Source organism: Miscanthus floridulus, chromosome 9 (genome assembly GCF_019320115.1).
Source record: "Miscanthus floridulus cultivar M001 chromosome 9, ASM1932011v1, whole genome shotgun sequence".
Lineage (NCBI taxonomy): Eukaryota > Viridiplantae > Streptophyta > Magnoliopsida > Poales > Poaceae > Miscanthus > Miscanthus floridulus.
The window spans coordinates 14,972,937-15,249,010 of record NC_089588.1 but is presented as its reverse complement, the minus strand read 5'-3'; the positions used below and the strand labels follow the sequence as shown (position 1 = coordinate 15,249,010).

The 276,074-nt window shown below is 45.5% G+C and overlaps 10 protein-coding genes, 1 long non-coding RNA gene and 6 pseudogenes across 16 annotated transcripts; 13 read left to right on the top strand and 4 right to left on the bottom strand.

The window, feature by feature from the left end:
• Positions 1–28,785: 28,785 nt before the first annotated feature.
• On the top strand, positions 28,786–37,280 carry LOC136483467 (protein ZINC INDUCED FACILITATOR-LIKE 1-like). 3 transcript variants are annotated; one of them, XM_066480549.1, is made up of 17 exons: positions 28,786–29,290; positions 33,074–33,114; positions 33,290–33,350; positions 33,462–33,564; positions 33,689–33,791; positions 33,879–33,932; positions 34,016–34,078; positions 34,180–34,229; positions 34,309–34,384; positions 34,484–34,684; positions 35,160–35,247; positions 35,512–35,597; positions 35,680–35,787; positions 36,138–36,182; positions 36,278–36,366; positions 36,729–36,772; positions 36,871–37,280. In XM_066480549.1, exons 1-17 carry the CDS (start codon positions 29,068–29,070, stop codon positions 36,972–36,974), a joined length of 1,539 nt encoding a protein of 512 aa, XP_066336646.1. In that variant the 5' UTR covers positions 28,786–29,067; the 3' UTR covers positions 36,975–37,280. The 3 variants fall into 3 exon arrangements, with proteins under 3 accessions (XP_066336646.1, XP_066336648.1, XP_066336647.1); XM_066480550.1 differs by lacking the exon at positions 28,786–29,290 and adding an exon at positions 31,093–31,843; XM_066480551.1 differs by lacking the exon at positions 33,074–33,114 and having other exon boundaries at positions 29,269–29,290.
• A 38,057-nt stretch (positions 37,281–75,337) lies between these two features.
• LOC136483465 (protein ZINC INDUCED FACILITATOR-LIKE 1-like) lies at positions 75,338–80,385 on the top strand. The gene is made up of 17 exons (XM_066480548.1): positions 75,338–75,983; positions 76,406–76,446; positions 76,586–76,646; positions 76,819–76,921; positions 77,103–77,205; positions 77,361–77,414; positions 77,504–77,566; positions 77,681–77,730; positions 77,825–77,900; positions 78,152–78,322; positions 78,403–78,490; positions 78,648–78,733; positions 78,861–78,968; positions 79,179–79,223; positions 79,381–79,469; positions 79,691–79,734; positions 79,880–80,385. The coding sequence occupies exons 1-17, from the start codon at positions 75,845–75,847 to the stop codon at positions 79,978–79,980; spliced, it is 1,422 nt and encodes a 473-aa protein (XP_066336645.1). The 5' UTR covers positions 75,338–75,844; the 3' UTR covers positions 79,981–80,385.
• Positions 80,386–81,657: 1,272 nt separating this feature from the next.
• LOC136479311 (uncharacterized) lies at positions 81,658–84,180 on the top strand (annotated as a pseudogene).
• LOC136479310 (uncharacterized) lies at positions 83,618–84,458 on the top strand (annotated as a pseudogene).
• Positions 84,459–88,381: 3,923 nt separating this feature from the next.
• On the top strand, positions 88,382–89,742 carry LOC136479309 (protein Rf1, mitochondrial-like). Its single transcript, XM_066477220.1, has 2 exons — positions 88,382–88,833; positions 88,992–89,742. The coding sequence occupies exons 1-2, from the start codon at positions 88,382–88,384 to the stop codon at positions 89,740–89,742; spliced, it is 1,203 nt and encodes a 400-aa protein (XP_066333317.1).
• A 30,847-nt stretch (positions 89,743–120,589) lies between these two features.
• LOC136483464 (putative disease resistance protein RGA4) lies at positions 120,590–130,962 on the top strand. 2 transcript variants are annotated; one of them, XM_066480547.1, is made up of 6 exons: positions 120,591–121,617; positions 122,012–122,185; positions 124,759–127,291; positions 127,380–129,079; positions 129,995–130,454; positions 130,546–130,962. In XM_066480547.1, the coding sequence occupies exons 1-5, from the start codon at positions 121,326–121,328 to the stop codon at positions 130,432–130,434; spliced, it is 5,139 nt and encodes a 1,712-aa protein (XP_066336644.1). In that variant the 5' UTR covers positions 120,591–121,325; the 3' UTR covers positions 130,435–130,454; positions 130,546–130,962. The 2 variants fall into 2 exon arrangements, with proteins under 2 accessions (XP_066336643.1, XP_066336644.1); XM_066480546.1 differs by lacking the exons at positions 129,995–130,454; positions 130,546–130,962 and having other exon boundaries at positions 120,590–120,804; positions 120,960–121,617; positions 127,380–129,984.
• A 1,972-nt stretch (positions 130,963–132,934) lies between these two features.
• Positions 132,935–133,366, top strand: LOC136479308 (disease resistance protein RGA2-like). The gene has a single exon (XM_066477219.1). The coding sequence runs from the start codon at positions 132,935–132,937 to the stop codon at positions 133,364–133,366; it is 432 nt and encodes a 143-aa protein (XP_066333316.1).
• Positions 133,367–136,005: 2,639 nt separating this feature from the next.
• On the top strand, positions 136,006–156,811 carry LOC136479307 (disease resistance protein RGA2-like; annotated as a pseudogene).
• Positions 156,812–162,207: 5,396 nt separating this feature from the next.
• Positions 162,208–167,237, top strand: LOC136483471 (protein HEAT STRESS TOLERANT DWD 1-like; annotated as a pseudogene).
• LOC136483470 (calmodulin-like) lies at positions 166,384–168,247 on the top strand. 2 transcript variants are annotated; one of them, XM_066480555.1, is made up of 3 exons: positions 166,384–167,343; positions 167,458–167,878; positions 168,026–168,247. In XM_066480555.1, exons 2-3 carry the CDS (start codon positions 167,493–167,495, stop codon positions 168,105–168,107), a joined length of 468 nt encoding a protein of 155 aa, XP_066336652.1. In that variant the 5' UTR covers positions 166,384–167,343; positions 167,458–167,492; the 3' UTR covers positions 168,108–168,247. The 2 variants fall into 2 exon arrangements, with proteins under 2 accessions (XP_066336652.1, XP_066336653.1); XM_066480556.1 differs by having other exon boundaries at positions 167,210–167,343; positions 167,503–167,878.
• A 111-nt stretch (positions 168,248–168,358) lies between these two features.
• On the bottom strand, positions 168,359–194,941 carry LOC136483472 (CBL-interacting protein kinase 32-like; annotated as a pseudogene).
• A 569-nt stretch (positions 194,942–195,510) lies between these two features.
• LOC136483469 (CBL-interacting protein kinase 32-like) lies at positions 195,511–201,128 on the bottom strand. Of its 2 annotated transcripts, none has more exons than XM_066480553.1 (15): positions 200,818–201,128; positions 199,332–199,585; positions 198,953–199,015; positions 198,738–198,809; positions 198,496–198,603; positions 198,339–198,419; positions 198,114–198,167; positions 197,887–198,012; positions 197,715–197,804; positions 197,113–197,235; positions 196,906–197,016; positions 196,463–196,576; positions 196,277–196,333; positions 196,132–196,206; positions 195,511–195,904 (listed from the first exon to the last, which is right to left on the bottom strand). In XM_066480553.1, the coding sequence occupies exons 2-15, from the start codon at positions 199,500–199,502 to the stop codon at positions 195,827–195,829; spliced, it is 1,323 nt and encodes a 440-aa protein (XP_066336650.1). In that variant the 5' UTR covers positions 199,503–199,585; positions 200,818–201,128; the 3' UTR covers positions 195,511–195,826. The 2 variants fall into 2 exon arrangements, with proteins under 2 accessions (XP_066336650.1, XP_066336651.1); XM_066480554.1 differs by having other exon boundaries at positions 199,332–199,580.
• Positions 201,129–212,594: 11,466 nt separating this feature from the next.
• LOC136481408 (uncharacterized) lies at positions 212,595–223,763 on the top strand. Its single transcript, XR_010764710.1, has 4 exons — positions 212,595–213,139; positions 215,120–215,288; positions 222,961–223,057; positions 223,585–223,763. It is a non-coding gene; the product is annotated as an uncharacterized lncRNA (long non-coding RNA).
• LOC136483830 (uncharacterized) lies at positions 217,586–218,189 on the bottom strand. The gene is made up of 2 exons (XM_066480991.1): positions 218,073–218,189; positions 217,586–217,888 (listed from the first exon to the last, which is right to left on the bottom strand). Exons 1-2 carry the CDS (start codon positions 218,154–218,156, stop codon positions 217,586–217,588), a joined length of 387 nt encoding a protein of 128 aa, XP_066337088.1. The 5' UTR covers positions 218,157–218,189.
• Positions 223,764–230,512: 6,749 nt separating the features above from the next.
• On the bottom strand, positions 230,513–231,286 carry LOC136479306 (uncharacterized). The gene has a single exon (XM_066477218.1). The coding sequence runs from the start codon at positions 231,284–231,286 to the stop codon at positions 230,513–230,515; it is 774 nt and encodes a 257-aa protein (XP_066333315.1).
• Positions 231,287–258,031: 26,745 nt separating this feature from the next.
• Positions 258,032–264,281, top strand: LOC136479305 (rhamnogalacturonate lyase B-like; annotated as a pseudogene).
• A 4,803-nt stretch (positions 264,282–269,084) lies between these two features.
• Positions 269,085–275,562, top strand: LOC136479304 (rhamnogalacturonate lyase B-like). Its single transcript, XM_066477216.1, has 9 exons — positions 269,085–269,213; positions 271,547–271,668; positions 272,637–272,693; positions 272,778–272,894; positions 273,022–273,141; positions 273,223–273,544; positions 274,199–274,980; positions 275,091–275,214; positions 275,320–275,562. The coding sequence occupies exons 1-9, from the start codon at positions 269,085–269,087 to the stop codon at positions 275,560–275,562; spliced, it is 2,016 nt and encodes a 671-aa protein (XP_066333313.1).
• Positions 275,563–276,074: the final 512 nt, after the last annotated feature.

Genomic DNA, 276,074 nt, shown 5'->3' with positions numbered 1-276,074 from the left:
AACAACCGTATTGCAACAACACCTCACCACGCGACCGTGCAGCGGCTGCACCAGCGTAGCGCAGTGGCAACCCTCTAGCGCGGCGGTGCGCGCAGCAGCACGACAGCCAGTAGCGGCAGGGCGACAACAGCAGCCCACTGGGCCGGCCTCGGCCAACCCACGGCCAGACCAGCCGACCAGGGTTGGCACTACGGCGCGCGGAACGCGGCCAGCCACGCGAGGTGACCGCGCGCCCGAGCCAAGCATATGACACGCACGAATTTTAAAGCAAAGCAATGGATGCCGATCATCTCAACCGAAGTTCAACCAATCCTACTAACCTAAAGTCAACACTACCAGCTAGCTAGCGGAGCAATCGCCCTGACCCGAGAGCAACCAGAGAGGGAGATAAAATGATGCTAACTTGGGTTCGTCGCTGGAGTGCTGGTTCACGAACAGGGCGCCAACAACATAGTTAACAATGCGTTCCAACCAAGTTTGGGCAATTTTTACGAGAGCAACATGACATCCAACACAACTTCGACCTAAGCCATGCTCAAGCACTCGCTTTGATGCAATCAACAATGCCAAAACATGCCGCTAGTGTTTAAACATTTTTGTTAGAAATTAAATGTCAAAATAGCATTGTCTTGCTACTTTTCCATACTTATAAAAGTTAAGGATTCAATTCAAACTAACAGCCATTAACACTTTTGTTACAATTTTTAAAGGGCCTAAACCCTATTAACTGCTACCAACAAGTATTTCATGCAATAGTCCATACCTTATACTAACCCATAGGAGCAAAATATTTAAGCAACATTTAACTATTTTGCTCAATATAATTCACCAAAAATGGTATTTTACACAATAGTTCAAGTGTTTGCCGACTTAACGAAAAGAGCTTATCTTAACGTCAAATTTGATTTTTGAGCTCCCAAAACACTAGTTAACAACATCTATTTTCCAAAAGTTAAAGTTGTCTTTCCATCTACTCAATTTTTATTTAAGCACTAAATACAAGTTATGTTTGATCCTTGTTCATAGAAATTGTTTTTCGCCTCACGTGTGTTATAAATTTTTAAAACCCGTAAACTTGTTAAGCTAATCCTTCTCGGACCTAAATTTCGGTGCTAAGCAAGCTCGTAACACCAGGGATGTTACATTTCTCTCTCCTCGCATCATTACAATTAGATATAGACCACCACAATCGCATAAAAAACTTGGAAAAGAGCAGAAAAATAGGATATGAGGGCACATTTCAAGCTCCCACGGCCACCTCCCTCAAAGAAATCAAGATCAAAATCTCCCTCCTTGAAAAATAGTGTTTTTTTAGAAGAACCAAAGATGTCCACCCCATAAAAATAAATAGGTGAGCTCGTGGAGATAGAAGATGAGGTGATTAGGGTGTATTTATAGCCTGTCATTAACAAAAGAGGGCATTGATACTCCATTGACGGAGGCAACCGACTAATGATGCTCGTCTTGGTCCTCTTAAGGTGTCTTACTCTGTTAATGATTAACAAGGGCGGACGTTTGTCTCTGGATACCTCCTACATTAACAAAGGTGGCGCCCTTTTGTATCTGCTCTGTGTTAATCAAGACTGTCTCTTAAAATCTTTTTGTTGGAAGTATGTGGACCATCTGCATGGGGTAGTTGTGGACACCTATTGTGAATTCACGACATGCATGTGTGTAGGCGCAATCATCAACACATGTGAATGGAACATAAATTTAGGAGATATTTTTTTGGAAAGAAAAAATGCGCACTTGCCATGACTGCAATAGATGACCACGGATGGCATATTAGGAGAGTTGCGACTGGATATTTTTTCTGTCAAAAAAAGAAATTTATGAAGAGAGAAGGATGTGTTTCCTTAGGATGAAAACTGGGTGTGTGTATATAGTTTGCTCGACTTAAAAAGTCGTTGAAGCTAGCATTTTTTGAGAGCTAGAGAGAGGGCTTTAATTAGTTTCTGTTTAGATCCTATAGGCTCAACAATCAGCAGCTAATTAAAAATTAGCTCTTTATCTATATAGGAGGGCTTTATGGGCAATCTAATTTTTAGCCAAGGTGTTAGCTAGTTGTTAGTCTATTAGCCAAGTAAATACGGAGTAGTTCATTGTTGTTGATGCATGCTCTCCTATATCCGCGGGGATCCACATCACTACTGGAAAATTGTACTTTGCCGAGTGCTTTTTATCGGGGCACTCGGCAAAGCAATATTTTGCCGAGTGCCGCACTCGGCAAAATAAAGCACTCGGCAAAGGTAGCTTTGCCGAGTGCTAGGCACTCGGTAAAGCCTGGCTCTCGGCAAAAGTCCCACTCGGCAAAAGGTGGCCGGCCCGTGACGGCGGCCACCTACCGTCAGATTTTGCCGAGCGCCTAACGGCTGGCACTCGGCAAATTTTTTTTTATTTTTAAAAACTTATTTTGCCGAGTGATCAGATCACATGTGGAGATGTCTGGGTTTTTGGCATCCGACGTCATAACTTGCTCGAAACCTTCACAATTTTTACCACAACCTCCACATGCGATAACACGACGCCTCGACAAGTTTCGTGATTTTTGGACTTCGTTTGCATTTTATATAATTTAAAATCACATTTCCGGCAAGTACCTCGACATGTTATGTCAACGAGATGCTCGAGATTTCTTGTGAGTTCCTGGATACGGCCTAAACATACCCTAAATATCATGAGTATCAATTTTTGGATGACCAAAGTCCATTATTCCATGTACCTGCAGTTCAAATTTGAAATATCCCGAAAAATTCGACGAAACAAAATAAACTAATGAAATATATCAAAAAAGTCAAAATTGCCCCAAATTTTAAAATAGAGTTTGAAATACTGTCACAAGACCCCAGAAAAAAATTTGGGCCCAAAATAAAAAAAACAAAAAAAATTTTGCCGAGTGCCATCGGGGGCACTCGGCAAAGTGGGCTTTGCCGAGTGCCGGCCCTGGGGGCACTCGACAAAGTTGATTTTCAAAAATAAAAAAAAAATTGTCGAGTGCCTGGCGCTGGCACTCGGCAAAATAAGTTTTAAAAAATTAAAAAAAAAATTGCCGAGTACCGGCCCAGGGGGCACTCGGCAAAGTTGATTTTCAAAAATAAAAAAATTGCCGAGTGCCAGGGCCGTGGCACTCGGCAAAGAATTTAAAAAAAATAAAACAATTCTTTGCCGAGTGCCCCTTTCTAGAGCACTCGACAAAGGCCCAATAGAAAATGGGCCGCCGGCCCAAAATCCCCCCACCCTAGAACCCTATCTCTCCCTTGCGCCCGCCCGCCCGCTCGGTCCCGACGCCCGCCGTCGCCGCTCCGCCGCGCATCCCCGGCCCGCCAGCGCCGCCCGCCCGTGCAGCTCGCGCACGCGCGCGCCGGTGCGCCCACGCCAGCGAGCCCCCGCCACCGCGCGCCCCTGCCCCCGCATCGCCCGCCCCCCGAGCACCCCCCCCAGCCCGACCGCACCGCCCGGCCGCACGGCTCCTAGGCGCACGCTGCCGCCGTCAGCGCGGCCCGCCGTCGCCGTCCGCGCGTGCTGCCACCGCCGGCACGCGCGGCCATCCTCCCCTGCACGTGCCGGCCCCGCGTGCCCCCGTGGTCCCCTGGTCTTGCCGCCGGCTTGGAAGAAGGAGGAGGAAGCAGTAGTAAGAAGAAGAAGGGAGGAGAAGAAGGAAGAAGAAGGAAGAAAAAAGAGGAGAAAGAAAGAGAAGGAAAAGGAAGAAGAAGGAAAAAAGAGAAGAAAAAGGAAGGAGGAGGAGGAGAGGAAGGAGGAGGAGAAGGGGAGAGGGGGAGAGGGGGAGGAAGCCGAGGTGGAGGGGAGGAGGAGGTGCCTCGGTCATCTTCTCCGCGTGCCCGTCCCGCCGACGCCCCTACCGTCACCGAACCGCCTACGAGCGTGGGCAATGTATATCCACCCTTTCTCCGCTTGTTGGCCTTCATGCCATTGTGATGTCGGCCTTCGTGCCGCTGTGCTTATCGGCCTTTGTGCCGTTTGTGATTGTCGGCCTTCGTGCTGTTGTTTTTTGCAGGTTTTGGAAACCTCCCCGTGCAGGGGAGGTGCTGCCGAAATTTTGAACTTATAGGCTCCGTTCGCTGGTCTGAAACTTGGCTAAAACTGGCTGAAAAATACTGTTCCGGCTGAATTGTTGTGAGAGAAAAACACAGTTCCGGCTGAAAAAAGAAGTCGAACAAGCCGAATATAGGGTAAGCCGAACAGAGCCATAGTGTCGTGTTTCTTCTTTTGCAGAGGACCTGTCGGAGGTGACCCGGAGGTCCTCGATCGTCTTTGTCGGCGTCGTGGGTCTGCCTGCACTGCGTCGCCTCGCCACTGTGTCGACTCGCCACTGCCTCGCTAGCCTAACTTCACCGACACCCTAGGTATAAATCACCTCTTTTTCCGCTTGTCTGTCATCGTAGATCGGTGTAGCCCAGTTAGGCGTCTCCCATTCGAAAGAGATATCTTTGGAGGTATGCAGATATTTACATATCTGCGAGCGTTTCTGTTTCGGATTGTCCATGTTTTTTGGACAGCCCACGGATGTGTAGATGGGTTAGTTTCCATGGTCCGCTCTGGTCCGAGATGGTGTTTCGACATCGCCCCCCTGTTGTTCTCCGGACACACACTCTTCCTTGTAGGACGTGTATCAGGAGAACAGCAGGGAGGTGCTGCCGAAATTCAGTCTCAGATAGGAGCGGAGCATGGAAACTAACCTCATCTATGGATCCACGGGTGGGATTAGGACCTATCCTCACCTATTAGAGAGTAGGGACACCGCGTAGATGCAATTGATGGTGACTCATATGTGTTGACACGTCTGTTAATAGATGGAGGACCATGAGTGGATGTACACGCTCCGGAGAGACGAGCACGATTACGACTTGCAGTTTATAGTCAAGGTTGAAGAATTCTTACAACATGTATTTGGCGAGAGTGCTGGAGGCCATTCTCTAGTGGTTTGTCCGTGCAGCGGTTGTGACAACAGAAGAAGGAAAGATAGGTTAACCATGGGTAAACATATTGTGAAGTTTGGATTTACTCCGGGCTACCACCGGTGGATCCACCATGGTGGATCCACCATGGTGAAGCCGATCGTATTAGGGAGGAGGTGGTGAGACCACAGCTCGAGGCTTTCGATGATGATGCCAGGGTAGCAGACATGCTGGATGACATGCACCAAGCTCAGTTCGCTGAAGGACGTGACAAGGAGGAGATGGAGGCTGCCACAGATGCCTTCTACCTGATGTTGGACTCGGCACAGAGACCCCTTCATGATCATACTAATGTTTCTCAGCTGGATGCCATTGGTCACGTAATGGGGTTGAAGGCCGAGTTAAACCTAAGTCGAGAAGGCTTCGACAAGATGGTGGCCGTGTGGAGCGATATGCTACCGAAGACACACATTATGTCGAAGAACTTGTATGAGTTAGAGAAGCTCCTTCTTGCACTTAAAATGCCATATGACAAGATACATGTGTGTCCGAAGGGGTGCGTCCTATTTAGGAAAGAACACGCGGATGCAAAGTACTGCCCAAAGTGTAAATCCTCCAGGTACGTGGAGGTAGACTCAGGCGATGGCCAGGAGAGGCATCTTAAGATCCCCATGAGAGTCCTACGACACCTTCCATTCCTGCCGAGGCTCCAACGGCTATTCATGACTGAGGAATCCGCGAAACAGATGACATGGCACAAAAACAGCACACGATACAATCCTAAGAAGATGGTACATCCATCTGATGCTGATGCATGGAAGTACTTCAATTTGTGGCATCCTCTCAAAGCAGAGGAGGCTCGTAATGTACGTGTCACGCTGGCAACAGATGGGTTCAATCCATATGACATGATGGCTGCACCATACACATGTTGGCCCATGTTCGTCACCTCCCTGAATCTCCCCCCCAGCATCTCCTTCCAACGGCATACCGTGTTCCTGTTGTTGATAATCCCTGGACACTCGGGGAGTAATATGGGTGTCTTCATGGAGCCTGTGATAGATGAGTTGATCGATGCTTGGGTCAAAGGGGTGTGGACATACGACCGAGCTACGAAGACTAGCTTCAAAATGCACGTCTGGTACCACTACTCCCTACACGACTTCCTAGCGTACGGGTTAATGTGCGCCTGGTGTGTTTAGGGGAAGTTCCCATGCCCAATATGCAAGGAAGTTGTGAGGTTCATATGGTTGAAGAAGGGTGGCAAGTATTCGTCGTTCGACAAACATCGTCAATTCCTCCCTCTTGACCATCGATTCAGAGAAGACATCAAGAGCTTTATGAAAGGTGTCAAAGTGATGAACCCTAGACCGCGCTTGAGGACTGGGGCGGAGGTTCGTGCTCAGATAGATGCTCTCGTGCCCAACGAAGATGGTGGTTTTGTGGGATATGGTGAGCAACATATGTGGACTCATAAGTCTGGCTTGATGAGGCTCCCCTATTTCAATGACCTCCTACTACCCCATAACATTGATGTCATGCACACTGAAAAGAATATCGCCGAGGCACTTTGGGCAATGCTCATGGACACTGACAAGTCTAAGGACAACCCTAAGGATAGAGTGGACCTGGCGATGTTGTGCGATAGGCCAAACCTAGAGATGTGGCCTCCTGCAACAAGAAAGTAGTGGAGAAGGCCTAGGGCCCCCTATGTCTTGAAAATCGATCAAAGGAGGGAAGTACTTCGATGGATCAAGAATTTAATGTACCCTGATGGGTATGCAGCGAATCTGAGCAGGGGAGTGAACTTAGAGACTCTGCGAGTCAACGGGATGAAGAGTCATGACTACCACATATGGATTGAGCGGATACTTCCGTCGATGGTTCGAGGCTATGTCCCTGAGCATGTCTGGCTAGTGCTGGCAAAGTTGAGCTACTTCTTTCACCAGCTTTGTGCCAAGGAGCTATCTTCGACCGTCATTATAGAATTGGAAACTATGGCACCTGAGTTGGTCTGTGAGCTTGAGAAGATCTTTCCACCTAGCTTCTTCTTGCCGATGCAGCATTTGATTATGCACCTCCCGACCGAGGCACGGTTGGGGGCCCATGCAGGCCCGTTGGTGCTATCCAATCGAGCGATGTCTAAAGACTCTTCGCAAGAAATGTACAAATAAAGCCAAAATTGAGGCTTCCATTGCAGAGGCAAGCATTCGGGAGGAGGTTGCAAACTTCACGACATCCTACTACAAGCTGAACCTTCCTAGCAAGCATAATTCACCCCCTCGTTACAATGCTGGTGAAGTTGAATTAACCCTCAGCCTTTTCAAATGCCAACTAGGCAGTGCAAGTGGATCGACCCCCAAGAGATTAGATCCAGAAGAGTGGTGTAGAATCACGCTATATGTGTTCACCAACCTTGTTGAGGTTGCGCCATTCATTAAGTAAGTTCTCAACGAACTTGTTTCAATACGACGTCACTATTCTGTATCGAACCCCATTGATTCTCTTTGGTACAGGGAATTTGTTCATCAAGAGTGGCATCAATCAAGGGATCCTACCCCGCACGAACATGATACCCTTCTTTCAGAGGGTGCGGGAGCTGGGAGGCCTGATTTCATTTCTTGGTTCAAACAAAAGGTCGTACGTTCGTCGATATTCCTTAGTAGCTCATACGTTCCAATAGTATAACGATGTATCATGCTTGAGCTTGCAGGCGCAAACCAATGCGTCCATGAGTGATGAGTTGAGACAGGTTGCAAACGGCTTCAAGTTAAGGGTGAAGTCATATATCGGTTATGACGTGAACGGATATCGCTTCCACACATCAAGACATGAGCAGACTCGGCCCGGTCGGAAAACCACCAATAGCTAAGTTTTTACGTGGGGCACTAATGGCGTCGAATACTACGGAATAATTGAGAAGATCTATGAACTTGAATATGAGGGCCAGGTACCTCTTACTCCTGTCATATTCAAGTGCCACTGGTTTGATCCTGGATGAACGAGACGGACCCCTCATCTTGGGCTAGTCGAGATTAGGCATGATTCCGTCTATAAAGGAAAAGATGTCTATATTGTGGCTCAACAGGCCGTGCAGGTGTATCATACGCCATACGCATGCCAAGACAAAGACCATCTTAAGGGTTGGTCTATTGTGCACCAGGTATCTTCGCACGGTAAACTACCTGTTCCAAATGATGAAGATTACACCTTCGACACAAACACATATGATGGAGAGTTCTATCAAGTAGATGGGCTACAAGGGAGCTTTGAGATAGTCTTACCCGGTGTGATGACCACCATGGAAGTAGACAATGAAACGGTTGATGACGAGGACCCTGGAGATGTAGTGCTAAATCCGAAGGACATTCAAATGCTTGAGCGATTCCATTTAGGCAAAGACAATGAAGAAGACACAGAACCTTCGGATAGTGTTGCCCATTTGGACAATTTTGACAGTGATGATGAGACCTATGACCCAAATCATGAAGATTATTCATAAACCATGTAATACTATGTTTTTATTAAATTTTGTTATGTTTATTCCTAAACCTATTAAATTTTGACAATGATGATGAGACATATTCTTTGTACATTGCAGGTGACAGAACAAAGATGGTGGGCAACCGTTCACCAAGGCAGGTGCTCTTGGTGTACCAGAGGCTATGCCCTCTTGATGGAGGCGAGGGGACATCTTCGCCCCCAGCGGCGAGAGTAGGCCCGGGTCGCCCCAGCATAGGGAGGGGGAGGGGGAGGGGCCGGGGTCGCCCCAAGAGGGACTCGCCTCCTCCCCTGGCTCTCGACCAGCCGGAGGACCCGTCTCCTACCCCAGAGGACCATGTGGCGGCCACGGGCATGACCACAGACACTCCGTCAGGGGACGAGGGGACTCAACAGAAGGAGGATAGTTCTGCTCAGTTAGCTCCCTATCTGTAAAGTCCCACAAGCCTTCCTCCGGTTCCGCTTCCTGACCGACACCCACTGGTTCGTCCTGTGGGAAGAAGGTAAGTAACTATAGATGTTATCACTAGTACTTCATATGATACGTTGAAAATCAAAAGAGAAACTGATAATTTTTCTTAATCACTTATGCAGGGGCTGGCTAGTTCTGTCGGGTGCTCTTGACCCCCCACGCACCCCCGCTACCGTCCTAGGATGTCTGTGTAGGAAACACTTCCCCGGCCTTGTGGACTTGAAAGAGGGGAGGTGGGAGCTGGCCTGGTCGTGGGACAGGTACAAGCTCGGCTCGGATGACGACCAGGACAACAAGCAGGAGCGGGTTTTGGCGGACTTTTGGGTAAGTGTCTCACAACATAGCTCAATACATCTCCTCCATTGCTTAAGTCTTTCATTGAAATAATGAATGGATACATCATGTTTGTATGCAGAGGTACTTCAAGGCCGAAGAAGGTAGAGAGACCCTAGTGGATCAGACGGCACACAGAGCCTGTAAGAAGTACGTCGGCGACATGATTCACGAGGCGCGACTCCAGGCCCACGTCGACTACTACAGGTCCATCAAGAAAGAGCCCCTAAACAAAACCAGTGCAAGAAAGGTGGCGCTGACCAAGGAGCAGTACCTTCAGGTAGGTGAATAATATTGTTTCGTTTTGAGATTTAGTAGGTCTAGAATTGATCTTCTTATATGTCAAACACTTGATGATGTGTAGGTGCCGGCCTCATGGTGCATGTCGCATAGATCGGCATGGTCGAGGATCGTGGATAGGTACCTTGACCCGGCGTACATCGCAAAGCATGAGCAAGGCAAGCGAAAGCGGGCACTGAGGACCGCTCCAACTCACCACCAAGGCAGCCGCAACCTCCCCGCATTCAAGCGGGCACTTGTACGATATGTCATTTATCTATTCTAACGCTCAATTTTGCCTGATTTCTAATCATCTTGCCATCTTTCTCGTAGGAGGTGGCACACCCGGACGTGCCGGTGTCGGAGTTTGGTACATGGGCTATGTCCCATATGGGCCCAGTGAAATCTAGTGTCGTCTTCAACCCAGATGCCACTGCCCAGGCTTACTCTGACCCGAGTGTCCACGCTAAGGTCAAAGACTACACGGAGGTGGTTAGGGCGCTCTGTGGCTCAGATCATATTCTGAGCACTGAGCCCCTTGAGACAGAGGTGATTGTGAGGCTGGGGCAAGACAGGAAGCATGGGCGGTTGTGGATTGTAGACGGCGCCGACTCCTCGAGCTCTGCACCCTCTCTCTCCGACGTGAGGGCACAGAGCACGGCCAGAAGCCTTCCCATACGTGCACGGCCTACTCCAACACTATCACGGGTCGACGAACTTCAGGTAATTCCGGTTTCACTCGTCGTACATTGAACGTTACACACATTGATCAGATTTGCAATACTCAAACATGTGATTGAAACACTATAGGCCGAGCTGGCAGAGACAAGGGAGACACAAGCGCACCTGACCGCAGAGCTGGAGGCCACGAAGAAGCAGATGGGGGACATGTATCAGATCATGCAAACCATTGGGCAAGCATCGGGTGTCCAAGTGCAGTTGCCAGCTCCAGCTCTGGTTCGACACTTCACTCCTGTGAGTATGAAAGTTTAATGCGTTCGTGCCATTGGGATTGTTGGCCTTCGTGCCGTTGTGATTTTCGGCTTTCGTGCCGTTGGGATTGTCGGCCTTCGTGCCGTTGTGATTGTCGGTCTTCGTGCCGTTGTTTCTTGCAGGTTGGAAACCTCCTCGTGCAGGGGAGGTGCTGCCGAAATTTTCAATTTTGAGTCTAACACATGCAATCTCTTCTTTTTTGTGCAGCCTCCGTCGGTGGGTTCAAACAATCCCGCTAGCGTGTCACCGGCGGCTGATCGCGTCAACCCTTCGCCGCAGTCCGGTCCTTCACCGTTGTCCAGGGGGCCACACCTACAGTCTCTGTCGCCGCAGTAGAGATGTTGAACTTTGTGATGTTGAACTTGTAATAATAAACTTGTGATGTTGAACTTTGGTGCATTTGTGATGGATTTTCGATGGATTTATTAAATATGCGTGTGCTTGTGATATATAATGCATGTTGGTGATATAGATACGATGATTGATGTGTGTATGTATATATATATATATTGTCTGTTACAATGGAATGTAAAAAAATGCAATTCTCGGGGTTTTTGCCGAGTGCCATGGGCAAGGCACTCGGCAAAGATTTTTCAAAAAAAAAATAAAATTTCTTTGCCGAGTGTATCGCCGCGGCACTCGGCAAAGTATTTTTTAAAAAAAAATTTAGAAATTCTTTGCCGAGTGTCTAAACAGGGCACTCGGCAAAGTAATTTTTAAAAAAAAATAAAAAAAACTTTGCCGAGTGCCTGGGCTGGGGCACTGGGCAAAGAATTTAAAAAAAATAAAAAAAAATTGCCGGGCGCTGGGTCGGGCACTCGGCAAAATAACCGTTAACGGCCGGCGCCGCAACGGCCGAAAATGTTTTGCCGAGTGCCGCCCCAAGCACTCGGCAAAATTGTTTTTTATTTTGCCGAGTGTCCCGATAAAAAGCACTCGGCAAAGACCCTTTGCCGAGAAAAATTTTGCCGAGCGGACTTTGCCGAGTGCTACACTCTGCCGAGTGCAAAGGGCTCTTTGCCGAGTGTAAAAACACTCGGCAAAGCCGCGGCCTCGAGTAGTGCACACGGAGGCCCTGTTCGGCTTACCCCATATTCGGCTTGTTCGGCTTGTTTTTTTCAGTCGGAACAGTATTTTTCTCTCACAGTAATTCAGTTAGAACAATGTTTTTCAGCCAGTTTCAGCTAAGTTTCAGACCAGCGAAAGGGCCAGAATAATGTAAAACACTCTCGCCGACCGACGAGAGTAGTCCAGTCCAGAGGATGGATCGGAAGCTCCAGTACATGCTCTTTGGTGTGTAATGGTACTCATCAGATTATGCTGGCTGCGCATGCAAGGTTATGTACTAGAGCGCTGCAGAAATAATAAATAAGGTTTTGTAATTTGGATGTATATGTATTCATCTTAATCCACGTGTGTTAGAGTGGAATATAATAAAATTTAGTTTAATTACGCTCTAATGTACTTCAACACATATAAATTGAGAATATATACGTATTCAAAGCTTGGAGTAACAAAAACCACCGCATGAATAATGAAGACACGTGTGGCCATTCTGTCCAAGGAATTGAACAAACAACCTCTCTCTTTCTCTTGGTCGCTCTTTGTTAAAGCAAGCTGGTCCATCCTCCATACATAGCGAGCGAGCTGTTACGTTGTCCATGGTTCTCGCTCGCTCGTCGTCTCAGCTTCTGCAGTGCCGCAGGCCGGCAGCGGTAGGGCCACGGCGTGCAGCTGTGCGCATGTGCAGTGGCCAGGAGCTAGCTGATCGATAGCCTGTTCGGCAGATCGTAAACGATCGTGAATTATTTATTGTTGGCTAGTTTGGTTGGTTTGGTGTGAGAAAAAAATACTATGTATATGAGCAAGCCCAGCTTGCCGAACAGGCTGCGAGTAGGCACCCATCAGCAGACTGAGCGCGCGGGCGGCATTAAGGCCCTGTTTAGTTTCCAAAAAAAATTTACGCAGTATCCATCACATCGAATCTTGCGGCACATGCATAGAGTACTAAATGTAGACGAAAAAAAACCTAATTGCACAGTTGGGTGAGAAATCGCGAGACGAAACTTTCGAACCTAATTAGTCCATAATTAGACACTAATTGTCAAATACAAACGAAAGTGCTGCAGTAGCCAAAACCCAAAAAAATTTTGGATCTAAACACGCCCTAATTCCATCCATCGAGAGATCGATCAGATCCACCGATCGATATGATGGGTTGGGGAGACTTGGCGGAGACGTCGACGGCGGTGGAGCAGCAGCAGTCGTCGTCATCATCATCGGTGGCCGCGGAGGCGGCGGGCGCGTACTACTACGTGGACGGGTGCCCAGGGTGTGCCGTGGACCGTCACAAGGCGGCCAACCCGGGCATCCCCTACGCCAGCTTAATCTACGTCTGGACCGTCACCCTCTGCACAAGTACGTCTTGTATTTTATGGTATGTGTAATTAGCCAGTACAATTAAATTGACACAAAAAATATACATGCATACCAATAATTATGGCGTTATATATATATGACACAAACTAAACCAATATTAAACTAAATTTATATACACCACTATTCACTGGTAGAGAACAGAGCTTTACTTCCGGTGGAGAACCCCCTCTAGTCCCGGTTCCCCACCTGGGAGCGAGCATCCAAGACTAAAAGGGGTCTTTTAGTCCCGGGTCAGGAACCGGTACTAAAGGAGGACCTTTAGTCTTGGTGGGTAACACCAACCGGGACTAAAGGTGCCTCCTGACATACCACGATGGCCGGCATCTTTAGTCCCGGTGGGTAATACGAACCGAGACTAAATGTTCTTTTTTCTTTTTTCTTTTCTTTTTATTTTTTTGTTTTCTTTTTAAAATAGGTTTTCGAAGTCGTATTGTACGCTACTAATTATACATTTATACACGCGTATAGTATGTTTCGGTTCACACAATTCAAGCATAGAAATATATATATATATATATATATATATATATATATATATATATATATATATATATATATATATATATATATATATGTGTGTGTGTGTGTGTGCATGCATCATATATATATTTACATGCATGCATATGTGTATTTTACATTATATTATTTCATGTGCATATATTACAAAAGATTGCATTACAGTTGTTGTGATATAACAAGTTTCCTCTCATCCTCTAGTTTGGCTTCCATGGCAGTGTTGGATCGAAATAGAACTCGTTCTTGGAATCGATGACCTGCTCATTAAAAAATCCGGCTATAGACTCTTGAATTGCTTTGATTTGGTCTTGCCGTATGACCTTTTCCTCCAACCTTCGAGCCTACAGGTTTGAATTAAAGGAAAATAAATTAATATATGTACATATATATATATAAAGACATAGTAACATAATTAATAATAATAATTAAATGAATATATAGTGTATTTTTAACGTACTTTGAGTCTCTCTGTAGTTCTTTGGGAGACCACCTTGATAAACTTGCAAACATAGTAACCACAGTAGTTGTTCCCATATTCCTGCCTAAGACACCACTTTACGAGAAAAAGATTTGTCATCCAATCTGGTGATCCGGTGAAAGCTATATGTTTAATTAATAAACATGATGCGATTTAGGGGACTTACTTTCAAAGAGATTACATTCAGTGGCGCTTTGCATTTTCCCATGTGTTGCTTCTCAATAAAGGTTTTCCAAACACTGCCCAATAAAAAATTTGCTACATCATTAGATATAGTTAATCATCATGTTTGTGTGTATATATAGTTGCTAGAGATACCGAAATTACCTCTGGATAATATCTATCATATCTTGGTAGTCTTGTTGTGGTTTTCTCATCGAGTCATAGATTATCAAGTGACTTTTCACCAGATCGATGTCCATCAATATCCAGTGATTGCTGCATGTGTTTATAGGATATAACGCATAACACTCATTAATTAACTAGAATCAACATATGAGCCATTAAGGATGATCGACATTATTAACACTCACTTGAAGTTGTAGGGAAAGAGTATATCATTCTTGTGGTGTTGGTTCACTAAGAAGTTCATGAGGTTACTCTCTGACTCAGACTTTCAATTAGGCTTTGGAGTAACTGGGTCTTTGAATACTATATGGGGATCAACAAAACTAATTTCATTGCAGCCTTCCTTTCTGAGCTCTGTCATTGTAAATCTGCATATATATAGTACTTGTTAGGATAATTTATAAGCATATACACACATATGATGAGTTTAATAATTGATCGAAAGAATTATTACTTACAGGCAATAGCAGCTAATGATAATTTTGTCCAGAGAGGTCAGATGGCATAGTTGATGAAATTCTGCAAAGTCAACATACATAACATCATCGCCATGGAACCAATGTTCGTCTCTAATTCTGACACCAACGCAGAAGTCTCCACCGGTAGACGCCTGCATGTACCACTTGTTTAGCAGGTACATTTGCAGCCCTAGATCACATAAGGCTTGAGAGTTGTATAGACTCTGGCCTAGTATAAATTTTTTCTTCCAAATATCAACCTCCGCCATAATCTCAATGTTTCCATCACCAAACATCTGGTAAAGGTCGAGACCAGTCTCTTCAATAAATTCACCAAGGTGATCCAAATCGACATCCGGAGGTATGTTTGCCTGATGTATTAATCCTAAATTCGAACCATATTCATTACCAACAACTAGCGGAGGGACTGATTGGTGCAATTGTTGTCTGAGTTGTGCAACTCCTTTCCCTGCCCGCTTCTTTTTCTGTGCCGCCTCAATTGACTTGGTGAGAGTGCGGTCATAGTCCGTTAACGTTGATTTGGACGGCTTACGAGATTCCCGCCGTTGTTGCTGGTAAGAAGCCATCTTTTTTCTTAGAATATCTGGAGCTACGAAGAAGTACGGTTTCTCCGGGTTTCTCCTTGCTTTTTGACCCTTTTTAAGTTTGTCATAGAATCTGGACATATCTTTTTTATATGCATCAGTTACTTCTTCCTTTTCTTCAGATACTATTTTGGGAATAGCCCTTGGTTTCACGACGGCTTTCTTTGCCGGCGGGGACTGGTTCTTCATTTGCGGGGCTGGCCTCTTGCTAGTACTTACCTTCTTGGTAGGTGGGGGCGGGGGAGGCGTTGGAGTCCTCCTTGGAGGTGGTGGCAGTGGCGTTGGAGACCGCCTTGGAGGTGGCGGCTGTGGCGTTGGAGACCTCCTTGGAGATGGTGTGGATGCAGCCTCGCCTTCCAACACAATGTCATCATACAGAGCACTATGATGATCTAGCGATTGAACAATTGGATTTAGGTTGGGGGAGGACCTGCTACAAAAAAAGGAATGACATATTATTACGAGCAGATTGTTAATTATTTAAGCCAATATAAATTAATGATGTAGTGTTTTCATCCGCACCTATGGTGAGGTAGTTCAGGAGGAGGTGGAGCCAACATCCTGGGAATGATGATATAGCGCTTACGCCATAGAATGAATGTCTTCTCTGCTTCTCCTAGAGTCTTCTCGCCATCACCTCCAGGAATGTCAAGAGGCAAATCACTAAAACCTTTTTCAGCTTTATCTACCGAGATGGTAGCATATCCTTCTTGGATTATATTCCCATGAATCCTTGGTGTCTTAGTTCGGTCGATAGGATTAACAAGACCGATAGCCACCTTGATTGTAGAATTCCCCTTCGGAATGTGTAGCTCACACGATGTACAAGGTTCAGTGACGTCATCCACAGGGAAGCGCAGTCCTATGTCCCCTTGATTTGGTATCTCCGTGGAAGCGCAGCTGCTTTTCAACTGAATAGATTGGCTACTGTTGATTCCTAGCTCTGATGCCTGCTTGCACTCACTGCTATTTGCACTTGCCTTCTGATTTCCTCCTACATTCTCGCTTCAAGGTTTTTTTCCTGCTCCTGTGCTTCAGGCACCGCTTCCTCCAACCTCTGGAGCCGATGTGCCTCTTCTTCCTTCTTTCTCTGGCGGCTTCTGTAGGAAGATCTGTCCTGATGGAATCCATGTTCCCACGAGACACTTCCTTTGCCTCTAGTTCAGCCACCATGTTCAATAGTCCCGATGGCGTATGTCAGCTCACCCTTCTCTCTGTTGGGCCTGAACGCACCACTAGCAGTAGCTCTCTGAGCATAAAATAATCTTTCTACTGCTTCTTGCAGTCTTACGCCATAAACGCACTTTCCTGTCTCCTGGTCCAGTGTTCCCCCATGAGCGAAAAACTAATTCTTTGCACGCTCTCCCCACTCGAGTGATTCTGGTGTGATACCCTTGGCAAGAAGGTCTGCTTCCATTTTGTTCCACTTCTTAATGGCAGTTGGGTAGCCACCTGATCCCAAGTTATGGTGGTATGTCTTCTGTTGGGCATTACATTGGTTCTTTATCACCCGACTCACACCCTCTTCCGATGTTTTGTACTATACAAACTCATCCCAATAGGGTCTCTGCTTTGAGATCGGGCCTGGGACAGTAAAATCTGGTGCTATGTTCTTCTTGACATACGTCGTGTATAGGTGTTTCTTCCAAGTCTAAAATTGGGTGGCCATCTTCTTTATTGCCCAATCCCTAACTCGCTTCTTCAATTCATCACCATCTATTATATCATCATAACCATCTGTTTGGAGCATGAAATGTACCAAGACATCTTTCCAAATTAACGTCTTATCACGATCGGAGACAAAACTGATATGAGGAGCATTGGTCTTCTTCTTCCATTCGTGGGTACTGATCGGGAGCCGGTCCTGTACAAGGTAACCATAGTGGTGCACGAATTTCATTTTATTTGGCCCCCCGGTTCGCCTGTATCCACATTGAACTTCGAGATGATGAAGCGGCCCTCCAATGGCTTTTTGGGACCTCGAACATTTTTACTCTTTGTTGTAGATGTTGATGTCGATCTAGAGGGCTACAAAACATAAACATTATTTTAATGTCATGAGCACACATAAGACATATGATAATATATATAGCTAATAATAAAAAATATATACTTGGTTAATATGTTGTTGCTCATTTTGTTCAAGAGCTAAGTACTGACTCCCGTCATCTGCATCCTCTTGCACGTTATTTTTAGCACCATCATCGCCGGCAACTTGAGTGCTAGTGTTGATCAAATTCATCATCAACTCCTCCTCATCCATGTTTCTCGAGTCAGCCATCTAGCTTCAAAAAACAAAACCAATATATAGTACGTCAAATCTTTGCTTACATGTGTAAAATCTATGAACAATATGCATTATTAAATCTTGCCCCTCGATCACGGATGCAATTCTAGGGCGGCAGTGCTCCGCCGTATAAACCCTAAACCCTAAACAAGTAGGTTTTGACGGGTGAAGGTTGGTTTGTATGATAAGAAGAATCAGGAAGCAAGTAGGTTTTGCGCGGCGGTCACGCCTGAAACAAAAGGGGGGCGTCGCTACGCATTAGGTTTTATTAAACGGAAAATAGCGAGCCTCGCCTGAAAGAAAGGGGGCATCGTTGCGCGTCAAGTTTCTAAGAACAATAAACGATGAGCCTTGCCTAAAAGAAAAGGGGGGCGTTGCTGCAAACCAAAGTGACAACAAAATCGCACTGCATCCTGACTCATCGAGTAAACAGCTCCAAATAATGTTTATAATGATTGGAACCCTCGAAGAGGTTCACAACAACATGCCAAATTTACAACAAATACAACAACACACGTTAGATCGATAAAAAATAGACATCAAGTCGACCCTTGGCGTTGGAACTCCCAAACATCGGGAGCATCCTCTTCAAAACACACCTCGCATGCCATATCCCTCGCCATCTCCATAACTGTATTTTCAAGCACACTCTCAACCACTTCATCTGCTACACCCTTCATAGACTTAGCTATATCATCCACAACCACCTGCAAACCCTCACCCTCGCCTAGCCCCTTGACCCTTATAATTGGCTCCCAAAGAACAGGTGCCACGGGAACCAAAGGCAAATCACCTTCCAAAACCCTCGCGTGGTACATATGCCTATGGTCACACTTATCAAGCTCCAATGGCTTAGGCTTCGACACAATATTCAGCTCCCCCTCAGCATCCAAACTCAGGTGCCCTTGCCCAAAAATAAAGTCTATAACATCCTCATCATCAACATCGTCCAAAACCCCCAAAGTAGACCCCGAACCAAAAAGCAAGCACTCAGACTGACGATTCGTAAGATCTGCGTTCCGCCAAAACCTACTCGCTTCCTGATTCTTCTTATCATACAAACCAACCTTCACCCACCAAAAATGATCGAACAAGGGCGGCGGAACCCTAAACCCTAGGGCGAATGAGGGCGGCGGTGCTCCGCTATATAAACCCTAAACCCTAGGGCAAACGAGGGTGGCGGTGCTCCACCGTATAAACCCTAGGGCGAACGAGGGTGGCGGTGCTCCACCGTATACAAAGAAACGCATGGCGCTTATACATAGAAACGCATGGCGCTTATAGATGGCGCGTATACACTGTAATTTTTTCTGTTCCTTTGGTGCTTTCTTTCTTATAATAGTTAGCGCGACAGAGAATAATGCCCGTCTGAACGCCGTATGTGACGTGCCATGAAAATTAGTTAAGTATATCCAGTGAAGTGATCAGTACATTTGGGTTTGTGATCGATACACACATTTTTTGACGTACGTACGTATGCAAACCAAAGTGACAACCAAAGTTTTAGTAGCTACTGTATCAATAGAGGAGCATGCACGTAGGAAAAGAAAACGTGAACAACAGTACGTATGGTTACCATGAGTGAACTTGCCTAAAACATGTGTTTCATGCATGGAGATGGAATAGGATCGGAGCAAAGCACAGCGTGCTCCTCATCATCGATCTGTTAACGGTCACGGTGTAGCCTAGAGATGGAATGGAGCAAGCAGCATACCTCGGAAATGGAGGAGAGGAAGCTGCGCGCGTGCGTTGGCGGCCTCGTCGTCGCGCCGTGTCAACGCGCGAGGGTACGGTACCGGTGTGGCCGCGCGTCTGGCCGGGGGGGCCGAGCAGCAGCTGGCGCCATGAGGTCGATCATCGGCGCGCGGGGTGGCGTGGGGACCGTGAACACGCACGAGGCGGTGGCAACGACCGATGTCGGGTGGGGTGGCGGCGGCGTCCTCAGTGTGGCAGGCCGAGTGGCGTGGGCGCAGGGGGAGAGAAATCGGCGAAGAACGCAAGGAAGAAGATGACACTAGTATATATATGCCATGCCCCTTTACTCCCGGTGCCATCCCCCCACCAGGAGTAAAGGTTTACCTTTACTCCCGGTTGGTAATAAGCACCGGGAGTAAAGGTTTTTTTGGCGGGCCACAAAACTACAGCCCACCTTTACTCCTGGGTGGGCTTCCAACCCAGAAGTAAAGGTGGGCTGCAGTTTTGTTTCCCGCGTGTTTTAAGCAAATTTTTTTAATAGAAATGCAATAGTCTTGTTAAATACATAGTAAATTAAATAAAAGGCATAAAATTATTTTGTTAAAAATATGGATTTTCTTTTTCTTTATTGCACATAGGAAAAATCTATAACCTAACTTTTTTTATTTTTTGTTACAATTATAAAACATAATGTAACTAATATTTATTATTTTGTTAATGTAAAAATGTAGTGTTTAATTAAAATTATTAAAACTATTGGTTTTGGACAGGAAATTTGTTTTCACATCATTTTAACGTTATTTTTTTAATTTTTCATCACTCAATATCCTAATTTACCTTTTTGAGAGAGAAATCCCACCAAATCAAACATTGATTTAATTTGAAACATGATATAATAAACATCTGAATTCATAATTATTACATAATATCTCAAACACACACTACATTAAATCACTATATCATCAAGTGGGCACAACAGTGAACTTCTTCTTTACGTATGTCCCTTGGTTATGATCGCGTCGTAACCATGGAGTGTCCTCATCATTTACCAAGATACTAGGGTCTTTGTTCACTTTGAAGGGCGGAATTCGGTCATCCTTTTCATAATCTTCTGACATGTCCGACTTGTCCTCAATTCTCACGATGACTCTTTTCCCTGAAAGAACTATGTGGCGCTTTGGCTCTTTGGTTGAGTCATTATCATTTTTCCCTCTTTTTGGTTTGTTAGACATATCATTGACATAGAATACCTAATTCACATCCTTGGCAAGGACGAATGGTTCGTCTTTATACCCAATATTACTAAGGTCTACTGTTGTCATTCCATACTCGTTGTCTACTGTTACCCTGCCTCCGGTCATCTTGACCTATTGGCACTTGAACAATGGGATCTTCAAAGTAGGTGCATATTCTAGTTCCCATATTTCATCTATGCGTCCATAATATGTTTGCTTATTCTTATTTGGGTCTGTGGCATCTATGCGGACACCACTGTTTTGGTTGGTACTCCTTTTATCTTGGGCTACTGTGTAGAATATGTTCCCATTTATCTTGTACCCTTTGTATGTGACGATATGCCATGATAGTTGCATAGCCAATAAATATAGTTGCTCATGGATGCTCTCATCACCTTGACATTTTTTTCGCTACCAACCGCCGAAAGTTTCCATGTGCTTACGCGTAATCCAAGCTTCAGTCTTCCCTAGAAACTCGGATCGTAAGAGATCCTTGTGTGTCTCAATATACGGATCTACCAGGAGTTTTGTAGAACTGTGTAGTGCGCTTTATTAAAATAATCATCATCCGTACTAATATATGTTTTCCTCCCTAGTGTCCCCTTTCCGCTTAGTCTCCCCTCATGTCTCGATTCAGGAATACCAATCGAGTCAAGGTCGGGAATAAAGTCAACACAGAACTCAATGACCTCTTCTGTTCCATAGCCCTTGGCGATGCTTCCTTCTGGGCGAGCATGGTTGTGAACATATTTCTTCAGGACTCCCATGAATCTCTCTAAGGGGAACATGTTGTGTAGGAACACAGGACCGAGAATGAAAATCTCCTTAACTAGGTGAACTAGGAGGTGTGTCATGATATCAAAGAAGGAAGGAGGGAACACCAACTCAAAGCTGATGAGACATTGAACCATATCATTCTGTAGTTTAGTTAGATCAGTTGGATCAATTGCCTTCTGAGAAATTGCAATGAGGAATGCACATAGCTTCACGGTGGCTAGACGTACATTTAGAGGTAGAATTCCTCTTAATGCAACTGGAAGTAATTGCGTCATGAGAACGTGATAGTCATGGGACTTTAAGTTATATAATTTCTTCTCTGGCACATTTATAATACCCTTTATATTCGAGGAGAATCCAGATGGTACCTTGATGTTGTTTAAGCATTCAAACATGATTTCCTTCTCCTCTTTGCTTAGAGTGTAGCTGGCAGGACGTAAGTAATGGCGTCCATCATCTGTCTTCTCTAGATGCAGGTTGTCTCTTTCTCTCAAACAATGTAGGTCCTGTCGTGCTTCAAATGTGTCCTTAGGCTTTTCATACACACCCATGAAGCCTAGCAGGTTCACACAAAGATTCTTTGTCAGGTGCATCACGTTGATCGAGCTGTGGACCTCTAGGACTTGCGAATAGGGTAGGTCCCAAAATATGGACTTCTTCTTCCACATGGGTGCATGACCGTTAGCGTCATTCGGAACAGGTTGGCTGCCATGTCCTTTTCCAAAGACGACTTTCACATCATTGACCATATCGAGTACATCCTCACCGGTTCGGTTGCGAGGCTTGGTCAGGTGGTCTGCCTTCCCTTTAAAATGCTTGCCTTTCTTTCTTACGGGGTGATTTGCAGGAAGAAATCGACGATGGCCAAGGTACACGACCTTTCGACATTTTTTCAAGAATACACCTCTAATATCACCGAAGCAGTGTGTGCATGCATTATATCCCTTGTTTGACTGTTCTGAAAGATTACTTAGAGCAGGCCAATCATTGATTGTTACGAATAACAATGCTCGCAAATCAAAGTGTTCCTGTTTATACTCATCCCACACACGTACACCTTCTTTATTCCACAAAATGAGAAGTTCATCAATAAGTGGTCTTAGGTACACATCGATGTCATTGTCAGGTTGCTTTGGGCCTTGGATGAGCACAGGCATCATAATGAACTTCCGCTTCATGCATAACCAGGGAGGAATGTTGCAGATACTTAGAGTAACAGGCCAAGTGCTATGACTACTGTTCTGCTCTCCAAAAGGATTGATATCATCTGTACTTAAAGCAAACCTTAAGTTTCTTGCGTCATTTGCAAACTCTAGGAATTCTCTGTCGATTGTTCTCCACTGGGACCCATCAGCAGGGTGTCTCAACATATTGTCTACCTTATGGTCTTCTTTGTGCCATCGCAACAATTTTGCATGTTCTTTGTTTCTGAACAGACGTTTCAAGCGTGGTATTATAGGAGCATACCACATAACCTTGGCAGGGATTTTCTTCCGCGGACGTTCGCCCTCAATATCATCAGGGTCATCTCACCTGATCTTATACCACGATGCATGGCATACTGGGCATGCATCCAATTTCTCGTACTCTTTGCCACGGTACAGGATGCAGTCATTAGGACATGCATGTATCTTCTCGATTTCTAGCCCCATAGGACAGACAACTTGTTTTGCTTCGTAGGTAGTGGCAGGCAATTCATTGTCCTTCGGAAGCATCTTCTTTTGGATTTTTAGTAACTCTCCAAATCCCTTGTCAGATACACCATTCTTTGCCTTCCATTGCAGCAATTCTAGTGTGGTTCCCAACTTTTTCTGCCCTGCATCATAAGTTGGGTACAACAATTTCTTGAGATCTTCTAGCATCCGCTCGAACTTGATCTTCTCCTTTTCACTTTCACATTCTCTTTGTGCATCACGAATGACCTGACAAAGATCATCAGCCGGCTCATCTTCTACGGCTACCTCTTCTTCAACTTCTCCCATTGCAGTATCATTGAAGCACGCACCATCGGGAATAATATCATTGTCGTCCCATTGTTCTTCTTCACCTTCTTTCATTACAACATTGGTTTCTCCGTGCTTTATCCAACAAATATAGTTTGGCATGAAACCCGACTTGAACAAGTGTGAATGAAGAGTCCTTGAGCAAGAATATTCCACCGTATTTTTACATATGGCACATGGGCAGCACATGAAACCATCGTGTTTGTTTGCCTCGGCCGCACGTAACAAAGAATGCACGCCGTCAATGAACTCTTGGGAGCAGCGATCAGCATTGTACATCCAATGCCGGCTCATCTGCATTACATGACATAAATACCATATTAAAACCTAGATCATAATTAATTATTTATACAACATGCGTGCCACCACAAAAGGTACAAATTTATGAAAGCATCGCTACAATGTAGACAATCCCAACTACCACTAAAAGAACTAAAGCTAAAATACATTTCAGGAGCACAAGGATTTCGCGACCAATCTCAACTAAAATAGACAGATCCTCCGATTGTGCAACATCTTTGGGCTTCTTCGGCTGGATCACCGCCTCATTAGCCGCCATATCTGCCTGTTGTGCAAGATATTTTTGCACGAGTTCAACATACTCTTCCTCCCAGTAGAAGCCTGAACATCGTCCACTGCCATCCCACTGAAATTAAAACAAAAAATTAGAACTTTAATCACAATCATCATGAAAATAGGTATAAACTAACCATAATCATTAAATACGATAAAATAACTCACATTGCGATCCGAACACTTGTAGAAGATACGATCCTTGTTGGAACCCTCCTTCTTCACTCGGTACTCCATCACAATCTTCGTCTCATCACGACACTTGCCGCATGGAATGAGAGAGAGGCCCGGCCTAAGTCGCTTTGGAAACCCATGAGAGGCCGAGGACCCGGAAGCAGTTGCCATCTACTCTCTATACTCATTTTTAATACACTATAAATTTCTCATTTTATAAACAAATAAAATTAAGAAACTATAAAATTATCTATATCTCTATACTCATTTTTTAATACACTATAGCTCAAAAACATGTTTTAATAAATAACCATCCGTACTAGTTGACATTGCTTACGTGATCATCTTGGCGAGCATTTCTCCACCGGACGGCACCGTATTTGGTCAAGGAAGAGCTCCGATTCTACGAGGAAGGGAACACGGTCTTCCACGACCATTGTTGCTCTCCCTTGTAGACTCAAAGCTCCTCCTTGATGTCCGTTACCGCTCGGCAGAGAACATGCTCGCCGAGCTGAACACGGTCCGCAAGTTCAACTAGTACGGATTTTCTATAATTTTCTAAGTTTTTCGTCTTTGTGTTCTCGTCTTTTACTGCGGCAGGTAAGTAATCCACATGATATTTTCGTAAATTAATAGAAGAATGGAAGTGTACACACATAACAATCGATTATCGTTTATATTTATATATATACTACATTTAGGTACGGTGATTGACAGACTAATGCGACGATATCGGGACATGTGAATAAATAACCATCTGTACTAGTTGAACTTGCTTACGTGATCATCTCGGCGAGCATTTCTCCACCGGACGGCACCGTACTTGGCCATAGAAGAGCTCCGATTCTACGAGGAAGGGAACACGGTCTTCCACGACCGTTGCCGCTCTCCCTCGTAGAATCAAAGCTCCTCCTTGACGTCCGTTACCACTCGGCAGAGAACATGGTCGCCGAGATGAACACGGTCCGCAAGTTCAACTAGCTACTTTAACCTTCTTTCATGTAAATATGCAAGCTTGAAGTGATTTTGAGCTCAAATTGCTTACAAATGAAAAAAACCACAATAAAGAACCATATATATATAGTGAACAAAATGAGATAAGACAATGGTGAAAAATGAGAGTATGAGATTGGTAACCTTTACAACTGAAGAATCAACGGAGGAATCGAAGAAATCGACGGAGGAATAGAAGAATGGATGGAGGAACAATGGAGGGAGGGAGGAAGCAAGAACACTAGTCCGGTGAGCTTCAAAATGTGCTGAGCTCGGGCTCGGGGAGGAAGAAGGAGACGGCCGGGATATAAAGGGGGGACCTTTAGTCCAGGTTGGTGGCTCCAACCGGGACTAAAGGTAACTTTCTAACCCCGGGCGCAGCCACGGCCCGGGAGTAGACCTTTACTCCCGGTTGGAGCCTTGGGCAGGGACCTTTAGTCCCGGTTGGAGCCACCAACCGGGACTAAAAGTATCTCTAGTCCCGGGCGCAAAAAATTCCGGGACTAGAGTCCATTTTAGCCGAGGATCAAAGGTCTATTCTCTACTAGTGATTAGACCTAGCTACTAGCTAGATCGAACTCTCACACACGCATCTACATATAGATCTAGGACACCATGGACTAGCACCATAAATACCTTCTCTTTTCTCTCTCCTCCTACCATTAGAATTAGATCTAGACCACCACGAAAGCATCAAAAACTTGGAAAAGAGCAAAACAAAAATATGAGGGGCTTGAGGGCACATACCAGGATCCTACGTCCACCTCCCTTAAAGAAACCAAGATCAAAACCTCCCTCCTTAAAAAATAGTTTTTTAGAAGAAATAAAGATGTCCACCTCATGAAAATAAATGTGTGAGCTCGTGGAGGAAGAAGATGTGATGGTTGGGATGTATCTATGGCCTGTCATTAGTAGAGGTGGGCATTAATGCTCCTCCATTAACGGAGGCATCGACTAAGGATGCCCATCTTCGTTAAATGACTAACAAAGGTGGTTGCCTTACGTGGCCGGCCTCCATTAATAGAGCATTAACGAAGATGGTCCTTTTAAGATGTCTGCCTCTATTAATGGTTAACAAAGACAGGACGTTTCTCCCTAGACACCTCATCCATTAACAAATGTGGCACCCTTTTGTGCCCGCTTCTATTAATCGGAGCGTCAATCTCCCAAAATCGTTTTTTTTTGGTAGTGCGTGGACCATCCTCATGGGATAGCTGTGGATACCTGTTGTGAGCTGATGACATATGTGCATACTCATTTATGAATAGATGTGAATACAACACAAATTTAGGAGTAGTTGGAAAGAAGAAAAAAAAACTACATCTCTCATATGTTGGATGATTACGTATGCACACTTGCCGTGACTCTACAATATATGACCACGGTCGCCATATGAGGAGAGTCCCAACTGATTTTTTTGTATGAAAAAAAAAATTTATGAAGAGAGAAAGGAATGTAGTGTCCCTTCGATGAAAACTGGGTGTATACTGTTTGCTCGACTAAGTCGTTGAAGCTAGCTAGTAGTACTTGAGAGCTAAAGGGCTTTATTTAGTTCCGGTTTAGATCTCGTGTGCTCAGAACTATCAGCAAATTAAAAATGAGTCCTAGTTCATTCGAAATAGAAATGTTTTACGGGTAGACTAGTTTTAAGCTAAGCCTTAGGTAGTTGTACGTTAGCGCATTTAGGCCCGTTCGCATCGCTGAAAAAACAAGCCGAAACACTGTTCCGTCTGATTTATTGTTTGAGAAAAATACTGTTCCGGCTAAAAAAAAAACTAAAAGTACGGATTATAAGATAAACGAACAAGACGTTAGCCAAGCGAATAGCTCCTTGTTGTTGATGTATGCATTTATTCCCCAAGATCCAAATATACACTGCCAATAGTAGTACCAGTCTTAGGGCCTATTTGGATCCCATGGGCTAACAACTGGTTAGCTAAAATTTAGTCTATGAGGATCCAAACAGGTGGACTAGTGGTGGGCTAATAACTAGTTCAAGCTTTAACTAGTTGTTAGTTCACTAGTCTATAGAAATCAAAACTATCAAGACTAGTGATCGATTCCACCAGATTGGAAAAAAGACACTCATTACCCCTAGTCCTCCACCCCCACGCATGGGCCCGCGCCGTCCGAGCGGCTTCTTCCTCTCCCTCTCTGGCCGGGTCGAGGTGGGGAGCGGCCGGGCCTCTCCCTCTTCCTCTCCCCCCTATTTGTGGAGATTCAAAAGGAGACGCAGCAGATTCTTGCGGAAGGGTGAGGGAGCGAGAAAGCAGGAGGTGTTCCGGCACATCTGGAGATAGGTATATACAGCCTGTTCGCTAGTTGGTTTTTGGGCTGATAAGCTCGGCTAGTGCTGGTTTGTTGTGAGAGGAAAACACTGTTGGCTGGCTGATAAGTCCTGGCTGAAACCAATAAGCGAACATGCTTTGTTAGCTATAGCTAGTGGATCCAAACATGGTTGGACTAATCACTAGTCAGCTAATCACTAGGTCAACTAATCACTAGTTCTAGTTCATCAAAACATGTCTTGCAAATATCTATTTTATAGCTTCGACTAATAAAAATTAGCTCTAGCTTTTTTGTGACTAATAATTAGCTCTAGCTGATCCAATCTGATTACACTTGTTCCTTCAAAAGTGGAATTGTGGAAACAAGCCCCGGACGCGAAGTAGCAGGGTTATTGGTTCTATCACATAATTTTCAAAAAAGGTCGTTCTTTGATTGTTTGAATAATGCCAAATGAAATCAAATAAATAAAAAGTATCTAAAAATCCAAAAAGTCATTAAAAGCACGCTGGTGTTGTAATTAAGAAACCACGTGGGATAATATAAAGCTTTCGCAGATCGACGAGAATAGCCCAGAGGATAGGAAACTGTGCGGAAGGAAGTACTCCTCGGTCCTAAAATAACTGTCGTAGTTGGTGTATGCCGTAAGTTTGATTTAATTTATCAAAAATATATGTAATATTTGTATCTCCAACTAAATTTATTAAAAAAAACTAAATTTAAATATCTTTCTAATAATATTAATTATATATATCATAAATATTAATATTTTTTAATATATATTTAGTTCAATTTGTTTCTCGACATATATTCACGAACATAGACAGTAGTACGGAACTGAAGCCAAGCAAGCAGGCCAGCGAGTAGCAATGGGCAAGTGGGATTTGGCATCGATCTCCGATCCAACACCTACCACGACCAGCAATCCGTGTCGTCGTCGTCAATGAAATTAACAAATATTTTACGTCACGTGCACGATGATACCGCCGTACCAGCAATCCGTGTCGTCGTCCTCTGCTGCTGCCGTGCGGTGCCGCCGTCCATCATCAAAACCAAAACCTGGATACGCTGTGGGTGGATGTTTGATAGTACCTTCACACCGAACGTTTAGACGTCAATTAGAAGGATTAAACATAAGCTAATTATAAAACTAATTGCATCGTGAGACGAATCTATTAAACTTAATTAACCCATGATTAACACGTGACGATGCTACAGTAAACATGAACCCTCCTCCTCACCCCCCTGTCGATGGATGTTTTGGTCGTCTATGGTACTCATCATTGTGCTGCCGGCCTGCGCATGCTACTTGAGCGCTACGGAAGTAGCAGTCACGTGTGGCCATTCTAGCGATAGTAGCAGCGGGCTCCATCCAAGGAACAAACAAACAACTAGGAGGGGTACTCTTTTCTGTTGTCAAAAGAAAAAAAAAAACTAGGAGTACTCTTCCTTTCTTTCTCGCTCTGTGCTGTTAAAAAAGAAAGCTGCTCCATCATCCATATATAGCGGGCGAGGGAGCTGTACGTGGGTCTCGCTCGTCGTCGTCTCAGCTTTTGCAGCAGGCAGGCAGGCAGGCACGCAGTGGTAGGGCCACGCCGTGTAGCTGCGCGCATGTGCAGTAGCTAGCTACTACCGAGTATAGCGATCTGATCGAGTAGGCAGCCAGACTGAGCGCGCGCGGCATTCGATTCCATCCATCGATCGATATGATGGGTCGGGGAGACTCGGCGGAGCAGCAGTCGGCGGCGGCGGCGGCGCCGTTGCTGGAGAAGACGTCGGCCGCGGCGGAGGCGGAGGCGTCGGAGGCGGGCGGCGGGTACTACTACGTGGACGGGTGCCCAGGGTGCGCCGTGGACCGGCACAAGGCGGCGAACCCGGGCATCCCCTACGCCAACTTCCTCTACGTCTGGATCGTCACCCTCTGCACAGGTACGCTCTCCCGCCAATCATCGCCACGCCATCTCATGTTTGTACACCTCGATCTGTTGCAATCAAAAAAAAAAAAAAAACCTGGATCTGCGCCTGCCATGCGTATGTACGTGCTTGCCTTGGATCGATATATTGCCCGGCCGTCAAAGCCGTCAGCGAATTGCGGCGAGCCATCCACGCAGGGAATGAAGATGGCTACTTGATAATCATTTAGAGAAACTGTCAGGGGATAGTTTTTCGTCAAAATCTATAGAGAGAATATAGAGATTAGAGAAACTGTCAGGGGATAGTTTTTCGTCAAAATCCGTAGAGAGAATATAGAGAGTCTCTTGGAGATGCTCTAATTTTAAGCTATCTGTTTTATAGCTCCAGCTAACAATTTTGCCTTAACCGATCATGTTCCATGCTTTTTTCTTTAATTGTGCAAGCCCTGGAACGCCAAGTAGTATGATTGGGTTTGGTTAAAATCCCGTGCGTCGCAATGCAATTAATTACACGACGTGACATTGCAATTAATTAAGAAAACCACACGGAATAATATAAAATAAAACGCTCGCCGATCGACGGGAATGGTCCAGAGGATCGGAAGCTGTGTGGAAGGAAGTAAGGAAATTCCAGCGAGCGAGCGAGGAGGAAGGAGCAGTCTGCAGTCGCGATGGGCAAGTCGGATTTTGGCATCTCTGATTCCGTCCGATCCAACAGCGAGAGCACACAGTCCGTCACATGCATGACACCGTAACAGCATCCGTGTCCGTGCCGCCGTCCATCAAAATCAAAACCTGGATCTGTTGTGGGGTTTTCTGGTTCAGCTTTACTACCTCCGGTACATGCATGCATGCATCCTCGCCCCTCTCGGCTCGCAGCTAGCTGTCTTGGTCTAGCGGTACTCATAACTCATCATTATTGTGCTGGCTGCGCATGCAAAGGTTAATTATGTACTCCTTGAGCGCTGCTGCGCAAATAACAATAATATACTCCCTCTTCGCAGGAAACATGCAACTATGAGTTACGTGCTAGAAAAGGTAGTTCATGTTTGAATAAGTTTTTAGCGAATATTATTCATATTTATGGCACTAAACTAATTTATTATAAAAATACATTTCGTAATTAATCTAATAATATTTATTTGATATTATAAATATTGATACTTATTTATCTATAATTAATTAAACTTAAGATACTAAAACGTAATATTGTGCTATAATTGCACGTTCTCTTGTACGGACGGAGGAGGGAGTAATATAAGTAACAAAACCACCGTATGAATGCAGACACGTTTGGCCATGAATTCAAGCAGAGGCGGAACCAGCCATGAATTCTCTCTCATCATGTTCGCTTGTTGGTTTCAGCCAGCCCAAACCAATTAGACAATAGTATTTTCCTCTCACAACAAACCAGTACCAGTCAGTCTAAACCAGTCTAAAAATTAACCAGCGAACAGGCGGTCTGTTTCTCCCTCCACTAGACTTTAGCTCCGTCAAAGCCGCCAGCGAATTGCGGCGAGCCATCCACGTAGGAGGAGGGGAGTAGATGCGTCATGTACTTAATTGTAACTATAATCAAATGAAATTAGTACTGGACGCATGCAGCAGCAGCACCGGGTCAAATCACGTCTCCTAGTGAAGTAGCAACTAGTTCAAAAAAAAAAAATAGTTTCTGCCATCTCCATCCATCTATTCGTCCATTTCTTTCTTCTTCGGTAGTAGTAGGAGTGTAGTACTAGTACTTGCCAACCGCCACCATCAGCATGTACTATCGCACAGCATTGCCGCTCGCTCACAACAACTTGTACATACAGCATTGATGCTCCGTCCAACCTGCGCTTTGAGCCAAGCCCATGGCGTGATGTATTCGGGGTTGGGGCCCCAGTCAGTGTGTCCTTCTCCTCCAAGGGACAGGGGTAGGTCACTCCGGGGACCGGAGGAGGAAGAGAAACAGAGGTCGCGCGCCGTCCCATGCAGCCGTCCACACCACACGAATCAGCTACCACCACCCCCCGCCCGTGACCGGTGAGCCAAAGGTGATGCCCAGTTCCCGACGCGAATCAGCGCCTCCCTCCGTCTTGGTTGGGTTGGGGTCCGGGTCCCCTACCTCCCACCCACCACCAGCACGGATGCCTGGGACGGGACGGCACGGAACGGAACGGAACGCGGAGGGAAACGGGCATGGACGACGAACGACGCCACTCGCCTCCATCTGTACGCACTATGTAGCACCACCGATCCATTGGTGCTCGTTCGTTGTCTGCCCAATCCATCCATTTGCGTTCCTTGTCCGGCCTGGGCGCCTGGCTGGCCATTGGCATTGTGGGAGTAGGTGACCAAGGAAGGGAAGGTCGGAAGCCCTCGCCACCGCCAATGGCTGACGAGGAGGAGCGCGGCGCGCGGCCCGCGTCGCCCTTGCTGCGCAGCAACGACGGCGACAAGGCCGACGACCGCCCGGAAATGGAGTGCCCCGGCTGCGCGTACGACCGGAGGAAGGAGGACCTCCGGCTCCGGAACGCCAAGCCGTACCGCGAGTTCCTCTACATCTGGATCATCTCCCTCACCGCCGGTACGTCTTGACCGCTGCCGCGCGCGTACGGCGTACCGCCATTCATTCTCGGATTAGATTCTTTTGCTCCTTGCGTTGCTCTGCCTCTGCCTTCTCTTGTCTCGTTATTGTTCTGCTTCAGCCCTGTACACTAGATTCCGGGAAAGATTCTTAATTTTTGCCCCCCAATCACCCGAGAATTCCATGACCTGTGTAGGCGAATGTCAACCGTATGTAGTGCGCACACATTAAAATTAAATTTCCCAATGGGCATGTTGTCGATATATATGTAGATCCATGCCATGGTCAGTTGTGCGTGCCAAAGTGTCATATTCATTCACTACTAGGGGGGGACTGTACATCCTGTGTGCGTGACAACAGCGATGCAATTTCTGTGTTTCTTTCTTTTGTTGCCATACTTGGAAGGCTCCTTGTCCCCTCGCTCTATAGTTTAGCTGCAATAGACTATGAGTAAGCAAACACAATTGGATTCTATCTACTGTCTCAAGATATATGCATCCAATGAGACAATGGCAGCGTCGTCGTGTCATATCCAGTTTGCTTTTCTTTCCAATGCTACTAGCTGGGTGCACTATCGATGATGATCGTGTAACGGCAATATTAGGTAAGGTAGCCTGCCGCTATATGGTGTCATTAGGCGCTAGTTAGCTAGGTGGACACTTTCTCCTTAATTTTAACTAAGACAGCGAATTCATTGAGCTTCGGAGCACTGTCCGTGTGAGCAACTCATTTAAGTTAGCAGAAAACTTCTGTGGAGATTCACTGCCAGGGGAAGCACGTACACACACCTTACAGAAAGTCGCGGCATTCAGTTTCCTTTGAAATGTAATGCCTGTTTATTTACTGAAAATTTTCAGATTGTTCCAAGTAAGCAACAGCTGCGACATAGTAAGAATTTTATGCGTACTGATGATACATTAATTCTTCATCATTTCTCAATCCTTAAATTCATGGGTGATTTTTTTTTTATATTCAATCTTTATTATAGCTGAAGTTTTATGAGTGCCTGAGCGCTTCTCTCAGATCTTATTCAATGGTTTCTTAGTCACCATTTACTGAACTAGCTTTCAACACATCTGTGTGCCAGCACTTGTGGCCGACGGAAACATGCATGATTGACATTTTTTTCTATGTTGTTATATAATTCCTATCCTTTTCACTCCCTTTCTTCTTTCAATAAATATCACCCATTGGACTTTACTGTTTCTGATTTTTCTTATTTGTTTTCAGCTTTACCGATATCATCGCTGTTTCCGTTCTTGTATTTTATGGTATGTATATATTTTGTTCTCCTTTTCTGGTTATTCTTTCAGGGCTTTATGTTATATCCCAAATAATTAATCAGCCAGTACAATGATGCTGATTTTTTATGCCTCTCTCCTTTGCCAGTGCAAGTTAAGTGCCTTTACCTAATAAGTGTTCATGTCTTCTCTTACTATTTTACAGATAAGAGATCTGGGGGTTGCTAAAAGAACAGAAGATATTGGGTTCTACGCTGGTTTCGTAGGTTAGTTTTGACGAATTGCTCATTCAAGTTCACCATGGTTTTGTTTGGTTTTCACAAATGGTTAATGTCTTGTGATTGAGATGAGCAACTCCATATGCTGGATGTTTCCAGGTGCCTCATTTATGTTTGGTAGATGCTTGACTTCAACAGCCTGGGGAATAGCAGCTGACCGTATCGGGAGGAAACCTGTTGTCGTGTTTGGCATTTCCTCTGTGTTAGTAACATTTTACCTCCATTCTATGTAAAACGAAATGATGACTAACTGTGCACTTGTTTACTCCTGTCCTTTTCTTATTCAAATAATTGAGTCTCTGAGTTAAATCTTTTTAATGTCCCAGGGTTGTGTTCAATACATTGTTTGGTCTCAGTGTCAACTATTGGATGGCAATAGCTACGCGATTTCTGCTTGGTGCTTTAAATGGTTTACTTGGACCAATAAAGGTATAGTGAATTTGTGAGTTCTTTTGTGTTAGAAGATAGATGTGATATACACATATCATTAGTAACTTGATACCCGATTTTGTACAGGCTTATGCCATTGAAGTTTGCCGACCTGAACATGAAGCGTTAGCACTATCACTTGTAATATACAAATTTTATATTGATTTGCTACTATGTATTTTCTTATTTCAATGATTTTGAAATTCACCTTCTTGTAATTTTAGGTCAGCACAGCATGGGGAATAGGTCTCATTATTGGTCCTGCTCTTGGAGGTTATCTTGCACAGGTACTTCTTTTATTTTTTTCTTCAAATCCAAAAAATGCTCTTCTTTAACAATCTTAAATTATATCTAATTGTCGATCCTAATCTGGTTAACTATGTGGCAGCCTGCAGAAAATTTTCCAACTGTCTTTTCAACTGACTCAATCTTTGGAAGGTATCTTTTCACATAGCAAAACTTGATAATCTCAAATAATTCACTTACAGAGTACTTATTTTGTATGGAAACTTGTCAGGTTCCCATATTTCTTACCATGCTTATGCACATCAATCTTTGCTGCTGCTGTTCTCATAAGCTGCATATGGATGCCGGTATGTGGGATTGTTTATTCATTAACCATTTCCATACCTTTTGAACCAAATTTTGATTCCTCCCCTGCCCATCTTAAAGCATCTCACGATACATTTTAGGAGACTTTGCACAAGCACAAAGTTCATGAAAATAGAAGTCAGAACATTGAAGCTTTGGAGGCCCATCTGATTGATTCAAAAGAAAAGGTTGAAGAAAGTGGTAGTTTAGATACTAAGAAGAGCCTATTCAGGAATTGGCCATTGATGTCATCAATAATTGTCTATTGCATCTTCTCCTTCCATGACATGGCTTACACAGAGGTATTTGCTTTTTGTTTGTTAGTTATGACACTGAAGTTTTGGAACTTTTGAGTACTATGCTTTAACAAGCTTAGTAGAATTAATGCATGTTATGAACATAATTACTCTATTCAAGACTAGAAGGATTTACTCTAAACTATGGTATATCTATTTTGCTAACTAGTTATTTGAATATTGCGTCTGTAAGTAGAATTTTAACATGGATCCTAATAAACATCGGTTGCTGTCAGCCAAGAAAAAATTGTCTTGCAGCCTAAGGGTGGTTTGCATTGCTGTGAATATCTGTTATTTCTTCTTGTTTTACATCGTACATATATCCTTCTGTACCAACATATAACTGTTGTGTTACTTTATTTATTAGAAAGCTACCACAAGTTATGTAGATGTATGCTGTGTGCTCTCTATTACAGATTTACGGTACCTATCTAGAGGAAATTCTAGCATGTTTCGGAGCACTAATAAAAACTAACTCTAGGTGTTCTCTCTATGGGCTGAAAGTGACAAGAAGTATGGTGGACTGAGTTTATCATCTGAGGATGTTGGTCAAGTTCTTGCAATCTCAGGTAAATTTTCTCACTGTTGTTAGCGTCATTAACGTGCAGAAACGCATTGTTGTCTAAAGTTCATGTACTATATATAATTGTACCTACTCACCTTTTGACCTGTATACCAAAAAAGAGAAAACTTAATCATTCCCTGACGCTGAACATAATCTTCAAATTTTGTCATCAGTCCAGTTCCATCATTGTGGTTCCTAAAACTTCGTGCACCAATTTTTTGTTATTTGTCATACCAGCATTTACAGTAGTTTACATCTTCCATTTCAGGTGCCAGTCTTCTTGTATATCAACTCTTTCTATATCCTAGTATCAATAAGGTTCTTGGGCCTATCAAATCTTCTCGAATTGCAGCTGTGAGTAAAATATTTCGTTATTTAATTATTGAATTCCTTCTGTTCTCGCTGCATATCTTAACTGCTGTGCTTGACCTTGCAGATCCTGTGCATACCTATCCTCTTTGCCTACCCCTACATGACATACCTGTCAGACCCTGGATTATCAATCATTTTGAATATTGCGTCAGTGATAAAGAATAATCTTGCTGTGAGTTTTTTTTTTTGTATCTTTTCATACTTGTTTGAACTTTCAGATTCAAATAAGTACATAGACGGCAATTTTGGTACATTTAGAGAGTCTAAAATTACTCTGCTCTGAAGAAAGGAAAAGAAAATAAACTCTGTAGTTACTGCAGATGGTTGGCAAATATCAGCCGTGTAGATCATGTGTACTTAAAATTCCTCCAAAAAAAAAGTGATCATGTGTACTTGCCCATAACATAGGAGATCACACCTTTTTTTCCTTTTGAAGAATAAGGGTTCTTGCTATTTATTTTTTCTTGCTGTATTGAAGTTTATTTGATTTTAACTATTTTCATCATTGGTGTGCAATATTAGGTTACCATCATTACAGGCACTTTCATCCTTCAAAATAATGCTGTGGTATGTATCAATTTATTCAGTTCAATTTCAAAAATATTTTAAAACATCTGTCCTGCTAATCTGTGATTGACTGATGGCCATGCAATTAATAACAGCCTCAGGACCAAAGAGGAGCTGCAAATGGACTGTCCATGACAGGGATGTCCTTTTTCAAGGCACTTGCTCCAGCAGGAGCTGGCATTGTGTGAGTATAATCTGATCCTTACAGCTACCCTTAATTTTCTGTACGAACCCTTATGGTTTTAGTTTAAATAAACTTGCTATCCACATTACTGCTTTGGCAACTATGCTTAAATGGAATGTGCTTGAAGCTTCAAATGTTTGAGTCCTGAGGTGCTGTGTATTTTGATAACTAGTGGTCCACTGTTGCTAAATTTAAGCTTCACAAGTAGGAAGGCTGAGGTGCATTTGTACTTCTAATTTAGCAATTTTGCCATTTTGAAAATTTAACTAGTGCTCCACAGCTGCTATTCAGCACCAAAAGTAGGAATGCTGAGATGTACTGTGCATTGGATCTAGCACCTGATTGTTTGTGTATGAATACAGGTTCTCGTGGGCACAGAAACGCCAGCATGCCTTTTTCTTTCCAGGTAAAATTTGTTACATTTTTTGAGAAAAAAATTCCAGATCCATTTCGTATTCTTTTTGGCACTTCTCTCGCCTAAGTTTCCTTGCTCCACTCATACAGGTGATCAGATGGTTTTCTTCCTCTTGAACATCGTCGAGCTGGTTGGGCTTCTCCTCACATTCAAACCCTTTCTGGCAGTACCAGAGCAATTGGATAGCAGATAGTTCTCTGAATGAACTATAAAAGTTTTGGGATATTCAAATTTCATCGTGTACGGCTGTACAAGTGATGAGAAGGTGAAAGCACACCCTTGCGCCGCGAAGGTCTACAGAGACCTAGGAAGAAGCAAGAACTGTGTACTTTTAATTGTAAGTGATGTATGTAGTATCAGCATTTCTGCATAGGAAATGCACATGTAGGTGGTAAATGTGGCCATGGATCGAGAGTTACTGCGCTGTAAGTAGTAATAATGTAAGGTTCAGCGACTCAAAATTATTTGTTGGAAATGAAATTAGTAGCCATTTGTACCCTTCTTGTTTATCTGGTTGTTGGATTCTCTTAATTCTTCAGAGTAACCTTTTGCATCATGTCAGAAACACAATGAAGAGACTATGGGATGGGCAAAAAAAAAATGCAATGTTTTTTTTAGATAGAAAAAGGGAGGGAATTCTAAAACTGTTGACGCAAAAATTGTAGCTTGGCCCTTTTAGCAAATGAGACCCAGCTTGGAGCACATGACAGCCTTCTTCTGCAGGTGAGGAACTGCTATGCTTTGGCGGCACAACGAATTTTTCAACCTTGTTTGAAGCTGAGGTTCAACCCTAGTCGTCCATCATAGACTGGATGGCTCGTTGAACGCAAGCTTTTTTGTTTTTGTTTTTTGAGCATCCGTTGAACGCAAGCTCTGCAGCAGCCGTGTAGCGTCCCACTGTCCACCCAAGTGACGCTACAGTCTGGATGCCCTGTCGGTTTCACGCCCCGTTGCCAAAGAGGCGTCCCCAAAGATAGGAACCTCAGTATATCAATCTTAAATTTGTTATGTTTTTTGAGTAATAATTTTGTTTATAGAAAAACTTCTTTTAACTTTGATCACGTTTATAAAATACATGAACATCTACAATGTCAAATTGGTTTTATCAAATTCATATTGAATATGTATTGATAGCGAATCCATTTGGCATTACAGATGTTAATATTTTTATACTAGATACATGTCCGTGCGTTACACCGGGGCCACAAATTTTTGCCCACATCTACAATGAGTCAATGAAGAATTTTACTAATTTGACGTGAAGTCAAATTAGTAAAATTTGCTGATCAGGCCTGTCCATGCTCTTCTCGCTGTGTGCTCGCACATGAAGTCCAGGCAGCACAGGTGCTGATTGAGCTCATCCGCGGCGTGGCAGGGGTGCTCGCAGACAGGCGCGTGGTGGCGCGGCGCGCCAGCGTTGAGCTTAGCAGCACATCGGCGAGCGCGTGGCAGCGGACGGCGCGGGCGCATGCAACGGCAACCACGCGGCAGCGACCACAGCAGCGAGCGCATGCGAGAGCGCGGCAGCCGCATCGGTGAGGAAGAAGCCCTCGTTGAAGAAAAGACTCCTTCGCCCTCAACGCCAAATCTCCGATGGCCGTCGCCGTGTGTCCCTGCTCGGCGGCCGCGCCCGGCAACTCCTTCTCCGTGCCGGGTGGCCGCGGCCGCGCCTATCTCGACGGCTGCGCCCCACGGCTTCTTTCTCTGCGTCTGTGACAGCGACCGTCTTCCCCGCTTGCGTGGTCGCGCACACATCTGAGCAGGGAGCAGGGAGCAGGGAGCAGGGAGCAGGGCGACGCGCCTCTGGGAGCGCTACCAAACGGTGCCGAGGCGAGCTCGTGTCCGTGTGTACGCGCACGGATCGAATTTTCATGGAAGGGAGAGAACCGAGACGGACTCAATCCAGCGTCGGGCGGGCGCGCACACGAAGAAGCTGTGGACGAAACCTCGTCTCGTTTTTTAAGTGGTATATATAATAATAGTTATAATTATAATAGATAAGCATGTTCAAACCTAGAGATCAACAATATCATACCATGGGATTCCAAACCAAAAAACGGCACAGTGAAGCATGCACGGCATTTTCTTTTCGCGTGGTCTGGCTAGGCCGTTACTCCCCTCCTCTGCTGCGACATGCAATTTCCTTTTCCTTACTATGTCACATGACGTAAGCCAGAAAAAAACAACACATTTATTTGAAATTAGGATAACTTCTAGGTGTATCAATTTTTAATTCGTGTGTTCTACGTGACGAGACAAACAAAATTAAATCCCACTTATATATGTTTCGAAGAAAAATTATTCTAGTAGCAATTTATATGAACTTATAACCTATAACTTGTGCGAAAACTTAGAAACACAACTTATTTACAAAAATTTTATTAAACACAAAGGAACAAATTAATTTATAACTTAGGCAAAAACTTGCAAACACAAAAGTTATTGGCCCCGTTCGGCTTACCCCATATCCGGTTTGTTCAGCTTCTTTTTTTAGCCGGAACAGTGTTTTTCTCTCACAATATTTCAGCCAGAACAGTGTTTTCCAGCCAAGATTCAGCAAGCCGAACATAACCAATTAACACACAAAGAAACGGATTAACTTATAACTTATACCAAAACTTAGAAACACAAAAGTTATAAAAATACAACTTATGTACAAAAGTTATCAAACGCAACTTATGTACATAAGTTATTCTATACAACTTATGTACATAACTTAATTAATACAACTCATGGGTCTAAGTTATATGTTATAAGTTATACGATATAAGTTAGTATACATAATTTGTTACTAGAAAAAATTCTTTGAAATATATGTAAGTGGGGTTTAGTTTTGTTTGCCTCGTCGCGTAGAACACACTGGCACAGACAAAATTAAAAATAGATACACGATTAAGAAGTTATAGCATTTTGAAATAAATGTTTTGCTTTTTTAATGTGTCAGCGGTGACATCATGCTCATGCAGCCATGCGGGAGTAAAGAGCACGCGGGGTGAGAACTGAGAAGTGTTTGTTGGTTCCAAATGAAGTGAACGTTCATTATAATGGAACTGTGTTATTGCTCACTTGGCAGTCAATATAAAAATTTGGGGAGCAAGGCCGCGTTTAGTTGGCCACCGGATTCGGCGCCGCCTGAATTTGCGCACTGTAGCTACACTGTAGTATTTTGTTTTTATTTGGTAATAATTGTCCAATCGTTGACTAATTAGGCTCAAAACGTTCGTCTCGCAAAGTACAACCAAACTGTGCAATTAGTTTTTGATTTCGTCAACATTTAGTACTCTATGCATATACCGCAAGTTTGATGTAACGGGGAATCTTCTTTTTGTATAGTGCCAAATTCTGGAATTCGGGGCAACTAAACATGGCCCAAGTTGCATTCCCAAGTCAAGTCTCTGTGTCCGGCCTATACTAATGAACATTGTTAGAGGAGCCATATCTGAGATGGAGTTTGTCTCCTTGCTGTTTAAGTATAGTGATGATTCTATTATTATCATTACTATTTGGCATCATTGTAGCATGCAAGTTGTTAATTAATTAGAAATTAATGATGCGCACTTGCATTGTGTGATTACTTTTGATTATAGAAGATATGTGATTAACTAATCGCATGCATGCAGCTGCAGATCCGTAGTACACTTTTCCTGTAATCGCAAATAATATAGGCCCTGTTCGTTTCTCTTATAATCCGTATTTTTCAGTTTGTTCTTTCAGCTGAAACAGTATTTTTCTCTCACAACAAATTAGTCGGAATATTATTTCGACTTGTTTTTTCGACAAAGCGAACCGGACCATAAATCCAACAGGGCATTAATTGATAGAGTCTTCGCAATTTGACTAGCAAATCAGAATTAATCAGTGGACAGGAGCGAGACCGATGTCGTAGTCGTACCAGCAGTAGCACGAGAGAGACCGATGTCGTCGCCGTTCGTGGCTGTGAGGAAAAGTAGAAAACTGAAGGAAAAATAAAAGGAAAGAAAGATGAAGGGAAGGGAAACAACGTGTTTGTTTACCGGTTGCCTATTCGCTTACTCGTATATGATCGTGGATTATAAACTAGAGTAATATTTTTCTCTAACGTTAAACCAGCCGACGATAAATAATACAAGATGCTGCTGGTTCGGTCGCGCGCTCTCTCTCTTTTCCTTCTCTTACTCAAGATAGACGATCTCGAGTGCTATCTTCGTGGACGCTGCACGCCGTCTTCGTGTCGGAGCGTCCAGACCAGTGGGTTTTGCACTGAAGTTAGTAGTACGTCAGAGTGTCAGACGATTTGCATTATTGTACACGTCAGGCGATTGCATCCGATCAGGTATTCAGGTCACTTTCTTGGATGCAAGAGACGTACGGCGTCGATGGGCCTCTTCTAGCACGCTGCCTTTACCAAAGCTCTGAATTGTGTGTGTGTGTAGGCCTGGTTGACCCGGCGTTTACTACGTTTTGGACTAGCTACTGGTCCTTCCTCCATGAGTCCTTATCGCTGCTGACTACGTTGAAGTAGTCAATTGTGTCTGCTGGCTTCCAAAAAGGAGCGCTTTAATTAGCAGGGTGCTAATGAAGGATGATGACCGATTATGAACACTCTAGACAACTTGTTTGCTTTAATCCGGTGCTACCTGCTATGGAAAAAGGACCAGACAGAGAAATAGAGAAACAGTAGTGCGTGGAATGTGGGGTCCTGAATGGAAGAACTATTGGTATGGTTGTTAAATACTAGCAAGAGACAAGGAGCAACGGCTCAGTAGTGGACTGTGGGCTGTTTTGCTTGGCTCTAATTGTGTTGACATGGCTTGTCTTATAAACAACAAGTAATTGGCTCTATTAATTTTTTTCCTCGAATAGGTAGGAATGTTGTGTATACTTTATATTAAGGTAAAAGAAAGTCTTGTACGCGACATGATTGGTAATCTAGCTAGTGTGCTAGATCAATCGGTGTTACGTTCTAACCGCTCGTGGCGATTACATGATGAGCTATAATATGCAGCTAGTCATGACTAATGAGTATTAATTTTCTATAAAAAAAACACCAAGCCACTACTGGAAACAACATTTTCCCTGTGCGCCTGCTATTTTTTTGACGGCATCTCGTAAGCACTCAGGAAAATGGCATCACGTGAGCGGTGTGAGGGCAGTCCCAAACAAAAAGTTGTTCCTCCCTCCGTCCCAAAAAGCCTTTGTCTAGGTTCATAGCTAGAACTGTGTTTTTTTTACTAAAGGAGTAGATGATTTTCATACTTGTCATGCATGTCACATGTTGTGGTAGAACCGTCTAAAATAGCACGTTTACAGAGGCGCTCGTCTTTCACCAGACACTGAACACCCCAAAAGCTAGCTACATCGGACGGCTGTCGAGCACACTCCAAGGAAGAACTCGAATAATCCATGTTTTTCCTCTAGGATCCAATAATGAGAATGAGTTTACAATACTTAGTCCATTTCATACAATCAGAGTTCTCAGAAATACACCATTACAATACTAAGTTCAGAGTGCGGAATTTAAACAACGGAATTACAATAAACATCTAACGGGAGAATACAAAGATCCGTCTGTGCCCACCAGAAGAATCCTCCACACAACAGCTACTATTCAAGCTGCACCTGCAACAGGGGTGAATAAACCCTTAGTACACAATGTACTCGCAAGACTTACTCGACTAGTGGGAATAATTTTCCGACTCCGAAAAACTTACTCGCGATAAATTGATAAACATAGCAGTGTCTAACAGTCGATAGACTTGAAAATTTCTAGTGTTAGAGCTGAATAGGATTTCCAATTGCGATCTCTAAGCTAATGGAAATATTAGCTAGCAATATTATTTTTCGATCACGAGTATTTCATTGTCATCTACAAAGTTTGCACTTCGAACTTTATTTAAGTATCATATACATGTTCTATAGCATTTTTGCTTAATAAAAATTGGTTTTAAACCTTAAGTGATATAACATGACTATTGAATTAACTTTCGTTTCGTATTTCCATTGATCATTTCGAGTTACGGAAATTGATCTACACTCTTTATTACATGTATTAACACATAAACATGATGCTCATGACATGTTTTAGTAAATGATTTATAGTGTAACACCGAGGGTGTTACAAATCTACCCCCTTTAACAAAATCTCGTCCTGAGATTTCATGTGCCTAGTGTGGAAAAAAGAGATAAGGAATAAATTCTGATTTTAACAATTACCTCGGTTAACTAGAAAGAAGGTGGGGATAATGCTTCAAGATATAACTTTCTTGGTCCCACGTTGCTTCGTCCTCCGAATGATTTTGCCACTGAACTTTGTAAAACTTCACCACACTGTTTCTAGTCACTCTTTCTTTTTCATCCAAGATCTTGACAGGATGCTCAATATAAGACAAGTCGAGCTGGAGGAGAACTCCTTCTATGTCCACCGCTTCATCGGGGACCCAAAAACATTTCTTTAAATAAGAAACATGGAAGACATTATGTACTGCTAACAAAATATCCAGGAGCTGGATACGGTACGCAGCAGAACCACACCGGGCCAAAATCTTGTAAGGTCCAACATAGCGAGGGGCTAGCTTCCCACAGACACCAAATCAATGTACACCTCTCATGGGAGATACCTTGAGATACACATGATCACCAACTTCAAATTGCAAGGGCCTTCTTCGCTTGTCCGCATAAGTTTTTTGACGACTTTGAGCTATCTTCAAATGGCTTTGAATAATACTGACTTGTTCTCGAGCTTCTTTGATAAAATCAGGCCCAAAATATCCATGATCACCCACATCAACCCAGTTAAGAGGTGTTCTACATTTCTTTCCATACAGAGCTTCAAAAGGTGCCATACGAATGCTTTCTTGATAGCTATTGTTCTAATAAAATTCAGCTAAGTTCAAGCATTCGTCCCACTTTCCAGAAAAAGAAATGGCATAAGCCCTCAACATATCCTCAAGTAACTGATTGACTCTTTCTGTCTGACCGTCAGTTTGCGGATGATAAGCTGAACTTCTGAGGAGACTAGTACCAAGACATTCCTAGAGTTGCTCCCAACAGCGAGAGACAAAGACTGACCCTCTATCAGAGACGATGGTAAGAGGAACTCCATGCTGGGTCACAATCCGGTCAAAATACAACTTGGCATACTTCTTGGCAGAATATCTAGTATCTACCGGGAGAAAATAAGCAGACTTGGTAAGGCGATCCACAATGACCCAAATAGAGTTATAGCCCTTGGACGTGCGGGGTAAACCCACAATGAAATCCATAGAAATATCCTCCTATTTCCAAACAGGGATAGGCAAGAGCTGCAAAAATCCTGATGTACTTGGTGATATCCTGCTTCATATTTGACCACCAATATAAGTAGCGCAAATCATGGTACATTTTGTTACTTTCTAGATGGATGGACAACTTGGAATGATGAGCTTCATCCAAAATCTTTCTTCTAAGCTACTCACTTGATGGAACCACCAATCTGTTTTTGAACCTCACCATACCTTGGTCATCAATACTAAAATGAGGATCACGCCCTTTGGCAATTAACTTCTTGATATGCAGGATTTCCAAAACATCTTGCCTTTGCTCTATAATAATTTGCTTAAGTAAATCCGAGACTAGAGCAATATGGGCTAACACCTCAGCATGGTTGAGAGACAAGGGTGCTTCTTCAACTTGATACGACTTCCAGCTCAAAGCATCAACTACCACATTAGCTTTTCCAGGATGATAATGAACTTCTAAATTGTAATCCTTGATTAGGTCCAGCCATCTCCGCTACCTCATGTTCAGCTCAGACTAAGTGAAAATATATTTGAGGCTCTTGTGATCCGTATAAATATGCACTTTATTTTCCAACAAATAATGCCTCCAAATTTTTAGAGCGTGCACCACAGCAGCCAGCTCTAAATCATGGGTGGGATAACTCACCTCATGCTTTTTCAGCTGGCGTGAAGCATAAGCTATCACACACCCATCCTGCATAAGCACACATCCCAACCCCGTCTTTGAGGCATCACAATATACATCAAAAGGTCTGTCAATATCTGGTTAGGCAAGAACAGGAGCAGTGGTAAGAAATTTTTTTAGGGCTTGGAAAGCTTCTTCACAAGCCGGACTCCATATAAACTTGACATCTTTCTGGAGCAACTTGGTCATTGGTTGGGCTATTTTTGAGAAGTCAGGAATGAAACGTCGATAATAACCAGCAAGACCGAGGAACTGATGAATCTGACGCACTGACTTTGGAGACTTCCAATTTAACACATCTTGCACCTTGCTTGGATCTATAGAGATACCTTTAGGTGTCAGGACATGTCCCAAAAACTACACTCGATCTAACCAAAACTCACACTTGCTGAATTTGGCATACAACTTGTGTTCCCTCAATCGAGCCAGTACTATCCAAAGATGTTGGGCATGCTCTTCCTTGTTCTTGGAGTATATCAAAATATCATCAATGAACACCACTACAAACTTATCCTACTCCGGCATAAAGACTGAATTCATGAGATACATGAAAAATACAGGAGCATTGGTGAGACCAAAAGACATGACTAGGTATTCATACAGCCCATACCTAGTAGAGAAAGTTGTCTTTGATATATCTTGTGGTCGAATCTTAATTTGATAATATCTAGAACAAAGATCAATCTTTGAAAACACCTTTGCACCAGCCAACTAATCGAACAAAGTATCAATATGAGACAAGGGATACTTGTTCTTAATGGTTACCGCATTGAGAGAGCAGTAATCCACACACATTCACAGAGTACCGTCCTTCTTCTTCACAAAAATAGCTGGACAACTCCATGGTGAAAAACTAGGATGGATAAATCCCTTCTCTAATAATTCCTCTAACTGCTTCTTCATTTCAGCTAGTTCTTTAGGAGCCATGCGGTAGGGACGCTGGGAAATAGGAGCAATGCTAGGTTCTAACTCAATGGAAAACTCCACATCTCTATCTGGTGGCAACCCAGGTAGATCTTTAGGAAAAACATCCGGAAACTCATAGACCACAAGAATAGAGACAAGATCAGGAGAAGCTTCAACATGAGCAGCAACTGGTAAGGCTTGATCTGAGCGCATAAGAAGAGACATCCTATCCTCAGAAGAAGGAAGTCGTAACTCAACAACTCTCTACTTAAGGTCTAAGACTACCCCATAAACATGCAACCAGTTTATGCCCAGAATTGAATCTATGCCTTGCCTAGGCAGCACCATGAACTGGAGGCGGTAAGTGTGAGTGGCTAGCACTAATCCAATTGTGTCCATCCGAGTATTAACGCACAACTGCGCACCCAAAGTACTGATTCTATAGGCAATAGGTATAGCCATAAGAGATATACTGTGCCTTTGTGCAAACCCCATGTTCATGAATGAATGTGATGCACCAGAATCAAACAACACATATGTTGGGTGGGAATCAATGGTAAACATACCAGCCATCACAGGTTCATTCTATAAGTTCTTCTCAGCCTCAGTGAAGTTGACTTGCCCAGAGCGGCTAACGGGTACCTTCTTGTTGATGATCGTCTGCTTGATCAGATGGGAGTTAGCTAAGGGCTGAGTGGACTGTGCAGGCTGGTTCTGCGAACACTCCTGAGCATAGTGGCCTTCCTTGCCACACTTAAAACAAGCACCAGGCTTGTTCCCCTGCCCCTGACAAGGCATAACCTAATGTCCCTGGGGCTATTATTGTTGCGCCTGCAGAGTAGGTACACGGTACGGAGCAGGAGGTGCCTGGTAGTTCTGCTGAGGCTGGCGGAACGACTACCCACCCGAAGACTGATAGGGCACCCCCCTGACAACCTACACCTTCTGAGCTTGGGGGTGACTGGAAGACCCAGTAATCACCTGCTTACATTTCCACTCAGCCTGAGAGTCATGCTGTAGTCCATCCATGGCAATAGCAGCATTCATCATAGCACCAAAAGTCTGATAGTTTCCTATGTACAACTACTTCTACAGACTACAAGAGAGGCTACGATAGAAACGATCCCTCTTCTTCTCATCAGTATCGACGTGGATCCCAGCATACTGTGCCAGATGGTTGAACTTATTCACATAATCCATCACAGACATGCTCCCTTGCATCAAGTCTAGGAACTCCGTCAACTTTCTATTCAGCACACCAACAGGAATGTAGTACTCTCTAAAAGCAGTGGGAAACTCCTGCCAAGTCACACGGTTATCCACCGGCTGCATGGCATTGAACGTGTCCCACCATGCACTAGCAGAACCCAACACCTGTTGCGCTGCAAAGCGCACCTTCTGCTCCTCAGTTATAGTGAGCAGCTAAAACTTCTGCTCTAGAATACGAAGCCAATACTCCGCATCCAGAGGCTCAGCAGTCGGCGTGAACATGGGTGGGTGCTGTGGCAGAACCGCCTAATTTAATGTCTCACAGGAGTGCTTGTCTTCCATTAGACACTAAGCACTCAGGGGAGAACACTAGATTACTCAGTTCCGTCGGACACACCCCAGGGGAGAACCCGAAAATCCACATTTTTGCCATCAGGATCACAAATGAGAGAATAAAGCTTACATCATTCATAACCATTTCTTACATCACTTTTAATACAACATCATAGCATAATATTTATTAATATAACAGCAGAATGAAATCATATTATCAGAGTTATAAACAATTTAATTGAACAGCGGAATAGAAACATGTGAACAGAATTATAGTGGAAATAAACCTCTATTAATGACATGATGAAGTATTGATATATATAGACTACGACAATAGATTATGAAACTTTCATTTATAAAAGTATTTGGTGAGAGTTATAAATAACACTACGATCGCAGCGTAAAGGAAATCCTCTCTGAGCCCACTAGGAGGAATCCACACACAAAGGTCAGCTCAAGCGTCCACCTGTCACCTGCAACAGGGGGGAATAAAACCCTGAGTACTCAATTGTACTCAGCAAGACTTACCCGATAGGAGAAAAGAAAAGACTCCAAGGATATGCAAGGCTATCTGGTTTGTGGGTTGTATTTGCAGAAAGCATTACTAAGCGTGCATCCTTATATTTGATTTTTATTAATAGCCGCATTGGTTCATTAACTAACCATTCTATGTAAGCACCTGTGCTACTTTCAAGCAGGTGGTAAGCAATCAGATTTTCTTTGTCCATCTTCCATCTTTCATCTTTCAGTTCTTACTACGATGCTAAACCGTAGACAAGCCGTACCGGATAGTCCGATGATTCGCGAATCAATGCCCCTAGCTGGGTACCCCGAAAACACACGCCCAGCTTGTACCCCAGGCACAAGCAGGACCGACCCATCACTCTCCTGTCCCGGGTGTCCAAGTCCCCGTCCAAACTGGGACTCCAAGCCCCCGCCCCTGAGTCCCGGACTCAGTGCGGTGCAAGGACCTCCTCCACCAAAAACAAACCCTAACAGTCGGTCCGGAAAGAGCCGGATCCACGATAAGAGAGCAACAAGTCTTCCAAGCGCCCATACACAAGTATGTGCTCGGGATAATAAGTCTGTGACCTGCCCAGAGTCATATGCAACGGTCGGTCCTTAACCGACCAGACAGGGAGAAACGGTGTAACCAAGCTATGACCCGCCTCCGCGGTGACACAACTTCTTACACCCACCAATACCCAAACCACATCCCTGCCCGGTCACCATTTTTCTTTCCACCATTTTTATATATTCCAAGTGATAATCATATAGTAACATATTTCCTATATCTCGCGAGTGACAGGCAATCACTCGACTTCTACCGGAGTCCTGTAGCATAGCAATCTACACGATCATGTCATACTAGTAAGACTCATAGGATAAAGATATATATATGCAAGTGGGTTTCATTCAACTCCTTAAAACTTAATGCACAATTATAATTTAAACTGCAGAAAGTAGGGGTTGTGCACCGGGGCTTGCCTGGGAAAAATATAATCAGAAGTTAGCTTCCCATCATGGCGACATGATCTCCAAAAGCACCATTCCTCCAGCAACTTCCGACGACTCCGTGATCCACCGACGTCCCTATTATGATATGCAATGTAATGCCATGCAAAGATATAATTAATTGACTGCAATCGTGACTCGTATAAATACGCTCTACGTCTCTCAAGTGAACGAGCTAGTTCTAACGACGACCGTACTTAGGCTACATATCCATGTTGTCACATAAGACGTTATTTCTCACAATTCTTTTAGTTGTACAAACCCAAGTCGTTTCTTTATTTTATTCTATCGATTTAATCGTTATTCGAATAGAGCATCATTATCTACCTAGCAACTAATTATTATTGAGCTACAAAAATTACAGTGAGTAGATAATAATATTAGTAGTTTACTGTCAAATTTTTAGAGTGAACACTATTACCGATTTATCCCGGAAATTCCTACAAGTTCATCTTTTAACAATATTAAGCATTTTAAAATACTTATATAGCTCCCAAAAATATTATCGAACTATGTGCACAAAATGTACTAATAGGTGGATCCTAATTTTAGAGACTCAACAAAACTGGTTTCATAATTTTTGGACTCCTATATCATTTTGTATTGATTTTACAAACTTGCCTTATACGCAAATTTAGAAATTGCTTTAGAAACATAAAGAGACCAGCAATCACCCACTCGGCCCAACAGCCAAATCAGCCCAGGCGAGCACGGGACCGGCCTAGACGGGGCAGGACGCGCGCGGCCCAACGTGCAGGCTTCCGGCCGACCCAGCAATCCAGAAGCGACCGGGCCCAGCAGTGCGGCACGCGACCGGCCAGTGGGCGCGCGGCAGCGGCCCAGCGAGCAGACCGCGGCCCAGGCGCGGGGACAGGGCGCACGGCCCAGCAGAGCGGCATGGCCCAGCAGAGCGAAAGTGGCCAGCCAAGCAGCGCGCATTTTGCAGAAATGACCCCGCAGTTCTACGAAACCACGTCGCAGTCCAGTAACCCTATTCATCAAAGTCTAGCGGTTCGCGTTAGGATCCAAAGAAAACTTCTATTCCCATTCCTCACCTTCCCTCCTTCCTCCCAAAACAGAGCACGGCGCAGGGAACCAAATCGCCGGCCCAATCGGCGGCGGCAACGGCGCGACGGGGTCGGGGAACAGCATGTTGTCGGTGGACCACCCACCGGCGAGCCGCACCAGGACCTGCGCGGCCTTAGGCGGGCCGCGGCAAGAGCCAAACTGGCCCTCGGTAGCCCGCCCGCGTGAGCCGTGGCGGCGGTCTACTGGCTGCGGGCGCCCGGGCGGGAAAACGGTGGGGTGTCGACGCGCAGGACGCCGCGACGGTGAGGCATGGGCGCGCCTCTGCGGCAGTGGTTGGTGACGGTGGATTGGCGCGACGGAGATGGAGCAGAGAGGGCAGTACTACGGCATGGAGCCGAGGTCGTCGCGTGCGCTCGCGCGTGATTGCCAGCGATGGCGCTCCTGGACTCCAGATGCGGCGAGGAGGGCACAGCACGGAGGTGAGGTGGAAGGAAGAGGAGGGCACCGGCGCTGGAGCGGCTGGCGGCATCCGAGGACTGCGACACGGTGGCTCCGGCGCGGAGCGAGGCAAAGGGGCGCGCTCGTGCAACGCAAGCAGAGGGGAGAGGCGCCGATGGAGGGCTGCTGTACGGCGGCGTGGAGCTCACGCGGAGGAGGGCGATGCGGAGGTGCGCGGAGGAGTAGCGCTCACGGCTCGGTCCAGTGTGGCGTGGCGGCGCGTGCTGCGGGGGGCAGACCAGCGCAGGCCGAAGGTGGAGCAGCGCAGGGCCAAGGGGCGCACGCTGGCAGGAGGGCTCCCCGGCTCCGGGCGGCCTGGCGCAGCCATGGCTGGGCGCAGCAACGCGGCCGAGCGCGGGCATTGCGGCTCGGCGCGCTAGGTGAGGCAGTGCGGAGCCATACGCGGTTTCGGGAGAGGGAGGAGAACGGCGGCACGGCTCTAGCTGGTGATGCGGCACACGGGCGCGGCAGCAGCGGACCGGCGGAGCTCACGGGCACACGGGCGTGGGAACGCCAGGGCGCCGAACGCTGGGAAAGAAAAAAAAAGAAGAGAACGCCGGTGCTGCAGGGCACACGAGGCGAAGCGAAATAGCCTCGGTGGGACGCGAAGACAGAGACGACAGCGGTATAGAAAAGGAAGAGGAAGGCGCTAGAGGCTCGGCGTGCACAAGAAGAACGAGTGCTGGAGAGGGAACAGCAGGACGTGGGCATGGCAGAGCAACGAGCTGGCCTCGGCGAGAGAAAGAAACAAACGAGTCGGCAATCATATGAGAGAGCAGAGCGGGAGCAGCAGCATGTGGGTCAGCCGATCAGATTCATTGCACTGCCACGGCACAGTTGCTGGTGCCTCCAATAAAAATAATTGGACAAGACACTCCCTGTCTCATGAGTCCGCTCATAGAGGTGTGTTCTGAATACAGACATTTTCTCAAGAAAACTGCTGTGGTGCAGAACAAGGTGCGGAACGACTGCGAAGCTCGAAGTAAAAAAAAAGAATAGGCGCTAAAAGTTCACATCTGCTAGCTTTCAGTCACCTCCTTTCACCTAGTATCACTGTTCACCTAAACGGCTGTTTAGCCCGTTTAAACACCGTGTAAACGCTACACGGTGGTGCGCCGTTTACGTTTAATCACCCGTTTACCCCGTTTAATTGGCCGTTTAGCCCGTTTAATGGGACGTTTTGCCCGAATAATGGCTAAACGGTAGGTGACCGACTGTTTACCGTTTAGCGTTTAGGAAAACACTGCCTAGTATATACGAGCAGTTCATCGTCCTGTTCACTTAAGCTTTTCAAAATTATATATATATATATATATATATATACACACACACACACACACACACATCGTTCAACTTGTTAACGGATTTTATCTTATTTATAAAATTTGCTTTTCTTGCTTAATCTAATATAACAAACCGTTCGCTAGAATCATCGTTCGACATCCCTAAATATCTTTACGCACTGAGTAATTTAACTAGAGCATTGATTTGAGTCCACGAAACTAAGTCACACAAGATTCGCTTATTGCCTCAAGTATGTTTTTAAATAAAAATTTTGATAAACTCGTTTCAAAAATTTTTACTTAGGCCTAAATCGTGGTGCTAAATAAGATCGTAACACCGGGGTGTTACAACCAACCCCCCTTAAAAAGAATCCTGTCCCGAGATTCAAAACTGGAACCAGAAAAGGGGAAACACGATTACATTCCGTAGATTAGGGATTACACGAAAAAATTACATGACTTCGAATACTAAACCACACGGGGATCTAGGGATACATGGTTACGAGCAACTTGGTACAATCGAGTCCTACTCCAGAAGTCGAGATAGACGAGGACAATGGAGAAACAACAAGATAATGATTATCCAAAACAAGGCGTAGCACCAACAAATCCAGAAACAGTCGACTGAGAAGTAAAACATCGTGAACCCTAAGATTGACTACCCAAAAGGGAACTTGAACTTCTTCGATGAACTAGATCCCTTCTTCTTCTCAGATCACACCATCACCTCAGACAGCCGAACCTAGCTTCACAACATCGACTGGATTTCGTAGCTCTGCTGTGAATGTGAGAGGAATGGGGGTGAAGAAGAGCAAGGACCAAGGGCATCTTATAGAGGCGAACGGAGAGGGAAAAGCAACACACCGGAGGCGGATGCGGCGGGGATCGAATACACAGACGGTGCATGCTGTGGAGATAAGGTCGGAAACATGGTGTGCTTCCTGCGCAAGCGGCGGAGGGGGAAATAAAGGAGAGTAGAGGGGGTCCGCTTGACGAGGCAGGCGTGCGGGCGACCATGTTCACAGAAGAAGAAAGAGGGAGGGGTCCGGTACGGGGAACGACGGTGCGGGGCAGAGAGCCGACCGGATGCCAGGAAGGAAAAGTGCACAGTGCACAAGGACGGCGAGCACTGCACGATGTCGCGGTCACGCGAAAACAGGACGATAATGGACCCGACACCGACGGTGTTCGCAGGGCACGCAGCGAAATGACCCAACATGCGTAGCACGGTCAACTAAGCACAGGGCTTGGGACAAAATGTCCACTCTGACTTTTGCAACTACTCCCGACTATCCACTGCTAACCTTCCTCGACCACATCCGTCTTTTCTGTAAACCCAGATCATGTCATACTTTCTTTCTCCAAACCATCTCCTTTTTACCTTGAAAGACACTTTTGCATCCCCATTATGGATTTCCCGTTTGAACACCCGAACATTTTCAAGGAGAAAACTTTAAAACAAATGGTACGGCGGTGTAACTCAGCAAGGTACTTGGTCAACAACCTCGATACTAGCGCGTGCCGAGCAGCAGCACCATGTGGCAGCTGTTCCACAGGGAGCCCTTGGTTTCGTCGTGGCACCATAAGCTTTTAACCAGGCAACTATTACCAACTTACATGCCATGAAGGCGGTGGGGTCATAGACCACAGAGTAAGGGGGTATCGCAAGGGAAAAATTCAAACAACAAAGGCTCCCTTCGCAACAAGGGACAAGGAATTCAAATCCAACGGCGGATTTGTTTTAAAGAGATTCAAGTGTTCTGTTGGGACATCCACAATTAGTTGATACAATGTCCAATAACATCCAATCATGGCTGATCTGCTTGGCATCTGAATGGCAACTTTTCTTATAACTCACTTAACATTGCCCTTGAAAACTTGGAGCACGTCTAACGAGACTTTAAGTAAATGGACGCAATAAACACAACGAAATAATTAAAATGCATGTTCCAACGGTCTGATATGGGTACATCATATAGGCATTCATGCTCCCATTCACGACATAGCATTCACCTACGATCGGACGATCTCAACAACTACGGACGACAACAACGACAAGAGTACAATACCGGAGGACAGCAACGAAAAACACTACTACTACGGGTACAGCATCCCAAGGCAACTAATCTACATCTTCACGGGGCAACGGCTGAGTGAGAGGAATCAAGGGCTCTGCTTCTGACACTTCCGAGGGTGGAGGTGCGGGCGGTGCTATAACACCAGTTCTTCTTCTTTCTGGCGGGTGGATAGGGATCCCTTCCAAGATTGGGGCATCCTGCCTTCCAGCAGCCAACGTCCTCCGTTCGGCCCTGGTGACAAGATAGGCCACCCGCAGCTGATGAACATGCCGGTCTTCGGCTCCCTTTAGAGCTTCCTCCATGGCAGCCTCTCGGCTCTTAGCAGCTGCAGCGCTGGCATGCGCTTCAGCGAGCTGCACTTGGAGCATCCGGTTGAAGATCTCGGCTTCCTCGGCGCGCCGAAGGCATGCCCTCAGCTCCAAGGCTTGACGGTCGTACTGCTCATCTAGAGCGAGCAGGTACGTGGTCAAGTGCACCATAGTGGGACTGTCCTCTTGCACATCTCGTCCTTGCAAAGCCTCCATGCGCGCCCTCCATGCCCACCGATTCTTGTCCAAAGGAGGAAAGAACCGCATGGGAGTACGAGCAATAGGCTCCTCATAGATCTGGCAGAGGTACCGCAAGGCTTTGTGGGCCACAACCTAGTAGGTGTCGATGAAGCGAAACCCAGTTGCGGTCACACTCCAGGCTTCAGTGAGGTCGGGGAACTCCTCACTCTTCCCGATGTAGACGGTAACCTCACACCGCTCGGTGCCATGCTCCTCATACTCACGGCCCTCATACTCAGGGCGATCATTGACTCCAAGCTTTTGCATGGTGGCATGCAGGATTCTGGGAAAACCCTCAACGTTCATGCAATAGGTACTAACCCAGGCTCCTACCATCTTAGGCGATGGTTGCAAGGAAGGCTGAGCGAAAAAGCTGGCTCAAAGGAAAAGCTAAGCGAGCTAAAGTGTGACGAGTGGTGGTACCAATGGCTAAGCCAAGCTCTACTTATAAAGGCGGAGCGTTCGGTGGTACTGGCGCGGTTCACCAGGGTTCCCGCGCGAGATCACTACGGCGGATCGACCAAATTCCGCGCGTTCGAGGCGAGCGACGTGCGATGCCATTACTGACTAGTACGACTGCAGGGCAAGGGTCCGACAAGAGCACAGAAAGGGGTACAGAGAGACGTGGGTCAAGACCGGCGTGAACCATGGGCGAACGCAAAACACGAAGCCATAGTGCAGACCTAACTCTAGGATAGGAACGAGTCAGACGTGCATAATACGACACACGTGACACGTATGGATGGCGTATTTACCAGCAATATGACACTACAATGCACAAATAGAATATGCATGAATGCACGTCCTATACGTCCTTGCACTATTGCCACATATAAGGCAACCGTTCTCAGATTTTTGGCACATCGCTCTCTCCCTGTAACTAGTCGATACTATCGAACTATGCTCAAGTCAGTGTACCTACAGAAACTTGATTAAGTCTACCTAAGTCAGCAGAGTGCCATCTATCCTGGATACATAACCATAGTAATAGGGCTACTTATATAACTTCGCATGCAAACGTCCTAACTTTTTGCAACAATAGGTTGTCAAATTTTAGTTTAGAAAAGGTTTTCGAAGCTTTATTTCCTCATTTATGCTCTGATACCACCTGTGGCAGAACCGCCTAATTTAATGTCTCACAGGAGTGCTTGTTTTCCATTAGACACTAAGCACTCAGGGGAGAACACTAGATTACTCGGTTCCGTTGGACACACCCCAGGGGAGAACCCGAAAATCCACATTTTTGCCATCAGGATCACAAATGAGAGAATAAAGCTTACATCATTCGTAACCATTTCTTACATCACTTTTAATACAACATCATAGCATAATATTTATTAATATAACAGCGGAATGAAATCATATTATCAGAGTTATAAACAATTTAATTGAACAGCGGAATAGAAACATGTGAACAGAATTACAGCGGAAATAAACCTCTATTAATGACATGATGAAGTATTGATATATATAGACTACGGCAATAGATTATGAAACTTTCATTTATAAAAGTATTTGGTGAGAGTTATAAATAACACTACGATCGCAGCGTAAAGGAAATCCTCTCTGAGCCCACCAGGAGGAATCCACACACAAAGGTCAGCTCAAGCGTCCACCTGTCACCTGCAACAGGCGGGAATAAAACCCTGAGTACTCAATTGTACTCAGCAAGACTTACCCGATAGGAGAAAAGAAAAGACTCCAAGGATATGCAAGGCTATCTGGTTTGTGGGTTGCATTTGCAGAAAGCATTACTAAGCGTGCGTCCTTATATTTGATTTTTATTAATAGCCGCATTGGTTCATTAACTAACCATTCTATGTAAGCACCTGTGCTACTTTCAAGCAGGTGGTAAGTAATCAAATTTTCTTTGTCCATCTTCCATCTTTCATCTTTCAGTTCTTACTACGATGCTAAACCGTAGACAAGCCGTACCGGATAGTCCGGCGATTCGCGAATCAATGCCCCCAGCTGGGTACCCCGAAAACACACGCCCCGCTTGTACCCCAGGCACAAGCAGGACCGACCCATCACTCTCCTATCCCAGGTGTCCAGGTCCCTGTCCAAACTGGGACTCCAAGCCCCCGCCCCTGAGTCCCGGACTCAGTGCGGTGCAAGGACCTCCTCCACCAAAAACAAACCCTAACAGTCGGTCCGGAAAGAGCCGGATCCGCGACAAGAGAGCAACAAGTCTTCCAAGCGCCCATACACAAGTATGTGCTCGGGATAATAAGTCTGTGACCTGCCCAGAGTCATATGCAACGGTCGGTCCTTAACCGACCAGACAGGGAGAAACGGTGTAACCAAGCTATGACCCGCCTCCGCGGTGACACAACTTCTTACACCCACCAATACCCAAACCACATCCCTGCCCGGTCACCATTTTTCTTTTCACCATTTTTATATATTCCAAGTGATAATCATATAGTAACATATTTCCTATATCTCGCGAGTGACAGGCAATCACTCGACTTCTACCGGAGTCCTGTAGCATAGCAATCTACACGATCCTGTCATACTAGTAAGACTCATAGGATAAAGATATATATATGCAAGTGGGTTTCATTCAACTCCTTAAAACTTATTGCACAATTATAATTTAAACTGTAGAAAGTAGGGGTTGTGCACCGGGGCTTGCCTGGGAAAAATATAATCAGAAGTTAGCTTCCCATCATGGCGACATGATCTCCAAAAGCACCATTCCTCCAGCAACTTCCGACGACTCCATGATCCACCAACATCCCTATTATGATATGCAATGTAATGCCATACAAAGATATAATTAATTGACTGCAATCGTGACTCGTATAAATACGCTCTACGTCTCTCAAGTGAACGAGCTAGTTCTAACGACGACCGTACTTAGGCTACATATCCATGTTGTCACATAAGACGTTATTTCTCACAATTCTTTTAGTTGTACAAACCCAAGTCGTTTCTTTATTTCATTCTATCGATTTAATCGTTATTCGAATAGAGCATCATTATCTACCTAGCAACTAATTATTATTGAGCTACAAAAATTACAGTGAGTAGATAATAATATTAGTAGTTTACTGTCAAATTTTTGGAGTGAACACTATTACCGATTTATCCCGGAAATTCCTACAAGTTCATCTTTTAACAATATTAAGCATTTTAAAATACTTATATAGCTCCCAAAAATATTATCGAACTATGTGCACAAAATGTACTAATAGGTGGATCCTAATTTTAGAGACTCAACAAAACTGGTTTCATAATTTTTGGACTCCTATATCATTTTGTATTGATTTTACAAACTTGCCTTATACGCGAATTTAGAAATTGCTTTAGAAAAATAAAGAGACCAGCAATCACCCACTCGGCCCAACGGCCAAATCAGCCCAGGCGAGCACGGGACTGGCCTAGATGGGGCAGGATGCGCGCGGCCCAACGTGCAGGCTTCCGGCCGACCCAGCAATCCAGAAGTGACCGGGCCCAGCAGTGCGGCACGCGACCGGCCAGTGGGCGCGCGGCAGCGGCCCAGGCGCGGGGACAGGGCGCATGGCCCAGTAGAGCGGCATGGCCCAGCAGAGCGGAAGTGGCCAGCCAAGCAGCGCGCATTTTGCAGAAATGACCCCACAGTTCTACGAAACCACGTCGCAGTCCAGTAACCCTATTCATCAAAGTCTAGCGGTTCGCGTTTGGATCCAAAGAAAACTTCAATTCCCGTTCCTCACCTTCCCTCCTTCCTCCCAAAACAGAGCACGGCGCAGGGAACCAAATCGCTGGCCCAATCGGCGGCGGCAACGGCGCGACGGGGTCGGGGAACAGCATGTTGTCGGTGGACCACCCACCGGCGAGCCGCACCAGGACCTGCGCGGCCTTAGGCGGGCCGCGGCAAGAGCCAAACCGGCCCTCGGTAGCCCACCCGCGTGAGCCGTGGCGGCGGTCTACCGGCTGCGGGCGCCCAGGCGGGAAAACGGTGGGGTGTCGACGCGCAGGACGCCGCGACGGTGAGGCACGGGCGCGCCTCCACGGCAGTGGTTGGTGACAGTGGATTGGCACGACGGAGATGGAGCAGAGAGGGCAGTACTGTGGCATGGAGCCAAGGTGGTCGCGTGCGCTCGCGCGTGATTGCCAGCGATGGCGCTCCTGGACTCCAGACGCGGCGAGGAGGGCACAGCACGGAGGTGAGGTGGAAGGAAGAGGAGGGCACCGGCGCTGGAGCGGCTGGCGGCATCCGAGGACTGCGACACGGTGGCTCTGGCGTGGAGCGAGGCGAAGGGGCACGCTCGCGCAACGCAAGCAGAGGGGAGAGGCGCCGATGGAGGGCTGCTGTACGGCGGCGTGGAGCTCGCGCGGAGGAGGGTGATGCGGAGGTGCACGGAGGAGTAGCGCTCACGGCTCGGTCCAGTGTGGCGTGGCGGCGCGTGCTGCGGGGTGCAGACCAGCGCAGGCCGAAGGTGGAGCAGCGCGGGGCCAAGGGGCGCGCGCTGGTAGGAGGGCTCCCCGGCTCCAGGCGGCCTAGCGCAGCCATGGCTGGGCGCAGCAATGCGGCCGAGCGCGGGCGTTGCGGCTCGGCGCGCTAGGTGAGGCAGTGCGGAGCCATACGCGGTTTCGGGAGAGGGAGGAGAACGGCGGCATGGCTCTAGCTGGTGATGCGGCACACGGGCGCGGCAGCAGCGGACCGGCGGAGCTCATGGGCACACGGGCGTGGGAACGCCAGGGCGCCGAACGCTGGGAAAGAAAAAAAAAAGAAGAGAACGCCGGTGCTGCAGGGCACACGAGGCGAAGCGAAATAGCCTCGGTGGGACGCGAAGACAGAGACGACAGCAGTATAGAAAAGGAAGAGGAAGGCGCTAGAGGCTCGGCGTGCACAAGAAGAACGAGTGCTGGAGAGGGAACAGCAGGACGTGGGCATGGCAGAGGCAAGGCAGAGCAACGAGCTGGCCTCGGCGAGAGAAAGAAACAAACGAGTCGGCAATCATATGAGAGAGCAGAGCGGGAGCAACAGCACGTGGGTCAGCCGATCAGATTCATTGCACTGCCACGGCACAGTTGCTGGTGCCTCCAATAAATATAATTGGACAAGACACTCCCTGTCTCATGAGTCCGCTCATAGAGGTGTGTTCTAAATACAGACATTTTCTCAAGAAAACTGCGGTGGTGCAGAACAAGGTGCGGAACGACTGCGAAGCTCGAAGTAAAAAAAAAACAATAGGCGCTAAAAGTTCTCACATCTGCTAGCTTTCAGTCACCTCCTTTCACCTAGTATATAGGAGCAGTTCATCGTCCTGTTCACTTAAGCTTTTCAAAATGAACTCCTGAGCATATATATATATATATATATATATATATATATATATATATATATATATATATATATATATATATATATATATATATATATATATACACACACACACACACATCGTTCAACTTGTTAACGGATTTTATCTTATTTATAAAAGTTGCTTTTCTTGCTTAATCTTATATAACAAACCGTTCGCTAGAATCATCGTTCGACATCCCTAAATATCTTTACGCACTGAGTAATTTAACGAGAGCGTTGATTTGAGTCCATGAAACTAAGTCACACAAGATTCACTTATTGCCTCAAGTATGTTTTTAAATAAAAATTTTGATAAACTCGTTTCAAAAATTTTTACTTAGGCCTAAATCGTGGTGCTAAATAAGATCGTAACACCGGGGTGTTACAGGTGCATCTTTAGGAAATCCTGGTAAGAACAGGGTCTCTCGGGACCTCGAACACCACCCCCATTCCTGCCATTGCCTCCGTGGCCCCCACGGGCGAAGCCACCAATCGCTTGGGCCAGCATCTCCAAGGCATGGGCTGACTCGCGCCGAGCAGCCAGAATCTCCACCATCATCTCTACATGGGTCATCGGAGGTGGTGGTGGTGGTGGAGGAGGAGCCAGAAGTGGGGCCTCATGACTCTCCCCATTGATGTTGTCAATGCCCTCACCGCGACTGTTATCACCCGGGTCTGCCCCTGCGCTGGTACTCCCACGGCCAGACCTTAGGTTCATCTATAAATAGATAGGAACCAACCATTAGGAACAACCCTCCAGATTAGGAACAAGAGATTTAGAGAAATAATAAGACTTTTATTAAAGCATTCTTTTAGGTTATCCTATCAAATAACTAATCCAATTCATACGTGCGGGGGAAGTATAGTTTAAGCAAGATTCTGTTTTCATGATGCATGCATCGGCCTACCCATTCACTCAAGCCGGAATATAGCGGCATTCGCAAAAAATTTCGGCACATCGCACACTCACTTTCCACTTGCTAAACGATTCTTACGCAGCGCAAGTTAGTGCACCTGCAGAAACTTGATTAGATAAAACCAGTGCTGCTATCCTAGATAGAACATATTGCTAGGGCTTATACTTATTTACATAATTTTATCGCATCCAATTTTTCACAAAACTTTTATTGGTCAAATTTTAGGTTTTGAAAAGAGTTACAAAACTCGTAGACTCATTATTGGCTCCGATACCACCTATGGGAGAACTATCCGAAATAGCACGCTTCCAGAGGCGCTCGTCTTCCACCAGACACTGAGCACCCCAAAAGCAAGCTACATCAGATGGTTCTGTCGAGCACACCCCAAGGGAGACTCGAATAATCCACATTTTTCCTCTAGGATCGAATAATGAGAATGAGTTTACAATACTTAGTCCATTTCATACAACCAGAGTTCATAGAAATACACTATTACAATACTAAGTTCAGAGTGCGGAATTTAAATAGCGGAATTACAATAAACATCTAACGGGAGAATACAAGGATCTGTCTGTGCCCACTAGAAGAATCCTCCACACAACAGCTACTCTTCAAACTGCACCTACAACAGGGGTGAATAAACCCTGAGTACATAATATACTTGTAAGACTTACCCGACTATTGGGAATAATTTCTCGACTCCGAAGGATATGATAAGCTTTATGGTTTGTTGGGTTTCCTTTTTGCAAAAAGCAATACTAGTAGTGAATCCTTATGTATGTTTCTTATTAGCAGTCATGATTAGTTCATTATCTAGCCATTCTATGTAAGCACCTGTTCTATTTTGAAGTAAGAGTTGAGCAAATAGATCAATTTCACCATCTTTCAGTTCTTACTACGATGCCAGACTATAGACAAGTCGTACCGGATTACCTGGCAATTCACAAATCAATATGCCCAGCTAGGTACCCCAAAACATACGCCCCGCTTGTACCCCAGGCACAAGCAGGACCAACCCATCACTCTCCTATCAAGGGGTCTAGGCCCCCATCCAAACTTGGACTCCAAGCCCCACACCTGATTCCGGACTCAGTGTGGTGCTTAGACCTCCACCATCTCCGCCTCCAGTCAGTCGGTCCGAAAAGAGCCAGAACCCAGGACAAGAGAGGAATGAGCCTTCTTTGCTCCCATAAACAAGTATGTGCTTAGGATAATAAGTCTGTGACCTGACTAAAATCCAATGCAACGGCCGGTCCTTAACCGACACGGATAGGGAAAATAGTGTAACCAAACTATGCCCTGTTGGCCGCTAGACACAACCTCTTACACCCACCAATACCCGTATCATATCCCTGCCCGATCTCTATTTCCTTTCACCATTTTATCATGAGTGATAATAATAATCACCTATTGTGAGTAACAACAGGTTACTCACGCTACCGATAGCCTAATCATAGCAGCTACTCGACCTATGCTAGTAGGACTTCATAGGGCAGATATATTTATGCAGGTGGTTTTTATAAAATGCCTGTAATGTAAATGCACATCACAAATATATATATTCAGTGCTTAATCAAAATAAGGGTTATGCATCGGGGCTTGTCTGGGGCAGGCGCGGTGTTCGCTCAGTCAGTCAGTGGTGGCTCCGGGACCTCCTCCTACACGAGGATCTCCTCCTCGTACTCTTCAATCACCTCTTCATACTCCTACTTGTCCGCGGTCATGAACTCCACCAACTCGTTCTCTACATGCATGCAATGACTATGCAACACTCAATATTAAGGCAACAATAGTTCTTAAAATAAGAATACATCTACTAAGCCACTAAGCTAGCTCTAATGACTACGGTACTGAGCTAAGCATCATTCCCATCAAGCCAGTAGGGTTTCATCTACAAGTGCTACTTAACAACTAAAATATATTCTTACTCTTATTAACGATTTCCTATATACTACAACAAGGAGTACTGAGCTACCATATTTCTCAACAAATTCTAAGGCTACAAAAATTACAGTGAGCACATAATAATATAATGAATCTACTATAAAAATTTCATGGACAAAACTATTACCCATTTGCCACAAAAATTCCTACAAATACTAATCTAAATAATACTAAACACTCACAAATAATTTAATAGCCGCTGGTATCAACAAATATATATATGAACTAAATACACTAACAGATAGAGCACAATTTTAGGAACTTAACAAAATTAGTTTCACAATTTTTGGATACCTACATGATTTTATATGATTTACCAAAGTTTAGCTCAGAATTACAAATGAAAAGCTATTTCTATTTTCCACGAAAAATCTAAACTGATTTCGGCCCACGCGGCGCAATGTGCGGACGCACGCGAGCGTGCGGCGTCCCATAGGCGAGGTGAGGCCCACGCACGGAGGCGGCCCACGGCGGGGAGCCCGCGCGCGCTGGCACATATTAAAAAATGCCCCTGAGCTACCAGCAATTCAACCCGAGGTCCGCAACACTATTCCTAGAGACTGCTCCTATGCAAATAAACCCTTCCCCTTTCTCTCCTTTACAATGGCCCAGTCCTCCGGCCACCCTCGCGCGCGCCGGTGCGGCGGCGATGGCATCGAATGGCCACGATGGCCAGCTAGGACCCACGCTGGCTCCACTAACGGGCCGACCCCCGTATACAACCCTAGCGCCTACACTAGCCTAGGTTACAGGAGCATTAGAGCTCATGGAAGTGGTGACCACGGCGTGCACCCATGCGCGATAGTGACGTGGCCATGCCGGCCACCCAAAACCACCACGGTGTGAACTAGCTAGCGCTATAGCATCACTATCTTACCCTGGTTGCGGCTATGGTGGTGGTTTGGCCGAAGGTTCCCCGAACAGGGATGGCCACGTGTGGGTGGTGGGATGCGGTAGTGCTCCGAGATGGTGCGACCATGTCAGTGGCTACGGTGAGGCGGTAGAGGTGCAAGTGAGGTGCGCAGGGTGAAGTGGAGTTGGAGGCGGAGTTTGTGGTGCAGATGGATTGACAAGGGGTGGAGCGGTGGGTGGGTGCCCTCGGCCGCGACCGGTCCCGACCTTAATGGCATGACAGAGGGAAACTCCAAATTGAAGCACGTCGTGACGCAATTCAAGGCGACATGGGGACATTGGCACATGGACGCTAAGGCGGAGATATGAGCACACGAGATTTAAGGCAAGCTCCCATGCTCTGGCTCACCGGGGTCACAACGTGACCGCGGTTGGAAGCAGGGGAGGACATAGCGGTGGAAACAGCAACGAGCAGTGACGCTGCTGGCGCTCTTTTGTGGGACACGGGCGTCGCAACTGGGGTACACATGCCAAGCGCAAGCGACGAGCGCAAATGGCCATGGCTAGCACTAGCCCGCGCACCGCAGCGCCATTAATGGTGGGCCAACAGCGCCACAAGGCAGCATCCCACGTGTGCAGCAGCAAGGCAGCAACGACGCGGTGCAGGAGCACATGGCGATGCAGTGTCATTGAGGCATGACGTAGTGACCAGGTGTGCAGCGTGGTGATGGGACGGCGGCAGCAGCATCACAGTGTGGCGGCAGCCAGACGCAGGGGGGCGGGGCGCGGCGGCTCGCGTTGACGGCTAGCTGGCGCACTTGAGCGGACAGCCTACGACAGCAGCGGCTGGCCAACACATGGCCATGCCGCCGCGTGCACGCGCTGATGCCGCGACGTCGGGGCAGCGGTCCCGGTGACCGCGCATAGACTGGGAAGTCGGCCGAGAACGCACTGTGCATGGTTTTTGAAGCGTTCGAAATCTCTAACCAGTTGCTCCAATCCCCAAACCCACTTTGCTACACCTTAGGGGTTCCATTAGGCTACTAAAACAAGCCATAATACTTCACTATTTCTTTACCCAATCTCTCGCGATAAATTGCTAAACATAGCAGTGTCTAAACAGTCGACAGACTTGAAAATTTCTAAGTGTTAGAGCTTGAATTGGATTTCCAATTGCGATCCCTAAGCTAATGGAAATATTAGCTAGCAATATCATTTTTCGTACCGCGAGTATTTCATTGTCATCTACAATGTTTGCACTTTGAACCTTATTTAAGTATCATACATGTTCTATAGCATTTTTGCTTAATAAAAATTGGTTTTAAACCTTAAGTGATATAACATGACTATTGAATTAACTTTCGTTTCGCATTTCCGTTGATCGTTTCGAGTTACGGAAATTGATCTACACTCTTTATTACATGCATGAACACATAAACATGATGCTCATGACATGTTTTAGTAAATGATTTACAGTGTAACACCGAGGTGTTACACGTGTAGACACTGCACAATTATATAACCCGAGTGCATGGTTTCTTCAAAATAAAATTTCAGCCAATCCTTTGCCTTCCCTCTCGTATCATCTACATGCTAGGCTCTTACACATCTTCCTATCTTAATTAGTTTCATGTAGACGTAGTTTCTTGTATAATAAACCAATTTTCTTCTCTCTCTCCTCCATAATCTTATGTTACATCACCATTTTGCTTTTTTAGCACTCTAGTTAATGACATACGCAAAGGTCATCTTTGACCTCAAGCACACGGCCACCGAGCCCGCTCCCGCCTGCTACAACCAGATTTAGCTACTGCCGAGCACACTCTTACCTCCACTGCCAGACTCGCTTCACCTTGAGGAGAGGTAGAGGGATAGAGTTAAGGAGAGGGAAAGGAGATGAAGAGTGGAGATGATTTCAGTACCTTGTCAAACTCACGGTGCGGTGGATCGGGTTCTTCCACCATTGGCCCCAAATCCCAGTGAACAACACCACCTCGTCAGTCTCCCGCCTCGCCAACGCTTGAAGGCAGTGGGAGCATGCACCGCTTGCCCTCCTTGACGTGATGAACTCGAGATCTGCTAAGGGCAGTGGCATCTAGGTGCTCCACCATGATTTTTTTAATTTTAACACTTTTTCGAACTTAATTTTAAATCTAACACTCTCGGTTTTTTTAAAACTAACACTTTTGGCCGCACCTATTGCCATGGCGTGGCCAAATGCCTGTGTCGCGCCATGCATGGCGGCGCGACAGAGGGCTGATGTGGCGGCGACCCGAAGCGTTGGCCGCTGAAGTGGCAGGGCTCTACCGCGCCATCAATCTTGGCGCGGCAGTGCCGCGCCCTAATCGATGGCATGGCAGAGCCGGGTATAACCTCCGCCGTGGCCAGTGTCACTGCCCTAGCAGCAAAACGGCCTCCGCTCATCCAAGCACGCCGCGCCACGAACGGCGGCAGCCCGGCCCTCCATTGCCGCCTCCCTCCCTTCCCTTCCATTCCCCGACTGCCTCCCTCCCTCCTCGTCCTAGTTCAAGGTAATGACGCACATTTTATTTTTGTTTGAATGGTGGATAGGATATTATGAATGGGAGTTAAGGTTAGTAGGAAAATTATGTTTGAGAACTATGGTGAAGATATTAGTATGAGTTTGTCAATGTTAAGGTTAATTATTTAGTTAGAAGTATGTTTGCCATGTATATTTTTGTTGCTATAATTATTGTTTATAATATTTTAGTTGCATTGCAAATGATTGCATTTTGCATTAATTTGTGTTGTTTTGATTGGTGTTTAATTTGAACCGTTTTATTAGATGGAAGACATGTTTTGGAGCAGTTATGGCGAAAACGGGGTCGTCCTAGAGAAATGTACCCCGACGAGTCTAGCAAAGATGCCCCCATCCCTCCTGAACTCCCTATCCCTAATTGTGACTGTGGTCGTCCAGGCCGACGTATTTCAATCGAGACATCCTGGACACAGCGGCTCGTTGCTTCTACACGTGCAGTCGTTTTAATGTAAGTTATTATTTCTGTATATTTTTCTTCTTCATTTGTATTACTAGGTTACTAATATTGTGTTGAATTTTTGTTGTGTAGGCCCATGAGAGGTGCTTTTTCTTTCAGTGGATCGACGGTGCAGACAAGTTTGACCCTAGGTACCTCCTTTTCGACGATTGGTGGAGAGGGCGACATCCACGAGAGCACTTCGAGCGGTGGGTTCCACCTCCCCCTAACCCCCCTCCAATGACGGCTAAGGAGAAGCACTTAGCCGCAGTTAGACGACTCGAGGAACCTCCTCTGTGCCATTGCGGAGACCGAAGCCGTGATAAACCCTAACAATACGTTGGAGTTTGTGTGTCCAAACAAGCATGAAGTAAGTGCAAAGTGTATGTGTTGAAATGTTGAGCTATATGTGTCATGTACTAATGTCATGTTATTTAGGTGTATTCAATGGCGAAGTGTCGTTTCAAGGAGTGGTTGTATGGTCCTAAGAACAAATGGCCCGAAGAACCTCCAAAAGCAAAACAAAAGAAGAAAGAAAGGTTAATTTACAAAGCACCACCAGTCAAGTGCGAATGTGGTGTTAATTCTAACTATGGCCTAGTCCCTTCGGAGCTTGGAATAGGCCATTATTGCGGTCATATGGTTGAGTACGAAGAGGTTCGTTATTTTTGTGGTAAACATGAAATCGTATTTTGTTTCTTTTGCTAAGACATATATGATATAATATTTCTTTTGAACAGAGCACTAGGAAATGCAGGTGGGAACGTTACGATGGTCAAGCTAAGTTCTTGGATGAACTGAAGAAGAGGCAACTAATTGCAAGGAATAGGGGATATGGACCTAACTACGTCAACCTATTCGTTAAACATCACAAAGAAAAGATGCGTGAGTTTGCTAGACAGCGCGATATTTGTAACCCGATCGATGTTGGGCTTAATAAATGGGGATTGGAGAGACGGATGACGTTAGAGGAGGAGAGGGCAAGGAAGGAGGCAAGGGAGGAGACAAGAGTACAGATGTAGGTCTTGAACAAGCATGTTGCTGCATTATGTGGCAGTGAGTGCTTGAACGCCTATTTTCGTTGCCTGATTGTAAATGTAATATAATCACGTTGCTAACTGATTGCATTTTATACATGAAGGGATTGGATATAGCGAGGAACATGCTGCAGAGGTGGCTCGTGCAAGGTATGAGAAAAGAAGTTAGATGAGCACAGAAAGCGAGCTGGTCGCACCGTTCAATCACCGATTGTGTTGTCTGATGAGGGGGACGAGGATGAGGACGACACTGCTAGACTTAGTGAGCTAATTGCTGTAGCAGAGGCAGGCTTGCAGGTGAAGGAGGATGAGGACGACACTGGCTGACTGAGCGAGCTAATCACTCTAGCAGAGGTGGGCTTGCAGGAGAAGGAGGATGAGGACGACACTGGCAGACTGAGCGAGCTCATCGCTCTAGCAGAGGTGGGGTTACAGGCGGAGGAGGATGACGATGCGTTCTTCACTCAGGCCACAGCAGCCGCAGATGAAGCGGAGGCCGCTTACTATAGGCAATAGGCAGGTCAGAGCAACGCAGGTGAGCCTAGCCACAGCAACAGGGTTGTGGTTGAGGATTGGTACTCAGACAATGAGTTGCTTACTCAGTATGTTTCTGACTGAGGGTTTTTGATTGCATCGTCTGTTAGTTACATGCTTTATTAATGATCAATGTAGCCATGTAGTAGAAATTCTATTGTGTTGTCTTATATTCCATTTGAACTAACGATGTATTGTACCCATGTATGATGTACTCGGATTACCCATGATCGATCTTAAGTGATCACATCTGTTTGTATCATGCGTTAAAAAATTCTAAAATGAACGTAATCATTTGTCGCGCCATAGCCCACGGCGTGTCTGTGCTGTACAAAACTACAGAACTACAAGCGGAGGTGGGCTTACAGACGGAGGTGCTGTACAAAACTACAAGTGCTGTACAAAACGAACATGAAGCAAATAAATGGATGATAAGTTGCCATACAACATTTTCATTGGTTTATGAGTCTACAAGTTTTCGACAGCAATATTCGTTCGACATAAGTTGGACGTAATGAACTAAGTCCCACGACGTAATGAACCTCGTCGTCTGGTACAAGAAGGGGGTCGCCGTACTCCACATCAAGAAGGGGGGCCAGCTGGTGCGGCGTGGGAGGGGCCATCCTATTACAAAATGATAAACAAAGGGTTGGAGTATTCAAATTAACAATTTTTAGAGTAACATTATGTAGCATTGCAAAATTTGAACTACTTGTTATGCAATACGAACACAATATGAAATCACCTACTGTCTTCTATGTCAGCTAGCCTTATGGCCAGATTGTTTGCAAACAGAGCAAAGATTCCTGCCATGGGTCTCGTTGAAGTCTCCCCCGCCGTACATGTCTTCGTCGTACCCTCTCATAGTGTCCATGTCCCCCTTCAGTCGTTTCTTCTTCCTCCTACCCTTCCCTACCTTCATTAGATCCGAATGCGGCACGTAGTCATAACCATTATAAGGTGGCCACTGTGTTGGATCAAGGTATGGCTCAAAGCTCATCTCCCAAATACTAACAGTGTTTGAATGGAGATACAAGGGTGACATATATAGTAGATCCTCATAGTTGTACCTGCGAACCCTGCAGGCCGTGATCATATGAGAGCAAGGGGCATGCATGATCTGAGGGACATTGCAACTGCACTCTACCTTTTCAAGATCAACTCAGTAGTTTCGTCCACCATAACGTTCGCCGCCCAGGCTTGTGCCACCCTTACCCCGTACACTAAAGATATGGCGGCGGGGTCCATACGGCTCGACGGTGTGCTACTTGGCCAATTCCTCAGCCTCCTTCAAATGTTTAGCTCCGGCCTTTCCAAAATGCCCCTGCTCAGCTATATTCCTCTGCACAAGCTCCCACCTCTTCACAAAATATTCATTGCACTTATGAAAGGAGAACTCAACAATTCTAGACATAGGCAACGATCGAACTACGGTGAATACACGGTTGAAGGACTCTGAGGAGTTAGTGGTCATAATGCCATACCTAAAACCCCCTTGTCATATGCTAACGCCCACTGAGCCTTCTGTTCCATCTGCGCCTCTAACTAAGCCTTTCCCGCGGCATTTACCATCTTGTCTAGTTCTCTCTTTGTCTCCTTGAACTGGTGCTCTGTACGTACACAACATAGAGCCTTTACCTTGTCACATACCTCCTGCTTTCGCTGACACCGCCAGAAATTAGCGACAAAGTGTCTCATGCACCATCTATGTACTAGAGGCGGGAACCCATCTATATGCTCAGCTACAACATTAAGAAGCCCTGCGTGACAGTCGGAGATCAAACATATAGTGCGAGTTGGGCCAAGCACTTGCACACATAGAAGCCGCATGAACCATGACCACGATTCATTGTTCTCTCCCTCTGCCAAAGCAAATGCCACGGGTGCTATCTGGTCCTCAGGATCAACAGCAGCAGCCATCATCAAGGTGCCCCTATACTTTCCTATCAGGAAAGTGCCATCAACAAGTACGACTGGCCGACAAAACTAGAATGCATGTTCCGTTTACGCAAACGACCAGAACATACGATAGAGGACATGCCTCAATGGGTCCCGAAAAAATATCCCTCTGGTGTCCACAAACCATTTCAAGCCAGGGTTGTAATAATGCATTGCACATAAGATGCGGGGCACCCTGTTGTACGCTTCCTCCCGAGTACCCCATCGAATCGCCAGAGCAATTTGCTTAGCACGCCAAGCCTTTCCGTATGTCACATCGTACCTAACGAATCTAGATATAGACTGTTGTAAAGAAGACACCGAGATGTCGTTGTTGTCATCAACGAGCCCCAATATATGACGGGCAAGGTAACATGCAGTGAGCTGCTGATGATTTTCCTTCCCCCTATTGTCTAGGCAAGTGTGGGGTTCAACAACTTTAGTTATCCTCCACTTGCCATCACTCTGTCTCCTTCATGCATTTAACCTCCACAGACAACCGTTTTTGCATATCAAGTGGTACCTCAACTCCTGGTCCGAATGAGTGACGGTGTACGGTCTATGGTGGTACACAGCATAGTCCTGAAGGAAGAGTTTCATCTCTGACATTGTGTTGAATATCATCCCCTTTCGAAGGGTTTCTGTCTCATGGTTGTACAATGAATTCCTACACATCTGGAGACCGGTATCACAAACTGCCATATCCGTCATGCTGATATCCCTATAGTTCGGAACACCCCTGAAAGGTACGTTCTTGGACCTTAGTTGCTCAAGCTCAGTCGCTGTGTAAGGTGGTGGAGGAACATACTGCTGCGCTTCGCTAATTCTGGCCCATGAATCATAGGGGATATCATCTGTAGCCAAATCTGTGACTAGTCTACCCTGAGCATGGACACCTTGCAAAACCTTAGTTGGTACTGGTAATGGCATAGTATGTACTGGTACTGGCATGGCATCGGCCGTTGTTGCCATAACATCTGTACCTCCTTGGTCATCATCAGAATCACCTGAATCACTGCTAACTACATCACCGATCCTGTCCTCCTCCTCCTGCTTATCCTCTTCCCGTTCGAACTCATTCACATCGAAGTCATTACTTATACAGCCTACTACAGTTGAATGAAACTGCTCCTGCGTCAACTGACCGTCCAAATCCATGTTATCCTGAGTTGCTTCCCCTTCGACCCCTAATTCTTTTTCATTGCCTCCAAAACCATCAATGGGCGGGCCGTCCTAAACACCATGCATCCTGTACCCATTATCCACCACCACCTCAGCCATGGGCACATTGGAACCTTGGAGAACCCTAGTGTAGCGGGACCAGTGAGCAGGGTCGCGCAAGGACATGAGGACATAATGTGCCCTAGTCTTCCCAGTATCAAACCTCCCCTTTAGTGTGAAATCACCGCCAAACTTTATATTCAAAAGGACACAAAGGTCGGTGAAGCTAGGAGGTTCATCAAACCATTCCAATTCTTCTTCCATATCCTCAAACATAACATCCTCTCTCCTAACACTTCCTCCGTACAAAACTCTAACATAACAATCCATCTGCAGAAGCATTTCAAGAAACTTCATTAAGTCGTCGAAATCATCGTACGTAATGTCCATACTAACATTAATATATTTCCTAACTATAACTATACTAACTAATCAAATATTAACATCTATACAAGGCATACTATAACTGTACTAACTAAACTACCTAACTTTACTACCTATACTAACTTATTATATTACGTATACTAACTAAACTATCTAACTTTACTAACTATACTTTAATAATTTTACTAACTTTATTAACTGTGCTAACTATATTAGTGGAGTACCTCGTTGCAGCGCGTAAGACCGGGCTGAGAGGCGCGGGCGCAGGGTAGCCGCTGTGCGTGACCGGAGGTTTTGGCCGGAGGGGGAGCCGCGCCGGCGTGCGGGCGCAGCGGCCGCACCTGGCGGCCGATGGCCTGGCTACCTGGCTGGCGTGGGCGGGCGAACGCGGCTGGCTTGCTGGCGCGGGTGGGCTGGCTGGCGTGGGCGGCCGCGGCAGACGGCATGCACGGCGGCGGGAAGGCGCGGGCGAAGACGGGCGCGGCGGCCAGCCTTGCTGCGCTACTCGGAGAATGGAGACTGCTTGGGCACGCGGGCCGCCGCGGAGGTTATACCCGGCTCTGCCGCGCCATGGATCAGGGCGTGGCACTGCCGCGCTGTCGGTACGGGACCAATGGGATACCCCGCAAGGAAGGGAGAAGATCTAGTTTAACTAGGATTCTTCCCCTGTAATCTTAGTAGTAGTAGTATTCTCTAATCCTACTAGGAACTCTACATTGTAAACTGACTAAGACTCTGGCCTCCTGACTATATAAAGGAGGGCAGGGCTCCTTAGATCGGGACTGAGAGAACACAACACTTTACAATCAATCCAACGCAAAGGCTAACGCCGACTGGACGTAGGGCTATTACTCGATCAACGATCGAGGGCCCGAACCAGGATAAATCGACTGTCTCTTGCGTTTACCGTCGAGTTCTGCATACGCTGAAGCCCGAACATACTGCCCCGGATACCCCCGTGGCAGGCTATCGGTGGTCAAACATCGACACGCGCCAAGATCGGTGGCACGACAGAGCCCTGCCACGTCAGCGGCCAGCGCTTCTGGTCGCCGCCACGTCAGCCCTCTGCCGCGCCACCATGCATGGCGCGACACAGGCATTTGGCCGCGCCAGGGCAATAGGCGCGGCCAAAAGTGTTAGTTTTAAAAAAAACCAAGAGTGTTAGATTTAAAATTAAGTTCGAAAAAAGTGTTAAAATTAAAAAAAAAATCTCCGCCATCGGTCCTAGGCTCCTTGGCCTCGTGCCCTCGTCTCTATAAATTTATAGAAAAGAGCATTAAGATTATAACAGCAAATTAGTATCATTAATTCCTCCGTAAAATATATTTTATAATATAATTATAATTATACAGTGTCAAAAATATTTATGCTCTTTTTATAAATTTAATTAAACAGACAATATAATTTAAATCGATTTATTCGGGGATGAAGACAGTACTTTGTTATCCTGCATACCTCTTCTTTTTCACTTTGGTGTACTTCCTTTTTATCTGTAATAATAGACTATATGTACTAATATATATCCAGCTAGTGCCATATCTTTGTTTACCTGCATGCGGTGTCTAATCTTATTGGGAAGGCAATAAAGATGATTCAGGGGACGGTGACAGCTAGCTCCCAATATTACCCTATATACTTATTAGCCGGACCCTTTATATAAAGTTTATATAAGCATAATAAGCATGCATGCATCATGCATGTGCTACAACAAATAGTAGTAGTATATAGAACTACAGTGGTAATTGGAGATTAGTGGACTGTGCACTGCGGTGATAAACAGGTCGATATATGCTTTAGGAGGCTTCCACTGATGCGATGATAGCTCATCAAATTATATAGTACTCTACTCATTAACATGCTTTCGTCGCCAACATGTGGTAGATTATCGTGTCCTTTTTTTCCGAAAGGGTAGATTATCGTGTCGTGGGCTCGTGGGTGAGTATTAGCTCGGCTCACAAATACGAGACGTGCGTGTTGTGTTTAGGTTGTCTAGCGCTAGAGCCGGCCATTCTAAATTTTGATTAGAAAATTACGCGTTTATGTGTTAAATTTAATTAGTAAATATCTCAAATGAGTAGGAGTAGATATTTTCTTTTATCATAATATAAAGTGGTTTCGTAATAACACATCGCTGGTGGACATCCGTTCTCCGGCGAAGACTGCACAGTGGATGACGGATCCGCCTCCGTCGTCGCATGTGCAGGGGCCACCACACGTCACACCTCCTAGGGGGAGAGGGGACACCCTGGCGTTGTGGATGCCGAGGCGTGCCTTGACGAAGCCGTTGTTCAGGGCTTCCACCCCGGGAGGCGCGACGGTCGTGGGGTGCCACGGACGTGACAACCGCACTCCATCCCCTCGAGCGAACCCCGCCGATGGACACTTCAGTCGAGCGAGTCACAAAGGTGAGGCAGCCGCCTCTCCTGGAGCTGTCCGGAAGATGATGTGGACCATGGCGGACGTGCACCACTCACGCTCCCCAAGAGGAGCAAGCGGATAGCGGCGCAGAGCCTATCACATATCACGGCGTCCAAGCGAGGTGAGTACCTTGTCTTGAGGTGCCTGGGACTAACCAGCGGGATGCCGTCTTCGTCCACGTCGGCCTTGAAGGCGTACAAAGAAATCTATAGCGGTAACCCCGGTAACATGCAGGGGCTTCGTGAGTTGTTCCCGCCGGAGGGCGACGTGGGTGCGCGCAAGTGGCGCCGTCGCCGCTCGGCTGCCCAGGCATAGGCCTCCTAGTCGGCGTATCTTCTTGGATTGACCAGTGTCCAATGTAACGCCATAGATTTCAGTACATTGTACACTAGGATGGGTCTGAGCGTCCATGTATAGTTCTTCTGACCCTCTAGGACGTTTTTTCTTTACCTTAATACAAAGACGCGTAGACCTTTTGCGTGAGTGGAAAAAAACTTCTATCCACAGAAGGATGTAATTCTACGTGCAATCTTTATTAATGTTTAGGCAAAATTGGCTACAGGAAGTCGCTTGCTAGCGGACATCGAAAAAAGTCGCTTTGCTGTTGGACAGTCTAGTTTGAGACAAATTTGCTGGAAGACACCAAATATATTAAATAACTAAAATATTTATCTCTTGCTCAGGAGGTGAGAGAACAACTGTGAAATGTTATTTTTGCCCTTGGCTCTTTTTTGGCGCACTGCACGTGTCTAGTAAGGTCTATGTGCTAATAGATTTTATAGAGATGAAACTCTCTTTATCTCTTTATAATTCATCTACCAAGTCATCAAATTTATTGATAATATGTCACGGTACATATAAAATTAAAATAAAATATAGATAAAACCTAACTGGCATGGCCTAGTGCAAGGCTGGGCAACTACTTTAAGCTACATCTGAGCTAGATGGTGTTAATACGCGGCTGTAGAGCCAAGTTTAAGTAAGGAAAGCCTACTGTAAGCTAAATTGCTAATTGATACTGTACAGATAATGTCTTGTAATGCAAGGCCCCAATGCAGCCAATGCAGGGTGTAAGATCGCAACTGCGCTGTCAGTGGCGCTGTGGCCAGGCGTCCATTGTCAATCCGGTCCTCATCGAGTCCATTATTCCAGCAGGTGTCTAATAGCAGCAGAAGTCGACCGCCAGGAATTTCCAGCAGGTTCGACAACGATTTCTCGGGCTGGACAATATAATAAAATAAAAGAATAAACATGTCAAAAGTAAAATCAAATTTTGTGTTTTAAAATCCAATTCTTGGAGAATAATGATTCATAGAACTAGGGATGAAAACGGATCGGATACGGATATCACCGATATTACATTTGTTTTCATATTTCTATCCGGATTCAGATTCGAATACGGATAGTGTCAACTATGTCGGATATGATACGATTGGATATCGACATCATAAATATGCGATTTGAGTATTCGGATACGGATACGATATCAGATATTGGATATCCGGACTCGGATACGGACAGATCTTTACCTCTCTAAACGGATTCGGTTTCGAAAATATCCGTACAGTTTTAACCTACCCGCATGCACATTAATCCTTATCCTTGGGACGGAACGGGTTGTGTAGTGTAGGCGTGTAGCAACTACCAATCGCCTCGACCGATCCGCCGCCGCCGCCGCCGCCGCCATTGCTCGATGCCGGCCTAGGACGGGACACGTACAGTACAGACGTACTATGGAGTACAGGACATCTATTCCGCCGCCCGCCGCCCGCCGTCGTAGCTCCGTGAGATGACACAGGCCCAGCAGCTCGGCGGCGGCCATCTGTCACTCGCGCCGTGGCGCGGGCCCCTCCCATCTCTTAGCTTTGTCGTCATCCCATCTCATCTCTCGGCCGCCTGTGGAAGGAAGGAAGGAAGGCGATCGAGAGGTCATCACATCTGGTAACGCGCGGCCTGGCACGCCTACCAAGGGCCCCGGGCCGGGGCCACCCACCATCAGTGCAGTACACCGCCCCTCCTTCCTTCACGTTTCCTTCCTTGCTTCCTCTCCTCTCCACTTCCGATCGTCCCCTCTCTCCCTTCTCCTTCCCTCCTCTGTTCTGACGCCTCGACCGAGACCATTCCGAGCATTGAACACCGATCGAGTAGGAGACTAGTAGTCGGACCGACAGAGCTGGCCGGTCGAAATGGGGGAGGAGTCGCCGGCGCCGGCGAAGGTGTACTACGACGGGTGCCCCGGCTGCGCCATGGACCGGAAGAAGGAGACCCAGTCCGGCGTCCCCTACAAGGAGCTGCTCTTCGTCGCCACCACAACCTTCGCCTCCGGTACGTCCACGGTCCACGTACTACTACTCTCCCACACCTGACGCTCATGACGCTGACTCCTCCTGCTACCTGCTCTGCTCCTTCCATTTCTTTATCGATCCATCCATTCCAACTGCCGAGACCAGCCAGACCACGTCGTCCGAGGAAGGACGACAGACGGTCTTATTTTACTGCCTGCGTGCTACTCTCTTGTTCGATCTGGGTATTCTATACTAGTACATGTGACACAGTTTCTACGAGATTTGGCATCTTTTTTTTTTTTTTGGTCTGCTGGACTGGACATTCTTTCTTCTCGGCCAGGCCGGCGGTGCCATGGCAGCTACTGATACTGAATGAATAAAAACAGATGCTTCTTATGAAAACGTTTGTACTCTGCTGCTGCAACTGATTTCTCAACGCCACTGCTCTTGTCCTTTTTTCAGCTCTGCCAATCACGTCTCTGTTCCCCTTCCTCTACTTCATGGTAAGCCTGCCTGCCATTCTCTTGTCTGGCATATTTGTGCTCTGACTGAAATCATCTATGCATTTTTTTTTGGCACGTCAAAGATACTGATTTCCTTTTCGTTCTTTCCTTTTTTTTCCACCTGATGTTGATGAAACAGATAAAGGACCTGCATGTCGCTCCGAGGGAGGAAGACATTGGATTCTACGCTGGTTTCCTCGGTACGTATGCTTTTGCTGTCACTCACACAGTCACACTCAACCCAACCCAAGTGCCAATGGCTGACAGAAATCCATGCGTGTATCTTTAGACTACTTCTTCTTCTTCTTCTTCTTCTTTTCTGGTCGACGTGAAATCTCTTTCTCCTCCTTTTTTTCCCCGTCTTTTCTTCAGGTGCGGCGTATATGATTGGCAGAGGTGTCGCGTCGGTCTTCTGGGGTGTGGCGGCAGATCGTGTTGGTCGAAAGCCTGTCCTCGCGTTCTCTGTCTTTTCGATGTAAGTGCTCCATCCATCGCCGTCTATCTTTCTTCCTTTCTTTCCATAACAAACAGCTACCACAAAAAAATTTATCCATAATTGATCGAAGTTAAATCTTAGTAGTACTAGTATTTTTTCCCCTTTATTGTATATATAACTATCTGTTACCAATCCATTTCCAAACCTACATATGTTTCAGCATTGTGTTCAACACTCTGTTTGGACTGAGTGTCAAGTACTGGATGGCTATTGCTACAAGGTTTCTTCTCGGTGCTCTCAACGGCTTCCTTGCACCAGTAAAGGTATGTGTACCTACTCTGGTTATATTAAAAACTTGAAAGGTGAGAATCCCTAAGAAGAGACAAAGGAACTATATATGTCGCTGTCACATGCTGTGCCCTGATTCCAGCAAATAGTCTAGTCAAAATGTGAACGTGGTTATTGCTTTCTTCTTCAGGCCTACTCCATTGAAGTTTGCCCACCTGACCAACAGGCTCTGGGTATATCAGTTGTAAGCTCCAGCTCTACACATAAGTGCACAACACTTGCTTCTACTGCATAGTACTATACACTCTGTTTGATCCATTTGATTTGATTTAGGTCAGCACAGCATGGGGAATGGGTGTGATAATTGGCCCGGCAATTGGGGGCTATCTAGCACAGGTATCTGACAAAGATTATTGTTTGCTTGCTCAAAAAAAAAAAAGATAATTGTTTTTAACCATTTGGATTACTTACTTTTCAACTTCTGTGTCTTCCTTCCTTCCTCATTACCAGCCTGTCAAACAATACCCACATCTGTTTCATGAGAATTCAGTGTTCGGAAGGTAGTATTCCTTTCGACCGGAATTAAATTATTTTGTTAACACTAAGTTAGAATGTTTTTTTTTCATTTGATCTTCTTGTCCCAACATCATGCAGGTTCCCATATTTATTGCCATGTCTATGTATATCATTTTTGGCTACCTTGGTTCTCATAAGCTGTGTATGGCTCCCGGTAAGCACAACCTGCTCTCTATATGAATGTATGCTTTCAGATTTATTGTTGTCATGAAGGGTTTTTTTTTATGTTTTTTAAGATTTTTTAGGCATACATATGTCTTGTTGTTGGCACACTAAAATAGCCAAGTCCATGTGAATATGCTCTCTTTCCTTATTAAATTACACAAAATTCTGTTTAGATAATTTTGCACTTTGATGTCGGTTTATATCTATACTTTTCATTCATCGAGCAACTAAACTAAACAGGAGACCCTACATAAGCACAAAGGCCTTGAGAGAGCAGTTGAAATGGTAGAAGGTACTACAACTCAAGAAAGTGCAGAGCCACCTAAGAAGAGCTTACTCAGAAACTGGCCACTGATGTCCTCCATTATATCATACTGTGTCTTCTCCCTTCACGACACCGCATATTCTGAGGTACCACTTACCGACCACAACAGCTTCTACACTGAAATGAATTGTTATAAAAGTTGGATAATGTTGGGATTCAACATCAGATATTTTCTCTATGGACCGTGAGTGACAGAAAATATGGCGGGCTTAGCTTTGCATCTAAAGATGTGGGCCAAGTCCTTACGGTCGCAGGTAATTCCACTCCAGCCAATTACTTCCCAAAAACTTTAAAAAATCTGAGGCATCCACTTGATCAGTTGCGTGTTTTATGATTATAATAAAGTCTGTATACTGTAGTAAATGCAATTTCTGGATATATCGTCTATACTTATCCTCTGCTCTACTGTAGGTGCCAGTCTTCTAGTATATCAAATCTTTGCTTACCGTTGGATCGATAAAGTCCTTGGTCCAATCAATTCAACCCGAATTTCATCGGTGAGTTATCAGTCACCATTATTGTTTGACATCTTGCAGTGTCTCCATAGTTCCATACTGATGTTTCCCTTTTATTTCTTTTCAAAATTGTTTATAATTCTTATCAATTGACCAATAAGCATCGCAGGCACTATCTATACCAATAATTGCTGCTTATCCCTTCATGACACACTTGTCAGGAATAAGACTTGACGTACCTCTATATATCGCAGCAATGCTCAAAAGCGTTTTTGCAGTAAGTACTTCACTATGATTAAGCTCTGAGATTCAACACATAAAACACATCACCAACCACTAAATGGTTAAATACATACACTGCTGTGTACAATTAGAAATTCAGGACAAAAGATGCTGGCCATGTATTTTGCTTTACTATGCTGCCTTTGTGCTTCATTCAAATGTTCAGCTTTGCTTTGGGATACTAATGTCTAAGTATGTTGATCAGATCACGAGAACTACTGGCACTTCGCTCCTGCAAAACAATGCTGTGGTACTTGCCCAACTTATGCTAGTTATATTGATTATCATCCGATGCCCTTCCAAGAACTGATCAATAATTGTTTTTTTAACGTAGATCAGTAATTGTTATCAGTGTTGATGTCAATATGTCAGATAAACCTAACATCTGAACCGGATGCTATCTGCAGCCACAGGAACAAAGGGGCGCTGCAAACGGGATAGCAACAACGGCAATGTCTCTGTCCAAGGCGTTTGCTCCAGCCGGAGCAGGCATCCTGTATGTGCAAAGCTAGCAGTGCTGCCTAACCCTCTTGTTATTCGTTTGATGTTCATCACGGTTTTGAAAATGGTGCTAGTTAGTCTATCATTCCTAGCTTATAAGTGATTGCTTGTTGTGTGATAAGCATGAAAGCATGGGCCAGGCAGGACAAGGTAGTGTATGTGTATGTACATGTATTTTGAACAAGAAGCTCACTGCTGAAACGCCTCTGGTTGTAGGTTCTCATGGGCACAAAAGCGTCAGCATGCCGCATTCTTTCCAGGTAAATTTATATATATGCAGTTTTGCACTATGATCTTTCAAGTAGTTACTGCAGTAAAACCACATAGAGGATTCAGATCTGAATGAAAGGATAAAAAGGGATTGTGATTAATCCCCACATTTTTTTGGTATATATATACATGCAGGTGACCAGATGGTGTTTCTGCTCCTGAATCTGACAGAGGTCATCGGGCTGGTGCTCACCTTCAAGCCTTTCCTTGCAGTTCCCCAGCAGTACAAACAATGAAACTGTGAAAGCATGCTGCATGCATATAGAGGTACAGCTAGCTAGTGTGTGGGCGAGAAGAGGGTGATGAATATGAAGTAGAAGTATGCCGTAGCATGTGTGCGCCATGCATGCTATCAGTGCATACATACATACACAAGCCTGAAAACAGAGCCAGGTGTGCAACGGAATTCAGTTTGGAGTCCATCGTTTGATGCCGCTGTTGTTGGCTTGTGTAGCCGACAGAAAAGAAGGAAAGCTTTTTGACTAGTTCGGTAAATGGGTTACTCGGCGTACTTCCTCGATTTCACTCTGTTGTTGGCTGTTAGCGTGTGTGCGCCATGCATGTTTTCTGAAGCGATTTCTCTCTGTTGTTGGCTGTTAACCTCTGGTTGTACTCCATAGTACTCGGCTGCCCCGTCCTAACGTAGATCAACTTTTAGAGTTGCTTAAGTCAACTATTTTTCTTTTTTTACCAAAATGATATAGGAGCTGCTCTATAAACTTCATTGTGCTCATGCATGCCACCTTTTCTGCTGTAGTGGTGGGACTTGGCTGGTCTCCCAGCCCTAAGAGTAAAATGCACCGGTGGCCTTTAAACTTGGCAGAGGATGTCATATAGGTTTCCAAATTTTTAAAATACCCGTCAGCTGATGTGGCGGTCCAAGCTGGCACCAGCGATGCCAGATCAGCCCTTAAACTTTCAAAACGTGCGTCCACATACATAGTTTAAAATATATGGAGGCCTATGTCGTGCCCGTGATGGTACTACGGGCCGGAATGGAGGCTCAGGCGCGGGCACAGTGGCGGCCCAGGCCAGGCATAGGCACCAGAAGGCCGTGCCACATCAGGCTTAGGCTGCGTTTTTTGGTGCGGACCCGTGGTCTAACGGGCCTGGCCCATTTGGCCAAGTATATGCGCCTCCACCAGATCCCCGGCTACGTTGCTGCCACCGTCGGATCCCCACACGCGTCATCAGCACCGTGCTCTCCTACCTTAAGCTAGGCATATTTACACCGAAAACCGAACTGAACCGAAACGAAATAATGTTAGTTTTTCGGTTTTTGGTTTTGGTTTTAGTTTTGAAATCCCAGAAGTTCGGTGTTGGCTTCGGTTTTGACCTGAAACCGAACAGTAGAGCCGAACAACCGACCAATCACCGAATACACTGGCTCCCAGGGACCCAGCTTCCATCACTCCGCTCCGTGCGACGAGTCCAACAAGCCAACAAGCAGCCCACCACACCTTGGTCGACCCATAACACCGCACCCTTCTTGTCCCCACTCCTGCACAAGTCAAAACCTAATCCACGGAGCAGGCGAGCAGTGGCTCGGACTCCCAAGTGTAGCGGCGGCACGACGTGTAACACCCCAGCCCATTAGTAGTAGCCTGTAGTAGTTGGGCCATGTAGCCTAAGTGGCACATGTGGAGTTGTTGTTAGTGGTTTTAGTATCACCTTGAAAGTTTAGGAGGACGAGGGCCAGCTTATAATCCTTGTCGTTCCAAACGTTGCACCTTCGTGTTAACCTTTTTACACGAAGCGATGACGAAAGTGTAAGAGGGGTGCTACATGTATGCAGGCCCGTTCCACGTGCGGAGCTAAGCCATATAAGCAGTTTTGGACGTGGGATGTTACAAGGCGCATCTAAGCGGGGGGCGCTCCATGCTCGCTAGGGTGGTGCGGCTCCTCAGCCCTCGATGGTGGGGGCACGCCCGCGCCGGCGGAGCGGCGGCCATCAGGGGTGCGCCGGCGCGGGGGTTGAGAATAGGGATCTACTGGAGCAAGCTAAATTCCTCGAATGGTAGTTTTTTCTCATTGGGGATGAGAATAGGGACCATTGAATATGCTCTTAGTCGTTGTTACAGGGAACAAAGACAGATTAGGTTTAGGGCGATGTGGAAGCAATCTGAAGGCAAGGACTTATATTTAGGCTCTATTTGGATTCTACGTTACTTTAGAGTTTAGACCACTTTAGCTGTTGAGGTTCCAAACAAGAGGTCCAAAGTGTTGTCTAAAGTTTAGACTATCTCTTTAGCACAAAAAAGAAAAAAAAGTTTAGACCATCTCTCTAAAAATTTATTCTTCAACTTTAGTCATTAAACTTTAGATCAGATAATCTAAACAGACCCTTATTTGTCTTACGCTAATTATACTACAGGGAGGTCATATAGTTTTTTATAATGGAAATAATATTCGTCTTCTTCCTCACAAATCTCTTTCTTTCTAAACCGCAGCCAAGCTCACGTAAATCGTTGGGCCACGTCGCCTGTTTCTTATCAGCCGTCCGATTCCCGCGCTGATGTTGATCTAGTCGTTGATGCCGTCCGTCCAGCTCGTCTCTCCTGGCGCTTCGCGAATACTCCACTCCTCCAGCTCGCAACGCCGATTTCGGCGGCCGCAAGATCCTCCGCCGCGCCGAGATAGCTCAAGCGCAACCGCGAGGCTGAGCGCCAGCTCCTCCTCCAAACCCGGTGTCCTCCCCCTCCCGTTCCTCCTCGAGCTCCTCGCCCACCTCCGCAGCCGATGACGCTGACGACGACGCGTCGCGGGCACAGAGGGGTTCCGAGGAGTTGCTCCCGAGGGAGGAAGTCATCCGGCGCCTGCGGGCGCTGCGGCAGCCGGCCACGCTCTTCGGCGAGGATGACGTCACGCGCCTCTGCCTCCCTCGAGGACCTGATCGAGAACCCCGCCCCGCTCGCCGACGTCGACACGGCAGAGATCTGGGGAGGGGCAGACCAACGACTTCCTCCGCGACAACCAGGCGCTCCATGCCAAGGCTGCGGCCGCGACGAAGCCCAAGGCGGCCGGCACGGAGGCCCAGCGTGGGGAGGGCGACGGCGTACCGAGAGATGTGCCGTTCGTGGAGCTCCGCGTCTCTGCGACGAGGAAGATCGCCGCGTTCTTCAGGAGGCTGATGGACGAGTGGACTCAGGAGGTGAATGACCAAATGCTTATTGCGAATGTTGGTTGGATGAATTCATAGGTTTGTCACCCCATCTCATAGCATGCTTTAATTTGAACTCTTAGTACGATTTTGCTTTACTTTGTTTACAACACTGAATATTGTTATCTAATGCTTAGTGATAAAGGGAATGTAGGAAGCGTGAATATTATATTGGTAATTAGCGGATTGAGTATGATGTAGTGAACGAATGATGGTTCATGCTATTGTTAATACTCCATGTCCATTTCACATTTAAGATGATCCTATTTTTGTAAAAGGACAGATGTTGTCTACTATACTATATCTGCACCTTACCCAATGATTTAGTGATGCAGTTTCTGATAAATATTAGTTTAAATCTGTATCTGAACTATTTCTTCTATTGACCAAAGATTCTCACAGCAACGAGCAATCGATATTATTGTTTTGCCTTCTCAAATGTTCAGAGAGGAAATCTCTGTAACATAAGAACGGATCTGTCAACCATCGACGATCAGGTTGCAACGTGTGCTCTAAGTAAGCCTGCTGATTTGTTCACGATCTCCCCTACCTATTGGCGACTATTTTCTCTCAAGATCGTTGTGCAATCAAACTTTCCCTGTGAGATTATTTAGTCATTTCTGAATATCTGCAATTTTGTTTAGAGTCATTATCACAGCTACTTTCAATCTTGTATGCTTAGAATAATGTTTAACTGGAAGACTACCTTCATCATGTCTTATGTATGTTTGTCGAGTTATTGCAGATCTAAGAACAGGGGCAAATTTAGGTCCATTTATCAGGGTCCATTGACCCGATAAAATCTACAAATTCTTTAGTAAAACACCATGAGGACTTAGGACTTAATAAAACCCATGTCATGTAATGAAGTTGACCCAGATCACCAGGGTGATGTTCCCGGCTAGATTCGCTCGTCTAAGGAGCCATGGAATAATGTTCGCTTCCTATTAAATTTTTATGTTAGCCAGATAGGTGAACTAGGTTAAGTACTGAAGTTCTAACTATACACTCTGTTTTTGCTTCCTTCTTATTTTTTCCTTCTCTGTAACAAGTTGAGTAAGGTAAATACAGATTCTTAGCAACTCTAGTAGATCTTATGTTCATATGTGCAGACAATCTTGTATCACAGTACTTGTTCATTATTTTGCATCAAACTGCAGGCTCTCCCTCCTGATGTCTGACAAGCATTGCTGGAGGTGGTCAAGTGCTGTATGAGACGAGACTACTTGGCCGCAGTGGACAACTATATCAGCGATGGGCAACTCACCATGACCAATTGGTGTGACCATGGTTGGTATTTATGAGCGATCTGCTCGCGAAAAGATCTACACGAACAGCGTGGCTCACATCATGAATGATGAGACGACCAGAAAGTACCTGCAGTCTGTGAAGAGGCTCATAACATTCTGCCAGAGGAAGTACCCTACTGATCCATCAAGGTCGGTAGAGTTCAACAGCCTGGCAAATGGCAGTGATCTGCAGTCTCTCTTGGCGCAGCAAAACGTGAATAATTCAGAAGAAACGCTTCGGTAGTTCCGGTTAGTGGCTGTGTGATGACAGGTTGGATTAGATTTGTGCTCGGAATTCTAGGCAAGTTCGATTCTTGTGGGATTTGTGATTCGAATTAGTACTTACTGTAGGAACCTGAACTGCATGTCCGGTCGTTCTGCCTTACTGTACTGTGGAACCTAACGGGAGCATAAGGGCACGTACAACGGGTCTGTTCACCCCGTCTCTGTGATGGAGATTTTGCAAGAAACACCCTGGCGAAGCCTGGAGACGAAGGCCGCGTCGCCTCGCAAGACGACGGGGGACGCTCGTGCTCCGAGGTCTAGTCGACGGCTTCAGCACCGTTGTACGCCTCGCCTCCGGCAGTCGACGACACGCGGATCGATGTTGTGCGCGCGAGGATCTGGTGACTCACGCGAGATGGATTTGTGGCACCAAATCGCGCGAGGTAATGGTTGTGTTAGCTATCTTCCTCCTGTACTTGTGTATCAAATGATTGTAAATAGTACTGACAAATGTTTTCAGTGTCTTTGTGTTAGCTATCTTGCTGTACTATGTGTTTCTTAGCTATTTTGGTTATTTGCTGCAAGGATAAAGATTGGAGCTTATGATGTATCAGTATGGACTACTTAGCTTATTTGCCATTTGAATGAATGTGGGTGTCTGTGAATTTGTAAGCTTCGGTTCTAAAATTGTTGCCCCCTTCTTTAGAATGAACACAATTGTTATCAACATAATGCAAACATGTGTTATCCATCGCAGAGGTGCTCCCACCTGAAGTGCGTACAAGCGACAACCCTAATTATAATCATGTTGCTCTTATTTATCCTTGATACGTTTTCTATCAAATAGCCATACAGTGGTATACAAAAATTTATTTATAGTTGATCCTAGCTAAATGCAATGCATTAAACAGCTTAGAGACGGACCGCTGTCTGTGGGTTATATGATCTGTCTTTATATCTATACTTGGCCTTGCAGCACGAGGCACGACGGCACGACACAAAGCACGAAAAAAAAGCCCGACACGAACCCGGCACGACCCGATGAAACTCGGGCTCGGGCTGGCCCGGCCCGCTGCTCAGGCCGTGCTTGGGCTGACCCCCAAGCCCGTGGGCCAGCACGGCCCGGCACGAGAAATGGAGGGGGGCCCGACAGCGGCCCGAGGCAGCCAGTGCCCCCAACGGCTACCCGCCACCGCCAGCCCAACGACCATTTTGGTCCATCATCAGCCCACACTCGGCCCCTCCCTTCATATATAAGGGACACGCCGCGGCAGCCGGCCGCCCCCTCTCCTCACCTAACACTAATCGGCTAATCCATTCGACTCCACCCGCCGCGCAACGCCCACACCGCTCTCATCTTCACCTCGCCTTCGCCGCGCTGCCGTCTCCTCGGCGTCCGACCTCATCGACTCCGGTGACCTTGATCTGCCTTCCGCCGCCGGCCAGCCTTTCCCTTCTCCTCCCTGATCTCCTTCCTCTCCCCCTCTCCCTTCCCCTCTTGGTGATATGTGAGTTCGTGTTCCTGTCAGTGTCATCCCTCCTCCGCCGCTCGCCGTCCTTGCTAACGGTCTGTCGTCTTCTCTGCGGGGGTCGTCGTCTTCTCCGGCACCGGGCTCCGGTTGCGCAGGTAAACCCTAACCCTAACCCTAGCATCTTCTTTCTTGATCTGATTCTGTCATCTGATGTGTTTCTTGATCTGCAGGTCGGTAGCCGATGCTTCCTCTTCTAGCTGCGGCGTAGAGCGAGCTCGGCGGCCACCCACACCGTCGAGGAACAGGGCCGGAGCGGTCACTGCCATGGCCGTCAAGCATCAATATCTTGATGAAGAAATTCAGAGTGCATTTAAGGCTCCTTCGGCTGGTACATCAGTGGCTTCTGCATCTACTTCTGCTGGTACTTAGTGTTCTCTGTTCTGAGAGAGTTGAGAGATGAGAGTGAGTTGAGAACTTGAGATTGAGAGGAGAGATGAGAGATGAGAGTTGAGATGAAACTGAGAGTGACATTTGTATCTGAACTTTGAACTTATCATTATAAGAGCTGTGTTGCACTCTTTTTTCCTTTATATGGTTTCTCAGAAGGGTGAGTTTTACCTAGAAATGTTTTTAATGAGGCAGCATTGCACACAGCTCAATTATCTTTTTAAGTCTTGTTTGTGCATTGTTATTTTATGATTGTGAGTTGTGAATCTGTTAAGATACTTCATACTTGTGAGTTGTGACTGGTCACTGGTCTAGTTGTTAATTGTTATCTTTGAATCCGGTCTAGTTGTGAACTTGTGATTGTGAGTTGTGATTGTGAATCTGTGATCTCTTATTCTTTATGTTTTCTGTGAAATTTGATTCCAAATTTGAAAACTGAAGTTAGAGCTGAATTTGCTGGTGTGTTTACAGAAGTTACGGGCCGTGCCTGGCCCGTGCCTGGGCCGGGGTGTGTCGGACCGGCCCGATGGCCATATATGTTTATACTTGTCTGTATGATAGATTCGAGGCGTTTAGAGACGAACACTCGTCTGTGGGTTGTACATGCCCTAATCATGCTGTTGTTGGACATTGCTAAACTTTGACCATTTCTCTCTTAATTTTCTCGTATTATTGAACTTTATTGAAACTGGTTTCACAATGGCAGCACTCCGGGTAGCCGCGAGGCAACGCCGCGCGTTGCTTTCAAGTGAGGAATGAAATCAGCATCCTTAATTAGAAAAGGAGTTTCCACGCTCTGACGCTCACACGGCAGGGCTCACACACACCATGAAAGTTCAAAAAGGCAATATCTTAGTGATCTAATTCAAAGTAAATGTAAACTGGCTACTGTTGAATCATATATATTTATTGAGTGTGCTACGAGTAACTCGATCTTACAATTTGAAAGGGAACAGTATATCTATCTCCATGCTGAACGAAACAAATAGCATTCCTCCTTCAGCCTGTTCGCTCGTTGGTTTCAGCCAGGGCTTATCAGCCAGCCAATAGTGTTTTCTTCTCACAACAAACCAACACCAGTCGGGCTTATCAGCCCAGAAACCAACCAACGAACAGGCCGCTTGTGTTTGTTTGGGCTTCAGTGAGAAGCTGCAAAAAAATCTGGCAAAAGATATAAATATAAGTTTATTTTTATGAAACCATTTTTTTTTTAAATGTTTGCTTTTCAAACAATGACCTAACTTTTCAAACTTGCTTCTCAGAGGAAGTCCTTTTTAATCGATTTCTATTGCTTTAAACAGTACGCTCTCCTACGTGTCATGTGAATGTGATGAAAAAGAAAAGTAAAAAGAAATAATAGAATAGAAGACAGCGACAGAGCACTCGAAGCCTCAAGTGCCCGTCGCCCCGCCCGCCAGCACCTGCGCCCGCCGCCCGGCGACCAACCCGCGCGTCCCCACGCCGCCGCCGCCGACACAGTATTCCAGCTCTACGCTGACACACTCACATCCTCCCACGCGCAGCAATCGCGGCTCCCCGCCCACCTCACGTAAGCTGCTCTGCTTCACCGATCCGGAGGCGGACGCAGCGCCGTCCGTGACTCTCCGCGCCGGGCAAGTACCCGCGAGCCCGCCTGACCCCCGTCGGCATGTCGCGCCGCCCGTGACCGGTGCTTGGAGCTGGAGCGCGTCATCGCGGACCGTGCCAGGTCGGGGAGCCTCGGCCTCAACGACGCGCTCGAGCTGTTCGAGGAATTGCTGCTCCACGCCAGGCCTGCCTCTGTTCGTGCCTTCAACCACCTGCTTAACGTTTTCGCTCGCGCCCGATGCTCTTCAACCTCCGAGCTCACCGTCTCCCTCTTCAACCGGATAGCCCATGCCTGCTCAAACAAGGTCCGTCCAAACCTGTGCACATACAGCATCCTAATTGGCTGTTTCTGTCGCATGGGTCGAATGGAGGATGGTTTCGCCGCCTTTGGCCGGATGAAGTAGTTATCGGTCAGTTGCTCAAGGGCCTATGTGATGCCAAGAGGGTGGACGAGGCCATGGACATATTGTTCCGAAGAATGCCGGAGTTTGGCTGCACACCAGATGTAGTTTCCTGCAGCACGCTTCTCAAGGGTTTATGCAATGAAAAGAGAGTTGAGGAGGCACTTGAGCTGCTGCACACGATGGCTGATGATGGAGATGGAAGCTGCACACCAGATTTTGTGACATACAGCACTGTTATCAACAGTTTGTTTGGCGAGGGTCAGGTGGAAAAAGCTTACAACCTGTTTCTTAAAATGCTGGATGGGGGAATTTCGCTGAATGTTGTGACATACAACACGATAATTGATGGCCTGTGCAAAACTCAAGCAGTTGACAGGGCCGAGGGTGTCCTTCAGCAGATGATTGATAAAGGTGTTAAGCCGAACATCTGGACATATACTTGTCTGATCCATGGGTACCTCTCTGCAGGACAGTGGAAAAAGGTGGTTCGAAGGCTCGAAGAAATGTACACATGTGGTCTTCATCCAGATGTTGTTACTTATGGTTTGCTGCTGGATTATCTATGCAAGAATAGAAAATGCTCAGAGGCTAGGAAGATTTTTGATTCCATGATTAGGAAGGGCATAAAACCTAATGTAACTATCTATGCATTCTTATTCACAGGTATGCTGCTAAAGGAGCCCTTGCTGATTTGCCTGATCTCCTAGATCTGATGGTAGCAAATGGTATTTCACCTGATCATTACATCTTCAACATAGTGTTTTGTGCCTACGCTAGAAAGGCAATGATAGATGAGGCAATGCATATATTTAGCAAAATGAGGCAGCATGGGTTGAGTCCTGATGTAGTCAATTATGGAACATTAATAGATGCACTTTACAAGTTGGGAAGAGTGGATGATAACGTGCTTAAATTCAATGAGATGATCAACGAAGGGGTGACTCCAAACATTGTTGTTTTTAGCTCGCTGGTTTATGGACTCTGTACTGTAGACAGATGGGAGAAGGCAGAGGAATTAATTTTTGAAATGTGGGATCAAGGAGTCCGTCCTAACGTCGTGTTCTTCACCACCATAATGTGTAACTTATGCAAAGAAGGACGGGTGATGGAAGCCCAAAGTGTCATTGACTTCATGGAGCGTGTGGGCGTGAGACCTGATGTTATCTCATATACTACATTAATAGGTGGCCACTGCTTAGCTGGTAGAACTGATGAAGCGGCAAAGTTACTTGATGTTATGCTCTTAGTTGGCTTGAAACCGGACATTTTATGCTACGGTACATTGCTTCATGGCTACTGTAAAGCTGGCAGGATAGACAATGCATATTGTCTTTTCCGAGAAATGTTGAGGAAGGGAGTTAAACCTGGAGCTGTGACTTACAATACTATACTGCAAGACTGGGAGATTTTCTGAAGCAAAGCAAACACATTCCTTCTTTCTTCATAAATTTCTTGTTTTTGTCAAAAAAAAAAACAATTCAGTCGGGACTCTCCGTATACGGCAACCGTGATTCTGTGGTAGAGTCACGGCAGGTACATAATCACCCAATACATGAAAGATATGTAGTTTTTTTTTTCATCTACTTCTAAATTTATGTTATTCACGTCTGTTAATAGTTGTGCATATGCACACAAATCATGAATTCACAACAGGAGACAGGCATCCTAAGGCGCCCTCCTCCGTTGATCATTTAACAGTGATGGGCATCCTTAGTCGGCCGCCTCCGTCAATGATTAACAGAGACAGTCTCCTTAAGGTGCCTGCCTCTATCAATGACAGTCAGTCTATAAATACAGCCCAACCACACCATCTTCTTCCATGAGCTTACCCATTTATTTTGATAGGGTGAACATATCTATTTCTTCTAAAAAACTCTATTTTTCAAGGAGGGAGGTTTTGATCTTGGTTTCTTTGAGGGAGGTGACCGTAGGAGCTTGATATGTGCCCTCATATCCTATTTTTTGTGCTCTTTTTCAAGTTTTTATGCTTTTGCGGTGGTCTAGATCTAATTCTAATGGTGGGAGGAGAGAGAAAGAGAAGATATTTATGGTGCTAATTCTAATGGTGAGAGGAGAGAGAAAGAAAAAAATGTCGCACCAGCGGTGATGGACAAGACATCTCCGCCGGATCAAACCCAAGCGTGGTGGTGATGGATAAGACATCACCGCTGGATAGTACGCTAGGCCGACGTTGATATATCCATCAACACCATCGGATCAAACGCCGACCGGCTGTGCTGGTACCTACATCTCCGCTGGATCAAACCCAAGCGTGGTGGTGATGGACAAGACATCACTGTTGGATAGTATGCTAGACCGACGTTGATATCGCCATCAACACCGTCGGATCAAATGCCGACCGGCTATGCTGGTACCTACATCAATGTCAGATCATAAGCCAGATCAATCAACACCGTCGGATCAAACGCCGACTGGCTGTGCTGGTGCCTACATCAACGTCGGATCATAAGCCAGACTAACGTTGATGTCTTGTTCATCACCGCCACGATGGTACGCCCAACCGTCGTTGATGTCTCCATCATCACCATCGAATCGTTTGCCAAACCGGTGGTGGTATTCAACTGATTGCCACCAGATTGAACTATGACGCGGTGGTGATGGTGAAGACAACACCACCGTATTGAAAGTTGATCAGGTGGTGATGAACAATACCACCACCGGTTTCGAACCGGCGGTGATAACCGAGGCTATCACCAACGACGGCCATAACCAGCGGTGAAGGGGGGTTTAGAACTGGCGGCGATGAACTTTCGGTAGTAGTGCAGCTATCTATCCTAAACCCAATCATGGACTGTATTGCGTCTCGGCTGGTGAAAACAAAACCCTATCATATACCTTTGCCTTCGGGCTTGTTTCCACCTCTTTATGTTCTTCAAGTGTGAGCTTGCTCCATTTGGATTGATCACCCTTCATCCATCTCCATGCCTTGCTCACCATCTTGATGTGGACCTAACCTAGCTTAATCAACACTCAGCAAAACGTTACTCCACTAGTTGTCTCAATTACCAAAACCAAACATGGAGCTTTCACCACAATGCAATCCTCCCTGTCCTTGGCCTCTACCCGCTTGCCCTATGATCAAGGAGTGAGAACATGAGAGACAGCGATGGAAAAGTGTGAATTCAAAGAAGTTGAATTCGAAGATACCTCAACTCATTGGATCCTCCTCCACCTCACCGGATCCATGCCCCCCCTTGTCGGATCCTCTGTAGTGTTGCTGGATCCGCACTTTACCTCATTGTATGGTGGCCTTGGGGTCAACCCACGCTTGGTTCCCACTGCCGACGGCACTGGCCACATGCACGATCACCCTCTATGCCCTAGTGCCACACAAGTCACCTACTCCACGGCCACAACTCCGCATAGCTCGAGATCCACTTCCACTCTAGCCGACGAGGAGAGAGAGAGGGAGGGGCGGGTGATGGAGAGTCGGTGTCTGCATGAGGGTGAGGAAGGAGACAATTTTTGTGTGAGGGAGAGCGAGAGAGAAGAGGGAGATGTGGGCTTTGTGTAAGGGGAGTAAGAGGGACAAAGAGGTGTGGTGAATGGGTGAGATGAAAGAGGGAGAGCAGTCTACAGCGTTGGTGAGGAGGGTTAGGGTTATTAGTGGGCCAACATGTTTCTAGAAGAGGGGGGAGGGGTAAAGAGGCCCGCCCTATTTTTAGAACCGTGCCTCTTTAAGTTCCTACATCTAATAATATGTTAGGAAAGTTGATGAAGTGTTTGATGGGCTTCTTGACGCCTCTCAGGAGGACTTTCTAAATCCCTAAACTAATATTGGACACGTAAAGACCTAATGTCGTTAAGAGGTTGCTATAATAATAACTACCAAAGCTTCTCTCGTATTTTGTAAATACGGGTATATCCCACCTAAAAACGGAATCCCATAGAAATGGGTAGAGAACACCTCATTCCACTACCCTCACGTTACCGTATTTTTATGCGAATACGGAGACGGGCAGGATAAATGTAGAAAACAGAATGGGACGGGTCATGACAGGAATTATCTCATCCGTTTTCATTCGTAGATGCGTATGTAATTTATAAGTTATGTATAAGCAGTTAAGTTGGTGATCATAATATATAGTCTAAGTTTAAGACCCTGATTATGCGTTGCATCAATGTTTATACTAAGATGAGAACTATAAGGTTGATAATGGAAAAGAATGTACACATTTTCATAATACACATATGTACGTATTTCCATATATAATGCACAACTGTTTTCATTTGACTTGCTCATCCCTACCTATTTTCTCTACTTTTGCTATTCCTTCCGCCCCATTAAAAGAAAGTGTCATTATAAATTTAATTTTTTGTCCTATATATAAAGAGTATCATTAAAGACACATACGGATTCCATCTAGCTATTTATTTGCTTATCCAACACACAAAGGAAGGACACCACAGCTCAACTTTTTAAGAGAAAGGATATTTAGTCATCCGCCGGTGAAGAAGCGACAATGGCGACCAAGTATCCGTCAAGAGAGGGCCGTCACGCTCTCGATAGCAAAGCATCTACCAGAGAGGGGACTGAAGAGCCAACGACGGCAAAGCATTCGTCAGGAGTCCACGGATGACCAAGCATGCACCGGTGAAGAAGCGAAAATGCCAACTACAGCAGAGCATCCGCATTGTGGGGCCGGCCATGACATTTTTTTTAGCAAAGTATCTGTCGGAGAGGAAACCAACAATAATAATAGTGGCAAAGTATCCGGCAGAGAATCTAACGATGACCAAGCATCCATTATGCGAGAAAGCGACAGCGGTAAAGCATTACCCGTACTTTGCCAGCTTTTGATCGAGATCCATGCATGCGTGCCTATCTGTACATTCTACATTGGTCTTCGTAAAGTAAATAAGTAATAACTAGTCATTCTTGCCACGCAGAAATTAAGAGGCCAAGAGGGTTGTTAACCACACAAATATTCGATCGACAGCTGGGCACGTCACTCGCTATATACTATATATGATAGAATTAGCACGACGACGGAGTATATACTCATTGATGATTATCGAGGCAGACAGTAACAGTTGCCATTTTTATTCCTCTCCTTTGACACAACTGTCTTTCCTGCGTTATGACTGGAAAAGTGCGATTTGTTTCGAGCGAAAGAAGGCCCGTCAGTAGCCCAGCTGCCTGCGTCTCCGGTGTGGGCCGAATTGCTGCTACCTACCGATTCTACAGCCCACTATGCTAATGGCTATATGTATGTTGATGGGCTGATGGCCATGGCCACGTAATGGATCCCATGCTAATAGCTCAACTGGTAGACATAATAATGACATCCCAGTTTAGCGGCCACCGACTAGCATTTGCCTAGTTGGTAATCGTCAAATAAATCATATCCAAACGCCCCTAGCTTTAATCATACGCACATGGCTTATTTAGTTTAGTATAGCGTATTTAGAGCCTTGTTTGATGGGTAGGATTATTTGCTAGCCAATTACTCCTTTAGCCCTAATTCATCCAAAGAGAAGGCTTGTAGAAAGGGTAATTTTTTTAGTCAAGTCTCTAACTAGTTGTTAATAGCCAACTAGATGCTAACCTTCCGGACTAATGTTTAGCCTCATGTAATAACTAGTCTTAAGGGCAGCTCCAATGATGACTTATGAGCTAACTCTAAGCGTATTATTTCATATTTTAATAGAACAGAGCGAAAAACTATCTCTTGATCAAGAGAGTTGGTCTCATACACATATTCCGAGATTCTGTGAGTGTCATTTGAGTCTATCCATGTTACGAGTCATGTGCTAAAAGTTATTGAAAAAGTTGTTTTAAAGCTAGGAACTAGCTCATACTAAGCTAAACAGGTCCACACTATAGTCAATGCCCACCTATCTAACTACTTGTCATATTTTCCATTTTGGCAACAAAAAAAAGTCACATACTCATTCGTTACAGCCGCACCACATCATTAGGTACACGCAAGATGATTAATTTCTCAACCAAGATAAAGTTATAATGACTTTTTCACATGGACCTTGTACATAGATATGCATGTGATCAGCGGCCAATTACATATTGCACCACAAAGCTGATAGCAACTCCGATCCAAAAAAAAAAACAGAGAATAAAACAAAAAAAACTCGACCTGCGGGGATAAGACCGTCTCCGGGTATTGCACTTAAGAAGAAGACTTTCTCACGTAGGTCGAAAAAATTCCCGAACCCTGTCCTACCCATACACAGCGGCACCGTAGCCCTATGAGAATGGGGCCGGTCCTTAGTACCTGTGCTTTGGCGTAGAACAGACAATGGAATTTTTTTAACTCTAGCCTGAAATTCGCTCTCACAGGAAAACTCATGACCTGAGAAGCGCTACTCAGACCACCTAACCAACTCAGCTAGAGGTCCTTTCGTAAAAAAAAAACAGAGAATATATCATGCATGTAATAATTCTAAGACGGCCGGCCCTGCACGTAAGGCATTATTGAGTAAGTTAGTTCACCGGAAGATATATCTGGTGCCAAAAATAGAAGCACACTTGGTTTTGGGTGTTTGCTACTAGTGATAAGCCTCAAGTTATGCCCATTCGCTCTAAAATACAATACCAAAGGACATGTGGTCCCTATATTTTTTAAGTACGGTTCGTTATTTATTATAACTGTATTTCAAAACGTACTTTCTAATAGTTTATCTTTGTTATAAAATACGTCGCCAGCGGTGAGGACCTTTCCCTCTTCGTCTCTTGTGAACAACATAGTAGATAAAAGTAGAAAATATAGACATAAGAGATAGAGAAACTATTCTTTATTTCTCTGAATATTGGTGATTACAACATAAAGCTTCCACGTATATATAGTCCTGCTAAGATCTAAGAGTTTAGTAAGAACCCACATACAAACAGACTAGAATTATGATTTCTCCTTCTTCTTTCCTTCTAGGATAAAGTCTGTATGTTTTACAACACTCCCCTTGGACGATTACTACAATATGCACATGTCTCATTAAAAACTCCATCCAAAAACCTAGTGAGGAAAAATGGTTCTCGAATAAAAGAGTACATCGCATTCGTTAATTGCATTACACATGTTGTCTCATTAAAAACCTTGTGTGAGAAACCTTAAAGTAAAAACTCACATAGAGAAAGAGACTACAACATTTAACCTTCTTTGTCATTCATTCTTCAGAATATTCTATTCTTCATGCATAGATATTTATCTTTATGGTCTATGCGTGAACTTCAATGTTTTAGCAAATACGATCTACTTGATATTTGTAATTTTAGTGGTTTTCCTTCAAGGTAGATTCCATCAAATATGCTCCCCTCAAAAGCCATACTTTGAACTTCATTGTTCAATTCACATTTTTCATAATTATGTGCTTAATTAATGGTATACAATACCACAATACTATATCTTTCAAAAGTTGGCTCACAATTCTTCTATGAATTATAATATGAGTATAAACAAGAGCAATATGCTTCATGTATAATGACCACCTATTAGTTGTGCAAAACAAATAAATTTTATCCTTCAGAATAATAAATCCTTTCAGAGGATTACGGGGGTAAATAAGTTATAATATTTAATATCTCCTAGATAGTGTATCAAATTTATACTAGTGTTTGAACACTTATAATTCTTACTTAGTGTATTTTCAAATTATACGTTCTACAAATCTTTGGGGTTTTGATTGTACCACTAAATAATAAATACAATCTTGCATTTAGCATTTAGGGGATAATTCAATTGCTAAAGTCACCATTATTCTTATACCATCTATGGTATTTATAGGATATCAACATTTCATTCCTAGCTTAACAATATACAATTTCTGAGTGTTTGTATTACACTTTCATGGTGTTTAGGATTCCTCATTTTCTTTCTCTCATGTCTACATTCACTTCAGGAATTACTGGTGTTTATTCAAGAATCGACTGGTAAATCCTTCATGGATTAACTCCATCAAAAATATTCTGATTTTCAGAGAATAACATTTCTCTTCTATAAGATATATTCTCTACTTCATGAGAGATTATTATGTGATATACACAATGAGATAGTGTTATTTATTACAAAGTCATTCAATGACTCTATTCCATCTAAGACATGCTCTTCTTGAGACTTCAATATTCATTCAAGAATATATTATACCTTAAACTTCTTAATACTTGGTATGAGATTTAATTTTCATATGTTGCGATTTATATTTTTTAGGAACTATATGGATCTTCATAATCCATTTATTAACTGAATATTTCATATTCATTCATTTCATTTGCCAGAGATATAGCAAAACATTTATTTATTCTTAGTAGGAGATTCAACCTCAATTGCTTTCTTCATTGACCCGATATAATCGCTACAAGCGACTTTGCCATGGACTTTGTTTTCTGGATCCAGTTCTCATAAGAGATATATTTGCAATTATAGAGGTAGTGTTGTTGACAACTATTATTCTTTCCTAATATTCTCACTATGTGAGATTATTCTATCTCTTTGTTATTTCCCAAACAAGAGATGATTTATTGTTCTGCATACCCAACTTTAATGACGTGCGCACTTAGTGTGTTGGATTTCATCTTTATGATGATATCCTTCTTCATGAGGTGTTCTCTTCATGAGAATAGAGGAGTTTGTTCTTATTTCATTTAACAAGTATACACTAAACTAGAACCCACATGCGTCTCCATAGATTTTAGCTTGATAATATACCATATTTAGTTACTACTAGTAAACACAACTTCTGGTTTATAACTTCAAGTTACTCCTCTCATTTTTTAGAAATATCTGACATTAGTAAACACAACTTCCGCTTCATACTTCACAAGAGCATTAGTCAAACTATTGTTTGATTTAGTGCATGGTACTTTCTTGCTTCAGGCTTCTAAGAATATTTTCTCTTAAGATCGTTTTTCTTCTATGAAAATAATATTTGACATTCAAAATGATGGGCTTTCTCTCCCCCTAATGCCAATATTAGATCTTTAATAGCATACTTCAAAAGATATCCCCTATCATGGGCTTAAAATAATTCAAATTCATGTATCTCCAACTACAAATGGAGGCCCATTTATGTATGCTATGATGAAATTTTATGGAAAATATTCACTCACATATTTAAATAGGGGAGGTTATTACTCATTATATGCAATGAGCTAGAATGCATAAAGTGCACTTAAGAATGTTCATCATTCCTACAAACTCAGAGATGTTCTCCCCCTGATTTATACATATCATAGTTTAGAAAACTATTTCATTGTCTAACTTCTTTATTGTTTAGCCCAAAAAAATTATCCAAACACTCATACATTAAAAAATGGACCATATTATACTTCAAACAAATGTATAAAATACGCAACATTCAAATTCCCATGGAATTTCTTCTAGAATTTTCTAATTTCCCTCAATTCTAAATTCCCTTTATGACTTTTCTTCATAAATCCCAAATCCTTGTAAGTATGTTATCCACCAATTCAATTTCCTCAATTACTCATCTCATCAATTGGGTTAGTTCTCCATTGAGCTAATTTCATATTAACTCACTCCCCTTGATATTAGGCTGCTTGGCCTTAAACCAATCTTATTGCTTATGCATGTGATGCATTAAAAGCAATATATTCGTTAGTTCAATAAGAACTATTTTGACAAAACATGCTAGCTAGCCAATTTGATTACGAGGGGGGAAATAGTAGCTACAAGCTATGAATATAGCTTCTATGCTAATATTCATGTAGGAGTGGAGATAGTTATAGCTCAACGAGAACACAATATAGTGATACATATTCATGTGTAATGTGGAATATTGGTATTCAATCCAATGTAATAGATAATAACAAAATGCAAAGCTACAAGTTTCCTAGCAATTAGTGCAATGTAGAGAAAGTTAACTCAGTCGAAAGGGATGCGACTAGGACTTCAAGTTATGATACATGCACTTAAAAATAGATTTAGAAAGGCTATGCCTATTAAATATATATTACCCACATTTTCTTATGCCTTTACTCAAAATTCATCCCCTTTTCATGCCATAATTACTTCAAGTAGTAATATGCTTCATGCATCATCTATGAATAATCATTTCTAATATTCCATAAAATCCAATCATACTTCTAGTATTCATAGGTTCTGGCATAAAATTCACATATCAAGTGTACTATTCAGTGTATAACAACATATTCAGGGTAGGACATAGACTTCTAGACCCTTCTAAGATCAGTTAATATGCCAGTATAGTCCAATTGATCATGTGCTTCTAGGAAATTTATTTTCTTTTCTACCTACATGGTAGTAGTGCACAAAGAACTGTAACCTTTATGGTTAACTGAGGCTTCTTTGTGGATAAAATTAATGCAAAACTTATTTAGATAGGCAAAAATAAGCAATTGTTTATATGTAAAACATATAAATATAATTCATCCCATGCAAGATTAACACATATTACTACAAGTAAGAATTGTAGCTAAGAATATTAAATGCTTCGTATTAGTCTTCAAGCTAATAAAGTAACCATTAACTTTTCTATGAGTATTCATAATCCACTTAATTCAATGAAAATAAAAAAAACTTAATGCACCACCACTACTAATACTTCTAAATAGTAAGTTTAAAAACAAAGCACATGATTTAAGTCTTCTAGAGAAAACTTAAATGTTCTAATTTTTATCCATTCTTACATGTCTTAGCTTCTATGCTTGACGTTTAGCAGCTTCATGCTTGCTAAAACCTTCTAGGAGTATAACATATAACATATACAAGCCATATATTCTAATTTATAGAGCTGTCTAAAAATTCTAACTCAATTTCTATTCGGTATTGAGTAATTTCAGATGATAAATTTTAATACTTCAAGTATTTCATTGCTCTTGATCTTCGTGTTTTAAGAGATATTTCTTCGATAATATATATAGACAAAGTCTTATTTATCGTCTTGTCTTCTATGACATTTACTAATACAAAGGTTCAAGCCATTTGTATTTGTCTATAGAGCAGCATTATATCCTCCATTGTCATATAAGCTTGAAAATTCATTTTTAAATGCTATCTGATATTCTATTACAAAATTAGGGATTTTTTCTCATTCGATGAGTCCCACAAGACATTCGGGATTTATCATGGCCATATCTTCAATCCAGAGAATAAACAGAAATATAGATTCTGAGCTTGCTACACTTCAGTGGTAGCAAAATATCCTTCATGGATTTAACAATGACCATAACAAAATTCTATAATTCTGGGCAAGTACATGATATTTTTTCTTCACGAAGGTATGCTATATTATTATAACTGGAATAACCATGTGCATATGAGTTTACTACAGGTAAACAAGTAGCGATGTGCAAAAAGATTGTGGATGTTTATCTAAAAATATTCATAGAAGCATCCTATCTCTTTTTAGATTAAAATGAAGCTAGCACAACAACAATTAAATTTCATATTTAATGTTGTATATAAGCTCTTATACATGTCAGTATAAGATAATACAGTAAATATGCATAAACAGAGGGTCTAGGTTAATTAATCAGAAAAATGCTTTAAAACTGAAATTTCCACAGGATTTTCATGTGAAAAAACATGCTCGTTCCATAATTTCTAAATGTATAGGACTTATTCTACAAGAATACAAGACCTATATGTAAAATCTGCAGGATTTTATGGATTTCTCAGATTATCCTTTTCCCGACCGGTTCTCACCAATAGCCCTTTTCTCTTTCTTTTTCATCAGACCTGTGAGGCCTGCTCGGCCTTTTCCACGAAAGGCGGCGGCGTCACAATGGGGCGAGGCCAAACTTTTATGGTGGTACAGGTGATCGGTGGCGGCGTGCAGGCCGTGCAACATATGCAACGTGCTCGACGAGCACGGTGCTGCGGCATCTTCGAACTGTCCGTATGTAACGGTTGTTGCGGGCTACAAACGGGCGGTGACCGTGTACTACCGCGCCATGGCGTGCAAGCCAAACGCGGAGGCCGCGGGTGCGGGGACGGCAGCATGCTGCAGGCCGCAGGCCGCAAATAACTAAGGCGTGCCATGAGATCGAACTCCAATTCCTTGGACTTCGGTGCAGATCGAGAGATCGAGAACTGTTGTGGTGCGCGTGCATGCGCAGATGGTCAAATTTGGGTGTAGCCCTTTGATATGTGCATGCAGGCACTGTGGTGGAAGGAGGTCACGTACTACTGACCAATGGCGTGCAAAGAGTCTGCATGCTGCTTCTTTTTATTCACCCTAGATGCAACTCTTATATATGCAAATAACTGTACATGCAGAATGTATAATTGATAGGTTCACATAGATTGCGGCGTGCTAGTCATTGCCTAGTTCCTGCTGGGCACATCTTCGTTGTTGCTTCAGGCAAACACTGCGTGGCGTGCAAGCCTATTACGCCAACGCATATTCGAGCACGTACTAGCCATATCTGAGTATTGTATTTACTACTTACAGAGTAAATAGGGAAAAACATTCGTCCGACTCGATGGTCGAAATAAACGCAATCTGTAAGATGCGATACTTTCATACTTGATGCAAGATGTCAATTTGATCCATCTCACGGGCCGCATAGGGCAGTGGTTAGTAGATACATATCGCGTATGGCGTTTGGCGTTGTCGTAGAATCGTCTGCTTAATGGCGACGGTGCAATGTCGATCCAGTGTAAATTAGTTGAAGGTAGAGATAGCATATCTGTTCCGCTAGCAACGTCAGATGTCGACGTCATCGAAGTAGTCATGACAGGGACGTCGGCGTGAGCGTCGGCATCGAAGATCGATTGCGATTTCAACATCGATGTTGACGTAGAGCTGGTCGTGCTGATAACGTGTTGTAAAATATGTCGCCAGCGGTTAGAATCTTTTCCTCTCTGTCTCTCGTGAACAACATAGTAGATAAAAGTAGAACACATAGACATAAGAAATAGAAAGACTATTCTTTATTCCTCTAAATATTGGTGATTATAACATAGAGCTCCCACGTGTATATAGTCCTGCCAATGCCTAAAAGTTTGGTAAAAATCTACATACAAACGGATTAGGATTATGATTTCTCCTTCTCCTTTCCTTCTAGAATAGAGTCCATATGTTTTACAACAATCTTAATAGATGTACTCGCATTTACCTGGAAAAAACGAAGCATGTTGTTGTTGGTGTTTTTGTGCCCACAAAAACCTGCATTAACACGTTAAAGTGCTATATCAATAGACACATGGCATTTATCAATGCAACCGTTGCATATGTAATAATGATGTCATCAGCAAAAAAATTTAATTAGTCAAGAATTTAGGATACCATCATGTATCTACAGTGCAACAAAGTTCTATTACTACTAGCAAGTGTGTATAATACCTTGAGAGCCTTATGTTAAAAATGTGAACGCGACATTATTATGAAGTCGGTGGTAAGAAATCTAAATATTAGACTTAGGACGGATCTAATATGACAGGTGTTGACGTCGGACTGATCCCGGATCACACCCCAGCTAGGACTAGATCGTCCGGGTCGCCACGGACTGAAGAACGCAGCGAAGATCACACTTACGTGGTGAAGAACGGCGAGCTTTACAAGCAAACCAGCAAAGGATAACTATCACACTTACTTGACGAAGAACATCTAGTTGCTAGGCAAACTAGAAAAGGAACCGTCGAAGCTCTCGCCCGAGAGGGACCCCATCGGGGCAAGGACGTCGTCGGGTTGCCCTTGGTCGGCCGGCGAGCCTAAAGCGACATCCTTGGTCGTCGGATCAAGGGATGAACAGTAGCATGAGGTTGGAAGAGGACATAAAGGAGCTGTAGATATAAAAACAACAATTGGTTGTTGGATGTTACTCAACCGGCCATGATCCTCTAGTATATAGAGGGGTGGTCATATCCCAGTAGGAAACAACTCTAAGACGCGTTTTGCAAGTTTCCCACATCAAAAACCGATTCGAAAATGAATCGGTCAAAGTCAGCCTAGCCGGGATTGCAAACCGGCCTAGCCGGTTTTCACAGGGGAGGCCGACCCTGGCACAGGAAACCCAGCCTGGTCGGCATAGGGACCCGGCCTAGCCGGCTACCCAGCCTGGCGGGGGCTTGGAGTCGGCCTGGCCGGCTTTCGCGATGTGGCACCGCCATCTCCTTTTGCTCGGGACACTTTTGCATGTCAACATATGCCCCCTCATCGGCTACATGGGATCTAAAGACGTTGTATACATCGTCCATTTTGTTCTAAGGGTGATAACACTCATCCATAAGAGCATGTATAACCGAAATAAAATATTTCGGCTCTTGATCATCGATAAGAAAAATAATTTGGCAACCCTCCATAATATAAAGACCCATACCCAGGATCAAAATAAGGAGCTGAGGGATAACCATGCATACCTGGGGATGAATTTCACATAGACATAGGCAGAGGATATGGATGATGCCATGACCAATAATTTTAATGATTTGGTGCAAATCTTCAACTTGGCAATTGTTTCTTAAATCTTCTTCTCTCCTTTGCCTTCGCTGCACCACTTGCTTGAGCATCATTCTTTTGAGCTTGAATACTTCTTTTAGGAACCCACGCCAAGCCTTTTTTCTTTTAGCTCCTCTGCACTAAGCTTTTGTAACTTATTTTTTTGCCACTTTGGTAAACCGAGTGAGCATCTCGGCAACTTTTCTTTGATTTTGGGCCCTCTTACCTTTTTTGTTTAGATTTGGCATTTAGAATATCAATATATGATTTTCCCACTTCTTTGCCATCAATAGCCGGATTTTTCAGCAATATAATCGGCTTTTTAATAATTGAATTCAGATCTGAACTTTTCTTCTTTCGGCCATCATACTTCACACAGTAAACTTGCTTTACCACCTTCTTAGGTTGAGCTCCGGACCGATTTTGACTAAAATGGTCTTTGTAATATGATGATCTCTCTAGATGACTAGGTGCTGCATACTCTATGTAAGGTGGCCTAAAATATGGTGAAATATGTGCCTCTTGATCAAACCAGGCTTGGTCGGCCTTCGAACCTGGCCTAGCCGCCATCCCGGCCTCGCCGACCTCTGATCCTGGCCTGGTCGACTTCCATCCTGGCTTGGCCGGCTTCTGCAGCATGTGGAAAACTTGGATGCATTGGGTAAGGATGAAAATATGTGGGTTGTGGTCCATATAACATAGGAATTGGCTGCTCAAAAGGAGAATGTGTCGTTGCTGCGTGAAATCTATTCCCTTGCTAATTCCACTCTTGAGATTTGTGCTTTGGAGGCAATCTTGATGATTGGACCTTTCTTGGCCGATTAGTGACATTCGATTCCGCTTTCTTCTTGTATTTAGCTAGAAGTTCCTCGAAGCTGAGCTTTAGCCTTTTATTCTTCTTATTGTCACGGCCTTTACCTCCATCAACTCTATGAACATCCTCCTTCTTCTCTCCATCTTGATAGACTTGTTCCAAAGGAGGATCTTTAGCCGATTTTCCATGGTCAATGGGATCAATCAGCCTTTGCTTTAGCTGGAGAGATTTTGCCTGCCCCCAGTGTCTTTTGGAATTATGATCACTTTACTGTCCTCTGGAATGTCTTCATTTTGCAATTTATGGACAACGACTTTGTCTTCACTTGAGGGCTCCACATCTCTCTCTTGGGCATTTGAGCCTTGAGCTTTGAGTGAATCGGCTAACGGTAGCCTATTTAAAACATGTTTGCCATAAGGACCAATTCAATCCAATTGCTCCATTTGTTGAGCTTCAGAAAATCTCAATCATCCTTTATCAATGGCCGATTGGATCACTCGATGAAACACATTGCAATTCGAAGTATTATGATCATATGAGTTATGCCACTTGCAATATGTAAGCTCTTCTAAGTTTTGAATGGATGGCAAAACATTGTGATCAATGATTCTAATAAAAGTATTCTCCAACAAGATATCAAAGACATGATCACAAATAGCAAAGTCAAAGGTGTACTTTGATTTCTTCAGCTGATTCTTTTGTGGAGTCAGCCTTAAAACTAGACAAACAAAAGGATCAAATTTAATATCAATCCATTCTGCCACACCTTTGCAATTACTTTTGGGAAGCCTTAACTTCGACGAACTACTACTATCGGCCTTGCCATATGGCACAATGTGTTGGCCGATAGAATCTGAATTTATTTTATCATCAACAAATATAATGTCGTTCTCAATCGGTCTTTTACAACTACTAGCAAGGATACCACCAATAGATGCAGAAATTGAAATAGTACAACTAGATTAAAATTTGAGCAAAATATTTGTATTTTGTACCTTGTTGATCATGTTGGAGAAGTGTATGCCCTTGATTTGAATGATGTTGTTCTTCATCTTCAGAAAACAATCAACAATAGGGGCTAAATTATCCAAAGATGCATCGGTAGTTGCTGGAACAAGCAAAGTCGGTCTGGCTGATCCAAACCCGACCTGGCCAGCCTTCGAACCCGGCCTAGCTGCAATCCCAGCCTGGCTGGCCTATGATCCTGGCCTGGCCGACTTCCACCCCGGCCTAGCCGTCTTCTGTAGGAAGGGGGAAAGTTGGCCGAGCCGACTTTATGTCGGCCTGGCCGATATTTTCTGAGTCAGCAAAGTCTCCTCGTCTTTTGCTTGTAGGAATTTGATCTCCATCAATGATGTGGTAATCGCTAGATAAGTATACAACCCCTTTGGCTCCTAAAAAACCAAGTCTAGCTAGTTTCTTGTGCTTCCCATATTTTCTGTAGCAAGACTTGTTTCTTGAGGTGGAATCGATTCAGAATGGATATTATTTTGTTCGGTCTTGTCCACCCAACATTCGCTTATATCCGAATCAACTCTTTCTTTGCCATCTGTATCAACCAACAATGCTTTCTCTTCTTGCAAAATTCTGAGTCTAATTTCGTCAGTGTCTGGATACCATTGACCTTCCAGACACTTTTCAAAAAAGTATTTATAAAACTTTTTACTCCGAGCAAGATAAACATCGTTGGTTCCGGTAGAAGCAAACTGCCACTTAATACTTCCAGGTTCATATAGCAATGAAGCATAATCTTTGTTGAATTATTGACATTGAGAAGGGGGTAAATTGTATGCTTCACTGCTGGCTGATGGCACCTGCATGCTTACTAAAATTTCACTAATTCGGCTATGGTCATGAGTTAAATACAAAGCCGAATTGTGAGGATTAACTCCTGCATATGGTGCTGAATTTTTATTGGTTCGGCTATGGTTACTAGTAACACGTGAAGCTGAATCATGAGAATTAGCATTTGCATATGATGCTGAATGTTTAGGTAATCAAGGTTTTAAATAGCTCGCTATAGCTTTTCAGAGGATCTGCAGCTACGCTATTGCCAATTGTTCCGCTATTGCCACTAATGACATTTTATCTTTGCTAAACACCGCTATTTGGTTTAGCCACGATATATTTTTAGCTCCGCTAATCCTGACCAAGGTAGATATTCCTTCTTTAGTCTAGAGGACTATAATCTATTTCTCTCCTTTTAGTTTCTTTACTTAATAAATAATATAATAAACCATTGAATAATTATTGAACTGTTGAATAATGATTGTTGATTGCAATAAGTATGTTGATAGATATAATGAATGTTAAGTAATTGACATGGAAACATATTCTCCAAGATATTCTACATGTATTTGAGTATTTGTGTTCATATTTTTTCTAGTTAAATGTTTCAGTACATAATTCATTAAGAATTTTGATGTTTTCTATAAAACCGCTAACTGAATAGCTTCCGCTATAGCCCGCTATAGCTTTCTATAGCTTTTGGAGAAGGTGGCCGCTAAATATTGTAGCCTGCTATTTAAAACATTGGTAAAACCTTTGATCTATTACTATATCGTGCACCATATGAAGTTTAAGAGTAATTGGCTGAATAATTAGCATCACTATAGCTAATTTTCTTATTCATCGGCATGTCTTATGGTGTAACCATATATTGTGAACTTATAGCCGATGAATATGGATGTGCATGTTGTATGTTGCTAGTAGCATTAAAACCCAAAGAATTCATAGTTGACATCGGCTCTTTAATATGGTATCTAGTATTATGATGTATATGATGAAGACCATTATCAACGTAATAATTAGCCGATGCAACGGATCTACTAAAATTGTGACTAGCAACATCAACATGAGAATTCACAGTACTTGCAAAATAATTATTAGGATCATAAGATGCATTTGCAAGTTGTACCTCAGGGTGATTATAGTAGTATTGAGATGAAATACCTTGGTACTCCATGATTTAGAACTTAACCACCTTGCTGATTTTTATAGTAGCATGTTGCACAGCACCAAGCAAGATCACAAGAGGTCAAAACCAGATGTGATTGGCCTTTTGGGCCAGATGCAATGGTAATGGCGAGCACAAGAAAATAAATTGGTGAATAGCAAGGCTAGGACAAAAAGATCCGGCTACAAACTAGAGCCAAAGCAATTCATCCCAGGATTCACGGGCGCGGGCACTGTAGCTGGCCTGGTACAGATAACCCGGCATGGCCACCTTCGGAAACCCGGCCTGGCTGACTAGGGTACCCGTCCTGGCCAACTTTCACGATCGGTGAAGACTATGGCTAGGGTAAAAAGATTCGGCCACACAGTATAGACGAAGCAATTCTTCCCCAGCGAAGTCGTCAAAAAGTGTGTTGATGCCGGATTGATCCCGGATCACACCCTAGCTAGGGCTATATCGCCCGGGTCACCACGGACCGAAGAACGCAACAAAGATCATACTTACGTGGTGAAGAACGGCGAGGTTTACGAGCAAACCAACAAAGGATAACTATCGCACTTACGTGATGAAAAACGGCTAGTTTTTAGGCAAACTAGCAAAGGAACCGTCGAAGCTCTCGCCCAGGAAGGACCCCGTCGGGGCAAGGACAACGCCGGGTTGCTCTAAGTCGGCCGGCGAGCCTAGGGTGCCATCCTTGGTCATCGGATCAAGGGATGAACAGTAGCATGAGGTTGGAAGAGGACTTAAAGGAGTGGTAGATATAAAAACAACGATTGGTTGTTGGATGTTACTCAATCAGCATTGATCCTCTAGTATATATAGAGTGGGTGGTCTTATCCCAGTAGAAAACAACTCTAAGACGCGTTTTGCAAGTTTCCCACATCAAAAACCAATTTGAAAACAAATCGGTCAAAGTCGGCCTAGCCGGGATTGTAACCCGGCTTGGTCAGTTTTCAAGGGGGGGGAGGCCAACCCTGGCACAGGAACCCAGCCTGGCCGAGGCTTGGAGTCGGCCTGGGCGGCTTTTGCGATGTGGCACCGCCATCTCCTTTTGCTCGGGACACTTTTGCGTGTCAACAAAAGATAAATAAAAACCAAAGGAGCACTCATGAACAGTGGTGAGCAGTGCATGAACAGTGCATGAACAGCGCCTCTCTGAGTGACCTCGATTTTATTCACGCATGAGGGAGTGTATCTTATCTTATTTGAGGAGTTCAGTTGGAGATAACCTTGCCATGCTTTTTGGTCCTCTTAGTGATCTGAGGCGTTGGTAGTTTTAGTTCTTCTGTGTTGCTTAAACTTGGTTTCTTTGTAATATCATTGCTGCGGTATTTAAATTCGGGTTTCTTCATTGTGGATAAAAACTAAGCTCTAATTCACATTCATGTTTAGATTTATGATTCGGGTCATCTTGACCATTTGTCAAATATAAATTCTCCGTTCCGCTAGCCTATATGTTTTTATAGTTATCGTCATGCTAAAATAAGTTTGTTTTTTATATCCTAACTTCTTAAGAAGATCTTTTTGTACCTTAAACAAAGGTCCTTTGAGATTTGTAAGATTTATTAATCTATATTTATATCTTAATTTTGAAGGACAAAAATTCTCTCTCCTACTTTTTCGTCCGTGAACCCATCCCACCACACCTCACTCTCCCCCACGTGCATCTCACTCTTGGTGTCCACACGTTTTCAATCAAAAGTCCAACATAAGACCACGTTTTCAATCCAAAACTAGCACAATTCAAATCCAACCACGAGATCATGTTTCATACAGATGTGTCTCTAGCAACAGTACAAAGTCCGATTTCAAGATATATTAGAATACGTGACGTGATCATTGTAAGCCGCACGTCGTCTGGACAAACGCGCGACAAGTTGTGAGCTCATATAACTTCTAACAGCACCACCAATGTCATACACGATACAGCACACATGGAACGGGGCGTTCGGTTGTCAGTCGATTGCTTGCTTATTCGTTTGCTCCGGTTCGTTAGAGACGGTGACAGGGAACACACAAATAAGGAAGATAAGTTTTATTGTGTCATTACTCAATCATCGTCATCGACTTTCAGCTATGTCCAATGACGACATCCTGTCTCACCATATCACTCATTTGATATATAAAATGTTGTTCTTCAACACAAGTACACCACCCATAAAATATAGGCAATTTTTGCTATGGGACATCGTGAAAACAACAAATTGGCTGCAACACACCGCCAACACTTGCTTTTGCTGAGTACCATTATGAAATCGTGAATGTTTGCCAGTGGACACTGCCTCCATTAAAATGAGAAAAACAGCAATCGGGAGAGAGAAACATTCCAAAATGACCAGCGTTGCCCCTTGGTCGAACCAGACCCTGTTGGTCGAGCCGGACCACTACTTGGTCGAACCAGACCCTGTGCTCTATCCAACCCTAGCCGGCGGCGTCTCCAGTCTCCCGCAGTGCCGGCGTCTCCAGTCTCCCACAGCGCCTCCGTCTCCAGCCACCCACGCCGCTGTGTCCAGTCTCCCGCAGCACCGCCGTCTCTAGCCAACCACGCTGCCGTCTCCTACCGCCCACACCGCCATCTCTTCCCCACAGTCGGCGTGCCATGGATGCATGAAGATGGCTTCGCCGGCGAAATCGAAGCGGCTCTGCCCGAGCATAGATTCACCGTCTAAGGGAGTGAATCTGTCATGGGTTCCTGAGGGGTATGCACTCTTATCCTCTTCCACTTTTTGATCTGGGGTTGGTTAACAGGGTTGCAGTGAACTTGGGGGTCGATTTGCACATCCGAAGCTAGGGTTTTCATGATTTCTTGTTCTTGTCCATTTTTTAGGATGGTCAGTAGTTCTACATTACGCATAGCAGTGCGTGTCCCATGTTACTATGAGGCTTGCGATGACGGTAGAAATGTGGCTCACAATGCAGCAGATTTTCAGCTCATTGTTGATAGGGACACTCTGAATCTGATTGATTTAAGTAAGGATGTAGCTGCCAAAGTGTCTATTGGGAAGAATCAGGGCTTCAATTTGACATATTTCGACAAGAACACCCAATGCTATACCAATCTGACCTCAGATGCAGCTTTGATGGATGCTATTAACAATTATTGGGACCTAAGGCGGCTACCTTTGTTTGTGATTTTTTATGACATGATTCCTATTGCATATAGTCAGAGTGTGTCTTTGGATAATGAGGCCAGTGCATCTGTTGCTCTCCCATTGATGCCCTCTCTGCTTGGTCATGATGATGGGCAGAACAATCAGATTGTTGAAACTGTTGGGCCTAGTGGAGGTGAGGCCGATGTGGAGTCACTTAGTGGGGGAGACAGTGATGATGACAGTGTTCACTCTTCTAACTCTGATGACTCAGCTGAGAAATCCACACCTGCTCAAGGAAGAAGCAAGAAGAAGCATGCTGATGATGATGTTTCATGGGAAGAAGATGTTGAGGAGTATGTTGGGGTCAATGATGAGGGCCATTATATGCCAAAACAGCAAGATCAACAAGCATCAGAGGGGGATACTGACTCTGACTCTCTTGTTCATGATGATTTGTATGTTGATGATGATGATGGTTGTGAGATCCACTACTACAGGAATCAATTTGCGCAGCGTGGCCAAAATGGGCTCCGTGGCGGGCACCTCTTTTGCCCGCCATGGTTAACCGGTGGTCGGCCAGCGAGGCCGGCCACCGAGGCGCCCGCTGCAGGAAAAGGGTTTACCGCGGCGGGCCACCTTACTTGCCCGCCGCAGGAAATCGTTGTATTTTGGAGGTGTTGTTTTTTGAGAGCCTACATCGCGGTCCAGGTGCTACTACAATGGTAAGTAGAATTGAAAACCACGTTGTGTGTTGTACCACGTTGTACCTTCTCTAGTTTTCATAGGTTGTGTACACCTTAGCTGTGTAGATGATTTGAGTAATCTTATTATAACTGTTAACTTGATGTAATTGTCTATGTTCAATAAAAATGATTTTTATGAAAAAATTAGATAAATAAAAAGACCTATGTCATTAGGAGATTAGTAGGGGTAAATTTATTCAGAGGTCAAGTGGACAAATCGGTTTGTTTGGAGTTGATCTATTTGAAATATGGCCAGCCCAATAGGAAAGTGGCCTGGACTTCTGATTCGATGGGCTAGGACGATGGATTAAAAGCGGGCCGCTTTTCCCAGCCCAGTAGATCTCGTAGTCATGTCCTATCGGACGGCTGCGGCCTCGATCGCTGGCCGGATAGCAAGCACAAGGGTTTCTATTGCGGTGGGGTTGTCTACTGATTATGGCCCGACTCAGTTCCAGTTGTGCGAGTAGTTGCTGCTTCGATGCGCTTATGTTCGTGAGCGTAGTTAGTGTGCACAAATTGAAATTCTGCTGTCTTTTTAACAATCCCCTTTACAGGCTTATCTCCAACAGGGTTGAGCTGTTTCCATATTTAGCTGGAATTTATGACCTATTTATACAGGGTTGTCTCCAACAGCATCGAATCTCAACAGCATTGTCTACAAGAATAAAATTTGTAATTACATGCTGCCTATGATGCCAAAGAAATACTACTACTAGTATACTACTACTAGTATACTACTACTACTTCCTACTACTACTCCCTCCTCCTCTACTCCCTCCTCCTCTACTGCCTACTCCTCTACTCCCTCCTCCTCTACTGCCTACTCCTCTACTATGCTCTTGCTAACTAAATTGAGCAGTTCCTCTACTACCTACTCCTCTACTATGCTCCTTTGGGGCCGAATTTTGAAACTATCTTGATGGCTTTTGTTTGGTATTTGCAATGATGATTCTACTCCCTCCTCCTCTACTGCCTACTCCTCTACTCCCTCCTCCTCTACTGCCTACTCCTCTACTATGCTCTTGCTGACTAAATTGAGTAGTTCCTCTACTACCTACTCCTCTACTACCTACTCCTCTACTATGCTCCTTTGGGGCCGAATTTTGAAACTATCTTGATGGCTTTTGTTTGGTATTTGCAATGATGATTCTTTTCACACTTCTAAGCTAAGGCAGTGGCATATGCAATGATGTGAACCCTTTTATGCTGAGGCAGCAGCGATGATGATCGAGTGCCCCCGCTAAACTAGGATGGCTTGTATACCAGATACAAGCAACCAGTTTAAAAGCGATGTGATGACAATGGGGCAAATCTGAGCCAACTACTACTACTTTACTACTCTAGTACTACTCTACTTTACTACTCTAGTACTACTCTACTTTACTACTCTATAACTATGTCTATACAACTGAAATATGTATTCATTGTAGCTTTCCAATGGCGGAGGAACCGATAAGCGAATGGCGCGACCCTACCCCTAGTGCATCATCATCAACTAGCCTCAAGAGCCAAGTGTCCGTGACCCCGAGGCCAACAAAGAAACGTTGTACAGAGGACGAATATGATCCGACCTACCAACCGAGGGACGACGAAGTTGAAAGTGCGCGGTCTCCAAACCCTAAACAGATGCCGGTGGTGCCTCGAGAATTGAATTTCGAGGAGGAACAAGTCAGGGACAAAGAACCCCCCGCTCCATCTCCAACCACTTCAGGCAAGTCTAGGGGTCAGAGGACAAAGCTGAGAAGGGGGGAACACGGGAGGCACCGAAGGGAAATCCACAACGAAGTCCATGTGATCCATGAGGTGGGACCAGAGGGAAACCCGTTGTCGCCACCCACGGTCCTTGCCAAGTTCAGCAACCAGGTGGCATGTATAGTCAAGGACAAGGTGGAGATCACTTGGGAGGAGTGGAACAATGCCCTGGTTGACTACAAGACACATATCTAGGGTGAGGTGATGAGGAGCTTCCATTATCCTGAGGACGTCGATCTTGACAAGTGCAGGGAGTGGGTCATACACGTGGCAGGAAGAGCCTTTAGAAACTTCAAGTCCATGCTAACCAGGTACTACCTGAAGCTAGGCAAGTCACCCTGTGTCAAATACACTATGGTGAAGGAACATCACTGGGAAGAGTTCTGCAAACAAAGAACAACAGAAGAAGCAAAGGCAAAGAGCGCCAAGTTCAGCGCACTCGCGAAGAAGAACCTGCACCCCCACCACTTGGGCATGACTGGGTTTGCTGGTAAGAGGCCCCAGTGGCAGGAGGAAGAAAGGGCTAGAGCTGCCGCCGGGCTTCCCGATCCATACGACGGTGTAGACTTGAGGGCTAAGGACTTCATCTATGCCCGCAAGCCGAAGAAGCTCAAGGAGGGTGCGAGCAAGTTCAATGAGCCCAAGTTTGAGGAGGTGGAGAGGGCTGTCATCGAGGCCGCTAAATCCAAGGACAGCTTCGAGGTTCGCAGGGGCCAGGACTTGCTGACCCTGGCGCTGGGAACCCCCGAGCACCGTGGCCGCGTCTGTGGCATGTCGTCGAAGATGAGCTAGAACTCAGTGGAGTCATGGCAATCCGACGCTGCCACATATTGGTCAAGGCAGAGGTACAAGGAGGGCATCTTTCAGAAGGGCTATGATCAAGGCGTGGCCGAAATGATCAGCCGGTCCATAAAAGAAGCCTTCACGAGCAATGACCTAGATATGGTGTCGATGAGGTCACAGATGCTTTGCCAGGCTGGCGTGGCCGTGCCTCAACTTCCACAAGGGTAGACACAAGGGCAGCCACTACCGATGATCGAGGATCGCCCAACGCACCCTGTCGACGACATCCGGGAACCCATGCGTGTCCACCTCACGATCCCGTTCGGCAGGGTGAAAAAGTTGACTGTGGGTGAGGGTTACATGCACCCCAAAGAAGATATCAAAGATTTCAACCAAGACCAGATCCCTGCCAACTATGCTGCCATGATACTTACATGGTATGCGACCGAATACGAAGAATTTGAAATGGAATATCCAACTGCAGAAGGGGTAATGATCCTTGGAGCTGCCATGGGTTCCGAAGTCCTGTGGAACAAGGATGACATAGAGATCATTCTCTTGACGCTGACTTCTACGCTAACGGCGACACCAGCATCACAACCATCCGTTGCCGGATCTTGTCCCCCCGATGATCCGGATCACGACGACGGCGATGACAAAGGCAATGGCGGGGATGACAAGGGAAGGAACTCACCCCGAGGCACAAGCCCTCACCCTCGTTCTCCTCCTCCAACAACAAGTCCACCTCCACCTCTCGGTAGTCCATCTAAGGGCACGAGCAAAGGACCGAGAGGCACAAGCCCTCACCCTCGTTCTCCTCCTCCAACAACAAGTCCACCTCCACCTCCTGGCAGTCCGTCTAAGGGCACGAGCAAAGGACTGGGAGGCACAGAGGAACCGGGGGCAAAGACACCGCCTGTTGCCATTGTGAGCACAAGCCACTGTCCTCCACCGCCGGTGAAGACTAAAGGCGACCAAGGGCAGCTCACATACTCACTTGAGTTCGAAAGGTATGGTGGCGGCGAGCATAATTTGCTAATAACTTTTCTTTGCCATAATATGGTACTAACATTTCTATCCTAGGCCGAGATCACCTTTCCATCTATTTCCTGAATTGGATGACTGCCCCGGCAATTACGAGCATGGGAAGTTCATGATAACCAAGGCCCAACTCGTCGACGAGGAAAGGTGGGAGACAAGGAGGTTTCATCTCTAGTACATGGAAGCGGCAAAAGCTGGCCTGCATGGTTTTCTAGTCAAGGTTGTGGCGGAGTACTTCCACTTGCCCGGCAACGATGTAGAACTTCCCATGGACTTCCACGACATGTACAGACTACTACGGGAACAAGACCTTGACATCGCCCAAGTCACCTTGTTCTCTATGTAAGTGCTGAATTGCGAGTTTCACATATCACCTGCCTTTGAATCGGTCAAGACTACTTATATATGCCACGATGGCTTGTCCTTGCAGGTTGATGGCCTATATATCCAAGGAACTAAAACTTGATGTTATCTATCTATCTCCAATGCATATTGCTCAAAGAATCATCATTGGTTACCACCTAGATGACAATCATCCAACCATGAAAGACTTGACCAAGCGACAGAGAGAGGCGCACAGGAAGAAACTGATGGACAATGAGAAGTTGAACATTTCAAGATACATACTAGGAGCAATGAAGAAGATCAGGGGAAATGGGTGTATCCTAGCTGCCTACCACTTTGGGTAAGTCGAAGACATGCCTATAGATATAAGTGGGTAGCTAGCTAGTATTATTATTTCTTGTCGTAACCTATATTTTGTTTCAATGGCGCAGCCAAGGCCTCGAGGGTCGCTGGGTTGCATTTATCATCTACCCTCAGGATGGCAGGGCCTGCGTATTTGATTCGTTGATAGTGCCAAACTTAAAAGGGTACAAGGCTTTTGAAGATTGCCTCAGAGTGTAAGTGACTGAACTGTCTTCTCATATGCGTTCTAATGCCCTACCTAATACTAGTACATTTTGTATAGCACTTATAAGGAGTACGTGAAGGATCCTGAATGCTATGATCGAAGAACAGAGAAATTTAAGGCTAAGCATAAGAACCGCATCAAAATCAGATGCAACTTTCCAGTAAGTATTTGAAAGGTTTAATTGTGATTTCCGTTCATATGCGTTCTAATGCCTGTGTTGTAATGCTTGCGTATCGATCATGCAGTGTGCCAAACAACCGGTAGGATCACAAATCTGTGGCTTCTACGCCTGTGAGTTCCTGAGGGTGTGCAAGCAGTACAACAGCAGTTGGAGGGTGCTCAAGAATGGATTGAACTGGTCGAGAGACATGCAGAGCATCCAACACAGCTTCAAGCAGACAAAGGCGGACATATGTAAGTTTGTCTTAGACAAATGCGTGCTAGCGATTTTACCGGAGTACGAGAGGCTGAGGAAATGACCCACGATGATGCGTCCGTAGGATTACACCTTAGCGCATGTATAACGACTTTAATATGTAAATGTAATGAATTAACGATGACAAGAACGACTAAGTGAATGTATATATATGTATATTATCTCATGTGTAATGCCTGCATACTTTTTAAGTTTAATCTATGAAATCTGGATGTGATTTGAATTTGAATTTGAATTTATATGACTGCTGTATTTTATTTGAATTTATATGCCTGCTGTATTTTTTTTAATTCAGGAAATAATTTACCGAGGCGGGCAAATAATAAAGCCCGCCACGGCTAATCAACATAACGCGGTGGGCCACAAAAGGTGTCCGCAGCGGTAAAATAATTTACCGCGGTGGGCGGTGTAACGTACCCGCCGTGGTAAAAGTATATTTACCGCAGCGGGCACGTTACACCGCCCGCCGTGGTAAATCGGTTAACCGCGGCGGGCAAAGCCGCCCGCCGCGGTTAAGCCACGATTTACCGTGGCCTCTAGGCCGCGGCGGACGGCTTTGCCCGCCGCGGGAAACCCAAATCGCCCGCCTCCAGTAAAGTTTGTGTAGTAGTGATCAATGAGCATGTTACTAACTTAGAAAACCCAACTATAGAATGTGGTGTCACATTTGAGGATGGGGACACCTTTAAGAGGGCTATTAGACAATATGCTATGCTAAAAGAGTTTGAAATTGCAGCTCCTTACAGTGAATCCAAAAGGTATAGAGGGCACTACAAAGGATTCAAGAGCAAGAAGAAGAGGTGCAAGTGGAGGATACATGCTTCTCAATTGCAAGATGGCAAGACTTGGCAGGTCAGTTTATTTCTTTTTCAAATTTCCTTACATTTTGGTTCTTATTTTTTCCAACATGTGTTTGATGCTTTGCCTTCCTTTTATTTGTCAGATAAAGAAGTTGGGAAAACATACTTGTGCCAGCACATCCCAACTGGAGAAGAACTGCATGGCTACCAATGCCTGGGTGAGGGACATGGACATTACCATCCTGAAGGATGAACCAACAATTCAAGTTGGTAAACTGAGGAAGGATTTGCAGAACAAGTACAACATCCAACTTTCATACTATGTTGTCTGGGATGGACCGCAAATGGCTCTAGAGCAAATTCAAGGAAAATGGGATGACAGCTTTGAAGATGTTTTTAGATTCAAGGCTGAGGTGGATAGGACAAATCCTGGTAGCATTGTGGACATTGAGTGGATACTGGCTGGTAATAAGAGGAGGTTCACAAGGATGTTTGTTGCATTTAAGAGCTATGTTCAAGGTTTTTTGAATGGATGCAGACCCTTCTTAGGTGTTGACTCAACAATTTTGACTGGGAGGTGGAGAGGGCAGTTAGCTTCTGCTTCAGCTATGGATGGACACAACTGGCTTTTTCTAGTGGCATATGGTGTCTTTGAGTCTGAAACTGCTGAAAATTGGAAATGGTTTTTTGAGAAACTTAAAGTGGCAATTGGGACTCCTCTAGGCCTGGTCATATGCACAGATGCAGGCAAAGGAATAGATAAGGGAGTTACATATGTTTTCCCAAATGGAGTAGAGTATAGAGAGTGCATGAGGCATCTAGTGAAGAATATTAACAAGAGGTATAGAGGAGTAGTGTTCAAGAAACATTTGTGGCCAGCAAGTAGAGCTTACAACCAGATGCACTTTGATCACCATTACAACATCATGAAGCAAGCTTCACCAAGGGCAATGAACTGGATAGAGGACAACCACAAGCACATATGGAGTAGATGGAAGTTCTCTCATGCAAGCAAATGTGACTATGTTACTAACAACATAGCAGAGACCTTCAACAGTTGGATTAGGAATGAGAAGTCCTTGGCTTTAATTCCTCTGTTGGATAGGATCAGGCAAATGATCATGGAGAAACAAGACCTTAGGAGGTCACTATCACTTAAGCTGAGAGACAAGATCTTGCCTCATGTCACCAAAGAGCTGCATGCCACGAGTAGGAATTTACAGTATGCCATACATAGGGGGCCCAACAACACTGCTGAGATTCAAGGCACTACAAAGGAACTGAAAACCTGGAGGCATACTGTCGACCTTGATAATAGATCATGCAACTGTCAAAGGTGGCAGATTACTGGATTGCCATGTACTCATGCTCTCTGCTTCATCCATTCCATACGCAATAGAAGTGTGGAAGACTACATAGATGACTATTATTCGGTTGATAAGTTCAAGAAAGCATATGAACATGTGATAAGTCCCATGACAGATAGGAACCAGTGGCCTGATGTGGACTTGGGTTTCAAACTTTGGCCTCCAAGGTTCAAGAGAGCTACAAGTCGGCCCAAATCAAGAAGGATAAAAGGTTCTGAAGAAGGTGGCAAGCAAAAAAGCCAGCGCCAGTGCAAGAGGTGTGGAGGGTTTGGTCACATGATGAAGACCTGTAATGAAACTGTTTATGACTCTGATGCACCACCAAAGCCCAAGAGAGCAAAGAAAAAGAAAAGCACTGCCACAACAACTGTCTCTACCCAGCAATCACAGATTGAAGGTGCTCAAGAAACAACTGTCTGTCCTGCTCTGACAAACAGCCCACCAAACATTGCACCACCAGCTCTAACAAACAGCCCCGCAGCAAACACTAGGAGGTAAGTGTAAAGACTTGATGCCTGTTATCTATGACAACATACTGTTATTTATCTTTCTAATGTTGGGTATGACTACAGCCGCAAGAGGGCATTGGAGCTAGGTGGTGAAACTTCCTCCCCAATAGTAGAAGTGCAGCATCAAAAGAAGAAGAAGAAAAAGGTGGTGACCACCAAGGCTACTGGAGAAGAAATGCAGGCTGGGGAAAAGGAGGCAAGCAAGGCCGGCAAGAGGATCAGCAAGAAGAAGCTAATCCTGGACCTGTGATGCATGTCTTATGTAATGGATCTATTTTGTGGTGAACCTGTTATGTAGTGTGATGAACCTGTTATGTAGTGAACTTATTTGGTGGTGATGATGGACCTATGAACTTGTTATGTAGTGTGCTAAACATGTTATGTAGTGTGATGAACCTGTGAACTCAGTTATGCAATCTCAATCATGAACTCAGTTGGCAGACTTTGTTGTGTGAAGTGATCAAATTAAACCTGGATGCATGTTTTTGCAACAATTTGGCACACCATTTTCTTGCCCCATCATTCATGAACTCAGATACAATTTGGCAGACCATTTTCTTGCAACATAGTTAAGATGCATCATTGATTTCAAACAAGGTACAAATAAGCTGGATACATGTTCATGACCAACAACACTAACTGGATACATGTTCATGACCATGACCAACAACACTAACTGGATACATGATAACCAGGATACATGACAACCTGCTGTTTTGCTTCACTTGACCAACAACACTAACAGAACTAATACCAAAACGAAAACCATTACACCACCAACTACAAGCAGCCGCTCTCCAATTTTATTCATGTTGGTCAACAATTTCTTGTTGCTCTCAAGTACTGACTTCAGTAGTGCCTCTGAACCTTGGAGATGAATCACTACAGTCTCCAACAGATCTTGGCAGCCATCAAATCCTTGGCAGGCCTTCTCCTTGTCATTGCCTTCCCTCATCACCTCGAGCGCCATGGCACCCTGAACTCGAACTTGACTACAAGCGCGAGGAAGAACGCCTTTGGCGACCAAGTAATTGATATACTGTTCCTCAAAGTAGTACACTCCACATGCAAAGTCGGTCTGGCAAACAAGAGATGAAAAATCAAAAAAATGCGCATCTCCTCAAAACCAGATCAGAAGTCAACGACCACTTACATGCTCAAGCAGTGGACACTTGTAAAACCTCTTCCCCTTGCTGCCAGGCTTCTGCGACACGCGCCCGATGAAAACGGTTCCGCACTTGTGGCAAGGAACCAAGGGCAAGAATCCAGCTTGGTCTCTATAGGGGTCGAGCGACAGCGAAGCTGGGTGCGGCGCGCCGAACGGTGTGGAATGCGAGCTCGATGCCATGGCACGAAGCTAGGGTTCGTCGAGATGGGGAATGAGGATGGGGAGAGAGACTGACGAGAACGAGAACGGGGAAGGAAGAAGACGACCGGGGCCGAGCCAAGCTGGTCCAACCGGACCACCTAAATGATAGGACTCAGGCCGGCAGGGGTAAAAACATCTCTTTACTGTGCTTTCTCTCTCCCGATTGCTGTTTTTCTTTATTTTAATGGAGGCGGTGTCCACTGGCAAACATTCGCGATTTCATAATGGTACTCAGCAAAAGCAAGTGTTGGCGGTGTGTTGCAGCCAATTTGTTGTTTTCGCGATGTCCCACAGCAAAAATTGCCTAAAATATATTGAGCAATCGATTCTCGCTTTTCATCTCTTTTTCATGACTAAAGTGGTTGTCTATGACTATGTGACCCACCATCGATCTGAATGATTCAATGTTCCTGTAACTAAAAAACAGAAGAAAAAAGACTAATTCCTATCATACTGCTCTGGACTCTGGTGCGGCCATGAAGGGTTTGAATGTGAGGATAAGTCCAAGAAACTCGATGACATTCAGAAGAAAGAACACCATCTGATCACCTGTGTATATGGAATAAGACGAAAGTTTATACCGCAGTAAAATCTTGCATTACCTCTAGTACATGGAAACTCAATTAGTTAAGTAGCTAAGAAGTGAATTTTGCCATATATGTTCAGTCCCTACAAAAATGTCCAATTCAGATGCAATAAAATGGGGGAAACATTTATTAATCTATATTTATATCTTAATTTAGAAGGACAAAAATTCTCTCTCCTACTTTTTTTGTCCGTGAACCCATCCCACCACACCTCACTCTCCCCCGCATGCATCTCACTCTTGGTGTACTTGTGATCAGTTCAACTATAGACCCCCAAGTCAATAGTTACACAGGGTTTGATCTCTTGGTAAAAAAAATGTATATTTCTCTTATATTTATGTAGCTAAGGAAAACCAAAAGACCACATGGTATAATAACTATAACTTTTTTTTTTGTCATCAACGCGGGAAGAATTCCAGCGCCCTGAGGCCCTCCAGGCCTCTACTACTATTTGATTTGATTGCTAATGCTGGATCTCAGCGATAGTTTCAGCCTGTTCGTTTGTTGGTTTCAGCCAGCCCAAACCAGTCAGTCAACAGTATTTTTCTCTCACAATAAACTAGCATCAGTCAGCTCAAATTAGCCCAGAAATCAACCAGCGAACATACCGAGGGTGAAGTGTCTTCTCTCTCTCTTTTTTTTTTTTTTTTTTTTGAGAGAGAGAGAGAGGACGGATCTGAACTGTCTGAGAATTGCGATTCTCCTACACCATCATTGTGGTCTGGGACCTCAGTGATCCATTCTAGGCGACCTCGCTGCCCGTGTCTGGGACAGAGAGCTAATCGATGGAGGAGGAGGAGAGCGGGGTGCGGCGCTCGGGCGCTGTCTCGTCGATTTCAACGTCCTGACTCCGCTCCGGCGCCCCCTCCCCGTCCGGATTCCACGCAGCCGCCGCGCGAACGGCCAGCCATTGACAGGTAATTTACTTCAAGTGCTGAGCTTGTGAGCTCTCTCCCTCCCTCCATCTCATGCTCACTCACTCCCAACTGCTTCACGCGGCGCCGGTCCGGTGCCTCGCACTGATGCACGCGCGCGTCGTTTCGTTTCTGGGTGTCTTCGCATGTGTTCTCAGAAACATAATGACTTTAAGCTATAGTGAGGACCAGTTCTCCGGGTTATCCACCAAGCTCACTCAGGCAGCTTCCAAGAAACTTCATTGCAGAATCACAGGCAGCTGCTTTATGAGGGACAACTAGTAGTGGTGGGTAGGTGACATCACGACCTAGTGTTTGGACTTTGGAGGCCACAGACGGGTGGACGTACGTGTCATTCACTGAAGTGGCCATCACTACCATTGAGCAGCGTTGAGTTCAGATATTAGTGCAGCTGTGCACCTAACCTCCCATCCCATCCATTGTCTTGTACTATACCGCAAAGCTATTCAGCAAACAAGACCAGTCTCTCCGCCCTCTTCCTGCTTCCTTAGGTGCACTGAGAGATGATGGGGGTGGTGGATGCTTCCATAGGGTGGCTGGTGCAAACCATCCTTGGGAGCCTCTTCACTGAACAGATCGAAGCCTGGGCTCGTGGTGTTGGGCTTGACGAAGATGTGAAGAACCTCAAGTCTGAGATGAGGAACGTGCAGATGGTGCTTGCTGCAGCCGAGGGGAGGAGGATTGACAACAAGCCACTGGCCCGGTCCCTGGATGACCTCAAAGAGCTGCTTTATGATGCCGAAGATGTGATGGACAAGCTCGACTACTATCGGCTTCAACAACAGATCGAACAAGGTACCTCACTCAGATCATGGATGTCCTGTACTAGTGTTCCATGTTTCTTGCCTTACTTCTGCCTTTTACAAATTGTCACGCCTACTTAGTCTTCTGTTTATCCTGCTACTGAGTTTATCTCTCTTGGTTAATTGTGGTTTCTTTTAGATCTTCAAAGGGCGCTAATGTGTCAAAAAAAACTAACCCATGCCGTGGATTCGGCTTGTAATCGGATCGTTTCTTCTATCTTAATATAATGACGCGCAGTTCTCATGCGTGCTCGAGAAAAAAATGTGATTCCTTTTCACATGCCTTAACTTGTGCCAATTGTTAGCTGTTTCAAAGTAATGGCTGTTTTTTCTTTAGTGCTTTTCTTTTGCTTGTTCACATAACAACCGCCAATTTGCTTACGCAGGGGATGGTTGTACGAGTCCTGAGAAGAGGCCTGCGTCTTCTTCCGCTCCATCTATTTTTCAACGAGCATGTAGTACTACGAGCCGAGTTATTAGTTCGGCCTTGCATGGAGGAAAAAGGAAGAGAGAGGAGGAGCCAAGTCATTGCACCATGCTCCAACAACAGATCGAACAAGGTACCTCACTCAGATCATGGATGTCCTGTACTAGTGTTCCATGTTTCTTGCCTTACTTCTGTCTTTTACAAATTGTCACGCCTACTTAGTCTTCTGTTTATCCTGCTCCTGAGTTTATCTCTCTTGGTTAATTGTGGTTTCTTTTAGATCTTCAAAGGGCGCTAATGTGTCAAAAAAAAACTAACCCATGCCGTGGATTCGGCTTGTAATCAGATCGTTTCTTCTATCTTAATATAATGATGCGCATGAAGGACTGAAACGGTGACCAGAGGGGGGGGGGGGGGGTGAATGGAAGCCTCAAATTTCTTTCGAAAACTTTGGCCGCTGTCCCAAAATCAAACCCCAAAGCTAAGCACACGGGAGAGGAGAGATCCACGAGCCAACAAGGTGGCTGGATGTCTACGGTGATGACCAATAGACACAGCGGGACCCTCGAGAAACAACCGAGCCAAGCCCTCGAGGAAGCACCTCAAAGCCGAGAAGACTGGACAGGGCCGGACTGTCTGTAGTCCAAGGGCAGACTGTCCGCGGAGAGAGGCCGGACTGTCCGCGGTCTGTGCCGGACTGTCCGTCGGCAAAATCTTCGAAAACAGACAGACGAGAAACAGTTCTGTCCAAGAATTTCACCACAGCAGCGGACTGTCCGCGGTCAAGGCCCGGACTGTCCGCAGGCAAATTCTCAGAAAACAAACAGGTGAGACACAGTTCTGGTCTGGACTATTTACTTCAACAGCGGACTGTCCGCGTCTTAGGGGCGGACTGTCCACGCTTGTGCTGAAGCAGAATAGTATAGGCACCCGAACTTGACTGTTCCCGACCCCGACTGCCGGACTGTCCGCAGTCAGGGCGCGGACTGTCCGCGGTCTGCGGGACAGAGCTCCCCAAAATCGCCAAGAACACAAATTTGCCCGATTTGCGACCAAATCAAAACCAACTGCCACCAAAATTGAACCAAGGTATAACAAGGCAGTAGGGAAGCTACTCCTAAGAGATCACCGCTTAAAGATTTGTCAATCGACAGGAAATTTGGATCACCCAAAGAACACCGCTTTTTCGACTCCAAAAATTGAATCGCCCGATCTATGAACTCGTGAGGTTTCAGTCAAATTCCTTCATTGGAAGGGCTCAACTCACGTCCTATTTCACTCCAAATCAATCGGTTTGACTCAAAACACCCCACAAATCACGAATCGAGCAAGAACGTGAGAAGGGGTGGAGAGGAAGAAGCAAGAACGCGAAGAACACAAACGGAAATTGCACAAAGAGATCATACCACGAATCCCGGAGGGCACGAGGAGGTTAGGGCCTCCATTCCCGCAACAATCTTCGGTTCAATTACACGGATGTGGTAGCTAAAACATCCGAGGACCTCTTGAGAGAGAGAGAGAGAGAGAGACTAAAGAGCGGGAAGACCTAGAGAGGTGGAAATGAAATGGCAAGAGGTGAGAGAGAGGTCAGGGTGGTTGGGGCACCCTCATCCTTATTTAACAGGGGTATTATATAATCCCAAACTGCCTCCGGGTAAATAGAGAGAACCACATAACCTTAAGGCATTATGGTCCAACTCTGTCTTCTGTCGATCGGACGGCCCCGCTTCCTGCACAGATTTGTTTCGCCTCGACGCAATCTATGTGATTCCGCCACGTGCCGCCCCGTTCCTCCTCGGAACATCCGCCTGAGTTTTGAGGCCCAAACCCGAAAACCGTCCTCCGGTGGTTTTGCGGCCCAAACCACCAAACCCGCTCGCGAGTAGCGTCCTCCATACGCGTCCCCCGCTCCTCGACACGTGTCACCGCCATCCTTGATCTCCCAGCCGCCAAGTCTTCTAGAGCCTCCGCTCGACTTGCACGTCCGCCGTCTTGACTCGGTCAACACGGTCACTCCTCCATGTACACTTGCGCTTGTCGATGTCCCCAGGTGTCAGCCACCGCGGCTGGTCCTCCGGCGCTCCGGTCCCTCAGTCGAAGCCTCACGTCCGTCCTTCACCGCTCCCGGTCCATCGGCATGGTCCGTTTCTACTTGACCTTCACCTCTCCATCGACCACCGCCTCCGAGCTCCACACCTGCGCACCACAAGCCAAGAGACATGTTGTACAACCCAACTGACGCCAAGGTTAGTTCACCAACTCAACCCAAGACGCGAATCAGTTTGACAATCACTCATCACACAAGATCACATGGTCACATATCAACCATGTGTCCACAGCGCAGTTCTCATGCGTGCTCGAGCCTTAACTTGTGCCAATTGTTAGCTGTTTCAAAGTAATGGCTGTTTTTTCTTAAGTGCCTTTCTTTTGCTTGTTCACATTTTTAGATAATGGATAAAACAAATATCCGGCCTCTACATCCAAGGATGTACACAGCCCATTATTACAAAGTTTTGGATGAAAAAAAAATGAGAAGGCCATAGTCTTATAGATCGATCAGGACGCTAGTTCAAACAATATAAATGTTTCCATCCTTTATTAGATATCTCTAAAGCAATAATTTCCAATTTCTTGCTCATCGTTGAGAGCGCGTCCTTGGCTGTCTCATCACGCTGCAGCATAACAACCGCCAATTTGCTTACGCAGGGGATGGTTGTACGAATCCTGAGAAGAGGCCTTCGTCCTCTTCCACTCCATCTATTTTTCAACGAGCATGTAGTACTGCGAGCCGAGTTATTAGTTCGGCCTTGCATGGCAGAAAAAGGAAGAGAGAGGAGGAGCCAAGTCATTGCACCATGCTGCCTTATGATATTCAACTTGACATTTCTGAGAGGATCAAGGGGATAGTAAATTGTTTACACAAGCTTGGCAATTCTGTGCGGGAGGTTCTTCATCTAGAGATCTCAAGCCCCATTGCAATGAGAAACCAGAATCAGTATGTGGCCATGAACACACGTCTGACAACTTCTGTTCCAATTGAAGACAAGGTATACGGAAGGGATGCGGAGAGGGACAAGATAATAGAGCTGTTAATAAATGGGAAATCTGAAGACCTACAAGTTCTGCCTATAGTTGGCATCGGTGGTGTTGGGAAGACAACACTTGCCAGATTTGTGTACAATGATCAAAGAGTCAAAGACCATTTTGATTTGCGAATGTGGGTTTGTGTATCGACCAACTTCGACAAAGTGAGGCTAACACGTGAGATCTTGGAGTATGTATGTACAGATAGACAGCAGTACGAAAGAACCACTAACTTCAACATACTGCAGCAGATGCTTCTGAAGAATATTGAAAAGAAAAGATATCTGCTTGTATTAGATGATATGTGGGAGGACAAGGACAGAAGCGGATGGGTTAGCCTGTTAGCTCCACTGAAAGACAATCATGCACCTGGTTGCATGATTTTAGCAACAACTCGAAGACCATCTGTCGCAGAAATGATAAGCATAATGGATCCGGTCCAAGTGAATGGTCTGGATGAAAAAGATATTTGGTTGTTCTTCAAGGCTTGTGCATTTGGTAATGAAAACCATGAGGGCGATCCTAGTTTGCAATCCATTGGGCAACATATTGTTAAAATACTAAAGGGTGTTCCCCTAGCTGCACGAAGTGTCGGTGCACTTTTGAGCAGAAATGTTGGCTACGAGCACTGGAGGACAGTTCAAAACAAATGGAAATCTCTTCAAGAAGATACTGATGATATTTTACCTATCTTGAAGCTCAGTTATGATTTTTTACCGGTCCACCTGCAGCAGTGTTTCTCATACTGCTCTCTGTTTCCAGAGGACTATAGATTTACTAGGGGATTTTTGGTCCATGTTTGGATATCACAAAATTTTGTGCAGTGTCAAGACTCTACCAAGAGATTGGAGGAAACAGGGATGCAATATTTGGATAACTTAGTGGATTTTGGCTTTTTCCAAAAGGTTGACTCGGACTATGTCTTGCATGACCTAATGCATGAATTGGCTCAGATGGTTTCGCTAAATGAGTGTGCCACTATAAATGGATCCAACTCTACGGACTTCCAACCAAGTGTTCGCCATTTGTCAATAGATGGACATTGCAGTATCCCCTATGACAAGTTTCAGAACATACTAGAGAATGTTGGGTTTTCAGAAAAATTGAGGACCTTGATGGTTTTCGGCAGAAGCAGCATACATTTATTAAGGTTCCTACACACTTTGTGTATGAAGTCAAAAAGTTTACGAGTCGTGAGGATTTATGTGACCCATGACGATGTCAGCCCTACAATTAGTTTCTTAAATCCGTGTCATCTTCGCTACCTTGAATTTGTTTGGGCAAATGTGGACCTTCAGAAAAATATCGTTCTTCCTCAAGTTTTGACAAAATTTTATCACCTTCAATTCTTCAACGCCGGCATTGGAAGCAATATTTCTGTACCTACTAGTATGAATAGTCTCATTAATTTACGGAATATTGTTCCCCATGAGAAAGTGCACTTAGAAATCGCTGGTGTCGGCAAGTTGACCTGTCTTCAGTGGCTAAAATTCAAGGTTCGAATTGATGATGAATTTGATATAAATCAACTTCGATCCATGAATAAGCTTGTAACTCTTGAAATTTCTCAACTTGAAAATGTGAAGACCAAAGAACAGGCCAGCGGAGCTAGGCTGATAGACAAAGAGTATCTGCAAAAGTTGTCCTTATCATGGAATGATATCAGTGTGGTCCTTGATCCTTGTGCAGCTAGGAGAACAGAAGATGTGCTTGAGGGTCTTCAACCTCATGAGAACCTCAAAAGACTATGTATAACTGGGTACAAGGGCGCTAACCCACCGACCTGGCTTGCCGGTAATGTGTCTATTAAGATGCTGCAGATACTTCGTTTAGAGAAGTGCAAGGAATGCCGATTTCTTCCTCTGAAATTGCTTCCGTTCCTTAGGAAGCTAACAATGATCAGGATGTTGAACTTGGTGGAAATTTCAATTCCTTCTTTGGAAGAGTTGGTCTTGATTGAGATGCCAAGATTGGAAAAATGTCTTGGTACTTATGGGATGGAATTGACGTCTCGACTAATGGTAATTATCATCAAGGGCTGCCCTCAACTGAACGAGTTCACTCCTTTCCAGAGTTACTCTTCTTTCCATGCCGAGCAAAAGTCATGGTTTCACTCTCTCCGCAAACTGGCCATCTGTTATTGTCCTCGTGTAATGTAAGTATTCTTCTTTAATTTTGCTTGAATAGTATTGCATTAGTACGCATTTGCAAATTTTGGCACACTTAGATAAATGATATTTCAGGAACTGGGAAATCCTTCCACTGGGAGGAATGCCACTCAAGGCGTTGAAGTTAATGGACCTGCATCTTGTGAGAGAATTGTCAGTTCATTCTTCTCTGGAGAACTTGGAGTTGATTAAAATGCCAAGACTAGAAAGGTGCAGCGGGCTGACGGTTCCTCCATCTCCTCCTTCACTGGAGGAACAGAATGTGTGTCTATCTAGTCTCCATACACTCATCCTCCAAGACTGCCCTAGTCTGATGGTCTCCCGTCCGCTACCACCTTCTGCTCATGTACGGCAAATTTCCATCCAAGGAAAACTATCAATAAAGTCAAGCAGCCGCAACAGAGTATCGGTCAACATAGTATCCAGTGAGTCGAGTGTGCTGGATGACCGGATCTTAGCATTCCAAAATCTTAGGGGCATGATATCGTTGAGCATAGAGAATTGTCCAAAATTGATTTCTATTTCAAGTGCAAGTTTCAGCCAGCTCACTGGTTTAGAGTCTTTGAGGATACACAACTGCTCTAACTTGCTGAAGCCACCCACCACATTAGAGGCAGCACCGGAAACCTTTCCTGCCCTCCCATTTCTCAAATATCTCAACATTTCTGCTTCCGGCATATCAGGGTTGTGGCTGACTAAAATGCTTCCTCATTTGCCGTCCCTTGAGCATTTGAGCTTACATTATTGTCCAGAAATAAAATTGTTATCCATCAGTCAACCTACAGAAACAGAAGGAAGCTGCAGTTTGTATTCCACAGTGGCATTGTCAGCAGAAGAACAAACACTATTGAAAGTGCCATGTAACATCCTTTGTTCTCTGAAGAAGCTAACTCTGTCTAGTTGTGTAGATCTGGAATTTTATGGTGGCAAGGGAGGATTCGGAGGATTTACCACTCTTGAGAAGCTAGTGGTTCATGGTTGCCGAAAGCTGGGTTCATTGTTGGTGAGCAGGACGAAAGATGACATGGATGTTGCATTACTCCCACCGTCCCTTAAGGGGCTAAGCATTTCTGGTTGTCCCAACCTGCAGCTGTTGTTGGCGAGGGATACGAAAGATGATACTAGTAACGTGGATGTTGGGTTAGCCAAGTCACTTGAAGTGCTTTCTCTTGGTTGTCTCCCAGAAAACTTGCAGTCCTACTCCCCTAAAGGCTTGGTCGACCTCAGATCCTTGAACCTCTGGGATAGCCCATGTTTGAATTTTGTACAGCTCCATTCGTGCACGGCCTTGGAGGATCTGCATATTTGGGGGTGTGAACAGCTTGGTGCATTGGAAAGCTTGCAATTCCTCGCCACTCTTCGAAGCATGAAAATTTCAAGGTGTCCACAGCTGGGTGCGTTGGAGGGCTTGCAATTGCTCAGCTCTCTTGGAAGCTTGGAAATAGAGATGACTCCTGCGTTATCTGATGCATGGGAGCGGGATCCAAAGCTACAGGAGCAAGAACAGGGTGGAAATCAGATTGGACTGCTTCCTCCGTCAATTACCAGACTTGTGATCCGGAATCTCACAAACAATGTCCAGTCCCGTCTGCTATCCTGTCTCCCTGCCATAACTCAACTAGCAGTACGGGAAAGTCCAGAATTGACATCTCTACAGCTTGGATACTGTAAGACACTGACAGAGTTAAAAATTAGAGATTGTGAGTCGCTTGCTTCGATCGAGGGCTTCCAGTCCCTTACAAACCTGACGTCCTTCACAGTAGCTGCCTCCTCAGGCTTACCTCCATTTTTTTTTTAGATAATGGATAAACATCCGGCCTCTACATCCGTAGATGTACACAGCCCAAAATTACAGATAATGATAAAACCAAAAAGAAAGCCAAGGTCTTATAACATGACCAAGACGCTAACTTAAACAATAAAATTGTTTCCATCCGTTATTGGATATCTCTAGAGCAATAACTTCTAATTTCTTGCTTATTGTCGAGAGCGCGTCCTTAGCTTGCTCTTCACGCTGCAGCTGGGCCCAGAAGCGTAACCAGTACGCTCCCCTGAAAATGACCTGCATAATAGAGTTAGATTTTATTTTATTAAAAACAACATCATTACGGCATCTCCAAATAGCCCAACACATAGCAGCCACTCCCACCCAAATCAAATTTCTAATCCTTTTATTTTGATTAGACAGCCAGTTACCAAACATGTGGCTGATTGATCTAGGTTGAGTTAAACTAGTAGCAAAGAAGATAATCCTCCAAATCATTATGGCAATAGGGCAGTCCAGGAATAAGTGTTGAATAGTTTCATTCCCATTGCAACAAACGCAATTCTGACTCCCTTTCCAATTTTTCCTAGACAGGTTATCTTTGGTAAGAATGACACCTCTTTGTAGGAACCAGAGGAAAATTTTTATTTTTAGAGGAACTTTTATCTTCCAAATCTTCCTATGCCGAAAAGATGTATTTGTATCTATAAGGTTGAGATACATGGATCTGACTGAGAATGAACCTGAGCTGGTTAAACTCCATCTAAAATGATCAGATCCATTTATTAGTTCGACATGAGAAATACTTGCTACTAGACTAAGCCATTCTGTAAGTTTATTACCCACCAGAGCCCTCCTAAAAGAAATATTCAGAGGGCTAGTGCTCATTATCTTTGAGACTGTAGCGTGAGGATCTCTCACTCAGGCTTACCTCCATGGATGGAGCTTTTGTTGCAGCAGCAAGGGGCCTGTGAGGTCTTGTCTCGACTGGAAAGACTTGTGATACTTGGGGACACCCCTGTCGTTACAATGTCCTTCTGCAAACAGCTCACGTCTCTACGATACCTAGATTTCTGCGGAAACAGGACGAGCCAGATGGTCAACCTAACGGAAGAACAGGAGAGAGCGCTCCAGCTTCTCACCTCCCTCCAACATCTCCACTTTGGGGGCTACCCGAACCTCCTGTTACTTCCTGCTGCAGATCTGCGAAGCCTGGTCTCCCTCAAGTCCCTGACAATCTTTTCCTGTCCAAGCATCTCGGGGCTGCCGGAAATGCCAGCTTCATGTAGACTTCGTGTGGGTGATTGCAGCGAGGAACTAGCTCAGAGATGCAAAGAATGGGAGGAACGGAGAAGGGAGGATTAACCTCAGCGGTTACTTCCAAGGTACTACGCTTTGTCTTGAGAATAAATTGGCACCCTCACCCTCCTCTCGCTTATATATAAAGTAATAATTACTCAATTAATCGCTCTGCAGACTGCACTCACACGAGACGTTGTACATGCATGTGCTGCTGCGCCTACCGTCTTGGATGTTCAGCTCAAATATTTGTGCGTGGCAGGTGTCAACGTGCATGTCATACAGACATTTGGTCTTGATCAATATGGTTGGTGCAGATATTGTGCGTCTCCTGGATCGCGGCTGCCTAGTTTGTCTTACTGCTATCTTTGTTCGTTGGTTTATTCGTCGCTGCCATTTTACCTTCTCACGGGCATGAATGGGATTATTGGAGACATCCGGTGCTACCTGTTCAGCAATCATCTTGTATTTGTTTCAGTTGTGCCATTAATCGTCCAATGTGCTTATTTAGACCAGCATGTATGATTGCTGTTAACTCGACGATGTATGTTTGTACACAATCTTCATTCAATTCTAGGATGTGCATTATTCTATCCTTTATTTATCTATGTGCTGCGACTATTTCTATTGCTGCTGTTTATTTGCACTTGCACAATTATTTGTTTCAGTTTTGCTGCTGCTGTCTCTGTTCGGTTCAGTAAGCCATTACGTGGCTTGAATGAAAAGTTTAAGACAGTGTTGCAGCCTGATGCAATCGCCTTGCATTGTGAAAGGTGGTTATTGAATTCTGAGGTATGGTTAGTACTTAGTACAACAATCCAGACAAGAAACCAAACTATTGCATCAAGAAGGCATGTAAACTACGTGCAAATAAATCATTGTGGAGTGACCACTGCCCACTGCGTATGCATATCATCAACGCTCATAGTTACAGGCCTGTGGTTGGCTGATGGCTGCTAATGCCATCGCGGTTTTCCCAGCTGCATCTCCGAACAATTCTCTCTTCTCTTCTTTTCTTTTCTTTTTTTAATGTAAAACTAATCTCTTTTCTGGTTATCCTACCATGATTCTCTGTACGAGTAGGACAGCGAAGGGAAGAGGAAGAGCCGGAGAAGACAATTGAGTCACAAATATAAGGCCAGTCTCAATAAATAAATAAATAAGAGTTTCATGAGCATTAAATAAGCTGATGTGGCATAATATTGATGATAAGAGACATGATAAAAATTTTATGGGATGGAGATGAAACTTTTATACATTGTTTCAACGCATGAGAGTCTTGGAAATAGTGATCCCACTGAGACTAACCTAAACATACTTTTCATTCCATATTACCCAATTAGCGGTACAACACTACAGGAATGTCCTAGAAATACTTAAAAATAATAACTTTATAAGGGTATTTTAGTGATTTATTCTAGAAAGCACATCACCTTCGTAAGTCGTAACCATGTGTTAGTCCAAGGTGCCAAAATATTTAGAGATCGATGGAGGTTAGTAACTATCGTTAGTCACCTAGTCACAGGTACATACATCTTTAAGTAGTTTCAATCAGTTTTTTAAAGATTTATAATATACGACGAACTAAGGTCTTTATCAAGCTGAAAGCGAGGATGGCAAAGTTCTTTCCACATTGTGTTGGTGTTGCTGAAGCAAACTCGAACTTAATTTTCTTCTATACGCAACCCAATTAGCTTCATTGATCCCTGCTACATTTCAGCCCAAATCGATATTTTTGCCTCTTCATTCATCAGCCCAGTTAACTTCACTGGGAGCCTGCTAGATTTCAGCGCAAACCCCTCACCGCCGTCTTGTACCACTAAAGCGTTACGCGTCCATGTCGCCGGCCGGCGGCCGTCGCCGCTCCGCCGCCGCATTCCGCCCCGTCGTCGTCCATTCAAGGAGACCTCACCGCCTGGGTCTTGGGATGAATTAATCAACGGAGGGGGGCGGAACGAGGCGTTAGCTCGTCGTCGTCACTCGTCACCCGCTGGCGCCCCCTCCCTGGCCAGATCCCACGCAGCAGCCGCACGAGCGGGCCCGGCAATGCCAGGTGGGTGAGCGGCGGCGGCTGCTGCGTGAAGTGCCTCCCTTCGTCTCACGCTCACCCCCTCCCACCTGCTTTCGTGCAGCGGCGGTGGGATGCCCGTTCTTCAGCTTCAGGTACTGTTCCCTGTTTACATCTGCTGCAAAAAAGAATTTTTTTTTACTCCACTGCCTTGCCTGTTGCTCCATCGGTGTCATAACGGAATACTTCGCTTTGGGACAAAGTCTAGCTTTGTGATGCCCGGACTAGCAGTAGTTTTCCCTTTGTTGCTTCATGGCAAATACGTGTTGCTAGGTGCAGACTACTACATACATGCTTATCTGGAAAAGAAGAAGGAAGCAACGCAAGAAGGCCTCAGTCAGCTTCCACTAAACTGCTTTACCCTCTATTGCCCTGTATACTCCACACAGACATTTCAACGAAACATACCAACCTAGCAAGCAACCAGTTCATTCCTCTGAATCGGTCTGTCTGGTTTCTCCTCCCTCGTGCCTGCTGCCTTAGCTGCACTGGGAGGCGATGGATGTGGTGGGAACTGCTGCAGTGGATGCTGCAATCGGATGGCTGGTGCAAAGCGTCCTTGGCAGTTTCTTCACTGGAATGATGAAAGCATGGGCCCTTCTGAAGAATCTTGAAAACAAAAGATTCCTTCTGAAGAACCTTGAAAACAAAAGAGTCCTGCTTGTATTTGATGACATGTGGGAGGAAAAGGACAGGAGAGGATGGTTTAGACTTTTAGCTCCACTAAAACACAATCATGTACCTGGTTGCATGATTTTAGCAACAACCCGAAGACCATCAGTTGCAAAAATGATAGGAACGATGGATCCGATATCAGTTAAAGGTCTGGATGAAAAAGAATTTTGGCTTTTCTTCAAGGCATGTGCATTTGGTAATGACAGCCATGAGGGCCATCCTAGTCTGCAGTCCATTGGCAGCAGATTGTTATAGCACTAAAGGGCTGTCCACTAGCTGCATGGAGTGTCGGTGCACTTTTGAACAGAAATGTTACCTACGAGCACTGGAGGACAGTTCAAAACAAATGGAAATCTCTTCAAGAAGATACTAATGATGTTTTACCTATCTTGAAGCTCAGTTATGATTTTTTACCGGTGCACATGAATTTGATTGCAGCCCCATCTGCTGCTACTTATGTTTGTTTCTGTTGTGCCATTATTTAATCGTCCCATCAGCATATTTAGGCCAGCAGGTATGATTCCTGTTAACTAAGGGCAGAGGATGTTTGTTTGTACACAATCTTCAAGAAGAAGAAGAAGAAGCTGCATTATTTCATCCTTCTTCGTGTATCTGCCACTATTGTCTCTCTCTGTCCATTTTAACACAAGGCATGGGTCGGTTTTTTTAGTTGCTTGACTTTTGAATCTTGTGCTGCCTGAGCCACTTCTGGGTGCAGGTAAGCTCCTCTCTTCTTAATGAAATACATGCTCACGCACGTTTGCGAAAAAAGAAGCGTATATCTTGGTGTATAGCAAAAGCTATGTATTTATAGAAAATCTAACATGACTTATAATTTGGGACGAAGAGAGTAGATACCTTGTAATCTACGTCAGGTTGTGAAAAATATATTAATTACTCTATATTTTTTTATCTGTATTTATAATTTTCTCCCGCTAGCTACGTGGCACCCTGTCTTCAATGCATATAGTTAAAACCTTATCTTGGTACTTGATTCGGAATATGTCTCGTGATGTCTAGATTTTGACTTTTAACTTGTTTTTATCTTGTTATTTGCTACATTTTTAAATTCTCACGATAAGTTGAAATTTGTGTTTCTTGCATCTTTCTTTCATTTTCATTTTTATTCAAAATAAAGATTTTTAGGTTGTAGATTGCACTTCGAATGGTATATGCGGGCGTTTAAGCCTAGGCCATAGTGCTCAAGAAATAACACTAGAGTTTGAAGTGAGATTTACGAGGGATCAATAATGTTAGACTCAAGTTGATATTAATATTGACTTGTGACTGCATAACTTCATCAATTTGGCTTGTGACTGCAAAGAAATCTCATGATCAGCTCTAACCTATTTCGTGAGGGTTAACATAGACACTCACCTCTAATTAGTAATCTATGTATGCATCTAATATTAATATTAATATTAAAGAGTGAAAATATCTTTCTTCTACTCACACTCTCGATATCTGTCCATTCCTCACTCCTAAGTCCTAACCTTTTCAATTTAAGTTTGGAGCTACAAAACATTCGTTAGCGCCACACCACACCACTTATGTCATGGCCTAGGCAACCAAGCCTATTTGCGTCGTAGCACCACTCATGTCATGGCCAAACCTTTTTGCGTCGTCGTGCTCATGCAGGAACGTAGTTTGTTTTTCACCTTTCTTTAAATTCACAACTGGTGCACCATTTAAGCTGCGTCAATTTCCCACACAGGATTAATGCTTTATTGCACTAACATTTATTACGAGCTTTGGAGTTTATTTGATTTAAGGTTACGTCAAACCCAATTAAATCCAACAAAAATAACTTGCTAATTATCATAGTCACGAGTACCGTGCAACAAATTGTATTGCAATGCCAGGCATATTTTCTAGTATTTAATATATGGAAGTTTGCTAATACTATTTTGGTGACCGATTATGTAATTTTCAAAGTCATGATCCTAGTATATATACATGTCCATAGGGTCTCCCAAAGGGACATGCCCCTCTACCATTAGCAACTGCTAATGATGTCATTCATATGCTAATTGATCTCTAGGAAATAGTATTATTTTAGCAAGCACAGCGGCTCCCTGCCGTCGGGCCTGGCCCCACTTTTTTTCATCATGATCCACGGGCCACAGCCTGCCTGCGTGGAATTTTCCCAGGCCCGCGACTCCACCCGTCTGCCCGTTTTTCGACGATGACGTGGTGGGCCTCACATGTCAAGCCCACCAACCCGCCCATGTTGCTGGTCGCCGGTGCCCGGTGCCGGAGGGCGCCGCCCGGCCGCACCCGCACCCGCACCCTCCCGCCCCGCCGGCGACCGTCTACTCTAGGAAACCTCGCTGCCTGTGTCTGGGCCTGGGGTGGAGGAGAACGAGGGCTGCGGCTGTGGCTCGTCGACGTCACCCGCTGGTGCCCCCCTCCCCGGCCGAAACGCACACAGGCGAGTGTCCCGCTTAGCCACACAAGAGAAGATGCCAGTTCATTAGTTCTGCAGCTGTGGACGCAAGACTTCACTCCCAGACCTGACCTCTCTATCCTTTTGTAAACTGCACAGCCACAAAATGACATACCATACCAGTTCAATGCTCTGAATTCATATGTCCTCCCTTGTGCCCATCGCCATATAGGTTCACTGGGAGACGATCGGATGGGGGTGGTGGAAACTGTGGTGGATGCTGCGACCGGATGGCTGGTGGAAAGCATCCTTGGGAGCTTCTTCACTCGACAGATGGAGGCGTGGGCGCAGGATGCCAGGCATATTTTCTTGCCTTGCCTACTTGGTTAATTGGATCTTCTTTTTCACATGTTTTGACTTGTGTTAGTTATTAATGGCTGCTTTTGTTTAAGTGTCTTTCTTTAGCTTGTTCGCATAACACCTGTGGGTTTGCTTATGCAGGGGAAGGTTGTACAGATCCTGAGGAGGGCTCTGTGTCTTCTTGCACTCCATCCTCTTTTCAACTGGTTGTTAGTTGGTGCTCACGTGACAGAAAAAGGAAGAGAGAGGAGGAGCCAACTCATAGCACCATGCTGCCTCATGAGATTAAACTTGACATTTCTGAGAGCATCAAGGTGATAGTGAATCGTTTACACAAACTTGGCAATTCTGTGCGGAAGGTTCTTCAGCTAGAGATCTCACGCCCCGTTCCATTGGCAAACCAGGGTCAGTATGTGGCCAGAAACACACGCCTGACAACTTCTGTTCCAATTGAAGACAAGGTATACGGAAGGGATGTAGAGAGGGATAAGATAATAGAGTTGTTAATAAATGGGAAATCTAGCGATCTACATGTTCTGCCTATAGTTGGCATTGGTGGTGTTGGGAAGGCTACACTTGCAAGATTTGTTTGCGGTGATCAAAGAATCAAAGAGCATTTTGATCTGCGAATGTGGGTTTGCGTGTCCACTAACTTCGACACAATGAGACTAACACGGGAGATCTTGGAGCATGTATGTACAGATAGACAACAGTTCGAAAACATCACCAACTTCAACATGCTGCAGAATATCCTTCTGAAGAATCTTGAAAACAAAAGATTCTTGCTTGTATTTGATGACATGTGGGAGGAAAAGGACAAGAGAGGATGGTTTAGCCTGTTAACCCCAGTAAAGCACAATCATGTACCTGGCTGCATGATTTTAGCAACTACTCGAAGACCATCAGTTGCAAGAATGATAGAAACAATGGATTCAGTATCAGTGAATGGTCTGGATGAAAACCAATTTTGGTTGTTCTTCAAGGCATGTGCATTTGGTAATGAAAGCCATGAGGGCCATCCTAGTTTGCAGTGCATTGGGCAGCAGATTGCTAAAGCACTAAAGGGTATTCCACTAGCTGCACTTAGTGTCGGTGCACTTTTGAACAGAAATGTTTCCTACGAGCACTGGAGGACAGTTCAAAACAAATGGAAATCTCTTCAAGAAGATACTGATGATATTTTACCTATCTTGAAGCTCAGTTATGATTTTTTACCGGTGCACCTGCAGCAGTGTTTCTCATACTGCTCTCTGTTTCCAGAGGACTATAGATTTAATGGCGAAAATTTGGTCCGTGCTTGGATATCACACAATTTTGTGCAGTGCCAAGACCCTACCAAGAGATTGGAGGAAACAGGGATGCAATATTTGGATAACTTAGTGGATTTTGGCTTTTTCCAAAAGGTTGACTCAAACTATGTCATGCATGACCTAATGCATGAATTGGCTCAGAAGGTTTCGTTAAATGAGTGTGCTACTATAAATGGATCCAACTCTAGGGCCATTCAACCAAGTGTTTGACATTTGTCAATCATAACCACAGTTTATGAGAAAGATGGACATTGCAGTATCCCTTGTGACAAGTTTCAGAACATACTGGAGAATATTGGGTCCTCGGAAAAATTGAGGACCTTGATGGTTTTTGGTAGAAGCAGCATACATTTATTAAGGTTCCTACACACTTTATGCATTAAGTCAAAAAGTTTACGAGTCGCGAGGATTTATGTGACGCAAAATGAATTCAGCACTACATCTGATTTGTTAAATCCATATCATCTTCGCTATCTTGAATTTATCGGTGTGTTCTCCAACACAAATATTTGGACAAATGTAGACCTTAAGAAGAATATTGTTCTTCCTCAAGCTTTGACAAAATTTTATCACCTTCAATTCTTCAACGCCGGCATTGGATGCAATATTTCTGTACCTACAAGTATGAATAATCTCATTAATTTACGGAATATTGTTGCCCATGAGAAAGTGCACTCAGAAATCGCTGGTGTAGGGAAGCTGACCTCTCTTCAGGGAATAAAATTCAAGGTTCGAATTGTTGGTGAATTTGAGATAATACAACTTCGATCCATGAGCGAGCTTGTAACTTTGAAATTTCTCAACTTGAAAATGTGAAGACCAAAGAACAGGCCAGCGGAGCTAGGCTGATAGACAAAGAGTAAAGGGCATACCCAGTGCAGAGAGCTCCCGCTCTGTGCGGGGTCTGGGGAAGGGTGTCAGTGGCAAGTCTTATCCTCGCCTGTGCAATGCAAGGAGACCACGACTCAAACCCGGGACCTTCCGGTCACAGGCGGTAAGACTCTACCGTTTGCACCAGGCCCACCCTTCGCTGATAGACAAAGAGTATCTGCGAGAATTGTCCTTATCATGGAATGATTTCAGCATGGACCTTGACTCTTTTATAGCTGGGAAAACAGAAGATGTGCTTGAGGGTCTTCAGCCTCATGAGAACCTCAAAAGTCTACATATATCTGGGTATAACGGTGCTAACTTACCAACCTGGCTTGCCAGTAATGTGTCAGTTAAGATGCTGCGGATACTTCATTTAGAGAAGTGCAGGGAATGGCAAATTCTTCGTCTCCAAATGCTTCCGTTCCTTAGGAAGCTAAACTGATCAGGATGTGGAAGTTGACAGAAACTTCAATTCCTTCCTTGGAAGAGTTGATCTTGATTGAGATGCCAAGATTGGAAAAATGTCTTGGTACTTATAGGAAGGAATTAACCTCCGATCTAAGGGTAATGATGATCAAGGGCTGAGCGAGTTCACTCTTTTCCAGAGTTACTTTCTTTTCCAAGTTGAGCAGCAGTCATGGTTTTCGTCTCTCAGGAAACTCACCATCTGCTATTGTCCTCATATAATGTAACTACTACTCTTTAATTTTGTTTGAATAGTTGTACTCATTTGCAAATTTTGGCATACTTACTTAGATGAATGATATTGCAGCAAGTGGGAAATCCTTCCACTGGGAGGAGTGAGGGCACTCAAGGAGCTGAAGTTAATGGACCTGCATCTTGTGAGAGAGTTGTCAGTTCCTTCTCTGGAGAAGTTGGAGTTGATTAAAATGCTAAGCCTGGAAAGGTGCAGTGGGCTGATGGCTCCTCCATCTTCACTTTCACAACAAGAGCAGGAGGTGTGTCTATCTAGTCTCAACAGACTCATCATCCATGATTGCCCTAATCTGATGATATCTCGTCCTCTTCCACCTTCTGCTCATAAAGGGCGTACCCAGTGCAGAGAACTCCCGCTCTGTGCGGGGTCTAGAGAAGGATGTCAGTGGCAAGCCTTACCCTCGCATGTGCAATACGAGGAGACCGCGACTCAAACCCAGAACCTTCCGGTCATAGGCAGTAAGACTCTACCGCTTCCACCTTCTGCTCATATACAGAAAATTTCCATCAAAGGAAAACTATCAATAAATATAGATGGCAAATCGCTCAATATAAAATCCAATGAGTTGAGTGCGTTGGATGACCAGATCTTAGCATTCCATAATCTTAGGGGCATCAGATGGTTGGACATGTGGAATTGTCCAAAATTGATTTCTATTTCAAGTGAAGGTTTCAGCCAGCTCACCGGTTTAGTGTCTTTGAGTATACGCAACTGCTCTAACTTGCTCAAGCCTCCCATCCCGTTAGAGGCTGCCTCGGAAAAGAGTTCATCTGGAAAGATCCCCGCTCTCCCATCTGTCAAACATCTTGATATTTCGTCTTCCAGCATACCAGGGGGGTGGTTGACTAAAATGCTTCCTCATTTGCGGTCCCTTGAGAAATCGAGCTTACGTGACTGTCCACAAATAAATGGTTATGGATCAGTCAACCTACAGATTCGAAGAATGGGAACTACGGAGAAGGGAGATGATTGGTGATGAGATTTATGTGCACGGTTGCAGCGAGGAGCTAGCTCAGCGATTCGAAGTATGGGAACTACGGAGAATGGAGATGATTGCTGATGAGATTGTGAATCATTAACCTCAGCGGTCACTTCTGTCGGGATACCACGACGGGGTACCTTTTCCACAAGATAACTCGGCGGACTCGGACCCAGTGCTTCATTGATCAGTTAGAAGAGGTTTGACCCAGAGCAGGTACCGCAACACGTGCAAACAATTCGGGCGACAACCAAACCACTCAGACGAGGAGCACTCGGGAGTCGGGACATGAAACGTCCCCTGAAGACCACTGAGCCTTTACCGCACTTCATATCTGTAATAAGACAACACCTTTATCAGGCGATTATGCCTTTGTAATTAGGCGGTTACTGGAAACTGGCCATTACTCAGCCGTTACTAGTAACTGCGACCATTGATTGGCCTTAACTCTCCTTGGATTATAAAAGGAGGGTGTAGCCCGTCTGGAAAAAGGGGCGGGTTCTTGGACGTTCCGCGATTTAGCCCGGGACACCACACCGTAGCACTCAGCTTGCTTGGCCGTTGAAGCTCATATATACATAAGACGTAAGGTATTACCTCTTCCGAGGGCCTGAACCTGTCTAAAAATCCATGTGCCATGATCCATCGCCTTCCTGTGTAGTCCCGCACTCTCTAAAAGAACTATTGCCGAGAACAACACTCGACTGTTGGCGCGCCAGGTAGGGGAGAGGTTTCAACAAACTCTTCTCTGCATTCTTCGCCGGACTACGTTTGGAGCGATGGATCCTGATGCCAACACGGTGTCCACTCAGCAGCTCCACACCAATCCGACTGCGTCTTCGGGAGGAGCAATAGCGACCTTCCGGACGCCATAGGCAAACATCGTCACAGCGGCGGCGTTGCTGCAGGGGCTCCATGTTCCTGCAGACAGCCCATTGGCATCGGTGCTGAATCAAATCAGCGCATATGTCACTGCAGCGGCCCACCAGATCGATCAAGGTGTGGATCCTCTGCGTCCGAGTGCTTCCGAGCGCTCTCAGCAGTACTCCTCCAGTAATGCTGCCAGCGATTCAAGGATTCCCGAACGGATCCCTCTGGGTCGTCCGCGACAACATCAACGCAAGTCGGGCGAAGCGCTCCCGACGGGGTGATCGCCCGGCTAACAACCTAGGCCTACGACCACTCGGCCCTCAGCTCCAAGACGTTCAATGGCCAGCGGGTTTTCGCCCGACTGGCATTGAGCAGTTTGACGGGTCCACTAATCCTGAAGAGTGGGTTCTAGTCTACAAGGTGGCTATTCGCACCGCGGGTGGCGACGACCGCGTGATGGCAAACTACCTTCCCATCACTCTCAAGGGAGCCGCTCGGACCTGGTTCACTGATTTGGCGGTGGATCCTTGCGCACCTGGGACGAGCTCGAGGACGTCTTCATCAGCAACTTCCTCGGCACCTGAGACCGTCCTGGGCGCGACTGGGATCTCTACCAACTCCACCAGCGCAAGGATGAAACTCTCCGTGAGTTCATCAAACGCTTTCTACGGACGCGCAATACCATCCCTGACTGCTCCGACTCCACGGTCATGGCGGCCTTCATGAAGGGCGTCGCCAACAAGGAGTTCATCAGCAAGATCGCACGCAAGAAGCCGCGGGGTGTCCGATAGCTTTTTGATATAGCTGAAGGGTACGCCGCGGCTGAGGAGGCGTTTCTTCAGCAAACCTGCAGGAAACCGAGTACTACCACTCGGACACGCCCAACTACCTTACCACCGATGACCAGTTGAACTAGCTAAGTCGCTTTCACAACTGCGTAGTTGTGTCTTTTAAACACAACAATAATCAGTACTTGTTTGCTTGTTAATTTCTCTACAATTTAAGTACCTGCATGGTACGTTCGTTATAAGTGTGAAGCTTTGTTTGGTGACAACGACTTACGCCAATAACCCAACGTTATGGGTCATGCCTTCTATGGTTACATCCTACGCTCGGGGGCTATGGTCTAGCCGGCAGAGTGCTTAAACACAACGAACCATCCATAATAGAGAAAACAACATCAAGGAGAGAAAAGCAACAAGTTCGGAAACTGCTTTAAATACATTTATGACACGTGTTCCGCGTTGTGCATTTTGTTTGTGACGACGACTTACGCCAATAACCCAATGCTACGGATCAATGTCTTCTATGGTTACATTTAGCGAGGGGGTGGATGTTCGGCATGCATGGCCGGTGGCTCGTAGCGTGATGGTCGGCACGCATGCGAGTACGAACCGCGTGCATGCTGCCGAGGCCTTTGCTTGTGCCTGCGTGCTAACTTTGCATGGTGCATGCAAATGGACGGTGGCTAGTTAGTGTGGTTAAAGGTAACAAGGTGCTGCTAGTGCGTGCGTGGTAAATGTGGTGGTTGTCTGCGTGCGTGCTTGCCTTGCTCTATTTGCTACGCATATACGGTTGTGCTGCTGCCATGCATGGAGAAGGGAGAGGGAGGGAAGGTGGGATGTGGGACCCGCTGTCGTGGCGGCGTGCGAGCTGCCGCAGTAGGCGAGGGGCGTCCGGGTGCTGGTGTGCTGCGGTGGCGATGGTGGTGGGGTCGACGCACGCGCCGTTGTCGGGCATCGGGCAACGAAGGACCAAGTCATCAAAACCGTTTTATTTCTTGCTCATGTGTCTATAATTCGACCATCTTAACCATGCCAACGTTCCATTGAAGCACAACCAGCAGACACATTATATATGTCCCGTGGTTGCCTGCTTTTATGTTGTGAGCAGGCTACTATTTACTTAGTCATGGAATTGAAACACCATCGAAAATATAATCTAAGAGCAACCACAATGTTGCAGAAAAGTATTCCATAGGCATTAGAATAGTCTACCAGCTAGCTGAGACATTATAGACTTTGTATGAATCAGTATGTCTTTGGTTACATGACACACGACAGGTAAGTTAATGCACTTATAGAATGTCCCTAGGTACACGTGAATTTTTGAGAGTACTGCCACTGGGTGCCAGCGGGTGTGCTAGTCCTTGTCGCCATAGGCAAGTGTGCTTGCCTAGAATTATGCTAATGATGCTTAGGCTTCAAGCGTTCTGTGGGCAAGTGGCTTGTTAACACGGTAATAGAGTTTGATTAGGAGACACTCCTTCTCATTCAATATGGAATACATGTCATCACAAACGCGCACCACATGTATATATATCTGAAGGTGGCAAACAGGGGCGGGTACATATGTGAGCTTACACATAGCCAATGTACACGCAAACTACTGCAGGGATGAACTACAATGAGGACTTCTCTAGTGGGGATAGAAAACCGACTCATCATCCAACGTGGAGGCCGAAAAAATCGACTGACTGGAGTATACGACTCACGCAGAAGAGAGAAAAATCGACTCACGTTTCAGGGTCGACTCCTCCCGAATAAACAAAGAATTCGACCCACCTGTAAGAGCCAAGAGCGGAGACGGAGCGGCGACGCCGGAGCCGAGTCGAGCAGGGGCGAGCAACTTAGGCGGCGGCGGCAGGCGACGAGTCAAACGGCGACGACGACAGCCAATGAGTTGAACGCCGGTGGTGGCAGTTTGCATCGTCTCCACACAGAGGGAGCCCGGCCATTCTGCGCGGTGGCGGCCGTCGTTTTGTACGCTGGCCCTGGCAGCGGCAACATGCGTGAATTGCAACCTCCGTCTGAACCAAGCACGCGACGACACTTCAACATTCAGAACCGCCAGAGGTGGGAGAAAGCAGTACGATGGAAGAAACAAACGTCATGTTGTTTATCATTTTTTAATTTGTCATGGGGCCTGTGGTACTGTTAGGCCAGGAGTCGACTCATGGGCTTAGTTGATGTGGCTGCCTTTATCTGAGATGGGTCGACTCACCACTGTGGGTGCCCCTAAGGCCATAGCTACTGATTCCTCATATATGAACTACAAGGAGGACACATGGAGACACTGGGAGGGCTGGGAGGGGCGCGATGAAGCAATGGATGTCACATGCTTATATAGGTGAAGGACCGAAAGCGATGACCAGAGGGGGGGTGAATGGGAGCCACAAAATTTCTCGTTAAATATTACGGCCACTTTCCCAAGTTCACCGCCAAACATGCAAATAAAACACCGTGATGTCCATGACTCAAATGAGTGGGTGGATATTCCCTAAGAACACAGTGGGACACCACAAAGCCAATCGCAACAATCGAAAGTCAAATCGAAGCTCAAACACGCAAATTTCGGATAAACAAGAATCTGGACCGGTACACTCTATTTTTGCAACTGGATAACAGTACTGCAGCAAAACCACACGGCTGGGAACGGCTCCTGCAAAAACTCACTGCCTATGTACTGGAGCGATAACCAATCCTGCAAGGACGAGAACTAAACAAGTGCTGCACTAATGGAACGAGAACAATGCAGCTCGCAAGTAGTACTCCACCAGCCAAACGAATGCTAGTAGTCCACTACAAACATGACAATGATTTAATAATCAAACAAAGTTTTGGTTCCTGTAGATTGAAAGTGACTACTCATAAATTGGAAAAAGCAAATCACGATCAAGCGAATCTCTTGCTTCTGTCCATGATGGCGTTACTTGCAAGAGATCAGACAAGAGATACTACAAGCATGTAAGGGGAGGCCACTAGCGGTAATCTGCTCGACGCACAGGCAGTGTGCGTCGATTTGCTCAAGAGATGCAGTACCCACGAGTGGCCATTGCTTCCTCTGGTGCTCTGCGTACGGCAGCAATGAGTCAACCGGTCAGAGCAAGCGCTGCTCAAACAAGCAAGCTCGGTGCTTTCGCTCTGGCTCTGGTAGCGCTGCAGCTGAAACACATCCCCACTTGAAGAACAACGAAGAACAGAGAAGTCACGCTGCAAGAACAGAACAACAGGCGGACACAAAACTTCTTGATTTATGACCCAAGCCAAATCCAACTGCCACGAAATCGAATCCAGGTAATCCGAAGGCAGTAGATGGGCTATCCCTAAGACATCATCGCCCAAAGTTTGGTCAATCCATGGGAATTTCAGATCACGGCCAAGAACGAAAAAGACAAACACAGTGAAACAAGAGCAACAAAAATCACAGAAAAAATTGATGAATCCCAGAGGGCACGAGGAGGATTTGGGCCTCCATTCCCACACCAAAAATCACAGAATACACCCACAAATTTTTCAGTTTGGGGGACCTATCTCAAGAGCCAAGTGAGGAAGAAAACCTAACCTAAAATGATAAAACGAAAAATGGGAGAGGTGAGGGAGATGGGGGCTCCCTCATCCTATTTAACAGGGCTATTACACATTTTCAGTTTTGCCCCTGGATACAAATGAGTTGAACCGCTAAGCCCAAGGGCGTTGTTGTCCAACCCGGTGTAATCTTGATCCGACGGCCACCGCGCCTTCTCACCGGTAGCTTCGCCTCGACGCGAACTCCCCGATGCCGCCACGTGCCGTCCACCCCTCCTCGGAACCTCCGCCCGGGTTTTGAGGCCCAAACCCGTAAACCGTCCATCCGATGGTTTTGAGACCCAAACCATCAAACCGTCCGCGGGTAGCGTACTCCATACGTGTCCCCCGCCATCCGACGCGTGTCACCACCGTCCTCGACCGGCCGGCATGCCAAGTCCTCTGAGCCTCGCTCGACCCGCACGCCCGCCGTCTTGACTCGGTCAACACCGTCACTCCCATGTCTTCTTGCACTTGTCGATGTCCCAAGTGTCAGCCACCGCGGCTAGTCACCCGGCCTCTGGGTCCCTCGGTCCAAGCCTCACGTTCGTCCTTCACTGCTCCTGATACGTCGGCACGGCACGTCCTCCTTGACCTTCACCTCGCCATCGACCACCGCATCCTAGCTCCACACCTGCACAACACAAGCCAACAGACATGTCGCACACATAGCTTTCGCCATGGTAGGGTTAGTCACCACTCAACCCACTTCGTGGATCACATTGACAATCACTCATCACAAAACGAACACACAAGGATACTTGTCAACCTTGTGTTTACAATCTCCCCCTTGATGAGTGCATTGTCAACACCAATACACGAACAGCTTGAGCAAAAGAAAAAGAAGAAGAAGAAGAAAAAACAAAGAACTCACCCAAATGACCAAAAGCCATAGAAAAGCCAAGAACCGGATCATTTGAAAATGAGCAAAACTTGGTCCCCAAAGACATGGGCAACGGTTTGACGCAACCAAGTAAAACAAAGCTAGCCCTCAAGAAGAGGCAAAGGGCTCAACACCACTAGCAAAGCTCGAAAAGCCAAAAACTGCTAGACCCTCCAAAAGAAGCAAAGGCTCAACACATCTAGCAAAACACCTCAAATGCAACTCCCCCTGAATAAGTGCAATCTCTCTCAAATGAATGCATATCTCTCAACTTTAGGTGGAATTAGAAGTTTCTTCCCCTTTTCTGAATATTTCTCCCCTTGTGACATTGTGAGTGTGGAAACTTCTCCCCCTTGTTGACACATGCACTTATCAAGCTAGAGCCCAAGGATTGCAACTCCCCCTCAAAACAAGCTATGAATGCAGAAATGCACGAATGCAGAAGCTTCAAGATTATAGCAAGTAGATTGAAAGGATGCTCTAGTTGATGATGTCATGTATATATAGCAACATATACAAGTGCTAGCAAATGCTCAAGGTGACCAAATGAGACAAAATATGGCATTTAAGCAAGTTTGATCAAGTTTGAGCAATTTTAAAAGAGGGTTCACCACCAAAGGAGCACATAGCAAAAAATAGACAGGAGATCGACCTTGTGCTACACATGTATGCAAAGTGAACTACCCCAAACAAAGTTCACACATCATGTCATGAGACAAACTTGTGGTTTGATCAAATTTTGGATACCAATTGAAATTTATCGGAGTTATGCAGCTTATTACCAAAGTTTGTCAAATAAGTGTGTGCGGGAGGTTATCTGTGCCATCAAAACATGACTTAGCGACCATGTCAAGCCTATGCCAAAGGCAATCAGAAGCTTAAGACAATGATCTCGGTATCCATTACAGAGCTCAAGTTCACCAATAAGTGCACTTTGGAGCTGTCTTGATACTCTGACATAGGATAGTACAGACCCATCTTGATCTTTTCAATTCACTTAGTTTGTTTTTCAAGTTTTAGCACAAATTCAAGTTTCTCAAGCAAGTGTGTAACTCAAGGTATGAGCCATAGCAACTAAGCATATATATGAAGCAAAGAAGATCTCGACACATTCTACACATGCTAGTTGCCACAAGTAGTGGTGAACACATTTCATGTTCCAACAAGTTTTAATCAAGTTCATAGTTTGGAAAAACAAGCTTAGCTCATAACATGCATCAATTGATCAAAAGGAGCCTAAGCCAAAAGCACATCATTTATATCCATAACAACCCCAACAAGAGCATAGTGTCAATCTAGCTACTATAAGGATGAAGCTCAGGATGCAATATGATACATGATGATATGATATGCAAGTATGATATAAAAACAAAAACAAAGGCTAAACTACAAAGAAAAACAAAGCTAGAATACAACAACCAAAATTCCCCTCCTCTAAAAAGGGAAACAAACTCCAAGCTCCCCTCGCAAGCGAGCAAACTGGGCTTGGTCAAGAGGCTTTGTAAAGATATCTGCAAGCTGGTTTTGGGTGGTTACGTGGATGAGATCAATGTCGCCTTTTTCATAGTGGTCTCGGAGAAAGTGGAAACGGACTTCGATGTGTTTGGTTTTGGAGTGAAGCACTGGATTCTTTGCAACACTAATGGCACTCGTGCTATCACAGAAAAGTGGCACTCTCCTATACTCAAGTCCGAAATCTCTCAAAGTGGCAACCATCCATAGGAGCTGTGAGCAACAAGCAGCAGCAGCAACGTATTCGGCTTCGGTGGTGGATTGGGCTACACTGGATTGTTTGCGAGAAGACCATGACACCAAAGAAGAGCTGATAAATTGACAAGTCCAGGAGGTGGACTTGCGCTCAACTCGACAACCAGCATAGTCGGTGTCCGAGTAACCACAGAGAGAAAGCGAAGAAGAAGCGGAAAACCAAAGGCCAAATTTAGGAGTGAACCGGAGATACCTGAAAATCCGCTTGATAGCCTACCGATGTGAAGTGTGCAGAGAAGCATGGAAACGGGCGCACAAGCACACGGCAAATTGGATGTCGGGTCGTGTTGCTGTCAAGTAGAGGAGGGAGCCAATCATGCTCCTGTACTCCTTCTGGTCCACCGCCTCGCCTTCCTTGTCTTCATCCAAGGCCGTAGTCGTTGACATGGGTGTTGAGAGGGGCTTCGCCTCACCCATGTCGAACTTCCTCAACAAGTCTTTCATGTACTTGCCTTGATGGATGAAGGTTCATTCTTTCGTCTGCTTGATCTGAAGTCTGAGGAAGAATGTGAGCTCGCCCATCATGCTCATTTCGAACTCCCTGCTCATCATTTCATAAAACTTTGCAACAAGACCATGAGAGGAGCCACCGAAAATAATGTCATCCACGTAAATCTATACCAAGAGCATGTCAGTGCCATGCCTGAGGAGAAAAAACATCTTGTCTACAGAACCCATCTCAAACCCCTTAGCTAATAGGAACGACTTTAACCTCTCGTACCACGCTCTGGGGGCTTGCTTCAGGCCATAAAGGGCTTTGTGTAGCTTGTAAACATGGTTTGGGTATTTGGGGGTTTTCAAAGCCTGGAGGCTGCTTCACATACTCCTCTTCTTCTATGTAGCCATTTAGGAAAGCACTCTTCACATCCATTTGGTAGAGTTTAAAGCCTTTGGATGCTGCAAAGGCGAGGAGGATCCTAATGGCCTCAATGCGGACCACAGGAGCAAATGTCTCCTCAAAGTCTACTCCCTCTTTTTGGCTAAACCCCTACGCTACCAGCCTAGCCTTGTTCCTCACCACAACTCCATCCTCACTTTGCTTGTTCTTGTACACCCACTTGGTTCCTATGGGATGACACTCGAGTGGTGGTGGAACTAAGACCCAAACTTGATTCCGCTCAAAGTTCTCTAACTCCTCGTGCACAGCATTGACCCAATCAGGATCAGAGAGTGCGTGTCCAGTACTTTCGGGCTCAAAGTTAGCGACAAAAGCCGAATGTGCGAAATGGGAAATATGATAAGACTTGGAACGCGTTACCCTTTCGTCGATGTCACCGATCATGGTCTGAGGAGGATGGCATCGCTGGATGTGTCGAGGTGCACCCAAAGACGAAGTCACCTCCCCCTCATCCACAGTTGGGGCCTCCTCAGTCGATTGAGGAAGCGGCTCGCATGGACCCCATGAAGTAGAGGTGGAGGGCTCACGGCCGTGAGCCGAAGTGGTCGAAGCTAGCTCGATCGGTGCAGCCGGTTGAGATGGCTTGGGATCATCCCAATCGGCGTCGTTGTCGTCCTCAACGAAAATGTTGTCACCCATCTCTTCATCACCTGCACGTTCAAAGACAAAAATAGAAGAGGGCATGGTTTCGTCGAAGGTGACTTCACAAGTCTCCACGACACGGTTAGTCTCAAGATTAAGCACACAGTACGCATGTGAATGAGAAGCGTAACCGAGAAATATACCGTTGGAAGATCTAGATTCAAACTTGTCAAGATTACCTTGCTTAAGAATGAAGCACCTACAACCAAAGACTCGAAAATGACTCACCTTGGGTGGACGCCCAAACTGCAACTCGTAGGATGTCTTCTTCAAGAAAGCACAAAGAAAAATGTGGTTTGAAACATGGCAGGCAGTGTTGATGGCTTCGACCCAGTAACGCCTAGGAGTCCTATGCTCATCGAGCATCGTCCTGGCCATTTCAACCAAAGTCCGATTTTTGCGCTCAACAACACCATTCTGCTGAGGGACATAGGGCGAAGAAAACTGATGTTCAAGACCCAAAGAAGCACAGAAGGTGTCAAACTGTGAGTTTTTGAACTCAGTGCCATTGTCACTGTGGATAGCTCATATGGCATTCTTTGGTAACTCAGTTTGCAACCTCAAGAGCAAGTCACGAGCATGAGAAAATGCTTCGTCCTTGCTCTCCATGAAAAACACCCAAGAATAGCGAGAAAAATCATCCACGATCACAAGAACGTACCACTTCCCTCCCTCTGACCGAACCCGAGCTAGACCAACAGTGTCCATATGGAGTAGCTCACCAGGTCTCGTGGTCATGACCTGAGTCACTGGAGGATGGGAAGCAGCCACCATCTTCCTATGGTGACAGGGATGGCATACCAGATCCTTCTCAAACTTAAGTTTGGGCAATCCTCGGATCATGTCAAGAGAACTCAACCTCACTAGGAGATCGAAGCTTAAGTGACCAAGTCTCCTATGCCACTTCCACAAATCAGAAGAAGATCCGGCAACCAAACAGCGAGAAGAACTGAAAGATTGAGAGAAATCAGCTCTGAAAACTTGGCCGAAAGAAATGATCTGACAAACTAGATGTCCCTGAGAATCGAGCACACGAGAAAGTCCAGTCTTAAAGCGCACCTCAAAACCATCTTGAAGGAGTTGTGAAACAGAGAGCAAATTGAAATGCAGGCTTGAAACCAAAGCAACGTCCTTCAAGATAAAAAAAACTCGTTGACCCGAATGGTCCCTCGAGACAGAACCTTACCTTTGCTATTGTCCCCAAATGTGATGTACTCCTTGTATTGCATGGTGTCGAGGCTGGAGAACCATTGGGAACTTCCAGTCATGTGGCACGAACAGCCAGAATCAACAAGCCACGTGTTCTCCGGGCCTCCGCTCTGCATCAATAGAAAGATAGGGGGTGAGCAAATAGCACAACACTGGGGTTAACGAAATGAGGAGAATACCAGTGTTGAGTCATTTGCCCTAGAAAAGTGTTAGGAAAGACACCATACATGTCATGTCCCATTGGAGAGAAGCGATCACCACGTGGGGGGAAACGTGGTCCGCTAGGAGTGTGGGACTGAAAGCCACCGTCGTGAGGTCCAGAGTCATATTGATCATGACTTGGGCCACGCCGGGCACGACCACCTCGTGGTCTCATCACCTGAGGCCTAGCACCTTGAGGCATTGCACCTCTAGGCCTAACACTGCTCCTCTGAACAGGTGGTACATGTACGCCATGGGGAGGACGGTACATGTTCTGGTTGTTCAACTCGTACTCACACCGCTCATCTCTCTTCCTCCTAAAGCAAAACTCAGCCAAATGACCATCTCTATGGCAATAGTCACAGTGGTACCTCACCTCTCTCTTGGGTGGTGGTTGACTCACTCTCTTATGGGTGTGGTTCACTCTCTGAGGCTTTTTGGCTTTAGGAAGGGGTGCACTAGAGATGTTGGGTAGAGTATCGAGTGAGTTCCGAAAGTGGTTCGGTTTGGGAACCCAAACTTGCTTGGATGGTGGAGCTTTTGGTGGTTCTTCAAACACACCATCTTTGATCATAGGCTTGGTAGGCTCTGGTGGAGGTATCTTGATCAATTGGGGAGTGTTGGTGGGTTTCTCAATTGGGTTCAAACCACTATGTTCACCAACCTTGCCATAGACATGCTCACCCTTCCCACCTATAGCAAAGCCTACTCCCGATGAGTCAGTTCCCCACCCGAACTGGCTCACCATCATGCCCAACTGGGGCTCACTGCACGACACCCAGCTCAAGATGGACCAAAGCTATGTGTTTTCTTCCTCTGTTCCCATCTTGTCGTGCCTGCAGGACTCAAGCTCCAACACCAAAGCTTCACATTGAACACATGTAGTGGTGGTGCTATCTGAGTTGGCCTTCTCAAGCTCAGCAAGTTTGGCAACCTTCTCTACCAACTCAGATTGCAAGCCTGAGCAGGACTTGCATGCACCGAGCAACCTAGAATGAGACTTCACCTCATCACATTCATCAAGCAAAATATCATACTTGGATTGCAAGTCAGAGAGGTTAGACATATGTATAGCGCACTCATCGTACTCCTCCTCCTCTGACACCACTACACCACTCTTGGCAAGCTCCAACTCCTTCAAAGCAACCTCTAGCTGGTCCTTAAACTCTTTTCTCTCGCGGGCAGCACGCTTAAGCAACTTATCTTGACTCATCAATGTATCATTCATAGTATCAAGCTCAAGCATAAGTGAGTCAAGTGTGGGCGGTACCTCGTTTTCGTCATCGTCGATGTCGACGTCGACGTCCTTTTTGAGCTTTGCTCCACCGTCAACCGCCATAGTGCAAAACCCACCACGGTTTGCACCGGCGACAAAGCAAAGACCGTTGAGCTTGTCCTCGTGCTTCTTCTCAGACTCATCGTCAGTCGAGGGAGAAGAAGAGTGATCATTGTCGGAGTCATCGTCGAGGTCGCTAAGGGAGGCGAGGAAGGCGCGTTCTTGAGCTTTGGCCTTCCTGCGGTATGCCTTCTTGATCGCCTCCTTGTCGAAGCCGCCCTTGGCCTTGTGCTTGCCGGAGGTGTAGTCACGCTTATCCTTGCGCTTGCCGGAGTCGTACTTGTTGGTGAAGGGCTTCTTCTTGGGGCAGCGCGCGATGAAGTGGTCCGGATCTCCACATCCATAGCATCCCTCCTTCGGGCCACCACTGCGTCGGCGGTTCAAACGGTTGTTGTGAAACCGAGAGAACCGACTGATGACGAGCGCCAACTCATCATCCCCAAGAGACTCCAGCTGCTCCTCTGTGACTGACATCAAGCACGACAAAGAGAAAGAAGCTTGTGAAGGGTTAGTCAATGAACTTGAACCACTACCTAAAACCAAAGCCATGGTTGGTGCAGAAGGATTCTTCAGCTTGGCTTGGGTTTGGTAGTCGATCTCCATGGACTTGAGCTTGCTGAAAAGCTCGTCGACGGTGAGGGTGTCGTAGTTGGCCAACTCGATGATCGCCGACACCTTCACATCCCATATCTTCTGATCAAGGGCATAGAGAAGCTTGAGCGCCCTCTCATGATCACTATAAGGTAGGTTGGCCTTGTTCACTTTCATTTTGTTGACGATAGTCTGAAAGCAGGAAAACATGGCATCGATGGACTCGCCATCAAGCTGAGAGAAGTTCTCGTACTCGCGCTTGTACGTCTCGTAGAGTCTAGTCTTGACCTATGTGGTCCCCTCGTGATAGCTCTGAAGCCTCACCCAGATCTCTCGAGCTGTAGTACAATCGGAGACACGCTCGAACTCAGAAAAGCGAAAGACTCGAGAAAAGCACATTGCGAGCTTTGCTATTTGCGTTGTGCCGATCCTTATGATCCTGGGTGGTATGGGCCGCGATAGGGAGCACAACATAAGTAGCATCCTCACAAATTTTCTAGACGAGCCAATCAATCCCCTAGAGATGCGCAGACATGCGGATCTTCCAATAAGGATAGTTGGACCCATAGAAGTGCGGTGGTTTGCCGGAACCATGCTCCATGTCGCCTTCGTGGATCACGGACCGATTAAGGTAGAATGATCCTTAACCGGCTCTGATACCAATTGAAGGACCGAAAGCGGCGACCAGAGGGGGGGGGTGAATGGGAGCCACAAAATTTCTCGTTAAATATTACGGCCACTGTCCCAAGTTCACCGCCAAACGTGCAAATAAAACACCATGATGTCCACGACTCAAATGAGTGGGTGGATATTCCCTAAGAACACAGCGGGACACCACAAAGCCAATTGCAACAATCAAAAGTCAAATCGAAGCTCAAACACACAAATTTCGGATAAACAAGAATCTAGACCGGTACACTCTATTTTTGCAACTGGATAACAATACTGCAGCAAAACCACACGGCTAGGAACGACTCCTGCAAAAACTCACTGCCTGTATACTGGAGCGATAACCAATCCTGCAAGGACGAGAACTAAACAAGTGCTGCACTGATGGAATAAGAACAATGCAGCTAGCAAGTAGTACTCCACCAGCCAAACGAATGCTAGTAGTCCACTACGAACATGACAATGATTTAATAATCAAACAAAGTTTTGGTTCTTGTAGATCGAAAGTGACTACTCATAAATTGGAAAAAGCAAATCATGATCAAGCGAATCTCTTGCTTCTGTCCATGATGACGTTACTTGCAAGAGATCAGACAAGAGATACTACAAGCATGTAAGGGGAGGCCACCACCGGTAATCTGCTCGACGCACAGGCAGTGTGCGCCGATTTGCTCAAGAGATGCAGTACCCATGAGGGGCCATTGCTTCCTCTGGTGCTCTGCGTATGGCAGCAATGAGTCAACCGGTCAGAGCAAGCGCTGCTCAAACAAGCAAGCTCAGCGCTTTCGCACTGGCTCTGGTAGCGCTGCAGCTGAAACACATCCCCACTTGAAGAACAACGAAGAACAGAGAAGTCACGCTGCAAGAACAGAACAACAGGCGGACACAAAACTTCTTGATTTATGACCCAAGCCAAATCCAACTGCCACGAAATCGAATCCAGGTAATCCGAAGGCAGTAGATGGGCTATCCCTAAGAAATCATCGCCCAAAGTTTGGTCAATCCATGGGAATTTCAGATCACGGCCAAGAACGAAAAAGACAAACACAGTGAAACAAGAGCAACAAAAATCACAGAAAAAATTGATGAATCCCATAGGGCACGAGGAGGATTTGGGCCTCCATTCCCACACCAAAAATCACAGAATACACCCACAAATTTTTCAGTTTGGGGGACCTATCTCAAGAGCCAAGTGAGGAAGAAAACCTAACCTAAAATGATAAAACAAAAAATGGGAGAGGTGAGGGAGATGGGGGCTCCCTCATCCTATTTAACAGGGCTATTACACATTTTCAGTTTTGCCCCTGGATACAAATGAGTTGAACCGCTAAGCCCAAGGGCGTTGTTGTCCAACCCGGTGTAATCTTGATCCGACGGCCACCGCGCCTTCTCACCGGTAGCTTCGCCTCGACGCGAACTCCCCGATGCCGCCACGTGCCGTCCACCCCTCCTCGGAACCTCCGCCCGGGTTTTGAGGCCCAAACCCGTAAACCGTCCATCCGATGGTTTTGAGACCCAAACCATCAAACCGTCCGCGGGTAGCGTACTCCATACGCGTCCCCCGCCATCCGACGCGTGTCACCGCCGTCCTCGACCGGCCGGCATGCCAAGTCCTCTGAGCCTCGCTCGACCCGCACGCCCGCCGTCTTGACTCGGTCAACACCGTCACTCCCATGTCTTCTTGCACTTGTCGATGTCCCAAGTGTCAGCCACCGCGGCTAGTCACCCGGCCTCTGGGTCCCTCGGTCCAAGCCTCACGTCCGTCCTTCACTGCTCCTGATACGTCGGCACGGCACGTCCTCCTTGACCTTCACCTCGCCATCGACCACCGCATCCTAGCTCCACACCTGCACAACACAAGCCAACAGACATGTCGCACACATAGCTTTCGCCATGGTAGGGTTAGTCACCACTCAACCCACTTCGTGGATCACATTGACAATCACTCATCACAAAACGAACACACAAGGAACTTGTCAACCTTGTGTTCGCAATAGGCAAGAGTTGGAGGAACAGACGCCTCTGCATGCATGGGTGCAGATGCAAGTATGGTAGCCATATTAATGGCGACCAACCCCAACCACTGACCACCTCAGGAGCAACGTGCACGCAACCCAAGCTGTCTCTTAGATGCATGGATGCATGTATAAGTACAAATGTTTCTGCATGGTCGGTGAATTATTTTTATCTGATGGTAAGGAGGAGAGACATTAAATGTGTCTACCTGCCCGACTTGTTTTTATCTGATCGTAGCATGGAGGGAGGCATTAAATGTATCCACTTGCTTTCGACCCACCCTGCGTAGGTGAAGATATCGAGTGCTTTCAAATTTACTGAGTGAATTTCTGAATAGCTTAGGAAGGCACTCGTGCATGCATGGAAATTTACTACCTAGTATCTATTGATAGTAAATTCATTAATGTAAAGGGAGAAGGCACATGTGATGTAAATTTCTCCTATCATAGTTACTTTTTTATGTAAAGGACACGTGAAAGCACAGTGATGTAAATTCCCCTACCGTAGTAACTTTTTGTATGCAAAGTACACCTACAATTTATATTGTCCTTGCATGCATGGTCATTTAATTTTTTATCTACTTCATTGAATGCGTCCACTTGCTTCATCTATCCACAGCCGAATGCATGGAAGAAGGCTGGTTGTGACACGCTTCATCTGAGTCGTGGAATTTCTATCTAACGCACCAACTAAATAAAACTTACGTGGACATCCTGGGAGGCCGCCTAGACGGCGTGCCTTCATATCTCTAATGTGACTTTCAATTTGCACTCACCATTTTCAAGACAATTAAGTATTATTACTTACAAATTATTTTGCCAGGAGACCTTTTCTTTTGATTTTATTTCAAGACACTTGCATTAGTATCCTTACCCCTTAGCCATATATATATATATATATATATATATATATATATATATATATATATATATATATATATATATATTTGTGGCGGTGACTAGATTGTTTGAGTTATACAATGCACCACTGGTCCACCTGCACTGCACTTTTATCGCTCTTATTAGAATTGCCTGTATCTCAATTTCTTCCTTCTGTTTTCAGATTGCCTCTGAAGAGCTAAAGCACGGAGTGTTTGAGGTCTCCTTGGCTGATCCAGAGTGATGAGGATCGGACTTACAGGATCAGACAGGTAACACTTCTAGAGACATCTCATGTTCATGGGAATGTTGAGAATAAAAGTGGCTATGGGAATTTTTTTTTCAAGTAAAAGTTTGCTCCAACTCTAGATATGGAGAACGGATTTGGGGTTTTAATCCTATGACTCCTAACCAATTTCAGACCAATAAAGTTTCTTGTACATGTTTTTTGAAAAAGAAGCTCACGGCTGAAACGCTCTGGTTGTAGGTTCTTAAGGGCATTCCAGGTAAACCTATATACATGCACGCAGTTTTGCAGTACTAGTATCCTCGTTACAGTCTTACAAGTAGTTACTACAATAAAACCATATAGAGGATGCAGATTTGTATGAAAGATTAGAAAGGGATTTTGATTAATCCCCACATTTGACATTTTCATATATATGCATGCAGGCGACCAGACGGTGTTTCTGCTCCTGAATCTGACAGAGGTCATCGGGCTGGTGCTCTCACCTTCAATCCTTTCCTTGCGGTTCCCCAGCAGTACAAACAATGAAAGCGTGCATGCATATAGAGGTAGGCGGTAGCTAGCTAGTATGTGGGCGAGACGAGGGGGATGAACATGAGAAGTGAAGTATGCCGTAGCGTGCGTGTGCCATGCATGCTTTCAGTGCATACATACACAAGACTGATGCCGCTGTTGACTTGTGTAGTCACAAAAACAAAGCTGTTTGGCTGCTTCGGTTAATGGGTTACTGCCTCGTTGGAATGGCACTCTGTTCTTTGCTGTTAGCCTGCCCTGGCTCTACTCCATAATACTCGTTTCGTCCTAAAATAGATTAACTTTGAGTTGTCTAAGTCAAACTGTTTTAAATTTGAATATCTATGGCACCTACCAAATAAATATAGTGTAAAATACATTTTCTTCTGATGATTAGTGCTTTTTATTCTGTAAATTCAATCAAATTTAAGAAAAAATAACTTAGAACAGCTCAAAATTCATTTATTTTAAGACGGAGAAGTACTACGTATTGTACATGTGATAGCCTGATGGGGCCATGTGGACCCCCCAAAAAAGGGGAAAAAACTACAGAGGCAGGCAGAGCCGTTGAAGCCCGCTGTCCTCGACTCCTCGGCAGCGGCACCTGCACCCGTCGGGCCGCCTGCCCCAAGTCCCCCCAACCACTCGCCCGCGGCACGCCGCCGCCTCCCACCCTCACAAGCTCCTCGACGCGGCACGCGCAGCGCCGTCCATGTCCCTCGTCGCCGGGCCATTAGCGCCGCGCGCGCCCCGTCGGCATGCATGTATTTAGCAGAATGAGGCAGCAAGGATTGAGTCCTAATGTAGTCACTTATGGAACATTAATAGATGCACTTTGCAAGTTGGAAAGAGTGGATGATGCTGTGCTTAAATTTAATCAGATGATCAACGAAGGAGTGACTCCTAACATTGTTGTTTTTAGCTCCTTGATTTATGGACTCTGCACCGTCGACAGATGGGAAAAGGCCGAGGAATTATTTTTTGAAATGTTGGATCAAGGAATCCGTCCTAACATCGTGTTCTTCAACACAATAATGTCTAACTTATGCGAAGAAGGATGGATTATGGAAACCCAGAGGCTCATTGACTCGATGGAACGTGTAGGCGTGAGGCCTGATGTTATCTCATATAATACATTAATATATGGCCACTGCTTAGCTCGTAGAATTGATGAAGGTGCAAAGTTACTTGATGGTATGGTCTCAGTTGGCTTGAAACCTGACTTTGTCTCCTATAACACATTGCTTGATGGATACGGTAAAGCTGGCAGGATAGACAATGCATATTGTCTTTTTCCGAGAAATGTTGAGGAAGGGAGTTACGCCTGGAGTTGTGACATACAATACTACACTGCAAGGTTTATTTCAGACAGGGAGATTTTCTGAAGCAAAAGAACTCTACCTCAATATGATTAAAAGTGGAAAACAGTGAGACATTTGCACATATAACATAATTCTAAATGGGCTTTGCAAAAATAATTGTGTTGATGAAGCATTTGAGATGTTTCGGAGCTTGTGTTCTAAGGATCTTCAACCTGACATCATTACTTTCACCATTATGATTGATGTTTTGTTCAAAGGTGGCAGTAGGAAAGATGCCATGGATCTGTTCGCTGCTATCCCTGCCCATGGTTTAGTTCCAGATGTGGTGACCTATGGCTTAATGATGGAAAATCTCATAAAAGAAGGGTTGCTAGATGAGTTTGAGAATCTATTTTTGGCAATGGAAAAGAGTGGATACCTTCCAAACTCAGACATGCTAAATGCTATATTTAGGAGGCTGTTGGGTGGAGGTGAGATAATGAGGGCTGGGGCTTACCTCTCCAAAATTGATGAAATGAACTACTCACTTGAGGCTTCCACTACTTCCTTGCTAATATCACTTTTCTCGAGGGAGGAATATAAGCATAATGCTAGGTCCCTACCTGAAAAGTACCATTTTCTTGAGGAGGTCCAAAAATGAGGATTATGTCAAACGAAACAAATCCTCAGGTTGCTGGCCATGTTGTGTTGTCACATTTATTTGATGAAATTCTCTAGGGAAGTGTTGTACTATTAGTGCGTGTCAGCATCCTGTTTATCTCCTATAAAGTTATCTTTACAGTGGGGATCAATTTTCAAACTATTGGGAGCACATAAGTTTATTCCTTTTTGTTTGCTTAGTTTGTAAGATATTCTTCATAGACAGGAATGAAGTCAATCGTCTTGACTTCTTGATGGATTTCTATACACTAAGCTTCGTGTTTTTCCCCCACTGTTACAAGTATCCCCCTCTCCCCCATGAGTATCTATTGTTAGCAGTGCCTTTTTTCACACTAATATCTGCTGTTAGCAGTGTGTGCTGTTCCTGTTTGTAGTTCCGATCAGGTAAATCCAATATATACTAGTATTTTCTTATGCTTTTGTGGTCTATTTCCCATGACTTGTTTTCTTTGTTTGCTACAATCTCCTGTTCCTATGCCTTCACTTTTTATTAGAGGGAGCCCATGCTGAACTACCTCAAATTCTGCTTAACTTTTGTGTTAGACTTAGACCATCCTCCTTTGGCTTGCTCTTTCCTGACATCCATGTTATTGATTCCTTGCAGCTCCATGTCTATAAAGAGAGGTCGAGCATTGGAAGTCCCATCATGACCTTCATATATGGTGCCAATACTTCTAACCATCCTGGTTATCTGAACTGGAGCAGTTTGGTTTCATGATGGCATCTGGAGGCTGGAGCAGGGGTTTTAGGATTTTAGCAAAGACCTGAGTGTTTGACATTACTTTTGTGCATGACCTTCAAATACAAGCATACCAAGCCATCTTCAAACACTCAGATCATTGCTTAATAGAACTCCAGGTTCACTGCATCATATTCGAGCAGCTGCTGTCGCTATTGTAGCAGCATGAACAATGAAAGGATGCATAGGCTTGGGTGGATCACAGAGAGAGGATCAACCTGCTTGGTCACAGAGGAAGGCTAGGGTGAACGTTAACTGATAAGGCTTGACGTGGTGATCCTACTTGGCTTGTTCTTGCACGTTTGCAGCTAGGCTCTGATTATATCTTAGCCCACTGGGCAGATATTAAGTTAGTTTGTCACGTTTTCATGCATTTCCATTGCATGACGCAAATTGATTGACTACTCCTGGCTGAACTAACAAGCGATTATCTGGTCACTTGGTATTAGTCAATCTTCATTGTGCCTTTCAGGAAGAATCTACCAGCACGACAAATGAGTGGGTTCTGATGGTTGCTCTTGACCACGACAATGCCTCTGGTGTGATCAAGTCCCATGACTGTTCGTCGTTATTTACTAGAAAAAGTGGTAGATTCATCCGTTGTGAAGATCATTGAGCTGGATGACTAGACGCTTGTCTACTATGTGCATATTTTGCCCATTTTTCTACGGGGCCGAAACTTGTTAGCTATGAAACCCTAAAACTTTGCAAACTAACAGTTTTTCCTATGATCACATCATAAGATTTCTTTGCAATTTAGAACTCCTGTGTTTGTACTGAGACTAAAACCAGTGCTTACAATGTGAACTGGAATTTTCCTTTGCACTAGGTTGGTGCTGAACTATGTTTCCTGTGTCCACTTGCCATGTCCAGAGTCCTAACCATCAGATCGAATGGCTTGCTTGGATAACTTTTTTTTTTGAACGCAAGCTTGCTTGGCTAACTCACCAAGATACATAATTTAAGAGAAATTTTCTCTTCCTCTCTTCCATGTTGCACGAAATTCACTTTTCCATCTATTTAGACAATTATGGTTCTTAACATCTGGCTTTACTTTAGCAAATGTCTGTTTCTATCTTCATTTTTTGAGGCAGATTATTTTACATGTCAATTTAATTGGACTATTAGCTTCAGTTCATATTTGCTTAGAACTGAACTTTCTGTTCTGTATGCAACTTTTCTTATTTGCTCTGGTGCCACTGTGCTCAGGGGCAGAGCTTGGAATGGGACAAGGTGGGTGCTTAATAATGAAATATTATACGTAAACCATACTTTTTGGCATGTTAATCTTGGTCATACACTTTAATCAAGGTACTGTACATATAGGGCTAAAAAAGGGTAACATGGGCAACGGATGGGGTGGGTTGGAGGGATGGGGGGGTTTCCAGTCCTGGTGCACCTGCCTTGTATCCTGTCCTTGGTTGTGCTGCTGACATTCATTGTTACGTTTGCATGCTTAATGATTTAATTTGTACCCATTTTTTTTGTAAAGCCTCTTATCTCTAAGATGGATTGATGTTCTTTTGTTTAACTTGTTTTTCATTTCTTTGCCAACTGTTGGAAGAAAATGCCTTATTCTTGCTTGCCTAATGCTCCATAGAAGGGACAACAAATTACTTTTTCTATAGTTCTGTTTCATTATGTGTTCATTTGAAAGAATTTTTGGCTTTGTATTTTTGCTTCAGGAACACTTTGCTAATTCTGCATCTTTATCTGTTGGACCACCTGGCCTCCTGTTTCATTAATGGTAAATGAGACTTGGATGAACGACAGTTTGGACCGAGCAGAGTTCATAGCGGTGGCGCCATGGCAAACTACTCTGCATTTGACATGGGTTCGCTTTGGATAGATATGGTATGGATCCAGACAATGCTGAATATCACAGAAATATCCAGAATCACTTCATGTCAAACATAGAAAAGATGAATGCTTATGGGAATAGGGATCTTAATGCTTCCTACATGTCTGATTCTGATCTTTCAGATGCTTTATCTGGGTTGAGGCTGTAATAGTCCAGTAATGGATCAAAGGAATCATGGGTAAGAGCTACCAGATGAGCTACTCAAGCGTCAAAGAGATTTCTCGAAAGGAATCATGCAATGATCTGGATCTCATTTTTATCTAAACTCAGGAATCATGGTGATCGGCAATCACGACTCTTCTCCCTCTATAGAAAGGCAACGGGTAGCTACTAGAGAGACATTTGTTATGTAGATATATCTATTATTTCGGTCCCCTTTGCTTTTTTTTTTTTTTTTTTTTTGAATTTCTATCCACTGTAATCTGGTAGCTAGTATGTAAATTTTGCCCGTGCTGTGTGATATGCTTTGAATGATGAATGAAATTCTATAGAGAAAGAGAAACGTTCTCTAGTTGGGGAATTTTGTATGTGGTGAACTGGTGATGGTGGCACAAGACTTAGGTGGAGAGCAACTCATATCTTTTCCCCAATTCCTTATTTTTTCCCCTTCGATTTTTGAGGAAATAGATCAACCTTTTAAACTTCATGGGCTGTCAAATGTTCCGAAAGGAAAAATTTTACTGGGCCGCAATGATTTTGAGACCAGTGTCCACACCCCACGGCCCACCCCACAGAATTAAGAGGCCGCCGCCCGCCAATACAGCCTCGCGCTCCAACGGCGACGGTCCGAGTCGACCTTCCACCTCCGCCTACGACCTCCCCCTCCCCTCTCCCTAGCAGTCGCAAATTTGGCCGGCCGCCAGCCACCGGCCACCACTGCGGCTCCCTGTCCTTCTGATACATACACCTCATTGATGGGTCGCAAAATCAAGAGGAAGGCCGAATTCAAGAAGGCCAAGGTACCGTAAACCAGATGCCATGCACTTCTGGAGCTCTGATCGATGAGCTCTTCTTCGTGGTATTCAGTATGTTTTGTGCTCCAGTTCCCACCTAACTCTGCTCTGTTTCCGGGCTGAAGAAAGCTGCAGCTTCCTCATCATCGTCTAATCCTGCGGTTGCCTCTGGTCCGGCTAAGGTGAGGGAGAAATCACTGACCCTATTCTTCTTTTTCCCCCCTTAATCCTTCATGTCACGCATCTGAACTACTAGTGCTTCCTTATAAAGTTACGCCTAATTGAATTGCCTTTTCTGCTTAAAAAATTATCTCTAATTTGTTCCTTTTTCCAATTTGTTAGTTAGTTACCTCTTATACCTCTATAGTGCTTCGTTTTAGGTCTGGCAACCGGGTGTATGCACTGGAAGACGGAGAGGAGCTCCACTTTGATCCTGAGGCTTACAATTATATCCGAGAGTTCGGCATTGGTTGGTCTTGCTTGAGGTAAAATTTGTCTGCGCAATTCATTACCTCTGTATCCTAACTTCTGTCCAATGCATTGTCCAGTCTCAGTTAATAACCTTCCGTCACAGTTTTGATGTTGTGCGCGATCAACTTGGACTTGTCCGATCAGAGTTCCCCCACACATTCTATGGTGTTGCAGGAACGCAGGTTGCAATACTCTTCACACCTTCAAAAACAGGAATATTAATTTTAGTTTTCGAATTGCAGGAATATTGATTTTGTACTGTTGTTCCTGTTAAGTTGTTTTCGATTGAAAATGTGTGCCTGTTGCTGATTCTATTCTCAGAAAAACCATGCAAGAAACTTATTGTGACGATTGCTTGCACTTATATATTGATTGTTGCTAGAAGTTGTGATGGATTGTCATTGAGCAAATTTGGATGGTTAAAATAGTAAGATAATAATAAATTCAACACTTTCTTGAATGGATTGAGCTTATGTTGGACATTTCAGCTTAAATAATGGCATAAGACTGGTGGAGTTATAAATAATCATTTCATGATAATAAACTCTTACTCTAGGATTGAGCTAAACTCTTATTTCATGATTGGGCTTACGCTGGACAGGCTGAGAAGGCTTCAAGAAATTATATTGGCATTTTCAAGCTTTCCAACATAAGCGGGAAGAAACGGGAACCTATACCATCTTCAGCCATTGATGGTGACGCTGATGTGGATAGTGAGAGCAGCAGCGATAAAGAAGATGAAGAAATTAATGAGGATACAAAGCCCATCCTACATGTATGTTCTTTTTAAATCAAGATAGTTACTCTAGGCTTTGCCACAAGAAAAACAAGTATCCAGCATTCTACGTTTATATGTAGTAGCTCACTAGCTTGTGGTTTGTTCTGTTGCTATATTTGAATGTACCAGCTAAAAAAGGTGGCTCATGCCGGGTGTGTAAATCGGATACGCTCAATGACTCACAAACCACATATATGTGCTACGTGGGGAGATACTGGTCATGTTCAGGTAATTCAGTTCATACCTCACATCACTTTTCATCTGCTGTGATCGTTGCCTTCCTAAACATGTACAGCAATTTTCTTTTATATTCGCCTAGTAACAGAATGGATACTCTATGTGTTATATTCCTTTTTGAAAATATATGTCCAGAAACAGAGCGCACCATGCTGACTAGTTCTTTGTGAATTGCTAAACTGTTCCTGGTTGATAAATATGCAGGTGTGGGACTTGAGCTCCGTCCTTAATTCTTTAGCAGAGTCAGCGACACCTGCACCCAAAGAAGATGACATAATCCACAGACAGGCACCTGTGAAAGTATTTAGTGGCCATAAAGCTGAGGGATATGCAATTGGTTGGAGTCCACTTGTTACCGGAAGGCTTGTTTCTGGTGTGTATATGATCTTGCACATTTCACAATATTTGTCATCTGCTGTGATGTTTAAAATGTTTCCATAGTTGAGAACTTAATGCCGCGTCATGTCTTTCCCTCTATTCCGTGCTCATAAATCATTGGCACGATTTAATTTGGTGCGTACACATTTTCATGGATTATATTAATTCATTTTTATTCAGGTGACTGCAATAAAAGCATTCACCTGTGGGAGCCGACTCCATCTAACTGGAACGTAGATGCGAATCCATTTGTTGGACACTCGGCCAGTGTTGAAGATTTACAGGCATGTCTGAATGTTGTGTCATATATCTATTCACATGTTTCTTTGAATGTGATTGTCTGAACTATTACATCTATATCTTTGCAGTGGAGTCCCACGGAAGCCGACAATTTTGCCTCTTGTTCAGTTGATGGAACGATATCAATATGGGACATACGTACAGGGAAGAAACCTTGTATATCTATCAAGGCTCATAAAGCTGATGTGAATGTATATCAAGTCAAAAAATCTATTGATTTTGTGAGTACTATAACTTACTAGCGCATAATATTTTACTCACGTTTTGACTCGCAAATCAGGCTTGCTAGCTGCATGATAGCCTCAGGGTGTGATGATGGCAGTTTCTCAGTTCGCGATCATAGATCAATTCAGGTATTTCCTTCTTGATAAACCACAACTTTTTGTGCTTGTGTCAGTTGTAGCCAGCTCAATGTCATTTTTCTTAATTTTTGTTTGTATAATTTGTTTTAAGTTGGGCTTCTGTTTGCCTCTGTAATATGCGGTAACGAAATTACACATGACTTGGTGTTCTGAAGGTATTAGGAAGTTTTTAAACTGACTCATGGTTAAAAAAAAATAGACGAGCTATGCTTTTGCCCAATTTATCTTCTGCTGATAGTGATTTTCGTTTCGTACCTTTTCAAGTATTGCTTAATAGTTGTGAATCTTTTTCCCCTGTGCCCTTTTATGGTACTGGTAGGAGGACTCTTTGGTAGCACATTTTGAGTACCACAAGAAAGCAATTACATCAATAGAGTGGAGTCCACATGAAGCTTCATCATTAGCTGTAACTTCTGAAGGTAATCAACTAACGTAACTTTCCATCCTTTCCTTGTCATTCATGTTTTAGATGCACTAGATTACTTGATTTTTTCGCTTAGTATTTGCTGACACATCTCATGAGTTGTTTGGGTTTAGAATATGGGATCTTTCATTGGAAAGAGATGCAGAAGAGGAGGCTGAGTTCAGAGCTAAGATGAAAGAGCAGGCAAATGCACCAGAAGATTTGCCCCCACAACTTCTATTTGTTCATCAGGTAGTACAATTAAATTATCCTCTCATTTTATTATGATGGTATTGGATGTTACTTATGTTTGGCTTCATCTTTTGTGGCCAAATGATTTGTCTTGCATGTTTTTTCGTTACATGTAAAAAGGCGAACTTATAACATCTGTTTGTATGAGCAGGGCCAGAGAGATTTGAAAGAACTGCACTGGCATCCACAGATACCCTCGATGATCATATCAACGGCAATTGATGGCTTCAATGTCTTGATGCCTAGCAACATTGATACAACCATTCCTGGCAACACTGATACAACCATGGCATCTTCTGAGCCATAGGTGCTTCTGGTAGCAAGTTTCAACTTAGTCCTGGCATCTAGGTTTACTACACTTGCAGTAGTGTGTATATTGCATCCCAGTTTAGCTTGAGTGCAATGCTGACGTGTTCGGGCATGATGAGAAATTTTGATTGTCTGAGATTCTATGCTATATATAGATGATAAGATATAATAGGCACATGCTTTTGGTAGTGTCTTGGATGGCAGTCCTCTCCTCTATCGAATGCCCTATGTTTCTTCCCCTGATAATTCAGGTGGATGTTGGCCCAGCATATGTCACCTGATATTGTGGTGTTGCTTCAAGCTAGCAGCTTAGGTGGTGTTGGTGTTTTGAGACTAGAAGGGCAAATTTGATTGGTTGTCACGCTGCATGGTTAGATTTGGTTGATGCTAATCCGTAGCAATGTTTGTGAAAGTAAGAATCAGAATTGCTGCAGGTGTAGCAGAGTATGTGTAGGCTGTGGTTTTGGCTCACTGGTAGGCAATAGGCATAGACGGGAAGGACGACAACAGCCTGGTCGGCGGTCTGATGCTGGCTTTGTTCGTTTTGGAAAATTTGGCAGCCGTCCATTCGTAAATGCTGCTGAGTATGTGCTCACTTTGTAGATTAGAAAATTAAATATATCAGGTAGGCACATATTCTTTCTATTAAATAATGAATATACATGACATAAGAGAGATTGAAAACAGGCGAAAGAATAGTTTGTTCTGTGGTGGGAAAAAATAACGTGCTCGAAAAGAAAGGTTGAGAACATTTGTTATATTGTAATATTTTGCATAAAGTGGCGCGTATCTGTGACAAGCAGTAAAATGAGCAGTTTACTTGCCCTCCCTGAAGCGTTGATCAGCTCTATATAGGCCAAAAAAAAAAACGCCTATGTTTTACTATTTGCGTGCGTTAACTGAAGAATACTTATCTTTTTACATAATTTTATTAGGGTGCAACTTTAACCACTACTTTGTAATAAAATGCATTTATTTAATCTCATGCATTCATGGTATTATTAAGTTTCCAAACTAAACATTTTATAGAAGTTACTACATTAATACACTTATAAAATACCATATAAAATCGTAAGATAACAAAATTGCTGTGTACAATACAGTTCAGAGCTCATACTAAAAATATAGAACATCGTAAAAGTACTAATGTTTTTGAACTCATATAGTTACCCAGAATCAAAGTTCCAAAAGTTTTTCTCGGTAATAAAATAAAACAAAAAAAAGGTTTGTTATTTGTGAGCAGTATATAATTTCTCCTTGGCCCTTCCTCGATCAACGCAAATTCGTCTCCATCCAGACTCCAGAGTTTCCTGTGAATCTGTGATTGAGGACGAACAATTCGTCGTCCATCGATCATGAGGCGTCTCCAACGGAACTAAAGAGATCGATCGATCAGCGGTGGATTGAAGAGTCGAGAGCGAGGAGGGAGGATGGAGGAGGTGGAGCAGACGCTGACCAAGAAACAGATCGAGGAGTTCCGGGAGGCGTTCAGCCTCTTCGACAAAGATGGCGACGGTACGGCCGGCCAGCCGGCCATTTCCTCTTCTTCTAATCTCTGCATCGCATTATTCGTTCTTGCTCTAATCGCATCCCATTGCGTTCTTGGTCGATGGATTGCAATTGCAACAGCGTTTGACAGTGGAGGCGGCACGAATGACGAATGAATGGATGCAGGGACGATCACGACCAAGGAGCTGGGCACGGTGATGCGGTCGCTGGGGCAGAGCCCGACGGAGGAGGAGCTGCAGGGGATGGTGGACGAGGTGGACGCGGACGGCAGCGGCGCCATCGACTTCCAGGAGTTCCTCACCCTGCTGGCGCGCCAGATGCGGGAGGCCAACGGCGCCGACGAGGACGAGCTCCGGGAGGCCTTCCGCGTCTTCGACCAGGACCAGAACGGCTTCATCTCCCGCGACGAGCTCCGCCATGTCCTCCAGAACCTCGGCGAGAAACTCTCCGACGAGGAGCTCGCCGAGATGCTCCGCGAGGCCGACTCCGACGGCGACGGCCAGATCAACTACACCGAGTTCGCCAAGGTCATGCTCGCCAAGTGAGTCGCCGTCTGTCGTCATCCACTCATCCTGATTCCTGATCACACACACACACACACACACAAAAAAGATCCCTCTTTTTCTCTGTATCAGAATTGTCCATGCACGATTTGTACCTGGAGTCTGAAATTTGGGTTCTTGTGCAGACGAAGGAACCAGGAGCTGGAAGACCATGGGAGCGAATCATCTCACTCCAAGAGACTCTGCCCCTCCTGTACAATCCTCTGAAACTCAACTCACTCTGCCACCTTAGTTTCTAGCTGTCAGGAGAAAGAAATGTAACAAACAGCAGGCAAAGCAAGAATCTGCATGATTCGCAGTGTAAATTGGAAAAAAAAAACTACTGAAATGATGGCCGAATACCAATGAGTTCCCAATTCAATAGTCTCTTTTTTTTTTTGTGTGTGTGTGTGTGTGTGTGTGTGAAAATGCAGGCAGAATAAGCCCTTCTGTTCAGTGCTGAAAAATGGGGGCAAGATAGCAAGAACATTCTGGGCTTCATTTCGCAGATACTAATCATAGTGTTTCCACATGACTCATAGGCATATACGGATATACAAAACTCACATACTCAAAACCTACTTCCTTCAACTGAATCTCAAAATGCAGCATTTACAACAATGGTGGAGTACCAGCGCAATTTCCTGGGCCATCCACCATTACGTGCAGAATGCAGTGCACAGTACAGACTACAGAATCAAAATAGTTTGCCATTCTTCCTCTCCGAGGTTCTGCTAAGAAGCATGTTGTGTTTGAAGATCATCGGATTTCCAGATGACGTCCTCTAAGGTATTGGAAAGGTCCTTGTAGAACTGCAGAAATTTGCAGCTTACACAAGTCCAGAGTGTTGAAAGAACAAGAGAAATTATGAACTGCAGTAACTTAGTGAATCCAAAACTACTGGTGACTAGAGATGCATATGGATAGGGATTAATCCGCATCTTCAGCGTGCCTGATAGTTACCTTATGAAATTCCAGAGTGACACCTGCTGCTTTTCGGACTTCTACCGTGTGAAGAGAAGGTGCAACTTGCAGTATCTGATGAATATATAAATATGTTATGAAGAGTTTGCAGAGGTATTGCAGTTAAGAAAAAAAAAACAATTAAGCATTACTTCAGCAACAACAATGAGGTTTCCCGTCATCCTTGCCTTTCTCTTTTTGAGCCTCAACTAGTCACACAATAAAAAAGAAAACCTTTAGCATGCAGAAAGATCCATTTAAAGTCTGTATTCGTATCGAGAAGTCGTGCCCTCAAGAAAATGTTAGAAGAATCAGTTATTAGAGTTATGGGTAGGTACCTTGTAATTTTCCCTCTGAACATCAAATCCTAGATGTTTTGCAGCTTCCTCAATCTTGGTTACAATTTCCTTTGGTGGACATTTTGATATAAACCTTGTTTCTTCTTTGAAATCCTGCAGATACAGTAACTAAAAATGTAAATTGAAAGTACAGAAGAGTAAGGCTGCAAAACCATAGTATGGTGACAATATGTTGATGGAAAATCCTAAATTGTGAAAAGTTGTAAAATTTTTGGAGCTAACATTCTAATCATATAGGCATATAGAACTAGTATTAGGTTCCAACATCCTTTATAATTGTGCAATTGACTTTCACTGGCAGAATTTAAAGGAAATTCAAGTGCATGTCATCATGCAATGTCCTTTGAAAATTATGATGATTTAAGCTATCACACATTGCAATTTCAAAAAAAGGGCGTACCTAGTGCAAAGAGCTCCCGCTCTGTGCGGGGTCTAGGGAAGGGTGTCAGTGGCAAGCCTTACCCTCGCCTGTGCAATGCAAGGAGACCGCGACTCGAACCCAGGACCTTCCGGTCATAGGCTGTAAGACTCTACCGCTTGCACCAGGTCCGCCCTTCACATTGCAATTTCAAAGTTCAAGATTATTATAGAGGAATCATTAACATCGTGTACCTGCTCTGAGTCAAATAAGCTTTCAAGGTTTAGGCCTGCTAGCATTGAAATCAGTTCGAATGCATTCAGAGCTACTGGTTCTTCCTTTTCTGTCATGTGGTGCTCCTGAATGATGTCAAATAATAATAATAATAAAACTAGTTGGCAAGTAAAATCTACGACACTATGCATGAGAAAGAACATAGAAATGCACCATTTACTCACTTCTGAATCATTAAAGACAGGATCCACATCATCCAATGTAGTGTCATAGTCTTCGTCCAAATCTGGGCTCCTGCAGACCTTTTTTAACCATTCATCCTCTAATATTTCTGGGATAGTTATTCTCTGCCATGGTTTACCAAAACATGAGTCTAATTCTATGAAGCAACATAGAATTATGAATCATTCATTTTGAAACCAGACTCAGCACATCATCATGATGAAGATGAACCACAATCCAGTTTCAATTGTTCCTCCTTGAATGAGTTGCAATTCTTTCCTCACACAAAGGGTTTCATTTAGAAACATGCACATTGTATGTACTTTTGTAAAAGAAAACTGAAGGTTCTTTTCTTGATTACATCCAGTAGTGCTTCTGTGATTCAAGAACGAAAAGAGCCCCTTTCCTAGCTCGTATAAAACTCCTTTCACTAACTTTCTTTTGTTTTCCCTTTCTCTCTTTTAGGCCACTTCTGGCCTTAACTCATTGTACAGTTTTTTCTTTTCTTTACTAATTTAATATATTTACCACAAAAATAGTTGTTATTTGCGTACTAATAAATGCATTAGGATCCAAATTTTGTGTCAATCTGGGTTGCCCTACAACCGCTGGATCAATGGGAATATCATTTGGATGATTGATATCACCAATATCAGGTGATCTATCAGCCTACTAGGGAGTATATTGCATGATGGGTTAGGATAGTGTTCAAGGAAGTGATTGGTTGGGATCTGTTCTATTCCATTATGTTAACATTGTTTCACTAGTATTTTCTTTCAAACAGCTTTTGTGCCCTGGCATACCGTCATTGAATTTGGATCAAGAATTCTTCTTAACAACCTCTTGGCAGGAAAAGATATCCACAGTGGACATGCAAATTCTGCATTTGAAATCTGCGAGGAATAGAAGTGAGAAGTTAAATAAGCATAAATAAGCAACACTGCAGCAAATGATCTGAAAGCCACACAACGCTCACTTTCTTAATCAACATCATAAGATTAGAGTCCTCAAATGGCATATACCCTGCAAGCATAACAAACAGGATAACTCCACATGACCACACATCAGCCATTGCACCGTCATAGCCTTGGCCTGCAAGGACCTGTTATGAAGTTGGTAGAAATATTTGAGTCATTGTATTCCTAATGAAATGGTGATTGCCGTAACATCCAGTATTGAATCAGTTTGTACATTTTCTAGCATTATGGTATGCTGCTGCGGTCTCCCTCGTACCGATCTGAGGTTGTAGGAGTGAACGATCGGAGGGCGAGGCTTGAACGTCGAGTGGTGGCGAGGTGGTGCCGTGGCTGCAGCGAGGGAGCGGCGGCTGCGGCTGTAGCCCTAGAACCTTCGTGCAGCTACAGTCGGCGACACTGTTCACACGTGAACAGTAGAGGCGGCTAGGGTTAGGAACTCTCGGCTCCCAGGGGAAGCCGAAAACCATAGATTGTTTCTGCTTAATCTCAATAATCCTGATTACAAAGTATTTGTAGAACTAAATATCCTTTTGCTAATTAACCCCTCAAGTCATCTGCTAATTATATAAAAATAAATCCCAAAATTAATAAATATGGCTTATTAGCCACTATTGGGCTGGCGCCTGGAGTACTGTAGCCCGGTCATAACATCTCTCCCCGCCTCGGCAAACAGCTCGTCCTCGAGCTGTACATCGGGGTAGAGAGCCTTGAAGTCCTCCAGTGGCTCCCATGTCGCATCATCTTCCGGAAGACCTTGCCACTTGACTTGTAGGCGCCAAGCACCCCGTCGCAGCTGGGCACGCAGCACCTGCTCGGGCGCCGGCAACAGCCGCCCATCCTGGACCGGGGGCAACACGGCCGGACCTGAAGGTGGAGAGCCGGTGTAGTTGTAGGGCTTCAACAGCCCCACATGGAAGACGTCATGCAGGCGCGCCTCCGCGGGAAGGTGGAGGCGGTAGGCCACAGGGCCAATGCGCTCGACGATCTGGAACGGCCCGGCGTAGCGTGGACGCAGCTTGCCCTTCGATGGCGAGGTGAGAGCATGGGTGGGTCGGTGCAGCAGGCGGAGCAGCACCCATGCTCCCACGTCAAACTCCACCTCGCGATGGTGCTCGTCGTAGTACCGCTTGGCGTACTGCTGCACTTGGAGAAGACGCTCGCGAACCTCCTCCAGGAACGCGTCCCGATCCCGCAGCATGGCGTCCACCGCCTCTGTCTGGGCTGCCCCCTCCTGGTGCGGAAGAAGGGAGGGTGGGGGGCGCCCGTACACCACCTCGAACGCGTTGCCCGGAGCGCAGAGTGGTATGAGGTGTTGTAGCAGTACTCCGCCCAGGAGAGCCAGTCGACCCACGAGCGCGGCCGATCACCGGTCGCACAGCGCAAGTACATCGCGATCACCTTGTTGACGACCTCCGACTGGCCGTCGGTCTGGGGGTGGAACGCCGTGCTAAGTCGCTGCTTCACACCTGCACACTTGAAGAGGTCACGCCACAGATTGCTGGTGACGACCGGGTCGCGGTCGCTGACGATGGAGTTGGGGAAGCCGTGCAGGCGCACAATCCCCTCAAAGAAGGCGCGGGCGACCGAGGCGGCAGTGTAGGGGTGGCTAAGGGCGATGAAATGGGCGTACTTCGAGAAGCGATCGACCACCGTCAGAATCACCGACTTGTCGTGCACCTTTGGAAGACCCTCGATGAAGTCCATGGAGATATCAGCCCACACCTGGGACGGGATGTCCAGGGGCTGAAGCAGGCTGGCCGGCTGAGTGGTCGACGTCTTGTTTCGCTGGCACACGTCGCAGGAGCGGACGAAGTCGTGCACCAGCTGGCGATCGCCGGGGACGTAGAAATCACCTCGGAGGCGCACAAGGGTTTTCTGGACCCCCTCATGCCCAGCCGAGTGTGCAAGGGCCACCACCTGGTGACGCAGGTCGTCGAGGGCCGGAACGTAGATGTGCTTGCCGTGGAGGAGGAAACCGTCCCCGGCTGCCCACGGCACGTCCAGGGAGCCAGCCGCCAGCTGCTGCAGTAGGTCGCGCGTGACCGGGTCGGTCGCGGTGGCTCGGCGGATGTCGGCGTAGAGGTCGAAGGACGGCCCGGACAGGGCACACAACGACGCAGCCTCCTCGTCGCGGCGGGACAGCGCGTCGGCCGCCGAGTTGAGCCGCCCGGGACGGTACTCGACGATGAAGTCGAACCCGAACAGCTTGCTGATCCACTGGTGCTGGGGCACGGTGGAAAGCCGCTGGTCCAGGAGGAACTTCAGGCTGTAATGGTCGGTGCGGACGAGGAACCGACGCCCCCACAAGTACGGGCGCCAGTGGTGGACTGCTTGCACCAGCCTAATGAGCACGCGCTCGTACGCCGCCAATTTGACATGGCGGGCGGCGAACGGTCGACTGAAGAAGGCCAGGGGTCCCGCCCCCTGGTGCAGAACGGCGCCAAACCCGGCGCCGGAGGCATTGCAGTCGACCGCAAACTGGCGCTCGAAGTCAGGCATCTGCAGGACCGGCGCCGACGAGAGCGCCCGCTTGAGGGCAGCGAAAGCCTCGTCCGCCTCAGCTGTCCAGACGAACGCCTCCTTCCGTAGGAGACGCGTGAGGGGCGCCGCAATGGAGCCAAAGTCGCGGATGAACTTCCGGTAGTAGCCGGCGAGCCCCAGGAAGCCGCGCACACCCCGCGGGGAGCGCGGCGTTGGCCAAGAAGCGACCGTGGCCACCTTGTCGCTGTCCATAGCGACGCCGTCGGTGGAGATGACGTGGCCGAGGTAGGCGACGAAGAGGGCCCCGAAGGAGCACTTCGACCTCTTTAAAAAGAGACAGTGTGCTCGCAAGGCGGTGAAGACGAGGCCCATGTGCTGGAGGTGCTCGGACCACAACGAGCTGTAAATGAGAATGTCGTCAAAGAAAACCAGCACAAACCTGCGTAGAAACGGGCGGAGCACATCGTTCATCAACGCCTGGAAAGTTGCTGGGCCGTTGGAGAGCCCAAACGGCATCACCAGGAACTCGAAGTGGCCGTGGTGCGTGCGGAAGGCGGTCTTCTCGACGTCCGCCGGGCGCATCCGCACCTGGTGGTACCCGGAGCGGAGGTCAAGCTTGGTGAAGAACTTCGCTCCATGGAGCTCGTCGAGGAGCTCGTCAACCACCGGGATCGAGAACTTGTCCTTGGATGTGCGGTCGTTGAGCGCTCGGTAGTCGATGCAAAAGCGCCACGACCCGTCCGCCTTCTTGACCAGTAGCACCGGTGCAGAAAACGGAGAGGTACTGGGGCGGATGATGCCCTGCTCCAACATGGCAGCGCACTGCCGCTCGAGCTCGTCCTTCTATAGCTGCGGGTACCGGTAAGGCCGCACTGCTACTGGAGCGGTCCCCGGCAACAGGTGGATGCGGTGGTCGTAGGGGCGGGCCGGAGGGAGACCGCACGGCGTGTCGAAGACGGCGCTGTGCTGAAGTAGAAGCTCGTCCAGCAGCGGTTGTTGCGGGTCCGTGGCGACCGCGGCCAACGAACGCTGCTGGGAGGGCGCGCCCGGGGCGCCCACACACTGCCACGTGACGCGGCGGCCGTCTCGCTGGAAGGACACGGTGAGCCCCTCGAAGTCCTAGGTGAGGGGGCCCAACGTGCCGAGGAAGTCGACGCCCAGGATGAAGTCGAAACAGCCCAGCGCAAGCCCGACGCAGGTGATGGAGAAGGGCGCCCCACTGATGATGACGGGGACGTCGCGGGCGATCCCCTCGCACGGCACGCGCTCGCCGCTGGCGACCGTGACACGGCGCTGGTCGCCCCCCTGCGGAGCAAGCCCAAGGCGGTGCATGGCCACGCCCTGGAGGAAGGTGTGGGTGGAGCCGGTGTCCAACAAGGCGAGGAGGCTCTCGCCCTTGATCATCACCGGAAGAAGCATCGTGTGGTAGGTCCTGATCGCTGCAAGAGCGTGCATAGAAACCACAAGAGCGTGAGCGTGGGCGGCCCCGTCGACGTGCGGCTCCTCAGGCAAGGCCGCGGCCACAGCGTCCTCCGCTGGCGCCCCGTCGTCGTCGACGAAGTCGTCCGCCTCCAGGTAGAACAGGCGGGGGCAGATGTGCCCACGCACATACTGTTCATCACAGTTGTAGCAGAGGCCTTGGCGGCGGCGCTCTTGCATCTCGGCCGGCGAGAGACGGCGGGACGGCCGGGCCGGTGCCGCTGCGCCCGGGGCAGCAGGTGCCGCGCCCGCTGTGGCCGGTGCTGGGATGCCCGGTGCGGCGGCAGGGCCCGCGGCCGCCCCCTGAGGGCGTGGAGGAAGGGCCGGCCGTGGCGGTGGACGAGCGCCGCGCTGCTGCGGCGATTGCTGCAGGGCTGCCGTGGCCGTGGCACGGCTCTCAAAGGCGTGGGCCAGGAACATCGCCGACTGGAGGTCGGGCGGGGCGCGCATCGCGACGTCCACCCGAATGTGTTCCGGGAGACCGCCGACGAAGAGCTCCGCCTTCTAGCGCGTGGAGATGTCCTGGGAGTGCGCGAGGATCGTCTGGAAGCGGTCCGCGAACTCCTGGACCGTGGAGTGGAACAGCAGCCGACCCAACTCGGCCAACCGCGAGCCATAGATGGGTGGCCCGAAACGAAGGCGGCACATCTCCTTGAAGCGCTCCCAGGAGGGCATACCCTCGTCCAGCAAGAGGGCATAGAACCACGTTTGAGCGACGCCGGTGAGGTGGTACGAGGCCATCCGTGTCCACTGTGCCACCGGTGTGCGCTGGCCCCAGAAGAATTGCTCACAGTGTGTAAGCCAGTTCAGCGGATCCACGGAGCCGTCGTACGTGGTGAAGTCCAGCTTGTAGCCCTTCGGCTGGAACTCAGCCGCGCCGAACGCCGCGGGGGCGGCCGCCGATGGGGCCACGTCGGACGTCGGGGGCGGCCAGAGGCTGGAGCCGTGGAAGAGGGCCCCATCGACGCCGCCGTAGAGGGTGCCCGACGCCGGAGCGCCCCCATGGCCGAAACTCGCGGTGATGTGGGGCGCCTGCGGGATCGACGTACGCGCCGGCGTGGTGGAGTAGACCGGCGGCAAGGCGCCCGTGAGCCACGCCGGTATCGGGGACGGCGAGTGAGGGAACTTGATGTCCTGGATTGGCACACCAGCGGGGAGAACCGACGGCGCTGGTGAGGTGGTGATCGCCGTGTGGCATGCCGTAGGAGTACAGGGCGGTCGAAGACGCTAGGGGCGGCGGCGGCGGCAGCAGCAGCTGCTGGGACGTCGGCGGCGGGTTCGGCTGCGGCCCCAGCAGGAACCCATGAATCCCGGCCACCATCTTGCCGAGGTCAAGGACAGCCGCCGTCAACTGCTCGTTCGTCATGACGCCCACGGCGGAGGACGACGCACCCGCGGCCATCTGCAGCGAGGATTGCGGCACCCCGGCCGACGTGGAGACCGCAGACAGCGGTGCAGTGGTGCCTGGCGGGTCCGCCGCGGAGAGCGGGGGCACGGTGGTGGAGGGCAGCGGGATCGACATGGCCAAGTCTGATACCAGGTTGATATGCTGCTGTGGTCTCCCTCGTACCGATCTGAGGTTGTAGGAGTGAACGATCGGAGGGCGAGGCTTGAACGTCGAGCGGCGGCGAGGTGGTGCCGTGGCTGCAGCTGTAGCCCTAGAACCTTCGCGCAGCTACAGTCGCGGCACTGTTCACGCGTGAACAGTAGAGGCGGCTAGGGTTAGGAACTCCTGGCTCTCAGGGGAAGCCGGAAACCATAGATTGTTTCTGCTTAATCTCAATAATCCTGATTACAAAGTATTTGTAGAACTAAATATCCTTTTGCTAATTAACCCCTCAAGTCATCTGCTAATTATATAAAAATAAATCCCAAAATTAATAAATATGGCTTATTAGCCACTATTGGGCTGGCGCCTGGAGTACTGCAGCCCGGTCATAACACATTACCTCTGGTGCAACATAGTATGGAGTCCCACAAGTTGTGTGCAGCAGTCCATCATCCTGGACAATATAAAAGAGACAAGAAACATTCTTTAAAATATGTTGAGGGGTCTGGAAATTTTCAAACACCCTGTCATTACTAAAAAACTGTTCATTTTACCCTGTCATTACTCAAGTATTCATTGGTAACTCAGAGACATATATCAAGAAGTCATTACCTTGATTTGCTGAGATAGTGCGCTAAGCCCAAAGTCAGAGACCTTCAGGTTCCCATATCTATCAAGCAGTAGATTTTCAGGTTGCAAGTATCATAGTTTAGATTTTGAATGCATCTCTTAATTACAGAAAAAAGGACACAAAGAAATGAGCTCACTTTTAGATTCCGGTGGTACACACCCTTGCTATGACAATAATCAACAGCACCGATTAATTATTGAAAGTACCTCCCTGCCTCAACTTCCCTCATTCGACCATGTTGACCCTTTATGATGACGAGCACAAAAAGTTTACCATCAAAGAAATGTCAGTCATAAGTGAACTCTCTGGACATGGAGACTAAGGGAGGAGGGTACAGCAGAAACTACATAAACTAGAATGGACAATGTGCATATCACTTACAATTGTGTCAAATAAATTCATAGCAAACACAATGTAGATCTTTGTTTTACTTCCCATCACCTAAAGATTAATGAAAACATTGATTTGTCAAAGATCAGCGATTGCCTGCTCATAGTGAAATGAAAATAGGCACGCTAAATGATTATGTTGGGAATATCTGACTTGGATCTTTTCTGATCAAAAGCTTTGTAAGATCAAGTAGAAGATCAAGAAAGGTACCTCATATATCTGAACAACATTCGGATGCATAATCAACTTCGTCGTCGAAATTTCCCGCTTAACCTGCATTTGACCATGCAGTTTTTTCATCAACAACATATAATTCCACCAGACACAGTTAATTCAGTGCTGAACAAAGTTGCAAAGCTCATGGGCCATTCAAAAAGTAAAGACACTAAGGGGGAGGGCGAGCAGAATCTGAAGGGACCACAATTCTACAAGATGTGAAATATCCCAATCATTAAAAAATGCAGCAATAATTCAAATTGTGTGATTGAGTGTGACCTGTTCAACCATCTTGTGCTTGAGGACCTCGTTTTTATCTAGGATCTTGATGGCTACAAGTCCGCCCGTCTCAGTGTCCAATGCGATCTTGACCTTTGTGAATTTGCCTTCGCTTATAGTTCGGCCAAATTGATACTTCCCCACATATCCCATCAACTTAGTTGTACTCGTTTCCTGGCAATGGCAAACCCAGTCCAAATTTTAGCTGTGGCGAATGACAAACTTTGCCAATACCAAAGCTAGACACATATAGATACTATAGTATTTACATGTGGAATCATATGTTTAGAATCTAAATTATTAATAACCTTCTATTGAACAATAAAAAATGTTTTTTTTAATTTAATTTTGCATGGGAGTGGTCGTTGTTGGTGAAGGTTCTGTTGTTGGAACCTTTAATATAAGATGATTGAAATAGTCTCTTTTCTCTCCCTCAGAGGACACAACATCACGCGAATGAGTTGAAAACAAGAGAGGATCTGTTGAGGCGTAGCTGCATAAAGCACAAGACACTATTGGGGCTGCTGTGACTGGTGAACTGCTTTAAGCAATCGACTGCTGTGCTGGCCCTTACTCCCCCCCCCCCCCCCCCAACATTCATCTCCCTTTGCTGACCCACTATAGCTCATACCCCTTCAGCCTACAGCTGTACAGAGTTTATGTTATAGGAGTGGCAGCCTGCTGCCGACGCTCTCCGCCGCGTCGCCCTCGCTGGACAGCACGGGCGCGGCGCCCTCGGCCGCCGCCCAAGTTCTACAAGTTGGAGTTCCCGATGCCAGGTTCCGATGAGCCACTGCCGGATCCCTTCGCGGGGAAGATGCTTACCCGCCAGGCGTCGGCTGCGGTGCGGCTGCAGGCTGCGGCGCGTGGCCTCCTAGCGCGTCGGCGGCTGCAGAAGATGCGCTCACCTATGCACGAGGCGACCTTGGCGGCGGTCGACCTCAGCATAGGGGAGCGTAACCTAGCATGGTCGGTCGACCTCGCCTGGTCAGACGGCTACCAGCAACCGCGCCGACCTGCTGTTGTCTTCAGGCGCAAGCATGGTGTTTTTTTCGTGGGCGGCGAACTCCAACTCTGCGGCACCGGCGATATGGGAGCAGCTTCCCTCCTTGTCACCGGCGAGGACGCACTGCCTAGAGCCATCGCATTCCGCCACCGTCCGCCACGAGCACGTCTCCGCTGGTTGCTGTTGCCACTAATTCTAGGTGGCCATACCCGTGCACCCCTCTCGTTCCGATGGTCTCCATGGGATCCAGGTGGCTACACACATGCTGGTCCAGCAAGCGGAGGGTGCCTGCCGTATCTTCAGGAGTCAAAAATAAAGAGTCGTAGTCTTCTTCAGGTCAATAAAATAAGTCGAGATGTAAAAGGCTTATTTTTGGGTGTTAGGTTTGTGTCTAGTGGATGCATCGTTAGTGTCATCGTTAGATTGCAGCTCGAGGACGAGCTGCATGTCCAGGTGGGGTGTAGTGTTAGAGGAGTCAAGGGCCTATTGGGCCTTAGCCCATTAGGGTTAATTAGTCGCTTGCTTAGGGGCCAAGTCAGACCTCTCTATATAATGAGAGGAGATGTATCAATCTATAATCAAGCAAGAGATTAGAAGGAAATCCCTTCTCTCTTGCCGGCCGTGGGCGAAGCCCCACGGCCGGCCTCCCCCAGCGCCCTTGCAGCCCTAGCCGCAGCCGCTGCGAACAGTACCCGCGGTACTGTAGCGCGCCAGCCGCCGTCGCAACCCTCGCCTCTCTCCTCTCAATCCTAGCAACCACATAACATCTGGTATCAGAGATCTCTGGTTCGATCATGTGGTTCGATCATGTCCACCCGCTGCCGCCAGCGTCTCCGTCGGCGCTGCTGCCTGCCACCACCACCGCGCCGCCACCTGCGTTCTCCTCCACGTCGGCGATGGTGCCGACGTCGTCGCTGCCTATGGGCGCGCCAGCTGCCCCGCGGGTCATCCTCACGCCCGAGCAAACAACGGCGGCCATCGTCGATCTCAGCAATGGCATGGCGGAGATGCGGCTGACGATGCAGTCCATCCTCCAGTACCTCCATCCGCCGATGCCGACCTACGCAGCACCACCCTAGCCGTCCCTGCCGTTTTCCCAGCAGATGTTGCCGATCTCGTACCCCTACGGGATGCCCACCGATGCCAGGCCATCGTCTTCCACCTCTCCTTCATTGATCCCGTCGTTCACCACCCCCAGCCCCGTGCCGCCACAGCAGGACAGCGATGGCGTCTTCTACGGGGGCGTGGATGACATCCAGGCATCGGCGGCGCAGCTGCAGGCGGTGGCGTATTGCCTCCTAGCGCGCCGGCAGGGACGACAACACCCCATCTTCAAGCGGCGGCGGCCAGTCGTCCCTACAGCAGCAGCCTTGCAGCTCACGAAGAGGAAGGCGATTGCGCGGGCAAGTGCCTGCAAGGTGTTTGCGGTGGTGCGGCTGCAGGCTGCGGCGCGTGGCCTCCTAGCGCGCCGGCGGCTGCAGAAGATGCGCTCACCTATGCACGAGGCGACCTTGGCGGTGGTCGACCTCAGCATAGGGGAGCGTAACCTAGCATGGTCGGTCGACCTCGCCTGGTCGGACGGCCACAAGCAACCACGCCGACCTGCTGTTGTCTTCAGGCGTAAGCATGGCGGCACCGGCGATATGGGAGCAGCTTCCCTCCTTGTCACCGGCGGGGACGCACTGCTTAGCGCCATCGCATTCCGCCACCGTCCGCCACGAGCACGTCTCCGCTGGTTGCTGTTGCCACTAATTCTAGGTGGCCATACCCATGCACCCCTCTCGTTCCGATGGTCTCCATGGGATCCAGGTGGCTACACACGTGCTGGTCCAGCAAGCGGAGGGTGCCCGCCGTATCTTCAGGAGTCAAAAATAAAGAGTCGTAGTCTTCTTCAGGTCAATAAAATAAGCCGAGATGTAAAAGGCTTATTTTTAGGTGTTAGGTTTGTGTCTAGTGGAGGCATCGTTAGTGTCATCGTTAGCTTGCAGCTCGAGGACGAGCTGCATGTCCAGGTGGGGTGTAGTGTTATAGGAGTCAAGGGCCTATTGGGCCTTAGCCCATTAAGGTTAATTAGTCGCTTGCTTAGGGGCTAAGTCAGACCTCTCTATATAATGAGAGGAGATGTATCAATCTATAATCAAGCAAGAGATTAGAAGGAAATCCCTTCTCTCTTGCCGGCCGTGGGCGAAGCCCCGCGGCCGGCCTCCCCCAGCGCCCTTGCAGCCCTAGCCGCCGCCGCTGCGAACAGTACCTGCGGTACTGTAGCACCGCGGGTACTGTAGCACGTTAGCCGCCGTCGCTCCCCTCGCCTCTCTCCTCTCAATCCTAGCAGCCACGTAACAGTTTATCTCATGCATTATTCTCTGCCTTTGGTATGGCTTTTGTCGCATGGTAAGCAAGGGCCATGAAGAGGAAGAGGGTTGGATGTAACTGAAGGCTGCTAGCTGGGGGTGCCACTCCACCATGCCAATAGGGTGGGTCTGCCCTGATCACCCCACTGACATCGCAGGAAGTTTCTCCTCACAGTCCAATGATTTCACTGTTGGACTGTCCTGTGTTGAAAATTCTACCCAGATTGTTATAGCTCGAGACATGGCATACTAACACTTCGCGAGAATAAGTTTCCTGTTTAATAAACAGCAGCCACTATGCGGCTTCAAGCAAGATGTATGATGCATTTGCATCCCACTTGTTATCTCAAATCACAAACAGAAGAACCCTGCTGTCAAATGTTATATTGGGCTGCAGAAAGTGCCCAAGTGAAAATCCATGACAGGTGAAAAACTGTTTGTTCAGTTTGTTTGTCATTCCTCACCGGATGCAACAAAGAGAAATCCAAAAGATACCTTTTTGTATATGGTACTAGAAACGAAAAACAAAAAAAACAATGAAATGAATACTAAAACTGAACACACCTGATCTGTCTCTGTGTCTGTCTCTGTCTCATTCAGTTGTTTGACAATGTCCCCTATATTTGGCCTTTTGTATCGGTCGGCTTCCACACATCTTAAAGCTATTTCCATGCATCTCTTCACTTGTTTTGAATATGAATTAAACAAGTGTCTCGGTGTTTTCTGAAGTCTAATCCTCCAGTTTTCGTGTGCCTATCAATTTAGAACATGAATAATGGTATCATGTTAGGAAAACTTTATTATTATTATTATTATAAAAAAAATTCAAGCAACTCAAGACAATTTGTTGAAAATGATAGAAATTGTCTTTTCTTACAAGCTCAACAAACTCCTGGGGAGGCATTTCAGCACTTCCGATGTAGCCTATACGTCCTGTCATTATCTTTATGATTACAACACCCAAGCTAAATATGTCGAACATACTTGAGATTATGTTTCTCTCTATGTATTCTGGTGGTAAGTATCCACTGCATCAAACTATCCATTACTGCAAACACAATATTCTGGTTACAGAAAATTTCAGTTCACGTGAAATGGTATAAACTAACCATGTTCCTACAGAACTTTTTGTGATATGTGTTTGTTCTTCTCCAAAGAACCTTGATAAGCCAAAATCTGCAATTTTTGGCAGCATGTTCTCATCCAGCAATATATTAGCTGGTTTTAAGTCCAAATGATAAATAGGAGATTCCAATTCCTCATGAAGATATTTCAAGCCCTTGCAGATCCCTTTAATCAGTGTGTAGCATGTGTTCCAATCAAGTCCATGATCCTCGTCTGTAGCAACAAATTAAGGGTATATATTCTCACAAAGTAAATTCAAAGTATGGTTCTCTAACTTGCTAGAATGGTACAGGTAGAGCTCCATCATACCAGAAAGATACTTGTCAAGGCTTCCATTACGCATATACTCGAAGCAGAGCAACCTACGAATCCTTTCAGCAAGAACTACTCTTCCTTTGTATTCAACACATTCTTCCTGAATTTGATAGCAATAGCCAACAAGTTGCACAATATTTGGGTGATGGAGCCTTGCAAGGTTGTTAAACTCATTTAGAAATTTGTCCTCCTCAAGTCCTGGCATGTCATAAAGCATCTTGACAGCAATCTTCTCCCCATCATTATGCACTCCCTGTTCAGCATCCCACATTGTCTAATGTTCTGCTTATAGCCTTATAATGATATATAACATGTATAAAACAACAAAATTTAGCTTGTTAGGTATACTGGTCTGCTTCCACATTCTGCTATGGGTATATTTAGCGATCCATGCATATCATTTACCTAGGCTATAGCCAAATTGACCTTTGTAGCACTTTGACCAACCATTAAAACCTGGGGGTTTTTTTTACAACAAAAAACCTGGGTTTGAACCAGCCCTATGCTTCCATAAAAATTGCCCCATTTGCCCAACCAGCTCATAGAATCACAGTTATGCATATAATAAAGTAGTAAAGTGAGCAATATGTTCATCATGTAATGTGTGGTTTGTGTGTCAATGACAATGAGGTCACTATTTCACCCAATTGTTTGCAATTACTTCTTTTTTTTTAGCAACCTTACCATATAGACTTTTCCATACGCGCCACTACCAAGTTTCCGCTCATTAGAGAAGCCATCTGTAATTTCTTCTAATAAATGGAATGGTATGTGCTTTGGCACTCCACTTCTTGAATGATCCACGATGTGGTGGCTTTTCTGCTATGTACAATAACAAAAACCATATATGTTGCATGAGATGACTTGAGTACATGTTTGATCTAGTAGATAGAATGCCACATTGGAAACATGTGATAAATTGAAATCTCCTTATCCTAGACCTCTAATACCTCTTTTTTCACGACCAATAACCATGCATGAACATGCACCAAGTGTAATTACCAAACATTAGGAGGATTGGACCAGTATGCAATGAACGGATTTTCTTTTCTTTTTTTTTAGCAAGAGAGAGAGGAGGGGTGAACCATTTTGAGTTTGGTTGTTCCACAGGCCGTAGATATCAGGTGACTTATATTATTATATATAGATGATCAAGGGTTACTGGGTTAATTAGTTAATCGGATTTGCATGGGAACACACACACACATCTGGGATTGTTAAAGAGCGCAGACACTCCACAGAGCTATCTGATACGCTCAAACCAGTAAGCTGTGTGCAGGCAGCTGCCTTCATTCAGACGATGATTGCTCATTGACATCGCCTTTGAGGCGGATATGCTCGAGACCGCTACTGAAATACCTTGAGGAGCTGGTTGGTTCTTTGCGGCGAGTTTTGGTGTAGCAGCTGCAATACCTGCTGGACCGACGCTGACGGCGGCGCCCCACTCGGCCTGGCACCATCTTCCGATCTTGACCAGATCTGTTCTATTGAACCGATCAGGGGCGCAGGACATTATCTTAATAATGTCGTCACTAATCAGGTAATGGAAAAAGGGGGAAAGGGGAAGACTGACAGTGTGCCGGCATGCGAGGGGAGTAGGCTCGGCCGCAGGCGGTGATGGATGTTGTTGTTAGATGCGATGAGATCTCTAGTTCGAGGCGAAGAGGCAAGACACGAGGCCGCCAAGTGCCAGAAGCTCCGGCCATGTGGAGGCGGCGGCGCGCTTATTAGTCGGCGGGGACGCAGCTCCGGGAGTCAACAAAGGCCGATGGGGATGGGATCCAGATCGCCGGAGCCGGGAGGCATCCAGCTGGAGCTGCCGTGATCCTCAGTTACTCGCTTGACCCAGCGCTATCATCCGGCGGTCCGGCCCCGGCCGGAGCTCGAGGACCGGGACGAGCTAGAGCAATATTGACGATGGGTCAACGCATCGCCGCGCCGGCGGCATCAACTTTGACGAGTTCATCCACAAAGAGAAAGAGAAAGAGAAAGAAGATTGTCACGTCTTCAGATATCACTTTTAGATTCTCCTTAGTCCTTACACATCTTACACATTGCCGACGTGGCTGTGCTAATCCATCGTGGTGTTAGGCCAGTCTCAGTGAAGTGAAGAGTTCTTACATTGCGTTGTTTCTGATACTGCCATGACACTCCCTCTCAATACAAAGTTTCATCTTAGTGTTTCTGTAATTTATAGAGAGTTGGTAATCGTGTCAAGAGAGCTTTTTTAGAGAACAAGAGGGGCAAGCCCCTACTGGAATTTATTAATAAAAAACGTAAGGAACAATTACAAAAAGAGGAATGAGGATTGAGCCCAAACACAAGAGGCTCAAGAAACAAAAACAGGAAACAAAGAAAATGAACCAAGCTAAAGAGACTAGACTAGATTGCTTAACCATAAATCAATTGAGGGGAAGTACTTTTTCTTGGCACGCAAAAGGAGAAGCGCGAACTCATCTTTCAACTCTTTCTTAGAGTTTTGCACTGAAGGCTGGACTTGATTGAAGATCGGTGCATTTCTAGCTTTCCAAATTGTCCAACACATAATTGTTATGATTTCTGTAAAATAGGGCACTTGTAGCTGCCTTTTGAAACCTTCAAGTTCTGTAAGAAATTCAAGTGCTGATCTGTCTGAATTTGTAGCCAGTTCCAACAGGCATTGGCAAAAGGGCAATAAATGAACAGGTGGCATAATGATTCCTCTATCAATCCATTGCATAAAATACAATTATAATCTTGAAGGTCCATGTTCTTTCTTCTGAGAAGCTCCCTGGTGCTTAATCTATCTTTTAACATCAGCCAACTGAAGACCTTATGTTTATTCTGACAAGAGCTCTTCCAAATTCTCTTGAAAGCAGGATGAACTATAGCATGACCACTGAGATGTCTATATGCTTTGTTGACTGAAAATGTACCTGATTGCCATATGCAGTTCCATGTATCAGATTCAGCAGATAGAGCCAGATTATTGATGTCTGCACTAAACTGATCCAGTTGTGCAAAAGCTTGATTTGTCAGAGGGAGGTGAAAGAGGGATATTAAGCTTAGGCAATCCTTTACAGCTGCTAAAGTTGTTGTTTTAGATTTAGCAAAGGAGAACAGCTCAGGGTAGGACTGCATAGGCACTTTGTTACTCCACAGATCTGACCACAGATAACATGAGCTTCCATTTTTAACAGTGGACATAGCCAAGCCTTTGAATTTGTCTAGCAGCTTCAAAATGTCTCTCCACCATAAAGAGCCTTTTTTTTGTTTGTGGGGGCAGGTTTCCAGAACTATAGTAACTCTCCCAGACCAAGGACACCCAAGGGATGTCCTCCTTGTTGAAGAATTTGTAAAGATGCTTAAGCAGCAAGGCCTCATTCTGAGTTCTTAAATTTAAGACTCCCAGCCCTCCTTCTTTTGATCTGCAAACACCTGTCCAAGCAGCCTTCGGTCTCTGTTTTGCATTAATGTTAGCTCACCTCCAGAGACAGTGCATAGTTTAGGAAGGTTGAAGTGGCAGCCAGCCTTCTTTCACATCTGCTTACCAGTGGAGAGAAATCAATTACTCTTGGTTTTGTCAGGCTAAGTGGCAGACCAAGATAAGTGAAAGGTAGATTCCCTTTCTCACAACTAAAGGTTCTTGCAAGGTGGTCAAGTCTTTCCTCTGAAATATTAATTGATATCATGACTGACTTGTTGTAAGTCACCTTCAACCCTGTTGATTCACCAAAAGAGTGGAGGAGGGCCTTCAAGGTAATCAGCTGTCTGCTACAAGCCTCCATTACTATCAAAGTATCATCAGTGTACTGAATAATTGGGAAGTCAGAAGAATGCCTTAGGGGTAGTGGAAGCTTGAGAAGATTTAGGTCCTTGGCTTGATTGATTATTGACTGGAGCAGATCAACAACTAGGACAAATAAAAGAGGTGAAAGAGGGTCACCTTGTCTAACCCATCTTCTACAGTGTACTGTTTTCCCAGGTATTCCATTTAAAAGCACAGATGAGGTTCCAGAAGCAAGCAAATTTCTGATCCATTGTATCCACCTAGCCCCAAAGCCCTTTGCATTTAGTATTTCGATGATTGCTTCATGTTCCACCTTATCAAATGCCTTTTCAAAGTCCAACTTGAGAATTATCAATTTTTTTCTTGGACTTATGACAAAGGTGCAAATATTCAAGTGCCCATGCCAAACAATCTTGAATTGTTCTGGTCTTTATGAACCCATACTGGTTTCTGTGAATCAGCCTCTTTATTACTTTTCTGCAGTCTGTTTGGCAGTACTTTTGTCAGTAACTTCAGTGATGTGTTCAGCAATGATATTGGTCTATAATCAGAAGTAGTGCTTGGGCCCTCTTTCTTAGAAATCAGGGTAATAAAGGAGGAGTTCAGGCTTCTCAAGCAAATGGTGCTGTTGCAGAAATCATGACAAAGTCTATAGAAGTCATCTGCTATGAGAGGCCAACAACCCTTTAGAAATTCATTACAAAATCCATCTGGTCCAGGGGATTTATTGTTGGGTAATTCTGCAATCACCTGATCAATTTCTATTTTGCTGAAAGGTGTCTCAAGCCCTGTTAATTCTTCAGAGTTGCTGAGAAGATTACCCAGGTTGAAAAGCATGCTGCTGAATTCTGTCTTACCCAACCTTTCCTTGAAAGCTTCCCAAAAGTGATTAGCCTTTTCATCATGTTGAGTCAGGATGTTTCCTTCATTGTCTTGAACAAAAGCAATGGTGTTTCTCCTTTTTGTGATTGTTGCATGTGCATGAAAGTACCTTGTTCCAGCATCACCCTTTTTTACCCAGTTTATTTTCCCTCTGTTTCCAGTAAGTCCTCTGTTGTTTGAGCAGTGAAATGAGTTTGGAGCTTATGATGTCTCTGAAATTCCATTCAAAGAGGGACATGTCTCTAAAACACTCTATAGCATCTAACAAATACAAGACTGCCTTAACATTAGCAATGGAGGATGCTAGGCTTGGGAAATTTGATTGCCAAGATTTCAGAAGCCTTCTGAGATTCTTGAATTTAACTATGATAGCTTTTGCTGAGTCCAGATTTTCTTGTTCCAAAGACCACCCTTGCAGCAGAATAGGTATAAACTCCTCCTTGTCTAACCAGTAATTTTCAAATCTGAATATTTTTCCACTTGGAATTTTTGTGTCAATCTCAATGACACATGGCCAATGGTCTGATGTCTCCATGACTAGAGCCTTTACCACTGTCTTTGGATATTTGAGAGTCCAAGAACTAGAGGAGAAGAACCAGTCCAATCTTTCCATCAAAGGTGGGGTCTGCTTGTTGGTCCATGTGAAGTGTCTACCAAGCAGTGGCAACTCAACAATTCCCAGGGCACTGATTGCTTCATTGAACAGGTACATTTCATTGATATCACTCCCTTCTCTGTTTCTATCTTCTGGTTTTCTGAGCAAATTGAAATCTCCTACAATTAGCCAGTCAATGTTTTCTGGCATCTGAATATTGCCAAACCATTCTAGGAAGTTTTTCTTGCCAATAGGGGTACAGGGGGCATAAATGTTGGTAAGGACCTAGCAATCATTATTAAGTTTTGATATTAGCTCTACTGAAAGGGCATAGTCATTCTGAAAAATCTCAGCTCCACTAAACATAGCACTTTTCCAAACTGTGAGGATCCCCCCTGAAGCACCAGCAGATGCTTTGAAAGCAAAAGAGTCAAAGCCAGTTGGGCAGAAGTTTCTGATGAAGTTGTTATAAAAAATTTCTCTTTTTGTTTCCTGGAGACAAGCAATGTCACATCTGCTTTCTATTATTCTATCTCTGATAGCATTCCACTTTTTGTCAGAGTTAAGGCCCCTAACATTCCAACACAAAATCTTCCAAGGTCTGTTATGAGCCATAAAAAACTAGTGGAAGGAGAGCCACTTTTGGGTAGGAGCAAAGTCCACCCTCATATGGAGGCAAAACAAAAACACAGGTCCAAAGTAAAGAGAAACACAACATAGAAAAGCAACACTGATAACTTAATAAAAAGGTCTCAAAAGAAGACAGCCACATAAACACCAAGTTCTTAGTACCCTTAAGAGATACAGAGATAACAGAGAACACAATACAAAATAAGAAGGCTTCCAGTTTTCATAATCTTGCATTTGGAGGCTTGGAGGCTTCAGACTTCATGGGCACTGAGATTCAGTTGTCATCTTCTTTCTTGCCTTCTTCCTTATCCTCCTTCTGCTTTTTCTTGCTTATGGGCTTTGTCTTCTTTTTCTTGGACAAGATTCCTTCCTCCAGCTTTGAAGGATTGATCTGGCAGATATTTGTTCCAATACTTTTCATGAGGTCAAGGGAGAGGGTTGATGGGTTCAAGGTGCATCCCAAACAGTTAGCTCTGGAGCATAGGCCCTGCTTGAACCCCTGACATTTCTCTCTCACTTTCAGGCTGCGTCTGACCTCAGATTCTACAATAGGGGACTGTCCACTTGTCCTTTTGGCCCTTTTTTAGTTGGAGTGGTGGAGTCTTCATTGTTCATTAGAGCCTCTTCCTCTATTGTAGCCTCACTGATGGGAGTAGTGAGCTTTCCGCAAGTCACCAAGTCCTTTGAGGGGCAGACTGCAGGGATTGGCAGGTAAACCTGATCATCATCTTGCTGCATCATATCAGGAAGTGTGGAGAGGAGCAGTTTTCTGGCCCAGTCATAGTGAGGTGGAGAATCCAACATCACTTTAAAGAAGGCTGACCAGCCTTTTGGAAGAGACACTGAGGGATGATTCAGGGAAGGACTTGCAGTAGCAGGCTGCTTAACCAGTTGTGAAATATTGGGAGTGAAGCTTGGGTAAATTCTAACCATGCCAAGATGAATATTGTTAACAACCACCTGACCATTTCCTTGCCACTCCATTTGAGCATCTTCTTCCTCATTTTGAATTTCATGCATTTCCTGTTCATTCATCAGCTCATCTTCAGGAATTTCCAAATGCAGGAAATTTTGTTGTTGTCCTTGCTGGATAGGCACTGCAAGTTCATCTGGTTGGTTTTCAGCCACCTCCTCCTGTGGCCCATTTTGCTCTGGCTCTTCTAGATGCTGGATAGGTGGTACTATGTTCTGCACTTCATCCTCCATATTGTTTGCTAGCGGGTCCTCAGGGATCAGGGGGTGAAAGAGAACCTCCTGCATGTCATCTGCCACTGGGAACTCATTAAGATCCTGTTCCAAAACAGGTGGAGCAAGGTTGAGGTTGATCCCCTGAGCAGCAGGGATTTCTTCTGGCCATGGAGGCCATTCATTGTCTTGTTGTCCCTCAACTGGCTACACTGGTGGTTCCCCAATCAAGCCCTGCTGCTGCTGAATGTGCCCTTCTTGCTGTTCATTCACCTGTTGACCCAGACCAAAGAAATCAAAAGGGACATGTCCCTGAACCTGTTGCTGCACTGGTATGGGGTCCTCATCAGATGGTCCAGCACCAAGCATTTCCTGCTCAAGAATCTCGCACTGTATGGTCCACGAGTCTCCTTCAAAGCCTTCAGAGTCAGTAAATACAATAAATTGCGGGATTGATTCCAGATCAACCACTCTTGCTTTGACAAAAACTCTGGCCAGGTGTGCTTCAGAAGCGGTCCAGCTGATTAGTTTCCCAAAAGGGCCTATCACTAGCTCAACATACTCATCCTGCCAGTAATCTATGTGAAACCCCAGGAGCATCAAACGGACTTCCCGATTAAAATTAACCCTACGCCAGTTCCTCCCTTGATCATGGCGGGTAAAGGAGACGTTGACACCATCAAACGGATGGGGGCTTTCTAGAACAAAGGTGTCCCTAGTATGATCAGAAGCAAAACAGACAAAAGCCTGTCCTAGGTGTGTGGGCTGAATGTCACGAATTGGAACTCTTTCCCACTCAAAGAACTCTCTAAGCACTTCTCTGACCACAGCGAAGTTCAGAGCATTACCCGGTAATGGCGCGATGGTTGCAATGGCCACATTTTCATGTCGCGGCTGAGGACGAGAGTGAGCCACCGCATGCACCATGAAAACTCTGTTCAGAACTTGCTCGAAATCCACTCCATCAGGCAAGAATGGTCTCGGGTCAGCTCGTTGGAAGGCCATGGTCGGTGACAATGCTGGTGAATTGCTCTCGAAAGAGTTGTGGCAGTGAGGGTTTTCACCGGTGTCACAGCCCGTCCTTGTACAACGCAGTGTGGTATATGGGGTGGAAGAGGAAGGGGCACCCGCGCTGTTGGATTATTACGTCTATTTTCTTCTCCTGATCTGTGGGTCTCCATTGTATTAGGCCCATCACTCATAGACTTAAGAGGTACAGTCCAGGGTATTAGGGGGTGTTTGGTTTGGGTTGCTAAACTTTAGTCCCTCATAAATGGTTTAGTCTCATTTAATCACTCCAGAGTTACTAGAGAGGAATAAAGCCCATTTAGTCCCATTTAGTCATAGTGTTTGGGTAAAAAGTGACTAAATGAGACTAGATTTAGAAGCTCCTAGCTGAACCAAACACCCCCTTACTCTGGCCTCAGGCAACTCAGACGCCGACTGTAGCACCAATCCAGCGCTCCACCATTCAGTAAAGGAACTAAATGTTGGTGGGCTGCTTGCGCTTGGCCCAAGAGGCACGCTTGGAACCTTGGAGAACCATTTGAGCTGCTCAAGGGGAGCTTTTCCTTTAATGCTCTGCTTGGACAGTTGATTAACTCCTCCATCGCTTGTGTCCAGGCGCTGCTGCCCAATACAATTGACTGCAACAAGGATATTTAACTTTTTACCATTATAACGGATGTCACCTCTTCAGATAGCACTCTTAAAATTGCTCCTACATATTTACCATCGAGAGAGAGCATTTGATACATTCTTGCCATTTTCACTGACGTGGCACGCCAACTCAACCTGACAGCATAGACTGGCCACAAGAAATGACATTTTTGCCCCTCATATATTTCTTCTATCTCTATCCCTTCCTCGCTCGAGCTCCGGCCATGGCCGACGATGGGGTCCATGGCGGCGGCTGACAGGACATAGGGGGAGTTGGGGGCGAGGCAGCCGGGGCCACGGCCTGCAGGTCCACGGCGGCGCCCGACGCCGGCGACGAACATGGCAGCACCTGGAGCACGCGCAGGAGCACGGCTTCCACCGTGTCGGGCTTGAGGAGGAGACAGAGCCGCTCTCCACCGACGATAGCGGCACGCCACTCCGCCCCGACGCGCCTACCCCCGCACGTGCGTGGCGAAGCCTCGAGCAACCGCGCCGTCGACGTCCCGAAGCTTGCCGCCCCGCCTCCTCCGCCTCAGCCGGCTGCAGTGCTCCGACGTCGAGTGCACGTCGGTGACGCCGCCAACCGTCGTCCCGGCCTCCGTCCGACTTGGCTCCGAGTTCCGCACGGGGCCTCCGCTCGATCCCTCCCGAACGGCCACGCTGGGCCCAGCCACGAGCGTGGCGGCGCAGGATCCTCCTCCTCAGACGAGGGTGGGGGCTGCGCCCCCTCGTCGGCTTGAGTGCGCCATGGGGAAGGGGCCTCGCCCGAGCCCCTGACTCCGTCGGAAACAGCGCGAATCGGCGACTACGGCGGCTTCCTCCATGGTGACCAGGGTGGCGGACCATCGGATCTGCATTCCCTAGTGCCGGATCTAAGCTGGGACAAAGGAGATCGGCACCTGCGCATGCTATACAGGCGACGGCGGTGGAGTTTTCTACAGGGAGCGGCGACGTTGGATGCGAGCGTGTGGTGCGAGTAGCACTGCCTGCTTGCTTATCTGTTTGTACAGCAGTGGACATCATGATGATGTCATATACGTTCTTTTTTCATTTGCAAAATAAAAAATAAATATCTTAAAAATACAAGTATATGTATCTCTGTCTGCGGCTATCTTGAGCCGTCCATCCTTTAATCTATGGCAATGAGGGGAGGGGCATGACTGACTTTTCGCATGGGGCTGCTGACTCGGATCCGAGCTGGACAGCGGAGCTGGCGTGCCACGCGAGCAAAAGTGGTAAATGTGTATCGTTTTTCTCTCTCTGCTGCTAAAAGTGTAGCGCCAAACCTAAAACTACTATTTAAGGAGGTGCCATCCGTTATGATGGTAAAAAGTTAATTATCCCACTGCAACATGTCCGCCTCAGCATGCACTTGTGGCATCTAATCTCTAACCTGCAGTCTCTCCTTGAATGTTTGTTTGAGACACCTTGAGCAAATCCTGGGATTCCTATCTTCTGATAGATTTGGAGCAGCAAACGGGTGGCTTGATTTAGGGCCCAAATTCAAATTCAAATCCAGCTCAACCTCCTTCCCTCGCATATTGTTGACTGCCTGCTCTCTGTTGACCGGGGGCCTTCTGTCCCAGCTCCAAACCCGGCTATGGTGATGTCGGTCAGGCTGAGTTGCACGAGAACCCCAAGCAGACTTTGGGAAAACGATGCGCTTAAAAACCGATTGTCTAATAGGCAAACAATTTGCTCCTGTTAAAATGCCAGATTTCACTGCATCAACATAACTCAAAGAGCTCGATTTCTGGTTGGAGTTTTTCACTTGCTCCCAAGAGTTTACTTCTTCTCTGTTGAAAGCTGCCAACTCAAGATCCCAGCGAGGGCCACCATTGGCCCAGAGGTGGAATAAGATCTTATAGCAAGAACATTCGAAACTGGCCAATTTGAAGATGTGAAAACCCACAGCCTTGGAAGAAACAGAGAAGACAAAAACACGGCAACTCAACTGAACCACATTAAAATCTCGAGCTATCCCTCCAATGGTGGCCTGGAGGATAAGACTTACCGAGACAGGGCAAAGACGAAATTTGCAGCGACCAAAAGAAGCAACTAAGAAAAGGGGAGAAGAAGCAGCACCAGCAGGAGAAACTTGAAGCCCAAACCTTTCCTTGATGGCGTCCTGGACTCCAACACCCGGACGGAAGTTAAGGCCCGGGAGCTCCATCGAGGAAGGCAGGAGCTCAGACGAAGTCGCCATGGAAGGAGCACCACCGAGCAAGGGAAGTCATCGTGCTGAGGTCAGACATCGAGCAGCTTGAGTGCAGACGACCAGAGCCACTCCAGTTCCGACGTCGGCAGATTGGGGCCCGACGTCGAGCAGCTTGCGTGCGGCCAGCAGGAGACGCTATCGGCTCCGGCGAGGCAGCAGGTAGCTAACGAAGGGGGCACTCACTGAGGATGGAGGAGAAGATTGCCATGGCCAGAGAAACCAGCGGCGAGCTTTGGTGGACACCGGGGCCGAGATGGCCACCGGTGGGCGCTCGGCGGCGGACGCTCAGACTGCAGCTCTTTTTTTTTTTTAAGGCTACCCCTCACCCAAGTGCAAATTGAACTGCAAGGGTAGGTGCAGACGACCAGAACCACTCCAGTGCAAATTGAACTGCGTGTCAAGAGAGTTTCATTCGTATAAAACTGAATTCTTCTATTTTTTCATTAAAACGATGCCATGTCATGAAAAATATATACGTGGCAGGCTATTAAATGCAAATGAAACTATTAAGAAACTCCACTAGCCTTAACGATCGAATTCACCACCAGACAAATGAAACAATGTATGCATATGCATGTAAGAACACAACTCAGAGCACCTGTGCTGACCAAGCAAACACAACCAAGCGGTTGAAGGATCAATGCACGTACGTCAGGGTCAGAAGATCGCTGTGCTGCGCCTTGAACTGGAGCTGAACAAGGGCGACGTCTGCTGGTTGGTGGTGCCCATGGCACGCGATGGCGCTGCCGACGGTGGCAATTACCGCGACGAAGCGGAGGATGGGGTCGAGCACGGCCAGCCGCGCTGGGTGTCGAGGAGTAGCCAAGACGGGGAGGCACGGACCGGGCCCGAAGCGGGCGGAGCATGCGTCGTCGGCGCCGGGCACGTTGCGGAGGAAGCCCACTATCGCCTATCGGGGCACCTCAGCACCGCGTGAGCTTGTCCACGACGCCGGACGTACTGCGCGTCCGCTCTCCCATCTCCTGCGAAACGCGCACCGCCTGCTCGCTTGCGGCCTCCGGCACCCACAGCACCTTCTTCTTCTTGTCAGTCCACCATGGTCATCCCGGCCGCGTGCGCGACCAGCTCAGCGTGACCCTCGGCGCACGTACGAGCACAGCTGGTCCAGCGCCACAAGTGCGAGAGCTCGTTGACACCCCTCTCGGGGTCGTCGAGCAGGAGGTCCTCGAATGCCGGCACCGGCGCCCGCGATCTTGACACGGGTCCGGCCGTAGGGACAGAGCGTGGTACAGCGCTACCTTGGTCGACTGCGTCGAGAAAGCTCCTGGATCGCAGCGTCTAGGGAGGAGGCTGATGCGGTCCTCGGCTCCACGCCGTCGGCCGTCGCCCGGCGCCGCCGCGCGAACGAGTCGTGGCCCACGCCGTCGTCGGATGCCACCCAGAGTCAGAGGAGGTGAGCGAGAAGCAATCGTCGTCGGGAGTCGGAGTCCGGGACGTAGGGCGCGCCCGCACGGGCAGGAGGGAATGAGGGATGGCGGCAAGCCGAGGACGAACGTGGAACGGAGAAAGACATTGGGGCGAGACAAGAGAGAGCGGGAGGTAGAACATATGCTCCCCTGCTCTTGGGTGCTCCATGCTCCCATTGAAAACCCATGAAAAAGTTCTTCAAATTCAACAAAAATTATAAATAGATAGATGATGCGAGCATCCATCTTCATGCAAAATTTGAGGATGAACAAAAATTTCTACAAGGAGAAACAGAAAAGAGAAAATAAAGATATACTTGGATCGGAAGAATGGGGCAAGATAGCAAGAACATATTGGGCTTAACTCCGCAGATTCTGACCATAGTGTTTCAACATGACTCATAGCCATATACGGATATACAAAACTCACATACTGAAAACCTACTGAATGAACTTCCCTTCAACTACATCAAGCAATTGAATCTCTCAAAATGCAGCATTTACAACAATGGTGGAGTACCAGTACGGTTTCCCAGGCCATCCACCATGACATGCAGAATGCAGTGCACAGTACAGGCTACGGAAACGGGATCTGCTTGGAAGAATGGTACACAAATAGTTTGCATCCTTCCTCTTCCGAGGTTCTGCTAAGCAGCATGTAGCATCTGAGTATCGTCGGATTTCCAGACGACGTCCTTTAAGGTCTTGGAAAGGTTCTTGTAGAACTGCAGAAATTTGCAGCTTACACATTTAAGTACATACTGTTCAAACAAAAGATGCTGAAAGAACAAAACAAAGTATGAATTGCACAAACTACTGGTTACTGGACAAGCAGACGGATAGACGGATAGGGATTAATCAGCTTGTTCAGGTTATGATTCAGCTTCTGAACTGTAGTACATGAATACATATGTTTCTTTATTGGCATGATCTTTGCATGCCTCACAGTTACCTTATGAAATTCCAGAGTGTCACCTTTTGCTTTTCGGACTTCCACCATGTGAAGAGAAGGTGCAACTTGCAGTATCTGAATCAATATGAATAATAAATGTTAGGCAGATGAAGTTTACAAAAAGAAGGAAACCAATTAAGCTTACCTCAGTAGCAACATTGAGGTTTCCCTTCCTCCCTGCCTTTACCTTTTCGAGCCTCAACTGATCACACAATGAAAAAGATAACTTTTAGCATGCAGAAAGATATATTTAAAGTTTGTATTCGTTTCGAGAAGTCATGCCCTCAAGAAAATATTCAAATAATAAGTTATTAGAGTTACATGTAGGTACCTTGTAGTTTTTCTTCTGAACATCAAATCCTAGAGGTTTTGCAGCTTCCTCAATCTTGCGGACAATTTCTTTGGGTGGGCATTTTGATGTAAACCTTGTTTCTCTTTTGAACTCCTGCAGATACAGTGACTAAAAATTAGAGTAGAGACTACATAATAGTAAGGATGTAAAATCATGATGACCATGATGGGAAATCCTAAACTGAGAAAAAAATTGTAAGTACTGTTGGAACAACAGTCTGACCACATAGGCATATAGAACTAGAATTAGCTTGAAACATCCTTTGTAATTGTGTAATTGGATTTTACTGGCATAATTCAAAGGAAACCAAGTGCACACCACACAGCAGGCAATGTCCTTAGAAAATCATGATGATTTAAGCTGTCACACGTTGCAATTTAGAAGTTCTAGGTTACTACAGAGCGCTCAGGAACATCCTTTACCTGCTCTGAGTCGAATAAGTTTCCAAGGTTTAGGCCTGCTGACATTGAAATCAGTTCAAATGCATTCAGAGCTACTGGTTCTTCTTCTTTCTTTTCTGTCACATGGTGCTCCTGAATGATGGCAAATAACAATTGTAAAACTAGTTAGTAAGTAAAATCTGTGACATTATGCATGAGAAGGATAATAAAAATGCACCATTTACTCACTTCTGAATCATTGAAGACAGCATCCACATCATCCAACGTGGTGTCATATTTCTCATCAAACTCTGGGCGCTTGTAGCCCTTTTTGAACCACTCATCCTCTAATATTTCTGGGATTGTTATTCTCTGCCATGGTTTACCAAAATGTGAGTCTAATCCAATGGAGTAAGATAAAATTATGGAGGCACATTCATTTTGAAACCAGACTCAGGCTCAGCACATTATCAACCCATCCTCGACGGGAAGTTGCAAATTTGCAATTTTTTATTGACACAAAGGGTTTCATTTTGAGATATGTGCATTTCCAAATCCCCTATACTTTTTCTCTAATAGAAAACTGATGTTTTTTTTACTCAACTGCAGCTAACAGTGGTTGCATACTCGTGTACATTAGGAACTTCTAAAATTTGTGTTAATTTGAGTTACATGACAAATGCTGGATCGATGGGAATACCATTTAATTAATGGATATTGGCAGCATCAGGTGATCTATGAGCTTACTGTGGGATACATTATATGGTGAATGCAGATCTGTTCTATTCCACTATCCTAGGGTTGTTTCACTAGTATTTTTATTTTCAAGAAGCTTTTGTGCTCTGGCATACCGTCATTGGATTTGGATCAAGGATTCTTGTTAACAACCTCTTGGCAGGAAAAGATGTCCACGGTGGAAATGTAAATTCTGCATTTGATATCTGCCAGGAAAAGAAGGATAAAGTCAAATAAACATGAATAAGCAAGACTGCAGCAGTGACCTAAAAGCCATGAAATTCTCACTTTCTTATACAAAGTCATGAGATTGGAGTCCTCAAATGGCAAATACCCTGCTAGCAGAACAAACAGGATAACTCCACATGACCACAGATCAGCCATTGCACCGTCATAGCCTTGATCTTCAAGGACCTATAACGAAGTTGATATAGATATTTAAATGATTGTATTCTTAATGAACAGTAACTGTAATATGCATTATTGGTTCATTTTATATACTTTTCTGGCATTACCTCTGGTGCAACATAGTTTGGAGTCCCACAAGTTGTGTGCAGCAGTCCATCATCCTGAACAAGATAAAAGAGACAAGAAACATGCTTAAAAGTATGTTGAAGGGTCTGAAGATTTTCAAGCTTGAAGGGCTATGGTTGTTTGTTGAGCAAAATGTGCGAATTTTTACCCTGTAAGTACGCAGTACTCATTGGTAACTTGTAGACATACAAGCAAGAAGTCATTACCTTCATTTGCTGAGATAGTGCACTCAACCCAAAGTCAGAGACCTTTAGGTTTCCATATGAATCAAGCAGCAAATTTTCAGGCTGCAAGTATCATAGTTTAGATTCTGAAATAGAGTTCTTAATTGCAGAAAAAAGCACACAGAGAAAATGAGCTTACCTTTAAATCCCGGTGGTACACACCCCTGCTATGACAATAATCAACTGCATTGATTAATTGTTGGAAGTACCTCCTTGCCTCATCTTCCCTCATGCGACCATGGTTAACCTTTACAATGAGGAATACAGACAATTAATAAAAACCTGTCGGCGGTACACTGAACTCTGTGGGCACTGAAACAGTAAGGCGGTGGGTATAGCAGAAACTGCATAAACTGGAATGGCAATGTGCATATCACTTACAATTGTATCAAAGAGCTCGCCACCGGTAGCAAATTCTAACACAATGTAGATCTTTGTTTTACTTCCCATCACCTACAAATTAATGAAAGCATCAATTTCACATGCTCCCAGTGAAAAGAAAATCCGCGCACTAAATGATTATGCTAGGAAATATTCTGAATTTTCTTTTCTCATCAACGACTTTGTGAGACCAACTAAAAGACCAAGAAAGGTACCTCGTATATGCGGACGACATTAGGGTGCTTGATCAGCTTCATCGTCGAGATTTCCCGCTTAATCTGCATTCAATCAAGCATGTAAACATTTTTACCAACAAGGAGCTGCTAATTCAATGTTGAACAAAGTTGCTAAGCCCATAGACTAGTCAAAAGCAGAGACACTAAACATCGGTCGTTTGCAGATTTGACACTGGACCCCCATTCATAGACACAGATGGACTCACTTGTCATCTACCCGAGTGTCATCATAATAAAGGAGTCAATCTTTCGAGTGTCATTTTTGCAATTTTTTCGAGGGTGTGAACCACCACCAAACTTTAGAAAGAAAGAAAAAACACAGCAATAATTCAAAGTACGTGACTGAAAGCGACCTTACCTGCTCAACCATCTTGTGCTTGAGTACCTTCTCCTTATCTAGGATCTTGATGGCTACGGCCTCGCCGGTCACCGTGTCCCTCGCGAACCTGACCTTTGCGAACGTGCCTTCACCTATGGTGCGGCCGAGCTCATACTTGCCCACACGTCTCTTCACCTTGGTTGTACTCATTCCCTGCCTTCTCACCCCCTTTGGAACGGAACCGGAATGAAATATCCGGGAGCTTCTACGCTCGGTCCTGTGGTTTCACTGTCCTGCGTGGAAAAAAAATTCACCCAGATTGTTACAGGGCTTACTGTACAACTGACGGTGAAACAGATGGCAGCAGGATAGACACGAGTTGAATCAGGATGCGTGCGTGATGCATTCGGTATGCTGCATGTCGTCTACTCTTTGAGGAAACCACGGAAGGACAATGATATGCAGTAGTCAATTGTTATGTTGGCCTGCAGAAGTAGAAGGCGCCCCAATTGAAAGAAAATCCACGACAGTCGACAGGTGAACAGCCGTCGGTTCAGCTTGTTTGTTATTCCTCTCCGGCTCTCCCACTCCCCACAGGAAGCAAGCAAGTCGTCAGGAAATTGGTGAACAATTCAATTCATGCATGGGGCTGCTAAGTACCTAGACAAGATCTCACGAAATCCAAAATCTGTTTTTTTTCCTTCTCTGTCGCTCACAGGAATAATCTAATCAATTGGGAGTCAAAGAGAAGTTAGACCATCCTTTCCCTTTGGCTTTGGCTTTGCCTCCTTGGGATCTGGACAGAATATTATGTGGCAATATGCCAGTATCATCAGACAGGATGGGAACTGCCCACCTCTAATAACCAAGCTAGGCACTCCATTGAATTGAATATTCAGTCAGTCATCCACAAAGGGTAAGATAGCAGACGAAGGGCATATTCATATCCATATTCCTATTCGGCTATTCCATCCGTACGAGTTGGGCAACAACTATCCAAGAAACATGGTCAGCAGGGGTAAAAAAAAAAAGGCATTTTCAGGCTGGGGAAGGGAGATGATCAGATGAAGCAGCAGGAAGGACGGAGGCCCAAGAAGCTCTGCACTGCAGGAAAGTTAACAACAGCAAGCAGGGGAATACGTGGACGGAGAATCCAGCAGACGCCCGCCAGATTTCAGGTGGTGCTGCCTTGGACGAACCACGGACGAAAGAAATTCCTCCCCTCAACCCCCCCCCCCCCCCCCCCCCCCCCCCCCCCTTTTTTTTTGTTGATGTTGTGATATATATAATCATCAATCCAAACACGAAAAGAAATTCCCATTTAGGCCGTGGATGGAACTCGAAAAAAGAAGAAAAGAATTCCATTTTTGTTAATCCAAACACCGACAGGAACTGAATTGGGGAGGGAGGATGAGAGCGCGCACGCACACAGAGCGCAGGGATTGGTTGCAGTTGCAGAGAGGAGAGAGCATCAGGGCAAGAGCAGCAAGGAAGGGAATAGAGAAGGGGAAGTGGGGGAACTTACAGGCAGCTGGATGAACCAAGTCAAGTCCGAGGAACGCAGAGCTCGCAGATGCACTGTATCCTGGTGGCGAAAGGGACCTCGGGCTGGAAGCGGCTGCTGGGGAGACGAAGAGCTGCTGGGTGGCGCCTCAGGGTCAGCACGCAGGCAGACAAGCAGATGCTGTCACGGGAGGAGAGGCAGCTTGATGGCCTCTAGTAGAGTATTATAGTGGCAGTGGCAGCAGCAGAGCAGGGAGGGAGATGGAGATGAAGCGAGAGGTGGGGGACGACGAAGGACGGCCGGAAGGAATGAATGAATGACAACTGCATCCATCCACCACATGGACTGCACAAGACGGCGAGAAATGGACAAGCTGCCAGCCAAGCCTTTCTTGTTGGAAAGAAGGAAAAAAAAAAAGGAGTGGCCTGCGATGTCAGAGCCAGAGGTGGTGGGCTCCGCTCCGCGGCAAGCAGGCGACTGGTACGGAGCCGTCCACATCGGACCGGACCGGAACGGATGGGTGCCATCGCGCGCCGTCGTGGCCCCGTGGCGCACTGTGCGTGCGTCGTGCGTCGTGCGTCGTGCGGTGCGCAGGTGGTCCGTCTCCGGCCTCCGCGACGGCGACGGAGGCGTGGAGGGAGAGCTCGTTTTATTCACTCGCGACAGCGGCACCTGCTGGCCGCTGAATGTCTCCGACGGCGACGGTGAAGCCGACAGTACGGGTACGGCCGGGCGGCTGGCCTCTGTGGGCGGCAGCGCCACATTGCACGTATGCTGCGGAGAGTCTGCACGCATGGTGCTCGCCTAGTCGCCGTTGCCACATCACCGCCAGGAATCTCGCACGGCAGACAGCAATCAGAACACTGCATGCAGCGCCAAAAAAAGAACTTTTTTAAATAAAAAACTGAAATTAACCTGAAGGAAGGGGAAAAGGACCTCTTTTCTGGTAATAACTGAAATGAACCTGAAGGAAAAAGACTTAAAGAGTTTATTAGGAACAAAAAAACAAACTGAAATTAACCTTAATTAATAAGGAAATGAAAGGAGCTTTTTAATCCGATCACTTCAGCGCCAAAGAAAAAAGACATTTTTATATATATAAAAAAAGAAACTGAAATTAATCTGAAGGAAAAAGGGCCTGTTTTTCTTGTAACTGAAACGAACTTGAAGGAAAAAGAGACCTTTAAAAAAATTAAAATTAAGCTTAAGGAAAAATGACCCCTTTTCCTGTATATATATATGTAACTGAAATGAACCTGAAGGAAAAGGAGCTAATTTCCCCCCTTTGTAACATCAGCTCGCTTCTTTACAGCTCCGATGCATGCATGTCGACCCCGCGCCATGCATGGACGAACCATGGCGAGGACAAACGTATAGCACAGTCGTACGTGATGATGAGCGAATAACCAACATGAGACATGACAATGACATCTTGTTGCTACTCTGATTCAACCACACGGCCGGATACACACGTTTGTGGCGAGGAGCGAGCAAAATTCTAATTTGACGCGCGTGCGCCCTGGTATTGTTACCGACGCAACCGGATTTTTTATTTTTTAGCCTTTTTTTTAAAAAAATTATAAATATGTCCCTAGAGTTATGATTTCAAAATTTGAACCCTTAGCTCGACGCCAGCGATGGTGGCGCCGAGCTTACACGTCTCGGCGCCAAATATTCTGGCGCCGAGCTCAGGGCCACGTTAGCGGCGTGGACGCTGACATGGCAGCCAGCTCGGCGCCGTGGATCTTGGCGTCGAGCTTGGCGCCATGATCCATGGCGCCAAGCTCGGTGCCAACAATCCTAACGTCAAGCCCTCTCTTGCGTATGGGCCCTACCATCATTTCTCTCTTCCTCTCTCTTTCTCTCTACCGAGCCGTCACCACTGCCGCACCATCCCCGCCCGCGCCCGCGAGCCCGCGCCGGTCGTCCCCGTCCGCGCCCGCACCCTTGGCGGGCGTCCCTGGGCCCTGCAGCGCCCGGCCGCGTCAGGTAAAAATTTGTGAATATGCAATGTAGGTTCTTAGTTAGCTTTGATTGTAATGTAGTAGTTCAATTATTTGTTATTTACCAGTTAATGTGATGACTCAGGTAGTTGATTTAGTTAGTGATCTAGTGAGATAGATATGTAGATAGATATAAACATAGATACATAGGTACATAGATATAGTTAGATATATAGATAGATAGAAATATAAATACATAGATACATAGACATAGTTATTTTATGAGTACACTCTATATATACGTAGTTATTATCTTATTTACTTAGTTTGTAGTTAGAAAGTACTTATTAGATACTATCTATCGTCTAATTTGGACTAAAGGACATGCGTTTCGTTATGTGTTTGAACTAGATGCACAACCCAGTGACCATATATCATGGAGGCACCGTTGAATGCGATTGCTATGGATATGTTGAGTTTGTTGACATGCAAAACGTGCATATGCTATTCAATGATAGGCCTTCATTTAGTGAGATGGTTGTAAGGGCTCGGGAGAAGCTGCATTGCCTTGGAGACGATGATAATGGCATTGCAGTTGAGGGTGTAGTGCACCTAGGTTCTCCTTCCAACATCCTCAGGCGAATGATCCCAATTAGGTGTGCAGATCAGTGGAAGAACTATGTGAGGTCGACTATGAAGAGCCAACTGCAATATTTGGACGTGGTTGTGCGTCGGGTGTTAGTTGATCCCATCCCTCATGGGTTTTCCTCACCAATAGGTCAGCAGGCACACTTCGACCTTCCCGTCCCAGAACCTAATATAGATGTGGAGGTTGCACCTACGGTTTCTGATGCCCAATCTGTCCCCAATGAGGTAGTTGGAGATGCTTGTCAGACTCATGATGTTCTGGCAGATCCTCCTCATGAGATTCCTTTGACATAGAATCATCCGAGTAAGTGTCTTATCCGTGTGGTTATTGGGAGCTTACCCCCTTACTTACATCCATTTCTTTTACAAATAAGTGTTTTGCTATTTCAAATATCTCGTGATGGTCCATTTTCATTAATATGGTGACATGTACATGGATTCAAGTAATAATAACATACATGCATGTTGGATCGTTAGAAGAACAGAAATATTTTTGACTGGGAGAAGCACCACTAGTACTACATTGAGCAATGAGAGCAAATGCACGACAACGTGGATGGGAACAAGGAGCCGCACACGAACCGTGAGTTTAGGCGGTACCAAGCTTGATACCAACGTGCGATACGTTGCAGGCTGAGGCTACAATAGACAGAAGATGACTACGCCGACATCGAGTCCTCCGACGATGAAGACACAGCGTACGACCAATCTACTCATGCAGGAAGGTAGGTGGAGGCAGGACCAATCTCGGACAGAGTGGTAAGTCAATTGCCTTATTTTTCTACGTTAAGTTGTATACCAATACATTATGCGTTAGAGGTATCTATTTTAGTTAGTGCCACCTTCGAGCCGTAGCATCCTTATAATATGTTAGATTCTTGTACAAAAGAAAACAAAACATGTTGCTATATGTTCAGAAGTATTATTACTAAGAACTTTGTTGTAGGGCAATACCCTCAAATGCTCCGTTGAAGACATTGAGCGCTTTCGTCCAAGAGTCAGGGATGCCAACACGTGTAGCTTCCTAGATGTAAGATTCAAAATATTCTTTCAAACATATTATTAATACGTTAGATTCTTTTAGTTAACATAATTTTATACAACAAATGCTGTTACGTCAGCTACGCCGTGCTGCTACTCATTGTGGTTGTAGGACAGACACGACGAAAGACGTGTACGTTCCTTCCACAGGCAGAGGAGGCTTAGGTTCCTCTAGCCAAGCACCTACAGGGACGAGGACGACGACAACGTGGACTAGAGGCACGAGGAGCTTGGCCCCTCTCAACTCCAGGACACTCCCTCGACTTAGCCTACACAGCCTTCAGGCACTGGGCGACGCTGTCCACCTGACCCTTACACTCCATGTACCAGCGCTCTTGGTCACAAGGGTAAGGATAAGACTAGGAGGCAACGAGGGTTTGTGGTAGATGTTAGTATGTACTATTATGGATTTTGTAGTTACTTTCCTATAACTATTTGGGACCGTATGTACATTGTGGACTATTTGGACTATGCAAGACATGTTATGTTGATTGTGATGTTCGATGTGGTTGTATTGTGCTATTTGGACGATTAAATGTTTGGATTATATAATGATGTCTCTGTTTGTAACTGTGGATGCTCCTGAAATAAGAGAAACTCTTGCGAATTTTTTTCGTGAATCATTAATTATACTACACTGCTAAAAAATATAATTGTTACAAAACAAAAAAAATCATGCAAGATGTCATATGACACAAACATCAATTTCTCACCATCTTGTTAATGCGGTGATGACGAAGTGTAGGCTCAAACGCAAAATTGGAACACATCCAATACCTTTGCCTATACGTGTCCTCTTCATCGGACTTGGCTACCTTGCAAGGATTGCCGTAAAAGCACATGGGCACTGGAACACCACTAGACAGAGGCAATGGATCGAAGGCATTTCCGATCATTCAGCCATAACTATAATTCAACAAATTTCATTCTAAGAACCAAAAACAATTAACATTAAACCCTAAACCTAGGGTTTCCCATTTGATGCATAACAATGAAGCCATAACATAACAACATGCTTTGAGGTTACCTTGGTTTACTATCTTTTCTACGCCTTGGCATCCTACGGTTGTATAATACAAATATTAAAAATTGCATGAAACCCTAAGTAATGATGATTCTTCGGTTGAAAAATCTGACTAATATATACCAAATCGATGCAAAAAAAACTAGGAGGGGAGCGAGGATACCTTGCTCTCGAAGATCTACGGATCAAATTAAAGTTTCCAAGGTCCAATATGCCGATTCGTGAGGTAGAGTGAAGTGGGGAGAGAAAAAATCCGAGAGGGAGGAGGAAGAAGAGGAAGAAGGCTCGGTTAGGAAGGTTGGGGGGCGGGTTAAAACACCACCTCTGCGCCATGGAGATTAGTGCCAAGCTCGGCGTCAAGATCTACGGCACCAAGCTCGACGCCAAGCTCGGCCCTAGGATCTACGGTGTCGAGCTGCCTACCAAGTCAACGCCATGTCTGCGTCGAGCCCAAGACCTCGGCGCCAGCAACGATGGCGTCGAGACGTAATCTCAACGCCAGCAACGATGGCGCCGAGCTAAGGGTCCAGATTTATGGGTATATTTGTGATTTTTTTAAAAAGGGCTAAAAAATAAAAAATTCGGCCGACGCACAACATCTTCCAAGTGAAGCCCCTTCGTTAGAGGAGGGCGGTGGGCGCGCAGGGCAGGTGGAAGGCGGGCGGTGAGATTAGAAAAATCTCCAACATCCTCTGGCTCTAGAGGGATGGCTGGAGCGGCGGTTGGGCCGACAGTGGTGGTGAGTTGCTGTCGGTGAGTAGGCGGCGGAGGACATCCGATTGGGCGGAGTCGGCGGCGGGGGCAAGGAGTTGCTGAGGAGGTGTTCGATTGGGATCAGTGAAGGGTGGGGACGGTGGTGGGCGGCGTGGTGGTGAGGACGCCGATGAGGTCGCCTGTGGCCCAAGTAGTGCTTGAGGTGACGGAGGGAGGAGATAGATGGGTGCGAACAGAGGAGGAAGAAGACCATGCGCCATCATCCTTGTTAGAGTAAATAGAAATAGTGCCACATTGTCTATCCACGTGGGGTGTTAGTCCTATGTACCCTTTATAATCACCCCATGAGGCTTAATACAATATATCCAATTCCACCAATTCTATTCTCCTTCATAGTATCATTCGCCTAGGTTTAGATACTAACCCTAGCCACCGCCTCTTCTGCATCATGCACCCCCAGGGAGAGATCACTCTTTTCCATCTTATTGATCATTGCCTTCTTATCGCTTATTTAGGCGCCCGATCCTATTGACCCGGCTGCCATCGTCGTTGTCTAGTAGCAGATCGGACTTTCTCACGACACGGTGCCATCTCATCGCTATCTTCGCGCTTGCCGTGGAGAACACTGGGCGTCAACTCATCCCTCGCCGCCGTGGTGGTGGCCTGGGCCACGTCGACCCCAACTCTAAGCCGCCACTACGGCATCCTCGTGTGACCCCGCATGACCGCGACCCGCCGTGCGGCCTGCGCCACGTTGCTAGGAACACCCGATCCCCTGCTGCTGTATCTTTTTTGTTCGTCCGATCACTGATCGGGGTTGAGTCGCTCATCGCCCGTTGACCTCGTGCATACTACTCCGGCATCGGCATCGACTTCACTGGGATCTATATCGTCGGTTCGTCATCGCCACAAACAGATCGGGACGCCTCCCGGCTCCCGTGACGTCCATCGTTGAGTCCTACGCGCATCTTCTCCAAGCAAAAAGGGTTGCTGGCTTGCTTCTATGTCGCCTCGTCGGACCACAGCACCGTCGCCCCGTGTGTCCGCTTCGCCGTTGCATCTACATCGCCGTCCCTTGTGCATCGTTTACTGTGCTGCACAATCTTTATTGCGCCATCCGTCTGCACAAGGTCTTCGTCCTGCTGATTGAGTCTTAGTCCTCGAGCTGCTGCTACCCGCGCGCATCGCTGAGTCATGCTCACCGGCCGCCCCCTCGTGTTGTTGCTGGGCCCTGCTTGCCGACGTGTCTACTACCACACTGCTTCTTCTTCGTTCAGCGCAACCACGTCGTCAGACGCTGATGAATGGTTGGGGCCCTCTCCCTTGTACGGCCCGTCCCCCATGAGTTGCTAGGGCTGGTAAATCCAACCTGCGCCTCGGCGCTCAGACAGCTTGACTGCATCGACCCTCCCGTTTCCACCCTGTCTGCCTCGATTGCATTGTCGTCTTTGTTCTACATCCACGACAGCATTGACTGCGCCGACTTCGGCATTGCCTCTTCCCACGACGACTGCCTTGACGTGTCTCCGTCATCATCATGGCGCCCCTCGTGGGCCTACAGCTCCATCGACACGGCAACCCCACCATAACTACGCCAACCTCGTTCATTTCCAGCGTGGCTTCTTCGACTATCCTATTTACTCTAACATCCCCTGCAGTCACAGCAGAAGCACTGTAGACGGTGAGACTAGAGAAGAGACTGACAAGCTACCAAACCTTACTGACATGCGCGCTGATTAAAAGGCTAGAGGAGCGAGCGTTTGCTCATTAGATTTCTTCTTCGAAAAAATTAACGCATATTACGTAGCGAGCATGTTTGCTTCCCGACCTGAGAAACTTGTCTGGCATATCCCACTCCATATTATTCCATACTTTCATTTTCGACGCCTGGAGTCGGATCAATCTGACTGATGCAGCCTTTTATGTCATGGTGTGAACCAAACAAGCTTCGCACATGTGCACGGCGAGTTACGTCGCCATAGATATCATGTAATAACTCCGTTCCAAATTATAATTCGTTTGACCTTTTTTTATCCTAAGTTTGATCCCTCGTCTTATTCAAAAATTTGTATAATATATCACTTGTTTTGTTATGGCTTGCTTTATTAATAAAACTTCTTCAAAAATAACTTAAATTTAACTATGCTGGCACAATTGCACACTTTTTTTGAATAAGTAACTTAGGATAAAAAAATCAAATGAATTATAATTTATAACGGAGTGAGTACAGTACATGCATGCATGTTTATTAGTTCAGGTGTGTACTGGGACTACGACGCATAGTTTGGTGAGTCCGGGAGGAGCCGATTCACACTTAATTATTTGCTTGTCTCAATTCTCAATAACACACGGAAACGAATTCCAGTTCGCATATATATATATATATATATATATATATATATATATATATATATATATATATATATATATATATGAACGCACATTATCACGTACTCTCGGACGTAAGCAACCGAGGCCCTACATACAATCTGTCAGTCCGATAATTGTGTCAATTCAAATCCATAACCAGGGCGGTTGCCACCTGCTCAATCAGTGCTGTTTTTTATTTCGTTTGCTTGCCTATTATATATACGTCATTATTGCCTTATTGGTTGCGTACTACATCCTTTTTTCTTTACATGTCGTATTAGCTTTATTCCAAGTTAAATATTTGTATCTTTGACTATTAAAAAAAATTATGTAAGTTCATGACATAAGATTTATGTTTTAGATCCACTACGAGAAATACTTTCATAATTTATAATTCATATGTTATGAAATTATCAATTTTTTTAAAAAAATTTGATAGTCAAAGATATGTTTGAGTTAGGACAAAACTAATGTAACATGTAAAACACAGTGAAAGTAGTTAGTTTTAGCTTGTCTCCCACTTCACATTGTTATGTAATTAGTGTCAACCTCAGTTCTCCTTACGAATAGGATGTGGTCTTCGTCGTTACTGCTTCGAGGATGGGGGTGCCACCTAAATTATATATTTTTCAACAAAAAATTTACGGGGGACAATCTCTATAGAGCAACCGTGGGCACCCACAGCGGATTTGCGACACATGTCCATTTACATGCATCTAACACATTAGAGAATAATTAGTTTTTCTTTCCAACTAAGACCTTGTTTGGATGCATATGTATTCACTTTAATCCACGTGTGTTGGAGTGGATTAGAATGGAACTTAGTTTAATTCCACTCAATCCACTTCAACACATGTGGATTGAGATGGATACATGTACATCCAAACAAGCCCTAACTATTCCTCCTAAATTTAAGCAATAGTCTTTTGCATTGGATGTATGTGCATGGGCATGTGTAGCAAATTCATGTTAGGTGCCCACAGTTACTCCATGGGGATCATCCTCACTAATTTTTCCCCATAATTTTGGCCTCATAACCAGGGTCTATGTATTTGTGAGCAGTGGGAAAACTATAGCTAGAACTTAGATTTCTTTGGGGGAGAGGAGGGCAAATTTCCAAAATAGAGGGGGGCATTATTTAGGTTAATTAAGTGGTATATTAGCTAGATCATTGAAGTGTTTAATGGAAAAATCACAAAGTTAGGGGGCGAGCCCCTTGCCAGCCCCTTTCTTCGCCATTGTTTGACATATCGTCATCATCTATGTTCAACTGGATTCATCTATTCATGCTTAATTAGGATGATTCAATTTTTCCCCTTTGCTGGATTAATTCTTTGTTATTAGTTTCTTCTTATATCTTCCTTAGCCCCTACTCCCTAGGCCTGTTTGGGACCGCAAGATCGATATCTCATGGTGGTAGCGATCAAGGGAAGTGGAGAATCCCGCCAAACGTCAAGCAGTCCACTCAATTCTTATAACCACGTCCGACTCAGCCACCGCGAAAATGAACTACGAACACGATTTTAGGTATCGCGCCTTCCTCATCACCGCTCGTCTACCGCACCAAGCAGTGGGAGATCGTGGTCCCAATTAGGACCTCTATCTCACCTCAAATAGGTTGCCCCACTCGGCCTGTTCGCTGGTTGATTTCTAGGTTTGTTTGGGCTGGATGATGCTGGTTTATTGTGAGAGGAAAACACTGTTGACTGGCTGGTTTAAGTTGGCTGAAACCAACAAGCGAACATGCTGACTATTAGCTCTATACTCCTACTTGTTTTTATTGACGCTCTGCCATAGGCCCATAGCCATGGTGGTACCCTTTTAGATCGGAATTGCGTGCTTTACCATGTACAACGTGGGGTTCTTATTTTTTATGTTATTTTAAATATACCATATGTAGTATCAGTTGCAACTTGGCTACCACCGTTGGCATCATTGTGGTAATATATTTTTCTTTATTATAAGAAGAGATAGGTATAAAGGCATTTTGGGTTAATGTTTTGTTTAAGGGCAGTGGTGGACTTGTGGGTAAGAAAATCAACACGAAGAATTTGTATCACTAGACACAAATTAATTGACCTTGGATCCAAAAATAAATGAGAAATTTGGGTTTCGTTGCTTACGCTTAACTAACAACAATTGTTTTATACAAATTTAGTGGTATATATATATATATATATATATATATATATGGGAGAGTATATTCCGTAGCCAGCTACAAAATAAGTTATTCTGTAGCCACCTCCATTTACGATAATTTTATATACTAATTTACGATAATGTCAATACATATTTATGATAGTTGGGTTACTATAACACATGGAGATATTTACCATAATGTTATAGTAAACCACGTAGTAAGGAGTTACTATAATCTTATAAATTAACATAGTAATTATCGTAACTCAAAGTAGCTATAGAATAAGTTATTTTATAGCCAGCTACAGAGTAGTAGTAGTATATATATATATATATATATATATATATATATATATATATATATATATATATATATATATATATATATAGAGAGAGAGAGAGAGAGAGAGAGAGAGAGTGAGTGAGGTAAATATTCCCTTCGTCCTATATTGGATAATGTTTTAGAATCTCGCACTATACCAACGCTCAAGCCAAAAGACAAAAATACCCCTAAGGAGTAAAGATAGAGACGTATTAGCTAGAAAAAGAGAAAGATATATTGAGAAAAAAGAAAGATGCATTGAAAGTGAGAAGGTTAAGTATTTTGGAACAAACTATAAGATGATTTATTTTGGGACAGTGGGATTACCATTAGTTTTGTTAACGGAAGTACCTTCATAAGCGTGGCATGCATATATAAATACTCCAAGCTACTCGTACAAATACTTACACAAGACAGGAACTGTCAAACATTAAACAAAAGTTTACGTTCTCAATTATTACGGAACGGATCCATCGGACGTTGGTAATCATTTTTATATATACATACAATAATAACCATTCAGTCTCAGTTACATGACGTAGATACGTGAGTTTTAATTAATTTCAAACGTGTACTGCATACGCGCGGGAACGATTATGAGAATCGCACTAGCTAGCTAGTAGCTATAGTTTATTATACAACTGCTATACGCGTTGCTTTCGTGGAGAAAAACATATAATTGTCTACTAGGTTCATTATTATAGCTTTCTAATATATACTCCCTCTATTTTTTTTTAAATGTCACATTTGTTTTGTCCTAAGTCAAACATTGCAATCTTTCACCATTGATTTAAAAAAAATATATAGATTCATGTCATAAGATTTATATTTTTGGATTCACTATGAGAAATACTATCATAATATATAATTCATATATTGTGAACTATAAGGATTTTTTTAAAAAGTTGGTCAAAGATTGCAATATTTGACTTAGGACAAAGTAAATGTGACATTACAAAAAAACAGAGGGAGTATCTGCTTACTATATTATATGTAACTACTGGTAGCTGTCTTACACAATCTGCTGAGTCCAAGTCAGCAGCTCTGATTCGATCCTCTTGCCCGAGGCCACGTGTCAGTATCAATTTGCGTTTGTTACTAGTTGTGCGTTTGTGGATGATTGAGCTAATTAATTATATAATTAGTCATATATCTTCACAATCATTATCTCTGACGATTCCAGCCAGTGGATTTGTACCGTGTCTGGTCTCTTGTGCTGTCTGTGATTTAGGTTTCGTCTTCTTCTACACTCAATCACGCAGAGCCGAGAAATTGTTAAAGGACCCAATCATGCACTCATGGACAATGGCGGATCTACAACTTTGATGGAAGAGAGTGTCACCAATACTGGAATGCCATCTGAAGATCCTGACTAAACTGAAGATCCTGAAGAAAGGGCGCCAACAGAGCTGCGGCGGGGAGGAAGGCTTAGGAAAGCCAATACACGAGTTCATGGGCCGAATGGCTGGAAAGCCCAAGATACAGTAAAGAGTGAGTTAGAGCCCATGTAACGGGTAAGGAAGCCCAGTTGGCTGCTATGTGTTGCTTGGCAACGAAGATGAACGTTGAACCCTGAACACGAAACCTGAATCGAGCCTGAGGGCGGCGGCGGCGGCGAGCTCGGCGGTTGCCGGAATCTCGAGTTGAGAGTTCCCCGTACTAAATCTCGTCTATCTAGTCGATTCTGGCGCCTCAAACCCACCACCACCACAATCACCTCACCCGGCAATCGTCTAGGATGTCGTCTGAGGAACAGTTTGAATTCAAAGGAAATCACGTAATTGAAGCTATCGATATCGGAGATTCGAGCCGCCAACGAGGAGATCGAGCCTTGGAAGCTGGAGGTCGACCACCGTGTCGCGGATCTGGAGAAGGCGGTGAACCACCTCGGCGATCGAGTTGAGCAGCTCTTCTCCGAACACGTCCAGTCACCGGTGCGGCCAGGGGAAGTCGTCGACCCCTCCGCGCAGCTCGAGCCTTCCTCATCAAAGGCCAGGGCAACATTGATGTCGGGTTCCACCCATCTGGGACCGTCCCCGTCCGGGGCGACATCAGGGCCATGTGGTCGCCGAGAAGAAACCCATCACCGGAGCGCCGGATTTGGGGTGGTGTATGCCACCCTGGATCCTCCTTCGGTCATAGGTGCGATGAATCTCACTAAAACTCCTCCAATTCAGTTCAATTGTGATCATTCTGCACGTGTTGACTGGCGAGCGAATCCTATGCTTAGTGCTGCTATGCCAGACTTACCTTTCCCAAAGTTTGATGGTTCTAACCCTAGGCTCTGGATTAAACATTGCGAGACCTTTGATGTTTATGTTGTTGATCCACGTCTCTGGGTTAGATATTCCACTATGCACCTTACTGGCTCCGCAGCACTTTGGCTTCAAATCGTTCAATCCTCTCTGCAGTCCTTGTCATGGCCTGATTTCAGTGCTGCCATCTATGCTAGGTTCGATAGGGATGAACATAACCATTTGCTTAGGCAATTTTTCCACATACACCAGCAGTCTAACGTCCATGAATACATAGAATGCTTTAGTGATCTCATTCACCAGCTTCTTGCTCATGATCCTAATATAGCCAGTTCTATTATTACAAATCGATTTGTTCACTAGTAGAGATCTGCACATCTATGACGAATCAAAAACTGTCAAAGGAGATCGCTTTCTATGATGAATTTTTTCGTTTCGTCATAGATCACTGGTGAGGGTCCTCTGGCTTTGCCTATCTATGACGAAACCAGGTATCGTCATAAAAAATCGTCATTGAACAACATAGGGTTTCGTCACTGATCACGCGTGCTACTGTTCCTACTCATCTGTGACGACCTTCTTTAGAACTGTGACGACTAGGACTTCGTCATTGAACAAATTGCCCAACTATTATGAATGGTTTTCAAACCGTAATGAATGGCAATTCGTTGTAAGTCTCCACTTCGTCCTTTCTCCATCCGACATGTATGTGTGGGTCCCCTGCCACTCATCTGTGACGAACGGTTTTAACAACTGTAACGAACGCCACTTCGTCATAAATCTCCGCACGGTCCTTGTAGGACTCGATGGCTTACGTGTCACTTTTAACATGGGTCCCAGCCGGGTTTAATCTTGAAAAAAAGTTTGATACCTGGGGTCCCACCGGGGTTTAATCTCTAAAAAAGTTCTGATACCTGGGGATCGAACCCGGGACCTAGACGAAGGAATGGAACGTCTTTACCATTGACTGGCTGTGATGATATCTCAAGTCGTTCACTACTACACAAAATATTTTGCGAGGCATTTGCAAATGGGGCTCCGAGGCAGGCGGGCTAGATGCCCGCCTTCATTATTCGGTGGCCGGCCAGCCGGCCCAGTGCCTGCCTCAGATAACACTTAACGGAGGCGGGCACCCTTACTGGCCCGCCTCGGTTAAGTTCGATTAACCAAGGTAGTTATCCTAATGCAACCGTCTCCGTTAATATATTAACCGAGGCGATCGCCTTAAAACAACCGCCTTGGTTAATCAAACTTAACCGAGGCGGGCGCCTTATTTTGCCCGCCTCAGTAAATCATTTATGGAGGTGGCATTTATAAGGTGTCCGCCTTCGTAAATCATTCCCCCACACTCGTGCCCGATAGGTGCCGCGCCATAAAAAACTACGCCCGAGTGGCTCTTCTCGACGCCTGCAGATCCGGCGAGTGGCGGCCGTGTTACGTCCATGGGCGAGGGCGTGGCCCCAGTGGTGCTTCTCGGCGCCAGTAGATTCGGCGAGCGGTGGTCACAAGGCATTGATGGGCTCGGTGGGACTCATGGATGGGCTCGCCGGGCTCATTGATGGTTTTTATTTTTTTAATCCATTAACCGAGGCGGGCTGCTTAGGGTGACCGCCTTCGTTAATAGGTTTGAACCAAGGTGGGCACCTTAGGACGCCCGCCTCCATTAATCGATTAACCGAGGCGGGCAAGCCAACCGCATCCGTAGGTCTGGATTAACCATGACCTTTCAACGGAGACGGACGGATGGTTTGTCCACCTCCGTTAATCCAAAAGGCCCGCCTCGGTTAAAAATATTGTAGTAGTGGTTATAGTATTCTATTTTTTCTATGGATGCCATAAATTGGATATTCCCTGTAAGTGAAAATAGATGTGTGCCCGCTGGACTTGCGGCGGTGGCATCAGAGGTGGAGGCGGAGGAACCCCGGTCTGCTGCGGTGGCTTAGGCGTCCTTTTGGAGGCTAGGTGGCGTTTCCCGGTGGAGCACGGCGGCATTGGCGTCTACGTCAGGTGTGTGCCGCGGCAGAGGCGACAGATCTGTATGTCTCCTTTCTCACCTTTTCCTGTTCGCTTTATTATTTGTTCTTTGCTTCAACATGAGGTATACATGTATCATTCTAGCGTTTGTAGTGCATGGGTATTGTCCCATGGTTGCCTAACATTCAGTAATATTGATTATGTCCTAGAATTCTTTTCTGCTGATGTCTTGGTTTTCTGCATATGTTTAGTGTTCTTACTCTAAATGCCTGTGTGCAACTAGGCCTGCTATTTTTCAAGTGCTTGCTTGATTATACCTATCTGTCTAGGCAAAGAAATAGACCCTTTGCTTCTACCTTAAACTATTTTTCTGTCCAGTGCTTGCTTGATTGTACATTACTTGTAACATATATGAGGCCACATTTTTGTGCCAATGATGTCTACATCGCTATTGGATGTATTATGATACAGCTCATATGTTTGCTTTCTGTGTCTTCTCCTTGTCGACAACCAAGTTATCCATTTGGTTGCAAACAAGAGGAAGGCATGGAAAGCAAATCAATGCTTTGTGTCCATCATTCAAATGACTGAGCAAACTACTCTTTAAGCTGCACTTGTTGCTACTTGTGAAAACTGAGGCAGCCAGTTTGTGTTTTTTAGATTTTAGATGAGTCCCTGCTATGTTGTGTTCAGTGGCCATCAGCCAGGAGTTTACTACAACTGGCCTGACTGCCAAGATAAAGTTCATAGGTTTTCTGGTGCTTCTTATAAAAAGTACAACTCCTATGAAGATGAATTGTTGCGTTTAACTCAAGAACCAATTCAAATCCACCCTTGGCTATTGATAATGACTTCAGTCTTCAAAAACCAACGGCTGCTCCACCCTGTTTATCCTTCAAAACTATTATAATTGTTGTCCTCTTAATCTATCTCTATCTCCTATGGAAGAAGCTGACCTCGTGTACTAATTGTAAGTGCGATGGTTAGACTTGATTTAGCTAAAATTGTAATGGTTACAGCTCCATAAACTATAGTAATGCAGGTTGGGTTAAAACTGCTACTCTAGTTTGAGTTATATATATCTGTGTGTTGCTACTCCATGCTACAGATGTTTGGACATAATAATATTGATTTTGGTTATGTGGATTGTGATGCGGACTACACAGTGATTACAATTCCTCCAGAATGGAATTTGATTTTCTTTGTTGGGAAGGAAAGAACAAATAGATTTCTAGAATAAATAGATTTCTAGAATTGTCTTAAGTCAAATTTAAAATAGTAAATGACACAGTAACAAGTATCACAACAAAATGAGGAACCTCTTCGGAGGATATAATATACTGTCAGATGCGTTCAAATGTACAGGGGTCGGACTTTCTTGCGTGTGCAGTAACATTTTAACACCAATGGCTCATCTATTCTGCTTTAGACTAACGCGAGACTTGCTCCTCGCTGTAAGGTTCTTGCAAGTTGAACAAAGTTTGACACAAACATGCATACAAAGACCTCATATATTAGCAAGGGTTTGTCGTACATGATCCCATACGCTTTGCACTGTGTAAATCGATTTGCAGAGGTGGACAAACAAAGATACCCGCCTCTGAACATTGCGATTAACAGTGACGATTGGTTAAAGGTGGATGGCTTGCCCGTCTCTGAAAATAAAAAATGACCACTCCGAAAAATCCTTGTCAACTACAAAGTTGTAGATCGCGTCGAGAGCCATAATTTTGATAAAGTTTATCTTCATATGACTTCATATGGAAACATTATGATTTTTTTGATGTAGCTATTTATAAAAACGGTCCTCTTAAGATGTCAAACACTAAGAATAGCCGCCTATGTTAATAGCGGTTTTCAGAGACGGGCATCCTAAGACAACCGTCTCTGTAAATCGATGATTTACAAAGGCAACAACCTTAGAACGTTCGTCTCTGTGAATAAATTTTAAAAAATGGTCATTTACCTAATAGAGGCTGTTTGGTCATTTATGGCGGTCTCGCCTCTCACTACCGGATTCAGCTTCTTTGTCGAGTGCCTCAGACACTCGGCAAAGGCCTATATACACTCGGCAAAGCCTTTGCCGAGTGAGCGCTCGGTAAATAGTTTATCGGCAAAGATATCTTTACCGAGTGCACTTTATCGAGCACTCAGTAAAGCCTTTGCCGAGTGCTAATCTGACACTCGGCAAAGAAAAGTCATCGTGACGGCGAGCGCCACCGTGACAGCGAGCGCCACCGTGACGGCAAAGCCTTTGCCGAATGCTAAATCGACACTCGGCAATGAATTTTCGAAAAAATATAAAAAAACGCCGCCGATGCCTTTCCGCGTGCGGCGCGTGATGGATCCCGGGCGCGTCCTACGCGGTGACGGTCTGCAGCCTCCAGCCCCGGCCGTACCCGGGCGCGTCCTGCGCGTGATGGATCCCGGGCGTGTCCTGCGCGGTGACGGTCTGCAGCCTCCAGCCCCGGCCGTAGTCGGCGAGGGCCGCGCTGGGGCCGAAGTTGACGGGCTCTTCGCCGTCCCTGATGGTCTCGACGTGCAGCACCGGCGGGGCCCCGGGTTCGAGCTTGCAGTTGATGGCGTGCAGCGCGTAGCGGGCCGTCGTCCCTGCCGCGAACCGTCGGACCTTGCCGGAGCTCTTGCACGTCACCTCCAAGAACTGCCAAGCGGCAAGCAGACAACAAGCGCGTTACTTCGAGGAGAGCGGGTGCAGCAGGAGGAGGAGACCTTCCGCGGCAAGCAGACAACAAGCAGACAGCAGACAACAAGCAGACCTTCCGCGGGATGAAGATGTACAAGAATGTTCGTGGAGCTCTGTGCAGCAGGAGGAGAGCGGGTCTTACCGGTTGCGGTGGAGGAGGAGAGTCGCCGCCGCCGTCCTTGTCTGGCTGTTGCGCGTCGCCGGGCTGCTGCGCCCGCCGCTCCATCGCAGCGCACGCTGACTCGCGCCCCGCTGGGTGAGCTGCCCACCCTCGGATTTGCCTGGCTGTTGCACGTCGCCGTGCAGTTATATAGTATAGCAGCTTTGCCGAGTGTCCTAGATCTGACAGTCGGCAAAGCAGTGTTTGCCGAGTGTTCTAGATCTGACACTCGGTAAATGATTTTTTTTTTGTCGAGTGTCCTAGATCTGACACTCGGCAAAGCAGGGTTTGCCGAGTGTTCTAGATCTGAGCATTCGGTAAAGTTTTTTTTTCTTTTTTTTTCTTTTCTAGAAAAAAGATTTTATTTCTTTGCCAAGTGTTTTTTTTAACACTCGACAAACCTCTCTTTACCGAGTGTTTTTTTTTTACAATAGAGGCTGTTTGGTCATTTATGGCGGTCTCGCCTCCTATTGATCGGCGAGACCATCTTCTAAAATCGTTTTTTTGTGGTTGTGAGTCCAAACCAGCCAGTGGCAGAGCCAAGGCCCGGCCACCCTGGGCCGGTGCCCGGGCTCACCTGGTGAACACATACGTACACTACGTCACTACCTATACTATACTGGTAGCTGCAACGCATGTAGAGCTGCTGCTGTTCGTCTCTCTCTCTCTCTCTGCCCGATCACACGTGCATATGGACATATATGGTGACGCTGGTAAAGAAATACAGTCAGAAATATGTGTAGCATTGGAGATCATACGTCATTTTGATGCCTGTTGTGGAGTGCACGTGTGAAGAAAAAGGAAAATGAAGAAGGAACTAGCAGGACAGATCATGGAAGGATTTGGCACCGATGAATTCTTTAGGGAAAAAGTCTACTTAACCCCCCACCTATCATACTGGGTCTACTTCACCCCCTCAACTATGAAACCGTCTGTTTTACCCCCTGAACTATCTAAAACCGTCTGTTTTCCCCCTGGGGCGGTTTTCAGCGGCGGGTTGCTACAGCAACAGCGGTTGATACAGTAACGCTGTGTTGCTACAGTACCCATGTTTTGAATTACAGTCGCAATTGGATTTTCAAAACCACGGGTGCTGTAGCAAGACCAACGGCACTGTAGCAACCCCCGATGTTACTGTAGCAAACCGCTGTTGAAAACCGCCCCAAGGGTAAAACAGACGGTTTTAGGTAGTTCAGGGGGTAAAACAGACGGTTTCATAGTTGAGGGGGTGAAGTAGACCAAGTATGATAGGTGGGGGGTTAAGTAGACTTTTTCCAATTCTTTAGGCCAGCACATCAAATAGATTGCTTTGCTAATTGGTAGGAGGAGCTCTGCAGAGCCAACCGACAAGCGTGGTACAAACTTTCTGCTATTATGTAAAACTCTGTAGGCGGTAATTAGTGGTAGATGTTAGGACCCACTAAACTAGCCACGAACATGTACTAGGGAGATGGATTAGCTTAAAATTATTGTGGTTCTATAATTTTGCTTTCATATACAATGCTCTATATTATGTGTTAGGTTCTGTAGCTTCTCGCGACTCCTTGCAAGGAGCCTTGCTAAATGGGCATCTACAAAACAGCTCCTTACAAGGAGCCCGAAGGAGCTAGAGCCTTTTTTTTATAGAGGAGCCGGAGCCGTAGAAATATGACTTCTCCGTGTTGCTTCTCACAATCCTAATACAAATTATTAAAAAATTGTCACTGGAATTATTTTTGCCAAATGTTTTTCAAAATAAGTGTCTGTTTAGTTCCCAAAATTTTGCAAAATTTTTCAAGATTCCCCGTCACATCGAATCTTTGGACGCATGCATGAAGCATTAAATATAAATAAAAAATTAAACTAATTACACAGTTTAGACGAAATTTACGAGACGAATCTTTTAAGCCTAATTAGACTATGATTGGACACTAATGGCTAAATAACAACGAAAGTGCTACAGTACTATTTTCCAAAAAAATTCGCCAACTAAACAAGGCCTAACTTCACCTCCACCAAAAAAGCTACTCCATGTGAGGAGTCAGAACCATCTTCGGAGGAGCCGGAGCCCTGCCAAATCTTCTCTACTATAGTTGAACAATCCAAACTATCCTGGTACACCCAAAAAAACGTCCCCCGCTGAGGAGCTCAACCACTGTGCACCGAACCTATTGCACCCAGAAAATTGTCTTCATTAAAATCAAGGGCTAAAAACCATCTCTTAAAGACTTCAACCCAATCCTTTGCTATGGTTGTTTGTATCAACTGCGATGAGGCTTCAACGCACCCCGCACGCCCTCCACCCCCTATGACCTGGTTCCGCGGCCAAGGATCGATTCCCACACCGCTCCCTTTTCTCTACCAATTCCAAAACCGATACCCCCCACACCAAAAAAAAAGAAATGCCCTCCCGGACTCCTAGTCTCCCTCCCGTCGTTGCCCTCCTCTTTCTCTCCCCTCTCCTATCGACCCCCTACCTCTCTCTCTCACACACACATCCACGACCGAGGTGACACGGCTCGGGCGGGGCGGCGCACGGCGCAGCCGGCCGGAGTTGTCGGTGCCAGAGGTGGTTCGGGCAAGGTGAAAGCTCTAGTTTGGTTTTGGTTAATTGATGAAACCCTAAGTGCTAACCTAGTTTATCAAAGTAATTATGAGATAGGTAGCACTACTCCAAGTGATGAAGCAATGACGAAGATCATGACGATGGTGATGGCATGGTGATGATCAAATGCTTGAACTTGGAAAAGAAGAAAGAGAAAAACAAAAGGCTCAAGGCAAAGGTATAAATAGTAGGAGCCATTTTGTTTCTGTGATCAAGACACTTAGCGAGTGTGATCACATTTAGGTTAGATAGCCGTTCTATTAAGAGGGGTGAAACTCGTATTGAAATGCGGTTATCAAAGTGCCACTAGATGCTCTAACTCATTGCATATGCATTTAGGATCTAATGGAGTGCTAACACCCTTGAAAGTATTTGTGAATTTTTGCTAACACATGTGCACAAGGTGATACACTCGGTGGTTGGTACATTTGAGCAAGGGTTAGAAACTTTATCGGCGGAGTGTCCGCCCGTAGAGTGCGGACAGTCCGATGGTGCCACCGGTGCCCTATACAGAAAAGACAGGGGTTCACAGAGTGACAAGACACTGGTGGTGCAGTGACCGGACGCTGGGTTCAGAGTCTGGTCAGTGACAGCAGTAAGCACACTGTCTCGGTCTTGTGACCAGACGCTGGTGTGTAAACTGACTGGACGCTCATGGTCTGAGTCCGGTCAGTGCTGACGTACGTTGATGTGAGGCGCACAAAAGAAATGTTGAGTGACCGGACGCCGGGTGAGTCCGGTCGAGCATGACCGGACGCGTCCGGTCGTAAAATTTCACATTTGAAACCTTACTGGAAACGACCGGACGTTGGTGTCCTGCGTTCGGTCACTTTCTAACTAACACGTCCGGTTACCACTTGACTGTTGAGATCAGGCGATCGACGTTTGAAGCCGATGACACGTGGCAAGCATCGGACGACCGGACGCTGGGGTCCTGCGTCCGGTCGAACTGACCGGAGCGTCTGGTCACCCCGTGTTGTGCCCAGTGAAGGGGTCCAACAGCCCTATTTCGTGGGGGCTTCTATTTAAGCCCCATGGCCTGCTCAAGCTCACTCTCTTGGCCATTTGTATTGACATAGCAACCTTGTGAGCTTAGCTAAAGCCCTCCCACTCATCTCCATCATTGTTTCATCATCATTGTGAGATTGGGAGAGAATCCAAGTGCATTGCTTGAGTGATTGCATCTAGTGGCACTTGGCATTCGTGTTTCGCTGCGGGATTCACTTGTTACTCTTGGTCGTTGCCGCCACCTAGTCGGCTTGGAGCAGCGAGGATCATTGAGCAGAGGTTGGTGATTGTCTCCGGCTCCGATCGTGGTGATTGTGAGGGGTCTTGTGCCTTCCCCGGCGGAGAGCCGAAAGGTAACTCTAGTGGATTACTCGTGTCATTGAGTTACCTCACTAGTGGGTAGGTTCTTACGGTGTTCAATTGTGTGGACAAGGTTCGTGCAACATCTCTTAGCCGTCGAACCACCAAGTGTTGGTTGACACAACAGGGACTAGCGTGCCATAAGCACATGAACCTCGGGAGAAAAATTGGTTGTCTCTTGCATTTTGGTATTCTCCCGGTGTTTGATTTAGTATTCATCTTGTGATTGGTTCACTCCTCTACACGGCGGTATAATCACCCTACTCACACATTTATATTCTTGCAAACTAGTTGTGGCAAGCTCTTTAGTGTAATTAGAATTGAGAGCTTGCTTTGTTATTTTAAGTTCATCTAGTGGAGCTCTTTAGAGTAGCAAGATTGAGAGCTCTTAGTGAGTAGTAACATAGCAAGTTGTATGCCTAGTAATCATTGCAACTAGAATTGTTGGATAGGTGACTTGCAACCCTTGTAGAGCCAGAGAAAGTTTACGTTTCGCTATTTGTCATACTAATCAAATTGCTCTAGTTGATTTGTAGATTTCTAAATAGGGTATTCACTCCCCTCTAGCCATATTAGGACCTTTCACAAGGGGAGGGAGGCAAGAGGTGGAGCGGCCGGCCTGGTTCGCCGAGACAGTGCCAACTTTTTTTTTTTTTGCTTCTAATTAATTCTTTTACTACTGCTGTATATGAGACAAAAATAGTGATTACCAACTTGAAATGAGATTTTACCTATACTGAGACAGTGCCACTCCGAAGTCAAGTTTATGTAGCAGCATCCAAGCTGATATTAACAGATGACTTTTTAAGTTGCTTACATTCTTTAAATGATCTGTATCCTCTAAAAGAACATATTACGCATTGTTGCTGCATAGTAGAGGATGTCGATCTAATTAGTACTTACAATATTTTTTTCTAGAATGCCCCTGCCCAAGCAAGAATAGGAGAGGACGAGCCTCCACCTGGCTGGGATCTGGATCCTTGTGAACTTATACCTGAAGCTACTGAAGAAAAAGGTAAATGAATACTCCAATGATTATAACTAATTGTTTGCTGATAGTTTTTCACTTTTGTGTTATTTGGATTTATTTTTAGTTTTGCAATAGATACGAGAGTAAGGGATCGAATTAGAAAGAGGGATGATGACGACGACCACATGACGTTGTTTATTCTCCCGGCATTAATTTCTACTAGCGAATTTGTATATGAGATCATCGACTGGTCTATTTTTTACATGCATATAGCAGACCCCATCTGCATGTCGTGTTTTGACAGATGCCCTATATTAAATTGTTAATAAATTGAATCTGTTATATATGGTGTAGGGTCCATACATATCCTATATAGAAATGAATGATCTCCATCTTGTAGTCATAGCACAGTAGGAAATGCAGAAGCTCATCCTGAATTTCAGCATGCTGCCTATGCCTGATGTTTGTTTTTGCAATGAGAAATAGTACATGGTTATGCATAAAGATTTGACTTTTTAGCAGCCATTAAATTGTGCCACTGATCCGTTAAGTATGTTTGTACCTGGAATCAGACCTGTGCACCGAACAAGGCCTCCTTGTGCCTGCTGGACCGAGTGGAAGGTGTATAACGTGGAGATTGGAGGCCACGGAAAAAGTGGAAGGTTTCACGAAGCATGGTACAATATATTTGTAAAATTTAGTTCTTATCTCGAAACAGTTTGAGGATTTACCGGAAGATGCTGGTTGTACCAACAGGCTGACACATCTGTAATAACTAGTGATCAAATATAATAAATTGATTTAGATTTACCATATTTTTCAAATTTGTAATGATAGGTTGTTTACCAAGTTTGAATTGATGAATAACTGTTTAATATTTGTTACCTTAGATGTTGCCGTAGCATTAGCACGGACAATATGCTAAGTAGATCCTTAATATTACATCGCGTCTCGCCCAGTCTCCTCAAAAATCCCGGCTCCGCCACCGAAACCGGCCACTACTTTATTGTACGTACATGCGTCATGCGTGATGAGTGCGTGCATGCGGCAACGTCCAAGGAGGGTCTCGAGCAGGTACCTACTAAACGCTAGGGATCGGATCGGAGTACGTCGGAGATTTTGCCTTGTTTGTATATAGTCTCATGTGGAAATCGTGCCGACATACATATCGTCATATCGATCACTTGTGTCATGCATGGCGGCAGGAACGCAGTCTTTATTACTACCAAAAAGACCCGGAGGTCATCGTCAGCGCTAAACTAATCACCCCTCCCCCGCGCTAATCCCCCACCCGGCCCGCTCCCTCTATCGCTCCCACTCCCTGTACCAACGCGGAACCGCCGCGCGCGCACGATGCCCAGCTCGCCCCGCGGCCTTCTATTGCCCTTCTTCCCTCCCGCGAACACAACTGCTGCTCAGATCGTCCGATCGTCGCCCTTGCCCCGTCGACACCGTCGCCTCACGGCTGCCCGCATCCCGCCGCCACCGCCTCTACCCGGCGTGCAATCGGGAACCGCGGGGCCTTTGCCGAGCCCGCGGCCTGCCGCCTCTACCCAGCGTCAAAGCGTTGGGCTCACATGGAGCCGGTGGTGGAGATGCGCGCTGAAGGTCGTAGCTCCCCCTGGCGGTGCCGGAGCGTCGCCCAAGGTGGGTTGGAAGCAGAGGAGGAGCTAATCTGGCGGGTGGAGGAACTGGAGGCGGCGGCGACGCAACTGCTCGCTGAGAAGGAGGCCTCGGAGGACACGGCGAGACCGGGGAGGAGCTGATCTGGCGGGTGTAGGAGCTGGAGGGAACAGCGGCGCAACTGCTCGGGGAGAAGGAGGTCCCGAAGGACACGGCGAGGCGATGGAGGAGCTGATCTGGCGGGTGGAGGAGCTGGAGGCGGCGGCGGCGCACTGCTCGAGGAGGAGGACGCAAAGCGCGGGGGCTGCAGCAGGAGCTCGACGCCGAGTGGGCCTCCACGGAGATGGCAGCCAGCGAGGCCATGCTCATGATTCAGCACCTGCAACGGGAGATGGCCGCAATGCAGATGGAGGCCCGTCAGTCTATGCTGAGGGCCGCGCCGACAAGAAGCGTGAGGTCCATGAGGACCTCACCGCCTCTTACCACTCCAGTCTCCTGTCCCACGGCATCGACCCGGACTCGGGACTCCTTCACCGATGAGGATGAGAAATTGTAGGAGGAGGTGGGCGCCGAAGAGGTGGAGCCAATGCTTTAAATAGCTGGCTAAGCCATTTAGCTATCTATGTTCCAAAACGGGCTATAGTCGGTTATAGCGGGCTATAGCGGCAGCTAAGGGCTAACTTGTATATGAAAAATCTTAGCTAATTCCTTCTCAAATAGCTATAACCAGAGATAGCGTAGGCTATAGCCGGAGATTTAAAACCTTGGGTGGAGCAGATCGACATGATCGCATTGGAGGTGGAGCCGACCACGAATCGAGCAGTGGCATATGGAGATGAAATCCACTGTAGTTGAGCAGAGAGCCATTGTGAAGAAAGCAGTAGTCCATGTGAGAAGTTTCTCAGTACTCAGGATTTGCAAGGTATACATTTGCTAAACATATTGGTCATTGTTATAGAGCTATTTTCTTTCTAAGTAACATTAACTTTGTTAGTTAAAGGTGCTAAGTTGGGCACATTTGGATTATTCAGGCACATTGCAGGGATTCACTTGGTAGGAAGATTTTCCTGATGTCTTTGATAAAATGGAATGTTGAAACTCTCTGTTGAACGGGAGTGGGGGGGGGGGGGGGGGGGGGGGGAGAAGATTGTATTTTTGTTCACAGGATACTTGTCAGATTTCGACAGGTGGCTTTATTTGTTTCCTTAAATGCTAGCGTCAGCATATGTTGCGTGGTACATTAGCACCTTCATATTGGGGTTGCATGTCATAAATACTGAACTTTGTTTTCGTGAAGTCAGAGCTTGAAACAGTGAACGTAGGTTGCTTGATCAATGTGGCATGCAGGTTGTTTGATGTGAAATCAATTTATTATATACCATGAGAAATAACTAGAGGTACCTCTATGATGTATGTAATTTGTAGATCAACTATTAGCCTATTCTTATGTGTTAATTGTGTCCTCCTGTTAATTACAGGTCAAACCTAGGCCACCAAGGTTATATATGCTTCAAATGGTTTCTACAGTCTTCCAGTGATACCAGTTCGCACGTGATCAACGTCGTGCCACGCTGCCAATCATCGATGATAGAGGGCACCATGAATAGATAAGGACATGAGGCAAAGGTAACACCATCATTGTCAATGTTTCTTCAGTTTTCCAGTTGTTGCAATTTGTCATTTTTTCCATGAAGTTTTTGCGTCTTTCAGTGTTTTATTCAGTCGTTTTGTGTTTCATTGTTTGATTTGGTCTTTTAGACTTTTAGCAAATGATTCAAACTATTACAAGGGCCAGTTCAATCTTAGAAAACTTGCATGTTCAACAACATCCCTATCTCAGTCTCACTTATTTATTCAGTTTGTTGTAAGCAAAAGTCCAAGTCTGTTGCCTCTTAGATTCAGTATTTTTGGCGACCTGCATGGATCTTAGAAGTCATGTTCTTCATGGATTGACAGTAGGTACAACTGTATCAATTTCAATTGTTGACACATATGGTTTGGTAGGATATGGTCTTGAAAATGGCAAGGGCAAGGTGATTGCATTGGTCTTGGAAATCTCATGTCTTCCATTTTCGGGCTTGCACCATGACTACAAAAGGTTCGCATTTTAGAGTGTTCCTATAACAGCTTGATGCATTGTTGTGTGTTGCTTAAGTTCTAGATGTGTGAATGCAGCTCATGCATTAATACTATCATCCTGTTCGATGCATGAATAGATTTTTGGCCCTGGATTCTCACTTGATGCAAAAAAAAAAACTCCACGGCACATTTGTTGCTGCTCTGTACATTGCATACACTTGATGCATCCTTAGATCATGTAGAGAGTGCTTGGATCAAGTAGCAATGTTCAGTTGAGAATTAGAACTAAAATGTCCATCGATCATGATAGCCGGATTGATTGCCCATGATTGAGATTTTAGGTGTATAGTGAATCTGGTGACCGTAATGAGAGAAGCTAATGTAATGTTGGCATTCATATGGCTGAGAGTGTATTTCACAAGCTTAAAAGATTCAGTCATTAAATGCCCTTTCTTTTTACGTGAGTTTTGAGTACTTAAGAGAATTACAGGTGCCAAGATTCATCTATATTTTTTCTTATTTTTGTTAATCTAAATTTGGAACTACCAATTTTTGTTGTTGGCAGCAACGTACCGGCAGGGTGGCTGCTGCTGGTGGTATTGGAACTTGGAAGTGACGAGAGCAGCTGGATTAGGTGGAGGTAGGAGCAGCATTGAATTGGATAATTCGGTCGAGATGTGATTTTGGGAAGAGGAGAGGGGTGCCATTGTATTGTGTTACTCCTAAAATCGTTTCCTTTCTGTTTCTGAGGAAGCAAAATTGTGCTGTGTGGGTAGAAAAGATTCTACCGTTATCAAGCAACTTCTGTGCCGCCTTATGATTTCACTCACACATAAGTTTACAATAGGATAATATTGTTTAGATTGATGTAACGGTGCTAAATCCTTTATCCTGTTTGGCCAGGTCGGCTGGGCTATAATTGAAATATTAAGTCACGTTTGCTAGCAATCACACTGTTTGCTTGAGTTTATCAGCCCTATTTTGCAGCTATGGAATAGTGTTTTTCTCTCGCAACAAATCAGTCGTAGCCGCAAATAATTCCTGCCGAACAGAGCCAAATATATTTATCTATACTCAGTGGAATTATCAATTTCAATTTTTTTGCATGTCATAATATTTTATATATGTTTTAACCATGTGGATGTATGTCATGAAATTCTATGTAAACCCGTAGCAACGACCGAGCACTCAACTAGTAATAATAATATAATAATATAATCATCGTCGCGAGCGATGTGCCTCTCCGTCCCAGAAAGGAAGACTTTACAGAATGCGTATATGTTAAATTTTCACTTTAACTAGATTTGTAGGAAATACGGGCAACATTTATATCTGCAAATAAGTTTATTATGAAAGTATATTCAACGATCTACCTAATGATACCAACTATGTATTATAAAAATTAATCTTATATATATAATTAGTTAAAGTGAAAAATGTTTGACTTCTCGAAAAGGGAGAACATCTTCTATTTTGAGACAGAGAGGGTATTACTTATAATAGCTAGGCTGGCCGTCTGGCCAGGAAATTGTACGACGGTGTCGACCGGCGGTTAGTGGTTGCTGTGTCAACCACAAAAATAATAATTTATCATTAGGGTGTCTCTCGACAGTTTCTAAATAGCTAGTCTGGAAAGAAATCTATCGACAATCAAGGAGAGATAAAAAATAGTACTAGCGACTCCCAAATAGCTAGTATAGCATGATCTCATAGAAACAACTCTCTCACAAATCACGTAAACTTCCACTACAATATTTTTTTAATTATCTCTAAGACTCATCTAGCTAGCGATTTTGCAAGTTGACATTAAGGATGCTCTTAATGCATGCGTGCTATAGTAGTGCATGCACGCGCGTATGGTACACCACCTATAATTAGGTTTGGCTGGCATGTCCACGACCAAATAATTACTTCCTCCGTTCTAAGTTATAAGCCGCTTTACTTTTTTTTATATTATTAATTTTGCTATACATCTAGATATAATAATATGTCTAGATACATCGCAAAATGAATGAAACAAAAAAAAAAGTCAAAACAACTTATAGTTTGAAACGGAGGAGCAGTAAATAAACTTGACCTGCGTGCGTGCATGCATGCATGACGAGCATGGTCGATCCAATAGTACGTGTGGATCAAAGTCTCCTTATCTGATGAGAATGATATATGCTGCAAATGCATGCGCATGGTTGGTCTTGTGTCCCCAGTCTACAGCACAATATATATGTATGTACACTACCACTGTACTTACACACACAGCAGTACTCCTGTGGCCCTGCTGACCTTGTGTGTGTACGTCTGCGGTCAGTGACAGCATGCATGCAGCATGGACATCCAAATAAATAAAGCTCGTTCATTCATGCTCATCGTCCCCGGCCCATTTATCCGGAGGCGCTGCTACCCGGCCCAACGCCCCTAACCTGACGTTCAATCTGATCGAAATAATCCCTCTCTCTCTCTGCTGTGGAGTTTTATTTGTCCAACCAACTGGTGGATTGGATGCCCGGGGGCTGGGCCGGCCATGTCGGCCCAGTGGGGAATGATGTGATCCAAGAGGCCCATTGGCTCATTTTCTCGACGGTGGTGGTCGGTCCTCTTGTGTCGATTGGTTGCACTTGCCCGTTGCTCGTGAAGTCGTGCTTGTTGGTGCACTTGTTGAAGCCAGCGGCGTAGCGACGGGACCGGACAAGTGCAACGTGCACCGACCAACCATATGCATGCATATGGATTGGAATTTCAACCCAACACTAGTACTCCATCCATCCATCCGTTCTAAATCATAAGTTATTTTTATTTTTCTAAATATACTAGCAAACATTGACCATGCATAAAAAACTATCAAATATTTAATGGAAAAATAAAACAGTTTGCACAATTTGCTATAATTGATTTTCACAAATTAGACGTCAAGTACAGAGTTGCATTATCTAAAGTTTTAGCGGGCTACATGTTTGCTTAGAAAAGGGAAATAGATTTTTTCCACCCCATTTATTACGCTGGCTGATGACTGATGAGAGCACACTGTATTGTTATTTCTCCATTTCCTTCGTTCATTCGTTCATTCATAAACGAGCACTGCCAGAGGCCCACGGTAACTTGGACGCACACGAGCCGGCGCGTATGTGGGCCGGCATGCTGAGACTGGCAGCCCACCGTGGGCTCCGCAGCCCGTCTTGGATCGGATCGAAGATCGCTCTCCTCCGCCTCTGGCTACCATGCATGGGAACGGATGAACAAAAAAGTGGCAGACCACCTAGCGAGGAGTCACTTGGAGGTCCCACGTACAGGAAGAATATTGATGAATGCATAGGATCGATTGGTATCTGGTAGCCAAAACATTTGATTTACCAACTTCATTATGTTCCAGTAATAAAATGTTTCATTCCTAAAGGGCTAGTTGCTTTTTGGTTCCATACCTTCCTTCATATTCTCGTCTGTGTTCTTTCTTGTATGCGTTTTTCAGTTTCATCTGGTTTGGTTTCCGGCCCAGATTATCCTGGCTGGATCTTATAGCAAGTTCATATGAATGCCCTTGTTCGAGCATGCCTGAGCCTGACCCAGACGAAAATTCAGAAAATGATGTCTTCAGATGGCGGCGGCGGCAGCAGCAGCAGCAGCAGCTCTGTTATGTGTCGTAGGCTCATAGCCATATACAGCAGAAAGGGGTTCAATTTGCATTCTGTAAGCATTGAATAGACATCACGAGAAGAAGCATCGAAACAATTAATATTTTCCTTTTCTCAATAATAATTCGACACTACATGCTATATCTCAAAAAGCAATGGTGTATAGTGCAGTGGCCTATTGATCCACAGAAAACAGAAGTTTTTGGGCGTTAACGAGTACAGGTGAACCTTGTTTAGTTCTCTCTACAATCTGCTGAATCAGCACTTTACAGTCGTCGTCGTCACCTGACTCATCTCTATCACTCTCTTCATCTCTGCTAGGATCTGCACTCTTTAGAGCTCTCGACCAAGTAAGTACTACTTCTTTCAGCTTCCTAGAGCTGTCCTCCATTCCCCAGATTAAACCACGGTCTAAGTAATCTTCGGTTGCCTGCGGCTTCCCATTTGTACTTGTGGTGCAAGGGGAGTCCGCAGTTCTCATGAATTCTTCGTAAGCTTCGTCATAAGCTTCAAGCGAGTCTCCAGATAGGTTTAGACAATATGGTTCTGCCAACGAGCTAGTTTCTTGTATGAAAATGGGACTTCCCTGGCCTGAAGAAGAACCTGACTCACTGTTTGAGCATATTCGTTCAGAGAATATTTGATCAGTCACCATCATCTGCACTTGCACCTGCTTCTGCCTGTGGGCAATTGCTGACTCAAGCTCCTTGATTCGGTCTTCAAGCCTACGTTGGATCACCTTGTGGAGACGAATGCTGAGATCTCTAGGCGAGATGGGATAGTTTGCTCCACATGTGTAATCCGGGGAACTTTCCCTGCTGTCCCTGCCACGGTCACATTCACTACTGTACTCTGTGAGGTCACGAGGGAACATAGCGGCAACGGTTGCGAGGCAAGCGACGACGGTGGGGTGCGGGCACACGGGCTGCGGCGGCGGCGACGGTCGCATGGGCGGTGGCGGCGGGCTTTCGGGGCAGCGGCGGTGGCGGCGACGGGCGCACGGGCGGCGACGGTGGGCTCCCGTGGCGGCGGTGGTAGTGTGTGTCGCGTGCGTGTGTGTGAGGCACGGGGGTGGTCATCCCAAAATAAATCAAAATAGTTTGCCGAGTGTCCGCGATCTAGCACTCGGCCGGCAAACCTAGACTTTGCCGAGTGCTAGATCGTGGGCACTCGGCATACGCTAGAAAACTGTGCGTGGTGGGGCCGATGAGGGACTTTGCCGAGTGTCCCTTATATGACACTCGGCAACTATATTGTTTGCCTAGTGCCATACAAGGGGCACACGACAAACCTAATTCATATTTCATGCATATTTCTTCTTCTTCTTTTTCATAACTTGTTTTACTAAATTTGTTCTGATGCACACTGAAAATACCTTGTCAAATTCACTCAAAATGCAAATCTGATTTTTTTTACGAATATTATTCCATTATTTCGTACAGTTATAGCTCAAATTCACTTTTTATCAATTAAAATCCTATAATTGCAGTTAATAAACTAAAATTATCAAACGGATCCAAAAAATTACCAAAAATTCATATGAAACATCTATATTCTCTATTGCCTATGCAAAAAGTTATGAAGTCATATCCCAATTCGACCGTTACTTTGTCTCCAAATTTCATCGAATCTTTCTTAACGCTACGATTCTTCTTCGGAGATGCTTCGGTTTGTAAGTATCGTACATGACAAATTATGCAAAACCTTCTCAATTTTTTACCACAGTCTCCACGTATGATATCATGATATCTTGACAAATCTCATGATTTCAGTCTTTGTTTGCTTTTTTTAGAATTTAAAAATCATTCGGCCACATGTTCGTGGTCGTGTTTCCTGAACTAGATGTTCAAAATTTCTTTTCATTTCTTGGGTAAGGCCTCACACTAGACTCAATAACATGAATATCATTTTCTACTCATTTTATTCTAATATTTGAATCACTTGCGGTTCAAATTTGACTTATACCAAAAAATCTTTGAAATTCAATAAATTAATTAAATATAGCAAAACAGATCCAGAAATATACCAGATCTTAACGTGGAGTACCACATGTTGTATGTGGGGATTAGAAAAAATTTCAAGGTCATAAGAGAAAAACAAACTTATTATTTCATCTCAAATTCAATTTGTATCAATTAAAATCCTATAATTGCAGTTAATAAATTAAAATTAGCAATCGGTTCCAAAAAATTACCAAAATTACACAATAATCAATCTATGTTCTCTATTGCCTATAAAAAAAAGTTTTGAAGTCAGATCCCAATTCGACCATTACTTTGACTCCAAATCCTACTAAATCCTTCTCAACGCTACGATTTTTCTTCTGAGATACTTTGGTTTATAAACATCGTACATGACAGATTGTGCGAAACCTTCTCAATTTTTTACCACGGCCTCCACGTATGATATCATGTGATCTTGACAAATCTCATGATTTTCAAACTTCGTTTGCTTTTTTTATAATTTAAAAACCATTCGGCCACACGTTCGTGGTCGTGTTTCCTGAACAAGATGTTCGAAATTTCTTTTCATTTCTCGGGTAAGGCCTCACATCGGACTCAATAACATGAATATCATTTTTCTACTCATTTTATTCTATTATTTGAATCACTTGCAGTTCAAATTTGACTTATACCACAAAATTCCTTAAAATTCAATTAATTAATTAAATATAGCAACCAGATTCAGAAATATATCAAATCTTAACACGGAGTACCGCATGTTATATGTGGAGAGTAGAAAAAGTTTCAAGGTCAGAAGAGAAAAAACTTATTATTTCATGCAGTTATAGCTCAAATTCAATCAATATCAATTAAAATCCTATAATTGCACCTACTAAATTAAAATTATCAAACGGATCTAAAAAATTACTAAAATTACACATGAATCAATCTATGTTCTCTATTGCCTATACAAAAAAGTTTTGAAGTCAAACCCCAATTCGACCGTCACTTTGACTCCAAATTCTACCGAATTCTTCTCAACGTTATGATTCTTCTTGTGAGATACTTCAGATTGCAAACATCGTACATGACAGATTGTATCAAACCTTCTCAATTTTTTTTACCACGGCCTCCACGTATGATATCATGAGATCTTGACAAATCTCATGATTTTCAGACTTTGTTTGCTTTTTTAGAATTTAAAAACCATTCGACCACACGTTCGTGGTCGTGTTTCCTGAACAAGATGTTCGAAATTTCTTTTCATTTCCCGGGTAAGGCCTCACACCAGACTCAATAACATGAATATCATTTTCTACTCATTTTATTCTATTATTTGAATCAGTTGTAGTTCAAATTTGACTTATACCAAAAAAAATCCTTGAAATTCAATAAATTAATTAAATATAGCAAACAGATCCAGAAATATACCAAATCTTAACAAAGTACCACATGTTGTATGTAGAGAGTAGAAAAAGTTTTAAGGTTAGAAGAGAAAAAAACTTATTTATTTACCGAGTGCAAAAAAAACACTCTACAAAATTATTTCTTTGTCGAGTGCTAAAGAAAAATACTCGGCAAACTTACTTCTTTGCCGAGTGACACTAACGGACACTCGGCAAATTCCTAACGGCCGACACACTAACTGACGGATGTCCACGTGGCGGTTTTTTGCCGAGTGTCTCTGTTTTGCCGAGTGTTTTTTCCTAGTTTGCCGAGTGGTCTCTTTTCAGCACTCAGCAAAGAGTTTGGTATGCCGAGTGCCATTATTTTGTCGAGTGTGGTTTCTGCAGCACTCGACAAATAGCTTTTTTGTCGAGTGCCCGATGAAATGGACTCGGTAAATATTTTGGCACTTAGCAAATCTGTTGTTTCTGGTAGTGATTCTGGGTGTGTGTTAGGTGCCTGAATGGCTGGTTGTGCCATGGATGGTGGTGGCAGTGGCAGTCGCGTGGCACGAGCAGACACCAAAAATCTTCAAGTGGCCGGGCTTGTTTTTTATTTTAGGAGAAAATTATTAGAAACGAGCCGTTGACAATTGGGTTATTTTCTTGTTTCCGTTATTGATTGAAAATGTTGCAAAACTATATATTTGGATTAGTTTTTTTATACTGTTGAAGGTACTCTTAGGCCACGAGGCACGCACTGGGATTGGGTCACAAACATAACATTTCTTTGACCTTAGTGTCCAAAACTTTGATCATCTATTTGAATATCTGAACAATTTCAAATAACAAAATAAACGCAACTGCTACAAATTGTTCTCTTTGAAAGCTATTACCACCACTACCACATGGAGAGTTTTAAAAAGGGTCAAAATCGAATGCCGCATGCCTGAGTTTTGGTTTTATTCGCCCAACTAGGTCTGTGGGGATTTCGATCCGTAACCTCCCCCGGTGTCCTGTGCCTTGCAAGGCGTCTCTCCTACCACCACACCTCTAGTCAATTGTGACCAAGTATAGGATACTATTCTTTTGAGTTAACATATATGATTCTTCTATCAAATATTTTTGTTTTTCAACGTTCACAAATAAAACAAATCAACTACAAAGTCTTAGATTTTATCTAGCACTACAACTCTGATATAGGGCGCATCTCTATCTGACGTTGTTTGAAAAAAAAACAAAATTTTGAATTTCAAAATTGAAGACTTTAACATATATATTGGGTCCTATTTATCTCAAATAAAAAATGGTCAACTATAAAGTTTTAGATTTCATTAAGCTAAACTATGTTTCATCTGACTTCATTGTGGCCACTTCTACATACTTTCAGGAGCAGTTTTGTTAAGCCAACCGTGTCACTGGAAATTGGTCTCTAGAGGTGGTTTGTAACCTGCAATATGTCACAACATTTTATAGAGATGGTTGACCAATTTAACCACTCCTGAAAAAAAGAAGTAGAGGTGTTCGTAGAAATTTGTGTAGTATACTTTAGTACAATTCATCTCCATCAGATCGAGTCAACGAGAAAGCTATGAGTTTTGGAATGAGTTGTAATTCCAAAGTATGGACGTTAACGTTCATGATTGGAACCAAATACCCACGATATCCATATCGTGGCCTCGTGTTAAAAAAGTCTCCTACAACTAAAAAGAACAGAGTGTTGATATTTTTTGGTGCGATATTTGTTTTGGTTCATCCGTCTGTTCACGCCTACGATCCCACGATATCTCCTTGATTGAATATTGCCTACCATATGATAGAGGAATCACTGCAAAATAGGAAATAGAAAATTATTGTGCTATCCATATACATATTGCATGTTTGCATGCACCAGCATACATGATAATGAGCAAAAGGAAAGAGAATTAACACAGAAGGAAAGATAATTAAGATAAAAGGAACATCTTTGCATTTCTGAGAACCTTGTCAAATCTGCCTACATTTAATTACTTCCCCTCTTTGCATTTGCAAAAGAGATAGCTTTTTCCTCCTTTCATTTGGTTTCACGCTCACGTGTTCCATCGCCCTCGCTTGCTGTTTCTTGCTGAAATTGCTCTTGCTAAGAAGGCCAAGGTTGAGTTTTCCTCCACTATGCATACTAAAACCTATGTCCCCGTTTATCATTGTCAATGCTTTTGATGCAAAGTAATTCAACATTACCATGATCAGATATAAGTTTGAGTCTCTTGTGAGCAATCTCATAGAGGGACTCTCATTCTTTATGTAATCTGCCTTAAGGATATTGGCAGGACGATGGACCCATGTTGGAATGTCGCACCAAAAAGTGTCCACGTTTTGTCCACGATTTATTTTCTATGAATACATGCGGGTACTATGATAACACTAACTACATCAAATGAAATATTAGAGAGAATTTGCATTGCCTCCAGAAGGATTTATTTATTAAGTTCTTTGTACTCTACAGGCAGTTTTAAAATATCCGTTTGCATGTCTTACCTCGTATCCTAATTCAAAATTTTATAGTTTAATTAGAATATTTAGGTGATTATATATATATATATATAATATTCAATACAAGAATAATCTATGCATGATCTTCTTGAAAGATTTCTACAGTGTAAAGACATCTTCGTTTTTCATGCATGCCCGTGCTAACGCTACGGTAAAAATAAAAGGACAATATATCAATTAAAAAATAAAAATAAAACTCATGCTCAAAGTCAAAGAGATATATTATGGATACTTGATTTTTGTCATTCATTATCTACCGGCATGCCTATAAAATAGACTAAATAAATAATTAAACATAGATAAAAAACTAAATTAATGAAAGGATCATTGCAAGACATCAATCATCTCATAGCTTCGAACAATATCGCAAAGCTACTAAAACTATAACCGTGCCCTCACCTCAAACTTTGTCCAGATAAATGGATTACAATGAAAGAAATTGATATCGAAGATTTCTTCCTGCCAATATAAAATATTGTCTTAGCCGCATCACAGAAAGATCTATAAAGTAGAGTTTATGAGCCTATGATGCCGCGCACTCCGTGACTATGTTAAATTCATAAACTTTATTTTTTGGATTAAATGTCACTTTAACGTTGGTATTTAGTTTTTACAGTATTATTATCTTATCGTGCGATCCGTGTGTTTTTAGTATAAATTGTTAGTTTTCCCGTAGCAACGCACGGGCACGCTACCTAGTAGTCAGAGAACATGAACATTCATGATTGGAACCAATACCCACAACGATGAGTGTTTGTTGTTGTTGTTTTATTATCCTCAACTATACTCGATGGTTACACCACTCGATGCATATACACGTAAAGAAATGTTTAAATAACGGGGAATTTTCATTCATACCATGCGCAAACTTGATGTGTAGTGTTATCTACTATGACTACACCACTGCTAGCTAGTCGATGAATACATCCATAAGGTAGGGTCCAATCCTATTCACTACTATAGGAATGGTTTCTAGGGGCGGCTGGTGAGGCTTTGTAGAGGTGGCTCGGCCAGTCGTCCCTACCATACCATCTCTACAAATCATATATTTGCAGGGGCAGTTCCCAGACCGTCCTTACAAATCGATTTGTAGAGGCGGCTGGTGTTATCATGCGCCCCTACAAATTGATTTGTAGAGGCGGCTGGTAACACCAGACGCCTCTACAAAATTGATTTGTAGGGGTGGCTGTAGTATCAGTCGTCCCTATAATACCTGTTTGTAGATACGGTTCAGTCTAGAACCACCCCTATAGTATATTTTTTGCCAAAAAAAATCAAATTTACAATTCAAATTCAACCAGAACACACATATATATAATTCAAATATGATCACAAGCACAAGAGCATTATATAAACTATCATTACAAGTCCAATTCACAAGAATATATACAATCCATCATTAAATAGACATAATTCATAAGTCTAATTCATTTCACAAGTCCAAACCGTCCCACAAGGTAAGACCAATGTCAAATTTCATACACATTGTTATCAACGGCCTAAAGCTAGCCTTTCAGTCTCACGAAGGTGTTGGTACTGAGGATTTTTACCTAAGTCAAAATCTTGGTCATGGTAGGTGCCTTTGACGTTTACAATCTGGTCCAATATGAAATTGCAAAGGTCGCCGACGAGCTCTAAGAGTTTGTCATCCTTGTATGGGTCTCTTTTCATTTCTTTCTCTTCTTTCCACTACAAGAGAACAAGTTTCAGTTTAGTATTTCATATCATGTGTGAAGTTTTTATACTACGGGTGAAGAGGTTCAAACTTACCCTTAAGGGGTGTCTCCTATAGGCACTAGTGTTACTCATCATAGAACATATATAGTATCCACAATGTACACTCCCAGGCTTCTACTTAGGGCATTGTGTGTTTTGCATATGGAAATGTTAAGTAATGCTTTTGACAGCCATGTAATGGAGTACTAAAGTAAGTTACACTTATCGCACATAGTATTTTTATAGCTAGCCTTTCCTTCCTTACTGGATCATGCCTTCCGTGATGTTCATTGACATAGAACCTGAATGCCTTGTTCGAATTATTTTAGCAAATACAACTTGTTAGTATCCAAAAGTGAACGTTACAAGTATGTATACAAACATATAAGCTAATGAGGATTGTCGATATGTATATATCTTGAGAATCGATGTGAAGTCTTTATATGTCACAGGATCCCTATCTATTGAATCAAAGACCCATGCCATGCTCCTCTCGACATCGATGCCTATACAAATCCAGTGGTTGCTGTATGAATTTAATCATAGAACTAGATAAGCTCTTTTACATTGAATAAAATATATCGAACAAAGCTTTAAGTATAGAGTTAAACTTACTCGAAGTTGTATGGTAGCCATATAGTAGAGTGTTGTTGGAGAATTTTGAAAGCCAGGGCAATGTATGCTGCAACCTTAAGGGACTCTTCCCTAAGTTTTGCCGTATGGATATGCTCTTTCTCCCGAAGGGTCTTTCCAGCAGCTAGCTCTTTATCATCTAGTTTCCACTATCTAGGGTAATTAAAATTTATTTGTGCTATAGCTTGAGAGTCTATATACCTAGCTTTCATACTTGGCATTTGTTTTACAATGTGCACTTACATTCTATAAATCATAGCGTGGGTTAGTTACAATAAAATCCAAAGATTATATTCATATCATATCGGGAGGGCAAGGACTTACAGGCACCACATGTGAATTAGATTCATTTTCATTGTTTTAAGATGAAAGCATGTCTGCATGTCATTGAAGTCAAAGATAATTTTCCCTGCTGGGCTTCCAAATGTGCTGGTGGGGAAGTATGCTTATACGAGGTCTATGCTCGTTAGGAGAACACGCAAGTACTAATCATGGAACCTTCTCATTCCAAGTGGTAGGCACTAGATGTTCTGGTTTGGTAGGAAGGACTTGCCTCTTTCATATGTTTTTGGGCAATCCTTTGACCATTTGATAGCATCAACATTTGGTTACTTCTTTACTATTTGGTGGACTTTGCTAGAGACGACCTCCTTAGAAGCTCGTGTTGGGACTTTTTTAACTTGGTTCTCAGGCTTAAACTGGTCATGGGCATACCACTTATGCACCGATGAGACGTCTTTCATCGGAATATAAATTGGCCTTATGGTGATTGGATGCTTCTTTTGAAGTTCCCATTCAGGCACGTCCTCATCTTCTTGTGCATCACCTTCTTCAGGAGGCACTCGTTGTTCATATATTAGCTGCGCTTGTTTAGAACACTGTGGCATCTCATCATGCACTTGCTCGGTACGAGCTAGAGAAGGTTGTGGCTTATCAGGCACATGCTCGCTAGGAGGCAGGGAAGAATGTGGCATCTTAGAAATGTGGTGGTCATGAGACGGTGAAAATATCTCCCCATCCTCAACAACTCGCTCCAAATTTGAGAGAGAGAGAGAGGGAGAGTCGATGAAGTAGCAGTTAATATAATGTCTCATTTGTACCAGAGGATGAACTACCCCATTACGTCTCCGAGTAACACTAGCCCCTCGAGAGTTGCGTAGTCTATCCTCCACTGTATGAACTCGGGCTTCACAGTATACACCTCGACCCTAGTGTAGTCTGGCGGTATCTTATTATTGTGGTGTAAGCCCCCTAAAGGATGTACCACACCCGTTGCCACCTCCATCACAATGTTCCGTCGGTCGCTGAGAAACACCAAGGTGCAACTAGTTGGTTCCCATATGCGATCGATAGGGGTTGTGGCTGTGGTGGAACCTTAGTTGTTAGGAACTTCTGGAGGGCTACCAACTAATGCCAGTTCTCCTGGTGGCGCCATTAATGTTCGTGGCTCTATAGACAGTCCTTACTCCTCCATCGCTTTTGCAACTAGAGCCTTCACTTGGAGCTCAAGATTAGCCTCCCAGTCTTTGCCATGTTTCTTATACATGTGCCTGTCCTCTTCGAATTCATGCTTCCAGGTCATCTTTTTCTCTAGCCCCCTAGTATGGCCTGTGTGCTCGTTGTTTTCCAAGCTAAGGCTAAGCTCGTCCCTCTCTCTAGAAGGATTGAATGAGCCATTCTCCTTGTCTTCAGCATATTTCAGTATCCTTGATATTGCCTCTTGGGTCTCCGGCTTATCAAACTTAAGATTACCGCCGGATGATTATGTACTCCTCGCATATATTCAATTCTTTGAGCGTACCTTCAAATTCTTCACATCGATATTCCCAGAAGTTGTGGCCTCTTCATCCATCTTCCTAAACCGCTCTTCCTTGGCATAGTAGCCACCGAAGCCTAGATGATGGTGGTGTTTGTTCATCTTCGCCAGCTCGGTGTTACGGGCACTGAGCTCCAATGCCTCCGGTGAAGTCTTCGAAGCCACGAGCTCCTTTCATTGACTAGGAGTTATGTTGCTGAACTCGTTGAAGAGAGTTAACCCCTTTTGGATATACTTCTTGTTGAGCTCCGACCTCCAATATCGGAATGACTCTCCCATGATCTTGAAAGCATTTTTTTTACCAGTTCTTGCTTACCCTCTGAAAATCTAAAATTAAGCTTCAGCTGCTTATCACATAGTTCATCCTTTTTCTTCTCTGGTACCTCTTTCCAGTTAGGGATTGCTGGGTTCAATTTATCTCTTACTAGGGCCTCGATCGCATTATGAAATCGTCCTCTGAATTCCTTGGGCTCAATGATCTCCCCTGCTGGCCCGACCTCCGTTATCACAGAGCATGCCTTATCTGGATATTGGTTTGCTTTTCTATCCCCTCGTTTTCTCTTTGGCTTGGTAGTCATGTTCGTGGTTATGTCTTGAGGTTGTGGAGTAGAGGCCTCAATGTCTGTCTCTGTGGCTGTTGCCTCTGCTCTCCTTTCCTCTACTCCGTCTTGTCTAGTGAGATATCGCGGATGTCGACATCATCTTTTCTGAGTTTTAGGAGGGACATATATATACGATAGGTCAAAGTGTTAGCAAAGATAACACAGCCAAAGTTTTAGCAAAATTTACAAGCTAATGTTTTATCCCTACCTCCTCGTTTGGGTCAAAATTCTTGTCCAGATCTTCCTCCGTTGGCCTCCTTCTGGCTTCACGTGGGAAAGGATCCTCAGGACTTATATATCTCTCTTTTGAGTCATCATCATCATCCTCTTCTTCTTTGCCTTCAGCAGCCTCTTCTGCTCTTCCTTCTGCTCCCCCTTCCTCCTCGTCACACTATTCCTGAGTAAGCATCACTTCTAGATCCTTTTCTAACTTGTTATTGAATTGCTCTTGAGTAAGCTAGTCCTCAGTGCTTGCTCCTCATAGGTTGGCTGCTCATCATGCTCAGGGCATCTGGCTGCACTATCTGGTGTCTGCAACATTATTTCGTGCTTTATTCTAATAGATGCAAGAAAGTGTGCTTTAGGTACGCGAGAAGGTATAAGAAATAAAAAAGGTCTATAAACCGAAGTAGTCCTATAAAACAACAATATATAAAAATGAGTACTAGCAGTAGTAGAGGCCTTAGCAACATGTCAATCATCATTTGATTATGAACTTGGGGCATCAAGGCATCATATCAGAGAAGAGTGGAGAAGGTAATGTAGGGATGGCTGGTAATGATGCCAAGTTCCTCACAAGTTCTTGATCATCAGCTCACATTCCATATAATGTATGGACTTGGACAATTTTATCATTGGCAAAACAAAAGGAGAGGAGAGGAGAGGGGAGATTTGACAAAAAAAACAACAGCTGTTTAGCAAACATAGAGCGGCAGCTGATGGCAAAAATAGTCAAAAATATATATGTTCACTGTTAACAAACATAGAGAGAAGAATAGTAGAGTACAGAGGAGTAGTAGTAGTATAGAGAGGAAAAGAGTAGTAGAGTAGAGAGTAGGAGTAGTAGAGTAGAGAGGAGAAGAGAGAAGAGAGGAGTAGGAGTAGTAGATTAGAGAGGAGAAGAGAGTAGTAGTAGAAGCAATTTTTGGGAGGTACTCTCAAATTAGTAAAAAATCATCACCGACAAAGGGCTTGTGCTCAGTACAAGTAGTCGTAGTATAAAAAACATCACCGACAAAGGGCTCTGAATCAGTTTGGAGGTTTTCTCCTAAAACAATCGTATCCCACGTCAGATTATTTACATACTCAAGCCAAAAGAACTAAAAAACATAGCATTTTATGGCCTAAAAAGAGAACTGCTACTTTGTGAACAAATATGGACTTGAGAATTTCATAGCAGCAAGTACATACCCAGATTAGCATACAAACCAAGTTTCATAATTTTTGGACAACTACAATAGGAGATATGAAAAAGGCAAAAGTTACACGCCTAAACAAGTTAGCATACTTAGAGAACACTTCTTACTTAGCAGAGCTGGAGCTACTAGTCTACTTGCGGTGCTACTATTTGACCCAACACCGACTCCTACAGTCTTACTTGCCTAGATTGGAATTATTTGAATCTTATATGGTCTTATTTTGATGTTTATTTACTAGTATATGATCTCACTATCTATTATAATTACTTAATTAGTCTAAGTTGACGCCCAAACTATGTAGAAGTTCATTTTAGTTTGCCGACATCTATAATCTGATTTAACACAAAAGTTTGGCTCGTTTGCTCAATCTTATGGTGCCTAGATTGCAATTATTTTAATCTTATATGATCTCCTTCTGTAGGTACCTTTGTGGTTTCTCTGCTGATGGTGTATGTTGCACTGCAACAGGTGTTCCGGTCTGCATCAAGACCACCAATGGACACAATCAATTAGCATGTGAAGAGTATGCAAAGGTCATATTAAAATTTTTAAAATTTACAAAAACATGCTATCCAACTTTTAAAGAATGATTATTCGAACTTTTAAAGAATGGTTGTTTAGTTGAGTAAGTTATATTAAATCAATATGACATGAATCTGAGTAGTTAGGGGTGCTGCAATTTATTGCAACCTGAGATTTTTCTTTTACTTGTGCAACTGTAATACACAATCAGTTAAACTTGCAGAAAAGCCACAAAATCTTTCAAAAGACCACGGATATATGCAAACTTTGCATTGACACATGGAAAGAGTAAACAAAATTCATATTAGAAAACATGAATTTACAAAGTAACACCATGGAACTTAAAAGATTATTTAGTCAGTTTTAACTATATTGTCAATTGATATGAGATTAATCTGACAAACTAGATGTACTGCAACTCATTGCAACCAGAGTTTTCCTCTGTGTATAACTGGCTGCTATATGCAGTTAGCCAGTTAATCAGTTACGCTTGCTGAATAGTCCAAAAAATATCTCGAAAGAACCTGGATATCAGGGACAAAGCTGTTTCTATAGTCCTATGTTCACCCACAGATAACATAATAACTAGAGTTTGAGATAACCTTCACCTGATATAAAAAATAGAGTTAAATGCACGAGCGGTCCTCGAACTTGTAAGCGTGTATCACATAGGCCTCTGAATTTTGAAAATGCATTTCTGGACCCCCTAAACTTGTTAAGTGGTGCACTGTAGTCCCTTGCCAGCCATGTGGACATTTTTCGCTGATGTGGCATGCTAGCGTGGCATGTATTTTGCCTTTAACCCCCTCACATTTACTTTTCTCATAAAAATAGACCTTTCCTTCTCTCTAATCTTCGATGGCCACCATGTGCATCGGCTCCCGGCGGTGAGCGGTGGCAGGAGAGCAGGCCCAGGCCTCGGCGCACCCGGGAGAGCTCGCGCCTTGCCTCACGGTGGCGGTAGGAAGTGGGGAAGGCAGCGGTAGACTTGTGCGGGTTAGAGGAGGAGGGGAAGAGGGAGCTGGACGCTTGCCTCCACTTAGCAGTCGACGGCGAGCAGGGAGACAGCGGTGATTGGCGCAGATGCGGCACGGTCGAGCTTGCTGAGGCGTGGAGCGACCGCCTAGGCAGGAGCATGGGCACGCACACAGGTACCAGCAGCAGCACCCCCTCCCCACCGTCCACGCACACCCTACACCTTTGACCTCCTCAAAACTCAGATCCCTAGCTATGTCGCCGCCATCTGTGCCTAGGGCCGAGCTCGCCCAGCCGTGCAGCCACTAGGGGTCGCGAGCTCTCCGTGCATACAGGTGGGTGGCACAGGGGCAAACACGGCTAGTGAGGGCATGGCCATGGGCTCTCCTAGGTGCGCCGAGGCCTGGGCCTGCTCTCCTGCCACTGCTCGCCGTCGGGAGCCGATGCACATGGTGGCCATGGCAGATGAGAGAGGAGGAAAGGTCTATTTTTTATGAGAAAAGTAAATGTGAGGGGGTTAAAGGCAAAATACATGACATGCTAACATGCCACAATAATGAAAAATATCCACATGGCTGGCAAGGGCCTATGGTGCACCAATTAACAAGTTTAGGGGGTCCAGAAATGCATTTTCAAAGTTTAGAGGCCTATGTGACACATGCTTACAAGTTCAAGGGCCGCTCGTGCATTTAACTCTAAAAAATAAATGCATAGGAAGGACTTTATCGATGTGACCTCATCCTTAGGTATCTTTATAATTTCATAAGTAACATAGAATGAAATAAATGCATATGAAGGCGTCTATATGGAGGCTCATAGGCTGATAACATAGAATTATAGTATAAGCACAACACACAATAGAAGGACAAAAATCGAGCAGCAGCACATAGCAATACTGCAATATAGCCTATTAGTCTGGCATGCTAGCACTAGTGGAAAAATAGTTGGTCAAGAGAATCTTTTACTGATTATTTTTACTTACTTAGGATGTAACTTAGTTAGGTATTAAAAAAAGGGTAAACACTGCAACAATCAACCACAAGGCCCAGTGCACCTTGAATGATGACTACATAAGTTTAAGCATAATAGCAGTACCTTTTCATATGACTTGGCATGGGCTCTTAGTTTGGAGCCACATGTAAATCTTTTGCCACATGCTGCGAAAGGCATATGTTATAATTCTCCGATGCACGTGTTTACAGGTGCAAACATAAGTCAAAATCCAATGAGAGGGCCTGAAATTCAAAGCATTTGTTTGTTAGAATATGTAAATGCACTATAGCCAGCCAAAGCACGGAGGCATCCATTCACAATAAACGAAAGGAACTGGTTAGATTGTTTGGGTCAGGCCACCATCCTGGTGGCCCCCAAATGGCCAGGGGCGGATCCAGCGGTGGGGCGGGGGGGGGGGGGGGGGGGGGGGGGGGCTCAAGCCCCCCCTACCCAAACCGAATCAGTGCAAATTACTGTAGAGCCCCTATAAATTTTTAGGCAAAGTTCTATAGTATAGGGGGGGCTGAGACTTAAGATCGAGCAGCAGTGTTGTTCAGTCCCCCCTAAAATATTTCCTGGATCCGCCGCTGCAAATGGCCAAATGGTTTTCAACAAGCCTGGGGCTAGTTACAGGCTCTACTTTTGAGAGAGAGAAAAATAATTTGAATCTCCACTCAGGCTGAACCACTTCTAGCAAGGAAAAAAAGGAAGAAAACAAACCAAACCAACCATACCATTTAAGTAATTATGGATAGCATGAGTTAGCATACATATATATGGTAGATGACATGAGTTTTGAGCTTCAGTAGCCGAGTACAGGATCAGTAGATGTTTGCCCCATACTAGAGTTTAACACTTGATGTTGGTCATCAAGTGAAATGGTGGTTGTATGACATAATTGGATTGTATATTTGTTTTTCCCATAGCAACACAAGGACCTTCAGCTAGTCTATTACACATTATTTGCTTCACAAATGTGGCCCCTTAACAAGAAAAAATATGAAATGCATAGTAAGAAAAGAATGAAAATGTTATTTTGTCTGCATAATCAGTTAAAGCATGCTGGTTTTACTTAAAACAAAAAAGGTACCCTAGTTCACTTATTGCACAGCCCTTACATTTGACAAGTTAAAAGTAGAGTTCAGAACAAGTAAACTGCAACCCCAGAACTTCAAAATTAAATAGACTTATTACCTTGAGGGCTACTCACATGCTTCAATTGGAATGGACACACACTATGTCAAGGGCAGCGAACCCCTGACTGGCTGGACCGCGGCTACGGAGCTCGTAGCCGTCGGCCGTCTTCTCCGGTGAGGTTATACCCCTCTTCCGTAGGCTTACAGAGAATAGAGAGATTAGGGATAACTTTATTGCTTGATTGATCATGACCTCTAATACAGTTTATATAGGCCCATGGGCCGCCACACTTGGCAACAATAAAATAGGAAATAACTAATTAGGGATGAATCCCCTAAACTTAAGGCCAATCACTTATCTAATCAAATCAGCCACTTTCCTTAGCCGCACCTTCCTCCTGATCACCCGCGCCTGCTGCCTCAGCGCGTGCTGCGGCCCGCCTGACATCACGGGCCCTTCGCTGGCGTGCGTAGGTGCGGCCCCACATGACATCTCTCCCCCCCTCGAGAGTCAGCTCGTCCTCGAGCTGGAAGTCTGGAAACTGCTCGCGGAAGGATTCAGCATCTTCCCATGTGGCCGACTCTGGAGGTTCGCCGCGCCAATGGACGAGCAGCTGACGAACGCCTCGCGCCAGGCGAGCCTGCTCCACCTTGCTGGGCTCTGGAGCCACCGTACCATGGTGGATGTGCGGCAGAGCCGGTGGAGCGTCCGGGGGGGTGCCGGCGAACTTCTTGAGGGTACCGACATGAAACACATCATGTATACGAGCTTGCGGGGGGAGCTCCAGACGCACAGCCACATCGTTGATGATCTCGCAGACGCGGTAGGGCCCGATGTAGCGCGGCTTCAGCTTGCCGGTCTGCGCCTGAGGAAGGGACGCCATGGTGCGCTGTCGAAAGCGCAGGAGCGCCCAATCGCCGACCTGGTAGTGCACCGGGCGATGCTGCTGGTCGTAGTGGCGCTTCTGGACACCCTGTGCTTGCTCCAAGCGGTAGCGAACATCAGCTAGGAAGGCCTCGCGCTCCTCCATGTCGCGCGCCACTGCCGCAACGCGCGTCTCACCAGGCTCGTAGGAGCGGATGGTGGGCGGGTCGCGGCCGTACACCACGCGGAACGGCGTCTCCCGAAGCGAGGACTGATAGGCCGTGTTGTACATGTACTCAGCCCATGGAAGCCATCGCAGCCACTGCCGGGGTCGGTCACCTGTAAAACAGCGTAAGTACATGATGATGACCTTGTTGGCCGCCTCCGTTTGTCCGTCGGACTGGGGGTGGAAGGCGGAGGTCATGTGCAGCTTGGTGCCCATGAGGCGCATCAGCTCGCGCCAGAACAGTGAAGTGAACACCGGGTCACGGTCGGACACCATGGACTGCGGCAGGCCATGGAGGCGCACGATGTCGGTGAAGAACGCCTGAGCCACTGTCTCAGCAGTGTACGGGTGCGCCAGGGGTATGAAGTGGCCGTACTTGCTGAAGCGGTCGACGACGGAGAGGATCACCGACTTTCCATTCACCCGGGGCAGCGCCTCCACAAAATCGAGGCCAATGTGGGCCCACACCGCTGTGGGAATGGGCAGCGGCAGTAACAGCCCTGCTGGATGAAGATGCTCGGACTTGTATCTCTGGCAAGTGACGCACTGGCGCACAAAGTCCTGCACACAACGACTCATGTTGGGAAAATGGAAGTCACGGCGGAGACGGTGCAAGGTGCGCTGGACACCCTCGTGCCCATCGTCGTGAACGGCTGCCAGGATCTCTTGCAGTAGTGGCGATGACTGCGGAATGTAGAGGCGGCCACCGTAGGTGACCATGCTGTCGGCCAATCCCCAGGGGGCGGCGCGAGAGCCCGTGCGAAGCTCGTCGTGGATGGCCACCAAGGCGGGGTTGGTTGCCTGGGCCTGGCGTAGACGGCTGATGAAGTCGAAGCGAGAGCCTGAGATCGCCATGAGGGCCACCGCCGGGTCCTCGTCGGTGTCGCGGCGCGAGAGGGCATCAGCCACCGTGTTGGTCGCCCCTGACTTGTACTCGACGGAGAAATCGAAGCCGAGTAGCTTCCCGACCCAGTGATGCTGTGGGATCGTTGCGAGGCGCTGGTCGAGGAGGTACTTAAGGCTGTAGTGGTCCGTCTTGACGAAGAAGCGACGTCCCCACAAGTACGGCCGCCAATGCCGCACAGCCAGGACAAGGCCAATGAGCTCCCGCTCATATGCCGCAAGGGAGCGGTGTCGTGGCGCCACTGGCCTGCTGAAGAACGCAATCGGATGCGCCTCCTGGATGAGGACCGCCCCGAAGCCGTAGGTAGACGCGTCGCACTCGACGACGAAAGGCTTGCTGAAATCCGGAAGTGCCAGCACCGGGGCTGACGTCACAGCCGCTTTAAGGGCGGTGAAGGCAGCCGTGGCGTCGTCGTTCCACGTGAACCCCTCCTTCTTCAGGAGCGCGGTTAGGGGCGCGGCGATGGTGCCGTAGTTGTGGACGAACTTCCGGTAGTAGCCCGCCAAGCCGAGGAAGCCGCGTACAGCACGCGCGGAGCGAGGCTGTGGCCAGTCGTGTATGGCCAGGACCTTGGCGGGATCCATGGCTACGCCGGCCGCGGAGATGATGTGGCCGAGATAGCTGACGGAGTCGACGCCGAACGAGCACTTCGACCTCTTGACGAAGAGGCGGTGTTGGCGCAGGAGAGTCAAGACGACGCGGAGGTGTCGGAGGTGGTCCGCCCAGCTGGAGCTGTAGATCAAAATATCGTCGAAGAAAACAAGCACAAACCGGCGGAGGTAGGAACGCAACACGTCGTTCATGAGCGCTTGGAATGTTGCCGGGGCATTGCAGAGGCCGAATGGCATCACCAAGAACTCGTACAGGCCGTCGTGGGTGCGGAACGCCGTCTTGTGGATGTCCTCGTGCCGCATCCGCACCTGGTGGTAACCTGACCGGAGGTCGAGCTTGGTGAAGAAGCGAGCCCCGTGCAGCTCGTCCAGCAGCTCGTCGACGACGGGGATGGGGAAAGCGTCCTTGATGGTGACGGCGTTCAGGGCGCGGTAGTCGACGCAAAACCGCCACGAACCATCGGCCTTCTTGACGAGGAGGACCGGCGAGGAGAACGCCGAGTCGCTGCGGCGGACGATCCCCTGGGCGATCATGGCGGCGCACTGCCGCTCGAGCTCGTCCTTGTGGGCCGCCGGGTACCGATAGGGGCGGACGGCCACTGGAGGTGCGCCAGGTTGGAGGACGATGCTGTGGTCGCGGGCGCGTGGCGGTGGCAAGCCCGTGGGCTCGGAGAAGACGTCGCTGAATGTGGCCAGCAGCTCATCGAGGAGGGACGCGCTCGGCGCCTGTGCTGTCGCGCGTAAGGCTGGCACCGAAGGACAGGCTACGCCGGTCCACGCGACGGGGCGCCCGTGGCGCTGGAAGGTCATGCGCCGGCTGCCAAGGTCCCAGACGATGGGCCCCAACTCACCGAGCCACCTGGTACCGAGGACGACGTCGTACCCGGCCAGCGGCATGACGTAGAGATCGGCCGGGAACGCCTCGCCATCGACGAGTAAGGGCGCGTTGCGGATGACCCCGGCGCAGGCGACGCGTTCACCATTGGCGACCAAGGCGGTGAGGCGAGGCCGCTGGTGGAGGGGTAGACCGGAGCGTCGAGCTGCCTCCTCCGAGATGAAGTTGTGCGTGCTTCCGGAGTCCAGCAGGGCGACAAGGGCCGCGGTCCCGAGAACCACGGCGATCTGCATAGTGCCCGCCACGGGGACCCCAGCCACTGCCTGTAGGGAAAAACAGGGCGCCGTGGCGTCGTGTTCGACGTCGTCCGCGGCGTCCCGCGCGTCCTCAATCTCCACGCCATCCACGAAGAAGAGACGCCTGCAGAACCGATTGTGGCCACGTGTGTATTTTTCATCGCAATTGAAACACAGACCCAGACGACGCCGCTCCGCCATCTCGTCCGGGGTGAGGCGCCGGTGATTGCCCTCAATGCGGCCCTGCTGGGCGGCCGCTGGTGGAGCCGGAAGCGCCAGGTGCGCCGGGGGCGCCGGAAGTGCTGGTCGTGGCGCGGGCGCAGGCAAGATGCCGCGCGGTGGCGCGCGAGCTGGGGCCGGCGCTGGGCGGGCGGCCTCCATCAGCTCCACCTGGCGGGCCAGGCTCATGGCAGCCGCCAACGTCTCCGGGTTGTGGATGCGGACGGCGTGGCTGAGTGGTGGCAGGAGCCCGCCGGTGAAGAGCTGGACGCGCTGTGCCTCCTCCAGACGACCCGCACGCGGCAGGAGGGCCTGGAAGCGATTGGAGTACTCCTCGACTGTACCAATACGCCGGCACTCGGCGAGCTCGAACAGCGGAGCCGAACGGAGGGGAGGCCCGAACCGAAGGTTCAGGAGGTCCTTGAAGCGCCCCCATGGTGGCGTACCCTCATCCTCTTGGAGCTGGATGTACCAGAGCTGGGCGACGTCCTCCAGGTTGTACGAGGCCATCCAAACGCGCTCCTCCGCCATGGTACGCTGCTGGCGAAAGTATGATTCGCATTTGTTGATGAAGAGCAGCGGATCAGTCTTACCATCGTAACGGGGAAAATCCAATTTCTGGAATTTCGGAGGGCGATCAAGATCGCGCGCCCCGTCCTGGTGACCGCCGGCGCTGCTGTCCGTTGAGGATGACGCCTTGTCCTTCATGGCCGCCATGTCGGACTTCATTGTTGACAGTTCCGAAGTGAGGGCCTTCAACATCTCCATCACGTCGGCCATAGTTGGCTCACTCATGGTGGCTGGGTGCGGCGCGGACGCGGAGGATGATGGTGGTGATGGCGGGCTGCTGGGAGGGTGGGCGGCGGCTGTGGTGGATTGGGTGGGGCGGATGGGCGAGGATTGCCGGGAAAGGGAACGCCTGGAGGCTGATACCAGGTTGTCAAGGGCAGCGAACCCCTGACTGGCTGGACCGCGGCTACGGAGCTCGTAGCCGTCGGCCGTCTTCTCCGGTGAGGTTATACCCCTCTTCCGTAGGCTTACAGAGAATAGAGAGATTAGGGATAACTTTATTGCTTGATTGATCATGACCTCTAATACAGTTTATATAGGCCCATGGGCCGCCACACTTGGCAACAATAAAATAGGAAATAACTAATTAGGGATGAATCCCCTAAACTTAAGGCCAATCACTTATCTAATCAAATCAGCCACTTTCCTTAGCCGCACCTTCCTCCTGATCACCCGCGCCTGCTGCCTCAGCGCGTGCTGCGGCCCGCCTGACATCACGGGCCCTTCGCTGGCGTGCGTAGGTGCGGCCCCACATGACACACTACCAGGAAACTGAATTACCTTGAGGGCTATAGACGGCCAAGTAAATAGCTCAAGGCGGGAAACCATAAAGGAAAGAGCTCATGGTGGGAAACCATCAGCAAAGTCCACCAAAAATACAGGGCAAGGGAAATACATTTCCTTGGCTGTTTGGCTGCCAAGGAAAATAGGGCCACATCTAATGTGTCATACGGAAAAGAAAATGTCTTAATGCCAAGTATATAGCTTTTGTTTGGAGACTCGAGGAAATGTTCCAACCAACCCAGGTAGCTTTTAAAAAACGCAAGGTAATGGCTATTTTCTTAATCCTAGAGCTGACTGGTAGTCAAGTACTCAAGTGTATGAGTCGAGTATGTAGAATCCAAACATGCTGAAACACAGCTATGACTATGAGGCAGCATATCTACTGCAGTTTAGACCTGACTATTTCCACTAGCTATTGACTAGGAATACTTTTCAGATTGGTGCTAAATGAAAGACCAAATAGAAAAGTTCACACGTAGCAGCAAACAAAAGAGGACTAAAATATGGCCAATTGGATGTGTTTTGGACCAAAAACTGAACGAAATCAAACATAGCATATATCAGAAAGTCAAGAACTTTCAGATTGACATGAACTCCTGAAAACTCCATGGGACTGGGAGACAGTGCTAGCTTAAAGCAGAGCAGCATCTTGGAGTCAATAAATAAAACCATAATATAGACAAAATCCACCTAGTAGATAGAATACACACATGTGTACACATAGACACATCATATACCACGCCCAGATCAATCGATTATGTTAAATAAAAGGACTGCTAACAAGATCCACGAAATTTGCACAAAACCAACACAGAACAGAACAGTAGGATGAACGAGGAACAAAAACCAAGCCACCTCTAACACCACCAGACTATTTCAGGTACCTACAGAAGTGGATTTTGGTCCCATACCTTATTACCTATAGAAGAGGGAGCACCAGGGGAGGTCGAGGTCGTCGAGGGAGCACTGGGAGAGGTTAGAGCACGCGGGCCGACGACGTTGTCGGAGATAGAGGTCGGTGAGGGAGCACCGGTGGCGGAGCCAGAGCGCATGACCAGGCTGGGGAGCACAAACCGTAGCCCCCTCGAGGTTGTCAGAGCGTGTGCACGGGCCGGTGAGGTCGGAGCTCTAGGTCAGAGCGGGATCTGCGGCGGTGGCGAGGATGGCAGCCAGAGCGCACGGTCGGGCCGGGAGAGCACAAACCCTAACCCCCGGCGAGGTCATCAGAGCGCGTGCACGGGCCGGCGAGGTCAGAGGTCAAGGTCTGAAACCGAGCGACAGCAGGCCAACCGGCCGTGCGAGCTCTCACAAACCCTAGCCGCCATGGCGGCCTAGGGAAAGGTGGCATTTGGGGCACAGAGGAGGCCTAGGGGGCGGAGGCGGTTATGGGAGGAAGGCGGCGGTAGGCCACGGAGATGGTGGCGGTGGCGGGGCGACGAGAGAAATTTTGGCAGCCTGACGACGTCCGCTAGGAAGAAGACGCCCAAGACTTAGTGAGATTTTGGCCAAGCGCGGGCTCTGGAATATATACCTAGAGTCATTTGTAGGGGCGGCTCTAAAGACCAGCCGCCCCTACAAATGCATTTGTAGGGGCGGTTTCTGATTCAGCCGCCCCTACAAATATTTTCGCATATTTTTAAATATTACTTCTACATATTTTTATAAATGTGTAAATATATTTATAAATGTTTAAATGTAATAAAAATAATTTGCTATATTTTCCCATATACATAAAAAATTACTTGCTTATATATATATATAATGATACATTTTATTTTGTAAAATAAAAAATATTTGATTACTTGTTCTATATATTCATTTTTCTTTATATATAACTATATATATTTGTTTTCTGATTATTCTATATATAAAAATGTATCTATATATACATTTTTTGATATAGAAAAATATATAATTCTCTATTTTATTCTTTACAAAAAGAATATTTTAAAAATTGAAAATTTGAAATTTAAAATAACTAAAACAATTTCATCTCCACTAAATGACTTCAAATAAAAATTTTATAAACATTAAAGTTGTATAACTCATCAAGATGTACAACTTATATTTTGGTCATCTTTTCATTTGATCAAATTTATACAGTTCAAATTTTGAATTTCAATAAATATCAACTTCAAATAAGATTTTGATACCTTAAATGATTTCAAATAAGAAAGTCATGAACATAAAAATTGTTGAACACATCATTATCTACAACTTTTATTTTGGTCATCTTTTCATTTGACAAAATTTGAATAGTTCAAATTTTGAATTTTAATAAATGCCAACTTCAAACAAGATTTTGAAACCTTAAATGATTTCAACTACAAAAGTCGTGAACATAAAAGTTGTTGAACTCATCACTATATACAACTTTTATTTTGATCATTTTTTTATATGACAAAGTATTAGTAAACATTGTTCACAAATTCACATATCACTCATAGTTTCATAAACTATATGAGAGACATGTTGATTTGTGAACAATGTTTACTATCACTTTGTTAGATGAAGAAATAACCAAAATAAAAGTTGTAGATCTTGATGAGTTATACATCTTTGGTATTCATAACTTTTTTAGCTAAAATCATTTGGTGTTTCAAACGAAAATTTGAAAACTTGTTATTTTTTAAATTTGAAAATTTGAATTGCTTAAACTTTTTCAAACGAAAAGAATGACCAAATCAACATAGTAACTTGATAGGATATGATTTTAAAAAATTTTAAGAAAAAAAATCATCACATTTGGAGTTAGTATGAGGGAGAAAGAGTAGTTACAAATTTTACCCAGAGATTAAAAAGAAAAATCACAACTGTTTATGATGATCAATCATGAACAAGTATGATTTCTCTTTTTAATCTGTGGCTGAAACTTGTAACTAGTTTTTCTCACTCATACTAACTCAAAATGTGATGGTTTTTTTTCTAAAATTTTCTAAAATCATGCTCTATCATTTTAGTCTGGTCATCTATCTTTGTCACTAATTTTGGATAATTTAAATTTTGAATTTTAGAAAATGACAACTTTAAACTTGATTTTCAACCACTAAATGATTTCAGATGTAAAGGTGATGAATATAGAAGTTGTATAACTCGTCAAGATCTTCAACTTTTATTCTGGTCATTTCTTCATTTCATAAAGTGTTAAGTGCTTGTTTTAAGAGTTTCGATAGTAGTCCGAACATGTTGCAGTAGTATAAGTGCATGTTTCAAGTGTTTGCGTGTTACAGTTGTTTTAGTAGTAATAGAGTTGATGTTGCAATAGGTTCATCTAGATGTTGCAAAGGATAGTCCCACACACATGCATAAATGTAGTCTCACACACATACATAAATACATATTCTCACACACATATATAAATAGTCTCACACACATGTATAAATGAAGTCTTACAAACAAACACACTTACACAAATACTCCATGTTCAACAACTAGCTAGCCCATTGTAACGACTTTTCCCATGACACCTTTTTATTCTCATGGCAATATGTCTTTGGGCAGGTTCTTTTCCATAACACTGATCTTCTTAGGAAAGTCTATGAATAGCGGCATCTCATCATAGTTATTGTAAGCTTCAACACCGTGCACGCCATCAACTCTGATAATGTGCTGTTTCCCGGAGGCAACCAGGTGCTTTGTCTTCTTCTTCAGGGGAAGGTTACTTTATAGGTTAGGCATATAGAAAACTAGTGCGACACGTGAAGCGAGCACCCAAGGATCATCTTGGTAGCCTAGATTCTCGAGGTCTAGGACTCTCAATCCGATCTCGTCCAGTTGGTGTTGTTTGATCTAGCGGCATCGAAATAGGGCCACCGTTATATCCCTTCCATAGTCAAGTTCTCATATCTCTTTAATGATGCCAAAGTATTAGATCTTTGGTCCCACTCCATCGAGAGCTTCTATTCGAACGCCGTTGTTTTAGTTCACATATTTACTATTCTTTGTGTGGGTATAGTACGTGTACCCATTGATGTCATAAGCTTTCCAAGATGTCACTTGTCTCGATGGCCCCTCCGTCAACCTACTTATGATAATAGAGTCTATGGTTTCTCTAGGCGGTATGTTTTGGTCCTTCAACCATATAGTTAGTCGTTGCTTGTGTTGTTTCATGACCCAATCATCTGAACAACAATTTCTCTCCACCATAATGATAGCCAAGTGTTCATCAATATACGGTTGCATCAGTTGTGTACTCTGCAAGACACTATAATGCACCCGACTCACTTCTTTGTAATCATGGTTGATGAACACTTTTTTACCACTAGTGCCCTTCCTAGCCAGCCTACCTCTGTGACGAGAATCAGGTTTACCAATTCCTTTCTGTACTTTTAGGTACTCTTGACAGCACTCGATGACTTCTTCATTACTGTAACCCTCTATCATGGAGCCCTCTGGGTATGCTCGATTATGCACGTATCGGCTTAGAACCGACATGAACCGCTCGTAGGACCACATTTCATGCAAGTAGCAAGGGCCCATGCCTGTATCTAATGAACCATGTGAATCATGAGATGTGGCATTATATCAAAAAAAGCAGGAGGTAACACATCTCTAGTTGGTTTTGTGTCTCCACCACAAATTCATATAGGTCACTCAACTCTTTCTTGCCAATCATCTTCTGTGAGATCTTTGAAAAGAAGTAGTACATGCGGGTGATAGCCATTTTCAAGAACTCTAGCTTTATAGTCCTGATTGTAATAGGCAGAAACACTGTCAGCATCACATAATAATCGTGAGCCTTATAGTGTGTTATTGACAAGTCCTTCATCGACACTAGCTTTTTCACATTCGTGGAAAACCCAGTCGGGACTTTGACCCCCCTCAGGAAAGTGCATATAGCACTCTTCTCTTCTGGTGTTAGGTTGAAGCATGTCGCGGGTAGAGTGTATTTTTTTATTAGCCTCAGGTACTGGGTGAAACTATGGCATCACGTTTAGTTGCACCATATCTTTCTATGATTTTAGACCATCCTTTGACTTGCCTATGTCCATCAAGGTAGCAATGAGACTCTCAAAGACATTTTTCTGCACGCGCATAGCATCAATGGCATGGGGGACCTCCAAGTTTGGCCAATAAGGTAGATACTGAAAGAAGATCGATTGTTTCTTGAAAGGTACGCCTTTGATAGGAGGTGTGCTTCTATCTTTATTTGTCCCATTCGGATTCTTCTTTCCATAGACGATGCATATGTTTTTCATCATTCTGTACACGTGTTCTCTGTTATGACGTCTCTCCGGATGGGGTTCAATCTCTAGGATGTTGTCATAAAATCTAAAGAATAATTTGCTACGGTACTTGTGACTTGTCTTTAAGAAGCGCTGGTTTCTTAGGTAAACTATCTTCTTGGATGCATCCAGAAACATCCATGTAGTACCATCCAAGCAAACTAAGCATCCCATCTTTCTTTTTATCTGTCCAGACAAAGCAAACAGCGCGGGGTAATCATTGGTAGTAACAAATATTATTGCTCTATATATGAAGTCCTCCTTTCAGAATGCATTGTACATTGGCTCCCTATGCCTCCATAGTCTCTCTATTTCTTGCGTCAAAGGCTCGAGGAACACGTCTATATCAATGCCTAGTTGTTTAGGGCCAGAAATAAGAATAGTGAGGAGAATGTACTTTCTCTTCTGACACAACTACGTTGGGATGTTGTACATGGTCAAGATCACTAGCCAAGTGCTGTGGTCACTCATCCTCTCATTGAAGGGATTCATTTCATCGGTGCTCAAGCCAAACCGTATATTCCTTGGGTCATCGTTGAATTCTTTGTGCTTCTCATCGATCCTTTGCCACTGACTACAATTAACCGGGTGTGCAATCTTTTCATCATCCACCTTGCGCTCATCATCGCACCATGTCATGAGTGTGGCTTCTTTAGGGTTTAAGGGTTTAGGAAGATACGTCTCAAGCGGTCAATCACTGGCAGGTACCACATTACCAAGGCATGAATTCTTCTCTGCTTTGCATCATTGCCTAATGGAGTGTCCTCTAGGGGCTAAGATTCTTATATCACCTTTTTTGTACCATTCTTATTCCTCTTTTTCCCCATGGAGGCTTCATCCCTACCGTAAAGATCATTGTTCTTGTACCGGCTGGCCCCACACCCGGGATATTTATCTAGTGACTTGAACGTTTCGCCATGAAAAAGGATGCAGTGGTTGGGGCATGCATGGATTTTTTTTCAACCCCCATTGTCAATGGACTTATGACCTTCTTCGCTTGGTATGTGTTGGCAAAAACTAAGTTTGGTTGTGGCAACACCCATGACAGGAGACATAATAGATCATTAAAACTACAGTCTGACTAGCCGTACTTAGCCTTCAGGATGAGTAGCTCAAGCATAAAATGTAGCAATATCCAATGTGTCGGATAGCCCTTTTAAACATCATACACAGTCTCCTTCGATGCTTTTGTCACCCTTTCCAAATTTTCTAGACCTTTTGGGCTCTTTAGTAAAATCTCTGGTCCAAGGACCCGAATCATTTCCTCCAAATCATCAAAATCATCTTCATCACCAACACGTGCTCCCCCATCATTATTGGCACCACCTTCGTCGTTACCATCCCAACCACCAGCATCACCACCATGTTCATTGCCAAACTCAGGATCCATTTATACATCAAGCTCTTCTGAGTATTGGGACAGGTATTCTAGAGTTTCGGCGTCGTATTCTTCATCATTGTCATCATTATCAACAACCGTTGTTTCACCATGATGAATCCACACTGTGTAGTCCTCAACAAATCCTCGTACAATCAAATGTTCTCTGATGATACTCACATCTGTCCATGCCATAAGGTTCTTGCAATCTTTGCATGGACAAATAGTTGTATCCTTATTCTTTATCAACGTCGCTGCATGCTTCTCTACGGCTTCAATAAATTTGTCCACCTCTTCACGGAAACCTGTCTTGAACCTTAACGAACCATACATCCCAGACTTCCTGTACTCCATCTTTTAAAACAAAACAATCAAAGAAAATACATTAAATGACTACTAATTCAGATATATATGTAAAGGAATCAAATTAATAATTAATTACTTGACAATATTTCTATATACTTCAGATATATATAAATATAAATATAAAATAAAATTACATGAAACATATCAAACACACACCATGGTAGAGGGTAATTAGTTAATGGCCTATTTATTAATAAATAATTAAAAATATATTTGTTAATTAAAATAAATAATTTCAAAGACAACAATTTGCAACAATTAATATTTTACCCACTACCTTTCATGCAAACCCTATTCTAATTTTATGAAACATAAATTTACAAAATTAAAATTAAAAAAAACCCTAGATCTAGATCTAAATCTACATGTACATGAAACATACATGAAATTAGGGTGTAATCTCAACTAAAATCAAGCAAGATCGACTAATAAATGGTGTAATCTCATTTATCTAACTAATTTACACTAATAGCTTCAAAACTAGAGTCTAATTTGCTTCATACAAAGCTCAAGCACCATAGAAGACAGAGAAAAATAAAACTCTAATTATGATCACTAACCAACCATTAAAACTTTAAATAAAGGCATGGAATAATATTTTCTTACCTTGTACAACCTCTTCACCAAAGTATTTGAGATCAAAACCTCCCCCTTAGTAGAGCAATTTTTGGAAAGAGCCCAAGGCCTCCCAACCTTTTTTGCTCGGGTTGGAGAGGGTGGCCCGAGGTGGAAGAAGGTGGCTGCTATATATACAGCGGGCATTTGTAGGGGCGGCTGGTGATTCGGCCACCCCTACAAATGGACACAGTAGGGGTGGCTGGTAATACCAGCCGCCCCTACAAATCGACGCATTTGTAGGGGCGGCTCGTATTACCAGCCGCCCCTACTGTGCCATTTATAGGGACGACTGTTGTGCTGGAGCCCGAGCACATCACTGTAGGGGCTGCTCCAATGTCAGCCGCCCCTAAACAAACACCGTTGCTACAAACTATTTTTCACGTAGTGATTCCTACGCATACATCGTTGACACAGGCCGGCTATTGGTAAATGAAAAGTGCACCTCTATTGTGATCCTAGAGCAAGCCAAGTTGTGAGTATGACATATAGATGACATGACATTACAAATTTTATTTAGTATATAACATAGTTGTTTTGTAAATTTAATTGCAAAAAATATAACAATTCAAACAAGGAGAACTACGATTTAAGAGATATAATAGTTATATATAGGGTTCGGCTCAAGCAATAAATATAATTAAGGGTCTCTTTGAATCTACTAGTGCTAATATAGTTAGCAGTAGCTAAAATTAGCACTAGCAGATCCAAATAAACATGCTAATAGACCAAGTAGCTATTAACAAAAGGGTTGTGAACTACTTGTTCAACTAGCAAGTGTTCTGCTATATATACTCCGTATAATAGGTTCCAATAACCTATTAGCAACATATTAGTAGAATGATTATTCAAACATCTTCTACTAACAATTAGCTAGCTAATTAATATTTAGTGGCTATTAGCTATTAGCTACTATCTCCTCTCTTTTTTCTTGACAAAAGCTACTATCTCTATTCTAAATTATAAGTCAATAAAAAACTAAAACGACTTATAATTTAAAACGGATCGGAGTAGCTACGGCCACATCACCGTATCTTGCATTGCATGTAATTTGGGTGGCCAAAGCACCTCGGGAGCAGCAAATTCGCTAGCTGTCTAGCTAAAGCACTCTTGTGCAACTTTAGCAGTTGCCTAACTGTAGCACCAGTCGTAATCTTTTTCGAGAATTAATTAAAGAAGATGACGCAAGACGTCCTGCATATATATAGCAGAGACGAGACGATAGTACAGTCGTTGCAACCGGTGCCGGGTGGACCGGATATTGCACTGCATTGGTGGCGCACTACATCCTCATCAGCCGTCTTTGGATGCATGGACGGAGTCCCGTCTGCAGAAAGCAGCAGCTTGCATTGTTCCACTTCCAACGACGACTGCATGCGCCGCCGGTCATTATAAAGAGCCGATCGAGCTGGATGCTGTGTGCCTGCCCATACCATACACCCGTCTTCTCCCCTAGTCCTGGCCGTCGTCTAAGCACCTCGCACGCCCGCCGAGCGCGCGTCGGCGTCGTCGACGGCCGGCCAGCCGGTGCCTATACCGCCATCCTCGCCGGCGCGCGCGGGGGCATCGATCGCGACGCCGTACAACCATGGCCACTGCTGGCGGTGCTGCAGTAAGGTCGCTGCTGCTGGGGGCCATCGTCTTCCTGCTCATCGCCGCCGTCGCACAGTCGTCGTCGGCGGCCCGTGGTGGTGTTACGTTACGTGTTGACCGTCGCCACCAGGTGCGCTCTCCTCACCCCCCCCCCCCCCCCCCCCCCCCCCCCCTCCTTCCTAGCTAGCTAGCAGGCTATACTATACCGTAGGAGGGCTAGAAAACACTATTCTAGCTGAATTGTTGTGAGAGAAAAACATTGTTCCGACTAAAAAAAAAAGAAGTCGAACAAGCCAGCTTCTGGGTAAGCCGAACGGGGCACATATGCAGAGAGTTTTCTTTCTTATTACCACTAATCCATTTTTACATGTAAATAATAAATAGTTTAAGAAGCTATCTGCCATAAATTTGCTTTCCGTTTGAATAATAATAAATCTCGTCATATATATCACAAATTTTCATTTCGTGCTTTGCCAATCATTTCTGCATCATGCAACAGGTGGTGGTCGTGGACAATGGCGTGGTGCAGGTGACGCTGTCGAAACCGCAGGGCCACATCACCGGCGTCCGCTACAACGGCCACCGCAACCTCCTGCAGTACACCGCCGGCCACCAAAACTCGGGAGGGCAAGTAGTTTTATATACTGTATACAAATTCTACTATTTTATTATATACAAAAATGATCATTCAGAATTTCAGATGTAGTAATGTACAGTACATGGTATATACAAATAAAAGGCGGCAAGCAGAAGAAGCAGGCATCCATGGATCGATAGCATGTACTGCAAATAAACTAAATTCTGTTGCATGCACGCAGGTACTGGGATGTGGTCTGGAACTACCCTGGCTCCGGTCATCCAAGAGGAATGATCGACATGTGAGTGCTGAATAATCTTTTCTTGCTCAACTCATCACCTCCTTGGTGTGTGTGCTGATCACTGCCAAGCATGTCTCTGCAACTAGCTCTAACTGCTTCATCAAATTCAAAAGAGCGAGTGTTGCTGTTTTGGTCCTTTTGGGTGTAATAGGTAGCTGCATTATATTTGTACAGGTTGGACAGTACCGGCGAGTTCAGTGTTGTGACCTCAAGGGACGATCAAGTAGAGCTTTCTTTCAGGAGCACGTATAATCCATCACGCCAAGATAGTGTCCGGCTAAACGTCGACAAGAGGTACCTACTGTGCCATTCGATAGATCTTTGCATTGCATTCAGAATTTCAGCTTCATTATTGTTCAACAAACACAAGGCTTTCAGTTATATGCCTCTCCTCTGAGATACCAGTAGTACACACAAGTTACATACCTGTCACATTTCCGAAAATAGCTTAACTTGTCGTTGGTTCCATTATTAATACCAGGTTTGTGATGCTCAAAGGCAGTTCTTGGGTTCTACTGCTACGCCATCTTTGAGCACAACAGCAGCTGGCCTGCTCATCTCAACGTCTCAGAGGCACGGCTGGCTTTCAAGCTCAACGCAGACATGTTGGTAGTAGAGAGTGTTGGGTTTAGTCCCACATCGTGTAGCGATGGTGGGGGAGCACAACATATAAGGCGGGATAACCCCCACCTATAAGGCTAGTCTTTTGGATTGAGAAGGCCCAAGGCTTTATATGTTGTTAGCTCCGGTGGACCTGGACCTGTGGGAGCGCAGGCTTGTCGTAACGAGCTGGGCCGGCTGTAAGCCAGCTCCAAGATCGTGAACTCGGTGGTCACCACCGGTTCCAACAATTGATATCAGAGCCGGTACCCATGGTCAGAAAAAGCTAAACCTGATAAAAAATCTCGAGCGTCACATATGGCGGGGGCACCCCGATGTGTGAGATTGTTGGGTTTAGTCCCACATCGTGTAGCGATGGTGGGGGAGCACAACATATAAGGCGGGATAACCCCCACCTATAAGGCTAGTCTTTTTGGTTGAGAAGGCCCAAGGCTTTATATGTTGTAGCTCCGGTGGACATGAGACCTGTGGGAGCGCAGGCTCGTGGTAACGAGCGGGGCCGGCTGTAAGCCAGCTCCAAGATCGAGAACTCGATGGTCACCACCGGTTCCAACAGAGAGTACCCATCAACTCATGCATGGCTCTGCACTTCACGTCTTCACATCGTCACAAACTTGCTGTAGGTTCAAGTACATGGCGATCTCAGACGACATACAGAGATACATGCCGAGCGAAGCAGACAGGGACGCGCCACGTGGCTCTCCACTGGCCTACAAGGAGGCCGTGCTGCTGGTGGACCCCGTCGAGCCGCAGTTCAAGGGGGAGGTGGACGACAAGTACCAGTACTCGCTGGACAACAAGGACAACGCCGTCCATGGCTGGATCAGCACCACCGGCAGCCACCTCAGCATCCCGGCCATGTGGTTCTGGGTCATCACCCCCAGCAACGAGTTCAAGAGCGGCGGGCCCATGAAGCGGGAGCTCACCTCCCACGTCGGCCCCACCTCCCTCGCCATGTTTCTTGGCACGCACTACGTCGGCGACGACATTGTGCTCAGCCTCGGCGACGGCGAGCACTGGAAGAAGGTGCTGGGCCCGGTGTTCATCTACCTCAACTCCAGCCCCAGCAGGCGATCGCGAGCTGGCGGCGGCGGCGATGTCGCCGTCCTCGGCCTCTGGGACGACGCCAAGGCGCGGGCGCGAGCGGAGGCCAGCAGGTGGCCGTACAGCTTCCCGAAGTCGCCGGACTTCGCCAAGGCGGGCGACAGGGGCACGGTCACCGGCACTCTCTTGGTCCGGGACGCTTTCGCGAGCAAGGGCGGCGACGTGCCTGCTGCAACGGCGTTCGTCGGGCTCGCCGCGCCCAGCGGGCAGCCTGGCTCCTGGGCGACACGGTGCAAGGGCTACCAGTTCTGGGCGACGGCGACAGCGGGGGCGCCCTCCTCCGGCGGGTTCAGGTTCACCATCGGCAGCGTCCGGGCAGGGGTGTACAGCCTCTACGCGTGGGTTCCGGGGGTCCTCGGAGACTACGTACACACGTCCACGGTGACCGTGACGGCAGGTGGGGCCGTCCATCTCGGCGATCTCGTGTTCGTTCCGCCAAGGTCCGGCCCGACGCTATGGGAGATCGGCGTCCCGGACCGGACCGCCGCGGAGTTCTTCGTCCCCGGCGCCGGCCCCAGGCCCAGATACGCCAATAACAGGCTCTTCCTGGGCAAAGACAGGTACCGGCAGTACGGTCTGTGGGAGAGGTACGCGGAGCTGTACCCTAGGAGGGATCCTGTCTTCACGGTTGGGCACAGCCATCACTCCAAGGACTGGTTCTTTGCGCATGTCACAAGGTATATATCTGATGTACTGAATTTCTGATATACGTAATACTGAAGAACTCTGTACATCTTCGATTGGTTTTTTGCATGTATGCAGAAAGGTTGGCAATCGCTACGTGCCCACGACGCGGCAGATACGGTTCGACCAGGGCCGTGTCGTCGCCAACGGCACCTACACGCTGCCCATCGCCGTCGCAGCAGCTCAGTTGTCCAGGCTACAGGTAGCTAGTAGCACATGCTTTAACTGTTGAAACTAACAAGAGGTGCGTACTGCGTTAGCATGACAATTCTGAATTAACTGTTGAAACTAACAAGGTGCAAGTGAACGGGGGCGGCGGCGGCGGCGGCAACGCGATCGCGCGGCACGGCATCCACGGCGTGCAGCGGAGCTTCGAGTTCCGGGTGAGGGGCGACCAGCTGAGGGAAGGCGAGAACAGAATCGGCATCACGCAGACGATGGCGTTCGGGCCCTTCTTGGGGGTCATGTACGACTACATCCGGCTGCAGGCGCCTGCCTAGCTAGCAGGAACGAGTCACTCAAGACTGTATTGTTATCATTGTTATAACAGTGCACAGTGCAGTCGTAGCGTTTTCATTTTCGGAAATTAAAATTTATCGGGGTCACAGATAAAGAGGATAAACAGGATATATCGGAAATACCGGACCAAATTCAAATAAAATTTAATTTGAATTTAAGTAAATTTAAATAAATTTTAACAAAATTTGTACGAAAAAGATAGATATTTTCTTATCGGCAACTACGGATAAAAAGGATATATCAAAAATATCAGGAGATTTCGACCGATATTGGAAACCATAGTCTCGTAGCTACGGTGGTCGGTGGATAGATATGCAGGCTGAGGCAAGAGGAAAATGTAGCAAAAAAAAGTAGTACATGTATTCAGTGCTAGCTACTTACCTAGTTAGAAATTGCGTAGGCTTGGCAGTTTGGGACATACAGAATTATGATACAGAATTAGTGCTGAATTTCCTCGCACAAAAGAGAATTAGTTCAGAATTATTCGAACGCACGCATATGTTCAGAATTACTGACGTCCCGAGCCAAGACCAGAAGCAGGCTCAAGAGTCTGTCAAGTGCCCAGAGCCTGACAGACGCAGAGGCGCTGCACCATCTACCTGTTCCACAGTCACGATGAACTGTCGGCCACTCCTTCGACAGAGGACAAGACAAGGGACTCCTCAAGCCCTTGAGGCAGAGGGCTTCGGGCCTACTCGTCAGCGCCTCTCGGCGGGGGACAGTGACTGACGGTCAAGCACCAGATTGCACAGTTGTGTCAGGGAGTGGTTGCGACATTGTCGGCCAACTCCTACATGACAATGGAGTACCAGACGACGCCAAAGACGAAGGAACCCGCAAGCACTAGGTAGAGAAGCCCTAGGTTAGGACCAACTCGATTTGTATGCCCCATACCCTCCTCGGTATATAAGAGGAGGCATGGGCTCCTGTAGAGGGATTGAAACCATACACACTTGGGATGGCTGATTTGGAGAACGATTAGCCCGAGGTAGAAACCGAGAACCTTAGCATAGCATCGTGCAATTCCCTGTCAAACTCTTCTCAATTTCTATGTTGTAAACCCACGATTGGGCATTCATAGCATGAAGAACACCTTACTATTGGATGTAGGGCTCAGAGGCCCGAACCAGGATAAATCAATTGTGTTTCTTGCGTGTTTTGAGTGTCCAAGCCACTGGAGACCCACACATCAACCTCCGACGAACAAACCCGATGCTAGCCGCAGTTCTGAATCCGCGACACCACCAAAATCCTACTTGTAAGCCTCCGAAAAATGAGATTTTCCACCATATTTTTATATGGCCCCACATGTAAGCTTGTGAAAATTGAGATAAAAAATGAGGAGACATGGGGACTTGATTGGGGAAAAATCAATGCAGACGATCCATGGAGCAATTGTGGGCACTTACCATGGATTTGCGACACGTGTCCAAGCACATGTATCTAACACATGAGTGTAATTGTTTCTCTTTCCAATTATTTCTAAATTTGATCAAGAACCCCATGCGTTAGATGCATGTATATGGACCTGCTACTAGGTTATACTTTTCAATTCCGAAGGAGGTGTGCATGGGGCTTGATTACATGGGGGTCTAAAAGAGATTATATGACTAATCACCTTCTCAATATTTTAACAAACAAGTTAGTCATTTATTCAATCTCTTCGCATCATTCCATCCGCCAAAATCCATATTAAGGACTAGATACGCTTTTGCCATAACAAAAACACGTTATATGGCATATAGCCAAAGGCCATGATCATGTTAAGGAAATAGAGAGGGTATATGCTTGGTTTGTGACTGCAGTGGCCAGGTCAAACTTTGGTCATATCCAAAGAGGGGCAATGCTCAAACTTAGCAAAAAATAAATATGTTGATTAAGCGAGAAAACTACACTATGTAGCTAGCAATATATAAGCATTTATTAGGACCTTTTAATGCACCACATCTAGGCATATCTTTATTTTTTTAACCATTTATAAAAGGTAGTAGTAGTGTTAAGGGCATGTTCGAATCTCATACAGCTAGTAATTAGCTGCTAAAAAGTAGGTGATATTTTATTTGGATTCTCAGCTAATAAGTCAACTAATGTTTTACCTACCACCAAACTAATAGTTAGCTATTTATAGCTGGTTATTCTAACTAGTACAACTGATAGTTAGTTGGGTGTACAAGCAATTAGTCCAATTACTCCCTCGGTTCCAAATTATAAGACGTTTTGGGCCCTGTTCGGCAGGACTTATTGCTGTTGCGGCTGATTTGTAGGGCTGATTTGTTATGAGAGAAAAAAATAATGTTCCCATGGCTGAAAAGTAGGGCTAATTCTGGCTGATAAGCTCAAGCGAACAGGGGCTTTTTCTAGATGCATTACATTTGCTATGCACGTAGATATACACTATGTCTAAATACATAGTAAAAGCAATATATTTAGAAAAGCCAAAACGTCTTATAATTTAAAACAAATTTAGTATATTTAAAATCTTCAAAACTAAATAGGCATGCTAGCTGAAAACTATGTATACCAGAGAAAATGGATACCCCAAAACCATCGTAACTAATGTTACAATCTTGTTAGATTTTCAAGAATTGTAAAAGGAATCTTAGTTTACTTTCAGAAACTGAGTTTTTTATTGAAAAAGTTGAAACTGAAGGTGACTATTCAAAAAATGAGACCGAAAATGAGGAGGCATGGGGCTTGATTGTGCTACCTCCTAGGTTATACCACTCACTTCAAAAAAAAAATGAGGTCTGGGGGCTCCATTCCATAGGGGGTGATCTAAAAGAGATCGCAAGACTAATCACCTACTCAACATTTTAAAAACAAGTTACTCATTTAATCTCCTTGCATTATTCAATCCACCAAAATCCTACTTGTATAAGTCTCCGAAAAATGAGATTTTGCACCAGATTTTTATATGACCCCACATGCATGTAAGCTTCTAAAAATTGAGAAAAAATGAGGAGGCATGGGGACTTGATTGGGAAAAATATCAATGGAGACGGTCCCATGGAGCAATTGTGGGCACTTACTATGGATTCGCGACACATGTCCAAGCACATGCATCCAACACATGAAAGAGTATAATTGTTTTTCTTTCCAATTATTCCTTCTATATTTGACAAACACCACATGTGTTAAATTCATGCTCATAGACATGTGTCTATGGTTGCTCCATGGGAATGTCCTTGCTGAATTTTTTCTCTTGATGGTGCTACCTCCTAGCTAGGTTGTACCGTTCATTTTCGAAAAAGGAGGTGTGGGGGGATCGACTTCATAGGGGGTCTAAAAAAGATTATATGACTAATCACCTTATCAACATTTTAACAAACCAGTTAGTCATTTAATCTCTTTGCATTATACCATCCACCAAAATCCATATAAGGACTAGATGCACTTTTACATAACACAAACACGTTATATGGCATAAGAAATGCAACCAAATAGCTAGGGAGCGTATATGCTTGGTTGTGACTGCAGTGGCCAAGTCAAACTTTGGTCATATCCAAAGATCAGGGGCAATGCCAAAACATGGCAAAAATAAAAATGTTGATCAATTAGGGCCTTTTAATTGCACTACATCTAGGCATATCTTTTTTTTACCATCTATATAAGGTAGTAGTAGTGTTAAGGGCATGTTTGAATCCCATACAGCTAGCAATTAGCTGCTAGAAATTAGGTGAGATTTTATTTTCGATTCTCAGCTAATGCATGTTTTACCTACACCAAACTTAGTTACCTATTAGTTGGTTTTTCTTGCTAGTACAACTAACTGTTAGTTGGGTGGATTCGAACAGAGCCGAAGAAGTTCAACCAATTATAATTTAAAATCTCCAACAATAAATGGGTGTGCTAGCTGACAACTAAGAGCATCTCTAAGAAATTAGCCAAATTTACTGACTTAGCTACTTTGTAAAATAGATCTCACAAAAAAAAAAGACTAGGCTATCCAACAGACTCTAAAATTTAGAGTCTCCATATTCAAAAGTGCCACGTCAACTTGATTGTCTGAATCAGCGCGGGAACAGGCCAATGCGCGGGAAGAGGATGGATGGCGAGCGGCAAAGACTATCCAAGAATAGAGAGCAAACATCGTGGGATACATGGCTACTAAATTTATAGAGTCATTTACCAAGTTTTTTGGAGATGATTTTTTTTTCTAATACTAGTTATATTTAGCTTTACAAAATGATTTGGCTAATCTCTTGGAGATGCTCCATGTATATAAAAAAAAGATATCCCAAAAAACCTCAGTATAACTAATGCTACAATCTTGGTAGATTTTCAAGAATGGTAAAAGGAATCTTAGTTTAATTTCAGAAACTGACTTTTGACACTGAAGTTGACCATTCAAAAAAATCAAAAAAAGAAGCTGACTTTGATTTACGTCGACGACGACTTTTTCAGCAGCTGATGATATATTTATAGCGGCGCGCATCACATGCTGCAGCATCGTCTGCGCCTTTCAGAAAGAAAAAAAAACTGAGATAGAGAGGTGCGTGACGGGCCACCACGCGCTTCATCTTGCTCGGTAGTGCTCGTTAGCCCTGGACTACTGGAGTTGAAATTCTTCCACACATGCATCCATGCTTGCAGCAGCTAGCTTATATATATGAGTGACCAGTCTGCTATAACAGATTAACAGTGTATATCTTTGCAGGTCGCGACGACGCTCCCAGCTAGCCAGTAGAGACGACGACCTCGAGATCGGCATGCCTTGCCGGCCGGCCATCCAGGAATCGACGATGGCCGCCGCCGCGCCTGATGTTGTCAGGTCATTGTTGCGGATGGCGGCCGCGGCTATCGTCGTGCTCCTCGCCGTTGGAGCGTCGACCGTACTGCACCTGGCAGCCGCCGAAGTGCCACCGCCCGACGCAGCCCAGCATGGTGTTACAGTAAGCGTCAGCCAACGCCAGGTGCGTACGTGCGCTGCGTACTTGTACTACTACGTTACTGTCCTAGGCATATATTGTTGGGTCGTTGAAATCCGGTAGTTCAGCGTATGGACAACAAGAAACAACCATATTCTGAGCACAAGTCAATAATCACAGTAGTTTCTGGGAGCTCCATTTTTTTTTTGTTTTTTCTCCTATCTTAATAAAACGAAACGCAATCCTCCTGCATAGTTAAAAAAAATATTTTTTCCACGAGTTCTCCATATGGTTACCCATGAAATTGTTAAAAAAATATGTATATATTTCCCAGGTACTATATGGCGCCTCAACTCTTTGTAATTTTCCATGTACTACCCTTTCTTTCTGTAATATTTTTTTGACCTTTTGTGTTTTTCAAATATATTTCAGTTCGGGCCCAGCCCCTAGTGTTTATTTTAAAATCCAATACTTCAGAATCATTATTCTAAATAAATTGCATATGATAGTTCTTTGGAACATTTTATTTCTCTACTTGCTGGAACATTTAATCCCTTTGCTTGAATTTTTTTCTTGACTACAACATTAACAAATGCGAACAGATAAATAACACGGTCATGGATTCCTATCATATGTAAACCTACTAGCTTGTGCTAAAACAAGGACGAACATGTGGACTATATATAGTTCTACCTCCATCCTAAAAATGATGCAATTTTATTTAGCTTTAGATTGAGTCAAACTTTCTTAAGTTCACTACCGGATCCGCCAGCTTTGCCGAGTGCCGGGGGCACTCGGCGAAGACCCAAAAACGGCAAAGGGTTTGCCGAGTGTTACACTCGGCAAAGGACACTCGGCAACCCCTTTAACGGCAAACGCTTGTTTGCCGAGTGTTTTTTGTCGGACACTCGACAAAGACGTTGCCGAGTGCAAAAAAACACTTGGCAAACTTTTTTAAAAAATAAAAAAAGGCAGGCCGCCATCCACGCCCGCACCACCAGCACCACCACCGCCATCCACGCCTGGGCTACGCCGGCCACCACCGCCACCACCACAGCCACCACCACCACCACCACCACAGCCGCCGGACGACCGGGAGAAGAAGAAGGGGAGGGGAGGGGCCGCCGCCATGGAGCCCGCCGTCAGATCCACCGCCACCGGGATCCAACCCACCGGATCCGTCGCCGGAGGACACCTCTCCGCCGGATCTATGTCGTGGTGGCTTCATCCCACCGGATCCGCGATGCCACCCGCCGGTGGAACCATGGAGGGGAGGGAGGGGAGGAGGGCGGATCTGCACCGCCATCGCCGGGAAGAAGAAGGGGGGGGGAGGGGCCGGATCCGGCGGTCGCCGGCGGGGAAGAAGAAGGGGAGGGAGGGGAGGGGCCGGATCCGGTGGCTGCCGGCAGGGAAGAAGAAGGGGAGGGGCCGGATCCGGCAGTCGCCGGTGGGGAAGAAGAAGGGGAGGGAGGGGAGGGGAGGGGCTGGATACGGCGCAGCGGGAGGAGGGAGGGGCCGGATCCGGCGGCCGCCGGCGGGGAAGAAGAAGGGGAGGGAGGGGAGGGGCCGGATCCGGTGGCCGCCGGCGGGGAAGAAGAAGGGGAGGGGCTGGATCCGGCGCGGCAGGAGGAGGGGAGGGAGGGAGAGGCCAGATCCGGCGGCCGCCGGCGGGGGAGAAGAAGGGGAGGGAGGGGAGGGGCCGGATCCAGCGTGGCAGGAGGAGGGGAGGGAGGGAGGGGCCGGCCGCCGGCGGGGAAGAAGAAGGGGAGGGAAAGGAGGGGCCGGATCCGGCGCGGCGGGAGGAGTGGAGGGAGGGAGGGGGCGGCGCGCAGAGGAGGAGGGGAAATCGCCGGGCCGGGGCTGGGGCGGGTGCGGGCGAATGGGGATGGGAGGGGCTGGCGGGACGAGGGGAGTAGGGAGGGGAGGGACCGGTTTTTATTGCGGGTGGGGTTTTTTATTTATTTTTTTACTTTGCCGAGTGTTGATTTTCAGACACACGGCGAACCTCCATTTGCCGAGTGTTTTTCCTGACACTCGGCAAATCCTCTATTTGCCGGGTGTTTTTTGTTTTACACTCGGCAAACTCCCCTATTTGCCGAGTGTTTTTTTTTCCGAGTGTTTTTAGGATAGCACTCGGCAAATAATTTATTCGCCGAGTGCCCGAGTGAATACACTCGGCAAATAAATAAACACTCGGCAAATTTGAGGATTCCGGTAGTGGTTGGGCAATTTTGGATTCAAATCTTTCGATGCAATCTTTTAACACTAACATGTATACAATTGTTGGTTAAGGGCTGCTCCAAAGTCCAAAGTTTGGCAATTTTAAAATGCAAAATCAATAAGCATGTGTCTTGATATGTATGCGCTTAAATTTGCAGGTAATTGTGGACAACGGCGTGGTGCAGGTGACGCTGTCAACGCCACAGGGACACATCACCGACGTCCGCTACAACGGCGAGCAAAACCTTCTGTACTACACTGGCGGGGCCAATACTGCAGGGTAAATTAGGGATATGCTATTTAATAGGCACCTGAAATCTTTGTTCTTATTAGGCGACGTATATGATAGGCAGTAGATTTTGATGAATGTATGATTTGCCTTCATCTTCCTTCAGTTATCCTCTTTTTTGGGTCAACACGTGGTAGTGTCCGCTCCCTCGCCTACCACCTTCCTCCAGCCATACCCCCAGCGGTGCTACATACCACCGCTCCTGCCATGCTAACTAGTGCAACATCATAAGCTCCCCTACCCATGTGCCGACGGCGGCTCGCTCTCTTACTGCTCTACCCCTTGCCCGTCACCTTTGCATGTCTTCCCTGTCTCCCGGCCCCCAAAGCACTCTGGAATCCTCAGCAACCCCTCATCCCTAATCAGGTTGGAGCACAGAGCAAGTCACCTGAGATATTTGAAAATCTCATGCGCCTTTAGTTTAGAAGAAGTGGATAAATTATTGGCCGATACAAAGGAAAGTTAAATATGCTCCTAAGGGCATGTGCAGTTGTGCACCCATTATCGAATGTCGAACGCAGTTTTTTTTTTTTTTTGCCCTTAAGGGCACGTGATGTGCCCTTTGGGGTAGAGCAGTAAAATCTCAGTGCGAATCTCAGTGCCAATCTTGTGGTCCACAGCAGCAGAGCATATGCCCTTATGGGCAAAATTTACTTTAAATTGTCTCTCTTCTGATGTGCATCTATCTCCATATACACATCCAACAATACAGGAGATGGAAGCACCCCTTAGGGGTGAACCGCGTTCGCCAACACAAATTAAATTGTGACTAGGAATTTGCATAATCTTCTTTCTAAAAGGTTGTCCATTATTTGGTGTAATTGTTCATATGATATAAATATCTTGATGCAGCAGCCGTGGACCATATATATATAATACATATGGTTCATTGATCTTTGTTTCTGATTATACATATGGTTCATTGATCTTTGTTTCTGATTATAAACAATCTCCTGCAGGTATTGGGACGTGGTCTGGGACTATCCCGGATCAGGTCGGCCAGGAATGCTCAACATGTGAGTTCACAAATTAAAAGGGAGCTGCTTGCATTGCTTGCGCTGTGTGTTGGCTGTTGAGCGACTTGAATTGTTTTTGTACAGGTTGGACGGTTCAGAGTTGAGGGTAGTATCCTCAAGCGAAGAGAAAGTGGAACTTTCTTTCAGGAGCAACTACAATCCGTCGCTCCCAAACAGCGTCAGGCTAAACATCGATAAGAGGTAGTAATGCGCAATGGAAGCACCGATCTACCAGTTCAATGCAATCCCCTTTTTGTCCCATTGGAATCCGATCCTATGAGAAATTGAGAACGAAGAACTAGTGAACTAGCGTTGCATGTTGTTTCAGGTTTGTGATGCTGAAAGGCAGCTCCGGTTTCTACTGCTACGCCATTTTGGAGCACGCCAGTGGCTATCCTGCTCTCACCGTCGACGAGGCTCGGATCACCTTCAAGCTCAACACGGCCATGTCAGTCCCTTGAGCTTCACTCACCAACTACCTCTACGTACCTAAAATGGCCTAAAATGGCCGGTATGTATGTGTATATAGGTTCAACTACATGGCGATCTCAGACGATATACAGAGGTACATGCCCAGCATAGAAGACAGAGTTGCGCCACGTTGCGCTCCACTGGCGTACAAGGAGGCCGTCCTGCTGGTGGACCCCGTGGAGCCACAGTTCAAGGGGGAGGTGGACGACAAGTACCAGTACTCGCTGGACAACAAGGACAACGCCGTCCATGGCTGGATCAGCGCCGGCCGCACCAACCCGGCCACGGGCTTCTGGGTCATCACACCCAGCAACGAGTTCAAGAGCGGCGGCCCCATGAAGCGGGAGCTCACCTCCCACGTCGGACCCACCTCCATGGCCGTAAGAAAATACAAAACATTCTTCTTCTTACCACTACTACAGAACACTTATCACTATCGGTTCCTGGCCTAGTTTCACTGTCGGTTTCGCGCTTCGGCAATGGACGTGGATAATGATAAGGAACATTATCACCACCAGATTGAAACCAGTGGCGAAAATCGAATAAAAACATTTAATATAAAATACACGGGCCCTCGCGCGACTACCTGCACCTGCATCCGCCACCGCTGGCGAAGGGTGAGGGGGCACATTGAGAGGAAGGCAGGGGGGCACATGTGAGGAAACGGAGGACGACAATGTGGGGGAGGAGAAGGGAAGGAAAGGGGCATATGGTGGGACAATATGAGAGGTTAGGGGGGAAAATATAAGGCTGAGATAGTTGTGGGTCCTATATAGATTTTTCACCGCTAGTTTCAAAAAATTCGAAGGTGAAAATAATGTTGTGAAAATATTTTATATACTTTAATTCTTCCATTGCAAATATTCAATAGTCTATGACAACGATCAGGGGTGGATGTGTGCCCTGCTGGCCTGGAGTGATCCTAAAAGCATCTAAGGACGCCTCTTCAGTATATGCAATATAGTTCAGGGTCCCACTTGATCGGTATTTGGATCCGCAACTGACGACAACATGCATATAATATGCATTGTCAGGTGTTTCTAGGGACGCATTACACTGGGATCGACATAATGCTGAACCTGGGCGACGGCGAGTACTGGAAGAAGGTTCTGGGCCCGGTGTTCGTCTACCTCAACTCCCACCCCAACAATGGCAGCGACATCCGGGCTCTCTGGGACGACGCCAAGGCGCAGGCGCGAGAGGAAGCCAGCAAGTGGCCGTACAGCTTCCCGGAGTCGCCGGACTTCGCCAAGGCGGGCGACAGGGGCACGGTCACCGGCACTCTCCTGGTCAGGGACGCGTTCGCGAGCAACAAGGGCGGCGACGTGCCTGCTGCAACGGCGTTCGTCGGGCTCGCCGCGCCGGATGGGCAGCCTGGCTCCTGGGCGACGCAGTGCAAGGGGTACCAGTTCTGGACGAGGGCGACGGCCGGCGGCCGGTTCAGCATCGCCGGCGTCCGGGCTGGGACGTACAGCCTCTACGCGTGGGTTCCCGGGTTCCTCGGAGACTATGTGAAGACCTCCACGGTGACCGTAACGCCAGGTGGCGCCGTTGACCTTGGTACCCTTGTGTTCGAGCCGCCGAGGTCGGGCCCGACGCTGTGGGAGATCGGCGTGCCGGACCGGACCGCCGCGGAGTTCTTCGTCCCCGACGCCGACCCCAGATACGCCAGCAAGCTCTTCATGGGCAAGGACAGGTACAGGCAGTACGGCCTGTGGGAGAGGTACGCCGAGCTGTACCCGGCTGGAAATGACCTCGTTTTCACAGTTGGTCAGAGCGACTACTCAAAGGACTGGTTCTTCGCACATGTCACAAGGTAATCCTCCTAATATACATATATGGAATTATGGACAACAACCCCTTACGGTAAAGATGCCAGGTGGTCATGATGGTCTATATACAAAACATGCATGTTTGTGTTTGCAGGATGGTTGGCAACGTCAGTACACCGACGACACGGCAGATACGCTTCAACCTCGACCACGTCGTGGCAAACGGCACCTACACTCTGCGCATTGCTCTTGCAGCTGCTCAAATGTCCAGACTCACGGTACACATGCATGTTACATATATACAAATCTTAATTTTGTAACCTAATCAGCCAAACATGCATGTCTGCTGATACAATACAATGTGCTCTCATCTTTGAAATAAGGTGCGCGTGAACGGCAGAGCGACTAGGGAAGCCGTGTTCAGCACGCCGGAGTTCGGCGAGGGCAACGCCATCGCGCGGCACGGCATCCACGGCGGCGTGCAGTGGAGCTTCGAGTTCCCCATCAGGGGCTACCTGCTGCAGCAAGGCAAGAACAGCATCAGCATCACGCAGACGATGGCGTTCGGGCCCTTCTTGGGGGTCATGTACGACTACCTCAGGCTGGAAGGGCCTCCGCCGGCGTGATCACTCCGGCGACCTCCATTGCGCCGCTAGCCGAGAACAGTCACAACATCCTAGCTAGATGGCAATGTAGTCACAACAGGATATGGATTCCCGCATCTGTATTCTTCTATTCTAGCAGTAGTCGCAGAACAGTAGAAGCCAAAAAGCCTGTTCGGCTGCACTCATTTGCAGCTGATGCAGCGGCGAGCATGAGTGAGCAATGGTGGATGGAAAGTAACAAGTGTAGTCACAATTCTACAAATAAAGGCAGACGAACAGGCCGAAACCAGAGTGAAATAAGTTTGGAGGATAACTAGATGTTTAAAAATTCGACACAAACTAGCCCATCGATCCATGCTCCAAACATGGTTAGGTATGGTAATTCAATCCACAGGTGCTGCTGGTAAGCGAGCCAAGTCACACCTGCAGGTCTCATCGAGTCGGAACCCGAAATGAATGAGGGTTATGTGCGGATGCTAAATCGCACCCGTGAGTGCCCATCGCGGCCCAAAATATAAGGAACATACTAGGTA

What these genes read in the sequence shown, in the direction of transcription:
- LOC136483464 (XM_066480547.1), top strand. Translation starts at nt 121,326, where the DNA reads ATGATGGGGGTGGTGGATGCTTCCATAGGGTGGCTGGTGCAAACCATC. An exon ending in TGTTATTGTCCTCGTGTAAT is followed by an intron (nt 127,292 to 127,379) that starts GTAAGTATTCTT and finishes ATGATATTTCAG; the next exon opens with GAACTGGGAAATCCTTCCAC. An exon ending in CACAGTAGCTGCCTCCTCAG is followed by an intron (nt 129,080 to 129,994) that starts GCTTACCTCCAT and finishes TCTCTCACTCAG; the next exon opens with GCTTACCTCCATGGATGGAG.
- LOC136483830 (XM_066480991.1), bottom strand. Translation starts at nt 218,156, where the DNA reads ATGGAGCGGCGGGCGCAGCAGCCCGGCGACGCGCAACAGCCAGACAAG. An exon ending in CTCCTCCTCCACCGCAACCG is followed by an intron (nt 217,889 to 218,072) that starts GTAAGACCCGCT and finishes GCCGCTTGGCAG; the next exon opens with TTCTTGGAGGTGACGTGCAA.
- LOC136483469 (XM_066480553.1), bottom strand. Translation starts at nt 199,502, where the DNA reads ATGAGTACAACCAAGGTGAAGAGACGTGTGGGCAAGTATGAGCTCGGC. An exon ending in TCATGACTTTGTATAAGAAA is followed by an intron (nt 197,805 to 197,886) that starts GTGAGAATTTCA and finishes TTTTCCTGGCAG; the next exon opens with ATATCAAATGCAGAATTTAC. An exon ending in TTCAGAAGAAAAACTACAAG is followed by an intron (nt 196,334 to 196,462) that starts GTACCTACATGT and finishes TTGTGTGATCAG; the next exon opens with TTGAGGCTCGAAAAGGTAAA.
- LOC136483467 (XM_066480549.1), top strand. Translation starts at nt 29,068, where the DNA reads ATGATGGGTCGGGGAGACTCGGCGGAGCAGCAGTCGGCGGCGGCGGCG. An exon ending in TAAGCTGCATATGGATGCCG is followed by an intron (nt 34,385 to 34,483) that starts GTATGTGGGATT and finishes GATACATTTTAG; the next exon opens with GAGACTTTGCACAAGCACAA. An exon ending in GCATGCCTTTTTCTTTCCAG is followed by an intron (nt 36,773 to 36,870) that starts GTAAAATTTGTT and finishes CCACTCATACAG; the next exon opens with GTGATCAGATGGTTTTCTTC.
- LOC136483470 (XM_066480556.1), top strand. Translation starts at nt 167,259, where the DNA reads ATGGAGGAGGTGGAGCAGACGCTGACCAAGAAACAGATCGAGGAGTTC. An exon ending in CTTCGACAAAGATGGCGACG is followed by an intron (nt 167,344 to 167,502) that starts GTACGGCCGGCC and finishes GAATGGATGCAG; the next exon opens with GGACGATCACGACCAAGGAG. An exon ending in GCCAAGGTCATGCTCGCCAA is followed by an intron (nt 167,879 to 168,025) that starts GTGAGTCGCCGT and finishes GTTCTTGTGCAG; the next exon opens with ACGAAGGAACCAGGAGCTGG.
- LOC136479309 (XM_066477220.1), top strand. Translation starts at nt 88,382, where the DNA reads ATGGACATATTGTTCCGAAGAATGCCGGAGTTTGGCTGCACACCAGAT. An exon ending in GTTCGAAGGCTCGAAGAAAT is followed by an intron (nt 88,834 to 88,991) that starts GTACACATGTGG and finishes TCTTATTCACAG; the next exon opens with GTATGCTGCTAAAGGAGCCC.
- LOC136479304 (XM_066477216.1), top strand. Translation starts at nt 269,085, where the DNA reads ATGGCGGCCGCGGCTATCGTCGTGCTCCTCGCCGTTGGAGCGTCGACC. An exon ending in GGCGGGGCCAATACTGCAGG is followed by an intron (nt 271,669 to 272,636) that starts GTAAATTAGGGA and finishes AATCTCCTGCAG; the next exon opens with GTATTGGGACGTGGTCTGGG. An exon ending in CTCAAATGTCCAGACTCACG is followed by an intron (nt 275,215 to 275,319) that starts GTACACATGCAT and finishes CTTTGAAATAAG; the next exon opens with GTGCGCGTGAACGGCAGAGC.
- LOC136479308 (XM_066477219.1), top strand. Translation starts at nt 132,935, where the DNA reads ATGGATGTGGTGGGAACTGCTGCAGTGGATGCTGCAATCGGATGGCTG.
- LOC136479306 (XM_066477218.1), bottom strand. Translation starts at nt 231,286, where the DNA reads ATGCGACCGTCGCCGCCGCCGCAGCCCGTGTGCCCGCACCCCACCGTC.
- LOC136483465 (XM_066480548.1), top strand. Translation starts at nt 75,845, where the DNA reads ATGGGGGAGGAGTCGCCGGCGCCGGCGAAGGTGTACTACGACGGGTGC. An exon ending in TGCTCAAAAGCGTTTTTGCA is followed by an intron (nt 78,969 to 79,178) that starts GTAAGTACTTCA and finishes TATGTTGATCAG; the next exon opens with ATCACGAGAACTACTGGCAC. An exon ending in TCCTGCAAAACAATGCTGTG is followed by an intron (nt 79,224 to 79,380) that starts GTACTTGCCCAA and finishes TGCTATCTGCAG; the next exon opens with CCACAGGAACAAAGGGGCGC.